The sequence below is a fragment of the Macrobrachium nipponense genome, chromosome 26 (genome assembly GCF_015104395.2).
Source record: "Macrobrachium nipponense isolate FS-2020 chromosome 26, ASM1510439v2, whole genome shotgun sequence".
NCBI classification, from domain to species: Eukaryota; Metazoa; Arthropoda; class Malacostraca; order Decapoda; family Palaemonidae; genus Macrobrachium; species Macrobrachium nipponense.
In genome coordinates, this window is record NC_087215.1 from 50,772,299 (window position 1) to 51,060,656 (window position 288,358).

At 41.5% G+C, this 288,358-nt stretch overlaps 2 protein-coding genes across 4 annotated transcripts; both read left to right on the forward strand.

Annotated features, from left to right (window-relative positions):
* The first annotated feature begins 61,610 nt into the window (after window positions 1-61,610).
* On the forward strand, window positions 61,611-235,598 carry LOC135200273 (BTB/POZ domain-containing protein KCTD5-like). 3 transcript variants are annotated; one of them, XM_064228762.1, is made up of 5 exons: window positions 61,611-61,842; window positions 113,568-113,676; window positions 133,016-133,203; window positions 161,705-161,855; window positions 233,920-235,598. In XM_064228762.1, exons 1-5 carry the CDS (start codon window positions 61,648-61,650, stop codon window positions 233,943-233,945), a joined length of 669 nt encoding a protein of 222 aa, XP_064084832.1. In that variant the 5' UTR covers window positions 61,611-61,647; the 3' UTR covers window positions 233,946-235,598. The 3 variants fall into 3 exon arrangements, with proteins under 3 accessions (XP_064084832.1, XP_064084831.1, XP_064084830.1); XM_064228761.1 differs by lacking the exon at window positions 233,920-235,598 and adding an exon at window positions 228,704-233,911; XM_064228760.1 differs by lacking the exon at window positions 233,920-235,598 and adding an exon at window positions 196,513-196,586.
* Window positions 235,599-244,836: 9,238 nt separating this feature from the next.
* Window positions 244,837-263,846, forward strand: LOC135200275 (uncharacterized). The gene is made up of 8 exons (XM_064228763.1): window positions 244,837-244,956; window positions 245,720-245,834; window positions 246,485-246,602; window positions 248,925-249,068; window positions 261,792-261,992; window positions 262,236-262,397; window positions 262,876-263,047; window positions 263,354-263,846. Exons 1-8 carry the CDS (start codon window positions 244,848-244,850, stop codon window positions 263,587-263,589), a joined length of 1,257 nt encoding a protein of 418 aa, XP_064084833.1. The 5' UTR covers window positions 244,837-244,847; the 3' UTR covers window positions 263,590-263,846.
* The last annotated feature ends 24,512 nt before the right edge of the window (window positions 263,847-288,358 follow it).

Below are 288,358 nucleotides of genomic sequence, written 5' to 3' on the forward strand. Positions count from 1 at the left end.
AAAGAAAGAACTCTATCTGGATACTCTAGAAAAACAATGAAAAGTGAATATTCATGTCTTAAAATGTTTTGTTCAGAACAAGGATGGCCAATCTGTGGCGCACTGAACCTCAGAGATAATAAGCAAAACCACGCATGCTTATGCAAAGAATAATAATAAACAAATAAATATTAAATAAAAAGATGAAATTGTAATTATTATAAGCGAATAAAAATAACAGCATCGATTTGTCTTTTATTTAACAATAATCTGTATTTGTCTAAAAAAAATTGCATTGGTGGCCCAGGTATTAGTGCCCGCCTAAACGGAAGGTGCGTTTCAAGGAAATGGAACGGAGAAGAATGTCAGGAACACCTGAATATCCTGGAAAGAAAACATTATGGCCGACACTCTAAGCAGGCTGGACAAGCTAGTGGGAACAGAATGGTCCTTAGAACAATCAGTAGCGAACAGACTGTTCAAGATGTGGGTGGGCCCCACACTAGATGTATTTGCAACGTCAAAGAATCGCAAGCTACCCATGTACTGCTTTCCAATCCCAGACCAAAAAGCCATAATGCAAGACGCATTACAGTATCAGTGGTTGGGGCAACTTGGATGTGTAGCTGAGTGTTCCCTCCATTCAGCCAGATTCGAAGAGTAATAAGATTAGATTAGATTATAAAATTTTTGGCACATAGCCAAGCGCCGGAGCCGAGGGGCCATTCAGCGCATATATATCTTTAAGAATAAAAGTCACTGTCGTACAAACAAACACACACAACCGATTAACATACAAATCATTCATTCATAAAAACCAAACAAGAAATCTAAAACAATTAAGAGAAAATTAAAATTCATAAAAAAGACCAATATTTTTTAAAAATGTCATAATTTGCTCTGCCTGAGCACCTTCACCTAAAATATCGCCAAGAGACTTATTTGCCAGCAAACAAGCTCTACGTTTGTTTTCAAAATGAGGGCACTCCACCAAAATATGCACCACAGTCAAATCCACATGACAAGTGGAACAGCGAGGAACCTGCCTATCCGCTCCACTCATCATTAGATACCCGTGAGTATATTTAGTGTGGCCAATACGTAATCTAGCTAAAACTATCTCAGACCTTCTATCCATCCGGCTATGAGGCCAAGGATGAACAGAAGGCCTAATCGATTTCAATTTAAGATTATTATCTAAAGTAGACCAGTGGGCCTGCCACTGGTCTCTACAATAAAATCGAATGGTACTTTCAAAATCAGATACAGGGACGCCCATGTTGGAAATGTGCCTAAGCCTAGTTGCAGCCTTAGCAGCAGCGTCGGCTCGCTCATTCTCAACAATTCCAACATGGGACGGAGCCCAACAAAATCCAACAGAAAATCCTCTTCTATTAATTAAAAGATAAAACCAATCTTGTACTTCTTGCACTGAAGGATGGCAAGAGACTAGGCTTTTTAGAGAAGATAAAACACTCAAAGAGTCGGTAAAATGGTAAAAACCTTGTTAGTACAAGAACTATAAAAAATATATTTAAGAGCAGTCAAAACTGCCAGCAGTTCAGCTGTAAAAACAGAAGAATTAGAAGGAAGTTTCTTTTTAATGATATTACCACTAGTCACTACAGAGCAACCAACACCATCAGAACCCTTCGAGCCATCAGTATATATATGATGAGAATCACCATGTTCGGAAGCATGGTCCAAGAAACTTGCCCTCAACTGTTCACCAGAACTGTTGCTCCTGCTGTCCCTAATTGGGCAGATTTCTAGGCATGGTTCTATTCCAAAGAGGAAACTTTGAAGGCGAAATTTCAGCTACTGCAGGGGGAAGTAATCCCACCTCCCTGGCAGAGCTTGCTAGTCGGCCCTCAAGCGGCTTTGGCAGTCTCGGTCTATTTGGGGCTCTGTCAGTTGGTTCTCTAACGTACTTATAGTTAGAGTTTAGCTTTGACGTAAGTATTCTTGATATGACTCTCAAGCCTAATTCCTCCATACGGATAAATAGTTGGGGAAAACCGGACTCAAACATATAGGCTTTCTACTGGTGTAAGTTCTATAGGCTCCCGTACAAATACGTATAGCCATATCTATAAGACAACATTCTAATTTTCTGCAGGTGTTGTTCTTGCACGCACAACCATAAACTTGGCAACCATAATCAATTTTGCTTAAGCATAACACCTGGTACATCCTCAAAAGGGTAATTCGATCTGCCCCCCAGTTAAAATTAGATACAACTTTAAGAATATTAAGTCGAAGCTTCACGTTACATACAACTTCATTAACATGTTGAGTAAAAGTTAATTTTTATCAAATGTAACACTAGATACTTAATGCTATCTTCATAAGGTAAAATCGAATCGTTTAAAAACAACGTAGGGATCTCTTCCACTCTTCTTAATCGACAAAATCGTATAGCTTTGTTTCTGGTGAAAATTTGAACCCTTTAGCACTGGCCCATGATGTTGAAGCATTAATAGCAGTCTGGATCATTTGACAAGCTTCAACAGCTGTGGACTTACTACAGATTATTGCATAATCATCAGCAAAGGCCAGACCATGCACCCCGACAGGAACTTGTTCTAGTAGACCATTGACAGCTACATTAAAGAGTGTTGGACTAAGAACGCTTCCCTGAGGTAACCCTTCTTCCTGAGGGTAAGCAGAAGAAATGTAAGAGCCCACTCTTACTTTCAGGTAACGTTCTGACAAAAAAATCTTCAGACAATAGAATAAATTACCCACAACACCCCACTCTACAAGTTGCAAAAGGATACCCCCTCGCCAGGTAGTGTCGTAGGCTTTTTCTAGGTCAAAGAACACTGCAACAGTCTGGTTTTGCACAGCAAAAGCATTCTGTATCTCCCGAGTAAGGAACATCAAAGGGTCAGAAGTACTTCTATTTTTCCTAAACCCAAACTGCCGATTAGATAAAAGATTCTTTGAATCAAAATACCACACAAGTCGAGCATTCACCATCCTCTCATAAATCTTGCTAACACAACTGGTTAGAGCAATTGGCCTATAGTTCTTAGGAAGGAAGGAATCTTTAAAAGGTTTTAAAACAGGTACAATAATCGATATCTTCTAAGACTCTGGTGAAGTTCCTGAAAGCCAAAAACTGTTTAAAATGTCTAAAAGAAATTGTTTTGTACTTCTAGGCAAATTAAAAATCATTGAGTACAGTATATCATCTTCCCCAGGAGATGTTGGGGAAGATAACGAGGATTGCAATGAATCTAACACTTCTTTCATGGTGAAAGGGAGATTATACGACTCTGAATTTAAACTAACAGCAGGAACAACCGTGGTACCATCCCTAATATTCCTGAATGCAGGAGAGTAATGTAGGGCACTAGATATATTGGAGAAATGCCTACCAAAGGTTTCTGCAACTTCTCCAGAATCAGATATGAGGAAGCCATCAATTTTCAATATAGGCAAGGGAGGTGGAGAAAATTTCCCTTGCAGCTTTCGGATTCTGTTCCAGACAAACGACGTAGGGGAATCATATTTTAATTCACTTATATATCTGATAAACGATTCCCTCTTTGCCTGCTTAAATGTTTTCTTTTGCTTAGCAAGAGCTCTTTTATAGATAATTTGATTTACCAAGCAAGGATATCTACGATATCTCTTGTAGCAAGTTCTTGTTATCTTTCGGCTCAAGGCGCATGCATCACACCACCAAGGTACTAGAGGACGACGAGGCTTACCAGAGGTTCGAGGAATAGACAGCATGGCACCGCACAGCAATATACTGATTAAATACTCATAAGCGGATGTTGGGCTCTGAAAATCTTTTATATCTTGATCAAATTCAGTAGATTTTTTGAATAATCCCCAGTCAGCCTCCCCTACCTTCCATTTTGGTAAACATGGAGATGGAATATTTTTCATAAACTTTAAGTGAATGGGCCAATGATCACTGCCATGATCATTCTGGTCTTACTACCCACTGGTAATCTAACCTCAAGGACGAAGAGCAGATAGTGAGGTCAATGGCTGAGTCAGTATTATGAAAAACATCATGTCTTGTAGGGGAAACCATCATTCATCAAAGTGATGTCATTTAAGTCAAGCAGCTGTTCTATTATTAAACCCCACCGGTCGCAGTTTGGCTCACCCCAGAGGGTGTGCTTGGCATTAAAATCCCCCATCAAAAATGAAGGGTTTAGGAAGCTGGTCTATCAATGTCTGAAGATCATTTAATTCTAGCTGACGAGGATTACCCTGCGCATCCTGTAATCTACTTTCTAATGATGGATCTAGGTATAAAGAACAAATAGTGATCCATTTATAATTGAAAAATTTTGAACTGCGACAAGCCTGCAACACAGTGTTCAATTGAACAACCCTATGATTAACAGACTTGCGGACTATGATGCCTGTGCCTCCCTGAGCACGTACACCTATCAGGGGTGGAGACCTATGGAATGAATAATTAAAACCCAAGTTGGGAGTGTGCTCTCCCAACTTTGTCTCCTGAAGACACATTGCAGATAGATCATGATCCCTAAACAGAACCCGAACTTGCTCTCTATTTGGTATAAAGCCACGGATGTTCCACTGCATGAGAGCCATTATTTAGAGGAAGGCATCTTAAAATTCCCTACTAATTTAGGAATCTGTGTCCTGGTGAGAGAGATCTTTTCAGTTTTACCAGTACTATTTGACCTAGATCTAGGTGTTACAGATCTTTTAGAAGATGGGCTTTCACTTGCCCTTTCAGTTTTACTTTTGTTTTTTCTATGATTGCTGAGTGACCGTGAATGAGGCGAAGAGGGAGAAAGGGCCCTCTTCTGACGAATAAAGAGGGCCTCTATCTCCTCACCGTCATCTCCACGGTGCACTGTAATGTCAAGATCAGGTGAGGGCTCAATGTCAGGCAATGTCCCTGACAGAGAGAAGTCATCAACATATTGAGACCTGGCTTGAACCCTTGAACCAACAGGGTCCCCTGGCTTGACCAGAGTCTCTGCGACATGGGAAACTCCAACAGGGGGGGCATGAGAAGCCCCACCAGGGGGGGCTCGGGAGGCCCCACCAGGGGGGGCTCGGGAGGCCCCACCAGGGGGGGCACGGGAGGCCCCACCAGGGGGGGCACGGGAGGCCCCACCAGGGGGGGCACGGAGATGGCCCCACCAGGGTGGGGGCACGGGGCCCGGGGGGGACCCCACAGGGGGGGGCACGGGGGGTACCCCACTAGATGTGGAAAGCCCCACCAGCGTGGCACCGGGGAGCCCCACCAGAAGGGGCACCAGAAGAAGCAGTATTCAATTGTTGTGCCTTCAAGGCATCCGAATAGGTTTTCCTGCCCAACAGCTTCTTGGCCTGTCCCACACTAATGTGTTCGTCGAGAGATTTTAGTAATGCATCTTGTTCTTTCTTGAATGCACTACATTTCTTATCACGGGCTCGATGTTCACCCTTACAGTTTACGCAAACTACTGGTCCAGAACATTCCTCGTGCTCAGGTTGGCCACACGATTCACAGAGTTTATTTCTGGTGCAAACGTTAGAGGAGTGTCCAAAACCAAAACATTTAAAGCACTGGAGCACTCTCGGTCTATAAGGACGAACTTTCATGATTTCACTATCAAGAATAATTTCAGATGGCAGAGAAGAACTTTTAAATGTTAAAATAAGCATCGATGAGCGGGGCACTTTAAAAACCTTCCAAACCACATCCGGACACATTTCCAAAATTTCCTCCTCATCCATTTCATGTAGATCTTCATTAAATATAACACCCTTCGCATAACTAAAATTATAGTGAGGTTTTACCTCTTTTATCATACCCTCAGGATCAGGCTTCAAATTCAGGAGCATTATCGATTGAATATCTGTCTTCACATGAACTAAGAAACTATTACGCCCAAAGCGAGTTAATTCAGGACTCCCAACATTGCCGATCTTCTGGCTTACCAACCTCTTCACTTTGAAGAGGTTGCCTCTCTCACCATGTGTTGTGATAATTAACCACTTAGCTGGGTCTGGTGATCTGGAGGTTTTACTTATTTTACTATTATCTTTAATTTCACTTGGTGGTCTATAAATCTCAAGATACCTAGGGACCTCTTTTGCCTCTGCGAGTCCAACACTCAATGAATCTGATCTGAACTCTCTGTACGCTCTGTGAGCTTCAGATTCGTATTGAAAAAATACCCAAAATTCAAAAAACCCATAATTTTTGCCAAGTCTATTCCTTACTTCTTTTACTTTACCAAATTTACAAAATTCATTAAATACAGTTTCATAATTCCAGTCTAAAGGGACTGGTTTCACATATAAAATGTTTGTAACAAGGAGGTCCTTTGAAAAAGGCTCCAAAGTCACAATGGAGGAATTAACAGAATTTTCCCTGTCCTCATCCTTGCCTAAGTCGTCAACAGAAGGTTTTAATGTCTCCATAAGACGTAGAATTGACGATTCGTCCAGGTAGCCCCCCACCCACCATGGAGCCACATTTAGAGGACAGTGTTACCCCCATACAGGGCTGCCCTAGGGGTACCACCCAGATATACACCCCACCCTCAGTGCTTAAGGCGTCATGATGTCCGTCGAGATCAGACCCAGCACTAAGAGCAGGGTTTGACATCTAAACTTTCCCCTCGCTCGACCACGTTAGGTACTCGAGTTCTACGGGTGAGGTGGCATGCCAACCATCCTCACCCTCCACCAAATCCAATGAGAAAGTCCAAATCATGTCCAAAACCAATCCAAGTCATCAACATAAAATCCATGCCTTATAGAGGGAGGAAGCAGAAGGATGAAAAGTTTTAGTAAAAGGAAAAGGGCTGACTTATTTAGTTGGATCAACAGCTGGGCACCAAGGCCCAGCAAGAAAGTAGTTCCCACCAGGCATCAGGGCCCAGCTGCTGAACCCTAAGCCCCCCATCCTCGGCAAGGCTTCAGCATCTGGGGGGTCGAAGAGTAATAAACAGGTGCTTCAGCTCCCACGGTCTATAGAAGAGGAGCTTATGCACAATTGAATAAAGGGAAGGAGGTACCACTTGGAATACATTGCTATTATGGTCCACTATAACGTACTACCAGGTGTTTTGGCTGAAAATGTGGCAGAGGCCCTGTAACTCCTCATCAATCCAAATCTGGCCGCTACTGTGTAGATGCTCTTAGATTTTCATCTGTAGCTCGTTTAAGAGTTAACAATTGAAAAAATTTCATCAACAATGATTTGTTCAGTATGAAAAACGAAAAAAAAAGTATAGAAGTTTTATTTTTATTAAATCCTACAGTTTGCGAGCTATAACCAATTTTTGTCAATTTTCCACCGTAAAAATTAATCAATAATGATTTGTTCAATATAAAAAAACCATACAAAAATATATGGCAGCTTTATATTTAAAAATCCTACAGTTTGCGAGCTATAACCAATTTTTCAAAATTTTCCACTGTATATATTCAACTGTTCATTCCATTTCCACTAGTAACTGACATCAGTTATCATATGAAAAATGTGATTGACAACTCATTTGTTCACCATATAATGAAGAACATAGCACACCTGGAGCTATTTTTGTATAATTATCTCCTGCAGTGTTGCCAGATAGGGCTACAATCAGCGGATAAGGCAACACTAGTCTCCTGTCATTCATATATAACTACTTACAGTGTCCCCAAAAATATAAGTTATTTATGAGTTTCATGCTTTTGTTTTTCCCGGTTTTATAACTAGTTCTAACTGTGATGTTTTTCATAACATGTTGTGAAACAAAACCATGAGGAAGCAGAGCAAACAGACAAATGCAGGGCAGAAATCACATAATAACAAAATACTTCAGTGCTTAGTAAGGAAAGGATTTCTTGGACAGTTTAAATGAACATCTAAGAACTATTCCATATCATTGTATGAAAAAAAATTTCAATTTGTTCTCTATTTGGAAAAATGTTATTTGCCGTTGTAAAGACCTTCTTTGCCCATTAATCACGATTATATAGCTCATCTAGCTAAGCAGCAATAACCACATGTATATATTTGTATGTAGAATTTCTTAGTCTTTTCGCCGATATATAATTGAGGCTAGCACTGCGAGAAAAACGCGTTCAAAGTTTTCAAAATTGGTAATGCCATAGCTAGTTTATTATTTGTTTCTCCGGAAAAATTCTTATATCAAAATTTTCCAAATTTCCTGTACTTTAACGCTAGACTAGTAAAAAAATTAGACTTCAGAACTTATGCTACTAGAAGCTATTAAGTAGTAGTAACTGAATTTGTTAAGGCATTTTTTGGCATTTGAAACACTTTAAACACGTTTCTTCACCGCTCAAACAGTCAACAAGTTAATTTCCAATTGTAAATTTGTTACTTAGTCATAGTGCATTGCTTTCAGTAGACCAGATACGATTTTCAGACTTTTCATTTGCTACTAGAAGTGTCTAAGAGGTACCTACAAGTAGCAAGCTTATTAAAAAGAAAAACACGAAAACTGTGTGAAAAACAGACGTAAATAAGAGCGAAGGAGAGTTCTGTTTACAAAGCGACGATCCGCTCAGCTGCGGCGGGGTAGCTCGCACACCATTGGCTGACGCATGACACGTGACTTTAGTGGTAAAAGTAAGTTTTCGCTCGCCAGGAGAATTCCTAAAAGCGAGAACTTACATTCGTATAAAAAAAAATTACTTATGTATAGAGGCCATATGATTGACTTTACAGTGCTCGAACTTAGATTCGCCCCATTCCCACAAATAGTTTAGGTGGCGAATGAGCGTTTGGGACCAAAAAACGCATTTTGACCAGGTGTGGCAAATGCAAGTTGTCACAGTGCTAGCCTCAATTCATCAATGTATGCCCATTGTGTCTTTCCCTATTGTTATTTGATTAACTGCCAAGAAATACACATTCTCCTCTGTCCATGTGTGGGTAGCGAGAGACGGGTCAGGCAACCCGTTTCCTCTGCACACTGATACGTATGCCTCGTTCCCACGTAATAAATCAGTTATATTATGCTGGGGTCACACATTCACGTATCACGACGGTGTATGCCCACGTATGTGGATCGTGGGCATCCTCACGGTGAAATGACCTTGAACAGCTGGTAAACAGGACACAGGCTGACGGACGTAAAACCAACACCGTAAATTGCGTCGCAAATGTAACGTTCTATGTACATCAACTTCACGTCGGTACCACGCCCACCGTTGTGGGGCCGTAGGGTACAAAAGGGCCGGCCTGTAAACAGAGCAGACTGTAAAGTGTTGAACATGTATGAGAGTGTAAAAACATTGCACTTCTGAAAATCAAGGTTGTTAATTCACTTTGATAGAATTCTGCATGTACTGTATATTTTCAACAACAAAAATTAAGTCAGACATTATAATATGCATACCATTGGTAGTCCCAACATCTTGGGCTTCTTCTGACGGATGATGTGGGGCTTGAAGAAGTGGAATATGTTCAATATCCACTTCTCCGGTCCGTCAGTCGTCTGCTAGCCCCTTGGCCACTCTTCTCGGCGGTGAGGCGTCCGAAGCGGCTCCTAGGGACGTGAACCACGTCCGGAGCTCGTTGCCAGTCATTGGTGGCCTAAGTGACTTGCCCTTGTCATCAAAGGCCTTCCACACTTTGGCTTTGTCCTTGTAGGCAGCCATCCCCTTGTTGTATATGAATTGGGCCTTGCACTCGAGCCACTCACCTACCAGCCTCTCATTTTCGTTCGACAGGATGACACAGAGGTTCTTCTTATGCCTCAGTGGCACATCGTCTTCGACGTCTTGGCTGTCCTCCGTCTCGATCAAGGGAACATTCTGTCTGTCGTCAATGGGGTCGCTTCATGTCGATGTCATCACTTTGTATCTCATCCAACTCCAACTCCTGCAGGTGGAAGATGACATTTCCCTCATTCTGAGTGTCTTCAGAAGTGGCTGTAGGAGTCTTCTCCGGGTCGAAAGTAGGTCCTGCAAAAGATGTGACGTTGATGGTCCCTTCCTTGGTCGTTTTGTGAGGTTCAGCATCTTGAAGGGTGTTGTGGAGTGTACTTGGAGGAGACTGCTGGTCTTGGAGACGGAAGCAACAGTTGACCTAAAGGCGCCGACCTGAACTTTTATACCACGCTACAGCATTGCCACGTTGTACAGGGTTGTAAATGTGTAAATCGGTTTCCCCGAAGGCCACACCCCAATTAGGAACCCCACGTGCTTCGCGGCGGGAAGAAAACAGCGGCGGCAAACAATGCTGGTGACCCCAGCACCTACCCCGCTGCAGTCACCATGGGTCCCACGTGCAATGCCTGGAGTTACGTCAGGTGACATTTGGTGTGATTTTGAATATTTCAAAACTGGAGTCGGCTACGGAGCTCCAGTGGGTGGAGCTTAGCACCCGGACGACCCGTCACTGCACGTCCACAATTTTACATATGTTTTACGGAACATTTACGGTTTACTGACGTAATCTGTTGCCGACTACCAATTTCCACTCATACGTGGGTGTGTGTGCATTGACAGGTGAATGTGTGACCTTAGCATTAGTACTCAGTTCTGTCTCTTTCCAACCTCACAACTAGTGACCTGAGGAATGACGGTAAACAGCAGTTTTGGCTTCGCCATTAACAGACTCACTACGGCTACGCTTACCTTCAGAAGCCTTTAACGGAACCATACTACGACAAAGTCCAGGCTTCTGAAAGCTCCTTCCTCAGAAAAACATCCCCGCCACTAACGGACTAATCACAGCGTACCTCCTCAGGTGCATTCTGGTATGTTCGAACAGTTTGGCCCAGCCATTTAGGATTCACGTCGACTGTATTCATAAAATTAGTAACGGAACCACATGCAGTATGGTTTTGACTTCTGACGAACCCCAAACACCATTAACAGACTAAATACGGCGCTTAATCCGTGTGAAAGTCGAAATATCAGACACTGAAGTAAGAAAGTCGATCCGAGGATGCATAGACCCTCTGCATCCCCCTCTCGCCTTCAAAAACCACAATTACTCAGGTGATAAAACTGCCGCCATCCACGTGGCAAAATACCGTATCATGGTTCCTGCAGGCCGACATGCACTTTCGTGTAGTCAGAGTCATGGACGAAGAAACCAAAGCAGACATCACCATAACAACGCTACTGGAGGAGGTTTTTAACAAAATCACCCCTTGGCTAAATGCACGGACGGAAAAAATCAAATACGAAGACCTCTGCATGAAGCTCATTGAGATATACTCCATGCCTGTCCCAGAGAGAGCCTAACGTGCCCTGTACCTGATGAACCAGCCTCTGGGGGATGCATCGCCCAAGGGCATCTGGGACGAACTACGAGGTCTCCTGATGCTGCCAGTCTTCAATGAAGACGGGAGAAGAAGGGAGATCAGCCTATTGCTAGAAATATTCCAGTGGCACCTTCCACAGGAGGTGAGGGCGTAAATTATGGAGACCGACACGCTTCCAATGGACAAATTGGTAAGCATCATACATATACCCCACGAGGCCACCAAGGCCTCCAAATACACTGCAGCACCTGCAGCCTGACACGATATGCGTATATATATGTATATATATATGTGTATGTGTGTGTGTATGCATATGGATATATATATATATATATATATATATATATATATATATATATATATATATATATTGTTACGTATGGGCCCGGCCTTGACAGAGGCTCCGATAAGTAAACAGAAATAGTTGAGGGAAAATAAAGGAAATTTACTTGAACTTACCGTAAAAGGATTTATAGTGATAATTTACTCTAGAGAAAAGGTCGCCAGAAACTCAGCTAAGTACTTTACAGCTATTTATTTAGAAGAGGCTGCTTAACAGCCAAGGTTAAGTAAATGCTATTGGTACCCACGTGGACTTATAATATCTCTCACAAATGGATAATAGCTGGCTCAAAATGGAATTCGTAAAAGCTGGTTTCATAATCTTGCGGGAATGCAACACTTGCGGGCAGACAGACTTGTCACGTGACTCAGGGAATCTGGAAAAGGATCCCAGATTAGACAAGATAAAAGAAAAAAGGATTTCTTGTCTGATTTCGATTATTCAGTTCTCTAACACTGGGGAAAAGGAACTCTAATGTTTCACTGAGGTATGCGCTGAAGACTTCATTGGTCTGGGACGATCACACAAGGGAAACCTGCGGCCATGAGGCAGTGAGAGGAAACAAAGGGATGAGTTCTTTTTGGTTTAGAAATTGAATTGGGAAAATGGGGAGTAATTAGGCACTAGGATGTAAGGGACTGGCAATATGCTGTTTCACAAGACGTACCTGGATGCCATGTTCAGTGGATCTTTGTAGAAATGAGGCCTGGCTTTGTCTCAGGTCTGGGTCTCTTGGCGCGCCACTAACGCCATGGATAGGCCTAAATGGGAGGCGGGTGGTCGGACATCCGTCCGAGGTCACGAACTGTAGCTGTCTGAGGAAAATCACAGATGTCTTGCCTGGGTGTTGGGGGTCAGCTTAACCCCCCATGAGCAGGGCAAATCCTGGAAACAGAACATACAGCCAGCAGAGGGTTCACAGGAAAAAGAGCTTAAGATATAGGCCTAAGAAGTACCAGTCTGCCTACATCCTTCCCTTTGAGATACGTCCCTAAAGCTGACAAAAGACTATATTCTCCCTTCTCGCAGGAAATTCCCTATCCCTGGCTGGTGTGGTTTGGTTTCCCGCCTAAAATCAGCTGATAATTAGAGGACTATGGCTGCCGTTTTACAAAGCAAAATAATGAATTAATTACTGGGTAGACGAGGAGTTCAATAAACGTAGAAATATATATATATATATATATATATATATATATCTATATATATATATATATGTTATATATATATGTATAACTATATATATACATATATATAACATATAATATATATATATATATATATTTATATATATATATATATGTATATATATATATATATATATATATATATATATGTGTGTGTGTGTGTGTGTGTGTGTGTGTGTGTGTGAAGAGGTAAAGGCATGTCATGTCTTTCACAAGTGTCAAGTTTATTATGCCAAAGTTTCATATCAAGTGATGCATCATCAAGGCTGGAAAATTACAAACTATGAATACTAATTTTATCACTTATGCGCATAAAAAATATACAAGATATTTTGACACTTAGAAATACAAAAATTAAAACAAGAACTTGAAAGGGACGCCTACCAAAGAAAGCTAATAATGACTAAAAAGACAGTGAGAAAATAAACATACGAAAGAAAGACACCTAAAGGGAACGTGGACAGTAAACAAACAGGCAATTATTCCATGAACAGTTGTGTGGACGATGACTGAGTGTTTAGTGTTGATACAAAAGTTTTTATATAAAGCGACTCCAACTCCATCAACTCATGCAGATATTATACTCTTAAAATCATTTATGTCTAAGATGGTACCACAAATCTGAGGATGATTCCGAACATTGGATAATTCGGGATTGGAAAATCTGCACCCCGTTCTGAAGCCGACACCTTGATGGAAGCAGAAACGGACCTTGAGAAGCCTCCTCGTACACCAACGTAGGTTCCCAGACTACATCTGGGACACGTTGGATGTCAAAGAAGGGCTCAGTCTGTCCTTCACTCTGAGAAGAGAACGTATATGTAGAGGATTTCGTGGGATCATCTTCAGATTAACAGCTGGGAATTCATGATGAATTAAATTCATGCATTTCTTTTTAAAACTTTTATCGTGAAGGAAAGGGAACTTAGCATAAATACATAATTTTGGAGCAGTATATATATATGTATATATATATATATATATATATATATATATATATATATATATATATATATATAGATTAAATATATATATATATATATATATATATACTATATATATATTATATATATGGGAATATGTTTCATGTTTGGGGTTAGGAGCTTATTGAAGACTCTATGGAAATAGTGGGATGGAAAACAATTGTTGCGGAAAAATTTAGCCAAAAACTCTACTTCTTTTATGAAAAGCTGACCAGGTGGAAGTCAAAGAATACCCCCCAGTGGAGAAGGGTAGAGAGAGAATTCAACTTAAAATTGAAACTGCATGAGCTATAATAATTATTGCCCAACCCTGTAAAAGTATTTTAAATATGAATGCTGGTTTGAAACCCATTATCTTCCCTAGTGATACGTAAATCGAGAAATGATAAAAAGTTGCGAGTTTCTTTCTCTACTGTAAACTTAATATTAGGATGTTGAGCATTAATAAAATTCTAAAAGGAATCGGCATTAAAATCGCGTTTAAACAAGGCAAAGGTGTCGTCCACATATCTCTTATAAAATAAAGTGTGGAAACTAAGGGGTCAATTGTCAAATATTGTCTCCTCCAGGGAGCCAGGGAATTCATGAAATTATTGTCGAAGGTAGGTCCAAAGGGCTTCCCATTGCCATCCCCTCCACCTGCCTGATACAAGAATCATTAAAAATAAAGACCATGTCCTGCACGGCCAATTCTAAAAGTTGCTTGAATAAGGATGTATTAAAACCGTTAAAAAGGGAATCGGAACAGGGAAAAAGTTTGGTTAATATGATCTCGTTCGTCTCCTCAACAGGAGCATTAGTAAACAGGGACTCATCGTCGAAACTGACCATAAAAAGGTCAGAGTCCTTCTGAAGAATATCCTGCTTAAATAGTAGCAAGTTTATAATTGGGCGTGTTTAACGAAGAAAGTATAAGTCTGAGGGGGACTCCCTTCTAATGAATCTTTGGAAGGCCATACATGATCCCGTATGTTGAGCCTGTGAACAAGAAGGTTTTAGAAGGTGTTTTCATCTGTGATGTTGTCACGTTTGATTACTCTGGGGGACATATTGATTCTGTCTTCTATTTTGGTAACGTTTTGTAAATTGGGCATTCCCAGTTTCTGGAATTTTGATGAGTTATTTAGAACCGAGTGCATTTTATGAATATAGTCCTGCTTATCTAAAACTTCAGTTCCCTTACCTTTGTCAGGCTGCACAATAATCATATTTTGGTCTTTGGCCAATCTGTACAAAATATGTAAATCCTCCCTTCTGAATTTTTCCAAATAACAAAATGATTCTGAGATACCAACATAGTCCAGGTTACCGTCAAAAACACCAGAGCTTATTCCATATCCCAAAGCCACTGTCGTAGCACTATTCACCAGTTTGTCCGATAAGTTAACCATGAAGTCTACGTTGCCATGTTTAGTCCAGTCGCTTTCAGAAATAAGGTTCTTCAGCTTGAATTGAAGCTTCCTTTCAAGATGGTTGCAACACTTTCCTAATTTCAGACTGTTCCTTTGGAGTGGAAGAATCGGATGCTGAATTGCTACGGAAACAAAAGCCAACAGCAACCCCTCCATATTTTATGAGCAAATTTTCAAAAGACGTCATGTGAGACAGACACAGTACATTCTCCCTTAAAGTCTGAGACAGAACTGAAATCGTGAGACACCACCAGATTCTTGATTTTAACCAGTGTAAAAGTTGCCATTAGTGAATTTATGGGCTATAGAAGTATTGGCACCTCTTTCCTGCCTGATTCTTTCTAAATCGATGGCATTAATATTGCCTCTCTACAGGATCAAACCTTCCACCACTCCAAAACCTGTTATTACTACTGAGACGCTATCCGTTGAGATTTTTGCTACAATTACATTGCCCAGCATTTTTGTCATGTATATTAAACCCCTTCTTACTCCCAATTCCTATTGGGGCTGAACTTAGCGATAACGGGCATCATCTCAGCAACCCCAAAGTCTATGGATTAGACACTAATATTTGTTGCTTTCGGTTATTTTTACATGTCACCCTTTCCCACCCCCACCCCCATTTGTACCAGTGATGTCTTACCCGCTCAACAGTATTCTTTTCCAGAGGTTAAGCCATATGTACACCGAAATGAGGTATGATAATGTACTGGCCACGTGCGTGCCCAGACAGTGATCCAACAAACAAGACACGCTTTCTCATCCATGAGTTACCCGGCGAGAAGGACACGTGGTCGAAGAAAGAAAACTTCTCCCAGATGTCTTTTATACATATTTCTCTGTAACCATTATTGACACATTCCATTGATGATCACCAATGTATACATTGTTAAGCAAGCTCTCTGATCTTGTACTTGTAATCTTCAACTGATTCTTCGCTATCAAATTGTATCCACGTCTATGTTTGCAGACAAACACAGACACCGGGACTTAATTCCTGTTTCGATTTGTGTGAAGAGATTTGTAACTACATTGTGGCTTACAGCAGCCAATAACCTCTGTGAATATTCTGTACAAAAATCAGTTCCGTCATCAAGCACTCCGCTACGCACTCAGTTTTTTTAGTTACCAAGTCTATGGGAAGGACCAGCCCCGTTTCAGGGAAGCCCTCCCCACCCACACCCCCTCCGGTCCCTTTAGTGCTAGTGAAGTCTTACCTCCTCCACAGTGCTCTTTTCTACGTAGTGAAAGTCATTATGTATACCAAGTTTGGCTGAAATGGCTTAATGTTTTTCAGAGTTATGCTGGAACATACACAAATGCGCACATTTACGTCCATTTTTATATGTAGATTAATTATATATATATATATATATATATATGATATATATATATATATATATATATATATATATATATATATATATTAATCTGTGCGTTCTTCCTACCATACTTTAAAGAACTGAAAGTGGTTACAAGTTTTCGTGGCGCATTGGAACTAAAGATGAAAAATATTGGTCCATTTGAAACAAAAGATTGGCCACCTCTGGTTTAGAATATTCTTAATAGGGCAATATGTTCAGTAGTTTTGTTCCATGCAACTATTCAGTCGGAAATGTCCTTTTTATCTTATGAGATACTTAAGTCTTCATACATTATGCTCTGTCTTTGGATGCACACAGCCTATTAAGATTACCATAAGACCGATGGAGGTAGGAAACTTATTGCAAAAAAGTTTAAAATTATAAGTAAAAAATGCATTGAAGGTATATTCGTAAATCATTTTCGACAGACTGGGCATCCGTACGGTATAAAACCGTTCCATAAGAAAAGTGTACCAACAGAACGGTAAAGCAAACCATCGGTTGCCAAGTGTAACCAGATTACCTTAGAAAGAAAACAACAAGAAGCAAGACCTGCCGTTTGTTTACGATGCGTGCCATTATAATTAGTCGAATCTTAAACTCGAAACTTCCGGGGGATGGGGGGGAGTGCCGTCAATGTAGTACCTCACGCAGTAAACTGTAGACATTACTTAGGGTTCCTTGTAGCGCCCTTCGGCCCTTAACTGTATCCACTTTCATTCCTTTCACCGTACCTCCGTTCATATTCTCTGTCTTCCATCTTATTTTCCACCCTCACATAACAATTGTTTTTTAGTGCAGCTGCGGTGCTTCCCTCCTGTTACATCATTGAAACTTTTAGCTCCCAAATTTCCTTTCAGATCTGAATGACCTTACGTATTGGCCATGTTTTTCTTCTGTAAGTAGTATGCTCACCAGTTTAGTCTTCCGCTGCTGCTGACTGCTGGGTGTGCGAAACCCGTGAATCCCTTATGCAACAGCAACACAGACAATTGCACTGGAATTACAGGGGGATCCTGGCAGTTCCAAGAAAAGCGCGGCGAGATTTACACTCCCCTGGAGCCAGACCCTACGCCACGCCGTACACCCGCTAAGCTGGCGAGATTTCGTTTCTGAATGCGTGGAGGGATGGCCAAATTATTTGGGAAGGGTAAAAAAAAAATTGTCTTGCATAAGTCGGGTAAAGGCCCCCAACTATACTCAGCATTTGCGTGCAGGGTGTTTCGGTATTTGGAAGACTGCGATAATACCTAACATTTTGAATCTGTAGGGTTGAATTCATGTAGTCACCTTGTAATCATGTCAGGGTTTATGTAAGTGAGCAGGTGGTTTACGAGAGAGAGATAGATAGAGAGAGAGAGAGAGAGAGAGAGAGAGAGAGCGTTTATTTATTTACTTATTGATTTTTTTTTTCAGTAGTCTTTGTAGCGTCATGATAACTTCATGTATACATCTAGAATTTATCGAAAGTCATACATTCTCGGGGAGGGGACCATTCAGCACCAAGACATTTCAGCGCCATACCAGGCTAAAAAAAAAATTACTTTAAAAAGTAGTGAAACAAATGTAAAAGTTTTGGCAATAATCACGCTTAAAAATAATTTTCAAGGGGAAAGTATGGTATTAAAACAATAAGAAAGATGAAATAAGCTTGTCTATTCTTTGAATAAAAATAATTTACATAAAAAAATTACACACACTGATTCTAAGAGAATACATTTAACTCTGTCAAATCTTCAATAAAACAGTTAGAAATCGTCTAAAATACAAATTCAGAAAAACTTCGTTTAATATACTGTGCGCAATACCTTGCAAATATTCCCCTTCTTTTCAGCAGCCATAACTGCGTTCCTTTTGTGACGAATAGCTTTACGCATTCCCTGCTTATTTGGTAGCTGGACACTGCAGCTCGAAACAGATTTTCCAGTGATTTGTTCATAATAGTACATGCTGCCTCATGCGTATTCTGAGCTCGCTGACGAGCATATGTTTTTGCTTTTTCCACTTCTACTGTAACTGCAGATGGAGGATGAATATGCTCATTAATTTCCTTGAGGACTGCTTCTTGTATGAATTCTTGCTCGACACCTATATCGTCTTCATGGCAACGCCAAGATAAGATTCGACACCTGCTTGTGTCTTACTAACTTTATCGAATCTAGATATATATATATATATATATATATATATATATATATATATATATATTATATATATGATATATATATATATATATATACTATAATATATATAACATATATATATATATATATATATATATATGTATATATATATATATATATATATATATATATATATATATATATATATATATATCTATATATATATATATATATATATATATATATATCCTTCATGACTGAATTTCGCTCGTCCTCTCTGGCTTTATATTGTTTGGCTTATGGCTAACAAAATACTAAAAAATACTAAAAGGATTATGATTTTTGCAAGACATCTGGAAATAAAACTCTAATAAAAACTAAACTAACAGTAGGAACGATAACAACGAAACAATTGTAAAAGCTTGTTTACGCAATAATTACTCTCAATGATTTTTCAAGAAGAAAATATGGTAATACTCCAACAATTTCTAAACAGACATAAGAGCGATGAACAAGGATAAAAGCTGGTTTATGCAATAATAAGATATATGGATGATTTTTCAAAGAAGCTTTATTTTTCTTCCGACGCTGAAATGGCGGTGCTGTATTTGGGGCGCTGAAATGTTCTGGCGCTAAAACAGCAGCGTTTGCGGAATTGGCGGCGCTGAATAGTACTGTGCCATACATTCTCTGCTGCCCCATTACTGGACAACCACCAAAAGTAAGTCTCTCTCTCGCTCTCTCTCTCTCTCTCTCTCTCTCTCTCTCTCTCTCTCTAACAGTGTTATCGGTGTTGATGCTCACAGTCTGAAATGAGTTTAATACAATTTCAAATGCAGTCAGTATACCTATGCTTCAATTGTAGACTGTTTTATGCTTATCCGTATTTCCGTTGGTTCACTTTTTTATATAATTGTTGTCATTTTTTATTCTCCCCTCTCTTTTCCTCTAGTTATGTAACATAGGATTCTATTTTGTGGAAGCGAACATTCCATAATTACTTACAAATATGATAATAATAATAATAATAATAATAATAATAATAATAATAATAATAATAATAATAATAATAATAATAATTATCCTATAGCAACCAATTCGTGTTTCCTACATCACGCATTAACTTCAGATTTCAACGAAATTCAACGTTCTATATACTCTCACAGTTCCATAAACATTTTGAAGATGACGAGAGAGAGAGAGAGAGAGAGAGAATGTTAACAAAAGCGGGTAGGCGGGTAATAAATAATATTTTGTGTCTGACATCACTGACGTTATATAAACATTATGCTTCATAAAAGTAAAATACAGTCCCCCGAAATGGCCTAAAATATAAGTACATTCCATGAATTTATTCTTAATTCATAAATACAATTGGAACTATGCTGGTCTCCTTAACACCATTATATTTCATACATCATCATCATGCTGTGTACAGATACATGATTTTATTTATGCCTCTTTAATTGGCGTATATCATCGGAGTTGCATAACTTTTAGACCAAGTAGTACTCATGCAGCAACGCCAACAGTCGATAACTCTACGGTGACGCATCACCACTTACCAATGTATCTATCACTTCGTTATTGCTTATGAGTATATATATATATATATATATATATATATATATATATATATATATATATATATATATATACATAAATATACACACACATATATATACATATATATATATATATATATATATATATATATATATATATATATATATATATATATAATCGAAGTCTGAGAAGGAAAGGCATATCGAAATCAGAAGGCTGTATTATGATTGCTGACTTTTCTGGACTACGAGTCCCATTTTCACAGCTAAAACGACAAACAAATTTACAAACATTGAAATGATTCAGACAAAAGAACAAAAATTAAACATTATAATTGTCCTAAAATTATTAAAACTGATCAATAAGATTGAAAATCAGAGTAGAAGGCACCTACATTTAAAGAAGGAAGACAATCAAGACAGGTGTAGAGGCGTGGCAGAGGACTGGAAGTTTAACTTCGGAACAATCTGTTCACAAAATAATAAATCCAGAACCGTTAGAAGTTGGTCATTCGAGGCTCTACCCAAAATATCAAAATCATCAAATTTTATTCTGTTTACATTTAAGAACATGGTCACGTATGTTAGAGAAATCAGGGTTCGATAGTTTAACCCCTGTTCTGTAGCTATAATACCGCGGTGAGAATCTATTCTCACATTCAGCAACCTTCGTGTGCAACCGACATAATGTTCCCAGGTCACATCTGGGCAAGTGAATTTGTATATTACATCGGAGGTTATTAGTGGGCTTAGCTTTTCTTTGTACTTGAATAGAAAGCCGATCGTTAAAGGGTTTCTTAGCATAAGTGATGATTTTATATAATTCTTCATAAAAGGACTTTTTATGTTAGTGGAAGACTGGCAAAAAGGGCAGTTTTAGAACAGTAGATAGCTACAGGGAATTAGGGCTGAAAACTGTTTTAAAATTTGTTAACGTTCCTAAAACACAGTTTGGATAGGAAGCAGTTGTCAACGAAATACTTTTGAAGATATATTATTTCCTTATGGAAAGAGATCGAGGTGGAAGTCAAAGTAAAAGCTCCATGTAATAGTAAAAATTTAACTTAAAATTAAAAAAGCAATGGCTGTAAAAGTTAGATCCCAGACCCGTAAATGTGTTTTTTTCTAAAAGTCGTGGTAATAAAACGATCATGTTTCCTAAAAACTAAAACATCTAAAAAGGATAGCGTATTATTATAATCTTATTCAGTATTGAACTTTACATTTTGATGTATACCCTTAACATATTCTAAAAAGCTATCTGCATGGTCCCTGCTTCTGAAAAGCAAAAAGGTATCAGCAACCTAACCTTCAATGAAACAGAAGGTAGTAAGCCAGCGGACAGTTATTTAGATGTGCTCACCAAGGATTACACGAAGATGTAAGGGTGGGAGCGAGTGGAGATCCCATTACCATACCATCAATTTGTTTATAAGACTTGCCATTACAAACAAAAGCAGTGTCCGGCACTGCCAGTTGTAACAACTTTTGATAATTCGATTTGTTGAAATTGTTAAAAACGGTGTCATGGGTGATCAGAATCATCTCAGATAACCTGAATGGTCTCTTCCAAAGGTACATTAGTGAACAATGATTCTACATCCAAGCTAACCATAAACAGATCGGAAGCCTGATATGAAACTGCTTCTTTAAAGCTGGTGGACTTACTTAGGCTATTGGTAGAGGAGCAAGAACTAATACCTAAAACTTAGCCAATTTGTAATTTGGTGTAGCCAATTTGTAATTGTGTGTGTCATACATTGTCAAAATAGGTCTCATAAAAGTACACCCTCTTTATGCATCTTTAAATATTTTTTTTTATTAAGCAATAATGAGCATCAGTCTCTATACCGCAAAGGTCCTCTTACCTTATTTAATACGGGCTTCCTAAAATAGTTCAAGGAGGTATACTTATTAGGCTGTTTTGATAACGTATGATAAATAAGTCCACCAGCTTTAAAGGAGCAGTTTTATATCAAGATTCCGATCTGTTTGTTAACTTTTATGGCAATTGATTTTTTTTTATTTTCGTTTGTTGTCTGAGTCATTTTAATGTTTGTAATTTTGTTTGTCTTTTTAGCCTTGAAAATGGGACTTGAAGCCCAGAAACGTCGGCAGTCATAATAAAACCATAGGCTGTTGACATACCTGGCCTTCTCCTACTTGAAGAAGTTTTTAGCAAATACCGGCTTTCAGTATAATATATACGTATATATATAATATATATGTATATATATATACATATATATATATATATATATATATATATATGTATATATATATGTATATATAAGTATATTTATTTAGCTATATTTATATATTATGAATAGGCAGTTTTCTTCTCATTCCGTACTTTAACGTTCTGAGTATATCTTAATTTTATTGTAATTTCTAATTTTATTTTAATTGTGAATTTCAATTGCAGACTGATGATGTGTTGGTGACAACATGAAACGTTTCTTAATAAACACATGTACATGACTGTCGTATGATTGGACACCTCTTCCTTTATATATATATATATATATATATATTATATATATATATATATATATATATATATATATATATATTATATATATATATAATCTTAAAGGCACCAACAACAGTCTATAATATTAAATAATTGGGTTGATAAACTTAGCTCTTGCTGGTTAGACACAGATGCAAAATGCTGGATTCCTCGAAGATGATGAAATGAAAAAACAAACAGGACAGCTTACCAGTGCACAATTGGAGTCAATAACGAGCTTCGAAGATCACGAGTTTCATATATGTAGTGTGCATGCATCTTGTTTACCAATCGGTGGGTGTGTATGTGCGTTCGTAATGAACAGAAAATGACATATAGTCAAGTGGCAAACGTTGTAAAAGAGGACTGGAAGATGTGCTGGAAGAGGTGTTGCAGGTCTGTCGGACAAGGTAACGAGAAACTTTGAAAAGTTAACATTTGAAGTAACAATTACTTGAGTCTAGAGAAAGGGAAGTGAGGTTGCGACACACATTCTTTATTGACGAACTTTAATTTTTTATGGTGTCATAATTATGGTCTCTTTATTTCAGATGGATTCGAAGTCACCTATGGGTTTTTCTCTGATTGATTTTGACTATTAATAAACTATGAATGTTTGGACACTAAGGGGAAAAGAGGGTACTTACTTAAATATGATTTTGAGAGGAATATGATAGTTTAACATTTCTTTTTGAGTCAGGTTTAATTAATTTTATTCCATTTTCATGTTAGCTAATTTTGGGAAATAAAAAGTATATTTTTGTAACCACGAGAGTTTATATTAGCATAGTTTGAAACCAATTTTCAGCCAACTCCAGAGATGTCTATGTTACCAGTTAGATGCTTTGTTTTCATTTGTTTAAAAGAGTGTCATTTGACCTCGTTAGAGACTTTTCCCTGTTGTTAGAGAAGTTGGTAGCAGCTGGTAAAATGTACATTAAAGCCTATAGGTAACATCTCCGAAGAGACTAGATTTAGATAGGTTAGACATATTTTGGGGGAGAGTGGTTATAATCATGTATTGGGCAACTGACTCTATTGCTGACTTAAGGGGAATTTTATGCTGTGTAGCTACCGCGGGCAGTCATCTTGTTGCTGCTTAGTGTAAAGACGTGTTCCTGTGTTTCTGGGGGGGGGGGGGGGTGGGAAAGTGAATTTATATCATAAAGGGAATTAATTACATGTGGTTGCAAGTGTAGCTGGGTTACCGACCTCCGACCTATGAAGACGTGAGTGTATAAGTTAATTTTTTTCCTATTTTTTTCTTTTTTTTTATTGGTAGTAATTTGCTCAAAGCAATAGCAGATTTTCACACCCCATAATCAAAGAAAGAAATTAAGTCATTCCTAGGGATGGCAGGATTTTTTTGTAGGTTTGTGAAAGGGTTTTCTAACATAGCAGCTCCTCTAACAGATGTATTGTGGGAAGACATTCTATTTCATTGGGGAAAACCACAAGAAGAGAGCTTTCAAAAACTTAAGGACGTGTTAATGAATCTCCCAGTTCTGAAATTTCCAGATTTCTGCAAACCATTCACATTAGTGACTGATGCCAGTCAGGAGGGTATAGGTGTTTGCCTTATGCAAAAATTTGATGGGAGGTTTAATCCCATAGCATTTGATAGCAGGAAAATTAGGACAAAGGGCAGCAATGAAAGATTAATGGCTACCGTAGATAAAGAAGCCTTACAGACCACAAGTCATTATTAGATCTTTTTAACAAACCCGATTTGTCACCCAAAAGAGCTCGATGGTTCTTAACTAACAGGGACTTCAGTGCAAAGCTCAAATATATAGAAGGCAAATTAAATGTAGTCGCAGATGCCATCAGTAGAAATTTTTATGATACGGAAGGATCTCAAGTTATGCTAGTTACTAGTGATTCTATACAATGGGATATGAGTCTCATAGGGCAAAGGCAGGATGAAGATGAAATTTTAGCAGACGCAAAAGCGTTTCTTAGAGGGGAATCAGTTAGGAAAGGTTATAAGTTACCTTTTTCAGTTTTAGAACTAGAAGGTAATCTGTTGGCCAGGAAAATTGAATATGTATTAAGGACTAGTGAAAGTAAAGGAGACACGACACAGATCGTAATTCCAAAAGTCCTAATTCCAGTGGTTTTGCATGTAGTACATTGCAGGTTCAGTAGTCCACACTTGGGGATAGAAAAAATGTATAATGAGGTGCATGCTAAATATGTTTGGAAAGATGTGGAAAATTTTGTGAAAAACTGTACTGTATGCAATGCTTGTAAACCCGCAAGGATAACTTCCTGCAAATTAGGGTCATATCTGATACCAAGTAGACCTTTTTAGAAAATACATATGGATATCCTAGGAAATGTTTGTGAATCTAGATATGCAAATGAGTACCTGTTGGTAATAATAGATGAACTAACGATGATAGTAGAAATTTTTCCACTTAAACATAAAACAGCTGAAGAAGTAGCTATAGCATTTTTCATTTGTGGATATGGCTCACCCGAGGTTTTATTGACCGACAATGGCAGAGAATTCGTAAACAAAACTTTAGAATGTTTGGCAGTAGTCATGGGGATACAGAAAGTAACAATTATTCCATACAGACCTTAAGCTAATGGGTTATGTGAACGAGCAAACAGGAAAGTGCTCGAAGCTCTCAGGAAGACTGTAGGAGGAAATGATAAAAACTGGGGCAGATATATAGATGGTTGTTAGACATAACATCAACACTATGGTTAGTGATTCCATTAAAATGTCTCCATTTGAAGCATTGTTTGCTTGCCAAGCACGAGGCACATTTGATCTGTTAACTATACCTCATCATGGAGAAGATACAATCGAAGCATTAATTTTCACAGCAAAGGAGACATGCTTGTCTCAGCCGTAATCTCGAGGCTACGACCCGAGAAATGGTGGAAAGAAGTAACAAGAAATCATTCGATGTTAAAATTGCTGTTGGAGACAATGTATTTTTAAAAATCAATGTGAGAAATGAACTAAATTATAAATTGGGTCCGAAATTTGAGGGTCCTTTTAGAGTTACTGAGGAATAAAGAGGAAACAGATTTTTAGTCTTAGGTGAAAAGACAGGTCGGTCGAAATTAACTCACATATCTAAACTGAAAAGGGTTGGTAGTAGTAACTAATAATAACATCGCGCAGTTGCATTTTTTTCAGATTTTGCAAATTGATGACGAAATGTGATTAATCAGTTTAATGTAACGTTTTTTTTCCTTCATCCTTCCACTATTTTTCTTATTATGCGCAAACTGCGGCGATTTGGAATTATTTCATGATGAAAAACGGGCTGAAAAATATGGGAAATTACTGTTAAGTTGAGGAATTTTATAAGAAGTCCTTGGTGGTGATTCCTGATGGTATTGGTTTATTGGAGCTGAGTTTTTGTGGCTATTTTGGTGGTGAATTTTTTTTTTTTTTTTTTTTTTTGTGGCTGATTTTTGGTGGTGATCTGTGGTTTTATGAGCCAAAGAGGTGGTGATTGTGGTTCTTTTTGGTGTTATGGCTCTTGGGGGGGATGGCACTAGTGCATTGTGGTTTTATGGGGCACTATAAAGGTGTTGTATTTTATGAGGTTATATTCACCAGTGGTTATATTTGGCGGTGTATAATTGTTGAATTGTGGTTCTCTGTGGTTTATATCCCGACTAGATGATTATTGGGGTTTTGTATACATGTAGCAGTATCATGAATGACTTACTTTGAGGTACATTGGTGGTCAAATGGCTTATGATTTAGCCTGAGGGGGATATTTTATAATTTTTAATTCACGTTTTAGAGGACAATTTTTGGGTTCCCTTGAGGTGACAACGAGGATGTCCTGAGGATAATTTTTGAGGAATGTGGTTCTATAGTATCAGTAAAGATTTATTGAGGATTCCCATCACTGATTTAATAAATGATTTTTTGGGACCATTTGAAGGAATGATGATTTCTGAACTTACGAGCCTGACTAGACAAGTCCATAGTGCGATTTGAGCACATGTTGTATACACAGGTGGCTTAATGCTGACAATGCTGTGATGAGACCGATTGTTGATATTTTATTTTAGAGTTGATTACTCATTCCATAGGGAGACTTTAAAAGGATCAATTCGGGTCGATACTGATATGTTGCGGCAGGAATTTGCGTGACGATACATACTACGTTTTATATGGAAAAGCACTGAATTAAATTTTTTTCTTCCCCTTATACATTTTGTAATGGGAAAAGTTTGACTGTTATTATTATTTTTTTTTCTACAAGGGAAACTTGTAATCGGGGTTAAGCATTTATTTATGGTAGCTTTACATAGGATTTCTATTATAAAAAGGCGGTAGAATTTATCTTGGGATACGTAAGATAGAAGGGATATTCAACATTATGTTTGATGGAGGTTAGCTGTATAAACATTACAGGGGCTTTGCTGTATAGACATTATGGGGTTTTTTGATAGAATATTTGTCAGATACGGGATTAATTATGAGGGTTCAGTAGACAAAGATCATATTTTATTTATTGAGGAATTTTAGTCCTTAATAACTGACTATGAGATTGGGTATATTAGTTTATGTCAGATTCGTGTGTTATAGCAAGACTTTATTTGTTCTAAGATCATGTAGACTTTTCAAAAAGTCAGTTAGAACCTATTAATGACGAAACACGGACACACGATGACTTTAGAGAATTCCCAACTTCACACGAGGGTGACAACGAAAAGAACTTAGGATCTACAACGCCAGAGGTTGGATCTTCACTCGGGCGACGATGTTACGGGTCGCCTTTGCATGGACGAGATGTCGTCAATGGATCATCTCGGGATACATTCTGGGACAAATCAGGAGTCTACAATCTTCTACGAGGCGGGTACAAGACGCACTTGCATGGAAGTCACGGGATGCTTCAAGTTGGCAATGAGGTGGCGGTTACGATTCCTTCATCGGAAGACGTCGAATCTACAGTTCGGCAACAAGGGAGTTACGATGCACCTACAGGGGTCGCAGGCGATTAATATTGGCGCATGCAGAGTCGTTTCGAGATGGTTCACGTGCTCAGCTGGGACCTACGATTATTTGACAAAGGTGTTCGTGAAACACTTACATGGGACCACGAGGCGGTTAAAGTTCCGCCTACACAGGAGACGGTTATTGTTCCACCGGTAGAGGATAACGATGGGGATGAATTCTTCTTCGACGAACGCTGCACAGTTCCAGTGATTGCAGTTATATTAGCTATAATGATAGTCGAAATATGTGTTATAGGAGCTATCTTGCAAATATTATGAACTAGTATAAACCAGTAGCCAATGTAGTGTGTGACAGGGGTGCACAAAAGACATGGGTTTGTGAGCCATCTTAAAGGCACCAACAACAGTCTATAATATTAAATAATCTGGTTGATAACCTTAGCTCTTGCTGGTTAGAGGCAGATGCAAAACACTGGATTCCTCGAAGATGATGAAATGAAAAAACAAACAGGACAGCATACCGGCGCACAATTGGGGTCAATGACGCTCTTCGAAGATCACGAGTTTCATATATGTAGTGTGCATGCCTCTTGTGTGCCAATCGGTGAATGTGTGTGTTCGTAATGAACAGAAAATGACATTTAATCTGGACAATAAGTGCTAAGGGGGGACTCACTGATTTTGGTTGATAGTGTGTGGAACATGCCACAGAAGAGGTGCTGGAAGAAGTGTTGCAGGTCCATTGGACCAGGTAACGAGAAACTTTGAAAAGTTAACATTTGAATTGACAATTACTTGAGTCTAGAGAAAGGGAAGTGAGGTACGACACACATTCTTTATTGACGAACTTTAATTTTTTATGGTGTCTTAATTATGGTCTCTATTTCAGATGGATTCGGGTGCTTTAATGGAAATTTACTCTAAAGACGTAAGGTCGTCCTTGTGTTCGGCTGAAGCTTTTACTTCAAAGTTCTGCATATCAATCTGCATTTGGCAGATTGCAGCGTGATTCCTCATATTTGAGAACTCGTTCCTGGACAATCCGCATCCCGTTCACTAACTAATGCCACTAACTCCCTGGTGGCCACAGACACTGGCTTTCAGTAGCCGTCTCGTAGTACATCCAACGTAGGTTCCCAGCTCACACTAGGGACAAGTATATATATATATAAATGATGTTAGATGTTAGAGATGAACACAGCCTATCCTCAGATCTGAAAAAAGACCGTAGCGTTAGAGGGCTTTTCGGAATAAGTATATCTACGAAAGGAAATTCTTGGCCAATGATCTTTATAACTTTTGTTTGCGTAAATTATCATTGAAAAGGAAGCGAAATTTAGTGTACATTTCTAGTTTGGGATCATTATAAATGATATGTGGCTCATTGAAATTCATATCCAACAACTTTCTCAAAATTCTGTAGAAACATTTTAAAGGAAAACAATTATTTCTAAAAAAAAGAACCTATTAAGAACTCAATTTCGCTGTGGAAGGCTTGCCAAGACGAAGTCAGAGTAAGGGCCTTGTGGAGGAGTGTAGAAATAGCATTTAACCTAAAATTCAAATGACATGTGCTGTAAAAATTAGTACCCAACCCAGTAAATGTGCTCTTTCGAAATACGTAGGTCCATGAAAGGGTGGGTTTGCATATTTCCTTCTCCATAGTAAACATAATATTGGAGTGCGGGTCATTAATATGATCTAAAAACAGCTGAGACTGAAATTCAGGTTTAATAAGAACAAATGTATCATCTAAATAACGTCGATAAAATAGGGGGTTGAAGGTGGAGGGACAGGAATCTAAAAATGACTCCTCCAGGGAGTTCATAAAGATGTTAGCGAACGTGCTGCCAAGTGGACTACCCATCGCCATCCCTTCCACTTGCTTGAAGGAAATACCATCTAAAACAAATACCGTGTCCCGCACGGCCAAGTCAAGAAGCTGTTTAAAATGAGATTTATTAGAATTATGAAACATAGAGTCTTCGTTAAGAAATAACTTGCTTAAAATCATATTAATGGTTTCCTCAACAGGGACATGAGTAAACAATGACTCGACATCATAGCTAACCATATAACTGTCCGAGACCTGTTTCATTAAGGATGTCATTCTTAAAATCCAGGCAGTTCCTAAGAGTGTAGGCAATGTTGGTTAAAGGCTCGGGGAGGGGTACTAGATACTTGGCCATCTTATAAGTACGGGTATATATTGATGAAAGAATCGGTCGTAAGGGGATATTGTCTATGTATTTTGGGAAGGCCATACATAATTCCAAATGAGACTGTAGAGAAAAGACTCCTGCTGTCAGCTCGTAGTCATGAGTCCTCTTGACTCTCCGTAAACTATTTATTTGCATTTTTCTTCATTTCGTTGTGTTCAACACAGATTATTGACCAATGTGTACGTATATGCGTGTGTTCTCTTGAGTATGAGGGTGGGTGAGAGAAGTTTATGGGTGTGTACTACGTGTCTTTAGGCATAGAGACTGGGCGGAATGGTTTGCATGCTGCAGTAGATTAGAAAAAAATTTTCCGGTATTCATTTTGATGAGTCATTAATAAAGTATAGCAGTAGCTTTTTCCAGACCTTTATGTGACGTTTCACGTGATATACGTTTCTTTCGATTATAATCTTTTATACATTACGAAAATAAAATAAAATTGATTCCCTTTAGCCGGCAATGAATTAAGATAATTCGATGGAAAAAATACATTGAAAAAAAATTGTTAGGAGTGTGCATCTCGCCACTAGATGGCACTTTCATTTTCGTCAAGCAATAGGAATCGGATGAGATGTTGCTTATCTTGTCCATAAAAACTTCCTTGTCATAAAAATCGTAATTTTCATCAGGGCAGTCGATGTCTGAAGAACGAATGTCAAGGTATTCCAATATTTCAGATGATGTGCGCAAAAAACTTTTTGGACAAAGACAGCTTAGAAAAGGCTGATTTTATATATACATATATATATATATATATATGTTATATATATATATATATATATTATATATCTACATATTATATAAGATATTATATCTATCTATAATATATCTATTAATATATACGGACTATTAGTATATATATATTAGATACGAAAATAATATATCTAATAATATTGATAAGCTATAGAATCTATAGTATATGATATCTATGTAATGTAATATCTATAATATCCATCTTACTTCTAATATTTATATTATATATATATATATATAATATAATAAAATAATCTATAGGAAATCTATATATTAATTTATAATAATATTATTGTCTATATTAGATTATTAGATATATATCTATATCTATATGTAGATATCTATATATCTATCTATATATATATATATATATATATATATATATATATATATATATATATATATATCTATATGATATAGATAGTATCTATATATTATTTATATATATATATATATATATATATAGATTATATATAGATATATATCTATCTATATAGTATATATATAATATATCTATATATATATATATATATATATATATATATATATATAGATATAGATATATATATCTATATATATATATATATATATATATATAGCTATATATCTATATTTATATATCTATATATATATATATATATAGATATATATCTATATGATATATATATCTATATATATAGATATATATCGCAGGTCAGTGAATACACATATAAAAATCTCCAGGGGATGTCCATGATACAACGATTAAAACATCAATTTATTCTAAGAAACGTTTCGCACATGAAATTCTCTGTACATCATCAGTCTGTGAAAGATAAAGACACATTTATAAATAACAAACAATAAAAGTGTAAACAGGAATTCACATATATTAAAAATAGTCTTAAAATTACATAAAAGAACAAGTAAAAATGAAAAAACAGGTTAAAAAGAGACTGCTTAAACACCAACCGTTCATTGTGAGGAGAGAAGATGGAATGAACTACGACAAGTTAAAAGTAACGACTTCAACTATGCCAGGTACAGAGTTTGCTGAGGACGTGTTACTGTTAAGAGAGGGAACAAGCCTCTTGATATATAAAAGACTCAAGGGTGGTTAAATGGTCAGGATGTTTGACATGGTCTATTATGGAAAACTGTTCTTTTTGTATTTCAATTTTGCAATTAAAAGCATGATTTCTGATGTTGGAAAATTCAGGTTGCTTTATTCTCTGACCAGTGCGAAAGCTGAAGCCCAAGTGAGAGCAATATCTGACCCTTAACAGCCTTCGAGTTGATCCGACTAAGAGCCCGGACATCCAGGGCATGTAAATTTATATATAACGTTGGATCGCATAAAAGGCTGAAGGCGATCTTTATAGTTAAAAAAGGAACCAATTGTGCAGGTATTGCTGGATATGAGGTTTGACTTTAAGGCATGGTATCTCATGTTCAATGATTCGTTTCAGGCTGGATGTAAATTTCAAGTCAGATATATAGGGGATTGTGACATAAAATAGTCTTTTAGGGACATTAAAATTAGGTATTGGTGGCTGCAAAAATTTTGTAAGTATTTTGTTGATGGTTTTTTTGAACAATGTCGAGTGGAAAAGAATTAGATTTGAAGAAACCTAGCAAAAAGTCATTTCCACGTGGAATAGATGCCAAGACGAAGAGTATTTCAGTGCTCTATTAACCAAAGTGTGAATAGTATTAATTTTAAAAGATTGTTGACACGAACTATAATAATTGTTAGTCAGTCCAGTAAAAGTACGTTTTTCTATGACCGACGTGGAGAACTCAGAGTTAGTTCTGGTAATTTTCAAATCTAAAAAAGGTAAACAATCATCGTTCTCTACTTCCATTGTAAAATTGATATTAGGATGAAAGTTGTTAATGTACTCTAAAAAATAAGAACATTGCCATGGGTGTTGAAACAAAGCAAAGGTATCATCCACATATCTGCGGTATAAAGAGGGCTTAAAGTTAAAATCACATCGGTTTAAAAACTCAGACTCCAAATGAGACATAAAAAAACTCGCAAAAATGGGCCTAAAGGGAAGGGGGGAACCCATTGCAACTCCATCGACCTGCGAGTAGAGTCCGATGATTAAATACAAACATCGAATCTTGCACTGCAAGATCGAGTAATTGTTTAAAAATAGCCCGATTAAAACCATGGAAATTTGTATCATCATTAATAAATATTTTGTTAAGTATAATATTTGATGGTTTCATTAAGAGGTACGTTGGTAAATAGAGACTCAACGTCAAAACTAACCATATAGTAATCTCCATCTGTCTGGTAATCAGTTGTTGAAAGTCATATCCATTTTTCAAAGAGTATTCATTATTACTATATTCAGATAAAAGTCCAGCTAAAAATTTTGAGATAGAGAAAGAGGGATTGTTATAAGCAGCCATAATTGGTCTTAAAGGAAGATCAGGTTTATGTATTTTTGGTTGCCCATAAAGAACACTAAAAGATGAACCAGTGACAAACAGTTGTTGATAAGTTGTTTCATTTATGATGTTATCATTTTTAATTTTCCTTAGAAAGTCTGTTCAATTCTTGTTCTTCTCGCTTATAATATATCAAGAAAGGAAGGTTCGCCATGGACCTCAAACTTCGAACTGTCAGACAAGATGGTTTCCATTTTTTGTACATAATCGTTCTTGTTTAGAATGACCACTCCCTTACCCTTGTCTGGTTTACATATGATTATGTCCTCTCGTTTCTTCAAATTCAATAGTACTCTCAAATCAGCAGGTCTAAAAAAAGGTGTCCAACTGGGTTTTAGATGAACATATGTTTTATGGACCAAATTAGAAATTTTTTGTTGGAGGTTAGCTATGTTTTGATTACATTCTAGTTTAGTTAACCTTTGAAACATAATTTCAAAAGGTAAAAAGAACCTGGCATAGTTGGGTCTAAAGGATGGAAGGCAAAAGTCCAAACCAAACGAAAGTAAAAATTCCTCTCTTTTAGATAAAACATAGTCAGAGAAGTTAAAAATACATTTTTTGTTAGACTGGAAGTCAGGAATAACGACACCGAGATTCAAAAGCTTTCTTGGTGTCTCGTAAAAACATCAGAGATATAGTTGTTGATAAAATTACAAAACATTCTTTGGTACAGTAAGCGATCTAACATGGATAAATCATTGTACAATAAATTCTTCAATTGTTGAGTAGTTGCAGTTAATTGTTCAATCGTGCGAAGTTTACAATCAATTTCATTCTTGAGTAAAGTCTTGAGTGCATCTTTGTAGAACTGGGTGTTGTACAGGGTGGATTTGTACAATCTAAAGCGGATGAACTTCCGCTTTAGATTGTACAAATCCACCCTGTACAACACCCAGTTCTACAAAGATGCACTCAAGACTTTACTCAAGAATGAAATTGATTGTAAACTTCGCACGATTGAACAATTAACTGCAACTACTCAACAATTGAAGAATTTATTGTACAATGATTTATCCATGTTAGATCGCTTACTGTACCAAAGAATGTTTTGTAATTTTATCAACAACTATATCTCTGATGTTTTTACGAGACACCAAAGAAAGCTTTTGAATCTCGGTGTCGTTATTCCTGACTTCCAGTCTAACAAAAAATGTATTTTTTAACTTCTCTGACTATGTTTTATCTAAAAGAGAGGAATTTTTACTTTCGTTTGGTTTGGACTTTTGCCTTCCATCCTTTAGACCCAACTATGCCAGGTTCTTTTTACCTTTTGAAATTATGTTTCAAAGGTTAACTAAACTAGAATGTAATCAAAACATAGCTAACCTCCAACAAAAAATTTCTAATTTGGTCCATAAAACATATGTTCATCTAAAACCCAGTTGGACACCTTTTTTTTAGACCTGCTGATTTGAGAGTACTATTGAATTTGAAGAAACGAGAGGACATAATCATATGTAAACCAGACAAGGGTAAGGGAGTGGTCATTCTAAACAAGAACGATTATGTACAAAAAATGGAAACCATCTTGTCTGACAGTTCGAAGTTTGAGGTCCATGGCGAACCTTCCTTTCTTGATATATATAAGCGAGAAGACAAGATTAACAGATTTCTAAGGAAAATTAAAAATGATAACATCATAAATGAACAACTTATCAACAACTGTTTGTCACTGGTTCATCTTTTAGTGTTCTTTATGGGCAACCAAAAATACATAAACCTGATCTTCCTTTAAGACCAATTATGGCTGCTTATAACAATCCCTCTTTCTCTATCTCAAAATTTTTAACTGGACTTTTATCTGAATATAGTAATAATGAATACTCTTTGAAAAATGGATATGACTTTCAACAACTGATTACCAGACAAGATGGAGATTACTATATGGTTAGTTTTGACGTTGAGTCTCTATTTACCAACGTACCTCTTAATGAAACCATCAATATTATACTTAACAAATATTTATTAATGATGATACAAATTTCCATGGTTTTAATCGGGCTATTTTTAAACAATTACTCGATCTTGCAGTGCAAGATTCGATGTTTGTATTTAATCAGCGACTCTACTCGCAGGTCGATGGAGTTGCAATGGGTTCCCCTTTAGGGCCCATTTTGCGAATTTTTTTATGTCTCATTTGGAGTCTGAGTTTTTAAACCGATGTGATTTTAACTTTAAGCCCTCTTTATACCGCAGATATGTGGATGATACCTTTGCTTTGTTTCAACACCCATGGCAATGTTCTTCTTTTTTAGAGTACATTAACAACTTTCATCCTAATATCAATTTTACAATGGAAGTAGAGAACGATGATTGTTTACCTTTTTTAGATTTGAAAATTGCCAGAACTAACTCTGAGTTCTCCACGTCGGTCTATAGAAAACGTACTTTTACTGGACTGACTAACAATTATTATAGTTCGTGTCAACAATCTTTTAAAATTAATACTATTCACACTTTGGTTAATAGAGCACTGAAATACTCTTCGTCTTGGCATCTATTCCACGTGGAAATGACTTTTTTGCTAGGTTTCTTCAAATCTAATTCTTTTCCACTCGACATTGTTCAAAAAACCATCAACAAAATACTTACAAAATTTTTGCAGCCACCAATACCTAATTTTAATGTCCCTAAAAGACTATTTTATGTCACAATCCCCTATATATCTGACTTGAAATTTACATCCAGCCTGAAACGAATCATTGAACATGAGATACCATGCCTTAAAGTCAAACTCATATCCAGCAATACCTGCACAATTGGTTCCTTTTTTAACTATAAAGATCGCCTTCAGCCTTTTATGCGATCCAACGTTATATATAAATTTACATGCCCTGGATGTCCGGGCTCTTACGTCGGATCAACTCGAAGGCTGTTAAGGGTCAGATATTGCTCTCACTTGGGCTTCAGCTTTCGCACTGGTCAGAGAATAAAGCAACCTGAATTTTCCAACATCAGAAATCATGCTTTTAATTGCAAAATTGAATACAAAAAGAACAGTTTTCCATAATAGACCATGTCAAACATCCTGACCATTTAACCACCCTTGAGTCTTTATATATCAAGAGGCTTGTTCCCTCTCTTAACAGTAACACGTCCTCAGCAACTCTGTACCTGGCATAGTTGAAGTCGTTACTTTTAACTTGTCGTAGTTCATTCCATCTTCTCTCCTCACAATGAACGGTTGGTGTTTAAGCAGTCTCTTTTTAACCTGTTTTTTCATTTTTACATTGTTCTTTTATGTAATTTTAAGACAATTTTTAATATATGTGAATTCCTGTTTACACTTTTATTGTTTGTTATTTATAAATGTGTCTTTATCTTTCACAGACTGATGATGCACAGAGAATTTCATGTGCGAAACGTTTCTTAGAATAAATTGATGTTTTAATCGTTGTATCATGGACATCCCCTGGAGATTTTAGATATATCTATATATATATATATATATATATATATATATATAGATATATATCTATATATATACGTAGATATATATCTATATATATATATATATATATATATATATATCTATATATATGTATGTATATATAAAATCAGCCTTTTCTAAGGTGTCTTTGTCCAAAATGTTTTTGCTCACATCATCTGAAATATTGGAATACCTTGACATTCGTTCTTCAGACATCGACTGCCCTGATGTAATTTGTAAATATAATATGACTGTACACACCTTATCAATGAAACATATTCTGCTACACATGACAGGTTCCAATTGTTCATATAAATATTAGTCATTAGGTGGACCCTTCAAAACTACCGATAAACACAGAAGTAAGTATTAGAGAAAGCAGAGCACTATTGTTGACGTCTTTTTGACCAATGTAACCTTACTCATTTTCCCATAAACTTGACTCGTTTATACAGTGCACACAATTTTGCCCTACATGATGCATACGCACTCACATACATGCACAGCAAACATTATATATATATATATATATATATATATATATATATATATATATATATATATATGCGTGTGTATGTGTGCATGCACAAACTCCACAGTTGTACATTGATCTATATCTCTCTCTGTCTCCCTTATTTACTATCAAGAAAGTTGGTCTGTGGAGTATGCAGGATGGGTATATGGATTAACACACTGGTTGTAAATATATCTGGACCATTATAGTCCCCTGTGCGATAATGTTGTCATATCATTAGGATTGTTTCGAATTTATATTTTATGATTCTCTCGGTAATTTAGTATTTTTCTGCATTTTTTTTAATAGTGTTACTATATTAAAAGAGCCTTTCATGAAGGATTTATTTCTGTAAAATTAGAAATTATTCATTGGTAATTTACTAACTGACATCACACTGAATTACGGAGAGATGTTCTAGATTTCTCACGTGTTTGAACGCAGCTACCTTACCGTATTAAGAATGACTTCTTTTTTTAGAAATAAAGACTACAGTGAAAATTTTGTTCCTCAGAGTCAGAAAGATTATCGATCGGATCTGAGGGAAGAGCACCAATTACTTCTTAATGAACTTGAGGGAGTAGGGCGACTTGGTGACAGTTGCAAAACACGAGTGGAAATGAAGTCAGTTACAGAGGAAGCGAGAGGCGACTTTCACCTGGAGAAACTCGCGGGCGAAATGAGGCGGTCTCGCCAGAAACAAGAAGAGTTTTTGGCGTAGTTTTGAATATCATTTTCAGGGGTACATTATGGATAGATTGGAGAGAGAAATTTTTTTTTTTTAAGTTATAAACGTCAAGTAGAGAAAACAGTCTATAGATTGGATACATTTTGGGGACACTGCTGAGTTATTACAAAGATAAGCACGGTTTTGGGGCGGGCTTCTGTGAGAATCCCTCGATACCTAGTATAAGAGAGACAGATGGCTTCTCCCAGAAGCCCCAAGATCGGAAAGGGTTAAACTTTAAAAAAAGGTCCTTAGTAATAGATTCTAGGATGGCAAAGGCACCAGCCATCCGATAAGATACTGCTACTAGAGATATTAGGATCCCCTTTATGGCTGGCCAGTACTACAGTCTGTTGTTGGGTTCCTCTCTGGTCACGGACCTTTTCTGTGCTTACACCAGCTCAGAACTTATTCAGTTATATTTTTTACTGTTGACACACGCTTGACAACACTGAAAAACGTACACTTCTTACCCTTTTTTATCTGTCCTCTCTTGTTGTTTAGAAGAAACTAGCCTTATAGGCATCTCTCCTAGGAGGAGGCCATTCTGAAATAAGCCACTGAAGGTCAGTCTTGGACGGTGCCACAGCCTTCGTATCAGAATCTTCCACTGTCTTAGAGTGGAGTTCCCGTGCTTGGAGTTACACTTGGGTACATTTTTTTCTGTTCCCTCTTTCTCTTGTTTTTCAAACAGTGTACACGGGAGACTTAGTAGAAGCATCGAGGATGTCTGGCTGTTTAACATGAGATTGCTTACCTTTATTTTCTTTTTCTCTATCTGTAACCATGAATTCATTTTCAGATTCATACTACTATCCTTCCTTCAGTGTCTGACAAATCCTTGCTGGGAGGAAGACTGGATGGAAGTCAAATAAGTAAGTCGGTATTTACTAGCTATAGGAACCCAGATTTGGATAGGTAGATTTCAGTTACCCAAGTTTTTCTAAGGTTTTGAGAAGCTGCTCTTTAAGCATCTTTGTAGGTTTATCGTAGATAATAACCTGCTACCAGCATGACAGTTTGAGTTTCCTAATAGCCTTGGTACTTGTGATGCACTCTTGTCAGTATCTAAAGTCTTGCAGAGTGCTCTTGATGAGGGTGCATAGGCACACATGGTCAGTCTAGAATTTAGTGTAACTTATGACTATGAGAATCATGAAGCTCTTATATACAAGATAGATTATTGGGAATTGGTGGATCTTTTATTAACATTTTAAATGAATTTTCAATACTGCCTATGTCGATGGCCTGTATAGTAGCTTTAGTAATGTCATTTCAGGTGTCCTTCAAGGTCGTGTTCTTGGACCGTAGCTGTTTACTATCTATAATAGTGACATGAGGCAACGTCTGGAGAACAAACTGATATGTCGATGATGCTTCTCTTGTAGCTGTTGTTCCTTGTGTGTCTTGGGTATGTGGTTGCAGCATCCTTGAATAGAAATATGGTCCGTATTCATGAGTGCAGTAGGTTTAGGGCATGTAGCTTAACTTTTCTAAATCTCAAAATATGATAGACAAGCCAGAGCACTTTTGCCTTTGCATCCTGATTTACGTTTAAATGGTACAGGGTACAGTTTCAAAGGTCAGAGAACATCTTAATTAAAAACCTAGTTGTAAATTTTGATATTTCTTCCTCTGTTCCACAAAAAGTTGATATCTTGAGGAAGTGTTTCAGAATGTTTCGGGATGAAACCACTATATCTAAGTGTTTTGTATTCTTCTTTGTTTGGTGTCCTGTTCTCCATTGTGGTCATCTGGTGCTGCCCTTGATCGAAAACTCTTGGATATAGTTATGTCATCAGTCAAGTTTATTTTACCAACTCTTAATGTTGATTTGTGGCATTAACGTAAAATTAGTTCGTTATGTCTTTTACATAAATTGAACTATGACAAACATCCTCTACGGTCCGCTTTACCTGACGCAGCTATGTTTGCTAGCGATACTATATGTACAGGCAGACTGTTGCATCAGGTTTAAAAATACTCATTTTGCTAAGAGTTTTATCTTGGCTAGAGCTGAAATGTGAAACAATTTACATAGTGCAGTTGTGGAATCCTCTGATCTCCAATTCTGCTCTCTGCTGGCATCTCCCGAATTTCATGTGTATCGGTTTAATTTTCTATGCCTTCATTAATTTATCACCTTCTCCTATAACCTTCTCTCTAAAATGGATGATTTCTCTTTAGAACCCTCTTGGTTTATAGTCTGTTCCCTTTTCCATAAGAGTTTTCAGCCGAAGGTTTAGAGAAAACAAGCAAGAGGAAACTTGTATATGTCTGCTTTTGTCTTATTATCCGCTTTAATTCTTTATTTGGATATATCTCAATAATTTAAGTACAGTATGCACTATCAGGAAAGCATAGATGTTTAGGAATGTTTTGTTGTCCGTAAAAGGAATTCTATTTGACCAAAGACTCCTTTCTTGTGTTCTCAAGCCCTATATCTGCTAAACTTAATGGTGTTCACAGACCTCCTGTGAGGCGTTTTCTTGACATTTAATGGGCTGTAACTGGCTGCGAAGAAAGCGTGCGCTGTGCTGATGGATGACCGCATATAAAAATGAAATCATACATACATAATATATCAATCTATATTAGATTTTCTCTCTTTATTCATACAGCATTTTCTTTTGGTCAGTAGTGTGTACGGATGAGTCAGCAGGGAAGTGGCTGTAGTATGCTAACTTCACAGAAATAATGAAAGTCACTTTTAGAGTTGTGGTAATCGAGAGATAACGGTTAACAATCTCCCTGTGATGGTCCCATTGTTCAGACTCCTCTCAGGGTTCGATAGATTTTTGCTGGTAATACGAATTTGAATTTGAAGTGGGCCTATTGGCCCAAATGCTGAGCCTTTAGCTGCCTATTGCTTGGTTCGCCCAGGTCCTGGCATGGACAGAGGGCCCCTAAGGGACCCCATTCACGTTCAGACCTGGTCTTAAGACTTGTAGAAAAGTGAGCGGAGCGTTGGTAGTTCAAGAGCTAAGGTCCTTTGAACTAACCGAGAATGGTTGTTTCTAAGGTGAAAAAAAAAAGTGTGCTGACCTGAATCCAAAAATGGGCGTCTTACAAGTCCCCGATGGGACATATGCCTGTAAGACATCATTTACCATCATGACGGCCGTGACTCGACCAAATATGACAATTTAAGGCGGAACTGTCATTGATTAATGATACCTATCCTATTCTGTCATTATAGTAACAACATTTTGTAACATTTAAATGAATTACTAATGTTTTAAAAAACATTTTTTTTTATGTTTCGATTCATGATCAAATGGGCTCAGTGCAAAAACGATTGTGTGCATCATAATATTGTTTATAAATATCCAATATTACAGTTTTTAATCTTTTTTCTTGTTCATTTCAGAGTGATATTATGATGAATGCATGGTGGCAAAGACTCCCAATGAAGCAATCCCAGGATCTTCCAAGCCCGTGGAACTCATTTGCATACTTCATATTACATCCGACACAAAAGAATTTGATGAAAACAAATGGAAGACTGCGAAAAGAGCGTCAAATGTGAGGAAAGATGCTTCTGTCTGCTAAACTTTGCAATCACTAAATCATAGTGAGGAATAAGGCTACCACAGGCAATGTTACAAGAGATTCACTGCAATATGTAAGGCCCTGAGTTCAAAGTATGCAACATTCTTTGTAGGTTTTCAGGTATTGCTCCATTGCTTTTCAGAAAGCTTTGAAAATGCAACACCTGGAAAGCTGTAGCTAGCAGTAGGTGTAGTTGTTTGCAGCGGTTGAAGTGTTTTCTGGCAATAAATCCTCTTAGGCGATCCAAGTGCCAAGACCTCTGTGTCCACAAGAATATGGGGACCTCCAGATTCCTCCATGAAATGTCTTAAGTGAAGCAAAATAAGCAATGATGTCAAAAACACCAAAGCATATGAACAGATCACCAGACTTTGGAGATTCTTGGTCCTGTATCTGCATAGCTGGTTTTGCAATTGTTTATCATCTGTGATGCGTGAATTCCAACCGGACCACACTGGTGTATCGTCAAATAGTTCCATGACATTGCCCATGCTATATCTCTTCTTTTTATCTGAATCAGGTGACTGGGTTTATTAACTCCTTTAACTGAATAGTTAAATATTGAGATACAAGGTTTCTTTGTGGGATATGGAATAGGATGAACAATGTCAGAGTCAAACTTTCTTTTTCGCTTAAATTTTTTTGGTGGCATGTCTGCTTGTGTTGTATCTTTACCTGATGGACTGGTGGTTGAAAAGTCTTTTTATAGAACATTTTGGTAGCAAATGCCAATGGTATCATGTAAAGTCCCTTTCCCCGATAGGGTTTCAGGGTTTTCATCATAATTGTCTCATGCTGTACCTCTGGACAAACCAGGCTCTTGAACTATTCCATCTGGAGCTACACTTTACTGTATAGCTAATACAGTGACCAAAATGGTTGAGTATGTCAAAGACCTTCCTGCTTCCAGTCAAGCTCTTTATACCAAGCCCCAAGGATGTGTGCTTTGCTAGTTTTACCCTTCCACGAGTTGTTGCAAATACTGAATAGTCAGCAGATGACTGGACATAACGTTCAACACGTGGACTCATTACAGAAGGGCGGCTGCCAGTGTAGAGTACCTTGGAAGAATAGAAGCTCTTCAGGAGCATCTGCCTCACCAGCACATAAGGTAGCAAGAGTGATGTCCCGAGGCAAGGATCTTGTGTTTTCCTGTAGCTGCAGAATGACAGGGCGAAGTTGTAAGGCAGCATCAACAATAGTAGCATTGGTAGAATAAAGCGCCAAAAAGGCTTCCTTGATTGCATTATGCATCTCAATATAATTAGCACAGACCACAGGGCCTTTGTTTGACAAACGATATGTCCTTAATCAGTCACTGAACTGAGTCAATATCTTCTCACATAATTTTTTTATGTGTATGAAGAATCGTATTCACCAAGGCCCATCAATATCCAGAGGTAACGGGACTTCAGAGAGTTCAGTAATTCAGCACAACCTTTTTGGATAAAAATGTAGACGTGTTCAGACACTCTTTTGAAAGCTATCTCATGGAGATCACGAATATTCACTGTCCTTGTGCGTCTTTTCTTGTCTTTCTGCTTCATTCAAGTAGTCTTTTCGACAGCTATGATGATCTTTAACTTCCTTCACTATAAAATCTGCATAACCTATTTTCAATAACTAGACTTTATCCTTGAGCACAGTTACAACATATTTATTTTTCTCATGAGCATCAGACGTTTCAAAGTTCCCTAAACCTTTATGTTTCCTTGACGTTTTTTCCGAGACCGATTGCAGAATATACACACAGGTTGGAGAACTCCGGTGTTGGATGTAGTTGGAGATATTGCATGTGTTTTCGATCGCAGGAAAGACTGCTGATTATCATCTGTCCTCTCTTCATATGTTTATTTTTCAGGAAGGATCTTGGGTACTGCAGTGAGTCTCTTGTACCATTGCCTGTGGTAGCCATATTCCTCACTATGATTTAGAGATTGCAAAGTATCGCAGACAGAAGCATCTTTAGAGGACTTATACTATTCTTTCCTCACATTTGACGCTCTTTTCGCAGTCTTCCATTTATTTTCATCAAATTCCTTAACATCACTATCTTTGGTGTCGGATGTAATATGAAGTATGCAAATGCGTTCCACGGGCTTGGAAGATCCTGGGATTGCTTCATTGGGAGTCTCTGCCACCATGCATTCATCATAATATCACTCTGAAATGAAAAATAAAAAATATTAAAAACTGTAATATTGGATATTTATAAACAATATTATGATGCACACAATCGTTTTTGCACTGAGCCCATTTGATCATGAATTGAAAAAAAAAAAAAAACAATATATGTTTTTAAAACATTAGTAATTCATTTAAATGTTACAAAATGTTGTTTAATGACAGAATAGGAAAGGTATCATTAATCAATGACATTACCGCCTTAATTAAGTTGACACATTGGGTCGAAACTCAGTCACGGCCGTCATGATGGTAAATGGTGTCCTACAGGCATATGTCCCATCAGGGACTTGTAAGACGCCCATTTTTGGATTCAGCACACTTTTTTTTATCTTAAGGCCTGTCCATACGAGTGGGCCTGATCGGCGTGCTCCTGGGTTGACGGGCAAATTCTGGCGGGCTTACCCAAGAATAAAGTATTGTGTAGCATGAAAAAGAAGAAAAAGAAGAAAATATGGTGCAAAGAATGCCTCAATAAAAGAAATGTATATGGTTAATGTACGTCTGCCAGGGTTGAAGCTCAAGCCATTGGGCACCACCATGGTGATTTTGCTACAAGACCCATCGGGCAATTTGACGGTTTGCCCGGCAAGTGTGCCCGTTAGAGGACAGGGCTTTAGAAACAACCACTCTCGCTTTTGGCCATTCTCGATTAGTTCAAAGGACCTTAGCTCTTGTACTATGGTCGTCGGTACGTGAATGTGGTTGTTTTTAGTCTGTACAGACTGTCGCACAGATATATCGTAGCGACTTGTTTAAAATGAGGTATAAATAGCCTATACATTGTGAGACAGGGTTGTTTTATGGTTAAAATACACATCCGTGCGTGAATGAATGGAGTTTACTTCGACGCAGACCTGCATTTATCATTTTAGTAATATTTAGTGTCGTTTGCGACACGTGACTTCAAAAAATTCTTCATCTCTGGGCGAAGTATGAGTTGATAAGTCGTTTTGGACTGACTGGATTGCTTTATATAAATCACATACTTATGGAATATGAAATTCAAATTTTATTTAGACAGAAACTGGGAAAATATAGCTTAAGTAATTTTAATAAACAAGCTAAAGTTTAGTAACCAGATGGTACACGGGACACTGCCACCAAGAAAATAAACATTAGAAGTGCTTTCTGGGATATTATTCCGAATCCAGGTAAAAATGCCGCAAAAAAAATGTCACAGGAAAAAGGTCACATTTATCTTTCATAGTGAACTCCAAGGGTAAATTTTAACTCGGTTTGTATCCATGTTTCCACTTTTGCAAAGGCGTGTTTAGTACAAGCCCGTTTGGGATGGCCGTAAAAACATAAACAAAAAGTATTGTGAATTTTTTCATGTGACCTTATTACCGGTCACCATAAATTAATACGACTTCTTCCTTTTGACTTTTTTTTCAGCCAAAATTGTAACTTTTTTTGCGACATTTTTTCCTGTGACTTTATTAACGATCACCAATATTCTCAAACCTCTAAGAGAGATCGCCACACTGAACTTTAGGTCCTCATAAGAACTCTCCGCCGCTAAATACTGTAGTGTGACGGTCAGTCCATTGGTAGTACATATAGATTGCCTCGTATAAATGTCTGATTTCTTGATATAAGGTATTATTAATGCCAGCAGTTGCCAAAATTTATCCTCGTCCAACCTCAAATAATTGTACCAATCACTTGGATGACATTTGAGTTCATTTATGATGGATGCATGAGAAAACTTTTCTTTTAAGCAACCGGTCTTTTGCCATAGCTTCCAGTTCGCTGATGGAGAGTAGATTGGTCATCACTCTGCCACGTCCAAGAAGCAAATGAGCAATTTACGCAGACCGGGTCGTAACGTCAAATGCCGTATCATTTCTTTCGACGCTCCTCCCCTTTCGACACGTCTGGGGTTAAGTCTGAGTGTGAAGGGGGTCCCTAAGAGTGACGGTCATATGCAAATGTGTTCATTCTTTAGGACATTGCCTGTACCTTGTTTCTGCCAATCATTATCAGTCTTTGACCCTTTTAACATTTTCATGTGGCAATTTAGCATATTTGTCTAGAACACAGCATTGTTTACATATACGTACTTGACTTGTCATGATGGTATCATCTATTCCCAGATGTATTGCGATTGACATTTTTATACCAAACGGCGCTCACACACAAATTTGTTGTTTATATATAATTAAGAAATACGTTTGGATTGAATTACCATTAAAATGACATACTATCTTTCAGTCTTTTAGTTTACTTAATCATTTACGACATCCACTTTGATAATACCCTTGGAGAGGGCTGTGGTAGTCAGAATTGCGTAAATGAGTCTGTGCAGTGGCGGACTGGGTCTAAAAATTGTGGTTGCCAGGTGGCAAAAGAGGACCCACTCGAACCCTCAGCCACAATACTATGATAGAATTTACATTGCAAATGCATAAAATATTTGAAAATGCATAAGTGGAAACAGAAACACAAAGGAGTAAAGTAATACCAAAATATAGATATTTAATTGCTTAGTTGAATTTCTAATCAGTTTCATGACATATGGAGTAGTGTTATTCTGAAATGTTTGCTAACTGAAAATGTAATCCAATAAACCTGTAAAGAAAATTAAATATCTTCAATGAAATATTAAGAAGCTACATATAGCCTGAATTCTATATAAGTCTTCTACTAACAAAGAAGTTTTCTTACAAATGATTTAAGCATATATATATAGCATTCATCATGAATCATATGTCAGATTTCATCAACTCCCCCTATTTAGTCTAGCCCTTGTAAGGGCTAGATTTACATGGTTACGATTACTTACTATCATAATTTTTCACGGGACCTTTGTGAAAAGCACAAATAAAAGTGTACTTTCAATACAGAAGTATATCATACACATAACAATTTATTTAGAGTTTTGAAATGATATTTGGATATATTTAAGCATACTTAAAGCACTGCACAAGTTGCTTATAGACAGCTAAAAACTGCAACAATCTAATTATATGCAGCTCGCTATATTAGAAGCAATTGCTCAAGTTCACTGGAGGATTGAGCGTATCTGTCAATAATTACTTTAATGTTCAGTTCATCTATCATTTCCTTTTCAATGGATAGTAACATGTAAGATTCCAAGTTTTCCTCTGCCATCTAATTTCTTAACCTTATCTTTATAATCAGAGTTGAAACTGGCATATGGCACTGTAGTTGGGTAACAGATAGTGTGCAAATCGTTTTATATAGTTCATAAAGGTTGGTTATCTTTTATTTGGTCATGAAGTCTTCTGGAAGCTAGAATTTTCAGTATACAAGATGGTCAAGTAGTGCATATTTTACAATTGGTGCAACTGCTGCCCACATTTTCTCCAACAGTAAATAATAATTTTAAAACATCAAAGTTTGAAGCAAAGAAAAACTTTTCCATTCACTCGATCTTTGATGATGTGTGTGAACAACTTGATCATTCCTCTCAATGCTTCATCCAGTGGCGGATTCAATGGGGGCCCCATGGTCACGTGCCCCCCCCCCCCCCACCCCCACCCCCCACCCCCCACGCCGTTATGAATAATAGAGAATTGTTTTCTTTCAAAAATTCGTTATTAGTAGCAAACATTTAGTCAATGATTATTCAACAACACAGCAACATCTACTACTACTGTGTGTACATATATGTGCGTGAGCATACATATGTAAATATTGATATATATATATATAGACCGTACAACTTTTCTATCTATCTATCTATCTATCTATCTATCTATATATATATATATATATATATATATATATATATCTATATATATATATATATATATATATATATATATATATATATATATATATATATATATATATATATATACGTATATATATATATATATATATATATATATATCTATATATATATATATATATATATATATATATATATATATATATATGTATATATATATATATATTATATATATATATATATATATACACGTTATATATATATATATATATATATATATATATATATATATATATATATATATATAATCCTAATTTGCCCCCCATGAAAGATTTCTAGATCCGCCAGTAGCTTCATCTTCAAGACCTTTCTCACCAATTGTTTTAAACTTTATAGAGTCCAGGCAAGATAAATCTTCATATATAATCTTACATTTAGAAAGGAATTTGTTCAGTAATGAAATTTTTCATGGTCTTATGTGTAAGCCCCACTTGCCCTGGCCAGTCCGCCCCTGAGTCTGTGGAGACTTAGTTTGCAAAAATGTGTTAGAAATTACTGGGAAACAGAAATTCCCATCCCAAGAGAGTTAACAGACAAAGGCGCGACAGATAAAAGCTTAAATTAAGCTCATGAGAAGGATTGTTATGCTTAATAGTGTAATGACTGTTAGCTGCCTGAAAGAATTACATACGCTAACTGATTTCATGTTGAACTATGATAGCGTTAATGAAAAAGTTAAATTTGAATAAAGAATGAAATACAAATCAAAGTGTAAACAAACAGCAAAGTAAAATTACACACACACACACTCACACACACACACACACACACACACACACACATATATATATATATATATATATATATATATATATATATATATATATATATGTGTGTGTGTGTGTGTGTGTGTGTGTGTGTGTGTGTAATACTGCTGTGTACACTTTGCTGTTTGTTTCACTTTGATTTGCATTTCATTCTTTATTCAAATTTAACTTTTTCATTAATGTAAAATTACACACACACACACACACACACACACACACACACACACACACACACACACATCTATATATATATATATATATATATATATATATATATATATATATATATATAGTGTGTGTGTGTGTGTGTGTGTGTGTATTTGTGTGTAATTTTACTTTGCTGTTTGTTTACACTTTGATTTGCATTTCATTCTTTATTCAAATTTAACTTTTTCATTAATGCTATCATAGTTCAACATGAAATCAGTTAGCGTATGTAATCTTTCAGGCAGCTAACAGGTCATACACTATTAAGCATAACAATCCTTCTCATGAGCTTAATTTAAGCTTTTATCTGTCGCACCTTTGTCTGTTAACTCTCTTGGGATGGGAATTTCTGTTTCCCAGTAATTTCTATCACATTTATGCAAACTAAATCTGTAATCCTTACTTCTAACCCCATGCTAGATTGTCCGATATAAAAGGAGGGACAGTTCATACATGGAATTTTATATATGTTGTTGCTTTCCCTGGGGCCATTTTTTATTAGCACTCCTTTTAGTATGTTATTATAGAAAAAACGGGGTTGACCTTAAAAGATACTAACAATGATTTTATGATTTCAAAACCCTTAAAATAAGACAAATAAGGGCAGATTTATGTCATCCTTCACATATATTAGATATTTGCTATAATAAAGCCTACAAAAAGTTTTTATAGCATAGGTAACACGGAAAAAGAAACTTCTAAGTATTTCTCAGCTTGCCTTATTTTAATGGTTTTGAAACCATAAAATCATTGTTAAAATCTTTTAAGGTCAACCTCGTTTTTTCCTATAATAAAACACTAAAAGGAAGGCTAATAAAAAATGGCCCCAGGGAAAGCAACAACATAATATATAAAATTCCATGTATTGACTGCCCCTTCTTTTATATCGGACAATCTAGCAAGGGATTAGAAGTAAAAATTAAACAGCATAGATATTCTATCAAAACTGGGCAAACACTGTACGATACGTCTGTAATGCACTGCAGAGCATTAACCCACAATGCGTGCTCTCTGGTCTCGTACAATAAATCCTGTCACTAAGAAGTCATCACATTGCAAACCCAACATTAAGCACTGAGTTTTCGAACCAAGTCATGCCCCTGATACGTCGACCAGCCCAGGCCACACCGAGGCATGCCTCTCCTGTAATGCCAAGGGCCTTCTCACAGGCCTTGATGCAGGCACAGACGTTAATTACAGACCAGCAACGCCTCATCCGTTCCCTTCAGGAGGCTCTTCCCAGTACTGGATCATGTGCCGGCAAAGTCCCTGTCTCTGCTGCCCCTGAGAAATGTAATGTTATGATGTCCTCAGCAGAGTTCAGGTCCTGGAGACGTTCGATGACATGTTGGATCCACCTCAGCAAGTTCCCGCTGCAGGATGTTGTCCTGCATATTAGACTCAACTGTGTGTCGGCACTGCAACATGCACTGGACACTCGGTACTCTAATGCCAAATGAAACGCCCTTACTCCAGATGTGGCTCTGGATGCCATCGGGAACATTGTGTTAAGGTCATCGAATCAGGCAGTGCAATGGTCCGAATTTTTTGCCCTCGCACAAGGGCGTGAAGAGTCTGTTAGTAATTATTTCTCAAGGTGTGCTCAAAAGGCCACCGACTGTGATTTTCAGTGTCCAAAATGCAGGGAGTGCTTGGCTGAATATATGCTGTTACGGAAAATAATGGTAGGTCTCAGTGGCCCTGTGTTAAAAAGGCATGTATTTCAGGCATATGATATATACATTTAAAAGTGTAGATGCCCTTCAGGCTTTGTGTTGTACTTTTGAAGCTGCACGCCAAGACGTTGAAAGCGTCCTGTGTCTTGCTATCGGTGCAAGGGAGTCGGCCGGCACCTCGAGTGATGACGTCATTGGCACCGATGACGTAGAGCCAGACGTCGCGGTGTTGTGAGGTAACTCATGTGCAAAGCATTGCGGGAATTGCAGGGGATATCATTCGCCTGGTCGAGCATCGTACCCAGCAAAAGGTATGACATGCCACGGGTGCCAAAAGGTAGGGCACTTCCAGAAATGCTGCAGAAGTACAAAGAAAGCGCCGCTCTCCTCGAGTTTGGTGATTGCCGCAGACACACACCTCTCCCCCCACCCCACAATCAAGGCTTGTGTTTCCCATGGGAGCAGAAGGTCGGTGTCCACACTCACCATAGCAGACACAGGAGCACAGATCTGCATTGCCGGACCCACGATTCTTTCAAGCCTGCACATAAAACCCCTGGAGTTGCAACCTCGAACGGGTCTGAGGGATGTTGCTAATTTCCGAGTGAGATGACTCGGATCAACGGCAAGTACCATTGAAATAGGTGGGCGACGTACGAAGCAGGAGGTTTACTTCGTGCCAACAGCCAAGAACGTCTATTTATCGCTGAATGCTTGTAAGGAGCTGGAATAGTACCCCCTGGTTTCCATCACCCTTCCCCTCTCATTGCATCAGCTGACGTTAGTAGAGAGGCAGTCTCGCAGCCTAACTCCCCTCTGACAACAAAGCCAGCCACCTTACCTATCCCACCTGTGGAAGAGAACATACCTAGACTGGAGGAATGGTTATTACTTCACTTCTCATCCATGACCTTCAACACAACCAGGGAACCTCTACCTGTGATGACGGGCAAGCAGCCCCACATACACTTATTGCCCGATGTCGTGCCTTATGCCTGTCACACGCCAGCAGCAATCCCTAAGCATTGGGAAGAGAAGGTCAAGGCCCAGCTTGACGAAGACGTTCGGAAGGGCATGATAGAACCAGTCCCGGCAGGGGATGCAACAGAGTGGTGTGCAAGGATGGTCGTGGTAGCCAAGAAAACAGGCCAACCTTGCCGCACAGTAGACTTCCAGTGCCTCAATGCCCACTGTCTCCGTGAGACTCACCATACACCAGCACCCTTCAACATGATTTCGAGCATCCCCATTCACATGTACAAGACTACAGCGGATGCCCATTGGGGTTTCCACCAAGTGGAACTGGACGAGGATAGCCGCCCACTCACAACCTTCATCACCCCATGGGGGAGGTTTCATTATCATAGGACGCCCATGGGGCACTGTTCGGCTTCCGACACCTACATGAAAAGATTCAACGACGCCCTGCAAGACATCACCAGAAAGCATAAATGCATCGATGACACTTTGCTATACGATCACAGCATCAAAAAGGCGTTTTGGCATGTATATGAATTCCTGTCAACGTGTGCCTCTGCAGGTATTACACTCAAGCCCAAGAAGTTCAAATTCTGCAAGAGAGAGGTTACCTTCGTCGGGTACCACTTGGGATGGGAGTCATAAAAGCCTGCAGACGAATGACTAGATGCCATTCATAACTTCCACATGCCAGAGAAGCCCTCCGTCACTGATATTAGGTCATTGTTCAGATTCATGAATCAGTTAGCCCCCTTCCTTGCAACAGTGCCCATCATGGAGCATTTTAGGAACCTCCTCAGAAAACCCGCGAGGAAAAACGTCTACTGGGATAGCCAGCTACGTAGCAAACTCTAGCAGGCACGGGAGGTCATCTGTCAATTAGCCAAGGACGGCTTGGCATACTACGACAAGACACGCCCTACGATAATCATGACAGATTGGAGCAAGGAAGGCATTGGTTTCGTCATCCTCCAGCAGTATTGCACTTGTCAGTCAGCTGACAGCCCTTTTTGTTGCAAGGGCAGCTGGCGTCTTCCCCTATGTGGCAGTCAACACCTCACCCCCTCTGGTGCAGGGTATGCCCCCATAAAAAGAGAAGTCCTTCCATCACCTGTTGCTTGCGGAAGGCCAGGTTGTTCCTACTTGGGTGCCCAAATCTCACCATCATCACGGACCACCATCCACTTCTCAAGCTGCTTGGTGATAGGGTTCTTAAGGACGTCATCAAACCAAGATTGTTCAACCTGAAGGAGAAGACACTTCAGTTCAAGTTTCATATCAAATACCTGCCCGGAAAAAGGGACACTGCCGCGGATTTTCTCTCAAGGTACCTACCATGCGAGCACCCTACGAAGCTTCTGACGTGGATTTGGAGGAAAACATTCAAGTGGCAGTTGCATGTGCAACCGTTGCCGCCTTGGAACCAGACATCATCGTGTTGGATGAAGACTGTGTCAAGAGTGCTGCATCTAACAACCCAGTGTATCAGCTCTTGCTTGCTAGGGTCGCAGCAGGCGATTGGCCCCAACAGAAGTCACAAGAAATCTCCTGCCTTCATCCCTTCTTCAGCATTTGGGATAGGTTAGCCATCAACCAGGATCTGATGACATACTAGGTGGACCAAGGATGCATACATCTGGTTATCCCCAAAGATTTACGCCATCAGGTAGCCGATAACCTACACACAGGACACCAAGGCCTCGACTCTATGCTTAGGAGGGCCAGGCAGTCAGTCTACTGGCTGGGAATAGAAAGAGACCTTCAGCATCACCATGCCCAATGCACCTCATGTGGTGAACACGCCCCTTCACTGCTCCCGAAGGAATTATGCACACGCTGCCAGCAGAATACCCCTTCCATCAAGTCGTCGCAGGTATGTTCCAAATCGAAGGCAATGTATAAATGGTATATGCAGACAGACTAACCGGTTGGTTAGAAGTAGCTCACTTCCCCTGTGGTACCACGTCCAACAAAATAAGCAATCACCTTCGATCCTATTTTTCACGTTGGGGAGCCCCAGAACAAATATAGACTGACGGAGGTACGAACTTGGCCAGCGAGGAGATGGTTGCCTTCTTCAGGAGATGGGGAGTCAAGGTCCGCCTGATGTCAGCACAGTATCCCCAGTCCAACGGTAGGGCAGAAGCAGCTGTCAAATTGGCAAAGGGGCTACTCCGAGAAAACACAACAAAAGATGGAGCCCTTGAGTCAAACAAGATGGCCCTGACGATACTCCAGTATCCCAACATGCCTCTGAGGGAAATCAACAAGTCGCCATCTGTTTGCAACGGGTCGCCAGCTGCGTGATGGGGTACCGATGGCTAGAAGACACCTGTTAGTAGAGAGATATTGAAGATGGACGATATGTCAAAGGGAACTACAAATGGCAAAATCACAGGAGGCTATGTGCACCCTTGACACCACCAGGAGACTTCTGCCCAAGCTTAGGTAAAGAGATACAGGTCTTCTAATGACGATAGCTAACTCTGTTCTGCCTGTTCTACATCTCTGTTACAAGTTATGAAGGAAGCAGATAGTAGCTCGAACATATGAACATACTATCAGATGACATAGTTACATACGAACACACAATCAAAATGAGACACGCTAGAGATCACGTAGGCCGCTTGAGCTATAGGTCACGGAGTTTGTCTCAAGCAGGAAGCTTGGACTAAAGTTTATAAACAATTGAATGACTACAGGTGACGGCATGTTATCTTAGCCTACATACTTATTGTATACGTCATCTTTAGCGTCTCTAGTCTGATCACATTCCTGCAAGCAATCTGGTTGACCTCTTTAGTTTTAGTCTTTTATATATATGGACTAACATTCCATATTTTTATTATGTAAACACTTACAAATACAGTTGATAATAAGAAAAAAATGGATATGGGATCTCCCTTTTGTTTGTTCTTTAATAGATATCGTCTCGAGGGTGGAGACGGGAATTAATAAAATATATTCTTTTCTTTGCTACCAACGCAAATCACTTGAACCTAGCTTTGCTCAGAAGACCCAAGATAACCTCTCTGAAGCTGGTATCACACTAGTCATTTCTTGCTCGTGGTTTTGGCCAGCATCCAGCCGATGCTCGCGAGCAAAAGTGTTGTATCGTCACACTAGGAACTCGTGGTTTCGAGGAGCCGTAGGAAAAAGTAAACAAAACTGATCAGCTGATATCATCATGGCGCCCAGAAATTGTTGGACTGTTGCAAGATGCGCTGCAGTGGTTTATTTCTCGGAAACTTACGTGAATGCAAGAGTAACAAAAAACGTTTGTGGGTTCAAGAGTGGCTCAGGAGAGTACGTCCTATCAGCAGCAGCCATCTTGTTTGTTTACACTATGCTGTGGCTCGCGGCTCGTGCTGGCTGCTTCCCGTCCTGCTGGGAAGCTAGAATCTCGAGCTAAAAGCTCCCGGTTTTTCATTCTCGGCAGCAACGGCTCGCTGCTCGAGAAAAAAATGCCTAGTGTGAGGCCAGCTTAACGCTATAAAATACACTGCCTTTTTTCCCACCCCCGTTCTTTTTCCACGCTCTCGTGAACTTAAAACCCCTCTGTCCGCGAACTTAAAACCCCGGAGAATTTAGCCACACGCGGCCTGTCTAAACAAACGGTACGGGAGAATGAATCACAGATGTGTTCAATGCCGGGCTGGATTTTAACATATGCCTTTGTTCAATGCAAAAGTATTTGCCCTTATTTAATTACTTTCTGCACAGAGAATAACGAAAAGAAAATGTTTACCATTAATTTTGCTTATGCTAATGTTAAGAATGTTTTACGCTAACACTTTGTTTTTTCTTTTCTGACTTATTAACTCATCTTATCCTATGTTAATGGATGGAGCGGGATCGTGGATAGGTTTCGGGCCACGTGGCCGGAGGATTTAAAGATCCTATCCCGTTTAGACATGCGAGGTTCGCCAGCGAGAGAGAAAATGAAATAACACACGAAAATACCTTTACAACGCGGGACTCACGATTAACTAGCAATTCACGATATTTTAGTTTTGAAACTTACACTCTAACCTCTGTTCTTCATGCAATGGCACATAACATTAAAATTTCTCTCTCGATCTGGGGTTTATCAGCCTACACGTGGTCTCTTTTCTATCGCTATAAAGGCAGTCAGATTTTATATATCCCTAACTAGAATAACTACTTCTACACACATTAGAAAATAAAATAAAATTTACCTTATTCCTGTTGTGGAGAATTTGGAAACCTTGCTTTAGCTTGCTCATAAAAATATTAAGGAATTCAGGTTCGTTTCTTTCGTGATTTTTGCTTAACAATCTATACAACGAAATACTGGTTTAGGTTTGCCATTATTCAAAATTCCACCTCGTCTCCTCCCAGAAAATACAGTTACATTGAAAATTTAGGCCTTGACTAGAGGACAGGGGGTTTGAACAAGAAAAAAAAAAGGGTGAAAAATAAACTTCCCAGGCATAAGGCCAGGGTTACTGAAGAGGGAGGAATTTACATAAAAGCTGGACTCTAGTTTTAAAAGCACTGTATTTACATAAATTTACAGAGGTCCAGGAAACACAAGGGTAGGGGAACTTCTCTCAGTCCACCCGGACATGTGGGGGGAGCGGCCCAGTCACGTGTTTAGGAAAATTGCGCAACGAAGCAAAATTGCAAGCTTGAAGGACTTCCAAGTTCTACCACAGCCAGGCACAGCATTTGTCTGCAAGTAGAGGGGCATAGGCATGAGGCAGGGCACACATGGGGCGAACTTTACTCACTGTTTCTCTCAATCAAAAGGCCACTCAGGGGGAAATGAAATGAATGGGAAATTTACACAGCAGAAACTATTTCAGGGCTTTAATTCACTAGGGGAATGTAACTGGTATCACAGGGGAGTAATTACAGAATTGAGCCCAGATGGCGAAGGGGAATGAAACACTGCACAAGTTGCCTTGGAAAATGAAATGAAATACAGACAAAGATAAAACAATCCCTGGGTGAAATGGAATTTCCCTTACAGTACCTTTTGTGATGGAGCTGGTTGTCTCCTTCTCTAAGTTGTGCCACTATGGACCGTTAAAAGTATACTTGGGCTTCCCAAAGCATGGGAAACTCAGGCCCAGGATGGGGGGGGGGGGGGTCTGGGGGGGGGGGGGGGGGGGGGGGCAGCGGCATCTGGCAAGGGGCCAGTGGTCTGACCTAGCCAAGGTCCCGTCATCGTCTGAGACCTCTCTCCTGGATTCTAGGCCTTTTCAAGCTTTCTCCTGGATAGCTCCTCCCAATATGCCTGCAGGGGATATTCCAACAACCAATGGGAGGAGAGGATAGCTTTTCAGAAGAAAAAGGAGAATGGATTCCTCCAAAGTCGAAGGGGCAACTCGTATAGATACATTAAACTTGGGTTAAAGATTATTTCTTTCCTTGGTTCTAGCTAAAATCTTGAACAATATATATATATATATATTATATTATATATATATATATATATATATATATATATATATATATATATATATATATATATATATATATATATATGCAATAAGTCACCAAACAGCACGTGACAAATATGTACGTAAATAGCCACATGAAAGGTGAAGAATCGAAGACCAGGTACCAAGCGCTTTCGTGTATTGCGTACACTTCGTTTCGGGGTACAAAGTAAAATAAATAAATAGAAACATAAACAAGAAACTTTCACAGAACAAAGATCAAAGCCATTAACAAGCAAATTATCATTACAAATTGTCACTACCAAACAAGTAAGAATACTTTAAAAGTGCTTAAGAACTGAAACTGCAGTTAGTATAACAGGCTGTTGCTAAAAGGTGACATTGTATTTCCCTACAATTTTATAAACAAGGTAACTATCTAATTTAAAAAGACCTGAACTCAGATTCATTAGTTGATCGTTAAAATGTTTAATAAATGCAGATTCAATTATGTTTCTTTTTACAATATGGTTACAAAATATTACTTCAGATGCATTTTTCCAGTCTATACTATGGTTAAAATCATTCATGTGTACAATAAAGCACTCGTCGATTGACCTGTTCTAACTGCGTAACGGTGTTGTTTTAGACGGTAATGCTAGTTCTTTACCAGTTTTTGAACCAAGGTAGTTGTAATTACAGCCAGCACAAGGAATCGTGTAAATGCAGCCACTAGTTTGTTTTGGGGAATTACGCACAATGATATTTTGAAGTGTTCCTGAATTTTTATATACCACATTTATCTTGAAAGTTTTCAGTAATTTCTGAATAAAAGAAAGATTGACATTATATGGCAGTGTTAAGATATTTTCTCTCACAAAAGGCTCCCTATTGTTAATGGAATAAAAAATACTTCTAGCTTTCTGCAAAGATTTGTCAATTAAAAACTTTTGGTTCATCGAAGGGATAGAAGCTTTGTGTTTGATGTTTACAGGAAACCTACCAATGTCTGTTCATATATCCACTATTATTCAGACCACCCTGTTAATGTAAAACTATCAGTTTTTTGTAGCATGTTTTAAGGGCACTAAGGATATGCAGTCCGGAATTCCTAGACTCCGAGAATTGTAAAATTTATGACGTAGGAAATAGGTTTAAAATACCCCAAAGTTTTTTAATTATGACAAATTTTCTTTGCAAGAAACGCTAGAAGTAGTTTTTTATTCCATTAACAATTGGGAGCCTTTTGTGAGAGAAAATATCTTAGCACTGCCATATAATGTCAATCTTTCTTTTATTCAGAAATTACTGAAAACTTTCAAGATAAATGTGGTATATAAAAATTCAGGAACACTTCAAAATATCATTGTGCGTAATTCCCCAAAACAAACTAGTGGCTGCATTTACACGATTCCTTGTGCTGGCTGTAATTACAACTACCTTGGTCAAACTGGTAAAGAACTAGATTACCGTCTAAAACAACACCGTTACGCAGTTAGAACAGGTCAACCACCTTGACGAGGTGCTTTTATTTTAGTACACATGAATGATTTTAACCATAGTATAGACTGGGCAAAAATGCTCTGAAGTAATATTTTGTAACCATTTTGTAAAAAGAAACATAATTGAATCTGCATTTATTAAACATTTTAACGATCAACTAATGAATCTGAGTTCAGGTCTTTTTAAATTAGATAGTTACCTTGTTTATAAAATTGTAGGGAAATACAATGTCACCTTTTAGCAACAGCCTGTTATGCTAACTGCAGTTTCAGTTCTTACTTGTTTGGTAGTGACAATTTGTAATGATAATTTGCTTGTTAATGGCTTTGATCTTTGTTCTGTGAAAGTTTCTTGTTTATGTTTCTATTTATTTATTTTACTTTGTACCCCGAAGAAGTGTACGCAATACACGAAAGCGCTTGGTACCTGGTCTTTGATTCTTCACCTTTCATGTGGCTATTTACGTACGTATATATATATATATATATATATATATATATATACATATATCTAATATAAATATACATATAAATATAAATATAAATATAAATATATATATATATATATATATATATATATATATATATATATATATATAAACGCTTTCGTCTTTACTCAGACATCGTCAAGGAGTTAATGAAGTACAATTGGAGATAAAGGTCTCAGGTACAAAACAAGATCAAGAATACCAGATGGTTTATTGTCAAAGGGTAAAAATTAATTAAAAGAGATAATCCAGCATTATCGGATATCACACGATCACAAACCTAACCGAAACTACAAAGTATCTTTACAGTCCAAAACATGTCAAAACTGAATATATTAATTTTGTTGCTTATATTTATCTACAAATTTTTTCATAATGAAAGCATCAAGTTTAAATAAACCAAAACTTAAATTTAGAACATTTCTATTATTTGACTTGATGAAACAAGATTCAGTGATATTCCTTTTAACTGTGTCATTACATGGGATTAAGGCTCTTGCTTGACTCCAGTTAATAGGATGGTCTAAATCTCTCATATGTGCGAATAATGCATTCGATATTTGCCCAGTTCTCACAGAATATTGATGTTGCTTGAGACGTTGTTAAAGAGATTTACCGGTCTGTCCGTTATAGACTTTATCACACTTTTTGCAAGGAATTTCATATATGCAGCCTGGAAGATCTTTAGGAGAATTTTTTATGATTAAACTCTTGACATTAATATTACTGAAAATAACATTTATGTTAAAAAGCTTTAAAATTCTAGGAATATCTAAAACCTTTCATCATAGAGTAATTTTAGAATGTTATGCTTACTAAATTCAAGTTTGTCATTAGTTGAATAAAATGTTTTTCTAGCTCTTTTCCATGCCACATCTATAAAAGTCCTTGGGTATCTAAGTTTCAATGCAATATCATAAATAGTTTTAATTTCAGCGTCAATAAACTGCGGGCTACAGACACATAAAGCCCTTAAGTACATCCCAGAAAAAACAGAGAATTTAACATTTTGATGGTGATTGGAGTAGTAATGAACAAAAGAGGCAATGTTAGTTGATTTTCGAAAGACTGAAAAGGTGAAATTTCTATCATTTCTATGGACAGTTACATCAAGAAAGTTCAAATTACAATTTCTTTCTTCCTCTACAGTAAATTTTATAGAAGGAACTAAATTATTGAGATTATTAAGGAATTCCTGGAGATTTTCGTTAACTGGTCAAATACAGAAGATATCATCCACATATCTAAACCAAATAACTTTTTGGGGCAAAATTCTTGGTAAGAGTTTTGTCTCAGAAAATTCCATGTAAATATTGCTAAGGACAGGAGATAAGGGATTACCCATAGCCTTGCCAAACTTTTGTACAAAAAATTCACCATTAAAACAAAATTTACTATCTTTGATACATAACCTTATGAGACTAATGAGGTTTGCTACACTTAAGGGAATGTCATGACGTTCTAATTCCTCCTCCAAATATTCAAGTAAGTCATCTACAGGCACTTTTGTAAATAAAGAGACAACATCAAAACTAACCATATTAAAATCAAAATTAAAATCAATTTGTTTATAAAATCAACATTGTTTTTAACATTCGTGTTAGAAATGTTTCCTACCAAAGGAGTAAGAATTTTTACAAGCCATTTAGGTAAATTATACGTAACAGCCCACTGAACTAATGATTGGTCTGATGGGGTTATTGATTTTATGTGTCTTGACTAAACCATACATATAAGGTAGGGAGGCGCATTTCGGTGTAAACTGTTTAATTAAATGGTCAAAGCCCTTCAAAATGGATTTAATTTGTTTATTAAAATGGGAGTTCACTGTCTGTGTAGGGTCAGACCTCAGTTTCGTATAAGTATCAGTATCATTTAGCAATGTCATTATTTTACTTATATAGTCACTTTTATTCATTATTACCACTGCATTAGTTTTATCTGCTTTTGTCACTTTCACTGTTTCATCTTCTCTAATTTTCTTAAAAGCCTCGAGAAATCTCACGGGTACATTAGGGGGAGAAGGTTTTCTCATAGCCCCATACACAATACCTTTACAAATATTGATATCATCAAGGCATAGGTTTTGATTAAATTTTTCTAAATAACAAAAGGATTTTGAGATGTCGACACAGTCCAGGTTACCATTAAATACACCAAAGCTTAACCCATTGACTTGAAGCTTCCTTTCAAGACGGTTGCAGCACTTTCTTAATTTTCCGTAGCAATAATCCAGCATCCGATTCTTCCAATCGACAGGAACCGTCTGATTAAAGCCATACCGTCTGCTTCTAAGTGTACGAAACGCATCATCTACTTCCACTTTTGTGATGTCGATGTGTTTCTGAATTGTACTTCATTTACTCCTTGACGATGTCTGAGTAAAGACGAAAGCGCTGAGGATTTCCTGTGGTATTCGCTTATCTATGAAGCACGTGCATCTACAGTGATTTTTTAAGCATATATATATATAGATATATATATATTATAATTATATAATAGATATATAATATATATATTATATATATATATATATCTATATATATATATATATACTATATATATATATATATATATATATATATATATATATATATATATATATATTTATATATATATATATATATATATATATATATAAATATATATCTATATATTATATATATATATATATATATATATATATATATATATATATATATATATAGATATTAGTAGTTTAAGTCTACATTCATATGTAGCCATGAGAGTTAGTTTTTAACTTTATTTCACTTGAGGGAAATCTTTCTAATAATACTCAAAAGCATCTTCAGTGACTGTCCAGTCTGTATGAATTTCTTTTAATTCCTTTTGGCAAATTTTCTACATAATTTTTGTCGTACAGAGAACCCTTGTAATTTTAGCTTCGTTTTGTGTGAATGCATGCTTATTTTTTCTTATAGAGAGAGAGAGAGAGAGAGAGAGAGAGAGAGAGAGAGAGAGAGAGAGAGAGAGAGAGAGAGAGAGAGAGAGAGAGAATTATTGGGCTAGATTCTAGTCAGGACTTTCAAAGCGTAAAGTGTCTTCTAATATGGCGTCCACTTATGTACTGGAGTTTTTGAAGTGTCACATCTCACTTATTTTCTACTATCAATGGTTAACCCTCGATTGTTGCTCTGCAAAAGGGAGCTTTCATCTCCTACTGCTGTTTACTTAGAATTAGAATTCGATGTAGGTCATTAGTAACAAATGGGATTTTAGAATTATTCATGATTATTATTATAGTAATTTTTACAGAAATAAATGTATCAGAAAGTACTTTTCGCCATTGTTGTGATTCGAAACTTGGAATGTTGTTCAACAAATGGCTCCCTCGTAGGTCCTTAAATGTTGTTTACAGTAGGCCAACATGGCGGCGTCACCTCCCAGATTAGATGATGTTAACCCTAATAGTCGACTTTGTGGATCCACCCGGCCGAGAGAATGGATTAAATTGAACGTTGGGGGGACGCATTTCCTAACTACGAGAACTACATTATGTAGGGATCCAAATTCCTTTCTCTGTCGGCTGGTGCAGGAGGATCCTGAACTCCACACAGACAAGGTTAGTCTACTAGGACTACCTTATTTTTGAAGATAGTTTTTTTGTTTAGGCTTCGAACGCGTTATGGTTGCTCCGTGATGTCACTTATGTAGAAGTTGTGGTAAATTATTAGATTTCAGTGGCAAGTAGTTTTCTAATCAACGCAAAGGTAGCTAGGTAGTAGGTAGTAGTATCCCATAGGTTAGGCAATGCTTAGACAGATAGGATAAAGCACCGCATGGCCTGCAGCAGGCCATGTACGATCAATGCATGCCACCCTCCGAAAAAGTACATTAGGGGGAAACACCAGCGACTACCAACCCTTATCACGGTGGACAGGTCTTATTCACTTGATATTTAAATGGTGAAACAAGAATACAATTAGGGTAAAAAACCGCATGGTACAGGGGTGGACCATGTACAATCAATGTGTACAACCCCAAGAAAAGTACATTATAACGCGTCCTGACACCGGAGTAGAGGTCTTTAGCTCCGTTTCTCACCAACAACAAGTCGCGTCTGATGCCCATCTCCGATGTCAGGACGCGTTATAATGTACTTTTTTGGGGGTTGTACACATTGATCGTACATGGTCCACCCCTGTACCATGCTGTTTTTTACCCTACAACTCCAAGCATACCATTCAAAAGATTGAAGTTTCGTCAACATAATGTGATATAGGGTAGAACATCACGGCAGGCCAACCCTCATCACGGTGGACGGGTCTTATTCACTCGATATTTAATTGGTGAAACAAGAATACAATTGCAACTCTAAGCATACCATTTAAAAGACTGAAGTTTCGTCAACATAATGTGATATATGAAAGCCCCATACGAACTAAAATAAGCATGTGAGCTCTTCGTAAAATATGTTTTCAAGGCAGTTTTGAAATCCAATATGGCGGCTACGTTTTGCATGGACGGTTCTCATCAGTAACGGCCACCCATCTTTCCCCAGCCTTTCCCAGCACTATTTGAACAATGTTAGCGTATATATGTAAACGTTTATTGATCTTACTCAAGATTGCAGTTGTAATCAGCACAATAAAACAACATTTTGTTGCCTATACTATTAGTGAAAGTATGAAACTTGTTATTCCCGGGGTTATGGTTTGAACTGAATTCATTCTTACCTTGTAATCGGCGGTTTTTATCCTTACTGCCATCACAACTGAAACTCCACAGTGCTTATTTGATTGTTATTATACACATTTTGGTCTCAGTTCACTCCACATTGCACTTTAAACCCGTTGCTGTTCCTGGTTTCTAAGCGCGCGCGCCATAACACAATTTCGAACAGCAGACGACGACAGACGACGAAAACTGCAAAGTTTTTATTCCCTAAACTGTTTACTTTACTCGTATTTAGTTTAAATTTACTTTGTTATTTAAAATTTTTATTTAATTCATGTATATTAATCCTTTTTTTTTTTTTTGTGCAACCAAATTACCCCCCGAAAAATTACAGATATTTCTAAAGTAGATAAAATCAAATGTTTCTAACATTTTCGTACATCAGGCTGCCGAAAACCATAGAGGAACGAATACGGAAAAGTGCATAGAGGAACGACTACTTTTTTTTTTTTTTTTGCTTTTTTGTTTTTGCTAGCACTTTTCATTGATTTCAGTCTTTATTAGTATTTTGAATTTCTTAATAATCGTATGCCAGAAATAAATGTAACCTTTAATGTTTGCATGCTTTAATGTTTGCATGCTAAGAATGGCAAAATCATCGTTGCACATTAGTGGAGGCTTCACACATACGCCGTTCCATTATATAAACTGTTTCCATGAATTCTAGTTTCATAGTAATGCAATAATGATAAAATTGCTTTAATATTTATGTATATATACTTCCAATACATAGCCTAATTTCACCAAATTCAACGTTTTGTGTGTAGTCTTATACCCAGTTTGGAGGGTCAACACATACCGAAATGGTGGCAACAGAGAGAGAGAGAGAGAGAGAGAGAGAAAGGAAGGCGGAGGAACGAAGAAGAAAAGGGATGGCGGTGGAGGGGGGGGGGGTGGGGAGAGGGTAGGTGGAGCTTTATACGCGTGTTCATATCCATTTCATTTCTGCATAATGGAGTTTTTGTCTCTTGGTACAAGGACAATTGTCGTTATTCTTTACGATTAGTGATTCACGATACCCTTATAAATTACGGCACTGGGTGTAATGCACTATAGCAAAATCTCGTTCTGTTACGAGTGTTCGTTGTCAGAAATAGGTATTGCCCAAAAACGTGCTTGTGCTTTGCACTGTCTCTGAAACCCATAGTAGGTATGCTTGCTTAGTTGTCAATCAAGTTTTTATAACCAAGTATTTTTTACAGCTAGCTATTGAATAAATTTGTATTTTCTCAGTCAAAACATATGCCCCTCAATGCTAACTTTCCTCTTTTAACGACTTTCTGGTTATTGCAAATTCGGCCCCATAATTTCTTATGGTGCGAAAACAGACAGAGGCCCATGGACCGAAAACGATTGCGTCACACTACGGCGATAATCCAGCAGTAAAACATCTTCATATATCCAAAAAGTAAATAATAAAGATATATATGCGCTTTACGATTATAACAATTACATGTATAGCTGATAACAATCTGCATGAATAACTGGTAAACTGTTCTGCTAATGACAGTTGAGTATAGCAAATTATTTACAATGATACGAAAGTCAAGATGTCGTGACGTCATAATACAGAACTTAAAAGAACGTTCTAATTCAGAAAATAATTACTTAAATTTGAGTCAGAGTCTAGTTACTTTTTCAATAACGAATATTTTCAAATTAATCATCATAAATATGTAAAATATTTGATGTTTTTACTATTATTTAAAAATTAGCTAAGAGCATGCTTCTTCGTCATCTTCTACCAAAACAGCTGTTTACTCTCCTGGCTTTTTTGTTGGTGAGAAAAATCGTGTTTTCGATGTTGTGATAAAAGTGCTCCAGCGTCTGTGGGTACAAGTGGGTGTGTGCGGATTTATATAGGAAATGGAAAGTTTGTTGACACAAAAGCGACTCCAGTAAACAACATCGAGATGGCATCAATCTTCGAAACATTTTTAGTTGTAAGTAAAAATTTCTAAAGCGTTTTGGTGAGATTTCCACTGCCGTGGGCGCCATTTTCAGTACCCTCTGTTTAAATCTTAAAATTTGGCCTTAATTTCTAACTTTGGAGAAAAAATACTTACTTCGGAAAGGAGAAGTAGAGGTCTTTGAGCTCCGTTTCTCACCAACAACAAGTCGCGATGATGCCCTCATCTGGGTGTCAGGACGCGTTATAATGTACTTTTTCGGAGGGTGGCAAGCGTTGAATGTAGGTGGCCTGGTTGGCCTGCCGTGGTGATCTACCCTATGAAAGCCCCATACGAACCAAAATAAGCATGTGATGCTCTTCGTAAAATAAGTGTTTTCAAGGCAGTTTTGAAATCCAATATGGCTGGCGGGCCTACCGTGTGGATGTACAGGTTCTGATCAGTGACGACCACCATCTTTCCCAGCCTTCCCAGCACTCAGTTTTGAACAATGTTAGCGTATATATGTAACGTTTGTTTATGTATCTTTACTCAAGATTACAGTTGTAATCAGCACAATAAAACAACATTTTGTTGCCTATATTACTGAAAGTATGAAACTTTTTATTCCTGGGCTCATGGTTTGAACTGAATTCATTTTTACCTTGTAATCGGTGGTTTTTATCCTTACTGCCATCACAACTGAAACTCCACAGTGCTTATTTGATTGTTATTATACACATTTTGGTCTCAATTCACTCCACATTGCACTTTAAACAAGTTGCTGTTCCTGGTTCCTAAGCGCGCGCGTCACAAACACAGTTACGAACAGCAGATGATGAAACTGCAAAGTTTTATTCCCTAAATTATTTACTTTACTCGTTATTTAGTTCAACTTTACTTTGTTATTTAAAAATTTTAATTTAATTCATGTATATTATCCCTTTTTTGCAACCAAATTACCCTGAAAAATTACAGATATTTCTAAAGTAGATACAATCCAATGTTTCTAACGTTTTCATACATCTGGCTGCCGAAAACCAGAGGAACGACTACGGATAAGTGGATTATATATATATTTTTGTTGGGGGGCTTTTTTGTTTTTGCTAGCACTTTTCATTGATTTAAGTCTATATTAGTATTTTGAATTTCTTTAATAACTATATGCCAGAAATAAATGTAACCTTTAATGTTTGCATGCTAAGAATGGCAAAATCATCGTTGCCACATTAGTGGAGGCTTCACACATACGCCGATTCATTATTATAAACTGTTTCCATGAATTCTAGTTGTCATAGTAATCCAATAATGAAAAAATTGCTTTAATATTTATGTATATACACTTCCAATACATAGCCTAATTTCACCAATTTCCACGTTTTGTGTAAGTCTTAAACCCAGTTTGGAGGGTGAACATATACCGAATGGCAACAGAGAGAGAGAGAGAGAGAGAGAGAGAGAGAGAGAGAGAGAGAGAGAGAGAAGAGAGAGAGAGAGAGGCGAAGGAAGGAAGAGAGAGAGAGAGAGAGAGAGAGAGAGAGAGAGAGAGGCGAAGGAAGGAAGAAGAAAGGGGTGGCAGTGGAGGGGGGGGAGAGGGTAAGTGGAGCTTTTTACGCGTGTTCGTATCCATTTCTGCATAAGGAGTTTTTGTCTCTTGATACAAGGACAAGTGTCGTTATTCTTTACAATTCGTTGTGATACGAGTGTTCGTTACAGGAATAGGTATTGCTCAAAAGCGTGCTTGCACTGTCGCTGAAACCCATAGTAGGTATGTTGCGTAGTTGTCAATCAAGTTTTTTGTAATCAAGTATTTTTTACAAGCTAGCTATTGAATAAATTTGTATTTTTCTCAATCAAAACATGCCCCCCAATGCTAACTTTCCTCTTTTAACGACTTTCTGGTCATTGCAAATTCGGCCCCATAATTTCTTATGTGCGAAAACAGAGTCCCAGGGACCGAAAACGATTGCGTCACACTACGGCGATAATCCGGCAGTAAAACATCTTCATATGTCCAAAAAGTAAATAATAAAGATATATATGCGCATTACGATTATAACAATTACATGAATAGCTGATAATCTGCATGATTAACTGGTAAACTGTTCTGCAAGAAAGTTGAGTAAAGCAATTATTTACAATAGGTACGTAAGCCAAGATGTCGTGACGTCCTAATACAGGACTTAAACGAACGTTTTAATTCCCAAAAATAATTACTTAAATTTAAGTCAGAATCGAGTTACTTTTTCAATAACGAATATTTTCAAATTAATCATCATAAATATATAAAATATTTATGTTTTACTATTTATTTAAAAAATTATCCAAGTGCACGCTTCGTCGTCGTCTTCTACCAAAACAGTTGTTTACTAACAAACGTTGTGGTAAGTTTCCGTGTTCCGATTGTTGTGATGAAAGTGCCCCAGCGTCTGTGGGTACAAGTGGTGGGCGGATTTATCACAGGAAATGGGAAGTTTATTGACACAAGCGACTCCGTAAACATCGAGATGGCGTCAATCTTCTAAATATTTCAAGTTGTAAGTAAAAGTGTTGAAAGTGTTTTGGTGAGATTTGGACTGCCGTGTACACCCTTTTCACTACCTTCTGTTTAAATCTTAAAATTTGGCCTTAATTTCTAACTTTGGAGAAAATACTTACTTCAAAAGGAGAGTAGAGGTCTTTAGCTCCGTTTCTCACCAACAACAAGTCGCGACTGATGCCCATCTCCGGTGTCAGGACGCGTTATAATGTACTTTTTTTGGGGTGGTACACATTGATCGTACATGGTCCACCCTTGTACCATGCGGTGTTTTGCCCTATAACGCTTCCTGACACCGGAGATGGGCATCAGTTGCGACTTGTTGTTGGTGAGGAACGGAGCTAAAGACCTCTAGTCTCCTTTCGAAGTAAGTATTTTCTCCAAAGTTAGAAGTTAAGACCAAATTTTAAGTTGTTCCGATACGTAATACAAACCATCGGTCCTTTAACAATAGGAAGTAGCTAGCGGCAGCTGGAACGGTCGTAAGCTTCGAACAAGGGGAGAACGGTAGTTAACTGCTTGTCGATCGCGCGCGCCGCGCGACTGGGAGGTAAACAACCACTTTTGCTTTCGGCCGTGTGTGGGAAGGACGTGTTCGCCATCGCTCTGCCCGCTTGTCGTTTGCTTCAATTCTTGAGTATTTGGTTTCTATTTCTGTGTATCAGGAGTGATAGTAAGTACTTTTTTCTCTATTTCAATTGATTACAATGAGTGAATCAGAGGAAATTGAAATTTCACCGCGCCCTCCAGTCGCCCGTAGAGTGTGTCCCGGGCTGGAGGGACGTAAATGTGGGGGGTTCAGGTCCTTTGTGGAGGTGGACCCCCACGAGGTTTGTACTCGTTGTCGAGGGCGAGAGTGCTCTCGTAACGAGCCATGTATGGTTTGTATGAATTGGTCCGAGGCGCAGTGGGTGCTGTACGAGGGCAGGAAGAGACTTAGGCCGGCCAAGAAGTCATCGGAAAGTCCAGTGACTCCTTTGTGACGGACACTTCGTCCTCTTTCCTGCCTCCCGGCCAGCCCCCACGGTTTGCGCCTTCCCCTGCGGGGGGGTAGCGGAGTCCTTTTGTTTCCTCTCTCGATCCGTCGATGTGTGGAGGAGGGCGCCCGCTACCCGGACGTACAGTTGTATTCGGGGGGGGGTCTTCTGTCCGCTGGGGGGGGTGGGGGGGGAATTTCGCCCCCCAGGCGCGGGGAAGCCCCTCCTATTAACCCGACTCTTGCTTCCGCAGGTGTGCCAGCAGCGAAGGACGACTTGGGACAGGTGTGGGAGTCGCTGGGACTGCAGGGAGTGCCCAGCATCCAGGGGTTGATACAGCGGTTGGCGGGGTCGGCCGTGGTCACTCATGGTGCGGTGACCACCACGACGACCACATTAACTACCCCTTGCGTATGAGATGCCACCACATCTTGTATATACGCCTCACATAATGTCGGTGACACCACGGTGGCAGTACAAAAGCCAATTGCCGCCGTTCCAAAGAGGACGATGCCACCACCACCTGGATTTTTTCCTTTGTCCGACCCCGGACTTCCGCTGCCCCAAGAGTACCCCCCTGGACCTTGCCGCCAGTGCCACGGATGTCGGTGACTGTCGACAGGACGCCTGGCTCTCCCTTAGTACCTGCCGTGCCTGCCGTACCTGTGGCCGCTCCAGCGACTCTTTCCATTTCAGGTACACATTCAATTTCAGATGTTCCTGCTGTTCCTGCTGTTCCCGGACCTGTTCCTGCCGTTCCCGCTGCTGGTGTTGCTGTAACAGTCTCAGGTCCTTCCGGACAGGTGCAGTCGGGCCCTGTTGCTTCGGCAACTGCCCCGGCTCCCTCCTGGATGGAAGACCTGACGTCTGTCCTGCGGAGCCTGGCGAAGAAGAAGAGGAAGAGGAAGAAGGTGTCGTCATCGTCTTCATCGTCTTCTTCGTCGTCTGCTGCCTCTCCTTCCCCTTCGACTTCTAAGGCCAAACAGCCGAAGAAGAAGAAGGTTGCCTCCTCCCCCCCTAAGAAGACTCCTTCGGGATCTTCTAAGGGCCCGGCTCGCTCAGGCGAGCTGGGGAGCTCTTCTGCTGGTCCTCCTGTTCCTTCGGGTGCGGGGCCCGTCGCTTCTTCTGCAAAGAAGAAGTCGACGGGGACCAGAGGTGCATCAGCTTCGGCTGGTGCGTCCTCACCTGGTACTAGTGGTTCTGCCGCTAAGCCAGGTTCCGTCTCGGCTGCTGCTCGTTCGCGAGAAGCACCGAGTGGACGCTCTTCTAAAGAGGACCGTCCAGCCAAAGTTTCGACGACCGAGCTCGCTCGCCGTCAAAGACAGCGGCACGGAGCAGAAGACTGGCGAGAGTCGTGCACACCGACTCTCGCCAGGCCACTGGACGCTCTCAGCAGCGACCAGCCGGCTGCTCGGGCTGACGTGACGGTCACTGACCGGCCACGGGTTGACGGCGAGGAAGGAGTCCCCACGGCCGACGGTACCAGCCACGGCTAGTACCAGCGGTTTGAGCTTTGCGCCGAGGAGGACGCTGGCCGGTCTCGACGCGAAAGGGAGCCTAGCAGGTCACCCCCCCGTTCGCCGCTCCCGATGGGACCAGGGCGGAGACGGTGACCAGCGGCAGCTCGCCTGACGCTAGAGGAGCGGTCTCGACGTTCTCAGCCGAGCCAATCGCCCCAGGCGAGCGGCGACGCTAGGCCTGCTGCTAGACCGTCACCGCGGGGTTTGGGTTTGACGATCGGCAGCAGCCCTCTACGCACGCTGGTTCCTGCCAGCCGAGCGCGGGGGGAGCGTCAGGTCTGGCCTCTCCTGTACCTTCAAACCTCCTCGGGCTATACGGGAGGAGCGAACGGTACCAGGAGCGATCACGAGAGGTGCGCCGCTCGTGACCCAGCTATGACGCCGTACGCTCAGGCACGGTCTTAGGGACCGACCCAGGACGTACGCGCAAGTAGTTTGGAGGCGACCGTCAGGGTCTGTCGCTGTTCCTCCTTCTGAAGGAGGAGTATCGGGGAGGGTATATCTTCTTGTTGGAGGGAATGGACGGTCCTACCTCCACAGGACGCTGTGACGCCCGAGATACAGAGGACTTCGCGGAAGTCATTAACGCTGATGCGTCTGCATAATGGCCTCGCGGAAGGATCGCCGCTACCACCATCAGAGCCCACGTCCCGGCTCGAGTCATTTTGGGGGTGGGGTCCCAAGAGGGAGCCCAAAAAAGAATGATGATGGGGTTGCCACGATCATAGCCTTGCGGACTCAGTCCTGGATCAGGTGGATAATCTCGTCTCAGGACGGGAGGACTCGCTAAAATCCGGACGGTCCTCTAAGAACTGCTTGCCTCCTCCTCTACAGCGGCAGAGGCGTTTCTACGTGCCATCAGAAGACCCGATACTGCCGAAACAGGTTAACCCGGAGTTAGCGAGGCTGACTCCAGGTGTGTCCCTGCAGCAGCTCCTGTCGGAAGAACCTATGGTTTCTCGCAGCAGGAGGCACTTGCCCTGGAATCTACCGCTATGGCAGCATTCCAGGCAGTTTCCTGGTTGGATTTGTGGTCCCTCACAATATCCAAGGTGGCGGCCGGCTCCGGGGGGGAGTTCTGCTCTCGAAGACGACGCTTCCTTCAGGAGACTGTGCAAGTCTGGAGGAAGGAGCAATCTCTTACCTCGCCCATCAGACTGCTAACCTGTGGCCAACTTGGTTCTTCGGCGTAGGGACGCAGTCCTTACCCGAGTGACCAAGGGGGCTGGGCGTGAGGCGGCACTCGGGCTAAGAAAATGGACCTCTTAGGAGTTCCCAGCTCTCCTTTCCTGGAGAGATGGTGGACGAGCTGCGGTGGAACGGCGGCGCACTGGACGAGAATGACCGCTTAGTCCACCAGGCAGTCTCGAAGGTTTCTGGGCAACCTCGAGTAACTGCGGCCAAAACCAAAGAGCTTGGCTAGCGCTTCCACGGCGGCGAAGACGGTTGCACAAGTCCAAACCCCGTGTGAAGACTCCAGTTGTTTCGACTTCTGCGAGAGGAGGCCGCAATCAGCCCTCCTCCCAACCCTCCTTTCCCCGAGGAGGTGCTGGAAAGAAGTCGAAACGAGGAGGGAAACGCTAGGGACGGCGTTCCCCTCACCTGCTGCCGGAAGTGGGGGGGGTGCCTGGCGAGCCATTGGGCGACTTGGCAGCGCTACGGCGCCGCCGAACTGGATAGTAGACGTCCTTCGGGAGGGATATCTACTACCCTTCGAGTCTCGGCCCCCCTCATCTCCAAACCGGTCCATCTACAGACCTATGTCGGGGATCAGCAAAGGACAACGCTCTTCGACAGGAGATCAAGACCATGCTGGCGAAACGAGCTGTAGAAATCGTGGAGGACCAGTCACCAGGCTTTTACAGCCGCCTCTTCCTAGTGGAGAAGGCATCGGGGGGCTGGCGCCCGGTGATAGACCTCTCTCCCCTGAACCGCTTCGTTCGCACGACGCGGTTCACGATGGAGTCGGCACGCTCAGTGCTCGACTCGATCAGGGGGAACGATTTCATGCTTTCGGTGGACCTGAAGGACGCGTATTTTTTCAAATACCCATCCATCAGTCCTCCAGAAAGTAACCTCCGCTTCATCTTCGACCGGACGGTGTACCAATTCAGGGCACTTTTTTGTTCGGTCTCTCAACCGCCCACAGGTGTTCACCGCGAGTGTTCACTCTGGTGTCGGCTTGGGCCCATTCGAACGGGATACGTCTTCTGAGGTATCTCGACGATTGGCTGGTCCTGGCGAGCTCCCGCTCGCAGTTGCTACAGGACAGAGATCGACTCCTCAAGTTTTGTCGCGATCTGGGGATCGTGATAAACTAACGAGAAGTCCGATCTCGAACCCAAGCAGAAGATGAAGTACCTGGTATGCTGATAGATACGGTAGCAGGGCAAGTCTTTCCCGCAGACTTGCGTATCAGCAAATTCAGGGAGGCAGCCGGCCGGTTCCTTGTCGCGGCAGAACAGGCAGCACAGCAATGGCAAGTCGTGATCGGCCATCTGTCGTCACTCGGGAAGAGTTAGCCCTCACGGGCGGGTCTTCACCTGCGGTCTCTCCAGTGGAGGCTAAGGGAGATTTTGGTCTCAGGCCAAGGATCCTCCTTACTTTCCCGTGGCTATCACGGACAAGGTGAGGCAGGACCTAGCCTGGTGGCTCGACGACAAGAACCTCTTAAGAGGAGTGCCCATACGCTTTCTCCCCCCCCCGGAGATGCTTCTGTTCTCAGACGCATCGACCGCGGGATGGATGGGGCGCACACCTGGAGGAGTTGCTGACTGCAGGTGTGTGGGACCATCACGAGAAGCACCTTCACATCAATGTCCTGGAAACTCAAGGCGGACGTTCAACGCTCTCCCAGTTTCCGGGAACCGCTTGGTGGGACACTCAGTGGTGTTGATGTGCGACAACACCACAGTAGTGGCATTATGTCAACAAGCAGGGGGGGCTAGTGTCTCTTCCGCTCCATCAGTTGACGGTGCAGGTGCACGAGTGGGCCACGGCTCACTCGATAGAGCTGTCAAGCACGCTACATTCCAGGCAAGAGGAATGTTTTGAGTAGCAGACAAGCTCAGCCGTCGGGATCAGGTGATAGGGACCGAATGGTCTCTACACCAAGATGTGGCGGAAAGGCTCTTCAACCTGTGGGGGCGACCGGATCGTCTAGACCTGTTCGCCACCCGGCACAACAGGAAGATACAGGTGTTCTCTCGGCCGTGCCGGACCCATGGGCAGCTGCAGAGGACTTCTCTCCACCCCGTGGGACAACCTCTTCGCTTACGCCTTTCCTCCCTTCTGTCTGATTCGGAAAGTGATCAGTCGAGCGCTGGTCACTTCCCAATCTCAGAATGATTCCTGGTGGCTTCCCAAACGCCGCAAGCCGTTTGGTATCCGGACCTTGCTGGCTCTTCTTGCAGACGCACCGAGAGAGCTACCAACTGGCACAACCTTCTAGCCCAGCCACACGTAGAAACGGTACCACCGCGCAGTCCAGTCCCTTCAACTTCAACGGCTGGCTGTTATCCACCATCTCTTGCGAACGAGAGGCTTTCCTCGTAGCGCAGCAACAGAGATGGCTGGACACGTCAGACAGTCCTCTGCAGCTGTATACCAGGGGAAGGTGGGCCGTCTTCTGTGGTTGGTGTCGTAGACAGGGTTTTGTCTCCTCTCAGAGCCACTCTTCAGCAGGTAGCGGATTTCCTCATCGTGTTTCTTCGCCGAGAGAAGCTCCTCTCAGTACCCACAGTCAAGGGATATAGAGCCGCTCTGGCTCTCGTCTAAAACTGAGGGGACTGGACATCACGAATTCGTTCGAGATATCCTTGCTAATGAGGAGCTTCGAAAGGTCTTGCCCACCCACGGGAAACTCAGGCCCCCTCCCTGCGTGGGACGTGACCTCTCGTCCTTAGGAGTCTGACTCGAACAACCGTTCGAGCCACTCCGAGAGTCGTCAGACAGGGATCTGACCCTCAAGACCCTCTTCTTGCTGGCCCTGGCATCGGCGAAGAGAGTAGGGGAACTACATGGCCTTTCTTATGATGTGAAACATACCAGAGGCGGGGACTGGGGATCTGTGACGCTCGATTTCGTCCCGAACTTCGTAGCTAAGACTCAGAATCCGTCGATCCCTGACGACAGGTTCGAGTCTTTCATCGATCCCTCCCACCCTGCTGGACTTTACAGATAACGATGCGGATGAGATGCTGCTTTGTCCTGTGAGGGGCGCTACGGCGCTATCTGAAGAGAACTCGACATCTCAGGCCTGAGTGTCGACGCCTCTTCGTTAGCACTGGGGTGGCCACCAAGAAAGAAGTCTCCAAAAGAACACGCTTTCTTTTCTGGCTACGTGAGGTGATCAGGAGAGCGTACGAGCTGAATGGTAGCGACGACATCCGTACGCTCCGACCGAGAGCCCACGAAGTCAGAGGTATCGGACCTCCTTAGCGTTCCGTAAGAACTTCTCCGTGGCGCAGGTCCTGAAGGCGGGTGTCTGGGCCAACCAGACCACCTTCACGTCCTTCTACCTTCGGGATATTGCCCACAAGTCCTTGGATACTTTTTCCTTGGGACCTGTGGTGGCTGCTCAACACGTTGTGTAAGCTTACCCAGCACCCGAGCAGGCAGAACAGCATCGATTCCTGGTATGACTGGGAGAATGAATGAGTGAATGAGAGAGTGACTGGCTTCTCTTCACCATCTTTTTCTATCCTCTACCTGTGGGCAGAGTGGGATACGGTCGTTACCTTGCTGGAAAGGAGTCCGATGCAGGTAAGCTATTCAACAGAGCTCCATCCTATCTCTTTAATATTAGAATAGGAGTAAATATCCACCACTTCTCCAACAAGGGGGAGAAGTGGATGCCAACATGAGACAAACCCATTACTTTACATTTGCTCATGTAAAAGAAAAGTTCTTACAATGCTGGTACGAAGAGATACGCTTGCCTCTCTCTTAGTACTCGGCCCAGAGGTCTGACCATTGATCCTGCGGTGCACACCCCGATCAATCGGACAGAGGCTTGATCCCTCCCTCGCTCTTACGACCAGGGAGGTCATTCCAGGGTATGGACGAACACCAGTCTGTTCATCAAAAGACTCAGATTCCACCCACCAAGAAGTGAGTCTTCCTATTGTTAAAGGACCGATGGTTTGTATTACGTATCGGAACAAATGACAATTTGTCGAAAATTGCATTTTTCCTAACTATACAAACCTGAGGTCCTTTAACATAAAGTCCCTCCTCATGCCACCCCTCACTCTGCGTATTTTGCATGGGCCAAAAGCAAAAGTGATTTGTTTACCTCCCAGTCGCGCGGCGCGCGACGATCGGACAAGCAGTTAACTACCGTTCTCCCCTTGTTCGAAGCTTACGACCGTTCCAGCTGCCGCTAGCTACTTCCTATTGTTAAAGGACCTCAGGTTTGTATAGTTAGGAAAAATGCAATTTTCGACAAATTGTCATATTTAAATAGAGGGTAGTGAAAAGGGTGGCTACGGCAGTGGAAATCTCACCAAAACACTTTTGAAATTTTTACTTACGCTTCAATATTTTAGAAGATTGACGCCATCTTGATGTTTACGGAGTCGCTTGTGTCAACAAACTACCTATTTCCTGTGATAAATCCGCACACCACTTGTACCCACAGACGCTGTGGCACTTTTACCACAACAATCGGAACACGGTCCCTTACCAGGACGTTTTTATGTAAACAACTGTTTCATACAATCAACTTACCTGTCAGATATATACATAGCTAAGACTCCGTCGTCCCCGACAGAAATTCAAATTTCGCGCCACTCGCTACAGGTAGGTCAGGTGATCTACCGGCCTGCCCTGGGCGGCAGGACTAGGAACCATTCCCGTTTTCTACTCATATATTTTCTGTCGCCGGTGGTATCAACATTGTTGCTGCCACCTCCTGACTGGAATTTGCTTTTCTAGACAATTGATCATCTTTTTGTGGACTTTTGGTGACGTACCTGGATCGTTGTTTTGGCATTCGCTACTGTGGACTGGATTTGGACTTGCTTTTGATTTTTCTTCAAGAATGTCTGATTCAAGTGGTTGTGTGAGAGTGTGTGTGAATGTAGGCTGCAAGGTGAGGATACCGAAGGCTTCGGTTGATCCTCACACTGTATGTCGCAAATGTAGAGGTTTTGATTCTTCTATTTCTAACACCTGTCATGAGTGTGAGAGGTTGAATGTTGAGGAATGGAAGACTCTAACTTCTTACTTGAAGAAGTTAGAAAGGGATAGAGTCAGAAGGGCGGCATCTAAGAGTGCGGGTAGTAGTACAAGGAGGCCTATTGAGCCTTTTTAATGATTCTAACTCTTCCCTTAACTATGCATTTGATTCTAATTCTGTATCAAGGGCCCTCACTGGCTTTACATTCAGATTCGGCCTCGGAAATTGCTGAACTGAAAGCTACTCTTCACAGGATGAAATCCAAATGGCTGCCATGAAGGTAAGGATTGTGAAAGTGACTATTATAGTGAAGTGAGTGTCCCCAGTGTTGTGGAGGGGTCGTCTGACCGTCTGCGCGACGCTCCCAGGCCTCGACCTCTTCCAAGCTCCCAAGCCCAGAGGAGAAAGCAAAGTCGAAAGCCGTACGGAGGTTGTGGAGAATTCCCCCCGGTCAGGCGTCCCTTCAGCAGCTCTGTAAATAGACATACTGCTCCCGGACCGCTATAGGAAAAGCGTCCTCAGAGAGTGCTTCTCTTCGTCCGCTTCTCCCTCTCCTAAACGAGGGTGGAAGGATTCGGACCTGTCCAGGCCCCTGAAAAGGCACTGGAAAGATCCTGTGTTGGATTCTAGCCCCGAACGCTTTTCGGAAGAAGCGCCTCCTTCGATCAAGAAGGCTAAGAGGGTTTTGACGTCCCATGGTTTGGACAAAACTCCTTCGAGGTCTCCCTCTCCCGTTCAAGAATACGCCGGAGAAGCTCCAAGAGGATCATTTTGGCTGTGCAGAGCAGTTATCCGCCTTGGTAGGAGTCCTTTCGAAGGATCCCCCTCGTAAGAAAGACGTGAGGCTTCCTGTCAAGAAGTCTCGTCTTCCTTCTCCCGCCAGGAGTGAGGCTCCTGTGGGACGTGAGGCGTTTGAGATCTATTCTGATAGAGACTCTTTGGACGATTTTGAATCGCCAGACAAGCGCGAGGCGCCAGACAAGCGCGAGGCGCCAGTCAAGCGCGAGTTTTCCTCCAGACGAGAAGCGTCTTACAGGATTAAAGCGCCAGACAAGCGAGAAACGCTTTACAGGCGCGAGGATATATCCAGACGTGATACGTCTGCCAGACCAGCAGCGTCAGCCGAGCGCGAGGAAGCAGCCAGGCGCGAGGATTCAGCCAGGCGCGAGGCGCCAGACAAGCATCATCCATACAAGGATATGGCACCAGAAAGGCGCGAGGCGCCAGCCAGGCGCGAGGCGTCAGTCAGGCGCGAGAGTTTAGAGAGGCGCGAGGCATCAGTCAGGCGCGAGGCGCCAGCCAAGCGCGAGGAGTCAGCCAGGCGAGAGGCGCCAGGCAGGCGCGAGGCGCCAGCCAGGCGCGAGGGGCCAGCCAAGCGCGAGGAGCCAGCCAAGCAGAGGAGCACTATACATACTCTTAGCCCCTCTCCTATTAGGAGTTTGTCTCCCGTAGAGAGAGTTATTGGGCAGGAAGACCCAGAACGGGAAGTGACTTATCCTTCTGATCCGATATTGGAAGAGGACTCAGAAGACGAGACTCACGGCAGAGAAGGGCTGTCTAACTACAAAGTTTTGACAGCTCTCCTCCTACAGGAATACGGAGATGCATTGATCCCTGCCGCTCCTCCTTCGCCTCGTTCACTTTTTTCATGCTCTAAGACACCGAAGTCGTCGGCTTTCTTGAAGATGAGGCCGACGATTTCTATGAAGAGAGCTCTTCAGTCGCTGGATAGCTGGATGCTAACCAAGAAGGAGCTAGTCAGGACGGTGTTTTGCATGCCTCCCGCTAGACTTACGGGCAAGAGAGGTATTTGGTACCAGACGGGGAGAATATGGGACTCACTCTCCCAGCTTCGCTGAAGCTGACTTTCCATCTGGTAGATGCATCCAGGAGACATAGCCTTCATACTGCGAAGATAACTTGGGGTTTTTCTGAGTTGGATCATCTCCTCAAGGGACTTTTTCACATTTTAGAAGTCTTCAACTTCCTAGATTGGTCCCTTGGGGTGATGTCCAAGAAGGCTCATGCCTCGGAAGGACTCGATCCGGACGTACTCCTTGCAATTTTGTCCTGTATTGACAAGGCGTACAGGATGGCTCAGGGGAAGTTTCTTCCTTATTTTGGAGCAGGTCTCTGAAGAAGAGATCTGTTTTTAGCGCTTTCTTGACAAAAGCGGTATCCCATTCGCAAAGGGCAGCCTTGTTATTCGCGTCCCAGGTCTGACTTTCTGTTCCCTTCGCAGTTGGTGAGGGACATTTCCCGTTCTCTGACGGAGAAAGCAACACAGGATCTTCTCCTGCAATCGTCCAGGAAGAAGAGACCAGTGATGGTGGGAGACAAGAAAGGTGTGTCTACGCCTGTTCGGCCCTTTCGAGGAGGCCCTCGCTAGAGTTACCGCTAAAAGAAAGCGACTGAGAAGAGAGGTAGAGCCTCTTTCCGTCCCTTTAAAAGGGAAAGTGAAGTGGCTGCGCTCCTCCAAACACCGTAGGTGCCAGGCTCCGGGGATTTGCGGAAGCCTGGACTCTCATAGATACAGACGCTTGGTCTATGTCTGTTCTACAGAAGGGATACCTCATTCCTTTCCTGGACAATCCTCCCCTGACGTCAAACTCCGCGGGAATTGTCCGCCAATTACAAGGACCCTGTGTTGAAAGATACTCTTCAACAAATGGTGGATCAGATGTGGGACAAGAGAGCTATAGAGCTAGTGCTGGATCAAAGCTCCCCAGGGTTTTACAATCGTCTTTTCTGGTTGCGAAAGCCTCGGGGGTCTGGAGACCAGTTCTGGATGTCAGCGCTCTGAACAAGTTTGTTCAGAAACAGAAGTTCTCCATGGAGGACCTCTGCATCAGTCCTTGCGGCTCTTCGCCAATGGGGATTGGATGGTGTCTCTGGATCTCCAGGATGCCTATTTTCACGTCCCGATCCATCCTTCGTCGAAGAAGTACCTCCGTTTCATGACGGGGGGAAGGATCTTCCAATTCAGAGCCTTGTGTTTCGGCCTGTCTACGGCGCCTCAGGTTTTTCACGAGCCTTATGAAAAATGTGGCGAGATGGCTTCACCTGAAAGGAATCAGCATATCTCTGTACCTAGACGACTGGCTCATCAGAGCAAAGTCAGAGAAACAACAGTGTTTGGCGGACCTGACTGTGGACACTCAAACCTGGATAAAGACCTTCGGAATTATTACCTCGTGAACCTCGAGAAGTCCCAACTGATCCCCAGCCAGAACTTGGTCTATCTGGGGATTCGGATGGATTCTCGGTTTTCGAGTATTTCTTCTCAGAGAGACTAACGAGAGGTTTAGAGAAAGTCTCTCTCTTCCTAAGGAAGGAACGTACTTCGGCGAGGGAATGGTTGAGCCTATTAGGGACTCTTTCCTCGCTCGAACAGTTCTTTCCTCTAGGAAGACTTCATCTCCGTCCGCTTCAGTTCTTCCTCAGAAGATCGTGGAACTGAAGACAGGGCTTCTCTCGGACAGTTTTTTCCCATTCCAGTTCTGATGACGCCATTTATAATGGTGGTTACTCCACTGAAGGAAAACAATGTACTTCCCTAGAAACGCAGAACCCAAACCTTGTATTGTTTTCCGACGCGTCGGAAAAAGGTTGGGGAGCAACCTTGGGAAAGAGAGAGGTGTCAGGCACTTGGAATGCTCTTCAAGTGTCCTGGCACATCTAACGCAAGAGCTGTTTGCCGTACACCTAACCCTAAAGAGCTTCGAACCTTTAGTGAGGGACAAGATAGTCCAAGTGAATGCGGACAATACAACCGCCCTTGCATACATTCGAAAGCAAGGAGGTACTCACTCGTATGCCCTTTACGAGCTCGCAAGAGACCTGCTGTTGTGGACATCTCAAAGGAACATCGCTCTTTTGACGAGGTTTGTTCAAGGAGTAAGGAACGTGAGAGCAGACAGGCTGAGCAGGAGGAACCAGGTCCTTCATACCGAATGGACCCTCCACTCAGAAGTTTGCCAGAATCTCTGGTCTCTTTGGGGGACTCCTCATGTCGACCTCTTTGCCACGTTCCTCTCAAAAAGACTGGAAGTCTTTTGTTCAGTGGTAGAAGACCCCACCCCGAGCTCTAACAGTAGACGCCTTCCTGCTAAATTGGTCTCATGTAGACGTTTACGCATTTCCCCCATTCAAGATTCTGGGGCAAGTGCTCAGGAAGTTTGTGACTTCAAAGGGGACAAAAATGACCCTGATAGCCCCCTTTTGGCCAGCTCAAGAGTGGTTCCCAGAGGTGCTGGAGTGGATGGTAGACTTCCCCAGATCCCTTCCACAAAGGAAGGATCTTCTCAGACAACCACACTTCGAGAGGTTTCATCAAAACCTCCCCGCTCTCGCTCTGACTGCCTTTCGACTATCGAAAGACTTGTCAGAGCGAGAGGCTTTTCTAGCAAAGCAGCAAGCTCGATCGCTAGAGCCCGGCGAGAAGGAAACTTACCACTATCCGTGTTTACCAATCGAAGTGGGGAAAAAAGTTTTTTAGAAGGTGGTGTAAGTCGAAGAAGTTGTCCTCCTCCAGTACCTCTGTATCAGAAATCGCTGATTTTCTGTTATTTTTGAGAGAAGAATCGCGTCTCTCCGTAGCCACGATAAAGGGCTATAGGAGTATGCTTTCGGCCGTCTTTAGGAATAGAGGCCTAGATTTGGGAAACGATAAAGATCTACATGATCTGATTAGATCTTTTGAGACCAAGAAGTCTAAGATTACTTCTCCCCCTAACTGGAATCTAGACGTGGTTCTTAAGTTCTTGTCCTCAGAGCGAGATTGAACCCCTGCATTTGGCCTCGTTTCGTGACATAACGAGAAAATGTTTATTTCTTTTGTCACTGGCGACGGCGAAAAGAGTTAGTGAGCTGCACGCCCTTAGTGATAAAGTGGGTTTCAATCTAGATTCAGCCATCTGTTCCTTCAAAGAATTATTCTTGGCGAAGAATGAAAATCCTTCGAATACCCATGGGACGAGAAGAAACAATTCTCGAATTAAAAGGTAAAGGATTATCGGGTTCTCGTCGGCAGGGAACCGGAGAGGTCTCTTTGCCCAGTAAGGGCTTTAAAGTTTACATACAGAAAAAGAAACAGTTGGGAGGTTCTAGACAAGGTCTTTGGTGCTCGGTGAAGGATCCATCAAGACCTATGTCTAAGAATGTTTTAGCCTTTTTTCTCAGGAACGTCATTACGGACGCTCATAAGGCTTGCACGGATGATTCTTTCAAACTCCTGAGAGTAAGAGCTCATGAAGTGAGAGCAGTGGCTACGTCTCTCTCTTTTCAGAGAAATAATGTCACTTAAGAATATCTTGGAAGCGACATATTGGAGATGTAATTCTGTGTTTGCTTCTCACTATTTGAAGGACGTTCGTGTGACCTATGAAAAATTTTTTCTTTAGGTCCTTTCGTGTCTGCGGGCACAATCCTGGGTACAGGAGCTAACACCAATCCTTAATTACTACATAAGTCTAATAGATATGTTCTAGACTTTCTGCTGAACAAGTGCAGATGCCGCACAGGCGGCCAGTCACTTTCGTTCAGTAAGGAACTCTTGTGATATCTTTTATTAGATGAGTATCATAATTTTTTTTTGAAAGATTATTGTGTGCGTGTGCAATTTGGTTTGAGTTATGGTTGTTGCGAAGAGTTTGGGGATAACTCGGAGCAATTTTTAATACTAACATGGTGGTTAGGATCAGGTGGTCGGGATTTGGTTTGTGTGTCCCCTCCTTAATAAGGTGTGTTGTCATATAAGTGGATCAGCACCCATTGACAAAGTCCTTTCAGGCTCTGCCGAGTAAGTGGATAAGACCCCTTCGGCAGACCCACAAGAATTCTTGGCCATAGATCACATATCTCGCTAAAGTTTCTTGAGGTGATGCAGACTACGGGGCAAACACCCACGAAGTCTACCACCTATCAGGTAGGAACCAAGGTTTTTTGTTTATACCTACAACATATGTTGTTTACCTGTCTATTCCAGAAGTAGCTGTCTCTTACCCTCCACCGAAGGGTGCCAATCAGCTATGTATATATCTGACAGGTAAGTTGATTGTATGAAAATGATATTGTTATAATACAATAAAGTTTCATACATACTTACCTGGCAGATATATACGATTAGGGCCCCCCCAGCCTCCCCGCAGGAGACAGGGAGAAAAGAAAATATATGAGTAGAAAACAGGAATGGTTCCTAGTCCTGCCGCCCAGGGCAGGCCGGTAGATCACCTGACCTACCTGTAGCGAGTGGCGCGAAATTTGAATTTCTGTCGGGGACGACGGAGTCTTAGCTATGTATATATCTGCCAGGTAAGTATGTATGAAACTTTATTGTATTATAACAATATCATTTTTGGTAGAAGACGACGACGAAGCGTGCACTAGATAATTTTTTAAATAAATAGTAAAACATCAATATTTTACATATTTATGATGATTAATTTGAAAATATTCGTTATTGAAAAAGTAAATTCTGACTGAAATTTAGGTAATTATTTTACGGAATTAGAACGTTCTTTTAAGTCCTGTATTATGACGTCACGACACCTTGACTTTCGTACCTATTGTAAATAATTGCTATACTCAACTTTCTTGCAGAACAGTTTACCAGTTATTCATGCAGATTATCAGCTATGCATGTAATTGTTATAATCGTAATGGGCATATATATCTTTATTATTTACTTTTTGGATATATGAAGATGTTTTGCCGGATTACCGCAGTAGTGTGACGCAATCACTTTCGGTCCCTGGGCCTCTGTCTGTTTTCGCACCATAAGAAATTAATGGGGCTGAATTTGCAGTGACCAGAAAGTCGTTAAAAGAGGAAAGTTGGCATTGAGGGTCATATGTTTTGATTGAGAAAAATATAAATTTATTCAATAGCTAGCTTGTAAAAAATACTTGATTACAAAAAACTTGATCGACAACTAAGCAGCATACCTACTATGGGTTTCAGAGACAGTGCAACCACGTTCTTTGGCAATATTTCTGTAACGAACACTCGTATCAGAACGAGATTTTGCTATAGTGCATTACACCCAGTGCCGTAATTTATAAGGGTATCGTGAATCACTAATCGTAAAGAATAACGACACTTGTCCTTGTACCAAGAGACAAAAAACTCCATTATCCAGAAATGGATACGAACACAGCAGTAAAAAGCTCCATCTACCCTTTCCCCCCACCTCCACTGCCACCCCTGTCCTACTTCCTTCCTTCACCTTCCCTTTTCTCTCTCTCTGTTGCCAATTGGTATGTGTTGACCCTCCAAACTGGGTATAAGACTTACACAAAACGGGGAAATTGGTGAAATTAGGCTATGTATTGGAAGTATATATACATAAATATTAAAGCAATTTTATCATTATTGGATTACTATGACAACTAGAATTCATGGAAACAGTTTATGATAATGCATCAGCGTATGTGTGAAGCTCCATTAATTTGGCAATGATGATTTTGCCATTCTTAGCATGCAAACATTAAAGGTTACATTTATTTATGGCATACAGTTATTAAAAAAAAAAAATTACTAATATAGACTTAAATCAATGAAAAGTGCTAGCAAAAAAAAAAATATAATCCACTAATCGTCGTCTGCTCCACGATGGTTTTCGGCAGCCAGATGTACGACAAGGTTCGAAACATTGGATTGTATCTACTTTAGAAATATCTGTAATTTTTCGGGGTAATTTGGTTGCAAAAAAGGATAACAGACATGAATTAAATAAACATTTTGAAGTAACAAAGTAAAGTTAAACTAAGTAATGAGTAAAGTAAACAATTACAGTGGACCCCCCGTAATCGCGTTCTCCAGATTCGTGGACTCACACATTCGCGGATTTCTCTCAGGAACGTTTCCCTGCATTATTCGCGGAAAATTCACGCATTCGCAGTATTTTTCTATGGTAAATATCCACAAATTCCTGGTTTTTTTGATGAATCTCATCATAAAATGCACTTTTTGTGATAAAACTATTAAAAAAAACCATGTATGAAAATTTTTAGTGGGTTTTTCTTGAGTTTTAACTAACAAAATAGGCGGGTTCTAACTATTCACGGGGGGGTCTGGTACGCATCCCCCGCGAATACGGGGGGACCACTGTAAGGGAATAAAGCATTGCACCTCATAAACAGTGTCGTCGTCTGCTGCTCGTAACTGTGTTTGTGGAGTGAGCGCTTAGGAACCAGGAACAGCAACGTGGTTCAAGTGCAATTTGGAGTGGATTAAGACCAATGATGTGTATAATTATAATCAAATAAGCACTGTGGAATTTCAGTTTTGATGGCAGTAAAGATAAAACCACCAATTACAAGGTAAAAATGAATTTTGTACATGAACTTTCCTGTCAGATATATACTTAGCTATACGTCTCTGACGTCACGACAGAATTCAAAACTCGCGGCACACGCGACAGGTAGGTCAGGTGATCTACCTTACCCGCCGCTGGGTGGCGGCTGTAAGAACCAATCTCCCTTTCCAATCAGAATTTTTCTGTCGCCGGTGACGACTACACCTGTGGTTGTTACCTCCTGACAGCTTTATTCATTTCTCGTTGCCGTGGATTTATTTGGACTGACTTTCGGTGAAGTACCTGATCTTGTTGGCTTGGCATACGCATTTGTGGATTGTTTTTGGATATTGATTTGGATTTTTCTCTGATTTCGAGATGTCTGAGTTAGAGGTTAAGAAATCTTCTATGTTTAGGGTGTGCTCTATGGATGAATGCAAGGTGAGACTACCGAAAGCTACGGTAGATCCTCACACAGTTTGCTTTAAATGTAGAGGGAAAGAATGTTCTTTTGTTAACCCGTGTAATGAGTGTGAGAAGTTGGATGAGGGTGAATGGAAGGCTCTTTCTTCCTACTTGAGGAAGTTAGAGAAAGACAGGGTGAGAAAGGCTTCATCTAGGAGTTCTAGTAAGTCTCGTATTAGCGAGGTAGAAGAAAATCCTGTTGTAGCATTAGAACCTTCTCCAGTTTCAGCTCCTGCGCCCTGCATCGAACCTAAGGATACGACTACGGAAGTGGCAACCATGAGAGCCACGATCCTTAGCATGGAAAAGAAGATTCGTTCGTTGCAAGGTAAGAGTAGTGAAGGTGATTTGTGCAGTGACCCCAGTGCAGTGGAGGGTGCGTCTGATCGGCTCCTTAATGCTTCCAGGCCTAGACCTCTTCCAGACTCCCAGTCCCAGTGAAGGAGGAAAGTCAACAGCCGCAGGAAGGTTAGGGAGAACTCCCACCGATCAGGCGTCCCCTCGGTAGATCCTGATGCTCGTACCCAGGCTGCCCTTGTTCGCGCGAAGAAGGAGGTATTGCGCCAATGCTTCTCTTCTTCTTCCTCACCTTCGCCTAGAAGAGGATGGAGCGCCTCGGATTCTTCGCGACCGCTGAAGAGAGCCTGGAAGGCGCCTGGCTCCTTTCCTTCCAGCCCGGAAGTTTTTCCAGAAGAGCCGGAAGTAGAGATCAAGAAACCCAGGAGGGAGCAGGAGTTCTCGGCTCATAGTAGGCTTCGAGCCTCTTCTCCGGTGGAGGATTTTGCAAGATCTCCAGCTCGAATTCTTGCTGGACTGCAAGCGCAGATTTCGGCTCTGGCGGGCTCCTTGGCAGGAGGAACGCGTCGGAAAGACGTCTCTCTCCCTGTCAAGAAGTCTAGGATTCCTTCGCCTGTGTTACCGTCTCAGTCAGAGTCGGTTCTCTCTCCTTTATCAGCGGATGGAAGGAGGCGCTCTTCCCTCGGCAGGCGTGTCGTCTTCCAGGCGTCAATCGCCCAAGAAGCTTTCTCCTGGTGACTACATCTCTCCAGTAGGAAGGGATCTAGCGCCTAGTAGGCGTTTGTCTAAAGACAGGCGTACAGCCTCGTCTTCTCGCGCATTTCCGAAGATCCTTCATTCTCCGGATAAGAGAGCCTACTCTTTGATGGATTCGTCAAGAGACAGGATCTCGCCTTTTGTTAGGCGCCTTGAGCCTAGTAGGCGCTACTCCCCAAGTCGACGCTCTCCCGCTCCCAAGCGTGGTGCGGAGGATAGGCGCTTTTCTCCTGATAGGCGCGGCTCTCCTTTTAGCCGCTCGGTTCAGGACAGGCGTGTAGAGCCTGAAAGATATGTCTCTTCTGGGAGACTACCTTTTGAAGAGACACACAGGTCGGGAGCGAAGTTTGTGGAGCATGGTAGACGCCGGTCTCCTAGTAGGCGACCTTCTCCAGGGCTTCGCTCTCCTGTACGTAGGCTCCAAGAGCCTAGTAGGCGTTCGCCTTATGGTAGGCGCAGCTCGCCTGGCAGCTGCTCTCCTTTGAACAGGCGCATGGATCCTGAGAAGCGCCTTGAGCATAGTAGGCTCTCCTCTCCTAGCAGGCGCTCCCCTTTGGAAGCCCGGAATTCTAGGAGTAGGATTAAGGAGCAAAGAGCACGCACTCATCAGAGTAGGAAGGACTCATTCGAGAGGAGCTCTCCAGAAACTTTGGCTTCCCCTGATAGGCGCCAGTCGGCTACTAGACACTCTCTGGACAGGCGCATTTCTTTAGAGAAGGCTAACTGCCCTCGTAAAGAAGCGGAGGGTTCTTCAGTGGATGAAGTTGAACCTTCAGAAGAGGATTTGGTGAAGGACTCGTCAGTTTCGTCCTATAAGATCCTTACAGATCTCCTTCTTCAAGAGTTTGGAGACTCCCTTACTCCCGTCGCTCCTCCGTCTCCTCTCTCTTTATTCTCGACTTCGAAGAAGACGAAAGTTTCCTCTTGTGTGAGGATGAAGCCAACCATCTCAATGAAGAAGGCTTTGAGAGGTTTTGGTGATTGGTTGCTTTCTAAGGAAGAGAAAGGGAAGACTGTGTTTTCTTTCCCTCCTTCCAAGCTTACGGGCAGACTTGGATTTTGGTACGAGTCTGGAGAACCCCTAGGTCTGGGTCTTCCTTCATCGGCGGATGCGGACTTCTCTTCTCTGGTAGATGCAGCACGACGCTCGGCTCTTTTGTCTGCTAAGACTACCTGGGCTATGACGAGCTTGACCACCTGCTGAAGGGAATGTTTAGAGTCTTGGAAGTCTTCAACTTCCTTGACTGGTCTTTGGGGGTCTTGGCTAAGAAGACTCAGAACCCGGATGCTATTTCGCCAGAAGATCTCAACAGTGTTCTAACGTGCATTGACAAAGCAGTTAGAGATGGATCGAGCGAAGTAGCCTCCCTGTTTGGAGCAGGGATCCTTAAGAAGAGATCAGTCTTCTGCTCTTTTCTGACTAAGTCTGTTTCGCATGCCCAAAGAGCCTCTCTCCTGTATTCGCAGCTCTCGCCTCTGCTGTTTCCGAAGAAGATAATCCAGGACATCTCAGGATCTATCTCTGCGAAGGCGACTCAGGACATGCTCGCGCAGTCGGCACGGAAGCCTAGGACCTCCTTCCAGACGAAGACGAAGAAGGAGACTCCAGCTAGACAGGAGCCCTTCTCGGGGGGGCCCCCCTTCTAGGCCGCCATCTACCTCGAGAGGTAATAGACCTTTTACAAGAGAGGTAGATCCTTCTCACGCTCTGTCAGAGCTAAGAAGTAGGGAAGTAGTCCTCCAAACACCAGTAGGTGCCAGACTTCTAAGATTCTCGGAAGCCTGGGCAAAGAGAGGAGCGGACAACTGGTCCCTCTCGATTATAAGGAAAGGATATCTGATTCCTTTTACGGAAAGACCACCGTTGACAACGACTCCGAGGGAGTTGGTGGCCAGGTACAGGGATCCCATCATGAGCCTTGCTTTAACACAAGCAGTGGAACAAATGTTCGAGAAAGAGGCTATAGAGCAAGTGAGCGACCCTTGCTCAGCGGGCTTTTTACACCGCCTTTTTCTAGTTCCAAAAGCCTCAGGAGGATGGAGACCGACCGGTTCTGGATGTAAGCGCCCTGAATTTCTTTGTAGAAAAGAGGAAGTTCGCCATGGAGCGACATCCTCAGTGTTGGCGGCCCTTCGGCCAGGGGACTGGATGGTGTCCCTAGATCTTCAGGACGCTTACTTCCATGTGCCTATCCATCCTTCTTCAAGGAAATACCTCAGGTTCATGATGGGAGGAAGGATATTCCAGTTCAGGGCTTTGTGCTTCGGCCTTTCAACAGCCCCTCAGGTCTTTACAGGCCTAATGAAAAATGTAGCAAGATGGCTACATTTGGAGGGAGTCAGAGTGTCCCTTTACTTGGACGACTGGCTGATCAGAGCCAAGTCGCAGAAAAGATGTTTGGAGGACCTACAAAAGACCCTTTTCATGGCAAGTTCTCTGGGACTTTTGGTGAACTTTCAAAAGTCTCAGTTGATCCCCAGTCAAGATCGTATCTATCTGGGGATTCGGATGGCTTCTCTGGATTTTCGGGCTTTTCCCTCTCCAGAACGGATAGCCCGAGGGTCAGAGAAAGTCAAAGCCTTCCTAGAGAAAGAAGTATGCACAGCGAGGGAGTGGATGAGTTTGTTGGGGACACTCCTCGTTGGAGCAATTCCTTTCTCTAGGAAGGTTGCACCTCAGACCTCTCCAGTTCTTTCTACATCGAAACTGGAGGTGTCGTTCGCAAAACCTAGAGTTCTCCTTCGAGATCTCAAGGGAAATCAAGAAGGACCTCTCTTGGTGGGCCAACCCTCTCAGGTTTGCAGAAGGGATGTCCCTTCACATTCCGAACCCCAACCAAGTGTTGTATTCCGACGCCTCGGAAACAGGTTGGGGAGCGACGCTCGGCTCAAGAGAAGTGTCAGGCACCTGGAACAAGGAACAGGTGACCTGGCACATCAACAAGAAGGAGCTGATGGCAGTTTGGCTAGCTTTGAAAGCTTTCGAGCCCCACGTCCTAGCTTCAACAGTACAGATCAACTCGGACAACACCACGGCCCTGGCTTACATCAGGAAGCAGGGGGGGACTCACTCTTTCTCCCTGTACGAGACAGCAAAAGAACTTCTGCTTTGGGCAGAGCAAAGGAAGATTTGTCTCCTTACCAGGTTCGTACAGGGAGAAAAGAACGTCAGAGCAGACCTCCTAAGCAGGAAAGATCAAGTCCTGCCTGCAGAGTGGACTCTTCACGAAGATGTGTGCCAGGACCTGTGGAAGCTTTGGGGCAAGCCTCATATAGACCTCTTCGCCACAGCCAAGAATGCGAGGATAGCCAACTATTGCTCTCCGATATCGGACCCGAGGGCAGTGTCGATAGACGCGTTCTACTAGATTGGAAGGGTCTAGACATGTATGCTTTTCCTCCATTCAAGATACTGGGAGAGACTCTAAAGAAATTTGCAGAATCGGAGGCAGCAAGGATGACGCTGGTAGCCCCGTTCTGGCCCGCACAAGTATGGTTCACAGAGGTACTGGAATGGTTAGTAGATCTTCCGAGAACATTACCACAGAGGATCGATCTGCTCAGACAACCCCACTTCGAGAGGTATCACAAAAACCTCCCCGCTCTAGATCTGACTGGCTTCAGACTGTCAAAAGTTTGGTCAGAACGAGAGGCTTTTCTGCAAGAGTTGCAACGGCTATCGCAGCAGCAAGAAGGCCTTCTACCCTTAGAGTCTACCAATCGAAGTGGGACGTCTTTCGGCGATGGTGTAGGAACCATCACTTTTCCTCTTCCAGTACCTCTGTGACCCAAATAGCAGACTTCTTACTTTTCCTTAGGGAAGAAAGTGGATTGGCGGTATCAACCATTAAAGGCTATCGTAGCATGCTATCTGCAGTGTTTAGGCACAGAAACCTAAACATTTCAGAAGATAAGGACCTTCATGATCTATTAAGATCGTTTGAAACATCCAAGAAGGTTTCTCCAGGGGTTCCGAGTTGGAATCTGGATGTAGTGCTACGTTACCTGAGGTCCAATAAGTTCGAAACCGCCTCAGTCTGCATCGTTTAGAGACCTCACGAAGAAGACAATTTTTCTCATGGCATTGGCTTCCGCAAAGAGGGTTAGTGAACTCCATGCACTAGAAGGAAATGTGGGATTCAGAGGAGATGCAGCTATCTGTTCGTTCCTTCCTTCGTTCTTAGCCAAGAACGAGAACCCTCAAATCCTTGGCCTAGGAGCTTTGAAGTACAAGGATTGTCTGCATTAGTAGGCGAGGAAGCAGAGAGGTCGCTTTGCCCAGTAAGAAGTTTGAAATTCTATCTACAGAGAAAGAAAAAACTTAAGGGCAATGATGTCAAACCTTTGGTGCTCTGTAAGAGATCCAAGGAGGACTCTTTCGAAGAATGCGCTTTCTTTCTTTATCAGAAGCCTGGTGAAAGAAGCGCATGCGATATGTGATGAAAGTCAATTCAAAGTCCTTAAGGTCAAAGCTCATGAGGTAAGAGCTATTGCCACGTCATTGACTTTTAACAAAAACATATCCCTGAGTAATATGAAGGCAACATTCTGGCGTTGCAACTCAGTCTTTGCAAACCACTATCTGAGAGACGTCAAAGTTACGTATGAAAAGTGCTTCGGGTTAGGCCCGTACGTATCGGCGGATTCGGTGCTGGGGCAGGGAGCTGAGACATATCCTTAGTAGTATATATTTTTTCCCCTTGTTAGGTTGTAAGTTTTTGGTTGTTTGAAAGAACATGCGGGTAGGCATGTTTTTCATTTCGTAGTCTAACAATGATTAGATTGGTTAGGTGATCGGTTTATGTTTGAGCTCCTTGCAATGATAGTGGTTAGGTTCTGTCATATAAGTGGGCGAATCCCCGTTGACAGATCCTGCTCGGATTCTATCAAGTAAGCGGATAACCAAATCCCTTTGATAGACCCCAAAGAGTCTGTCAGCTGTAGGTCACGCCCTCGCTGAAGCTCTTAAGGCAACGCAGACTCATAGACAGTAACTACGAAGTCTTCTGCCTAAACAGGTAAGAACCAAGGTTGTATTTACATCCTACAACTAGTGTTGTTTTCCCCTTTTTTCCATATTTATATTGCTGTCTCTTTCCCTCCACCAAGGGTGTCAATCAGCTAAGTATATATCTGACAGGAAAGTTCATGTACAAAAATGTTATTGTTAGTATACAATAAGGTTTTGTACATACTTACCTGGCAGATATATACGATTGATGGCCCTCCCAGCCTCCCCTCAGGAGACCGGTGGAAGGAAAAATTCTGGTTGGAAAGGGAGATTGGTTCTTACAGCCGCCACCCAGCGGCGGGTAAGGTAGATCACCTGACCTACCTGTCGCGTGTGCCGCGAGTTTTGAATTCTGTCGTGACGTCAGAGACGTATAGCTAAGTATATATCTGCCAGGTAAGTATGTACAAAACCTTATTGTATACTAACAATAACATTTCAGTTCAAACCATGACCCCGAGAATAACAAGTTTCATACTTTCACTAATATAAGCAACAAAATGTTGTTTTATTGTGCTGATTACAGCTGCAATCTTGAGTAAGATCAATAAATGTCACACATATATGCAAACATTGTTCAAATGAGTGCTGGGAAAGATGGTGGATTGTCCGTGATTAGACTGGCCAGCCTGACGATAGCCGACATATTGGATTTCAAAACTGCCTTGAAAACATATTTTACGAAGAGCTCACATGCTTATTTTAGTTTTGTATAGGCCTTTCATTTATCACATTATGTTGACGAAATTTCAATCTTTTGAATGGTATGCTTAAAGTTGTAATTGTATTCTTTTTTCACCAATAAAATATCGAGCGAATAAGACCCGGCCAGCGGGATGACGATGGATCATCTGTGATTGTTTACTCTACCTGACCAATGAGACGTGGGATGAAACCCAAACTAGGTAACTAACCTTGACTCCAAACCAGGTAACTAACCTTGGCATTTATCATGGTATGTGTGACCAAAGTCGGGCGAAGTTCAGCTAGGCTAGGGGGAAACACCGCCTTGGATCCACCGTCATCTGGTGAATCAGCCTTAGGTAGCTCCAAGCCCTTATACCTCAGCAAACTAGACTGTGGCAGTTGACGTTTTCTTATAGAATTTTACTTTTTGAACAAGAATTTAAAGTAGTAATATTTTTTCGGCCGGCTGTAATTATGGTAAACAACCGCGGATGATCCATCGTCATCGCATGGCCAAGCCTTATTCACTTGATATTTAATTGGTGAAACAAGAATACAATTACAACTTTAAGCATACCATTCAAAAGATTGAAGTTTGGTTAACATAATGTGATATATGAAAGCCCCATAAGAACCAAAATAAGCATGTGAGCTCTTCGTAAAATATGTTTGTTCCGGTACGATATACAAACCTTTCAGTCATTTTACAATAGGAAGGTAACTAGCAGCAGCTGGACGGTCGTAAGCTTCCAACAAGGGAGTTCGGTAGTTAACTGCTTGTCCGACAGTGCGCGTGCCGCGTGACTGGGAGGTGAAGAACCACTTTTGCTTTCGGCCGTGAGTGTGGAGGACGTGTTCGTCATCGCTCTCTGCCCGCTTCATCGTTGTATGCTTTGCTTTTGTTGTGAATTTTTCAACTTGGTTTGTCAGTGTTTGAAAGTGAATTGTAAGTACGTACTATCTTTTTCATCTTTTATTACATTGATTTTATGGATCATCGGACATGGAGCTATCCCCGCACCCACCCCCATCAACCGTAGATGTACCCGGGGGTGGAGGGCCGCAAGTGTGGGGTCTTCCGCTCTTTCCGAAGATTGATCCTCATTTGCGCTCGGTGCCAAGGGCGGGAATGCTCTTGGCCCGAGCCTTATACTTTTTGGGGGAAAGTGTGAAAGTGAAAATCGTAAGTGCAGTGTTCTTTTTCATTTTCATTTATTTTCATGCCCTTTGCGCTCGGTGCCGAGGGCGCGAATGCTCTCGGACCGAGCCTTGTATTTTTTGTGTGAAAGTGAAAGTGAAATTGTAAGTGCAGTATTCTTTTTCATTTTCATTTTTTGTTACCATTATGGATCAAGGTTTCCACTCATTCCCTGGAATTGATCCTCATGCCCTTTGCGCTATGTGCCGAGGGCGCAAATGCTCTCAGGCCGAGCCGTGTAACATTGTTCTAATTGGTCGGAGGTGCAGTGGGTGTTGTACGGGGGCAGGAAGAAACGAAGGCCTGCCAAGGAGTTGTCGGAAAGCTCTCCCGCGACTCCCTTGGTAACCGATACTTCGTCTTCTTTCCTGCCCCCCCGCTCAGCTCCCACGTATGGCACCTTCTTCTTCGCGGGGGGGGGAGGGGAAGGTTTCGAGGTCCTTCTTCTTCGCCCAATTCGTCGAGCGTAGAGGAGGGCGCTCGTTACCTGACGTGCATTGTATTTGGGGTCTTCCGTTCGCTCAGGGTGGGGCTCCCCCCGCACGAGGGGCGACCCCCCTTAACTTCCGACTATTGCTTCCTCAGGGCTCCTGCTGGGGGGGACGACCTTGGCCAGGTGTGGATGTCGCTGGGACTTCAGGGCATGCCGAGCGTCCAGGGGCTGCTCCAGCATCTGGCGGGAGCTGTGCCGGTCACCCATGGAGCGGTGACCACCACTACCACCACGATCTCGCTGGCTGCTGCCCCGTCTCCTGGAGTACCTGCCCTGTCTGCCGTACCTGCCGCTGCTGCTGTTCCCGCACCTGCCGACGTTGTTCCAGCCCGCGGTGTTGCTGCCCCAGACGCTGGTCCTTCCAGACAGGTGCAGCCGGGCCCTGTTGCTTCGGCAACAGCAGCCCCGGCTCCATCTTGGATGGAGGACTTGACGTCTGTCCTGAGGGAGCTGACGAAGAAGAATAGGAAGGTGTTGTCGTCGTCTTCGTCGTCGCCTGCTGCCGCCTCTTCCCCTTCGACTCCCAAGGCTTCCAAGCTGAGGAAGAAGAAGGCTGCCTCCTCCCATCCTAAGAAGGCTCCTTCGGGAACTTCTCAGGGCCCGTCCCACTTCGGTGGGACAGGAGGTCCTTCCGCTGGTCCTCCTGCTCCTTCGGGAGTAGGGCCCGTCTCTCCTTCTGCAAGGAAGAAGAAGACGGGGACCAGAGGGGTACCGGCTAACACCGGTACTTCCTCGCCTGGTGCTAGAGGCTCTGCCACTACACCAGGTTCCGGCTCGGCCTCTCGCCGCGAGAGGTACCGAGTGTGGGGTCACCCACGGGTGGCCGTGCAGCCAAGACACAGACACCAGAGCTCACTCGGCGCCAGGATCAAGGCACTGAGCAGAAGGCTGGCGAGAGCCGCTCAGGTGACTCTCGCTAGACCAGCGATCGCTCTCGTAGCGACCAGCTGGTTACCAGGGTTGCCGTGACGGTCCTAGACCGACCACGGGCGGAGGCTGGTAGGAGGTCCCCTCGATCGCAGGAACCAGCCGCTGGTTCCAGCGGTTCGACGCGCCGTGAGAATGGGCACCAGTCCCATCGTGACAGTGGTCTCTGCAGGTCCCCTGACCGCCGTTCCCACCGGGACCGGACGGATAGGGGGACCAGCAGCAGCTCCCCTAACGCATGGGACCGGGGCCACTGTTCTCGGTCCAGCCGCTCGCCCCAGGGGAGTGGCACGACCAGGCCTGCAGCTCGATCGTCACCATTGGCTATCGCCTGCACCCCCCCAAGCACACCGGTTCTGCCGGCGAGCGAGGGGGGAGTACAGGTCTTCCTCTCCTGTTCCTCCAACTTCCTCGGGTTACACTGGGAAGGGAGATAACAAGGAGTGATCGTGAGGGGCGCGCCCCCCACGATCCCGCCACAACGCCCTCCGTGCCAGGCACGGTCCTCGGATCGACCAGGTCGTATGCGCAAGTGGCGGGAGGAGACCGGGAGGGGTCTGCCGCTGTTCCTCCCTCTGAAGGAATCGCTCTTGCTGGAGGGCTTGATGGTCCTACTCCTCAAGATGCGGGCATTCCTGAGATCCAGAGGAATTTTGCTGAAGTCATTGTGTTGATTCGTCAGCAGAATGACCTCGGGGAATGATCGCCAGCCGCTGGTCCACACCAGCAACTCGACATAAGACCAACGCTCCGTTCCTTGGTCCAGCTTTTCTCCAAGAAGCCGCTGGTCCAGACCTGCAGCTCGATCACCTGCAGTCCTCCCAGTCTACTAGCATGCTAGAAGGAAGGGTAGGAGCATCAGTTCTCCCTCACCTGTCCCTTCAACCTCCTTAGGCTACACCGGGAGGAACGAGGCAAGCAGAAGTGACCGTGAGGGTGGGGGGGCCTGGCAAGGATGAATGACGCTTCCCAGACTCTTGGAGGGACCATCACCGCTGTTCACGTGACAGTCCGTCTGGACCACACATTCAAGAGAACAGGGCGCGCTCCCCCTTCGGTCCTCTTGAGAGGTTTCGGCCTCGACGAGGACTGGGACGCGTCGGAGGACGGTATCGGCTCTCTCCTGTCAGGTGCTCGATCAGCTCCACCCAGACGACGTTCATGGTGGCGGCAGACCCTTAACCTACAGTACGAGTTCGTAACCCTCCTCAGGAAAACGTTTTCTCCTGACGATATGTTTTCCCAGACTCTGAGAGGCCATCGCCGCAAGGTGATGGCTGCTCGTACTCGCTTCTCCAACTGCTAGTTCCACTGGGAAGGCGAGCGAGTATCCACTTCCTCCCCCATTCCCTCTCTCCTTATGGCTACGAGGGAAAGGGGAGGGATCCTGCAGAGAGTTCTCTGTAGGATTCCACGTTGGGGACTGCGTTCCTGGAGGGGACCCTCGGGTCTTACCGGACATAAGTCCCCGTCGTTGAGGAAGGATCCTGCCCCATCCTTGATTTCTACAGGAATCGGGAGGACCACCAACCGATGATAGTCTGACGAATTCGGTGGGGGATTCGCCGAGTGCTTAGAATTCTGCGGAATTTCTAGCTTTCTCAGAGTGTTCGGGTTTTTTACGATCTGCAGACACTTGGGCGAAACCACGGTCCAGAGTGGGCTAGACGAGAATCCCCGATAATTGTTACTACGATAATCGGGAATCTCGCCGAATGCTCAAATTGCTGGAATTTCTAGCGTTTGGAAGAAGCACGGCTGCTGAAGGAAGAATATCTGACAGTAGGCGACCAACCCTGGGATAGAGAAGAACAGACGGGAACATCCAGTTTGGCTTGAAATATCGTCTTCAGTATTCTGTTCACCATTGAAGCTTTCCTTCGGGGAAGACTTCTCCTTCACTCTCTTGTTTAGAGAATGAAGGGTGTCGGCTTCCAATCCTTATTCTCATTCCTCGAATGGAAAAGAATTTAGGATGGAGGTCTTTGTACAGGAACCTACAAATATACTACGTATATTACCCTCGCGACATGATTCTGTTAATCAGTTGAATTGTCCGGGGTGTAGGCACATACCGTAGTTAACTTTACGGATTGTGACCGAGACGAATAGTATCTTAATTGAACTGCAACTCGGGACTGCCTACAACCCCCCTGGAGTTACCAGTTTCGATTTTGAGATACTTATGGTATTGTTACGACAACACCACCTCAGCTTTTGTATTTACCGAAATCCGTTTCGTTTAAATACAACTGCTCGAGCGTATTTTTTTACGCTCGATGGTTCTAGCCGAACCCATTCCTTCTTGGAATGGATTACCTGGCAACTCAGGATGACAAGTGAGCGAGAGCTAACTGTGTATTGGACTGCCGACGCAGCCCAGTACCAGCTGGCTCTCCGAGATGCACGGTCGGTTTATGTCTCTCTCCCCTACAATGATTGACTACCGAACTGTATCTCTGCCCGACAATCACAGACTTAGGTCTCTGATTGACGGGGATTCTCGCATACATGAATGACCATCTCTACTGCATCGCCTTGGAGCATTGTGAGAATTTTCAAATAGAGATATCTCTTGGACTCTTTCATCTTTCTGTTTACCGCACGGTAACAGAAGTCTAGCCTAGGCTCCCGCTGCATCGCACCCCTGCGATAATGCAGAATGATTTCTTCAGACATCTGAGTTTGTCGTCTAAAAATATCTCATATTCGTACGTTTGCAATTGTTCATTGTTCACCCCGAATTACAGATGTATAACAGAAGACATCGCCTGCTCCCCACCCTGCCAGCTCTACTTCCAAGTATTGTCCTCCCTGGATAACCTGAAGAAGAAGATGATCAGCCCATGAGAAGCAGTTCTTCAGGCAGTACTTCCCTGTGTTTTCATTACTGAAAAGCGCCCCGCTTTTATTGCAACTACGACTCCTCACTGAACAGCAATGAAATAGCGGTTTAGCGTTTTCAGTCCTTTGTAAGCACAGGTTCAGAATCTTGAGAATTCTTCTCCCGATTCGGCTGTGAAGACGTAAGTGGCATTCACCTTCCACCTTCGTCTTCAACGGCACATAGTGTTGTTTCTCCTTAGCTGAGATTCAACTACTATGAGAATTGTCTTGCCATCAGGGACCTCGGTCTCTAGAAGGCAATTGACTTTCGCCTGTTGGGCACATGCCTTAAGAGAATCATCACCTCGCCGTCCGGCATCGGTGGCAAACAAATTGACGAGTATGGTCTCTCGGCATAACCCTTTAAAGGCGAAGGTCACATGACTTGTTCGGACGCTTGGACAACTTGCCTCACACTACCGAACACAGTCAGTCGGCAGCTGTCAGAGCGCCCAAGTCAGTTACGAGCTACGCTGTGGACTTAGTTCGGTAGTTCCAGATCAATTGTTACTTCGTCCTACTAGCTTGTCCCAGTACCCGTACCATCGACACCCACCATGGGGTGTTTGTGTACTATCCACTACGAAGAATGGAGAGACTTTGCCGCAGGGGGATACGAGACCGCCAGAGACTTCGCTGGAATGGGATATGAGAATGCGAGACACTTCGCTGCAGAAGGATAGACCAGTATGGGTACTGGACATCACTGAAGAGGGAACTGCTTGGCTTTTCCTGCGAAGTCAAGCATCCAGGGGATGGGGATCTGTGACGCTTGTTTTTCATACCGAACTTCGTAGCAAAGACTCAGAATCCTTCGGTCCCTGCCGATCGGTTCGAGTTCTTCACAATCCCCTCCCTAATGGACTTCGCCGCCTTCGATGCGAAGGAGATGCTGCTTTGTCCTGTGAGGGCGCAACAGCACTATCTGAAGAAACTTGACACCTCAGGTCTGAGTGTTGACACATCTTAGTTAGCACTGGGATGACCAAGAGGAAGTTACAGGAACACTCTTCTTGCTGGCTGCGTGAGGTGATCAGGAGGGCGTACGAAGCTGATGGTAGCGACGACATCCGCACCCTTCGTCCGAGAGCCCACGAAGTCAGAGATATTGGTCCTTCCTTCGCGTTCCGCAAGAACTTCTCCGTGGCGCAGGTACTGAAGGCAGGAGTCTGGCCCAACCAGACCACCTTCACCTCCTTCTACCTTCGGGATATGTATTACCCACAGGTCCTTGGATACTTTTTCCTTGGGACCCGTGGTGGCTGCTCAACACGTGTAGCTAACCCAGCCCCTAGCAGGCAGAACAGCATCGATTCCTGGCTTTTTTCTCCCCTTTACCTGTGGGCAGAGGGATACGGTCGTCACCCTGCTGGAAGGATGAGATGCAGGTAAGCTATTCGACCGAGCCCCATCCTATCCCTTTCATTAGGGATAGGAGTGAATATCCACCACTTTCCTCAACAAGGGGGGGAAGTGGAAGCCAACAAGAGACAAACCCATAACTTTATGTTGCCTCTTGCAACAGGAACAAGTTCTTGCTTGCTAGTTTTAAGAGATACGCTTGCCTCTCTCTTATTACTTGGGTCCAGAGGTCTGACCATTGATCCTGTGGTACATACCCTGATCAATTGGGCAGAGGCTAGGATACCTCCCTCGCTCTTACGACCAGGGAGGCAATCCAAGGTTGGGCGAACACCAGTCTGTTCTCAAAAGACTCAGATTCCTCCCACCAAGAAGTGAGTCTTCCTATTGTAAAAGGACCGAAAGGTTTGTATCCCGTGTCAGAACTAATCACAATTTGTCCAAAATTGGATTTTTCCTAACTATACAAACCTGAGGTCCTTTTACACATAGTCCCACCTCATGCCACCCCTCACTCTGCTTTTTTTGCTTGGGCCTAAAGCAAAAGTGATTCTTCGCCACCCAGTCGCGCGGCGCACTGTTGGACAAGCAGTTAACTACCGAACTCCCTTGTTCGAAAGCTTACGACCATCCAGCTGCTGCTAGTTACCTTCCTATTGTAAAAGGACCTCAGGTTTGTATAGTTAGGAAAAATGCAATTTTGGACAAATTGTCATAATTTAAAGAAACACCAGAAACAAATGTCTGGACGGTTTTGTTGGGCGACAAGGGTCCAGTAACTCTCAAGCTTGTCCTAGTGCCAGTAAAAAATGAAGTGGGGAAGTAACCTCAGATAGTGCCACTAAAAAATGAAGAGAAGTAACCCCAGATAGGTCCTTGATACCTCAAGTCCTTTTGGAGGGAGATTCCCCTTCCAAACAAAACCTTTCCTCCCTCTCCCCTCCTCTCTGTCTTCCATACACTAACAGGTGTTTTCCATAATGGTGAGAGTGATGTTAAATGTTCATTTATTCATTTCATCAGTATTTACATTTATTTCTCAGTGCATTCTTTATGTAAAAGTGTGTTTATTCCCTATAAAAGTTATTTTTTAATATTTTTGGGTGTCTGGAATGCATTAATTGTAATTACATTATTCCTTATGGGAATTATTGTTTCGGTTTTCGTACGTTTCCGGTTTTGTGGGAGGTTTAGAACAGATTATGTACGAAAACCGAGCTTCCACTGTATCTACTTCGCTGTATCCAATAATACTGTATATAGTCTAATGTTACTATTGTATTATAAAATACAAACAAACTGATCATGTTTTGGTTTGGAAAAATCTGCTGAGTGCGTAGCTAAGATTATTTTGCAGTATTTAACTCAATTCAGGAAGATTTTCATGCTTCTGTTTAGCATAATTTAATCTATAGAAACTATTCATAAGTGACAATTTTTTTTTTTTTTTATATGAAGTGTTTTTAATTTGAAATATTTGAAATACAGGCAGTCCCTGGGTTAGGATGGGAGTTCCGTTCTTGAGACAGTGTTGTAAGCCGAAAATCGTCGTAAGCCGGAACATCATAGAAAATCCTAAGAAAACCTTACTTTTAATGTTTTGGGTGCATTAAAAACTATGTAAACTGCATTCTTATTGCATTTTTCATCCCAAAAACCTTCAAATATTGATTATTTTGCATTTTTGGTGTCATATTTCTTCTGCTAGATCAGTGTTGTAGGTGCCGTTACCCTAGAACATGCGTCGTAACCCTGGAAATAATTTCTGATGTATATAATTGAAAAGCGCCTCAACCTCGGAACGTTGTAAGCTGAACCCGTCGTAACCTGGGGACTGCCTATATAAATTAAATACATCTTGTGAACTAGATTTAGTGTTTTCTTTTGTTAATAGATGCACTGTGGTCTGGTTATCAATGACTAGGCCTAAGCACCAAGAGACTACTATCATGAAATACAAACATAATGAAGTTGCATCTTTTCCTTGGCTATTTTAAAGTTATGCTTTACTTCACTGTATCCAACAATATTGTATGTAGTCTCATATTACTGTAGTGTTATAAAATACAAATAAAGCAATCAGTGTTTTGGTTTGGAAAAATCCACTGAGAGTGGAGGTGAGATGATTTCGCCATATTCAACTGAATACAGAGCGATTTTCTTGCTTCTATTTAGTATAAATTAATCTCTAGAAACTATCTGTATGGGAAAAGGTTATTTTTCGTTATATGAAGTAATTTTAAGTTGAAATATGACTTGAATACATCTTGTTGCAAACTAGTGCTAGATTAAGTGATGTTTTTCATTAATAGATGGTATTGGGAGCATGTTTTTTGTGTAAAAAATTAACAGCTTCCATTTGCTATTTTCATCCTATTTCATTATAATAGATATATGTATTTATCTTTTATCAGCGTGAAAAGAACAGTAAAATGTGTTTTCATGCATTCAACTTCCCTGTCAGATATATACTTAGCTATAGACTCCGTTGTCCCCGATAGAAATTCAAATTTCGCGGCACACGCTACAGGTAGGTAGGTCAGGTGATCTACCGCCCCGCCGCTGGGTGGTAGGAATAGGAACCATACCTTCTAGAACCAGATTTTCTCTATCGGTTGGAATGTAAACATACGTTTACGGTTCCTCCTGATTTGATTTTCGTGTTTCATCGCCATCGATCTTCTGGGCTGTCTTTTGCAGGGAAGTACTGGGTCTTTGGTTCGGCATACGCTTTTATTAACTTTTTAATGAATTTCGCTTCGAAATTTCGAAGAAAATACTAAGTGAAACTACCGAAATTATCGGTAAACACTCACATAGTTTGCAAGAAAGGGAATTATTAATATTTATTCATTATTACATGTAATAAAGGTTACAACTTTATTGAGGAAATATTAAACTCTAATTTCCTACTTTAGGAAGTCAGAAAAGCATAAAACTAAATACGCTTACTTTATAAGCTTTAATAGCGTTTGTGCTAACGAGCAGTTAGAGTATTAGCAGTACTAGTAGCTGTTGCATCCTCATCACCTTCTTACTCCACAGAAACTACAAATTTATATATGCAAATTTGAAGATAATGGATGTAGCTCAAAAGCGAGCTCTTAAAAGGTAAGAAGTGAATATAGTGTTCCATTGAAGTGGAGGGTGCGTCTGATCGGCTCTGTCTCGCTCCCAGGTCTAGACCTCTTCCAAACTCACAAGCCCAGAGGAGAAGGAATGTCGAAAGCTGCACAGAGGTTTCAGAGAATCCCCACCGATCAGGCGTCCCCTCGGGAGACTCTGTAGAACGTCCCAGACTGCCAAGTTCGCCATTGGAAAGGCGTCCTAAAATAGTGGAGGGTGCGTTCCGATCGGCTCTGTCTCGCTCTCAGGCCTAGACCTCTTCCAAGCTCACAAGCCCAGAGGAGAAGGAATGTCGAAAGCCGTAAGGAGGTTTCAGAGAATCCCCACCGGTCGGGCGTCCATTCGGCAGGATCTGTAGTAGCGTCCCAGACTGCCAAGGATAGCCGTTGGAAAGGCATCAAACAGTGTTTTTTCGTCATCCGAGTCTTCATCGAAAGGAAAATAGGGTGGAGTTCTCACAAGCTGTCGAGACCTTCTAAAAGATCGTGGAAATCGCCAGCTTGGGATTCTATCCCGGAAAGTTTTCCGGAAGGCTATCCACCTGAGAAGAAGAATGACATTTATTCGTTAAATCCTCCTTCCCCTAGATCGGATACGGAGAAAGAAGATGACTCTACGAAGATCCTAGGAGAAAGGCAACAGTAGATATCTTCGTTAATAGAAGTTTTGAAGAAGGATCCTCCCAGGAGAAAGGATCTCTTCCTTCCCGTTAAGAAATCCCGTCCGATAGGAGTCTTTGACAGCTTGGACGAGGCGGCCAGGCGCAAATCGCCAACAAGGCGAGAGGATTCTAAAGAGGCGCCTGAAGCGGCTGAAATGAGGCACAAAGCGCCGGAAGCGCCTGAAACGAGACGCAAAGAGCCTGAGGCGCCTGAAACGAGGCGCAAAGCTCCTGAAGCGCCTGAAATGAGGCGCAAAGCGCCTGAACTTAGGCGCTGCTAAAAGCTCTTCACCTTACGAAAGCAGGCGCTTTCCTCCGGTTGCTCATTCTTCTCCCAACTTGATGGACAGGAAATGGAAGATAGATCGGAATTGGAAGCCAATAAGGGGGCAGGTCTCTCAGTTTATAAGACCTTAGCGACCTTTTTTATTGGAAAAAATTAGTTCATTACTAATAAGACGATATTAAAATCGTCCCCCTTCTAAAATAATGCAACCAACCATTTACAGAAAGAGTGGCAATCGTTTGCAAATTGAACAAGATTCGTACGAGCTCTCATTCATTGATTAGAGGCTCTTCCAGATAATAGAGGCGTAGAATACAGCCTTATATCCAAGAGAATAAAAATTTGAGGGATTCTCTTCGATCCTAGAGTTTTCATTGCGATCTCTTTCGACTAATACTAATTCGTGTTTATTGACGAAAAGAACGAAGAGGGCAAGATTTCCATTCTCTATCTCAATCGGAGAGGAAAGAATGTAGTAGCAAGACTTGCTGTATACGACTACTGAATGACAAGTCATATACGCATACCATAGTTGCCTTTGTGGTTCGCTACAGAATTATCTATATCCTTACAGGATTTTCCTGGTAAGGACTTCGCTTAAAAGGTTTGTTACGACAATACCTACTCAGCTTCGGTATTTAACAAAGGTTGTTTGGCTTAAATTTGCATTATTAATAGCTTCCTTAGGCTCGAGAATAATTTTATTATATTCCTTCATTAAATGAAGTAACTGGCAACTCATGATGAATGCAGCCAGGCAGCGAGCGAGACGGCCGGGCTGTCATTCTAAGGCCAATACAGTACCATCCAGTTCTCGGTCATGAGCATTCGGTTACATCTCTCTCTCCAACATGATCGAATGGTTAACCGTATATTCCCCCTACAATCATGGACTTAGTCTCGAATGGAGGGGATAGTTAAGCTAACATAAATAAAATATTGTCTGCCTTTTGCTAATAAGCTTTCAATAAGAAAGATATTATAACCTTTCAATGCTGTTTACCGTAGGTAACATTATTAAAGGATTCTAACGCAGCAGAACATTATATTATATAATGCTCTCATGCTTACGAAAGCATGGCTTATTAGAATACATGCTTAGTGAGAAGATGGATGTAGTAGAGAATTCACTTTAAGACTACGGTATGGTCAAGTCTTTCGAGAAACGCACACAACCTTTTTAGAATCGGATATTGCTCAAGAGAAGATGGATGAGTGGGATGGGAAACATTCTCTTTGTGGCAGAAATGGTTTCCCTGAATGGACTATACTACGTATATAAGAGTTTTTTCCTACTAAGAACGAAATTAACATGTGAAAGGATGTCGGGTACAATAAAGGCACAGATGTTCTGGCACATAACATAAAGAGAATTAGAAGAAAGCGCCAGCCTGGCGCAAAGCGCAAAAGCGCCAACCTGGCGCAATGCGCCAAAAAGCGCCAGCCTGGCGCAATGAGCCAAGAGCACCATCCAAGATATTTTCTCGTTTTAGCGAGTTATTAACCTAAGAGTCCAGTAGCCTCTTAGACAGCACGCTCGGTAACGGCAAGATTCGTTCCTGATTTCGTTACCCATTTAATCACTTAGGCCAATTCCACGACTCTCTCATATCGCAAAGCGCATCGAGAATCTCTTTTTTCGCTCCTGTTCGCGTTAACAAAGAGAACCTATTTGGAAAACAGACAGGAAATTTAACGATCCTTAAGAGGTTCGATGCAAGATTTTGCATATCCGTGAGAACCTTCTCGATCGACGATAATAACTGTTAAAGTATGTCTTAACATTTATTGCAAAGAGTTGTGAGAACCTGCGAAAAGTCTTTTTCATAGATCTCTTAGCAAGGTAGAAGACGAACAGTCTTCCTGTAGACTGCTTCCTTTTCCTCGAACCAAGAGAGGTAGCAATATATGCCATCTTTATTTTATAGAAAGGGGAATAAACTTTAGTCTTTTTTCCCCTAAATATATAAATTCTTTACAGAATTTAAGATAAAGGGCGTCAAAGAAAGAGAGGATAATACTTTATGCCTCATTTTGGCCTTAGAGAAGTTGGATTCACAGAGGTCACGTTCTTCTCACAGCATGTTTTGGAAGTCTTTTCCAAGACAGTCTGAATATTCTATCAGCATCTATTATAAATGGACCTTAACAACCTCTCCACTCTGAGTCTGTCTGCATGCAGACTGACCAGAAGTGGACATGAATGAGAGGATTTTTCAAGGTAAATGGCAATAGTCATGGACAAGATATAGAATTGCTGCAGATCGTGCTAGAGGGAATGAGGAAACTGTCCTCTTCCGATACCTCTGTGAAGGGAATGAGGAAACTGTCCTCTTCCGATACCTCTGTGAACCACATAGCGGTTTTTTCTTCCCTTTCAGAGGGAAGAATCCCCTTTGTATATATCTGCTATCAAAGAACGCAGTAAAAGGCTATACTCTGTCTCTATAAAGGGATTGGAGATAGCAGAGGATTAAGATATTCGGGATCTTATACGATACCTCAATATGACAAGAGTAGGATATCATGTACTTCTAATGGGATCTTTTTTGTGGCCACAGATTCTATGTTCCGACAAGATGGAACTGCTCCTCATCAAACTTCTTTGAGAAATTTTTATGAGGGAATTCTTTGTTTCTCTTGGTCCTAAACGATCAAGAAGGCAAGTGAATTATTTGAGCATTGGAATCTCGCATCAGATTCTATGGAGATTAGGCAATGGGTTCTTGCCAGCATAGTATGTCTGGCAAAAGAACTAAAACCCCCTATTCCTGATTCAATGTTTTCAGATAGAGGTTTCGTTGTCCAGGCAGGTTACTTACGTTTTCATCTACAGTAGAAGGGTTCAAATGTTTGCCTACAGAGTCTTTGGAATGCGATGACGGCTCGAAATGCTTCCCAGAAGGTGTTCAGAGGGATACAATAAAGAGCTAGAAATCAGGAGTACTCCCAATTTCAGCTCGGAGTCTCCTTCGACTTCCAGGCTTCTTCCCTTCCTTCGGGCAAGGATAGGGAAGATTCTGCAACGAGACACCCCTTCAACATGTAAGAAGAGATCTCGTGAGCACGGAAGTATTCAAGAAGGACCCTCCTCGGAGGAAGACTCTTATCTCTCGTACGGTTAGATATCCTATCGTCTACTGGATGTAGCTGATTACAATCACCTCCCCTTGCCGGAGAGGCCAAAGCTCAAAGTGGAAGAACTTCTTCCACTCTTCTCCAGTCTCCTGATAAACTATTGTGGATGTTCAGGACTTTTGGACAATGTAGCGCCAACCAGGTGCCATATGCCAAAACAGGCGTAAAAAACGCCAGAGGCAGACAGTTTCAAGAAACACTGTCATTGTCTGATGAAGAGAAAGAGGGGGCCTCCAACCTAGCGCAGATGCGCTAGAGGCGAACAAATCGGACAGATAAGAGTGTCCGATGTGGGCATCACCAGACATCCTCGAGACTCTACCAAGCTTGAAGCTCCAGCAAGTGGAGAGGAGTCAGCCAGGTGCCAGGCGCCAAATAGTGCCAGTCTGGAACCAGGCGCGAAGCTATTTCCAGGCGCGAGGCGCCAGCCATGAGTCAGGCGAAAAGCGCCTTCCAGGAGTTAGGCGCCAACCAAGTGTCAGGCAGGCGCCAGCCAGACACGAGGCGCCACCCAGGCGCAAGCCAGGCTCTAGGTTTCATCCAGAAAAGATCCATTTCAAAGGAAGCCCTGGTCTTCTTTGAAATAAGTGTGATCGCTAAAGCACTTCATGAATAACTTGATGATTCCTTCAAACAGCTGAGAATTAAAAGCGCTTGAAGTGCGAGCTTTTATGAATTCTTGTTCGTTACATAACAATATGTCGTGAAGGACATATTAGCTGTAACTTACGGGAGATGCAACTCTGTGTTGACTTCCCTTTGCATGAAGGAGGTCAAGTTGACCTACGAGAGATCCTTCTCTCTTGGTTTTACGTGTCTACGGATACGTTGCTGGGATAGGGAGCCGACACTGATCCTTAACTAAGTGAGTTAATTTTTATGTAAACATAGTGTTTTTTTCTTTGGTTTGTTTGAAAGGAGTTTGGGGATAGCTCTTTTCAAACTAAGCACAAACCCTCGTGTTAGGATCAGGTGATCGGGATCGGTGTTGTGCTCCTTATTATGCCCCTAGGCATAGATGTATTGTCATGTAAGTGGATAAGACCCCATTGACAAATGACCATTAGATTCTGTCGAGTAAGTGGATAAGACCCCATTGACAGATCTACAAGAACTCTTAGCCATAGGTCACATCCTCGCTGAGGCTCTTGAGACGAAGCAGACTACTAGCAATAGCTAGGAAGTCGAGCCTTCGTCTAAACACATAGGAACCAAGGTTTTATTTATTTATTACCTACAACGTATATTGTTTACCTGTCTAATCAGTAATTAGCTGTCTCTTACCCTCCGCCAAAGGTGCCAATCAGCTAAGTATATATCTGACAGGGAAGTTGAATGTATGACAATGATATTGTTATTGTACAATAAAGTTTCATACATACTTACCTGGCAGATATATACGATTGAATGGCCCACCCAGCCTCCCCTCAGGAGACAGGTGGAAGAGAAAATCTGGTTCTAGAAGGTATGGTTCCTATTCCTGCCACCAGCGGCGGGGCGGTAGATCACCTGACCTACCTACCTGTAGCGTGTGCCGCGAAATTCGAATTTCTATCGGGGACGACGGAGTCTATAGCTAAGTATATATCTGCCAGGTAAGTGTGTATGAAACCTTATTGTACAATAACAATATCATTTTTTCATGGTCAGTATTATTGATTAAAGTACTTATTGCAATACACCCCCTGAACACCTGAACTAGCCCTGGTCACTTACCAGCCCGAACCATCATTTATTAAAAATTTACCAAATCTTTGGTTAAAATAAACGATCAGTGTTGCCAATCTCCTGGCAAACACCCTCGTTACCTAGTTACCAGCCCACCGCTAGTAGCCCTGCCTCACGGGCCGGTCACACCTGCCCTCTCACGTCAATCACTTATCGTTCGCGGTGGAGTACAGATGTATCCACAGCGAACTCCTTTTTGGTCTTGCCCGGCCTTCATTTGCACCTTTGATTTGATTGAATTTGGTGACGAATTACGCATCCCTTTGGATTACGGTTGGATTGCTCTTAATACCTTGTCATTAGACATTGATTCTGCAAAGGAAGAAACAACACAGGCTACGACAACGACTACTGCATCCTCGGCCACGACATCACAGAAAACGACGAGCGGGAGTTCAACAACGTATCGTCTTTGCCAACAATGCAAGAAAAGGATGAGTACCCTATGACACGATAGTCATTCCTTATGCGTAAATTGTAGGCCTGTTCAATATAATGTAAAGACCAGATGTTTGGAATGTCAGGAGTGGTCTTTGGACCAGATGTTAGGGTATCTCAAACATAGGAAAGGTCTCGTATTAAGAAGTAACTGTAGGCAGGAAGAGACTAACGTAGATCAAGATAAAGACTTAGAGACAGTGCTCTTTAAGAGACTTGAGAGTACGCTGACATCGAGTATGACATCTGTTACCGATTTTATGTCAAGATTATGTGGAGGATAGATCAAGAGCAATCAGGGATACTGAAATTACTAATCGTTCTGTTCCAGCTCCCCTGCCTGTTCCAGAATCAGCCCTAACCGGTGCTGGGGGTTATGGGGATCCGCAAGCCCACGGGCAGGATCCGCCGTCCCCCCTGGCGCGGAGCAGGCAGTGTTGGCAGCAGATTCCCCTTCCCTCGATGACATCTCTGTTACCGATTTTAGGTCAAGATTATGTGAGGATAGATCGAGCAATAGGGATACTGAAATTACTAATCGTTCTTTTCCAGCTCCCCTGCCTGTTCCAGAATCAGCCCTAACCGGTGCTGGGGGTTATGGGGATCCGCAAGCCCACGGGCAGGATCCGCCGTCCCCCCCTGGCGCGGAGCAGGCAGTGTTGGCAGCAGATTCCCCTTCCCTCGATGTGTAAGTTCTCAGGATGATAAAACTTAGGTCAGATATAGACGAGTAGGGATAATAGGCTACATAGTGTTTAGTTTAGGAAGAGAAGTGCAGGCTTCTTCGGGTCGGTTTTCTATTAAAAGTAGTAGTTTTTAGAGGCACAGTGTCCTTAGAGCATCTTTAGGCTTTTTCCTGCTTCGAGTTCCTTGCATCAGAAGCTTTTAGGCCAGGGTTGGTCTTTCAGATATGCTCCTTCGTCTTTAAGGTTACTTTCCTCTACGTATACGATACGATAATTGTTAATATCAACTAATTCTCCGTTCAATGCATATTGACTTACGATATTCAGTATGAAGAGAAATCGAATAAAATTAACTACGGTTAGCCTAGTGTTCACGATGATATATCGTATGCATATTCAGTAGCCTAGCCTAACCTAAAGTATTCGCTGTACAACATATCGGTAGTTATTTTTATTTTGGCTAACGCTGTAGGCTTAAGGCAATCTTGACTTCGGATAATTCAATACAGGTGTAATTGAAAACGAACGAGAATCGATCTGAGGATAATTAATATGAATGTAATCGAACAGAATGAAGATCGGATTCTGTCCGACTAAAGCATTATAATTGTATTATGTGTATCATCATATTGGCGTAGTATAAAACACTAAACTCGGCAGTCATTCACGCTGGAATCAGCGGATGACGAATACGGGTTTGCGTCGCCGTATCCATCTCATTCTCTCCTGATTGACTAAAATAACTAACGTAACAACACTCTCACTTATGCCAAGTTTGTACAAACGTCTTAAAGGAGACGTGTCTTCAACTATGTTAACATTTAATATAGTCAATGAGGTATCTATCTTGGGGCATATAAACAGATGTCAGATATAAGGAATTTGTATGCATGACGTCTTCATACGTTTAACAAACTATTGCCGTCAGTATTTACATTGAGCTGATGTCAATTACAGTTACAAATTATTACCAGTCGTATTATCAAATTACAATGACAACTGAAATTTAATATTAGGCCTAATAAAGTTAATTTAATTACCTTTAAATATTATTTTATTACTTTTCAATTAAATTATAATTACACTAGCTTGTCGTCAAACAGCACTATTGTAAGGAGGTGTGGTTTAGACAGACAAGGATGCCGGCTAGTCTATTTTTTTTTTTTCTCCTTGGCTTCAGATTCAACCATATCACTTGGTCTCGGCTAATGTTTTTGTCCTTAGTTAGCATATTATTGAATATCTGGATACTTAACTTATGTAACGAAGTCATACTGTTCGTCTTACGATGTAATTTAAGACCAAAATTTGACTGATACGTCTCATCGGAAGCTAGTTTTTCCCTCGGGTTAGATGGCGTTAAATTTAGGATTCCGTTCGTTTTTCACTCGTTTTCATAGGTATTACGAACCTTACACTTTATATACGTTATTAATCCTTTGTCTGTGTGAAAACAACAGTAATGAGCTCTTTCATGCTATTAGTTTCTTTTACCACGCTGCGTTGGAATTCATACATAAGCTCGGACTTCTGTCCAGGTTGCTGATGAACGTAATTTTGCCTTATTAGCTTCAGCTGCATTTATAACATGAATACAGTAATTACCGTCCCACGCGGATGAATACAATAACGGATGTTGCTATCGGATTCGATTACTGTCACACGCTGATCAATACAATAAAGTGATGTTGTTATAGGAGTCGATCGCATTAGCAACAAGTTCTCGTTCGGTTGTTCATAGCTGTACGGAGTTATACGAGTATTATCGTTAAGATAATACCCTTTTAACTTGCTGCAATTTGCGGAGGTGGAGATATTAGACGATCGTAATTTCTCTCTCTCTCTCTCCTGATTTTATCTCTCTCTCTCTCTTTTCCCTGATATCTCTTCTTTTATCCTAGACTATTGTCTCTTCTTCTCTCTCTCTCGATTTTATATTCTATCTTATCCGAGCCGATTGGTTTCTCTCTCTCTCTCTCTCTCTATCCTCTCTCTCTCTCTCTCTCACTTTTCTGATTTCATATCTCTCCATATTCTCTCATCCTATTTTCCACGCTCTCCTAACACTGGACTCATTGTGCAACAGAGGTTTTTCTTCCTTTCACACCTTTTCAAACTTTCTCAATTTCCCTTCAGCGCTGACTGACCTCATAGGTCCCAATACTCGGCCTTTGGCCTAAATTCTATTTTTAAACCCAACAATCTTGCTGTCTGAGTTAGTATTAGAGTAGGGAGCGAATATTCGGAATATGTATAAGGTATTCATGATATGATATATCACAAGAGGATTTTAAGTATTAGGAAAGATAGGAAAGAACATGTCTGGGTCTATCTGAGAGTATTCTTCCAAGTGCCAACCAGGCAGAGTACAGACAGGCAGGTACAACACTACAAGAGAGGACATCACTACGATCGACGACACCGTTGTCTCCTCCGTACATGAGAGGCCTAAGGCCACATATGAGGTCTCAGTTCCCTCCATACATGAGGAGGCTGGAGCCCACATGGGAGGTCTTCAGATTCCCTCCATACATGAAGGCCGAGAGCCACATGGGAGGTCTTCAGATTCCCTCCATACATGAGAGCCGAGGAGCAATGGAGTCTTCAGATTCTCCTACATGATAGGCCAGAGCCACATGGGAGGTCTTCAGTTTTTCCTCTACTCAGGTGAGGCACATAGCCAGCTGAGAGGAAACAGGTTTGTATCCCTTCCGCACTCAATGAGTTTTGACCTTAGGGTAGAGGTGCAGGGAGTTTTTCCCTCCACATATGGCAGGCCTAGAAGGCCACACATGGGAGATTAGCTTGGACGAGTGACAAATGAACTTGAGACTGACTCGCGTACTCAATTATATTGACTGACAACTAGTACAGTGGAGGGCCGGGCAGATTTGATTCCCCACCTCCAAATTAATGTTGTTAATCGGGCTAGTTCAGGTGTTCAGGGGGTGTATTGCAATATGAAGTTTTTATTGTAAAACTAATATTGTAATACCTACCTGAACACCTGAACTAGCCCTGGTCACTTACCAGCCCGAACCATCATTTATTAAAAATTTACCAAATCTTTGGTTAAAATAAACGATCAGTGTTGCCAATCTCCTGGCAAACACCCTCGTTACCTAGTTACCAGCCCACCGCTAGTAGCCCTGCCTCACGGGCCGGTCACACCTGCCCTCTCACGTCAATCATAACTCAATAACTCTGTATGAGAGGGGAGGAGGGTGGGAATCATTCAGGTGTTCAGGTAGGTATTACAATATTAGTTTTACAATAAAAACTTCATTTTTCTCCACTATTATTTGTGGTCGTGTTTCATCCATGTTGCTGATGGACGATAATTAATAGTCATTAGCAGTGTGAAATGTTTTCTTAGGTTCAGCTACAACTGCAGCTTCAATTTAGCAGTACTATATTTCCTAGCCAATATTTTCTCCATAGCAAATAAAGGTACAGTGGAACCTCAGTTTCCATGATTCGTACATACTAATCTGTTCCAGAACCTCCCACGAAATCCAAAGTGCATGAAAACTGAAACAATAATTCCCATAAGGAAGAATGTAAATACAATTAATGCGTTCCAGTTCCCCCAAAATATTAAAAAAAAAATAAGATGTATAGGGATTAAACACAGTTTTACCTGGTCTGCTGGTATGGTGGTTTGTGTTGTGGCATGCTGCTCAGATGTTGCGAGTTTGCGCGTCTCCCAGGGTGATGGAAAATCACTTGCTCTGCATTATGTCGAGTTACTGCTGTAGTATGGGGTCTGCAGTGGAAGGTTGAAACCAACTTTCTTTGGAAGCTTGAATTTCAAGTCAATGGGCCCTGTGTACTTGAACCGTGTGAATATGTTTCATCTTCTAAAATATGATAGTGTAATAGCTGGCACCGAGTTGAGTTGCTTATGATGAACATTGTACGTTCTCTCAATTAGAAACAAGATCAAAATCATCATATTCATTATATTCAGTTGCAGGAAAGTTACATTAGTCTTGGAAAACATTTTGTTATAGGACTAGCATGTATTTATTAAAAAATAAACCTAAATCATAACTGTTCAATTTTTCTTGCTACTGATTTCTGAAGGTTCACAAACGTGTGGCTGTCACTCACATTCACTTCACCTTTATTTTTTGGCTAGTTTGCTAAACTATCCAAGTAGGCTAGCCTGTTCAGTAACCAGATGGCATTGTAGTTACTGGGACTGTCTTAGTATTCAACGTATTCAGTTGCAAGGAAGTTACATTAGTCTTGAAAAACATGTTATAGGATAGCATATATTTATTAAGAGATAAACCTAAATGATAACAGTTCAGTTATTTTTGCTACTGATTTCTGAAGGTTCACAAACTTGTGGCGGTCACTCACACATTCACTTCACTTTTATTTTTTGCCTAGTTTACTAAACTAACCAATTAGGCTAGCTTGCTCAGTGACCAGGCATTGTAGTTATTAGGATAGTCTTAGTTATTGTATACTTGGTTGCTAGTCAAATAAGTTACTACCCTGAGCTAGTTGTATTTTAGCCATTGGTAATGGTTTGGAAATCAGTTCACTGATTTGCTGAACTTATTAGTACTTGTGATTTGTCAGATGTTGCAATATAATGTAAAGCCAAATCTTAGTCTAAATTTTCTGTTCAAAAGGTTGTGTCTTTTTAGATAACTTTGGCAGCCTAACACTAATGTTGCAGTTATTTCTGTTACCACAGTTCTTGTGTAGAGTTGCACAAGTTTAGAATCAACAGAGTTCAATCACCTTGTAAGACTTCTGGTGATTCGTGACTTCAGAGACTTTCTAATGATCCCTCATCTGCAACAAATAAAGCTTTGGCAGGCACACTATAAATTACAGAGGATTTATTACTAGTATGAGAAATGTGTATCCTTGATTGCCACCTCAGGATCTAGAAAATTAGTCTTCATATCTAATTTTAGATTCCATATGTTGTGTTGAGGGTTTTATGTGGCTAGCAACAGCATGTTTGTTATTATTTCTAGTGAGCCAAGACCTGTTATAGCAAAATTTTGTTGATCTTGAAAATAATAGTAATCTTTTTTCAGGATGAAACTGGTGCCTACCTGATTGACAGAGATCCAACGTACTTTAGTCCTGTCTTAAATTATCTACGCCATGGAAAGTTAGTGATAAATAAGGACCTAGCAGAAGAAGGTGAGAGTTTGCATTCTTTGAGAAGTGATGCTTGAAGGCAACTTAACTTGGTATAGATATGTTTTCATACAAAAACGTGACACATTATTATTGCCTGCAGGTGTGCCAGTGTCTTTCCAGCACTCACATCAGAGTTCAGTTTGGTTGGCTGCACATTTTCTGATCCCAGGTCTGTCCATCTAATAATGGTCTTTATTTTGAATGAAACTTACCTACTGTTTAAGTTAGCTTATATCTCTTGCCAGTAGGCAAGTCAGCATTCAAACAAGAGATCGAATGGCTGCCCGGATGACTTTCTAGTAGTGCACCTGTTCTCCACAAGGTATGTTTTGAATGTTTTTTCTCGTGTCAGAATTCTTCTAGCTGCCATTGTGTATAGGTGCATGTTGGTATTTCATGGCTGTTTGTTGCTATCATGGCACTGTACATTTATTTTTCCAAGGAGGCCTTCCAGTGGAATCAAGATTTAAGAATGTCAGGTTCTGTAGGAATGATTGTGTTAGCAGGATGTTGATTTTTTTAGGAGATACACACTGTTTGTATCAGCTGAAGCGGTATAAGTGTGATTTTAAGAGTAGATGTGAGGAAGTAGGGATGTTCAAAGGACTTTCTGCTTAAGTTTGTTAGTATTGGAAGAGATTGGAAGCAGAAAGATGCAAAAGTAACCATATGTATGTAGTTAGTTCAGGTCACCAGCCTGTCATTTCTCCCCATTTCTCCAGGTTCCTTTGTATGTAATTATTCATACTCAGTGTAGACTTTTCGTCTGCTAATGCTTTAGTTAGTATTGAGATTTTGTTTTTCAACTTTTCACTCTCCTATTGGTTCAGGAAAAGCTTATTTTGGTCAGTACAAGGTTTGTTGGAATTGGTCAGGGAACTGTGGGAAATTATTACTCGATATGCACAGGTTGAGTTTAATCGGCCTGTTCCTCCCTCTCTGAACAGTAAAACCTTGAACACCCTTAGTTTAGGGAGACTTGACGTGACCTATTTTCAGATCACCTTGGGATACAATTACCTACCCAAGGGCATACATACCTAATTAGGTACCGGCCTTAACTAATTCAAAGGGGGGAAAAAGGGGGTCTCAGAGTCAGTCGCTTTGTAAAATTTAAGCAATTTAATACAAACAAGTAAAGAACTTTTAATGCTAATGAACTTAAAACAAATAGAGACAAAGTAAGGAAAAACAAACACTCACATTCAGCTAACTAGCAAATCAAAAATTATGATAAACCATAATTGAATAAGAATTACACAAACTACAGTTATGGTAACATTAACAAACAATAACAAACTAGCACAAATGAAGAGTTAACACAAAACTAAACTGAAGGTTACAAAGTTTTTCTGTTAGGTTCCATTGGTTGTTGAAGTACGCTTAAGAATAAACGCCATGAACTGGACCCAAAGGAACGAGGATACTCTCCCTTTCACAGCTGGAGCTCTTGAACGTCTCACATCTTCCTGTCAAAAAAGCATAGAGTTGAGTACGGTAGGCGCATGCGTAACCATTCCACCGACAGAAGGGATAATTGCTAGTTTTAAATACATTAGTTACTAAGAGAGTATCAAAGTAATCGCATTTCCTTTAGAAAGGAAAAATGAAAACTGCCATTCTTGAATGTACAAAATACTTAAAACAAATTTTGACAACAATCTGAAAACCTTCAGATATTTTGGCATATGTTAATGCTCCAACCCCATAAATTTTTTTGAACCCCAACAACAGTGGTTCAGAAAAATGGAGAGAATATAAATTTCTCGACATTCTTCCTCAACAAAAATAATCAACCAATACTGTATAGTAAATCACCCACAAAAGAAATATGTACCTGAAACAAATGTGTTACAAAGATCATGTTCATTGTAAATCCTCACCAATCAGCTCCCTTCACTTGGCTCATAGGACGACATTGAGGTAGGGACTCCGGTGGTGGAGGTACTACAGGATGTGGTACAGGGAGCAAACTTGCATTTTCATTACTAAACTGAGGAGTATCTTCTGACATATCAACCTTAAGGGGTACCACTTTATTCAGACTCTTATGGTATAATTTGTACAACACCATTTGTACCAGGTATGAGCTTTTGTATTCGACTTAATGGCCACCATTTACATGAAGATGTTCCCAAATAAACAAGGACAATATCACCCGCTCTAAAAGGGCGATCACAATGGTTAACCTGCTATAGTGTCTTTCCCTTTAAGCTGTCAGGTGATCACTATTCCACAACTTCTCAAACTTACACAGTATGCTAGACAGCCTAGCATACTGATTCCTTAGATCCAAGTTTTATGTATGCAACTTACCAAGTAGTTACATAGCTATACGTAGTTTCTAAAACCATCGGCAGCTAGAATTTTTGAAATTTGTGGAACGCTAGTTTGTTTTGGTCAGGTGATACCCCTGCCCACTATCTGGGGAGTGAGGAACCAACACCGTCCGAAAATCAGTTGTTTCTGCCGGCTGGTACTGTCAACACAGTTTCAGTAGTAGCGGAATTTTTGGAATTCTTTGCCGTTGCTCATTGTTGGAGTTATTTGGTGAAGTACTCTGAATATTGGAAGTTTTGTTTTTGCTGATAGCTATTTAGGAATTGAAATAGTTTTAAATACTTTTGCACTGAAATTCACTTGTTTTGAATTGGTCTACATAATGTCAGACACTAGTTCATCTGGGATTAGGTATTGTAGTAAAGGCTGCAATACTAGGATCGCTAAAGCAGGTAATGATCCACATTTAATTTGCACAGGTTGCAGGGGACAGACTTGTACACCAGATCAAACTTGTGGGGAATGTATTAATTGGGATCAAAGAACATGGAAGATCTTGACTAGTTACACGAACAAGTTAGAGAGAGATAAAAAGAGAAAAGCGGCTTCTAGAGCCAAAGCCAAAAGCTTAATTAGTCAGGAATTGTCTTATGATAATTTGTCTCTTTCTGAACCTTCCCTCCACCTGTCATTCCCAGTCCTAATCTTGGCTCTCTCCCACCCGTACCCGATGCTGTGGCCAATTTAGAGGCAAGAGTCGATCAGAAATTTTCGATCATGCTCCAAGCAATGGAGAAATTAGGAGCGTCCGTGAAAACCCTAATGGACAAGGTAAGTGGTGAAGTGAGTGCAAGTGTAAGTCTGGTGGAGGAGGTGACTGTTTGGCCCACTGATTCTCCTAGGCAAAGGTCCCTGTCAAACTCCCCAGAACCTGGGAGGAGGCATACTGGTAGCCCAAGGGAGGTTAGTGGGGTCTGCCCACGAGCAGTCGCCCCCTCAGGCGATTCTGTTGACAAATCCCAGATCGCAACAGAGTGCCATTGGAAAGGCGTCTCTAAAGGAGTACCGCTGTCGTCTAGTGCTTCCATCTCCGGGGAGTCCTCTCTCAGATGCCAGTGGCAATTCCATGACAAGTCCTGTCCATTGAAAAGGAGGGCTTGTAAGTTGTCTCTCTCTCAAGTCCCCTGTTAAAAGGCTAGCCCTTTACGGAAGGAACAGCCTTCGTGTAGTTTTTGGGACTCTCCAGAGAGATTCTCTCAGGATACGGCAGGAGAAGGACGTCGTAGTGAGAGGATCACATCCTCTAAGTCGAAGTCGTTGTCGAGAAAGTCTTCCTCTAGCAGACGTTCAGAAGTGAAGAGTACGGGGAAGAGTAGACTTCTGGAGATGTCTTCAGCACCGGTGCGCACCTGTAATACTGAAGGACAGGTAAGACTGCCATCAGTCCCTCCTGTAATTCCCGAGACTCCTGGGAGACATCTTCAGCGTTCGGAGCATAAAAACCCGCTTGCCAGAGCAGCCTTTGGCACCCGGATCTTCCGCGGCGACGCTAGAACAACGTTTGGCTCCCGAGCGTCCATTGGCGCCCAGGAATACAATTGCAACCAAGCATCCGCTAGTGCCCGAGTGTCTGCTAGCACCCGAACGCCCACTAGTGCCCGAGCATCCACAGGTATATATGCAACCAAGTGCATAGAGGGACCAGTCTGAAGCGCTCGGACAGTGTATGTCATCAATTTCAGCTTCGGGCCTACCGACAGGACTTCAGGTGATGGCTGCCCCCGATCATTCTCTGTCAGCCATCCAGAATAAGTTAGACAGCATTTTGGGCTTTATTCAATCTGTAGGGCCCCCTATCCAACCTGTAGAGACCTTATCACCTATTTCTTCAGCCGAAGAAGAAGAGAAAGGAGAAGAGGAGGATAAAGAGTCTTCTCTCACTGCCTACAAAGCCTTGCTTTTTTACTTTGTAGACAATTTTTCAGATTCATTCTCGCCAGTAACCCCCCTGTCTCCAGTGTCTTCTTACATGAGGGACAACCAGGAAGACTCCAGGAAATTACCGAAACTAGTACTGTCCTTTTCGGCTCAAAAAGCATTAAAGGAAATTAACCTTTGGCTTGAGGATAAGAGGGTTCAAGGCAAGGTCAACTTCTGCTTCCCTCCTTCTCGTCTTTCAACTAGGAGACACTTGTGTTACGAAACCGGAGAAGCTCTCTCTTTGGGTGTGTCTTCCTCTGCCCAGGGAGACTTCTCCGTGCTTATTGACTCGGTGAGAAGATTGGCTTTCAACTCGGCCAAGGTAATGTTTACGGCGTCAGAATTAGACCACCTCATTAAGAATATCTTTAAGGTATTCAAACTTTTTAGTTTCCTGGACTGGACAGTAGGAGCCTTGGGACGTAAACAGAAGAGCTATTCAATGTTGAGTGAGGAAGCTTTTACAGACATTTCGGGAGTGATCTCCTATTTAGATAAGGGTATGAGAGACGGTTCCGTGGAACTAGCCTCCCTCTTCATTTTAGGTATCCTAAAGAAGAGAGAACTATGGTGTTCTTTTACATCCAAGGGAGTATCTCGTACCCAAAAGTCTGCCTTGTTGTATTCGCCCTTGGATAAGGAACACGTTTCCAGAAGAGACAGTAGTGCTAGTTGCCTCCGAATTGCAGAAGAAAGCAACACAGGATCTTCTCTCGCAATCCACTAAACGGACTAGAGAAAATATCCCTAGTGTACGCCCCTCGCCAGCCCTTTCGGGGCAGGGGGTTCGGTAGATATTTCCCAAGATCAAGGGGCAGAACACGGGTCACCCTTAAATCTATTAAAAAATCCTCAACCAATCCCTCGACCAAGAAGTAGTGTATCAGTCCTTCGTGCGCCAGTAGGAGCGAGGCTCCATCAGTTTTGGGAAGAATGGGAAGCAAGAGGGACGGAACCTTGGATCGTAAAGGTTTTAAGAGAAGGATACGATATTCCGTTCAAGAGAAAGCCACCGTTATCATGCTCTCCGATAGCTTTGACAGCTTACTCAGAAAATTCAAAGAAGTTCATCGCTCTTTCAGAAGAGGTTTCGTCTCTTGCAAAAGAAAGCAATAGAGTTAGTTGAGGAGCCACTAACACCAGGGTTTTACAGTCATCTGTTCGTTGTCCCCAAGTCATCGGGGGGATGGAGACCCGTATTGGACGTAAGCACTCTGAACTTTTATGTGCAAAAGACAAAGTTCAAGATGGAGACGAATCAGTCTGTCCTTTCATCAATCCGTCAAGGGGATTGGATGATCTCCATCAATATGGAGGATATATATTTGCACATCCCATTACACCAATAATCAAAGGGGTTTCTGCGTTTTGTCTTCAGGGACAAAACATACCAGTTCAGAGCGCTGTGTTTCGGGCTTTCAACCACACCACAAGTGTTCACCTGAGTGCTAGAGATATCCCTTTACTTGGACGATTGGCTTCTCCGGTCATAAACAAAGTATAGGTGCACGGAGGACCCTCAGAAAACACTGACTTTAGCTCAGGATCTAGGACTGTTAATAAACAGGCGAAAGTCACAGTTACTCCCCAGTTAGGAATTAGTCTATTTGGGGATAAGGATCAACTCAGTGAGTTTTCAGGCTTTTCCATCCCCACAAAGAATCGAGTCGTGCCTACAGAAGGTAGAAAAATTTTTAGTTCTCCAGGAATGCTCTGCAAAGGAATGGATAAGTCTTTTGGGCACTCTATCCTCAATAGAACAGTTTGTGACACTAGGGAGACTGCATATGAGGAACCTACAGTTCTTCCTCAGAGCGAATTGGAACAGAAAGAAGTTTCCGAACTCTTTTGTGTTCCCTATCACACAGGAAATAAAGGAGGACCTGCAATGGTGGAAGTTAAGAGAAAGACTTAAGGAAGGGAGATCCCTCCTCCCGCAGAGCCCCAACCTAGTGTTCTTTTCAGATGCATCAGATCAAGGTTGGGGAGCGATTCTGGGGGAAAAATAAGTATGTATCAGGCGTTTGGAATGCAGAACAAAAACAGTGGCATATAAATCAGAAGGAACTGACCGCCATCCACTGGGGATTGCTGAAGTTTGCGGACGAAGTTCGCAACAAAGTAGTGGCGATACACTCGGACAGCACGATAGCGCTCTCCTACATAAAGAAACAAGGAGGGACACACTCGTTTTCTCTTTGCGAGACAGCAAGGAGCCTGCTGGTATGGGCGAATTGGAATCAAACCACATTAATTCTGAGGTTCGTTCAGGGGAAACTCAAATGTTCTTGTGGACGAACTGAGCCGCAGGAGGCAAGTACTTCACACGGAATGGATGATGAACCCAGTGGTATGCCTCGAATTGTGGAAACTCTGGGGGAAACCTATGATAGATCTGTTTGCCACAGCAAGAAACCATCATCTCCCCCTTTACTGTTCACCAGCCCCAGACCCGAAAGCATGGTCGACAGATGTGATACTTTTGGACTGGTCGAACAAAGACTTGTACGCTTTTCCTCCATTCAAGATGGTGAGAGAAGTCATCAACAAATTTGGAACGCATCACAACGTTTCGATGACTCTCATTGCTCCATTCTGGCCAGCGCAGGAATGGTTTCCAGATCTTTTAGATCTTCTTGTGGATTAGCTAAGGTTACTTACTCAGAGAACAGATCTACTCAGACAACCCCACTTCAGGAGGTTCCATCAAGGACTATCCACTCTGTCTCTAACCGCTTACAGACTGTCCGACAACTCTTACGAGCGAAGGGGTTTTCAAGACAAGCGGCGAGAGCTATTGCGCAGTGCAGAAGGGAATCTTCAAGTAAAGTCTATCAGTCAAAGTGGGCTGTGTTTAGAGCCTGGTGTTAAGAGCATAATGTTTCGTCTTCTAAAACAACTATAACAGAAATAGCAGATTTTCTTTTATATTTGAGAACAGATAGAAATCTGTCTACTGCGACCATCAAAGGCTATAAGGCGATGTTGGGATCTGTTTTCAAGCACTGAGGATTGGAAGTGTCGTCGAATAGAGATCTTGCAGATCTCATTAAGTACTTCGATATAGAAAAACCCAAAGGTTCGAAGATATTATCTTGGAACCTAGATAGTATAGTACTTAAGTGGTTGTCGGTAACTCCGTGTGAGCCGTTGCAAAGAGCATCGTTGAGAGATTTGACGAGAAAGACCTTATTCCTAGTAGCCCTGTGTACAGCTAAAAGAGTGAGTGAAATAAATGCCATGGACAAGAGAATAGGCCTATCGTTCGCGAGTGGTACCGGGTGTGCGGTCGCCCGCAGGTGACCGTGCAGCTAAGGCTCAGGCTTCCGAGTTCGTTCAGCGCCAGGACCGAGGCACGGAGCGGAAGACTGGTGAGAGTCGCTCAGGTGACTCCCGCCAGACCAGTGATCGCTCTCGTAACGATCCGCTCGTACCCAGGGTTGACGCGACGGTACCAGACCGGCCGCAGGCTGAGGCAAGGAAGAGGTCCCCTAGGTCGCCGGAACCGGCTTCAGCTGGTTCCAGTGGCACGACGCGCCATGAAGACAGGCCCCGCTCCCACCGCAACAGCAGACTTTGCCGGTCCCCTGACCGCCGCTCCCACCGGGACCGGGCGGGTAGGGGGACCAGCAGCAGCTCCTCTTACACTCGGGACCGGAGCCGCTGTTCTCGGTCCAGCCGCTCTCCCCCAGAGAGCCGCGCAACCAGGCCTGCAGCTCGATCGCCACCGCGGGTTGGCGATTGCCTGCAGCCCCTCAAGCACACCGGTTCTGCCAGTGGGCGAGGGGGAAGCGTCAGGTCTTCCTCTCCGATCCCTTCAACTTCCTTGGGTTACACCGGGAAGAGTGAGGCAAACTGGAGTGATCGTGGGAAGCGCGCTCCTCACGGTCCCACCACGACGCCCTATGAGCTTGGCACGGTCTTAGGACCGACCAGATCGCATGTGCAAGTGGCCGGAGGAGACCGGGAGGGGTCTGTTACGGTTCCTCCTTCTGAAGGAAGAGGGTCTCGGGAGGCACTCTTGCTGGAGGGACTGGACAGTCCGACTCCACAGGACGCAGTCACTCCCGAGATCCAGAGGTCGCTTTTGGAGGTTATTGCGCTGATTTGTCAGCACAACGACCTCGGGGAATGATCGCCGCTCCCACCTTCTGAGCCTACGTCCAGGCTCGAGTCGTTCTGGGGTCCTAAGAAGGAACCCAGGACGACAGTGGGTCTGCCGCAATCTGCTCTGGCTGACTCGGTGCTGGGCCAGGTGGACGCTCTCGTCTCCGGACAGGAGGGTTCACTACGGTCTGGCAGGTCTTCCAGGCTACTTCCCCCTCTTCTACTGCAACAGAGAAGATTCTACGTGCCATTGGAGGACCCTATGCCGCCCAAACAGGTTAACCCAGAGCTAGCTAGACTAACTCCGGGGGTGTCTCTGCAGCAGCTCCTGTCGGAGAACCTATGGTTCTCGCAGCAAGAGGCACTCGCCTTGGAATCGACTGCCATGGCGACATTCCAAGCAGTCTCCTGGCTAGACCTGTGGTCCCTCACAGTGTCTAAGGTCGTGGCCACCTCGGGAAACATCACTCCTGAAGGTGACCTGGCTTTGGGAGACTGTGCCAGTCTGGAGGTAGAGCCATCTCCTGCCTAGCCCACCAGACAGCAAACCTGTGGGCCATCCTGGTTCTTCGGCTTAGGGACGCATTCCTCACCCGAGTGACCAGGGCGGCTGGGCGTGAGGCGGCTCTGGGTCTTCGCAACGGACCGGTGCGGAGTTCCTCCTCTCTCTTCTCAGGAGAGATGGTGGACGCTGCGGTGGAACAACGGCGCTCTGATGACAGTGACCGTTTAGTCCACCAGGCAGTCTCGAAGGCGTCTGGGCAGCCTCGAGTTACTGCGGCCAAGCCCAAGAGTTTGGTTAGCGCTTCCTCTGCGGCCAAGATGATCGCCTCGTCGAAGCCCAGAGGAAAGACTCTGCCTTCAACTTCTTCAAGGAGCGACCGTCACCAGCCCTCCTCCCTGCCATCCTTCCCTTGGGACAACCTCTTCGTCTACGCCTTTCCCCCGTTCTGTCTGATTCGCAAGGTGATCAGCAGAGCGCTGGTCACCCCGAATCTCTGGGTGATCCTGGTTGCTCCCAAATGGCCAAATGGCCTCAGGCCATTTGGTATCCGGACCTGCTGGCTCTGCTTGCAGAAGCACCGAGAGAGATTCCCCCTTGGCACAACCTTCTTTGCCAGCCACACGTGGAATGGTACCACCAGTCAGTCCAGTCCCTTCGTCTTCATGGCTGGCTGTTATCCACCATCTCTGGCGAGTGAGAGGCTTTTCTCGCCAAGCAGCAACAGAGATGGCTGGGTACATCAGACAGTCCTCTGCAGCTGTGTACCAGGGAGAATGGGTCGTCTTCTGTGGTTGGTGTCGTAGACGAGGTCTATCTCCTCTCAGAGCCACTCTTCAGCAGGTAGCGGATTTCCTTGTTTTTCTTCGCCGAGAGAAGCTCCTCTCTGTCCCCACAGTCAAAGGATACAGAGCTGCCTTGGCCCTAGTCCTGTAACTAAGGGGAGTGGATACAGTGGTACCTCGAGATACGAAATTAATCCGTTCCGAGGCGGCTTTCGTATCATGAGTTTTTCGCATCTTGAACCGCATTTTACATGTAAAATGCCTAATCCATTCCAAGCCCTACAAAAATACCCCAGTAAATTATATTTCCAGGCCTACAACACATGTTCTAGGGTTACGACGCTGATCCGATGGAAGAAATATGACTCCAAAAAGGCAAAATACTGTACATGCTTGAGTAATATTCCGTTGCATGTAATGTTCAACCCCATTTTTACTGCATATATTAGGACTTTAGCATATGTCCCTTAGCAATAAGCCTAGCCTATGTTAGCGGTTGCTACTGTAGCCTGTCTATGATTCTGACATCTAAACCTAAGAAGCTAAAGGCTTAGAATATGCCAATAAAATGTATAAATAATCAGTATGTACTCATTTCAAATAATTATTAATTAATCATTAACTATAATACACAAACAAACAAACAAAAAAACCTTCCAATTGTTTGTTTACATTCAGCTCTTACAAGTACCAAACGATTGCCAAGCAATCACTTTTCCTAGGACACAGTAAGCCATAAATTTTCATTAGTATCTCTCTTCAACTAATGAAACTACCAAACAGTATAATAACCTTTCATTTCTATTCTTTATTCTATCTTACCTAACCTAATGGAGATACAGAGTTACTGACAGCTATAATGAAACATATACGTAACGTAATATTAAAACAGAAGAAGAATTCTAGAAAATACGTATTTGTCAGCTTCGATGATAGCAGTCTGATTTATTTTATGTTTTATGATATCTAATTCACAATTTTTTTTTATTAACCTTTAAACGCCGAGTGGACGTATTTTACATCGACATTTTTTGTCTCTTGGGTGCCGACTGGACGTATTTTACGTCGACATACAAAAGTTTTTTTTAAAAATTTGCGGAAAAATACTTATAGGCCTACCAGCCGACAACTCTTGAATCACGCGCCTTGGGGGATGCTGGGAGTTCACGGATCAAGGTGTTGTTTTGTTTACAATCGTTACGCAGGCGCGCAAGTGCGAGTTTCTTTCTTGCCGCACTAAAAAGTATCAGCGACACATCTCGGAAATTATTTCGTCACTTTGACATATTTTTTGTACCATTTTAAATTAGCCATTACATGGAGTATTATATATGAAAATGTGCGCATTTTTATGTACAATACAACAAAAAAAATACTCATGATTGTAGCATTTATCAGTTTTGAGATATTTTCATATAAATAACGATAAGTGCCAAAATTTCAACCTTCGGTCAACTTTGACTCTACTGAAATGGCAAAAAATGCAATTGTAAGCTAAAACTCTCATATTTTAGTAATATTCAGTCATTTACCTTCATTTTGCAACAAATTGGAAGTCTCTAGCACAATATTTCGATTTATGGTGAATTTATGAAAAAACTTTTTCCTTACGTCCGTGCGGTAACTTCCGAAAAAAATCATACGTGCGATTGTCGTAATGTTTGCACCATTTTAAAATTAGCCGTTACATAAAGTTTTATATATGGAAATGTGCACAATTTCATGCACAATACAACTAAAAACAACCCATGATTGTAGCTTTTATCAGTTTTGAAATATTTTCATATAAAAAATGAGAAGTGACAAATTTTCAACCTTTGGTCAACTTTGACTCTACCGAAATAGTCGAAAAACACAATTGTAAGCTAAAACTTTTATATTGTAGTAATATTCAATCATTTACCTTCATTTTGCAACAAATTGGAAGTCTCTAGCACAATATTTCGATTTATGGTGAATTTATGAAAAATATAACATTTTCCTTACGTCCGCGAGGTAACTCTTCCGAAAAAATCATACGTGCGATTGTGGTAATGTTTGCACCATTTTAAATTAGCCGTTACATAAAGTTTTATATATGAAAATATTCGCAATTTCATGTAGAATACAATGAAAAATAATTAAAGGTTGTAGCTTTTCTCATTTTTGAAATATTTGCATATAAATCACGATAAATAGGAAAAAAACCACGTTCGGTCAACTTTGACTCTACCGAAATGGTTGAAAAACGCAATTGTAAGCTAAAACTCTTATAGTCTAGTAATATTCAGTCATTTATCTTCATCTTGAAACAAATTTGAAGTCTCTAGCACAATATTAAGGTTTATGGTGAATTTAAAAAAAAAAAAAACTTTCTTTCCTTCCCTCCGGGCGCGGATTCTCCGCTGCAAATCTCCGAAATGCGTACGTCGCCTTCTCGAAATTTTTGCTCCATTTCATATTAGGCATTTCATAGAGTTTTATATATGAAAATGTGCGCAATTTTATGTAGAATAAAACGAAAAATATTTGAAGGTTGTAGCTTTTCTAATTTCTAAAATAATTGCATATATAAAAAAATTCTACATTCGGTCAACTTTAACTCGTCAGATATGGTCCAAAACTGCAATTGTAAGCTAATACTCTTACAGTATAGTAATATTCAATCATTTGTCTTCATTTTAAAACAAATTGGAAGTCTCTAGGACAATATTTAGATTTATGGAGAATTTTTGAAAAAAATATTTGTTTACATCCACGCGTTACGAATTCATGCATCATTTTGTGATAATATTTTCTCTGTGTAGCTTTTATCGTTTTACAATGTGTTTGGACCAAAATGATCACAATTTAGTGTACATTACAACGAAAAAAAAATTAAATCGTTACCTTTAACCGTTTTGCGCATAACAAGATTTGAATGCAATTATATATAAAATTTTGTTTTCGCGCTATCATATATCACATTATTTATATATGATAATGATAATTTTTTTCATTTCTTATGGTTGCATACTAAACTTCAGGCGATGACAAAAAAAGGAGCCAAAAATGAACTCTTAATCTTGAAAACTAAGCGCGCTGTGATTTTTTGAAAAAAATATTTTTTCTGCTTCCACGCTCACTCCGAGACCCCTCCGGCACACGGAAGACTATTTTTAATATATCCCTTCGGCGTTTAAGGGTTAAATGTATTGCATGTACTCATTTCAAATAATTATTAAGTAACCATTAACTATCATAAAAAAAACAAAAAAAACAAACTTCCTAACTTTTGTTTACATCCAGCACTTTCCTAGTATACAGTAAGCCATAAATTTTCATTATCTCTCTTCAACTACTGAAACTACTAAACAGTATAATAACCATTCATTTCTATTCTTTATTCTATCTTTACCTAATGTTTTTTTTATTAAATGTATTGCATGAATAAGTTTTTCAATTTACAGCATCCTTTTACCAATAGAATACATAAAGCACCAGGGGTAGATGCTAACCAATAGGAGAGCAGGATCTTATGGGGTGACTAGCATTAGGAACCAATGGGAGAGCGGGAGGATGGTGGCGAGTTTACTCAGTTGGCGGGGCGCTAGTTTTAAAATTGTTCTCGGTGGTCCGGGCGAATCTTGGGACTTTACAGCAACAACCTTTCGTAACTTGAGCAATTTTCGTATGTAGAGCCGTAAAATTTTTCGTATTTGCTTTCGTATCTCGAGTTTTTTGTAAGTTGAGCCTTTTGTATGTCGAGGTTCCACTGTATCTTGAACTCGTTCGAGATTTCCCTTCCAATGAGGAGCTCCGAGAGGTCTTGCCCACCCAGGGAACTCAGGCCCCCGGGGTGGGATGTGACTCTCGTCCTTAGGAGTCTGACTCGAAGTCCCTTTGAGCCACTCCGAGAGTCGTCAGACATGGATCTGACCCTCAAGACCCTCTTCTTGCTGGCCCTGGCATCGGCGAAGAGAGTAGGGGAACTTCATGGTCTTTCCTTCGACGTCAAGCATTCCAAGGGATGGGGATCTGTGACGCTCTATTTCGTCCCGAACTTCGTAGCGAAGAATCAGAATCCTTCGGTCCCTGACAACCGGTTCGAGTCATTCACAATCTAAGCGTCAGCAGCAAGAAGCGTGCGGACAAGCGTGACGCTCGCAAAGCACACAAACATGACGTACACGCGCGTCACGCTCCCGAGCATGACGCCAGTGCGTGTGCGAGAAATGAACGTGACGCTGACGCTCGTAAGCGTGACGTTCCAGTTGACGATAGTTCTAAGAAACGCATAGGTACCAGCAACACCCCTGCTATTGCGATTACTACATCATCCGACACGGAGCAAGACAAGGATAAACCATCGGAAATGTTAGAAGTAGTTTCTGAGGAGGAGACGAAAGAACAAGCTCCCCCTTCAGACTATAAGAACCTTATGCTTCTTTTTCAAGAGGTTTTCAAAACAGACTTTAAGCCCGCAGCCCCTCATTCTCCCCTGTCCCAGTTCCTTTGTGGGAGGACTCAGAAGAAGTCTTCTTTTACGAAGATGGTCCTTTCCATTTCCGCCAAGAAAGCTCTCGCGAAGATGGACGAGTGGATGAAGGATAAAAAGGAGCGAGGTAAAACTGCATTCAGTTTTCCCCCTGCAAGATTAGCGTCGAAATCTAGTGTTTGGTATGAGACTGGAGAAGTCCTGGGCCTGGGAGTACCTGCCTCCTCTCAGGCAGATTTCTCCAGTATCGTCGACCATTTGCTGAAGGGCGTGTTCAGGGTTTTTGAGGTCCTGAACTTTCTTGACTGGTCTTTGATTGAACCCACCCCCACCCCCTACAGCTTGGTATCAATCTCTCTCAGGAATTTAGAATTCCGGTTCAAGATCTCGAACGAGATAAAGAAGGATCTCCTCTGGTTGGCAGACCCTCTTCGCTTCGCGGAAGGTATTTCCCTACACATGCCGAACCCCAACCTAGTGTTATTTTCAGACGCGTCGGACACGGGTTGGGGAGCGACGCTAGGTTCAAGACAAGTGTCAGGCACCTGGGAGGGGAAACAGGTGTCCTGGCACATCAACAAAAAGGAGTTGATGGCAGTTTGGTTAGCCCTAAAAGCTTTCGAGCCCCTCGTCCAGAAGGCAGCGGTTCAGATCAACTCGGACAACACCACAGCCCTGGCTTACATCAGGAAGCAGGGGGGGGGACTCACTCCTTCTCCCTGTACGAAACAGCAAGAATGCTTCTTCTGTGGTCGGAGGAAAGGAGGATAAGACTCCTCACCAGATTCGTACAGGGAGAAAGAAATGTCAGAGCCGACCTTCTGAGCAGGAAAAACCAGGTCCTTCCCTCAGAGTGGACTCTTCACTCGGACGTGTGCCAGGAGCTGTGGAGGACGTGGGACAGACCTCATTTGGATCTATTCGCGACCTTCAAGAACGCGAGGATAGACCTTTACTGCTCCCCGATCTCAGACCCGAGAGCAGTAGCGATAGATGCGTTTCTGCTGGACTGGAAGAACCTAGATCTTTATGCATTCCCTCCTTTCAAGATTCTGGGAGAGACGCTAAGGAAATTTCCAGTATCGGAGGGAGCAAGAATGACCTTGATAGCTCCGTTCTGGCCCGCCCAAGACTGGTTCACAGAGGTACTGGAATGGTTAGTAGACATTCCAAGATCCCTGCCACTAAGGATCGATTTGCTCAAACAGCCCCACTTCGACAGGTATCACAAGAACCTCCCCGCTCTCAGTCTGACTGGATTCAGACTATCAAGAGTCTGGTCAGAGCGAAGGGTTTTTTGGCAAAGACTGCAAGGGCTATTGCCAATGCACGAAGACCTTCCACCATCAGGGTCTACCAGTCGAAGTGGGATGTTTTTCGACTTTGGTGCAGGAATCAGAAGCTTTCCTCCTCCAGTACCTCTGTGACCCAAATAGCAGACTTCCTCCTTTTCCTGAGGGAAAGATATGGTCTGGCAGTCTCAACCAATAAAGGGTTACAGGAACATGCTATCTTCAGTGTTCAGGCACAGGGGATTGAACGTCTCGGAAGATGAAGATCTCCATGACTTGATAAGATCTTTCATGACTACTAAGAAAGTCTCTATTTTGACTCCAAGCTGGAACCTCGATGTGGTCTTGCTTTTCCTGAGGTCCTCGAGATTCAAACCACCTCAATCAGCCTCATTTAGAGACCTGACGATGAAGACATTGTTTCTCATGGCGTTGGCTTCAGCTAAGAGAGTTAGTGAGTTGCAAGCCTTAGAAGGAAGTGTAGGATTCAAGAGAGACTCCGTGATTTGTTCCTTTCTTCCTTCGTTCTTAGCCAAGAACGAAAATCCCTCCTCGCCTTGGCCCAGGAGTTTTGAGATAAAAGGCTTATCCTCTCTGGTCGGAGTAGAAGCAGAAAGGACTCTTTGCCCTATAAGAAGCCTTAAGTTTTATCTCCAGAGAAAGAAAAAACTTAAAGGCAACATGGACAACCTCTGGTGTTCTGTAAGAGATCCCAGTAGGCCTTTGTCAAAAAATGCTCTGGCATTCTTTATTAGGAACCTAATAAAGGAAGCTCACGCGGCATGCAACCAAGACCATTATAAACTTCTGAAAGTTAAGGCACATGAAGTGAGGGCCATCGCCACGTCGTTGGCTTTCAAGAAGAATATGTCGCTACAGAATCTCATGAAAGCGACTTTTTGGAGGTGCGACTCGGTCTTCGCCAACCACTACCTGAGAGACGTGACAATTACGTATGAGAAGTGCTTTGGGTTAGGCCCATACGTATCGGCGGATTCAGTGCTGGGGCAGGGAGCTGAAGCATATCCTTTTTAAATTTTTTCCCATTTGGTAATTGTCTTGTGTTTTTATGGTTGTATGAAAGAGGATGCAGGTAGGCATCTCTTTCAGTCGTATTACTAACAATTAGTATTTTGGTTAGGTGATCTGAGTTGTGCTTGAGCTCCTTGCATTGGTAGTGGACAGGTTCTGTCATTTAAGTGGGCGGATCCCCTTTGACAAGATCCTAACTGGATTCTACCAAGTAAGCGGAGACAGTTCCCATTGGTAGACCCAAAGAGTTTTTCAGCTGTAGGTCACACCCTAGCTGTAACTCTTCAGGCAACGCAGACTAATAGACAGTAACTATGAAGTCTTCTGCCTAAAACAGGTAAGAACCAAGGTTTTTATATCCTATAACATGTGTTGTTTCCCCTTTCTTTGTACTTGAGTGTCTCTTTCCCTCCACCAAGGGTGTCAATCAGCTAAGTATATATCTGACAGGAAAGTTCATGTACAAAAATGATATTGTTAGTATTCAATAACAGGTGGAAGAGAAAATCTGACAAGAAAGTGGGATTGGTTCTTACACCCGCCACCCAGCGGCGGGTAAGGTAGATCACCTGACCTACCTGTCGCGTGTGCCGCGAGTTTTGAATTCTGTCGTGACGTCAGAGACGTAAGCTAAGTATATACTATCTGCCAGGTAAGTATGTACAAAACTTTATTGTATACTAACAATATCATATTTAGAGTTATATTTCTTCCATCAGATCGACGTCGTGCCATAACCCTGGAACATGCGTCATAGACCTGGAAATAATTTCTGATGAATAAAATTGAAAAGTGTCGTAACCTTGAAACATTGTAAGTCGAACCCGTCGTAAGGGGGGACTGCCTGTAAACTTACTTAGATAGGTTGAGCCCGGAAGAGGCACAGTTATCCTTTTCTTTTATGATTTGTTAAACCTAAACTGTCTTTGTCAAAGGTTAACACTGGAATAGGTAAAGTTAACCTTTTAATTTTTAGTTTTAGAAAACCTGGATTGTCATTGTCAAAGATTAAGCCTGGAAAAGGCAAAGTTAACCTTTTGTTTTGAGGTTTTGGAAACCTAGAATATCTGTCAAAGAACACAAGGTTCTCTGTGACATATTTGATTAGGCTAGTGCATGAGAACTAGCTCCTCATCTTATACCTTTATTGAAGGCAAACATTTATAATGTGAGAGGTGTTGCACTTCGTTTAGTTTTATGACAATATGTTGCTTGAGGATGTGACACAGTAGAAGTGAAATTTTGTTTTTTCCACTCACTTAGTACGCTACTAAGAGTGGATAAAGTCTTGTCCTGAACCAAAAAAAAAGTGATTTTTAAGATTTTATTTGAAATTATGGGTGTTAATATTTTGGGGAGCACGAAGGTACAGTCCGGTTCCGAATTATGCGTGTTCGAATTGTGCGATTCCCCTTTTTTGCAGTCGCTAGTTCTCAAAAATAGATTTTCTATATCTGCAAAGCCGTTCAAAGTCTGCAAGTCATGTGCTGTAAAACATATAAAATCTATTGTCTTTTCAAGTATTTTAGGATGGGGGGAGGGTTCACTGATATCTGAGAGAAGGGGTAGGGGGAATGCTTGGAGGAAAAAAGCTATTATTCCTCTAAGGAGGAATGCAAGAGAAAAATTTCCTGCTCAGCCATTAGCTGAGAAGGTAGGCTCTGCCTCACGCATTTATGACGTCAGGCACTCGTAAGCAAGTTTGTTAGGCCTAACGGGAGTGAAGACACTCATGATCCGCTAGTCCCCAAAACCTCAAATGGTTTACAAAGCCTTCCTTCAGCAGAAGAACTCTTCACAGAGGAGGAGGTAGAAGAGTTTGAAGGTGTTTTGGCAGAGGATAGGTAGAGGAAATTCCATCCAAAAGGTTTTTTAAAGGAAATGACTGTATCGAACAGTACACTTGCACCTAATGGTGCCATTGTTTACATATGGGAGTTTTCACCATCCTGTGTGTATTTTTAAACTTTTTCAAAATATTAAAACCTTTTTAATGTTTTATTTATCCATGAGAACAATTTCATATTAGAAAAAATTACAGTGTAGTACATAGAAAGTATTGAAAATGGGTAGTATAAAAAATTTTGACTGGGTAAGTTGCCGTTTGCCTTGGCCCTAATGGAATTTTCCCATAAGATATGTGTTTCGAAATCTGCAAATTTCCAATTGTGCTAGGCCGTGGATCGACCAAATTCTCACATAATTGGGGACCCAATTGTACATATATATTGTATAGGAGCTTACTTGTACATCATAAAGGTATTTATTTTTAGTGACTGTCATTTTATAGGTTTTTTTGGACCAGGCACAGGGGTTCCCTCATTCCACTTCTCTTTCATTCTGACTGAATTGAAGTGGTGTTCTCCAGAAGGCTGCATTTGTATGAGAGAGCCTTGCTACTTGAATGGACAATTTCTGATGGCAGTAAGATCCAGAAAGGATTATTTTAGGTAATATTGTTTTGGGTTTCATGGAAGAAACTTTTAGCACAATTGCCTGAGCAGATTTTGTCTAGCTACATTTCCCACCATCCTCTTCTCAATGTGGGAGTCAGCTATCTTTGACAGTACGTAGATAAGTTATTTTTTGGATACTTACCTACTGTTAAAGTAGACCCTACCTAGCCTTCCCACAGCTTGGTGGGTTGTCAAAGAGTATTCTAACAAGGGCTAAAACATTGAAACACCTGGTGGAGGACAGGTGTACTAGGCACTCGTCATCTGGGCAGCCATTCAATCTTTTGTTAGAATGCTAGCTCGCCTATCAGCATGGAGACATAAGCTATCTTTAACAGTAGGTAAGTATCCATATAAATTTTACTTGAAAATTTTTATTTCAGTAACATATTGCAATAAAATAACCTTGAACCTTGAAATAATGAAAGATGTTACTCCATAATTTTCAGGTGTATTAGAAGAAGCAGAGTTTTATAATATCACCGAATTGATAAAGCTCTGTAAAGAGCGCATCAGCCAGCGGGATAATAGACCACCCAAGTCTGGGAAGAAACACATGTACAGAGTTCTACAGTGCCATGAAAATGAGCTTACCCAGCTTGTCTCAACAATGTCAGATGGATGGAAATTTGAGCAGGTAGGACATGGAAGAATTGGGTATTTTCAAGGAAGTGTAAGTTGTAGTTTTTTAACGCTCCTACAGTTATCAATAATACAGTGCTAACAAATAGTTGTATGCAAGCAATTACTGTCCATTGCAACTGAAACGTATATTTCCAGTTATAAACTGAGTAATTAGCATTTGTGAAATGGTGCTTTCCCTCTTTCCAGAATTCTCTATTGTAGAGTACATATTTTATTCTACATATATACAGTATTTGTGTTGATATCGTACCAGCTGTGTGAAAGATAGATAAATTAGCTCTGTGATCTGGTTTTGTATGAAATCAGACCTCATACAAGACAAAAATTTAATAATTCACTTCTTTTTTTATCTCTTATTGCGGATGAGATTTGTATAATCAAAAAAGGAAGCTATGAATATTTTCAAGTATCATAATTGTCTATGTAAGGTGTGGATTTTCTAAGCAGTGCAAATATCTGTTATGTTTATATTTTAGAGAAAACAGTGGCTCAGTGAGGTAATTGAACATAAGATGAGAAATAGAATATAATGGAACAATTAAAGATGCAAACCAGCTATTGAAGACAAATTTGGAGAACAGCATTCAAAACTTGACAAAATCAAAGAATAAAATGATTTCCTCTGGATAGACAGGTTTCCAAAAATCGTCAGGGTTAAATTTTATCCCTCATAATTTGCAACTTTAGTTCATACACAGACACAAGCCTTCATTATTTACAAAGGATTTAGCTTGTGAAAGTGAGCTTGAACAGCCACATAAACTTTACTGACAAGGTAGTTAACTATTTACAGGTAGGGGAAAGCCCCACCCTCCTGTTGGTTTGCTTTACTTCCGGCTGCTGTAGTAGACTCTGCCCAACTTTACTGTCTTCTTTACTAATAAATTGTTTTGAGTATTACCTTACTTTTTCTTGCTTCTTGTCTGATTTTTTTTGGTAATTTAGGATGAGTCAAACCCACAGTCATCTCAGCTTTCCACCTCCCTTTAAAGGTGGACCCACATTCACCTATGTACGTACATTGTGCAGGAAGTGCATGTGTACTGATAGTCCATGTTCAGAGTGCCATGTCTGGCCATTGGAAAAGTGGATGAAGTTCACTAGGATGAGAAAGAGAGGAGGGGTTGTCTTCAGATCTTTTCTTCCTCCCATGAAACTTTCTCCCACTGTTACTACTCATAAGGGAGTGGTTTTACCCTCTCATGACTCCCACTGAATGTTTGTGATGATTGTTCTTCTTTATACTAGCCTAAAGATAATAAATTATACATTTATAAATTCTTTATAAATTATTCTTACAATAGTCTCATACAACTTATGAACAATGCACAGAAAAGCCAGATTTCTCTCCTGTGTAAAGCTTATGTTACAAAATTACCAAAACTGTCTAGCTTTATAATAAACACTGCATTTCCAATCAAACACTAAAATGTTGCAATATTCAATGTCCATCAAACAATCACTGGAGTTTGCTGCACTCCATAGGGAACTTGTGTCCATTACCAGTAAAGTTTGACTCTCATCATTGTTCATGTGTTTACTAATACGCTTACTTTTACTCACTTCAAGCCTCTCCACTACATGCTCTTGCAAGTCATTTACAAGCACTGTCTGTAATAATGAATTTTAATTGAATACTTTTCAAATGCTAAACTACACAGTAAATTGCATCAACAGTCAAAAATGTTGCACTACAGTCCATAATTATCGTCCAACAGTCTTGTGGTTCGTCAGGCACGGGCTTTATCTGAGGTGTAATCATGTGCTTGAGCATTAACAACTTTCTACCAATCTCTACTGGATACTTATTGTTCTTGTTCGCTATGTAAAGCAGTGGTTCTCAAACTTTTTTCTGTCATTTCCCCCTGCACCCAGTTCAACCATCCAGATTTCCCCCTTCATGTGAATGAGGAAAAGAGTAATTAAAACACACTGTGACTATTTACTAATTTATTTTTCAAATGTATAAATATACTGATAAACATATAGTTAAATAGTAAAGTGGATAGAGAAGGGTTAGTAACAACTAACCGCAGAGCCATTTAGAGCGGCTAGTAATAAATAAAAGGATTTTTGTTTGCTCTTCTACTTTAGAATTAAATTAGTGAGGAGGGTGATTTTTATAGTTAGTAGGTAGTATAATTATTTCTCCCCTGGTAGCTTCAAATTTCCCCTCAGGGGGAAATTTTCCCCCCAGGTTGGGAACCACTGGATTCTTCTAAATTAACATTCAAGACATTCAAGCCAAGCATGTATAGTTGGGTTGGTCCCTCTCACCACATCAGACCTGCAATAAGAAGGAACCCCATTAGTTTCAATTGTAGTCCCCATAGGGGGTTAGTGCCATCAGTGCACCTTACGCTGTGCAATGCAGGCATTAAGGTTCTTTTCAGGTCCCTTCAGACCCTAGCTTTAACCCCTTCCATTCCTTTACTGTACCTCAATTTATATTCTCTTTCTTCGATCTTTCTTTCCACCCTGCTCTAACAATTGTTCCATAGTGAAATTGCGATGTTTTCTTCCTGTTGCACCTTTAAAACCTCTCTACTCTCAATTTCCCTTTCAGCACAGAATGACCTCATTGGTCCCAGCGCTTGGCCTTGAGCCAAAATTCTGTATTCCAGTGGCATCTGCTTCCCGTTCGGATCAAGGGGAAGCCATGACGTCATCGCCACTTTTGACATAGCTTCCATCGATGCCATCACTTCCAGTCATCTCCACTGCGCTGCCTCGCTCATGTGTGTCGTCATCGTTTGCTGCCGTGACGTCATCTCTGCCATCTGTTGGAGCCTTCTCTTGCTGATCCGTCTGAGGCTTTATGCCAGGTAGTTCTGAAGAGATTGGATTCTGTTTTGGAAGATAAGTTGGCTGCCATGTCGGCTGAGAGGACTGGAAGGAAGCTTGTTGCATAGCCCCCGCCTCCTGCAAAGAGACTGCGTAAGGAGCCAGTTCTGTCTTCCTCTCCTTCTCCCCCATCTCCACCGCGTCAGTGTATCAAGTGTTGGAAGGATAAGGACTTTGCCCTTTCTTTGCCTGCGAGTGAGTGTTAGTGTATCTTCCCATGTGCGATCTGCAGTAGCTGCTTTGTCCTCTGCATCGCCGTAAGGATCTCAAGGCGCCTGTCAAGAGGTTGAAGGTATTGAGCACAGAGTTGGTGCAGCAGGAGTGTTTGCCTGCCCCTCTCCCTGGTACTTCCAGGAGTTCGACCGAGGGATTCTTATTCGTTCTCGAGTGTTCGGGATTCCTCTCCAGCTCACGTTTGTACGTCTGCCACACCTATGCCCGTTCGTGGCCATGTTAAAGAGTCATCTGTTGGGAGAGTGCATAGTGAAGTTCCTGGTGTTGTGGTTGGTTCGTCGTCGGAGTTGGCGGTTGGATCCAGCCCAGACAGTTTAGGTGGATTCAACAATTTGGAGAGTAGGACTCCGGCTCAGTTTATCGGGGCACGTCCAATCAGTCTTGCATAAGGTTAACGCCTCTGTTTCAGATCGGGACAGTGCACTTTGCTGTAGGGGCTCTGCCAAGCTGCTACCCCTACCTCTTACCAGGCATAGGAAGTACACTTTGCTACGAACTCTGCCTTTTTGATGTCGCGTTATCTTAACCCAGACATCATTCATCTGAAGCCGGGATTGACTTTGGAGCAGGTGAGGTCGGTGGGTCCATCGCGGTGTCCACAAGATGCCTCAGCCTTGGAATGTACGGCAGCCTCCATGTTGCAGACGGTTTCTTGGCTGGACTTCTGGTCTATGGTCATTGCCAAGATAGTTCTGATAGGTCCCCAGAAGGGTTGGTGAGTGCATCCTCTCTTGCCAATCTTGCCAGTTTGTTGCACTCCGGAGGCAAAGGGTTTTCGTATATGGCTTGCCTCAGTGTTAATTTATGGGCTAACCTTCTAATTAGAAGAGATGCGGCTTTATCCAACATGGAAAGATCTGTTGATCCTGAGCCCTTGCTGGCGTCGAGGGATGGGGATCTGTTGGAGTCTCAATTTTTGTTCCCTCGGACCGAGCTGGAGGATGCAATAGACTGGTGCCAGGCTCCGCCGCCTCCTCCTGCCCAGCAGCAGTCATGAAGGTTATCGCCTGGTAGGCTGTCGAGGAGTTCGGTTTCGGCAGGGCCTCCCCGTTCATCCTAGCCTAGGTCAGAGAACCAATGTCCTTTTCGCTCCCGTTCCTTTAAACCGAGAAGGGGCCCCAGTGTCAGAGGTTGTCAACGGGTTAGGCGCCTCTCCCTCTCTTGTGCCACAGGTGGGGAGGTGCCTGGAGGGCCATTGGGCCAAGTGGCAGAGTTATGGGGCGGAGAAGTGAGTGGTAGATGTCCTTCGGGTGGGGTACCTACTGCCATTTGACTTCTCTCCTCCCCTCTCGGACAAGCCGCAGCTCAGGAGGGCGTATCCTCCAGATTCTATGAAGTTCTTGGCTCTTTGGGAGGAGGTGCAGAAGATGCTGGACAAGGATGTGATAGAGGAAATGGTGCATCCGTCTCCAGGGTTTTACAGTCACATCTTCTTGGTGCCCAAGGAGGTTAGCGGCCTGTGATTGACTTATCCACCTTGAATCACTTCATCAGGAAGACTTGGTTCAAGATGGAGACCCCACGTTCAATATTGGCAGCTGTGAGGAAAGGAGACTTCATGCTGTTAATAGACTTGAAGGACACATACTTCCAGATCCCTATGCATTCTCTCAGGGACAAGGTCTTCGAGTTCAAAGTCCCGTGCTTCGAGCTGACCACAGCCCCTCAAGTGTTCACAGGGGTCTTCTCTCTCGTATCAAGTTGGACCCATGCTCAGGGGATCCGTTTGCTGAGGTACCTCGACAATTGGTTGGTCTTGGCAGTTTCCAGGGGAAAGCTGCTGCAGGACAAAGATCATCTGTTTCAGTTTTGTCTGGAACTGGGCATCATGGTCAACCACGAAAAGACAGCCTTGTACCCAGTCAAAGGATTCTCTACCTGGGCATGGTCATCGATACGACGGTTGCAAGACTTTTCCCGTCGGATCAGAGGTTGGAGAAGTTGCGAGTGGTGGCACGCGACTTCACCTCGGAACCACATCATTCTTCTCATCAGTGGCAAGTTCTTCTGGGAGTTTTGTCTTCTCTGGAGAAGCTGGACCCTCATCCCTTCTTTGGTGGATGAACGACCTAAATCTTTTGAAAGGTGTCCCTCTGTGTTCTCTCCCACCTTACTTCCTTCTGTTTTCAGATGCCTCCCTCGCAGGTTGGGGGCCTCATTTAGGTGGCCTCATTGCCTCAGGCGTTTGGAGTTTGGAGGACAAACAGCAGCAAATCAATGTCTTGGAGTTGAAGGCAGCCTTCCTGGGTCTGAAGGGGTTTCGGGAGAAAGTAGAGGGTCATTCTGTTGTTCTCATGTCGGTCAACACCATGGGGGTCGCCTATGTGAACAATCAGGGAGGCCTGGTTTCACATCAACTTCACGCCTTGACTGTAGAGGTTCACCAGTGGGCGGTCAGCAATTCGGTAGAGCTCTCAGTCAGATATATCCCAGGCAAACTGAATGCAGTCGCAGACTAACAGTCGTTGGGATCAGTTCCCAGGCACAGAGTGGTCCCTTCATCAAGTAGTAGCAGACAAGCTCTTCCAGGTTTGGGAGAGACCCATGCTGGACCTTTTTGTGACTCAGTTCAAAAGGAAACTGGAGATATTCTGTTCAGTGGTTCCAGATCCTTTAGCGTTAGCAGAGGACACGTTCCAATATCCCTGGGACAACCTGGAGGTGTATGCCTTTCCTCCGTTTTGTTTGATCCGTCAAGTTCTGAACAGGCTGATGAGTTCACAGAGTCTCAGGATGACTTTGGTAGCCCCTCTATGGCCTCAGGCGGAATGGTTTTCAGAGCTGCTGTCGTTGTCAGAGGTTCCAAGGGAAATTCCCCCTTGGTGGCATCTCCTGTGTCAGCCGCATGGAGAAAGGTTCCACCAGTCAGTAGAATCCTTTTCCCTTCATGGTTGGAGGCTATCAAGTATTTCCTCCGAGCAAGAGGCTTTTCTCAGAGAACAGCAGGGCATATGTCCAGCAGTCTCAGAAGGTCGACCTCTGCGGTTTATCAAGGCAAATGGGTGATCTACTGTGATTGGTGTCGTAAACGGGGTTTTTCTCCACTCGCAACCTCTATTCAGCGAATAACAGACTTTTTAACCTTCCTCAGAGATGAGAAACGTATGTCTGTTTCTGCCATTAGAGGCTACAGGGCGACCCTGAGTTTACTGCCTGTGATGTTTGCCGTAGGCCCGCCCCCCCAGGATGCCTTATAAATACGACTGACGAAGTAGGAGGGAGCAGAGATCATCAGTATAATAGCCACAGATCAGATAATCAGTGAGAGATCAGCAGCAGAGATCATCATCAGAGAGAGTCACAGATCTGATCAGTGAGCGATCAGCAGCAGAGATCATCAGAGAGAGATAAGAGAAGAAGGAACCAACGAAGGATCAGAGAGGAAAAGTCACTCGAGAGTTGGTTGAATTCTGGTCAAGTCGTCGTCAGGAGTGGACGACCGAGTTATTTCGACGTAGAGCAAGACTTCAAAGAGGAAACATTTTACAAGAGGTTTTGAGGAGTTCCTGCCCTTCAAGTGTCAAGAATAGACATTGTTTTCTGCAATACGGTGTCAAGAAGACGTCTGAAGTATAGTTCTCCTTTTGTGAAACCATCGCTTCAAGTCACAAAACTGGCCACCAAGTATTTGAATTACCTCACTTCTTCCCCAGTTCACGCATTGTAAGATTTTGCCTTTTTATGTAAATAGGAGATACCATTCTGCATTTGTCTTTGTTAGTAAGCTGTAAGTTGTTCAGTCGTGCCCGAATAATAAAATTTTAATTTATATCATTGAATCACGTTTTTACAACGAATTATATTTACAATTGTTGCATAAATTAATTTAAAAAAACAAAACTCGCGTATACATTCGATTTTGCAACACTGCAATTCATTTGTTTTTCCATGGGATAGAAATACAAAATATAACTGTGCAACTCTGTTGATTTTTTGCTTTGTTACACAAGCAAAAAATTGAGGTACGACAGTACGAGCTCGAGATGCCGCTGCTATGTAAATTGCATTGTGACAAAAATTAAGATAAGCACAGAAGAAAAAGTAAATATGCATCTTTTCCATAAATATTTTAAAAAGTTCTACATTACTTCACTGTATCCAATAATATTGTATATTTTCTCATGTTATTGTATTATAAAATAACTACGGTAGATCCCCCACCAATGGCTCGACACCTTCATGTGGTGGTGGGGCTTGTAAGGTGTGAGGAAGAGGTGGACAATGGTAGCCAGGCAGTTTTCTACTCTGCCAGGTGCAACCATGCTACTAAGGCCATTTCTTAGCACCCAGACTAAGTTCGATCCTCTTTTGAACCTTCTATTTTTTTCAGTCTCACTTCTTCCCCTGTCAGGATGAACCAAAAGTTGATGACCTTAGAATGTTAATAGATGATGGCTGTGACAACTCTTGTGATGTGATGGAGGGTGATGATGAGCGGCATTCCTCCTCACCCATAAAATTTGGGTACCTGACGTGATCGAGCGAGGGGAAAGTCTTATGCCAAACTTGGTCCCCAGCACTGGGTCGGATCTCAACAGACTGATGACGCCTTAATTGCTGGGGATCAGGTGTATAACCAGGAAGTAACCTCTAGGGGTGGCCTCTTAATGTGGCATTCCACACCCCTCCCTTGTTGGGCTGCCCCAGTGCTTGGTGTTACACCTAAACTTTATAAAACCAACCAACCAACCATGGTGGGTGGAGGACTACATGGCTGAAAACAGCACTTTGTGTATATCTATTCATTATTAGGCCCTAATGTTGAGGACCCCAGCGTGGAATTAGACTTGGCTATTGGATTCACTCAAGACAATAAGCATACCATAACAGCGATGGCACCATATGAGCCATTAATAAGAAAAGAAAAGTGTACAAACCCGACCCAACATTAATTCATTTTGACCATATTTTTGGGACAGATAATTGGTCCAGATTTCTTGTTCACAAAACAGAGAGGAAAATTTCCTCTTATGTTTTAGAGAACAAATTATTAAGCTTACACAGAGACACAGAATTTTGGCTTGAACATCACATGGAGGATAAGACATTCAGAGAACAGGAACTCAAGCAAATTGAGAAGTTTGTTTACTTGGGAAGTGTAGTAACAGCAGACGGGAGGCAAATTGAAGATATACAAAGAAGAAAACTAGGAGCAGCAAGAGCTTTTGAGGTTCTGAGAAAAAATGTTTGGTCAAGGCATGAAATCAGTTTGAAAACTAAAATGAGAATATTCAATGCAGTAGTACTACCAGTCCTGATGTATGGCTCATCCACCTGGGCACTGACCAGAACAGAGGAGAAAAGGTTGGATGCTTTTGAGATGAAGCTGCAGAGAAGGATACTTGGCATTAAATGGGATGATTATGTTAGAAATGAAGACATCAGGGTGAGATTGAGGCAAAGGCCAGTCAGTACCAGGTTGAAGAGGGGAAGGCTGAAATGGTTTGGACATGTTGAGAGGATGGATGGGAATAGAGACCCCAGGAGAACACTGAGAGCAGTACAAATAGGAAGAAGACTGCTGGGCAGACCAAGAACCAAGTGGATAGACATAATTGTCAGGGATCTTGAGGATGAAATCCAAAACTTAGAGGAAGCAAGGGAAATGGCTCGGGATAGAGACAGATGGAGAGGAACTGTATCAGCCTTATACCACTGGCCAGTGGCGGGAAGATAAAATATAAAAAGAAAAAATACACCCAACTAGAGAAAATGAGTTTCAGAGTACTGAAATTTAATGAGTGGCTGATTGAAGCCACAACAAAAGCCCAGTCAGAAACATTTCATAACATAAATTAAATTCAAGGGATAAATGTAAGTGAAAAGCCATGACATGCTTAACTATATCCAGGGTACAGTTGTACTACCCCAAATTGAAAATGAGGAATTACCAGAAAAGAATATTATATTAGAATCACTAAAATTGATATGATAATATTCATGACCTGGAGTTATATCAAATTCCAAGCAAAAAAAAACCAAGAAGGTGCCATCAAAATAGCAAGAATCAAATTTAGAAGCCAAAATTTACGAACAAAGATTAAAATACTTGGTTAAAATAAAGAAGTACGCCCTCACATACCAAAACCACTGCAATTAAAATTTTTTTTTAATTTGGTCACACATTCAAGAATGCCAAAATAAAGAAAATGTGCAGTGTGGTTCAGAACAGAACAGAACAGAGTGGAATTGCCTAAATATTAATTGTGCTAATTGTGGACTTGCTTATGCAATGTTAAAAGAATTCCCATTCAATATGTACAATACAGAATTAAAACTACTGATGAGTAGAACTGGAATGGCAGCAATAGAGGCTAAGCTTGAGTTAAAAGTAAGAGGGATACTTCACCCAAGCAGAAATCCATCATATAAACATATGTTACAAAATAAGGTTCCCCAAATATCGGATGCTTGTTTAGAAAAACCAAATCTAATACCTGAAATTACAATAAAAAACAAATATGCTGCTCTATCATATTTAGATGAACATGATGCCAATACTTCATGTATAGACAGCACCTTGCAATGCAGACATTGCTGATGATTCCATACCAGATCAGAGAGTAGGTGGAAAAAGGCGAAACCCTGAAAATGGGACCCCTCCGAAATAAAAAAAACTTGACACCAAAGATGACTCCCATCCTCTAAAAAGGAATACTATACAGTGGACCCCCCGTATTCGCGTTCTCCAGATTCGCGGACTCACACATTCGCGGATTTCTCTTGGGAGCGTTTCCCTGCATTATTCGCAGAAAATTCACGCATTCGCGGTATTTTTCTATGATAAATATCCACAAATTCCTGGTTTTTTTGATGAATTTCATCATAAAATGCACTTTTTGTGATAAAACTATTAAAAAAACCATGTAGGAAAATTTTTAGTGGGTTTTACTTGAGTTGTAACTAACAAAATAGGCTGTTTTCAGCATTTTTATAGGGGTTCCAAACATTCGCGGATTCTAACTATTCACGGGGGGGTCTGGTACGCATCCCCCGCGAATACGGGGGGACCACTGTAGATAGTATTGATGTAGAACTGAAACATTAACCACCCCACAAACAAACGAGTTCTTAGAAAATAATAACATGGTTCATATAACTCCATCACCCATAATAGGACAAAGAGGAAAATCCTTAACTCATCCTCAACCCTGACCAACTAACAATTTTTGTACATGAACTTTCCTGCCAGATATATACTTAGCTTACGTCTCTGACGTCACGACAGAATTCAAAACTCGCGGCAAATGCGACAGGTAGGTCAGGTGATCTACCCCACCCGCCGCTGGGTGGCAGGTGTATGAACCAATCCCCCTTTCCAGTCATAATTTTTCTGTCGCCGGTGTCGACTACATCTGTTGTCGATACCTCTCGATTTTGAATTATTACTCGTTTTCGCCCTGGATTGTTTCAACGGACTTTTGGTGAAGTACCTGCTCCTTGGCTTGGCATTTGCGATTTGTGGACCGGTTTTGGATTATTCTTTTGATTATTCTTGGAATTTCATTATGTCTGATTTGGAAATTAAGAAATCAACTATGTTCAGAGTTTGTTCTGTTACCGATTGTAAGGTGAGGCTACCGAAAGCTGCGGTAGACCCTCACACAGTATGCATGAGGTGTAGGGGGAATGACTGCTCATTTATTAACCCTTGTAATGAATGTGGTAATTTGAATGAAGAAGAATGGAAGGCGCTTTCTTCTTATGTAAGAAAGCTTGAGAAGGACAAGGTTAGGAAAGCTTCATCTAGGAGTTCTAGTAGGTCTCGCGCTAGCGAGTTTGAAGTTGATAACCCTGTTGTAGACGTAGCGCCTTTACCAGTTTCAGCCCCTGCTTCCTGCACCGAACCCGAAGATGCGCCTTCGGAGGTGGACACTATGAGAGCCACTATTCGCAGCATGGAGCTGAAAATTAAAGTGCTAGAAGGTAAGTGTTCTCTTTCCCTCCTTCTAAGCTTACTGGGAAACTAGGATTCTGGTATGAATCGGGAGAACCCTTGGGCCTCGTTCTTCCATCCTCGGCAGACTCGGACTTCTCTTCACTGGTGGATTCCTCTCGACGCTCTGCCCTCATGTCTGCTAAGACGACATGGGGGATGAATGAGCTTGACCACCTGTTGAAGGGAATGTTCCGAGTCCTGGAGGTGTTTAACTTCCTAGACTGGTCTTTGGGCGTTTTGGCCAAGAAGACGCAGACCCCGGATTCCATTTCTCCTGAGGATCTTATCAGTGTTCTCACGTGTATGGACAAGGCAGTGAGGGATGGATCGAGTGAAATAGCTTCACTTTTCGGAGCGGGAGTGATCAAGAAGAGATCTGTGTACTGTTCGTTCCTGACGAAATCAGTATCGCATGCTCAGAGAGCCTCTCTCCTGTATTCTCAGCTCTCTCCAACTCTTCCCTAAGAAGATCGTTCAGGATGTTTCTTGTGCCCTTTCAGCTAAGGCTACACAGGACATGCTAGCCCAGTCTACCAGGAAGCCTCACTCTTCTTTCCAAGCTAAAACCAAGAGAGAGACTCCAGTTAGGCAGGAGCCCTTTCGAGGAGTCCCTCCTGCCAGAGCTTCTTCCTCTAGAGGATCTAGACCCACTAAACGAGGGAAGACCTTCTCTAGATCCATCAGAGGGAAGAAGTAGGATTCAAGTCCTCCAGACATCAGTGGGTGCCAGACTTCTGAAGTTTGCCGACGTCTGGGCCCAGAAAGGGGCGGACAACTGGTCACTCTCGATTGTCCGCAAAGGCTACCTCATTCCCTTCTTATCAAGACCTCCGTTGACGACGACTCCGAGGGAGTTGGTAGCCAAGTACAAGGACCCCATCATGAATCAAGCCCTCTCTCTAGCAGTAGATCTTATGCTGGAGAAGGAGGCGATAGAACTAGTGAAAGATCCTCATTCTGCGGGTTTTTACAACAGACTGTTCCTAGTTCCCAAGAGCTCAGGAGGATGGAGACCGGTTCTGGATGTAAGCGCCCTGAATGTCTTCGTAGAAAAAAGGAAGTTCGCCATGGAGACAACTTCTTCAGTGTTGGCGGCTCTTCGTCCAGGGGACTGGATGGTGTCCCTAGATCTTCAGGACGCTTACTTCCATGTGCCTATCCATCCTTCTTCACGGAAGTTTCTAAGATTCATGATGGGAGGGAAGATCTTCCAATTCAGGGCCTTGTGCTTCGGCCTTTCGACAGCCCCTCAAGTTTTCACGGGTTTAATGAAGAATGTAGCGCAGTGGCTACATTTGGAGGGAGTGAGGCTGTCTCTCTATCTAGACGATTGGCTGATCAGAGCAAGCTCACAAGAAAGATGTCTGGAGGACCTACAAAAGACACTGACTTTAGCAAGTTCGTTGGGGCTTCTGGTGAACTTCCAGAAGTCACAATTAATCCCCAGTCAAGAGCTGATATATCTGGGGATTCGGATGGTTTCTCCGGATTTTCGGGCATATCCGTCACCAGCAGATGGATTGCTCGTTGCCAAGAGAAACTAACGACCTTCCTAGAGAAAGATGCATGCACAGCGAGGGAGTGGATGAGTCAGTTGGGGACACTTTCCTCGCTGGAGCAATTCGTTTCTCTAGGAAGGTTGCATCTCAGACCTCTCCAATTCTTCCTTTACCGGAACTGGAGGTGTCTCTCTCTAGACCTGGAATTCTCCTTCAGGATATCAAAAGGAATCAAGAAGGACCTTCTGTGGTGGACAGATCCTCTCCGATTTGCAGGTCTGTCTCTGTACATGCCAAACCCGAACCAAGTATTGTTTTCCGACGCGTCGGAGACGGGTTGGGGTGCGACCCTAGGGTCAAGAGAAGTGTCAGGCACCTGGGAGGGGGAACAGGTGTCCTGGCACATCAACAACAAAGAGTTGATGGCAGTGTGGTGGCGTTAAAAGCCTTCGAGCCCCACGTCCGAAATGCTATAGTTCAGGGCAACTCGGACAACACCACAGCCTTGGCTTACATAAGAAAGCAGGGGGGGGACACACTCTTTCTCCCTGTACGAAACAGCGAAGGACTTGCTGTTGTGGTCTCAGGCAAGGAAGATCGTTCTCCTCACCAGGTTCGTACAGGGAGAAAGGAATGTCAGAGCCGATCTCCTGAGCAGGAGGAATCAAGTGCTCCCCTCGGAGTGGACTCTGCACTCAGAAGTTTGCCAGGACCTGTGGAGGTTATGGGGCAGACCTCATATCGACCTTTTTGCGACAGCAAAGAACAAGAGAATAGACCTCTACTGCTCCCCGATCTTCGGACCCAGGAGCAGTGTCAGTCGATGCTTTCCTCCTAGACTGGCGAGGTCTGGACGTCTATGCTTTTCCTCCATTCAAGATTCTGAGTCAAACACTCAGAAAGTTTGCGGCCTCGGAAGCGACAAGGATGACGCTGGTAGCTCCATTCTGGCCGGCCCAAGATTGGTTCACAGAGGTACTGGAATGGCTAGTGGACTTTCCAAGAGCTCTTCCACAAAGAGTAGATCTGCTCAGACAACCCCACTTCGACAGGTATCACAGAAACCTCCCCGCTCTCAATCTGACTGGCTTTCGACTGTCAAAAGTCTTGTCAGAGCGAAGGGGTTTTCAGCTAAGGCAGCGAAGGTGCAGAAACCAGAAGCTTTCCTCTTCCAGTACCTCTGTGACCCAAATCGCAGATTTCCTGGTTTTTCTCAGGGAAAAATGTGGTCTTGCAGTTTCGACCATCAAAGGATATCGGAGCATGTTAGCAGCTGTGTTTAGGCACAGGAATTTAGATATCTCCAACAACAAAGATCTACATGATCTGCTAAGATCTTTTGAAACTTGCAAGAAACCCTCGTCTCAAATTCCGAGCTGGAACCTGGACGTGGTTCTTCGTTTCCTGAGGTCCTCGAAGTTCGAACCTCCCCAGTCATCTTCTTTCAAGGATCTTACGAAGAAGGCTCTGTTTCTTTTGGCTTTAGCATCTGCCAAAAGAGTTAGTGAGCTTCATGCTCTAGAAGGAAGGGTAGGTTTCAAAGGAGATTCCGTGATTTGTTCCTTCCTTCCTTCTTTCTAGCTAAGAACGAGAACCCCTCAAATCCTTGGCCAAGGAGTTTTGAGGTTCCAGGCTTAGCTCCCCTGGTAGGGGAAGAGCCAGAAAGAACTCTTTGCCCTGTGAGGACTTTAAGATACTACCTCCAGCGGAAGAAGTCTCTTAAGGGCATTAAGGACAGACTTTGGTGCTCTGTTAAGGATCCCAGTAGACCATTGTCTAAAAATGCTTTGTCCTTCTTTATTAGAAGCCTCGTGAAGGAAGCACATTTGGCTTGCGGTGAGGATCACTTCAAGCTTTTGAAAGTCAAGGCTCACGAGGTAAGAGCCATTGCGACGTCCTTGGCTTTCAACAAGAATATGTCACTCCAGAATCTGATGAAAGCAACATTCTGGAGATGCAATTCAGTATTCACGAACCACTACCTTAGAGACGTCAAGATTACTTACGAGAAGTGCTTCGCGTTAGGCCCGTATGTATCGGCGGATTCGGTGCTGGGGCAGGGAGCTGAAGCATATCCTTTGTAAATTTTTTCCCCTATTGTTTGTGTTGTGTTTTTATGGTTGTTTGAAAGAGGATGCGGGTAGGCATCTCTTTCTATTCGTATTGCTAACATTTAGAATGGTTAGGTGATCTGTTTGTGCTAGAGCTCCCTGCATTGGTAGTGGTCAGGCTCTGTCATTTAAGAGGGCGAATCCCCATTGACATGATCCGACTTGGATTCTACTGAGTAAGTGGATATCAAATCCCTTCGGTAGACCCAAAGAGTCTTTTCAGCTGTAGGTCACGCCCTCGCTGTAGCTCTTCAGGCTTTGCAGACTAATAGACAGTAACTATGAAGTCTTCAGCCTTATCAGGTAAGAACCAAGGTTTGTTAGTATCCTACAACAGATGTTGTTTCCCCTTTTTCCTTGTTACCTCTGTCTTTTTCCCTCCACCAAGGGTGTCAATCAGCTAAGTATATATCTGGCAGGAAAGTTCATGTACAAAAATGATATTGTTATTTTACAATAAAGTTTTGTACATACTTACCTGGCAGATATATACGATTGATGGCCCTCCCAGCCTCCCCTCAGGAGACAGGTGGAAGAAAAATTATGACTGGAAAGGGGGATTGGTTCATACACCTGCCACCCAGCGGCGGGTGGGGTAGATCACCTGACCTACCTGTCGCATTTGCCGCGAGTTTTGAATTCTGTCATGACGTCAGAGATGTAAGCTAAGTATATATCTTCCAGGTAAGTATGTACAAAACTTTATTGTAAAATAACAATATCATATTCATCAACAAGCTGCCTCTGTCGAAATAGACTCCTCTCCCAGTCTCGGTAAAACAAACAAGACACACACAATCACTCAAACTATAAATACCTTATCCACTCATGATAAATTATGTGGATGTAATGACTGTTTCATTGCTCAGTTGAATATGATGAAACTTCCTTTTACCCGAAGCCTCACTAATATGATTAATAATTTTATCAAATTCAAAAAAAAAAAAAAAAAATAAAATAAAATAACCAACAGGAAAATCTAGAAAAATGCTCTGAAGATTACATGTGTGTAGACCATCTAATTAAAACTCGCTCATCGAGTGCTAGATGCATAAAACACTTATTGGGAAAAATAAAACAAAAACAAAAGTCTCAAGGAGCAACTACCAAGAGACTTAACAGAAAGTCGAATATTAAGAAACCTGCAGCTTTACACGAGTATCAACCACAAAAGTAAGTAAAAGTAATGTTCTGCTTGACAGAGGCCTTCCTCCACAATAACATTCAACTCTTATATTATTCAATGGAACGTAAATGGTTTATAAACACAATTACAAATAGGAGAAATTCAGAGATTGTTAAAACAATATGAACCAAATACGCTTGCAACATACAAATGAAAATGTCTCGAGAATAGGAAATTATAAATTTAGTTCTTGATATGAATACATTAGGACCAGCAATTTACATCAATAACCGAATTACTTCCAAAAATATATTGACTATTACTTATGAAAATATATTAGCCAATACTTCTGAATTTTAACTATCTGGAATTAAACTTCATATTAACAACTCTACTTTTAATATGTAAAATATTTGCAACCAACTTCATGTAATTAAGGTTAAAAAAAATCTACCTCAAGTATTACCTAATATAGGTGATGATTTTTTAATGGTTGGAGATTTTAATGCCCACAGCCCATTATGGGATTCCTTTTGTAATGAAACAGATTCACATGGTAACAAAATTAAACATATGATTGATAATCATAATCTTTGCATTTTAAATGATAAAGATATTAGCAGTTACTTTTCAAAATCCCATTGAAGTTTTTCATCCATAGACTAAGTATTTGCTCATCTAACAGTTGACAAATTTACTTGGAATGTTTTAGATGATCCATATACCAGTGATCATTTTCCAATTTTAATATCCTGCTTGGGACATACCCCAACACTAGCTATCTCACGATATAATGTAGATAAGGCAGACTGGGACCAGTATAAAATTAAAACCAACGAGATCGCTCCATTTACACCAGTACAAGGTCATGATGAGATTGTAGACTTCTTCACAAACTTTGTAACTACAGCTGCTGACGAATCTATTCCCAGGTCAACTACTACTCCTAAGAAACATTCAGTACCCTGGTGGTCTGACACACTATCCCACCTGATACAAGAAAAACATATCATAGGTAGAAGATTTGAAACCCTGCATAATAGATTTAATGCGTTAAGTGAAAGACCTTTAAATTTTGAGAACACTGCCGAAAAACTTGTAGAAATCAGTCTACTAAAACCTCCTTACAATCGGATCTCAGCAAGATTTAGAAGGGAAGCCATGAGAGGAAAAATAATGTCATGGAACAAGTATGTATCTAGCATATCTAATACAGTCTCAATAAGTAAAGTCTGGGAAAAATTTTGGAAAATAACTGGATCTCATATTACTCAGAGATATGTACTATTACATAATAGCCAACCAGTACATGATAGTATACCGCAATTTTGAATTTTTAGGGCGTAACATCGAAGCAATAAGTAGTATAATCAGTCATGGGCCACTTTGATGACTCAGAATGACTTTTTTAGACAAACTCGACAGTTTTGTCTTTCTACATTTTTCTAATTCACAAGATGTTCAATGAACAGTGTTCACCACGAATTAAAAATAAATGATGCAAGACTTTGCCTGTTACCCAACCTGCCAACTCTGCTTCCTAGGCAATGAGAGGGGTTCCTCCCTGAACCAACCTTCAGCACCAGTGACACGAGCGGTTTTGCAGGCAGTACAATCCCCATGTCTTTACGGTTGAAGGAATATCCAGCTTTCCTTGCAAGCATAGGCTATCTTCCCAAGGAGTAACGGAAATAGCTGGATACAGTGGTCCCCCCATATTTGCAGGGATGCGTACCAGACTCCCCCGTGAATAGTTAGAACCCGCAAATATTTGGCTCCCCTATAAAAATGCTGAAAACAGCCTATTTTGTTAGTTAAAACTCAAGAAAAACCCACTAAAAATATTTAAACTTGGTTTTTTAATAGTTGTATCACAAAACGTGCATTTTACGATAAAATTGATAAAAAAAACCAGGAATTTGTGGATATTTCTCATAGAAAAATACCGCGAAAATGCTAATTTTCCGCGAATAATGCGGGGAAACGTTTCCAAGAGAAATCTGCGAATGTGAGAGTCTTCGAATCCGGAGAACGCGAATACCGGGGGCCCACTGTAACTTTAAGTCTTCTGTAGAACTCCGTGAATTGTAGCCACTTTTGTAGTTTGGTGTTGATGGGACTTTTTCTCTGGTTAGAATCACAAGAGTTACTTCTCTCTTGATTCAGTTGTGAAAGACGTAGGCCCATATTCACCCTAGTCATTCACATAAGTAGTATTGTTTCTTTTCAGTCAAGAATCAACTACTGATGAGAAACTTCTTTCTGTCTTGCCATCACAAGGGCCTCATCAGGTCTCTAGATGCACTTTACTCTCTCTAGGGCACATACACCCTTGCAAGATTCATCAGATAGAGTTATGTTTTTAAAAATTGCATCTCTTCTCTCGGTGGCGTTAGCGAAGAGGATAGAAGATTTGCATGGATTTTCTTCAGTATCACCTTTCAAAAGGTGGGTATCAGTGTCTCAATTCTGTCTTTGATGTCATAATGAACTCTGAATAATTTGGCATCTGTTGACAGGTTTGAGTCCTTCATGATCCTTGTGTCTTGGACTTGGTAATTGATGATCCAGATCAATCATTACTTTGTCCTGTTGCTGTACCTTCGGAAGACTCGAGGATGTCAGCAACCTTTCTCCAGTACTGACTCGCCAAGGGAGAAGGGCCTAAGGACACGTCTTTCTCCTAGTTTTGCAAGAGCGAGATGAGGCTCTCTGCAGCTGGCATTGACATCACCTTTATGCTCTTTGAGAGTGCATGGTACCAGTGGCTTACAGCACTCCTTTCCTCACATTCCAAAGAGTAGGTCAGACTGGAAGATAGATGTGGTCTCATCAAGACCACATTTATGTCTTCTTTTGGATCTTTGCCCACAAGTCCTTGGAAACTTTTTTTTCCTTGGACCTGTGGTGGATGCTCAACAAGTTGTGTATTCTTACCTGGCTCCTTAAGAGGACAAGTTGCATCTCTCCTAAGGTGTGCAGTTCTAGAGGTGAGAAGGATTCGAGAGTGAGTGGCCTATCCTCCTCCCACATCCTCGGTGTGTTCTACTTCACTTCCTTCGAGTTGGGAATAGGACTTGAACCTATACTTGCTGGACTGGCGTCTGGTGCAGAAGCGTACACTTTCAGCCTCCTTTCTGTTTTTCTTATTAGAATCATAGAAGCGACCTTTCTTATTAGAATCATAGAAGGGATCCAACTCCATCCTCTAGTAAGGGGAGGAAGGAGACTGGCAATAAGGTAAACCCTTTTCAGATCCTTGCCTTAATGCTTTCAATTCTTAATATACTTCCCAGCCTTTTTTTTATGAGTTACAATTCCTCACTTACTAGAAAAGGTCCCGATGTCTGACTTGACCTCCTTTTCAGATCCTTGCCTTAATGCTTTCAATTCTTAATATACTTCCCAGCCTTTTTTTATGAGTTACAATTCCTCACTTACTAGAAAAGGTCCCGATGTCTGACTTGATCTTGCAGTTCTTATATTCCTATCAATTTGTCAGAGGCAGGGCACTCCTCACTTGTTTGACCAGGAGGATTACCCCAGTTGTGCAGAACTCCAGTCAGTTCAAGAGACTCACTCGGATTCCTCCCTCCAATCAGTGAGTCTTCCTAATGTAAAGGACACCAAGGGATTGTATATTGTGTAGGAATAAATCAAAATTTTTTAAAGTAAATTGTATGTTTCCCAACTATACAAACCTAAGGTCCTTTACATATTAGGCCCACCTTATGCCACCCCTCAATCTGAAACCGGGGCTGGAAGGCAAAGTGGAATGTTTACATCCGGGCAGACGGGTTTCCCTGCATACCTGACAGCAGAAACTGCCTAACCACCTTGTTCAAGAGTTTTAATGGCCATGTTACAGCTTCGCCGTAAGCAATTCTTAATGAGAAGGACCTCAGGTTTGTATAGTTATAAAAAATACAGTTTACTTTTAAGCATTGTGATTTTTGGTAACTGCTGTGTGTAATCAAATGTCTACTTTCCTTGACAAAAAGGCATGGGACTGGGGTGAACATTTATCCAGTCCGTTTTTTCCTGAGTTCATTATATTCTATCACTGTGTTAAGTACTATTCTGGCCAAGGCCAACTTTAAGAGGATTCTTTGAGATTGGTTGATCTGTCTTATGGAGCCCTTGGAGGACCATAAAAGTATAACTCCTTTGAGGACTCACAGCAGCTACCAAACTCTGAAAAAACAGGTTTTCTGGGCTCAGTTTGTGTCGCTGCGCGAAATAATCCTTTAGTTCATTATTTCTTAGGTAAATGATATAACAAATACCAGAGAATAAACAAAATAAAGAAGAGGTCAGTATAACTGACTCGCTCACCCAAATAAAAGAAGGGCGTCGGTATGAACACTAGGGCAAGTGAGACCACTACCACGAACTTCTTGTCATTTAGAAATTTCCCACAACAAAATCCCTCAAGGAGAGAGCCGACCCACAGAACGGGGCAGCAACTACTACTACTGCAACCCACGCCAAGGTGACTGCCGCGCCTCTGGTGGCCATCCTTTCAGTTAGCAGGCCAAGAGACACACGCGTTTCTTTTGCTCTTGTTTTTTGTGCTTTGTTTGCGTATTTTTTCGCCACCATGGAACGTTCGGCTATTGCAGCGGCTAAGTTAAGTATTCCGAAAGGTTCCTATTTAGTTCGTTCCTTCCTCGAGCCTGTATTTGCCGTTTTTTAGGTATAAATACAGGTTCCCTGTCGGAAGCATGGCGGCATTGTTCTGCCTCATGTCGGGTTGGTTCTCGGTCTCCCATACCTGGAACTTTTCCCTTATTTTTATCGTGCGTCTCTAGCCCTTTTTATCATGATATTGTTAGGGGATTTAGCCTGCCTTGGTTTTAGGTCATGCATGCATGTCTCTCTACCTTATGTAGGCATTCACTTTTTCCTGATCCAGACCCTAGCCATCGCTCTTCGTATCGGCCCAGGCTAGCTTTGAGTGGTAGACTTTCTTTCGGGTTAGTCGTACACTCCTGGATTTTTTCTCTTACTATATTTTATTTTCCCCTACTTTTGTTTTATTTATTGTGTTTTGATTAGCCTAGGGCGTCTGGTCCGTTCGCTTAGCCTAGGTATCAGTGGTTCCATGGTCCTCTTCAGTTTTGTTGCATCCTTATTGTCAGTTTTGTTGCATCACGTTTGTTGCATCTTTCTGATCAGTTTGGTTGCATTAGCCTAGGCTACCGATTTGGTTGATTGTGTTGTGTTATCGTACCTTGGTCACCCTGTGATCGCGGTACAGCCAGACGCCCGTCCCATTCGCCTTTCCCTCCCCCCGCTCTCCCCATAGAGTAGGGGGGAGGGAGGTTTGTCCTTGCTCGCTCCATCTGGGCCTGACTCCCTCTCTCCCTACGCGGAGGGAGTAGGGGAGTCTGGACAGACACTTGGCTGGGAGTGACCTTGTCTCCCTGATTCGGCGGTGCTTCGCTGTGACGGAGTCGGGGGGTTGGCCTCCCCCCGCCTTTGTTGCTCCGGCACTCCGCTGTATGCTCGGGTACTGTTTTCGCCCCTCCTCGCCTCCTTCCCCGTGGTGACGGATCTCTGTTCTCTTTCCTGGAGCCCCATCGATTACGGGGGAGGGAGGTACGGTAGCCCCGCCTACCGGCGGAGTGTATGCGTTCCAGTTGGTCACTTTTGCTTTTCACCGTACCGTCTCTCCAGCGTAGCCGGCGGAGTCGGACAGCGCCGCGATTCGGAGTCGTTCTCCGGATTTTATGTTAGTGTTTTATGCTTAAATTAATTATAAGTTATTTATAAGTTATCTTAAGCTGGGTCCCTCCCCTGCCTTACTGTTTTCTTTCTCCGGCATACACTGGAGTCCTCATTTATGCCTATTAAGGCGGTAGGGGAGGGGTTATGCCCAAAAATTTATCATTCTCCGGCATGCAACGGAGTACTAGAGTAGCCCTGTGAGTGTTATATCAATACTCATGTATCCTTCCACTTACAGACTACCAACTGTGAGCACCCGGGGTGCAACGCTGTACTCCAGGACCCCTGCGGGCATGAGGTCTGCAGGTCTCATGCTCCGTGTACGACTCCTCACGGGAATTTGCAGGTCTGGTTCCATGAAACGTGTACGATCTGCTATGATCTTGTGAGTCAGTTTTTGGACGGGGTAAGTATTTCCATCAGTATATACATACGATATAAATTCTGAATTATGTCTTAAGCTTAAGTTCTGAAATATATTTTAAGCTTAAGTTCCCCATAATATTGTGAAATATATGCTGGTACTGTCTAGTCTTGAGCCTATTTTATTATAAGGTTGAACCTCAACTTTAGTCTAAAATCTAACAGACACCCTCTCTTCCAGGCTGCCGCGGTTAGAGAGACCGCCCTTGCAACCTTGAGGGCTTGGGTCGGCGGCTTCGGCAAGAACGCCGCCAAGGGACAGCCCTACATCCTGGAGAAGAGGATGGCTGTCCTGCTGTTCCCCGGCGGCAAGTCGACGGTGTATGTCGACCCGGCGGAGGCAGCCCAGACGATGACGGCGATCCAGCGGCAGGTCGCCGCGTGTATGAAGGAACCAGGCCAGGATATCTCGGCGGAGGTCGCCACTTTAGATTTAAATGTAGAACCGATGGTAGGTGTAGACGATCTGTTGGTCGAGGTAGGTACGTTGGACGCTCAAGGGCTTCCCTTGGGCGCCACTGGATCTTCTTCCCCTGCTGCTTCTCCTGCTTCCTTCCAGGGGTTTACGGGAGCTGAGCTCTCGTGTACTACGCCCAGCGCTTCTGTGGTCCCTAAAGTGAAGGGTCACAGGGCGCAGAAAACCCTGACAAAGACGTCGTCGTCTAAAAAGACTTCTTCGGCGTCGTCATCTCGTAAGTCTTCAGCTTCTAATCCCGGAGCAGAGAAGGGTAAGTCATCTGCTTCAGGCTCTAGAGTCTCGAAGAGCAAGTCCTCCAAGGAGAGACCCCGTACTCCGGCGGAGTCAGTGGTCTCTCCTTCCCCTTCGGTACCTCTAGCGAGTTACCCATCCACGTCAACTTCTGCTCCTAGCTTCGATCCCAACGCTTTCTCCGTCGGGATGATGCAGCAGATGGAAGACTTGGTAGGATCTCTGAGGACAAGTATGGAGCAGATGTTCTCACAACTGTCGGACAGGATTGCCACTCAAGAAAATCTAATGTCTGGCTTCAATCAGGCCCCTCAAGATGCCTCCCCGGCACCTGGCGTAGGCCTGCTTCAGCTCCCTCCTCATGATTCTCTCCCTCCATTCTCAATGAACAACCCCTGGAGAGTGGCTTCCTACGCCCCTTTCCAGGACGGGTTCATTTCCATCCCGGAGTGTGGTACTCGAAGGATTGAAGACTTTGAGTTTTACCCAGAGAATCTTCAGCCTCCGTTCATTGGCTACGCCAGGCTGACAGAGGCCGCTATGAACAGGGAGGATAAGGTTCCTAGAGAGACAGTGCTGTACTCCAGGGACCAGGCTCAGAGAGAGTGGCTCCGGTGTCTGGACGAGATGGACTGCTCCAACACCAGAATCCAGGCATTTAAGAGTCCTTTCACCATCTTTACGATGGAGGAAGAGACTCCTCTTCCTTTCCTAACTAAGATCGCCAGCGTTACCATCCCGGCTGGCTTAAAGGGAGAGCCCTTGCCACAGTTGAGGGAAGCAGACCCCACATCACCTTTGCTCCCTTCGCTTGGGGATTTGTGGGAAGACCTGCCGAATACTTTTTCGGTAGGCAAGCTGAAGCCGGACTGTGTGATGGACCAGTTCGGCGAGAAGCTTCCAAGACTTCCCGATAGCCTCATTCAAGCCGAGTTTGAGGCTAAAACTAGACTGGCCAGGTCTATCAACACCATGGCAATGACTGAGGTAGCGGCCATATCTTACGCTTCGGAGCCGCTTTTCAAATTGTTGACCAAATCACAGACTTGTACGGTCCAATCGGACTTGTACGAGTTTGTGGTTGCGAGGGTCAACTGTCGTAAGCATGTCCTCCAGGAAGCAACTATTCGGCATGAGCCGAATAAGTTGCTTTCCTCCAACATCTGGGGGGGCGAACCTCTTCCCTGAAGCGATGGTTAGAGAGGTTCAAAGCGAGGCGACGAGGCTCAACCAGAGCCTCAAAGACCGTTGGGGCCTCTCCGCTAAGAGACGTCAAGACCCTTCGTCTACAGGCAAGAAACTGAAAAAGACCAAACGGTTTCAGCCTTACCAGAAGAAGCCTCAGCACTTCAGTCAGGCTGTGTCTGCGGTGCCGGTCGTTCAGCCAGGGCAGCCTTCTACGTCGAAGGCCCAGGCTCAACCAATCTATCTGATTTCCCCTCAAGCTCAGCCTTCCACGTCCTATGCTGTCTCCCCGGCCTTTAACCAGGTGTTCGAGGGCCAAGCCTTCCAACACTTTGACCGGTTCGCCAGGGGAGGTAGAGCTAGAGGATCCTTTCGTCAGAGAGGATCAGGAAGGTCGCTTAACAGGGGAAAGCACTTCCGTGGAGGCCGCGGAGGTCACTCGACTCAGCAGCAGTGAGATCTCCAAGGTAGGAGGGAGACTGTTTCTCATCCGGCATCGGTGGGGATTCAGCAAATGGGCACAAAGTATTGTGTCGAAAGGCCTGGGTTGGAGTTGGATCGGAGGCCCCCCTCCACCCAGACCGTTCCTTCAACTTCCATCGAAGGAATTGACGGAGTATGCAGAGGAGCTCCTTCAGAAAGGAGCAATAGCGAGAGTCAGGCGATTAAAGTTTCAAGGTCGCTTATTCAGCGTGCCAAAGAAAGGCTCATTAAAAAGAAGGGTAATCTTAGACTTGTCCCAGTTAAACTTGGCCATTCGCTGCAACAAGTTCAAAATGCTGACTATCTCGCAGGTGCGGACCTTACTTCCCCGTGGGGCCGTCACCACCTCTATCGATCTTACAGACGCATACTATCATATCCCTATTGCAAGACACTTTCGCCCTTACCTGGGCTTCAAGCTGGGAGACCAGGCATTCTCCTTCAAGGTAGTTCCCTTCGGTCTGAATGTAGCACCCAGGGTATTCACGAAGTTGGCGGAAGTAGTTGTTCAACAACTAAGGTCTCAAGGGATAATGGTAGTAGCGTACCTCGACGACTGGTTGATTTGGGCACCAACAGTCGAGGAATGCCGCAAAGCCACAAAGAAAGTCATTCAGTTCCTGGAATATCTGGGGTTCCAGATAAACAGGACAAAGTCAAGACTCACTCCGGAGTCCCGCTTTCAATGGCTGGGCATTCAATGAAATCTATCTTCTCACACTCTGTCGATTCCACTAGCCAAGAGAAAGGAAATAGCGAAGTTAGTGAAGCAATTTCTAAGGTACAAATATGCTTCAAGGAGAAACCAGGAAAGAATCCTAGGTTCCCTTCAGTTTGCCTCAGTGACAAACATCTTGATGAAAGCCAAACTGAAAGACTTAACCAGGATCTGGCACTCACGAGCAAATGTCAGATCCAGGGACAAGTTGTCAGCAATACCACGGATTCTCCGGAATCGTCTGCGTCCTTGGACAAAGTTGAAGAACCTGTCCATGTCAGTGCCTCTTCAATTCCCTCCTCCGGGAATCACTATCCACACAGACGCTTCATTAAGCGGCTGGGGAGGATATTCTCAGTTCAAGAAAGTTCAAGGAACGTGGTCACCCCAATTCCGCCAGCTTCACATAAATGTATTGGAAGCAATGGCAGTGTTCCTGACTCTGAAGAGGCTACTTCCACCAAAAAACTCTCATGTAAAGTTAGTTCTGGACAGTGCAGTGGTAGTTCACTGCATTGCATAAACAGGGGAGGCTCCAAGTAAAGACACCTGAATCATGTCATGGTAGCCATCTTTTCCCTGGCAGACAAGTTCGGTTGGCACCTCTCCTCCACCCATCTGGCCGGAGTGAGAAATGCCATAGCAGATGCTCTATCCCGTTCAGTTCCACTGGAGTCGGAATGGTCACTGGACAACAGTTCGTTCCAATGGATACTCTGGAGGGTACCAGGCCTGCAAGTAGATCTGTTTGCATCTCAAGCGAACCACAAACTTCCTTGTTATGTGGCTCCCAACTTGGACCCTCTGGCCTATGCCACAGACGCTCTATCCATAGACTGGAACAACTGGGAAAAGATTTATGTCTTTCCTCCGGTGAATCTTCTCCTGAAAGTTCTGAACAAACTCAGGACTTTCAAGGGTCAGATAGCTGTAGTAGCTCCGGACTGGCCGAAGAGCAACTGGTACCCCCTGCTGCTGGAATTGGGTCTTCGTCCCCTTCGGATTCCCAATCCCAGACTCTCCCAGTCGGTACAAATGAAGACTGTGTTCGCTTCCTCAGGAATTCTCAAAGCCCTAACTTTATGGACTTCATGAAATTTGCGGCCAAGAGGGATGCAAATGTAGATCCACAAAATATCCTCTTCCTAGAATCAGATAAAAGGGATTCAACTTTGAGGCAGTATGACACTGCAGTTAAAAAGTTGGCATCTTTCCTGAGAGAATCGGACATTAAAATCATGACAATCAACTCAGCCATATCCTTTTTCAGGTCCTTATTTGAAAAAGGGTTCGCAGCTAGCACTATTACGACAAACAAGTCAGCCTTGAAGAAGATCTTTCAGTTGGGTTTTGATATAGACTTAACAGAGTCTTACTTTTCGTCTATTCCCAAGGCTTGTGCTAGACTTAGACCTTCCGTAAGGCCTACTTCAGTGTCATGGTTTCTAAATGATGTTCTAAAACTGGCTTCAGATACAGATAATACGACATGTTCATTCATAATGCTCTTAAGAAAAACATTATTTTTATTAAGCTTGGCTTCAGGAGCTAGAATTTCAGAACTGTCGGCGCTATCCAGAGATTCGGGTCATGTAGAATTTCTCCCTTCAGGAGAAGTTCTGCTTTCTCCGGATCGCAGCTTTTTAGCAAAAAATGAGGATCCTTTGTTGAGGTGAGAACCATGGAAAGTCATTCCCCTTCCCCAAGACCTTTCTCTTTGTCCAGTGATGACCTTACGAGCCTTTCTGTTTAGGACATCCTCCTCCTCTTCGGGTCCCCTCTTTAGGAGAGAAAAAGGTGGTACCTTATCAATTAAAGGTATTAGGCAACAGATCCTATACTTTATTAAACAAGCTAACCCTGAATCTTTCCCTAAGGCACACGATGTCAGGGCAGTGGCCACCTCAATCAATTATTTTCAACATATGAACTTTGATGATTTGAAAAAATATACTGGATGGAAATCGCCGACAGTATTTTAACGTCACTACTTGAAGTCTTTGGAATCTCTAAAATTTTCAGCAGTTGCAGCAGGTAACATAGTTTCTCCTGACTCTGCCTAGTAGTACAATTGAAGATCCAGATCTCCTTTCTACCTACCTCACCCAACAGTTTGTCTAACCTACCATATTACTCTACACTTGGTCTTGTCTTAGCTGCTCTCATGATTGTCTAGTGGGTGTCCCTTATTTTTATGCTAGGGTCACCCACAATTGGTTGTATATATTAGCATTAAGAGTGTGGTCCCCTTATTTTTATGCTAGGGTTCCACACTCCCATTATCAATGGTTTATTGTCTTTTGGATTTGTATCTATAAAACTTATTGAGTGTGTTATTTATGTTAAGATTTTCCACACACATGTTAATTTTCATATTCATACCTGTAACTTATGTAAATACTTTGTAAATATTTATAGTTGTAAGTTACATTTAGTTATTATTCTTTACTCAGAATTGTCTGAAGATTTTGTATGAATATTTCAATTTTGTTACAATTATAGTATTTAGTTAATTTTTTAGTTTTATTGAGACCCTCTTTTATTTTCAATCTTGTGCTAATTTTCTTGTATTATTTCGTGCAGCGACACGAACTGAGCCCAGAAAAAGGATTTTGATGTAGGAAAAATCTATTTCTGGGCGATTGGTTCGTGTTGCCCAGCGAAATCCCACCTCTTCCCAACCCTTCGCCCAAGATTGATTGCTAACTTCAGGATGGCCACCAGAGGCGCGGCAGTCACCTTGGCGTGGGTTGCAGTAGTAGTAGTTGCTGCCCCGTTCTGTGGGTCGGCTCTCTCCTTGAGGGATTTTGTTGTGGAAAATTTCTAAATGACAAGAAGTTCGTGGTAGTGGTCTCACTCGCCTTAGTGTTCATACCGACGCCCTTCTTTTATTTGGGTGAGCGAGTCAGTTATACTGACCTCTTCTTTATTTTGTTTATTCTCTGGTATTTGTTAGATCATTTACCTAAGAAATAATGAACTAAAGGATTATTTCGCTGGGCGACACGAACCAATCGCCCAGAAATAGATTTTTCCTACGTCAAAATCCTTTTTTTAACAACTGTACAGTACATAGAGTACTGTCCTTACACCATCATGAGAGTTGTAAAGCATTAGTCAAAACTAAATGAAGTATGCCTGTTCCTGTGAGTGGGTCATTTCTCTCTTAAAACCCTTCATCATTCTAATGGAAAAGTTCACTATTCATAAATACATTGATTCAAGGGATTTAAGATATTTTTTTCTAGAACAAGGCTTTTGTTGAATCGATGCTCTAGTTTGAAAGGTTACTTTACGAGCTGGATAGCAATCCCTGGTGGGATAAAAATGAAATGAATTTTCTAATTTATAAATGTTAATACAAAGTTTGATTTCTTGTATTTAATAATTTAATAATATTAGCACAGTTTGTCGGCTGTTTAGCTGGTCATGTAGCCATAAGTAATGTGAAATATTTAAACTGTTTTTAAAAATACTTTTCTCCCACTGCAGTTGATCAACATAGGATCTCAGTATAGTTATGGAAGTGATGACCACACAGAGTTTTTGTGCGTGGTATCTCGAGAATACTCATCATCTCCCAGCAACCACCAATGTGCCACTGACCGAGCTGACCACCTTGATCTTCATAACTCCAAGGATTGTAGGAAATTACAGTTTATGTATAACATGTCAGGTTCTCCGTAGTGCATCTTCTCACAAGCTCTTCTGTGTTCCTGCTCTCTCTCTCTCTGTTGCTGGGATATTTTGCTGCCTTGACTGGGGGATTAGCTTGCAGGCACTATAGTATTTTTGAATGGTGGGAGAGTGTTATAGGGTAAATATAATGATTATTGCGGTGGGTAGCTACATTCCCTTCTAGCAGCACAAGAGGTAAAGATGTTAGTTTTGTCAAGTTACCTGCAATGTTAAAAGATTTCTCTTGTTATTAATTGCTGTAATGGATGTAATCATTACTGCTATTTTTACAGAATGACAGTGAATTGATAATTACAGCTGCCTTTTTGGTATTGTTGATGTATTATATAAATTTTATATCTAAACTGTGCTTTTGTAGTTTGAGTGATATCTCATGTATTTAGCTCTGAATGAAGTTGATGTTGATATTAAGAGGAGAATCACATTTGCATACTATACTTTGTATATAGAGCTAGTGATGTAAAGTTTGTATTATACTTTGTGGCTGTAAATTTGGGCTTGTATCTTATTCTTAACATTATCATCTTTTGAGCTGTACAGAACATACAAAGATAAGTTAATCCATTATTGTTACCTCTATAACACCTTTGACCCACTTGCCATGTTGCCTGACAGGTTCTTGCTCTTTCAGAATTAAACGCACAAAGCGCCACTTGTGGCTTACTGCGTGCCTTTTTGCCAGTCGTGGTGATTAATGTTTGCAAAGATCATTGTGTATGCATTTGTTGCCGTGACAACACAGTAAGCTTCCAAACACAAGTGACAGTAGTTTTGATACTTTAGCTTGCATTATGCCTGTTATACAAGTGATTGTGAGGTATAAGGTTGGAGTCATTTTTTGCCTCCGTATTTCCAACTTGAAGAGTATGTGGAAGTAAGTACTGTTATGTACATACCATCTCTAGTACTTACTAACAATTAGTATTTTTTTATAGTATTTAACTGTAACTATTTCATAGGATCCCCTTTTGAGTCTTATAATGAGTGAAAGACTAGACATTTGATGTCAACACCTTAAAAGCCTATTGTTGATTCAGGAAAACTACAGTAGTAACCATAAAGCCAACATGACATGATGTGTTTGTGTAAGTAAATTGATCTTTCATAGTGAGTGTGCCCTTGTATGTGTGTGTGTGTGTGTGTGTGTGTGTGTGCATGTTTGTTATAACAGTAAATTGTTAAAAAAAATTATGAACAGTTCACACGAGGTTTCTCTTGAGCACATGTAGGAAATTTTGGGAGTTTGTTAGGTAAAAATTTTAGGACTGTTTTGGGAAGGTTTCCATGTGAAGAGTACATTGTGATCATTTTGATAAGAGTACAGAGCAACACACTACACTAGACTGCCTTCTCAATGTTGCCTTTTAAAACAATTTTTTTTATAGTGTATGTTGTTTGCTGGAAGATGTGAAGGCTTTTGAATCCAGGCTATTTGGAAACCCTTCCATACTGGAAGCTTTGTGAGTTAGATAGCCATATTTTGTACACTTCACTTAACTCTTTGTCTTTCAAATGTTTCTATGCATGTTGTGGAACATCATTTTATATTTATAACACCTTTCTTTACTGAGTATGGTTGCTATAAATGTGATGACGCTTTTTAGACATTGTAATTGATAACAGTATTACTCGGTGAACTTGATTCCAGGAGCGAAGATTGTTGAGCAAGGTCAATATGCACAGATGAATGTTTAATTAGACTTGGTTATAGTTGATTTTAAAAGTTTCTATGATGATGCATGCTACTGATGAATCTAGTCTTTCCTTTATAATATTCAACTTGTATATCTTAAGGAAGTGTACTGATCTTAGCACTCATTTTCCTATGAGAATTGTAAAGTAAGAGAAGAATGTTCATGAAATTCATCTGGTCAGGAGAATTTAAGATTATCAGTATAACACACAGCCTTGTAATTGGGTAAAATATTTGGCATTGTTTTTATGATTTAAATTACAAGGTACCTGATAACCTTTGTCTCGAATATTGGTTGTTTGCCACATTGTTCCTTATATTACTTTAGTAATTTAATATTAGAAGAATTAAACATTTGAAGGGTTTATGGGAGAATTCAATGCTTTAGTCTTGGTGGCTAGTGTGTGTTTAACAATTTGTTGCCACTCATTTAAAAGTTTTGTATAGGGTTTTTGCCTTTTTTTCATTTTTTCCATGACACTTTTGTATAGCAGACATGCCACAATTAAGAAAGTCAGTTTTAAGTAGTTTATATCTAGTCGGAAAGTTCTTGGGTAGTATTGGCAAACCTTTTAAGAGATGTAGCTGTCATAAATCCATTGTTGATAGGGATTTAAGAAGCAGTACTTATCATCACATATATGCAGTACTTATCACATAGATTTTTTATACTACCTATATAATATCCAGTCAGTTGCAGCTGTTTCTTTTGTGTGTTCAGAGCTTCAAAGAAAGTAAACATGGGAGCAAATCAGCATTAGTAATCCAGATAAGTGAGAATGAATGAAAATCTTTGGTGCTTTCAAACTTTAGTTGCCAGAAAGTTACAGACACAGTCAACTCTTTGAGATTTTGGGTGTATCCAAATCTAGAATGGTAAAACACAAAGTTCTGGCTTGCTGCTTATGAGCTTAGAGATATATTTCCTTTAATGCTTGCTGTAAATTTCTTTTTCATAAAAGAATGCTAATTTTGGTCTAATTCTGACGCCAAAAATCTTACTTTAGTGTCTTTAAAAGTGAAAAAGAAGAAAATTATATAGCACAGTAGTCAGAATTGTGTTTTGAAGTTCGACAGAAAGAGAAATTCTGTATTTTTCATAAATAACAAAAAATAAGATATTTTTGCACCATGAAAAATATGATAAATTTCCTTTCTAATAATATACGTATGTATATTACTGCTAAACGTGTGTGCTGTCATATATGAAAATGGAAGGACATAGAGAAGAATATGCAAAATTGTCTCTTTTTGTTTTCAGCTGGTTTAATGGTATTTCTCTCTGGACAGCCCTCACATTTGAGGGAGACTGTTTAGTTAAACAATCTCCAATACACCAGACATCTTCCAGTGTTACCTGACATCAAAGTATAATATACTACAATAATATATTTATATACATTTTTTTAAGGGATAACATATGCATGACTCATTTGATGTTAGCACAGTCTCAAATGGTTAGATGTCTCCTTTCATTAAATATTTTGTAGGAATTCTGGTTAACATACTGTGATCATATGATTGCACAGAATTCAAGGATCAAGACAGTATTAGCAGGTAATCGAGGTTAGACAGATACCACCAAAACATAATATGTGATACAGGAATCAAAGTGCCTCTTTACAATAGTCATCTGAGAATTGCTATATCAACAAGTAATCACAGTACTGTTATTTTGTTGCACATTGCAAAAGCAATATAACAGCTAAAGCACAGATTTTCCTTTTTAGTCAGTGTAGGTGCTTCTGTCTTACATTTAAGGAATGAATATCTTGTTATATTCTTCCGTTTCAAGACAATTTTTGAGTGTGTATCATGTGGAATAGCAGAGTCTTAAACATTTGGTATTGTGATCATGAGTAAGGGCAAGAAAAGCATTGCTATATTTCTCAGTATTACATGTAATCCAATGTCTTATTTTGGAAAGGCCCTGAATGAAGAAATGGTGTTGCTTACTTGACAGATGTAAGAGGTTGTAAAAAGTAACCAGGTAACCAAGTAATCATAATTTCTGGCCAGCAATAATGTTTGTTCAAGTTTAATCATAACTTGAAACTTGATGTTTTGTGATTGCTTGTTAGTCTTGATATTTGGAAGGAAGGATAAAGGGCAGCTATTTTGTTTTCATATCTTACCAAACCCAGATACCATTGCAAGTATCTTCTCTGATTATGAACTTTTGAATTAAACATCAGGAGTTACAAGCACAATAGTCAAATGGGAAATTTCATTGCTTGATTTTTGATAAATGTGGCGAATTTATATTGTCCCCTTAAGAACGTTTATCTTTTGCATTTCATGAGGTACTTGCCCCCCAGTTACAGCCCATAGAGTGTCAGGTGTGTTAAAGACAATAGTGGCTGCACACTGTAAGTAGTGATTTAGAGTATTGACGATAGTGCGAAACCTCGTCAATTTAACAATGATTATCGTTTGAAAAACTATTTTGATACAAGAGATGAAAATAAAGTTACTAGAGTTGTGTACACACTGAATATGAACTGCTTTTTCATGACTTCCGTAACTGTGTGCTTTAATTTGTCTCCTTATTTCATAACCTGTAAAACCAATTGGGTCTGTAGCTTGTAATAACAGAACATGATTAGTATTAATTTCATATAAATTGTTATAAATTCTGTTTAGGTGGGACACTTGTATTAAAGCTTATTGTATGTACCTTATGGATATGTGCATCTTTGCATGCTAAGTGTAAGTTTAGCTGTGTATTTTTGTGATTTAAACGGTATTATGTGATTTTGATACACTTTATTTACTAGTATATAGTGTCAGTTACATAATGAAGGTTCACGAGTAAAATCCTTCTAAAGTGCCAAGTCAAACTATATTAGAAAAGCAATACATGTTCATTTAAGAGATACTCTAAAGGTTAAGTGATTTTGTATTACATGTCTTAAGCCATTGTATACACTTTCAGGATTGAAGGCCAACCAAGTGGTAACTATTGTAATTAAATACGTGTATTTATAATATTTAGAAATCCTTTTTCTCCTTGAGTCAGTTGATCGTTGATTTGTTTAAGGCACTTGTTGTGGCATAGAGCTAAGTTTGGAAGTAATTACCTTTAATTTTGTAACCTATCCTTGGTTATTAAATCACAGTATACGGTAGTGACTGCACAATTGAAATTCTCAAACTGGATCTCAGTCTGTGGTAGGTTAGAATTTTGTTACTATAGAATATAAGGTAACTACTTTTTCCTGGAACATTATATAGAGCTCTCTCTCTCTCTCTCTCTCTCTCTCTCTCTCTCTCTCTCTCTCTCTCTCTCTCTCTCTCTCTCTCTCTCTCTCTCCTTGGATGGACTAACAAGTCTGAGACATCCTAATCCTTGTAACTCTCTCTCTCTCTCTCTCTCTCTCTCTCTCTCTCTCTCTCTCTCTCTCTCTCTCTCTCTCTCTCTTTCTCTCTCTCAGTTGGTCACAAGACAAGACTAGTTATTGCCCTTTGGTTGTCATAGACTAAGTTACTGTATGCTGCTAAGTTGGTGACAAAACAAGATGTAATTGCAGATCACAGTGCAGTGTGTGTTGTTGTGCAGAGGGACTTTTAACAGTCTTTAAAGTGTAACAGTTAATAGCTCTAGGGTTCCCAGTTATTCATTCTTCATTGAGATGAAGTTCATCACCATAACACCGACAAGTGTCACTGTCCTTGTGTGTATGGAAGTCTGTGTAGGTGTCAGATGTCTGTTCTGTTGGGTCTCTCAGTGAATTCATTCTAAACTGGTTGTGTAAGTGTTCAAAGTATCTGTTGAGGAATTCATTCTCAAATAGTTTTAATACATTCATGTAACCACCTGCTGTTCTGTGGTTAAGTACATGAGTCTGTATAGTTGTCAGAGCATGTTTCAGAATAGTACAATGAGTGTGCAAGTAACTCATAGAGTTAATGAAGCAGTAGTGAGTGTGATCTTAAATCCTGACCCACCAACTGTGTCCTTACCCTCTTTCTTGAAACACATGCTAATTAATACTTCAAGTAATATTCATTCACTTGAAGTGATTCTTATACATAAAAAGTAGTAAATGATTTTTCTTATATGAATTTCTTTTATTTTGCCTGTATGGTATTTCATTAATTTGGTGGAGAGAACAATAATAAGTTTTAAGATTTCAAAGGGACCAGGGTAATTTTGTAGGAATTTGTTGATGAACCCAAAAATTGTTTGATATTTGTAGTATTCCATTTTTGGAGCATACAGTCTCTACACAGCTGTATTTTATGTGTATTCTACTACCCAGTGAGATACATCAGCAGCCAAAAATAGAATCATCAGCCGACAAAGAAGTTGTGGCTTTTTCTTGAGTGTATTCCCCACAATAGAGATAATTCACTGCTTCACAAATTTTTTTTTTCTTTTTGCTCTGAGGTGAGGATGTGAATAGGTGTTTTTACTAATTTTGATGTGGTGAATTCAAATTTCTGTAAAGTTTTGCTCTATTGCCTCTGGTTTTTTCTGCTTTCACAAATCCCCTTTCAATTATACTGCTCTGAGGCAAAGATGTGAATAGGTGTGTTTTTTTACTAATTTAGATGTACTGAATTTAAATTTCTGAACAGCTTTGCTCTATCACCTCTAATTTTTTTGCTATCATATATATCGTTTTCCTACACAATATACAAACCCTTGGTCCTTTACATGAAGAATTACTTTCAGCATAGCTGGGATTATGGCTGTTAAATTCTTTAACAAGGTGGTTAGGCAGTAACTACTGTGTGGCAGGTGGGTAGGCCCGCCTGCCTGGATGTAAACACAACACTTTTTCTTTCGGCCGTCTTCCGATGAAGACATGTTTTTGTGAGCTCTTGCTGACTGGCCGTTGATCATTATGCCACTGGAATCTTTCATTGTTCATATGCAAACAAATCTTTGGTCTTAACAATAGGATAATTTCTAGCGTCATTTTTTTATTTTTTGAATAAATATTTATACAGTGTTTGATATTAATAATTGATTGAATTTAATCATTAATATGCTAACCCACTTTTTGTGATATCTTTGATAGCCACCTTTCTACTTTGTGTTAAGGGTCGGCGGCAAAGGTATGCAAACATCTTTATTAGTACATATTTTTGCCCTTTAACGTGAGGAACAGACATGTATTCATCCGAAATTTATGCTTACACTTTGGGAATTACTGAGGGTAACTTCAGAGGTTTGTCCTTTGTTTTTTCTGGTAATTCCTTTTCTCCTTCATCCTTTCACTAGCTATCGGACAAAGGTTGAAGAGGGAGTGTGTGGTGTTGGTGTTTGGGGATCTCTCATTTCGGAGGGCGATGCCCTTTGATGCGAGAGGAGTATCCTTATTACTTTAAATCCTATTTTCTTTATTTTAGTGCGACATTTGCTTATTGAATGCCCAAATTGGACCCAACAAAGATTAATTTATCTACGGAATTCAAAAATGAAAAATATTCTTGCTGAAAGCAAAGATTTTTTAATTAACATCATAAATTTATTAAATAAAATTGGTTTCCTTAATGAAATCTGATTTTTTTCTCAGGATTAATCCCTGCGAACCAGCCCGAGAAGAGTTTATTTAAAACTCAGAGGTCTGGAAAAACTAACCCCTATTGATAATAATAATACAGACTAACAGTGGTGATTCTGAATACAGCAGTATATAGTTGGATAGCTCTTTGTGTATCCTAACCTTGGAATTGTACCTGTGACTCGTAGCATGTTGTGATATTGGTCCTCGAGTGTGTTTACTGATCCCCTGCTGGAAATCATATTCATTTACCACTGCTATCTTAGAGTTACGTCACTGGACAAAGCCTTCGCCGCTGCCCTGTGATTATTAACTATTTCTGATGGTAAATATACCTCATCCTGTAGAAGTCTTGCAGAATTTTGAGAAACTGAAGAGGAAGAGAGTCAAGTGTCGTCATCCTCCTCTTCAGGATCATCATATTTTCATCAGTCTCCACCCCTTCAACTCCTAAGGCTTCCTGCCATAGAAGGAGAAGGTGGTCCCCCCCCCCCCCCCCCCCCCCAAGAAGTCTTGTCACGGGACTTCTAAGGGTCTGTCTGCCTCCTCAAACTGAGGAGGCGGTTGGGTCTTCCGCTGGCTCTCCAGTTTCTTCGGGAACGGAAACCTTCACGCTGTCCCCAGGGCCTAGCGTGTCGGGAGCCATAGAAGCGCAAACTTTGGTTCGCACTTCTGCTGCTAGTCCTAGAGGTTCTGCCCCTTAGATTAGTTCCGTGTCAGGCACTTGTTCGCGAGTCCCCTGGTGCACGTAAATCTTCGGATTCGCATGCATCCAGAGTTGGTGACGCTGGGTCCGCTCGCTGTCATGACTCGGGCATGGGGTGGAAGAAAGGAGCGAGTCGCTCAGGTGACTCGCACCTTGCCGGTGATTGCTCGGTTCCCAGGGTTGATGTGATGGTCCCGCAGGACAGTCCACGCAGAGACCAGTGGAGGCTCCCCATCCGGTTCTCATGAGAACTTGGACGAGTGGGAGGATGGTATCGGCTCTCTCTACTCCCGTGCACACTTGGCCACACCCAGACGATGGTCACGTTCGCGCGACTGACCGGTCTTGGTGGCGGCAGATGTTTCGTCTGCCATACAAGAGTTTCGTAACCCTCCTCGGGAAAGCGTTTTCTCCAGACGATAACACTTTACTAGACTCTTGGAGCAGCCATCACCGTGGTTGACATATCAGTCCTGCCGGACCGTGCACGCAGAGACTGGTGTGGTCTCCCCCATTCTGTCCTCTTGAGAGGTTTCGGCCTCGACGAGGACTGGGACACGTCGGAGGATGGTACTGGCTCTCTCCTGTCAGGTGCACGCTCGGCTCCACCCAGACGACGGTCACGTTCGCATGACTCACCGGTCTCGGTGGTGGCAGATGTTTCCCCTGCTGTACGAGAGTTTTGTAACCCTCCTCGGGAAAGCGTTTTCTCCAGACGGTAATGCTTTCATAGACTCGCAGAGCGGCCATCACCGCAGGTTGATGGCTGCCTGTGACTCGCTTCTCCTGCTAGTTCTGCTAGCAAGGCGAGCGAGAGCGTTCAGTCTTCCTCCCCCATTCCCTCTACTTCCTATGGCTACGCCAGGAGTGAGGTGAATAGGAGGGATCCTGCAGAGTGCTGTCCGTAGGATTCAGCGTCGGGGGACTACGATCCTGGAGGGACCTTCGGCTCCTACCGGATGTACGTCCACTCGTTGAGGAGGGATCTTATATGCATGTTCCTCCTCGATTTGTACGGGAGTTGAGGAGGGGCCTATCCGATGATCGTCTGACGAAATTCGGGGGTTTCGCCGAGCGCTTAAAATTCTTTGGAATTTCTAGCACTCTCCAAGTGTTTTGGTCTTCTACGATCTGCAAACACTTAAGTGAGACAAGAATTCCTGATAATTGTTACTACAATAAGCAGGAATCTCGCCGAATGCTCGAATTCCTTGGAATTTCTAGCGTTCTCAGTGTTATGGTTTTTCTGTAATTTCCGAACACACTGTCGAGGCAGACATTCCCGGTAATTGTTATTATGAAAGTCGGGAGTCTAAGCCATTAAATTCCTTGGAATTTCTAGTGTTCGCAGGGTGATTTGGTTTTCTAAGATTTCCAAACAATTGGACAATGCGTATTCCCGATGATTATTGGCTGTGGAATTGCTGCTGCTCTGTCAGGTCCTTCTTCCCAGGTCGCGCTGGGCCTGCTGTTTCAGCAGCCGCCACAGCCCTGTCCTGGATTGGAGACCTTTCTGCCGTCTTGAGGAAGTTGCAGAAGAGGAAGGTGTCGTCGTCGTCTTCTTCTTCTTCGTCTTTGTTCATTGTCGTCTTTTGCCACCTCCTCCACTTCTCCTTCCAAGGCTCCCCAGCTGAGGAAGAAGAAGGTGGTCTCAACCTCCTCCCCCCCCCCCCCCCACCCCCCTCCCACAAAGAAGCCTCTCACAGAGACTTCTTAGGGTCTGTCTCATCGTCCCAGTGAGATAAGTGGGCCTTCCGCTGGTTCCTCCGTTCCTTCGGAAATGGGTACTGTCTCTCCTTCCTCAGGGAAGAGAAAGGCAGGGACTTAGAGGTACCAGTTACTGCTGGTACCTCTGGAGCGGGAAATGTCTTGGGTGCCCGCCAGCGAGCGTCTCCGAGTGTATGGTCACCTGCTGGTGACCGTGCAGCCAGAATCCAGGCCACTGAGCATACTCACTGCCAGGACTCTGGCATGGGGCAGAAGGATGGTAAGAGTTGCCCAAGTGACTCTTGCCTGACTGGTGATCGTTCTCATAACGATCGTCTGGTACCCAGGGATGATGTGACAGTCCCATTGGACCGTTCACGAGGCAAGACTTGGAGGAGGTCCCCTGGGTCCCCGGGAACAGCTTTGGCTGCTTCTGGGACCATGACGCGTCGCGAGGATGGTGCTCGGTCTCACCGCGTTGGTGGATGCTACCCATCACCCGGGCAGCTGGTAGTGGCTCCCACCGACGCGAGAGATTGACGCTACCGTCCTCGGACCAGTGCTTATCCACAGGGAGACTGCTAGTCTAGACCTGCAGACCGGTCATCACCGCAGGTTGGTGATCGCCTGCAGCCCTCTCCGTCCACCGTTAGACAGAGCGGGAGTGTCGGATCTGCCTCACCTGTCCCTTCAACCTCCTCGGGATATACCGGGAGGAGCAAGACGACTAGAGGGTATCATGAGGAGTGCACTTCTCTCGGTCCAGCCACAAGAGCCTGTGTGCCCGGTTCAGTCTTAGGACCGGACAGGTCGTACGCTCAAGTGGTTAGAGGAGATCATGGGGGGGGCTGGCAAGGTTCTTCATGCCTGAAGGAAGTGTGTCTCAGGAGGGGCTCGGCCTGGATGTACCTGACGGTCCATCGCCTCAAGACGCAGTCACCCCTGAGACAGAGAAAAGCGGACAAGAACAGTCAGTCGGAATTCGAACCCGAGTGACTGGTTTTGGTTCAATTCTAAGATCTTACTGAACATACGTCAATCCATTCAGGATGGATAGAACTGAGGGTTTTGAATGCCTCTCCAGTGCTACTGTTTTGGGAACATCCAGTTCGGCTTGAACTAGTCCTCTTTGGTATCCTGTTATCACCGTAAAAGTCTCCCTTTGGGGAAACTTCACCTTCGCTCTCTTCATTACAGAATGAAGATCTGCTTCCAGTCCTTATTCTTGTTCCTTGAATGAAGAATTAGACTGGAATGCGATGTACAGGAACCTACAAATATACTACATACATTTCTCTCGCGACATGCTTCTGTTATCAGTTGCATTGTCCGAGTAGTAGGCACATACCTGTAAGTTAACTCTTCTGGTATGTGACCAAGATAAATAGTATCTTCTCTCAATTGACCTGGAACTCAGGATGACCTTTCATGCCTCCCAAGAGTTACTGGTTTTGATTTTGAGATAACTAGTGGTATTGTTTACCAACACCACCACAGCATTTGCATTATCACCGAATAGGAGGGTTTTCTTCCCTCCCATTTCGGTTAAAATGCAGATGCTCGAGTGTATTTTTTTGCGCTCGATGGTTCTAGCTGAACACATTTCTTCATGGAATGGAATACCAGGCAACTCAGGATGACAAGTTAAGTGAGCGGTATATGGCGCTGCCTCAGTCAGTACTGCTTGCTCTCCAAGATATTTCGGTTTGGTATTGTTTCTCCTTTGTCGAGGATGGACTACCAATTTGAATCTCTGCCTGGCAATCACAGACTTAGGTCTCTGATTGGCTGGAATTCTCGCATACGTGTAAGCCCATCTCTCCTGCACCGCATTTTGCCGGTGAGAGAATGTTCTGACAGAGATATATTTCACTAGATTCGTTATAATCTTTCTGTTTACCCCAGGTATAACAGAAGTCTGTAGCTTAGTCTTCCACAGATATCATTCTGCAATGACGCAGAATGATATTTTTCAGACAATTTGAGTTTGTCTTCTAATATACATTTCCTAATTTGTAAGGTGTTCAGTTATTCTGTGTTCACCCCGAATTATAAACGAATAATGGAAGGCTTCGTCTGTTCCCCGCCCTACTAGCTCTACTTCCAAAGTAAATAGAAACATCCTCCCTGGTCCAACCCCCGAGAAGTGGTTCTTCAGGCAGTACAATCCCTGTATTTTTCATTACGGAAAGACGCTCCACTTTCATTGTAAACTGACTTTCTCGCCGAACAGCAATGAAATACTGGATTAGCTTTTTCAGTCCTGTAAAACAACAGGGATTAAAGCCGTCTTCACTGGTTAGTGTCATCAACGGGACTTTTTCTGTGATCAGAATCTTGAGAGTTTACTTCTCTCGAGTCAACTGTGAAGACGTAGGTCCGCATTCACCTTACCTTACCTTACAGACCTTACATCTTGTTCGGGTTGCCCCAGGTCCCTCAGTGTGAGGCACCTCTAATGTCTACCAGAGAGTTGCTAGTACATCTTCCGGTATATTTTGCATCTTCCAATCTTGGATGGTCTGGGATGCAGTTTAGATATTTGTCGAGCTTATTCTTAAACACATCTACGCTCACTCCTGATATATTCCTCAGATGAGCTGGCAACGCATTGAATAGACGCTGCATTATCGATGCTGGTGCGTAGTGGATTAATGTCCTGTGTGCTTTCCTTATTTTTCCTGGTATAGTTTTGGGCACTATTAATCTACCTCTGCTTGCTCTTTCTGATATTTTTAGTTCCATGATATTTTCTGCTATTCCTTCTATCTGTTTCCATGCCTGAATTATCATGTAGCGTTCTCTTCTCCTTTCTAGACTATATAATTTTAAGAATTGTAGTCTTTCCCAGTAGTCTAGGTCCTTAACTTCTTCTATTCTAGCTGTAAAGGACCTTTGTACACTCTCTATTTGTGCAATATCCTTTTGATAGTGTGGGTACCATATCATATTGCAATATTCAAGTGGACTACGAACATATGTTTTATAAAGCATAATCATGTGTTCAGCTTTTCTTGTTTTGAAGTGCCGTAACAACATTCCCATTTTTGCTTTACATTTTGCCAACAGAGTTGCTATTTGATCATTGCATAACATGTTCCTATTCATCATCACACCAAGGTCTTTAACTGCTTCCTTATTTGTGATGGTCTCATTATTAGGTCCCTTATATGCATATAGCTTTCTTTCTCTGTCTCCATAATTTATTGATTCAAATTTATCAGAGTTAAATACCATCCTATTTACCTCTGCCCAATCATATACTTTGTTAAGGTCTCTTTGTAGAGCGTTCCTATCTTCATCACAAGTAATTTCTCTACTTATTCTTGTGTCATCTGCGAAACTACTCACTACCGAATCCTTAACATTATTGTCTATGTCTTCAATCATAATAACAAACAGTATTGCAGCTAACACCGTACCTTGCGGCACACCGGATATTACCTTGGCTTCATCCGATTTCTCGTCGTTTGCAATAACTATCTGTTTTCTGTTGTGTAAAAATTCTTTTAACCATCTTCCTACTTTATCCACGATATTGTGTTTTCTAATTTTCTTCGCCAATATATTATGGTCTACTTTATCAAAAGCTTTTGCAAAGTCTAAATAAACCACATCTGTTTCATTTCCGCTTTTCATATTTTTTGAATATGTTTTCACGGTGGACTAACAGTTGGGTTTGTGTACTTTTTCCGGGTACGAAACCATGTTGTCCTTTATTAAACAAATTATTTTTTATTAAATGTTTCATAATATTTTTCTTCATTACCCTTTCATACACTTTCATAATATGTGATGTTAGACTCACAGGCCTATAATTACTTGCCTCTAGTCTTGATCCACTTTTGAAAGTAGGGGTAATATATGCTAATTTGTGCTCATCATATATCTTGCCTGTATCTACACTTTGTCTTAATAATATTGCAAGTGGCTTTGCGATAGAATGAACTACTTTCTTTAACAAAATAGCAGGAATTCCATCAGGCCCTGCAGCAGCTCCATTTTTAATTTCATTAATAGCCTGCACAATATCAGCTTCATTAATATCTATGTCAGCTAAATATTCACTATTTCATCCCTTACTTCTATATCATTATCTTCATTATCTATTCTAGGGGTGAATTCTCTCTTGTATCGTTCTGCCAGTATGTTGCAAATTTCCTTTTTTTCATTCGTTAATCTCCCTTCAATTCTCAGAGGGCCTATTTCTATTCTTCTTTTATTCATCTTCTTCGCATATGAGTATAATAGTTTGGGGTTTTGCTTGATATTTAATAGGGTTTTTTCTTCCAAGTCCCGTTTTTCATTTTCTTTTGATTGTATAATCTTTTGTTCTGCATTTTCTATCTTACTTTTTAGTTCTATAACTTTCCATGCATTTTTTTCTTTTGCAAGACCTTTTTTCCACTTTCTGATTTTCTGGAACAAGATCCTTCTGTCTCTTGGTATGCATGAATGATGTTTACTTTTCTTCTTCGGTATATATTTTTCCACTATTATCTCCAATATTTTATATAATATCTCCGTATTTACCCTTATGTCATCACTTACGAAAATGTTATCCCAATCTTTGTTTAATTCTTCATTAATTTCTGACCATTTTATATTTTTACTGTAGAAGTTGTATTTTCCATATCCTTCCCACTTTTTCATTTCTTGCTTATCTCTATTTTCACTTGCTTTGGAATGAACTGTTAATTCTATGACATTATGGTCTGAAATACTCGCATTATAAACTATTATTTCTTTAACATAATCATCTCGTTCACAAATACTAGGTCTAAAGTATTTTCCTTTCTTGTTGGCAGGTGATTTATTTGTTGAATGTTGTATTCTAGTAGCATATCTAATAGCTTTTCAAATTGCCTCTTATCTTCTGCACTACTATTACTCTCTTTTTTATATGTATAAGTACAACCACAATCTCCTATTCGTTCTTTCCATTCTACGAAAGGAAAGTTGAAGTCACCAGATAGGAGAATAGTCCAGTCCTTGTGATTTCTACATATATCATCCAATTTTCAATTATTAAGTCAAACTCTTTAGTATTAGGAGGTCTATATATTACTATGTTCATCAATTTTTCAGATTCAAATTCTACCGCTATTAGTTCACATTCTGAGTTACTATATTTCTCATATATTTTTCCTTGTTTTTTGTCTTTCCCATATATTGCGGTTCCCCCTTGATTCCTATTTTTTCTATCTGATCTATAAGTTTGGAACCCTTTTATTTGATCATCATTCCCAGTCTCTTGGGAATACCAGGTTTCACTTATATTCATTATATCTATTTTCTTTTCATTTTGGGTTAGTTCTTCTAAGTACTCTATTTTTCTTTTTGAGTTACTCTTAACTAAACCCTGCGCATTCATCACTATGATGGTTTGCGTGTTTTCTCCTTCATTTAATACTGATAGTAATAAGGATTTTCCCATGTCTCTTTCCTGTTCTGGTATGTTGTTCTTTTTTTCATTTCCAGAAATTCTGACATTAAAAAATCCAACTTTTCCATAATATTTGATCTTCCTTCATCATAATTATTAATTTTGTGTCTGAATCTGCAATTTTCTCCGTTTCTGCAATATCCTCTTGCATAATAAATACAGTTATTATCTCTTGAGTAGAATTTCGGAGCTGATGCTTTGAAATTTTTTGCTGACACCTCTGCATATCTCATTGGTGGTTTGCTTTTCTCTTTTACCTGATATTCTTGATTTCTCTCTTTATTTGTTTCTTTCTTATTTTGGATTTTATTACTTGGTTGGTTATTTATTTGATTATGATTCATGGCTACAGGGTGCATATATTTGCATTTTTTGTCGAACTTACATCCTTTTCCTTCTTTTAGGTTTTTACATATTTTTGGATGCAGATCTCTGCAATCATCCCCATATCCATCTAAGTATGCACATTTACCATATATTTCATAGTTTTGACATATTTCTAGTTTTGACATATCTTAGGATGTTTGTAGTAACATCTTTCTCCAAATCTGCAATTCCCTCTTTTCAAAAGGTTGCAGATTTTGTCTTTCTTGTCTATTTTTTCCTCTTTCCCGTCATTGTATAGATCTGGGTAGAGCCTCTTCGGGATTTGCTTTTCTGTTGTCATATCGTAATTTATTTCTTCGTAGGTATGCTGCTTTATTGCCTCATATGTAGTATCAATGAGTATCTCTGCATCCATACTTTTATCTTGTTCTTTGTTTTCCTTATTTTTTTCTGTCATTTCATTTTTGTTTACTTTTCTTCCGTTTTCCTCTTCTTCTTTTTCTTCTTCTTTTTCTTTTTTTTCTTCTTCTTCATCCTCAACTATTTGTACATTCAATCTTGATTTAATAACATTGTCTATCCATGATAGACATGTTGAACAAAAAATTCTTGTATCTTTTCTCAAATCTTGTATTACCTCAGCACACTGTGGATGGGTCGGAATGTTGCATGCAGCACATTTTCTGATTAGGTTTTGTGGATTGACTATGCTATACCAAACCTTACACAGTTTGCATGCTTTTGGCATTCTTTTTCCTAATGCATCAATTAGTATATTCACAAGATTCACCTTATTCATTTTCTTTGTCGGAATATGTTGGTTTATGTATATTTTCTTTATGAGTCTCTTGACCACTTGGATTTTATTTGGAACTTCTTCAATTATTTTCAAGATGTTTTCATTAGATTTGTTCCAGTTTGAAGGATTATATCCTTCTAATATATCTATGAATGCTTTTGTATCTTTTTGGTTAGGACTGTTGCTGATTTCATAGATGAGAAATGCCAGTTCCCTTCCTGCTACCTCATCGTATTGCGAATCTGCTAAACACGCCAAATTACGCCACCTTTTCCCGCAGTTGGAACTTACTGCCATCTTGTTCTGATTTATAGTATTACACTTGATAAACTAACTTAGAAGACGCTTTATCCTACTATTTTCACACTAATCTTATCACCGATAGTTCACGAACACTTCTAGATATTTCTCAAATTCTAGTCGTATGTTAAACTTGTGATATCTGTTGATTATTGTGACTTCACGCGGGTACGTCTCACCAAGCAAGATGGCTACTACGTCATTCACTAGTAATATAGTATTGTTTCTCCTTAGTTGAGATCCAACTACTGATGAGAAACTTGTCTTGGCATCACAGGGACCTCGGTCTTTAGAAGGCAATTGACTATCGTCTGATGTTCACATACCTTGAGAGAAACATCTTATTATCTTTCAACATCAGCGGCGAACATGAGAGATGATTTGCAAGGTTGTTCTCAGCATAAACCTTCAAATGGCAGGTGTCATGTTGTAACTACGTCTCAGATGCGTGGCAGCGCAGCGCAGTCAGTCGACATCTGTTGGCGAGTCCGAGTCTGTCATGAGCTACGCTGTGGACTTTGTATTGGTTGATCCAGATCAGTCATTACTTTGTCCTATTGGCGTGTTGCTGTACCCATAAAGGATCGACACCCATCATTGAGTGTCGGTGTCTTGATCCGCTACGGACTGCCATCGCAGAAGTGTCCGATGACACGTCTTTCTCCGAGTCTTATGAGACCGTGATAGACTTCTCTGCAGTGAATGGGTACATTTCATCACTCCAAAGAATATGTCAGACAGGAAGATAGAGAGGTCTCATTGCGACCATATTTATATTTTTCTTCCTTCAGGTCTGCCCACAGGTCCTTAGAACCTCGTTTCCTTGGAGCAGTGGTGGATGCTTGTAGGTCGTTTGCTTACCCGGCTCCTTCAAGAGGACAAGTTGCATCTCGCCTATGGTGTGTCTAGAGGTAAGAAGGATGTGAGAGTGACTAGCCTCTCCACCTTCCCCACCTCGTCCTTATACTCCTCTTCCTTCTACTCCTCTTCCTTCGGGTTGAGGATAGGACTCGAACTTACACTGGCTGGTCAGGCAATTGATACAGTAAGCTTACACATAGAGCTTCCTTTCTATTTTTCTTGTCAGAATCATAGAAACAATCGTGCTCCTTCCTCTAGCAAGGGAAGGAAAGAGACTAGCAGTAATGCAAACACTTCGCAGAACTTTGCATTAATGCCTCCGACTCTAAATATTCGTCCCAGCCCACTTTCAGATGAGTTACGATTCCTCACTCATTTCGAAAAGGCCCATTAGTCTGACTCTTGATCATGCAGCTCCTATAGTACTCCGATCAAGTTGTCAGAGGCAGGGACTCCTCCTCGCTCTTACGACCATGAGGAATAGCCCAGGTGTGCAGAACTCCAGTCAGTTCTAGAGGCTCACTCATATTCCTCCCACCAATCAGTGAGTCTTCCTCATGTAAAGGACCGAGGGTTTGTATATTGTGTAGGAACAAATCACAACTTTTGAAAGTAAATTGTACTTTTCCTAACTATACAAACCTGAGGTCCTTTACATATATGCCCACCTCATGCCACCCTTCAATCTGAACCTTGGCCGAAAGGCAAATTGGAGTGTTTACATCCGGACAGGTGGGCCTACTTACCTGCCCCACGGTAGTTACTGCCTAACCACCTTGTTAAAGAATTTAACGGCCGTAATTCCAGCTACGCTGAAAGTAATTCCTCATGTAAAGGACCTCAGCTTGTATAGTTAGGAAAAATACTACCACATATAAATTCATCTTGTTACAAAGGCATATTACAGAAAAAAAACAGCATAGATACAGAACAATGATGGAACTAAATTTATTTGGATAATACAATACACACAGTAGACAGTTAGAAGGGAGTTTTTTTTGGATGATCTTGTGTACTTTGCCTCCAGGTTGTCACACAGGAGCATCCAGCAGAAGTCCTCCATCACGCTGGGTTTCCACTTGCCTTGGTGGTAGTTCTCCATCTCCATCTTAGTAATATCTTGGTGGAACCTTTCTCCATGCTCATCACTCACTGCCCCGAGGTTTGGAGGGAAGACTGTAACAACTTCTCTATACACTGGGTAATCTGGTACCCATGTATTACCAAGGAAGCCATTGCAGACTGACTGAATGCTTCCCATGCTCTCAGTTCCTTTAAGGTAAGAAGCTCCTGAAAGTCCATATCCTTCAGCACCTCTCGGATCTGAAGTCTGACAAATATGCCTTCCTTGAGCTTAGCAGAACTGAGAGCTGGGAACAGGGTGCACAATTGTTGGAAGGCAGCGCCATTTTTATCTATGGCCTTCACAACACTTCATTAAACCAAGCTTGCTATAAAGAGGAGGAAGAAGCACCTTGTTCATGCCCACCAGAGGATTTTCTTTGACACTTGTGTTCACTAGGCATGAAAGTGCTCCTAGACCCCGAGTCCTTCTACTTGTAGTGAGTGCTTGGATACAACCTGACACTCATATACAGGTAGTCCCCGGATTACGACGGGGGTTCCGTTCTTGAGATGTGTCATAAGCTGAAAATTGTTGTAAGCTGTAAAATCATCAAAAATCCTAAGAAAACCTTACTTTTAATGCTTGGGTGTACTAAAAACTACGTAAACTGCATTTTTATTGCATTTTTCCATAAAAAAACCTTCAAATATTGATTATTTTGCATTTTTGGAGTCACATTTTTGGAGTCACGTCGGCATCACAAGCGCCGTAACCCGAGAACATGCTTTGTAAACCTGGAAATAATTTCTGATGAATATAATTGAAAAGCGTCGTAACCTCGGGACGTTGTAAGCCGAACCTGTTATAAGCTGGACCTACAGGCAGCCCTCGGGTAACAGTGGGGGTTCCGTTCCTAGCCAGTGCTGCTAACTGAAAATCGCCGTTAACCAAAAATAGCAATAACAGCTTAATGGCGCCGCTAACTGAATATTGGAGCCATTAACCAGAGATCGGTGCTGCTGTTAACTGGATTTAACTGGATATCGGCACTGCTAACCAGAAACCGGCACAGAAAATCTAATTAACAGCGTCGCTAGACAAGCGCCGTAAAACGGGATAGCCGTTAACTGATGCCACTGTTAACCGAGGGCTGCCTGTATATGGTTATGTGAATTGTCACAAAATAATAAGATAAACATGTATCCAACATATAAAACAGTTGTGTAACATGAATGTCTAGCAGCACTAACCATCCGCTCTCACCACCAGTAGGCTACTGGTTTACCCAGCCTCATTGCATGTCAGGGTTGCAAATGTTGCCAAATGCTTTCAGTAAAAATAGGGTATGTCAATTTTCTAAAAAGACCACAATTCCTGAAAAAAAAAAAGATGTCCTATATAGGACACATCTGGTAGCCATGAATGCATGTACACATTTATGTACATGTATATATGTATATCTCAAAAACAAGAGGTGATGAGTGAAAACTGATTTTGAATCTGAAATCAGCACCCCAAAATTAGGCTATAACTATTTTTATGCTTGCCTCAATTTCTCTGTAAACCAGTGTTTCAGAAGGAGATTAATTCTGCCTTTGCTACTGACGATGTGGTGGTATGGGAGTTGGCTCATTATTTAGGAATCCTTTCTATTTAACATAACTGTTTTATCTTCTGAATAAAATTTGACAATCAGGGCATGGAGCAGTGTGTAGAAATTGTTCAGTGGGCTATACGTATGTTTAATATGATGATAAACATGGTCATGTCATCTAAGTTGTTATATGACCTGCCTCACCTCTGATTAAGATGTGTTTTTACTTTCCCTTCCTTGTACTAAATTCTACAATATTTGATTTCTCTTTCCTTTCTCCTCTTCGTATTCACTTTAAACATTGTGTTAGGCTTGCACTTTTCACAGAGCACTTATCAGACATGTCATACTCACATGACAGCTACCTTAATGCTGGTGAGAAGCTCCAAAAAGTTGCGCCCTCTGAGGGAACTCGGGCCCCTGAGTGAGACATGACTCTCATTCTTCAAAGCCTGACTCATGCACCTTATGAGCCCTTACGAGAGTCGTCAGACAGGGATCTGACCCTCAAGACTGTCTTTTAGTTTGCCCTGGCATCAGCACAGAGAGTAGGTGAACTCCATGGTCTTTCGTGTGATGTAAAATACTCAAGGGGATGGGGATCTGTTTTGCTCAAATTTGTCCTGGAATTCATATGGAAGACTTGGAATCCATCGGTCAGGGAAGAAAGAGGTGTCCAAGAACAGTCTCCTTTTAGCTTCGTGTGGCTTTCAAACAGGCATACTCACTACTGAAGAGGATTAAAGTATGCTCTAGCATAGAGCTCACAAAGTTAGGGGTATTGGTCTCGTACTCCTTTTCCTTGGGTCCTGTGGTGGCTGTTCAACAAGTTGTGTAGCTCTTCCTGTTCTCTAGTGTGGGTAGCATATTGTTTAAGATGTACAGTTGCAAAAGCAAGTGAGTGTGATTAACCTTCCTCCTTTCCCTTTTCTTACACCATTTCTCTACTGGCGGGCAGAGAATGGCCTGACAAACTGCCATGTGCAGGACGGACATAGATGTAGGCGAGTGAGCATTCTTTCCATTTTTCTATTTACTATAGTACAACAGAATCAAGTCCTACCCTCTCTTTAGCGGGGGGGAGGGGGAATGGCAATAAAAGAAACCTGTTGGCTATATTAGCTTTATTGTCTCCAACATAAGATTCCTTTAAGCCTATTTTGAAGTAATGTTGCTTCTCAAACCCATAACTTTGAAAAGCCCAGAAATCTGAGAGTTGAACACACTTTTTCTTCCTCTGATCAGAGGCATGGGCTTTCCTTTGCTCAGCATTGCATGATCAGGAGGAAGTTCCAGGTGAGGAGAACCACCTGTCAGTCCAGAAGCTTACTTAGATCCTTCCAACAATCAGTAGGTCTTCCTCATGTAAAGATAAACAGTTTGTATTTGTATAGGAACAAATGACAAATTTTTAATTGATTTATATCTTTTCTAACATACAAACCTGAGGTCTTTACATATAATGCCCATCTTAAGCCACCCCTCATTCTGACACTTTGGCCATTAGGCAAGTGTAGGCATTGTTCAATAGCAGGAGGCGGTAGGGTCTCCCTCGCCCCTCCTACCAGTTAGTTAACTACCAAATAACCTTGTTGTTTTATTAACTTGGTCCAGCTCACGCTGAAAGTAATTCCTCATGTAAAGACCTCAGGTTTGTATATTAGGAAAAAAGGAAATTAATTGAAATTTGTCATGTTTAAGCAATTCAGTCATTCCCTTATAAATTGTGACTCCAGGCCATAATGAAAGACAGGTTTGTTGTGAGATGTGTCTATGCTAGACCTTTCTCAAGTTGCTTCAACAGGAAGCTGGAAGTTTACTTTCAGTGGTCCTGGATCCTCTTGCTCTGGCAGAGGATGACTTCCAACACCCTCGGGACAAGTTCTGAACAGAGTAAGTTCTCAAAATCTCAGGATGACTTTGGTGGCTCCTCTGTGGCCTCAAGCAGAGTGGTTCCCGGACCTTCTGTCTCTTCTGTCAGAGGTTCCAAGAGAGATTCCTCTGTGGCGGCAACTTCTTCACCAGCCTCATGTCAAAAGGTTTCACCAGTCAGTAGAATCCCTGTCTCTTCACGGCTGGAGACTGTCAAGTATCTCCAAGCGAGAGGTTTTTCTCAAGGGGCATTGGGACGTATGTCTAGTTACCTCAGGAAGTCCTCAGCAGTTTACCAAGGGAAATAGGCATTCTACTGAGATTGGTGTGGCCAACAGGGTTTCTCTCCACTCAAGCTTTTCTTCAGCGGATAGCAGATTTTTTTCATTTCAGAGATGAGAAAGGTCTTTCAGTTTCTGCTGTCAGGGGCTACAGAGCAGCCCTAGGGTAAGTGTTACATCTGAAAGGGGTGGACATCTCTTCATCCTGGGAGATCTCCCTGTTGTTCAGGAGTTTTAAACAGACCTGTTCTCCAAGGGAACTCAGGCCTCCCGCATGGGATGTTTCCCTTGTCCTAAGAAGTCTCACTCGAGCTCCATTTGAGCCCATGCGTCAATCATCAGACAGAGATCTGATGTTAAAGACAGTTTTCCTGTTGGCCTTGGCTTCCTTGAAAAGAGTTAGGGAGTTTCATGGCCTGAGTTATGATGTAAAGCACACTAGAGGTTGGGGGTCTGTGGCTTTCAAGTTTGTCCCAGAATTCTTGGCTAAGACCCAGAATCCCTTGGTGCACAACAACAAATTTGCCTCTTTTTCCATTCCCTCACTGAATGACTTTGTAGACAACGACCCGCAAGAGCTCTTGCTTTGTCCTGTCAGAGCCCTATGATGCTATCTTAAAAGAACTTGTCACCTAAGAACTAGGTGTTATAGACTTTTTGTTAGCACCGGTCGATCCAGAGACGAGGTTTCCAAGAACACTATTTCATTGTGGATATGTGAGGCAATTAGGCAGGCTTACTCCTCTCTTGATGGTTCTGTCACCAAGTCTGTACAGGCTAGAACACATGACGTTGGAGGTACGTATAGGTTCCTCTGGCATTTAAGAAAAACTTTTCTGTTCATAGAATTTTGAAAGCTCGTTCTTGGTTACGTCAATCCATGTTCACTTACTTTTACCCAAAGGATATTGCCTACAGGTCTTTGGACACTTTTTCTTGGGTCCTGTGGTGGCTGCGCAACAAGCTGTGTAATTCACCAAGTGCCCCTCACAGGGAGGTTTGTATCTTACCCAAGATGATTGTGTGGAAGAGAGAATGAGTGAGTTGGCTGGTCTCTTTCTTTCCGGAGAAGGACGCTTTACTTCTATCGCACCCTTGTTCAGCATTTTAACACTTTCTCTGAGAGGGCCAAGAACTAAGGGGAGTTGTAAGCACATGTCTGATTAAGAAGGGTCTGTCCAAGAGAGGGGGAGCGAATCTGAAGGGTAGTAGATATCCCACCCGAAGCACGTCTACTACCCATTTCTCCACTCCATACCATTGCCATTTGGCCCATTGGCCCGACAGGCATCCCCCTACTCATGGCAACAGAGAGGGGGAGGCACCCACTCTATTGATGACCCCCTCTGCTCCTTCGTCTAGAGCCCCTCCCAGGGTTGTAGGGGCAGGATTAAAAGGGACACTGTTGTTGCTTTGACTTGGACTGTGAAGGAGATTGAGAGACCCTCACTGAATCAAAACGCTTAGATGATTTTACCGGCAAAGGTCTTCTTACCTGTCACTGAGGAGGGGGAGGAGGAGTGCATTGTGAAAGAGCCTCTGATTTAGATACTGCCTGATGGAATAGCCTATCTTTAGTATCTGCCAGCCACCGATCAATTGTATCTTCCAACTCAGTCCTAGGGATCCGACAAAGAAGAGTCCACTGACCCCGCCACCTTCGACAGTGCTGTGATTCTCCTGGCCAGGAGCTGATTGGCCCACAAGGTTGCACTAAGGTGGGCCAGGTAAGAAATAGCCTTTGCACCAGACTGCAACAGCCTAGTCAATGAGGAAGAACTGACTACCTCAATCAGTCCTATCTGAAGCAATCTTGGTTATCATAGTACAGTAATACCCCAAACTTACACGATTCGATTGGGGCGAATTCACAATAGTGCGAACATTTGCGAACCCTCCAGAAGCACTGGAAAAGTGTTTATGTTTAATTTATAATGCAAATTTTTAGATTTTAAAGTTTTTTTTTTTTTTTTTTTTTTTGTTTTTTTTTTTTTTTTTTTTATAAAATTTTTATTAAAAATGCTTTTTTACTTTTGTACATGCATAAATATGCAGTTATTGCATATGTGTAATTTTATAGGATGTGATATCAACTCACAAAGTTACTGCACTTTTCAAATATGATATCCCTTCAGAAACTTTAATTTCTTAAGTATGTACTAATATACTACAATTAGTATACATTTTCATGCTTTTAAGTGTAAAATCAGTACGGGGATTTTGTGTATGCTATTTATATTTTTGAAAATAATACAAAGGTAGTAGGTAATTCAGTGTTAGTCACTATATAAGAACTCCATGATCAACTAGTAAAACATCAGAGTTGTCGTTCTGTGAAAATTACTTTCTTAACCTGGGAGAAAAGTGCTGGTAAAATTTGTATGTACTATGTTATGTAATTACAGCACATACAGTTTCAGAAGATGTTATGTAATTACAGCCCATACAGTTAATGTACTTTCGGAAGATGTGATCCCATTCACACTTTTTAAAGATGATACCCCTCCAGAGTTTTATCTACATGACATACTATCTCTCTCTCTCTCTCTCTCTCTCTCTCTCTCTCTCTCTCTCGCTCTCTGTCTCTCTCTCTCTCTCTCTTCTCTCTCTCTCTCTCTTTGGTTTGTAGTTAGCTCTCACACTAGTTCATGATTTTAAATTGATTTAATTTTACCTTCACCTTCTGCAAATAATACTTATCTACAGACATTTCTTTATTTTATTAAATAGTGTGACTTCGTTATGACTAACCTATGAAGTTTACCTAGTGATGCACAGAAAAATTTGACTCTGACAGAAAAAGAAAATGGCATCCCATGAATTAGGGGTAGCGTTAGTATACGTACGAAAGTGGATACCTATGTACGGTACATAGTAGTTACTGTTACTATTTTTATGCTAACCGTTATTCCTTTTTCAAGGGTAATGTGTTAAACTAACTTTTAAATCAAATTACAGTAACTTTAATTTCATTTAAAAGTTAACATAATACTTAGGGAGCATGATTAGGGTCATCTTAAGTGTTCAAACTAGAAGTAAGGATTTATTAGTAATTTCAGAGACCGTGCCAAACTTACGTGAAACTTCCCGTTGCGCGAGGGGGTGTGGAACCTAACCTCGCTTAAGTTCGGGGTATTACTGTATACCACAAGTCCAGCCAAGTCCAGCCAGGAGACAGTCTGGAAGATGGAAGCTGCAGCAGCTTCCATAGCTAAGGCCTCTTGTGACGAAAAGGATCTACTTTCTGACATAACCTGCTCCAGGGTCAGACCAAGCTTAAGACGGATCATGTCCAGATTAAGGTGACGGGACATCAGTTGAACCACGTTAGTGGAGTAGTACTTCCTATGCCGCAGGAGAAGAGGAGGAAGAAACTTGGAGGATCTATTGGACCGCAGAGAGCCATCACAGTCTGAAACCATGGCGTTCACACATTGCAAGATGGACTTGGCGTGACCCAACAAGGGAAGCTCAAAAGACGTCCTAGAATCCTGTTTGGCACCCAGCAAGGCCTCTATAACCATAGGGGTGATAGAAGACTGAGCCTGTGTCTGACACTCAAGATTGTTGAACTCACGAATAAGATCAACAACCTCTGAGAAAGAAGACAAATTCTTGGCTCTCTCCCTCCTCCTGCTCTGGCAAAGGGGACCGACAATGCGAAGAAGAAGGCTTGTCAGTATCCTCATCCTTCGGGGAAGCGTCCCTAAGAAGCCTAGCATCCTGGTCTTCATTGGCTGGATTGTAGGCCCTGAACCCTTTAGATCCTGAAACCGAGGGTCCCAGAACACCACCACACGACGACACTCGAACAAGGTCCCGACTCAAACTGTGTACACGTTCATGTGATAAACCATGTACACGTTCACAGGAAGAATCACGTACGTGGGTGTGCGATGAGTCAAGTACACATCCATGAGTCACCAACCAAGCACTGTCCCGAGAAGAGGAACAACACTGGAGAGAGCTACCTGAAGGAGAAAGACTTGAGGTTATCGTCTCTATCAGGAGAGTGAGAAGCACGTCTGCAGACCAGGGAAGCCTCACTTTCCCACCCGTCAACCGCAGTCTTACCAAGCGAAAAATCTTTGAAAACCACCTTGAGACACCTTCATATCTGCAACCTTCGACCTTTTAATTGGCACCCTATCATCCTCGTGCCGACAAACTGGCAAAGGGTCAAAGGAAGAGGGGATAGCAACTCTGACATCATCAGCACATAAGTGCAAGGACGAGTCATGTCTGCGTACAGAAGACAGAGAAGCACTTTTATCGCTATCAACACTCCCACTGTCACGAACACGTACATGAGAGGGAGAGGCATGGCCGTGAAGGGAGGTCTACGATGCATTACCTGCACATATGGGTAATGCAAGGGAGGGATACGGCCGTGTGGGGCAGACGGCGATGCACTCCTCTCTCTCTCATGATCACAAATGTGCATGGGAGAGACGATTGTGTGGAGCAGACAGCGATGCGCTCCTTTCGCTTGCAGAAGACAAAGCCACAAAGTCCTTAATCCTCCAACGTCTGACACGAGGGTGAGGCGGTGATGGAGAAGAAGCAGGAATGAAACTCCCCCATCTATGAGGTCTCTTACTAGCAGGCGGAGGGAAAGAAACACTCTGCTTACAACTCTTCTTCACAGAGACAGGAGAAAACCTCTCTTGAAAAATAGAATCCAGCCTCTTGAAGACACCTTGAATCAATGCCTCTGATGGCTCAGTGAGAGGTGATGACATCACACTGGGAAGGGATGATGCCGTAATGACAGGAGGATGAGCAGCCACCACATCCGACGTCATAGACTGAGAAGACGCTTGGAGTGGCATCACAACATTCCTAAGGCCGATGGCCTCACTGGTGGAGCGATAAGAGATGACCCAGAGAGTGTCAACATTGACAAAGGCAGCACTCGCGAGCCAACGTAGGGGAGTCCTTGGGGAGGTGGAACTGCTATAGGGGTCTTGTGGGGGGTGGGGATACACGCCTCCAAGAAATGCAACAACATGTCATCCAAGGAGGGTGAATTCTGTAGACCAAGCGACGCCCAAACAGCCGCCATCTTGGTTGACTCAGAATCTAAAACTAAAGAATTAGATGGCATTGCCTCCTCTCTCTGGAAGAGTATTGGAACCCGAGGGAGAGGGGGCTACTTTACACAACATTATCCTGAGGGACTCCTGATACTTCCAACGACAAATCGATGGAAGAAAAGGAATGCAACAGGGGTACAAACAAATTTGCAACAGGAAGAGTGCTCGTGGAAGATGGAGAAGCCAAATTGTCCAGTGCTTTTAATGACCTTGGGTGAGAAATTACTTTGTTACCAACGGTACGGTACAAGAGAAGATCAGCACCAGCACAAACCTCTTGATATCATGCAATATTAGATGAGAAATGTAGAAGTGAATGATAATTCTGTTTTAGGCAGATCAGCCACCCAGAAAATAGCAAGTAATACCTCTACTTCCAGGAATTGTCTTATTAGCTACGTTATTATTTTTTGCTAGGTGATAAGTTTTTCAATAATTCTCTCTAAATGGATTGTATATGTATTGTAAAATACAGTTCAGTTTAGGCTGGGAACTAGTATGTGAAATTGTTACCTGTAAGATATCTTGAAAATATTCAAGTGCAAACTATAATAGGGACAACAGGTTTTAATCTAAAAGTGCAAAATAACAGCTGTTGTAACACACTGTCTTTTGCAGATGATACAACAGGAAGGAAAATAGAGAGAATTGAAAGGTACCAGTTAACAGTACAGTTTAGTATACAGAAGGAAATGAGAACTAAGCAGAATTTATTCCAAAAGAATAATACTCTGTCCTAGTTCCAGCATTATTGCTGACCTTAGAAAACAACAAGCTATAAAGATTTAAGGTTTAGTGCAGCAGTGTAAAGGAAACTAGTACCAAAGACTAGTACAGTATAAGGCAAATTGAAATAAAGATTTATCAGAGGAAGCACTAAAGGCCACTTAGAAGTGACAGTGAGAATTGTAATATACATATTCAATTATCATGTTAAAATATGGAATTTGGTAATGAGGGTTTAAAAAGAAATGAAAAAAAAATTAAAGACTGTCTTGAAAATTTCAAGAGAAAAATATTTTATACAACTGCCCTACTATAATTGTATAATTCTAAAGTAAAAGAAATTGAGAAAATTAATTGCCTGATACCAAAGTCTGAAGGACACAATCAAATTTTTTGAGGGTATGAAAATGTAGAATTTCTTCTGTAAACTTTAAGAAAAATTGCTTTGGTTTACAGCTGGTTTGCTTCCATGTATGCAATATATGTATAAGAGGACAATGATTTTGTGGATTCCTTATAACTGCAGATACCTGGACTCAAGTTTTATTTATATTTTATAATGTGTACCATGGATGCATACCTTGGATACAGTACTTTTTGAGCTTCCACCTTAGTACTTCAGTTTCCTATTATGGTACAACTTACAGTGAACACCCCTGTACTCGTAGACTCCGGATTCGTGGATTTCTCTCTGTAACATATACCACCATTATTTGCCTATTCACGGTATTTTTATTGGAGGAAATCCACAAATTCCTGGGTTTTATTTATCACTTTCATCAGAAAATGCTCTTTTTGTGATAAAACAAAAAAACCAGCTATAAAAATTTTTTTGTGAATTTTTCTTGAGTTTTAACTAACAAAATAGGCAGTTTTAAACACTTTTATAGGTGTTTCAACAATTTGCAGAATTTAGCTATTCGTGGAGGAGTCTGGTACCCATCCCCCGCAAATACTGGGGAACATTGTATTCAGTGAAGGAAAGACAAACATTAAATGAGTTTGTATTTACAAAGTATTGTGTTGTGTCAAGAATTCTTGATTCCATAAATGTAAGATAGTGCATAACATGTATTGGATACATGTCAAGACAAAGTTTCAGAATACAGTATGTACTTATAAAGCACAGGGGTTCCCACCACAGAATGTGGTTACAGAGTAGAGTGTTTTCTTATTAGCCTTTTCACAGAAATATTATTGTTTGTCAAATTCAAGGAAATGCAATACTCTAGTAGCTAGCATGATTTTGCAAGCATCAGTATTGTTAGTTGATGAATCCATCCATTGCAAAGTTTTCATCTATATGTATTTGTCGATGAAATTGCTGCTATAACTTTGATAACTAGATTTATTAAACTGAATTTAAATCATAAGTTCAAGACTGGTTGCATACCATACCTGTCTTGAAGTTTAAGAATTTGTCTAATGTAAAAGATTAGTAAATTTTTTGTGAGAAATTGCTAAAAATAAATGTGAATTATGAGTGCTGTTATTTTAGAATCTGTCATAAAAATTCTAGTACAGTACATATAATGCATTGGCATTCAGTAGCAAATGCATTCTCGTTATATTGTGAATCGAGGCTTTACAGTGCCATGAATATTTTTTCAAGTGAATTCTTTAGAGCTTCATGAAAGAAAAAGTTTTATTAGCAATACTGGAGCACTTACTGTGCTGGCAAAGCTTAAAGTTACCAAATTAATGGCCATCATTGTTTTTATCACTTACTATATTTTATTTACATTCATAGTGCTTCTGTTTATAAGCCTGTGAATCATGAAAAAATTTATATTTGTACCTTGGATGTTTCAAAACTGGAGGTACATTTTACTTTTCCTATTTAGTATTTTGAATCTGACCTTTTTATATCCTGGAATGAATGTTGGAGTGGAAAAATTACCCACACTGGAATTTGATAAGACTTAGGTATAATTTAGAAGCGTGAAGACCTTATTGATCATCGATTCACTAACAATAACTTTTAGGTGATCTTTTACTGTACTGCAAAATTTAACAGTATTGAGTGTGCAGTATTTATTTGAAACACCTTGCCCATTATTGCATAATTTTTCAAGATGATCATTATGTTTAACTGCTAATTCGACCAACTTTTGTAAATACCTTATTATCCAAACGTCTATGGAAAGAAACCTGAATGCTTTGGGTGGACTTACAAAAGATTTTGTACAGTGTATGAAAATGCCACAGAATATGAAAGTTCTAAATAACTTTGCTATATCTGTACAGTTTATGAAAAATTAAAATATTTACCCTTCAGCAGAATCCTTGCTTACATAAAGTCCATAACTTACAAGCAAGCTTAAGTTCATTTCATGCCTATAGTAACCAGATTTACAAATTTTACATTTTGCCCAGTCTCAGACTACTGTTATTTTACAACAATGGTGCATCTAACATTTTATTTTGAATAATTCATTTTTGAATAATTCATGGAAAATTGTATTAGGTATGCAAACTTTGGGGTAATTGATACAAGAGTAGGTTTAGTTAAATTTAGGTGATGGATAATTAAGATTTATTGTCAACACTACATCTGTAAATAATGATAATGTAATATTGACTATTTCCTGTATGTACCTGTTGCTAGAAGGCATTTTGACCATTTCTAGATCTTGACTTGCCAACAAGGGAGATTGAAACATAGGTGAATTTCATGTAACTACTGAACACTTTTTATAGCCCCCCTTAATTTACAGGTCACATTATGTGAAGTAATAGCACTCACTAGCTTTCTTTCCCCTAAATGATTCCCATGGAGGGAGCGCCATTAGTGCATCTCATGCGGTGCACTGTAGGCATTAGTTTAATGTTCTTCGCTGTACCCCTTTTGCCCCTAGCTGCAATCCCTTTCATTCCTGTCACTAGTACCTTCGCTCATTTTCTCTTTCTTTCATTTTACTTTCCACCCTCTCCTAACAGTTGTTTCATAGTGCATATGCAAGGTTTTCTTCCAGTTACACCTTTTAAACCTTTTTACTCTTCCCCTTTCAGTGCTGAAATGACCTCATAAATCCAAGCACTTGGCCTTTGACTGAATTTTATATTGCATTCCATTAGTACATTCCTATTAATCATGAAATTAATAGTTAAACTCATTACATAACTTCAAGCACCTGTACATAAGGAAAGCATGTTTATATATTGTTTATAGAGTACTACTAGGGTTCATAAGCATATATACCCCAAGTCTTCATTATGACAATATGGTTCTAAATGGGAGTGAGGGTTGAGTTTCCATTACCATTTGATGGTGGCGCACAAATGATTGTAATTTCAAATGTAGTTCAGTTAATCTGTGCCTTATTCATCAAGTTGTCCAGTGTTGCAGTTGATTTGTGGTTATACCAAGCATTAATTTCTCAAAAACATACAAATTCAATAAAACATTCATTATACAAATTATAACTTTGTTTGTATTGTCATGGTATACTTTAGATTTTTGTATTTAGCCACTAGAAGACTGAAGCTGTGACTGGTTAGTTTTTTGTATTTAGCCACTAAAAGACTGAAGCTGTGACTGTGAATGTATGTTCTTTCAGGTGTGAAGTCTTTCATATACAGAACAAACCTTTGGTCTTAACATAAGGGAAAAATTCTTTAGCACCTGCTGGAGTACAGTTAAAGTAAAAAAAAAAGAAACTTAAAAGGAATTGATGGCATTGGGAGTAGCCAAGATGGCAGTAAGGAGAAGGGGTATCTGATCTGCCTTAACCCATCTCTGGTCCATTGCTTCAGTTTTTCTTGACTGCTTTCTAATCAGGTAGTGCTGCTGCACTCTCTGCCCAGAAGCCAGTTGTTCACTTCCTTCCTGCTTTATATCATAGGATACTGGTTTTTTCTTTCTTTTGTTGTGTGATCTTTGTGATTTTGTGTATATTGTGCATTTCTCTTTTGAATATGCAAATCCACAACTCATCTACGCCTTCCAAACCTCAGAGAAAATGCAATGGCGTTGATGGCAACCCATGCTCCAGTTTTCTGCCTTTCTTTGTTAAAGACCCCCATTCTACTTGTAGCAAGTGCAGATCTAAAGTATGTAACATTAAGTAACCTATGTCCAGAGTGTGTTGGTTGGTCTCCTGAGCAATGGAAGAATTTTGATAAGAGGAGGAGATATAGAAGGAAGTCGACTCTGCCATCTCAGGAAAGCTTCATTTCCTCGGTGGCAGCTTCCACCTCTATTCCTGCTCGTTCTGGCTGTTGTCTACCAAAATCTTCTCTTGTTACTTCTAATTCTCATGAAGATTTTAGTCCCTCGCATTCTTCTGTTGCTTTGGCTTTAGAAGATTCATTGGGGGTTCAGGAGACCTTGTAATTGACGTGGCTGCCCATGATCTCTTGGGGCGGGAGTTTTCCCCCATGAAGGAGAAGACTACTCTCCCTTGTACAGTTTTTTCAGGTGCAAATGTGCAGATGACAAAGTGTTGGGACTTTAGGCCTACCAGGGGTACCAACCCCCTCTGGCCTATTGTCTCGCTGTTTGTCCTCCTGAATTCCAGTTTTGTTGGCCATGATAGTTTCCAATTCCTTTGTCATCCCTGCGACGTCATCTTATTATGCCTTCCCCTTGTCAGCTGCCAGTGCGTCTTCTTAGCTGTCAATGATTCTCACCTCTCCCTACTCATACTGTCACGTGTTGCTGCCACCTACTTCCACGTGTGTATGTATACCTTCCAACTTTCTCATCCAGATAATTTTTTATAAAGTTGAAGGTTTTTTTTTTTTTTTTGTCGAAGAAGTTCAATCATTGAGGGATCAAAGAATCCAAGAAGAGACGTAGTAGACCACCACCTTCGTCATCGTCTACATCATCGTCATCCTATTCATCTTTCATCTTCTGCTTCATCAATCCCTGTCAGACATTGGAGGAGGAGAGACTTCATGAGTCCTCCTCGGAGTCTCATTGTTCTTCTCCTATACAGTCGACTCCTGGGTCTCATTGGGGACATGTACCACAATCCCTCGCAAATAGGTAAAATCTGCAAATATTGACATCCCTTTAAAATCATTTATAACTGCCTATTTTGATAGTTCAAACACCAAAAACCCCCTCTTAAAAATGCTAATTCCAGAGTAATTTAATAGTTTTATCACAAAAAATGCATTTAGTCACAAAAATATGAAAACATACAGTAAATAGTAAATATTTCTCTATGATAAATTCTCTGTATACGCAAATTTTCCATGAATAATGTGGATATACGTTCCACAGAAATTAATGCGAATAGGTGAATCCATGGATCCAAAACCACAAATAGATGGGAGTCCACTGAAGCTGCCTAACGTGTTTGTGCTAATGCTCAAGTTACCTCCATCAAAGCACATTACCGATGTTCTATGACCAGTTAATGACTCCTGTGTTGTGGTGATTTTAGAGATTCATCCTCTGGAACCCTCAAGCTTATAGATTACAGTCCTACACAGGAGGTAACTGTTGTTTCTACTCCTCATCCTGTCCCAGGTGCAATTGTTCCTCAGGTCCGTAGGCAGGATGACAAGGCCCCCATCAAGTAGTCGAAAGCGCAGGATCCCACTCTCCAGAGGGCTCCTTTATCTGTTCCTTGATCTTCATCTTCACATCAGCTTCCCATTCATGTTCCCCTGGAGGAGACAGTGTTTAGCATTCTCACTTACACGGATTTGAGCATGATTCGCTCTCCTGTTCACACGGCCATGACACACGATCTCTCTGTTCACGACGACAGATTCTTTTGTTATCCCTTCACTTGAAGATTTTGTTGATCATGACCCTGAAAAATTACTTTTATGTCCCATCAGGGCACTGCATAGGTATCTAAAAGGGACGCAACATCTCAGACCGGGTTGTCAAAGACTTTTTATTGGTACAGACTGGAACAAGAAGAAGTGTTCAAGAATACTATTACTTTTTGGCTACGGGAAGTAATTATGCAAGCCTTGGAATCCAGATGCCAATTCAGTACAAGCAAGAGCACATGATGCCAGGGGTCTAGGTCCTTCCACTGCTTTCAAAAAGAACCTGTTGGTTCAAAGGATCTTAAAGGCTGGTACATGGCCACACCAAACCACATTCACATTCGTCTATCTGCAGTCCTTGGACTCTCTCTCTCTCTCTCTCTCTCTCTCTCTCTCTCTCTCTCTCTCTCTCTCTCTCTCTCTCTCTCTCTCTCTTGTCCAGTGGTGGCTGCTCAACAAATTGTGTAGCTCATCCAGTGTCCGTAGAGGGACAATTTGTATCTTGCCCAAGATGTTGGTTTGAAAGTGAGAGTGAATGGGATAACTGATCTTCCTTTCTCTTTCTTTTTTCTCCTCTACTGGCAGGCAGTGGAGAGAAATATCCATCATGCGCTGGAACTGGTCAGATACATGTGAGCGAGCCCCTTTCCATAAGTTCGAATTGATTGTTCATACACAATAGTACAAACTATTATGGAAGCAATTTCTTCCTCCCTCTTACAAGGGGAGGGAGGAAATGACAACAAACAAGGTTGGTGGCTAATGTGGTTTTGGCATCTCCGATAGTAATCTTTACTTTCCTACAAGACACAATGTAGCAGCAGTTCATTGTCTCTTAACCCCAATGTCTAACTGACAAGTAACCTTTTACTTTACAGTTCAGAGGCATATGACTCCTTCCTATGTCCTACTTTGGCCAGAAAGTGAGCCCAAGTGAAATGAACCTCCAGTTGCTCCGAGGCTTTCTCTATCCTCCCCCCAAGAGTGAGTCTCCCTTATGTTTCAACTAAAAGTTTGTTCTGTATATAACAAATGGCAAATTTTAAATAAATTTCTATTTTTCATAACTAACAATCCGGCAGTTTTAACATATATTGCCCACCTCAAGCCACCCCTCATATTTTACCTGGGTTAAAGGTAATTGATGAGATGGACCCGAGATGGGTTAAGGCAGGTCGGCTTATCGCTATCTTGGTTACATCTGATGCTGCCAATTCCTTGTAACTTATTTCTTTTAACCGGACTCTAGGAGGCCCTTAGAAAATTTTCACCTTATGTTAAAACTGCAGGTTTGTTAGTTATGAAAAATACAAATTGATTTTAAATTTGTCAATGTATATGTGAAAATACCCGTAGTGTGATGATTCTGTCTCAGCCTTGACGCTGTGTGTGTAAGGAATAATGGATGATCACTTTAATCATAGAAAAACTATAATGAAACATAACCTTCAGTTTTATAAAATGGTTTTAATTTAAGGTTGGATATGCCCTTGTGATATACAGTAGATTTGTCATTGTAACCTCATTACTTATTGTTTCCATATTTGTGATCTTCAATTGTTTCTAGATACTGTAATCTATTATCTAAGACATGATCTTTTATAGCACATTCATCCAATGTCCGAACCGTCAGTGACCAATCAGTTACTTGTCTCCCAATAGGGATTTATTGCATGTGAGGTGCACTGTAAGCATCCCTTCAGCACCTAGCTGCAACCCCCTTCATTCCTTTTACTCTACCCCTATTAATATTTTCTTTCTTCTATCTTACTTCCTACCCTCTCCTAATGATTGTTTTGTAGTGCAAATATGAGGTTTTCTTCCTGTTACTCTTTAAAACCTTTCTACTCTCAATTTCTTCTTCAACACTGAATGACCTCATAGGTCCCATTCCTTGGCCTATGGTCTATATTTTATATTCCATTCCATTCTGGTCACTTGCCTCTCTTTTAGTTGGTATGTAGTAAATTCCCAGACTGATTTCCCTCACCGCAGGATTGCCAGTAATTATCATAATTTCCCAGTTTTTAGAATAGCTCATTCCTGTTTCATTCTTTTCAGCCATCTTATTTCTTTTCAATAAGAAGTTTGAGTCTTGCAATCTGGTAGGTAGATTGCTAGCCCCTTGTCTTATGAATCTCCAGCCTTGTAGCAAGCAGCTGTTAATGAGAAGTTATAGCACTAATTTTTCTGAGAATAAGCTTCTCTGTATCTGCTAGCAATAATTCCTGCCTTTTTGTTGAGGTTTCTTTGTACAGTAGACATTTATTGTTTTGTCACTGCTGATCGCCGTTGTCTGCTAGATACAAAAATTTCAGTGTCTGAGGATATTTGAATACCACAAATGTGGACATATACAAGTATGTAAGGAGTTTAAAAAATATGTAGTTTGTCAAGAAAATGTATTGTTTCAGTAACAATGCTTAATGTAAATAGCTGTTTATGTGTTCATCTTTTTATTAGTTTTTTAATTTTTATTTATTCTCTAGGATATACAGTATACTGAAATTTAGTTTTCAACCAGTTCTTTAAGAGTTTCATGTGAACTCTGTTATTGGGTTATTTACTTATGTCCAAAACAGAGATTTGTTCTATAGTATGTAGTTAAATTTTATACCCTTCTGTTTTACATTAGATTAATTATTCACCCTTGTGTATGAGAAATGTTAAATCATCAGTGCTTATTTAGCTCCTGCTGCAGTGTTTCACTACGTGTTAGCTGCTAGCAAAGAAACAGGCTTTCAGTTTTTATGCCCTTAGCTTGTGCTTTGAATGTGTTTCTGGTAAGTACAGCCTACTATTGATTGTTAATATTTATGTTTTCAATCATGATTGAATTTAATTGTAGTGTGTGTTTTAAATTATTATTAGAATCATCAGTTTCAACAAACTGTCATAGTGGTCATACTGCTGTATGTATTCATAGTCATTTTGTTTTAATTATTTTATATTTTTTGGTGGTTGTGTCTGTTGCATCTAAAATGCAACAAGTTTTTGCAGTTTTCTAGTTCTTTGAAGAGGTTGGGTATCTATGGCCTACAAGAAGAAAAAGATTTGATGGGAAGGGATTTAAAAAGATTCTGAAGAATCCTGAAAGGAAGGTCAAGTGCTGAATGTTTTTTTTTTATGTGCAAACTTCAATAATCAGCCGAGCATTATGAGCAACAGATTTTGTGGTCCAGTATTGCAGCTTAATTTTATGTTTTTGCAATAATTTTCTTTACTACCAGTGAAACTTCATGAAATTTTAGTGAAAAAGACAACAGCCAACATTCATCCATCTCTTCCCTAAGAACTCCCAGTATCCTCAGATAATGTTTAACTTTTAATTGTTCATACGCGAACAAACCTTCGGTCTTAACAATAGGATAATTTCTAGCGCCTAACTGGATCCGGTCAAATCGCAGATGAAAGCAAGGAATCTCGTGAGATTTGGTAACGCGTGCATATATCGGGTGAAGGGTGGTCAAGGACCAAGCATCTACGCCACCCCGTCAGTCTTTTCTTAACCACCTAGGCGAGAGTTATGGTTGACCAGTTCATTGCCCATTTTGATTGTATTTAGTGTGTGTGTGTGCTGTTATTATGGCTTCTTCTGCTCCTTCCCGGCCTCGTCAACGTGTTTTCCGTGTTCTTGTTTTTTGGCTTCGGCTGCGACCGACCCCCCACATCACTTATAGTAGGTGTCGCTCTAATGTTTGTACAATAACAAATCCTTGCACAGAATGACGTGCATGGCCTAAAGAGCAGTGGAAGTCGTTTTATAGCAAGAGGGAGCATCGTAGGGTTTCTACGGCGGCGCTTTGGAAGACGCTCAGACTATGGGGTTCTCCATCCTTGGAGGGTTTGCTGGCGCACTTCATGGATGCTCGCTAACCCCCTCCTCATGCTGTCCAGGCCATCCCTCCTCCTCTTGGCCTCGTCTTTGTGGGTAGCCAAGGTCAGCCATTTTGTATTGCGCCCCCAGTGACAGTTGCCACTTCTTCGAGTCAGAGGGAAGCCGTGGAATCAGCTCCGCTAGTGACATCACGGGCTCAGTCATTTTGTATCCCTCCGCCAGTGGCATCCGCTTCCCGTTTGGATCAAAGGGAAGCTGTGATCTCATCACCACTTTTGACGTCACTTCCATGGATGACATGACTCCCAGTAGTCTCCACTGCGCTGCCTCGCTCATCTGTGTTGTCTTCGTTTGCTGCCATGACATCATCTCTGCCATCCAGTTTGCTGCATCTCCCTTCCATGTCATTGGAGCCCTCTCTTACTGATCCATCTGAGGTTTTATGCCAGGCAGTTCTTAAGAGATTGGACTCTGTTTTGGAAGATAGGTTGGCTGCTATGTCAGCTGGGAGGACTGGAAGGAAACGTGTTGCATCGTCCCTGCCTCCTGTGAAGAGAATGCGTAAGGAGCCAGTGCTGTCTTCCTCTCCTTCTCCCAGAAAAAAATAAGGAAAACAAAGAACAAGATAAAAGTATGGATGCAGAGATACTCATTGATACTACATATGAGGCAATAAAGCAGCATACCTACGAAGAAATAAATTACGATATGACAACAGAAAAGCAAATCCCGAAGAGGCTCTACCCAGATCTATACAATGACGGGAAAGAGGAAAAAATAGACAAGAAAGACAAAATCTGCAACCTTTTGAAAAGAGGGAATTGCAGATTTGGAGAAAGATGTTACTACAAACATCCTAAGATATGTCAAAACTATGAAATATATGGTAAATGTGCATACTTAGATGGATATGGGGATGATTGCAGAGATCTGCATCCAAAAATATGTAAAAACCTAAAAGAAGGAAAAGGATGTAAGTTCGACAAAAAATGCAAATATATGCACCCTGTAGCCATGAATCATAATCAAATAAATAACCAACCAAGTAATAAAATCCAAAATAAGAAAGAAACAAATAAAGAGAGAAATCAAGAATATCAGGTAAAAGAGAAAAGCAAACCACCAATGAGATATGCAGAGGTGTCAGCAAAAAATTTCAAAGCATCAGCTCCGAAATTCTACTCAAGAGATAATAACTGTATTTATTATGCAAGAGGGTATTGCAGAAACGGAGAAAATTGCAGATTCAGACACAAAATTAATAATTATGATGAAGGAAGATCAAATATTATGGAAAAGTTGGATTTTTTAATGTCAGAATTTCTGGAAATGAAAAAAGAACAACATACCGGAACAGGACAGAGACATGGGAAAATCCTTATTACTATCAGTCTTAAATGAGGAGAAAACACGCAAACCATCATAGTGATGAATGCGCAGGGTTTAGTTACGAGTAACTCAAAAAGAAAAATAGAGTACTTAGAAGAACTAACCCAAAATGAAATATATGGGAAAGACAAAAAACAAGGAAAAATATATGAGAAATATAGTAACTCAGAATGTGAACTAATAGCGGTAGAATTTGAATCTGAAAAATTGATGAACATAGTAATATATAGACCTCCTAATACTAAAGAGTTTGACTTAATAATTGAAAAATTGGATGATATATGTAGAAATCACAACAAGGACTGGACTATTCTCCTATCTGGTGACTTCAACTTTCCTTTCGTAGAAGGAAAGAACGAACAATAGGAGATTGTGGTTGTACTTATACATATAAAAAAGAGAGTAATAGTAGTGCAGAAGATAAGAGGCAATTTGAAAAGCTATTAGATATGCTACTAGAATACAACATTCAACAAATAAATCACCTGCCAACAAGAAAGGAAAATACTTTAGACCTAGTATTTGTGAACGAGATGAATTATGTTAAAGAAATAATAGTTTATAATGCGAGTATTTCAGACCATAATGTCATAGAATTAACAGTTCATTCCAAAGCAAGTGAAAATAGAGATAAGCAAGAAATGAAAAAGTGGGAAGGATATGGAAAATACAACTTCTACAGTAAAAAATATAAAAATGGTCAGAAATTAATGAAGAATTAAACAAAGATGGATACATTTTCGTAAGTGATGACATAATTTTGAATGACATAAGGGTAAATACGGAGATATTATATAAAATATTGGAGATAATAGTGGAAAAATATATACCGAAGAAGAAAAGTAAACATCATTCATGCATACCAAGAGACAGAAGGATCTTGTTCCAGAAAATCAGAAAGTGGAAAAAAGGTCTTGCAAAAGAAAAAAATGCATGGAAAGTTATAGAACTAAAAAGTAAGATAGAAAATGCAGAACAAAAGATTATACAATCAAAAGAAAATGAAAAACGGGACTTGGAAGAAAAAACCCTATTAAATATCAAGCAAAACCCCAAACTATTATACTCATATGCGAAGAAGATGAATAAAAGAAGAATAGAAATAGGCCCTCTGAGAATTGAAGGGAGATTAACGAATGAAAAAAGGAAATTTGCAACATACTGGCAGAACGATATAAGAGAGAATTCACCCCTAGAATAGATAATGAAGATAATGATATAGAAGTAAGGGATGAAAATAGTGAATATTTAGCTGACATAGATATTAATGAAGCTGATATTGTGCAGGCTATTAATGAAATTAAAAATGGAGCTGCTGCAGGGCCTGATGGAATTCCTGCTATTTTGTTAAAGAAAGTAGTTCATTCTATCGCAAAGCCACTTGCAATATTATTAAGACAAAGTGTAGATACAGGCAAGATATATGATGAGCACAAATTAGCATATATTACCCCTACTTTCAAAAGTGGATCAAGACTAGAGGCAAGTAATTATAGGCCTGTGAGTCTAACATCACATATTATGAAAGTGTATGAAAGGGTAATGAAGAAAAATATTATGAAACATTTAATAAAAAATAATTTGTTTAATAAAGGACAACATGGTTTCGTACCCGGAAAAGTACACAAACCCAACTGTTAGTCCACCGTGAAAACATATTCAAAAATATGAAAAGCGGAAATGAAACAGATGTGGTTTATTTAGACTTTGCAAAAGCTTTTGATAAAGTAGACCATAATATATTAGCGAAGAAAATTAGAAAACACAATATCGTGGATAAAGTAGGAAGATGGTTAAAAGAATTTTTACACAACAGAAAACAGATAGTTATTGCAAACGACGAGAAATCGGATGAAGCCAAGGTAATATCCGGTGTGCCGCAAGGTACGGTGTTAGCTGCAATACTGTTTGTTATTATGATTGAAGACATAGACAATAATGTTAAGGATTCGGTAGTGAGTAGTTTCGCAGATGACACAAGAATAAGTAGAGAAATTACTTGTGATGAAGATAGGAACGCTCTACAAAGAGACCTTAACAAAGTATATGATTGGGCAGAGGTAAATAGGATGGTATTTAACTCTGATAAATTTGAATCAATAAATTATGGAGACAGAGAAAGAAAGCTATATGCATATAAGGGACCTAATAATGAGACCATCACAAATAAGGAAGCAGTTAAAGACCTTGGTGTGATGATGAATAGGAACATGTTATGCAATGATCAAATAGCAACTCTGTTGGCAAAATGTAAAGCAAAAATGGGAATGTTGTTACGGCACTTCAAAACAAGAAAAGCTGAACACATGATTATGCTTTATAAAACATATGTTCGTAGTCCACTTGAATATTGCAATATGATATGGTACCCACACTATCAAAAGGATATTGCACAAATAGAGAGTGTACAAAGGTCCTTTACAGCTAGAATAGAAGAAGTTAAGGACCTAGACTACTGGGAAAGACTACAATTCTTAAAATTATATAGTCTAGAAAGGAGAAGAGAACGCTACATGATAATTCAGGCATGGAAACAGATAGAAGGAATAGCAGAAAATATCATGGAACTAAAAATATCAGAAAGAGCAAGCAGAGGTAGATTAATAGTGCCCAAAACTATACCAGGAAAAATAAGGAAAGCACACAGGACATTAATCCACTACGCACCAGCATCGATAATGCAGCGTCTATTCAATGCGTTGCCAGCTCATCTGAGGAATATATCAGGAGTGAGCGTAGATGTGTTTAAGAATAAGCTCGACAAATATCTAAACTGCATCCCAGACCATCCAAGATTGGAAGATGCAAAATATACCGGAAGATGTACTAGCAACTCTCTGGTAGACATTAGAGGTGCCTCACACTGAGGGACCTGGGGCAACCCGAACAAGATGTAAGGTAAGGTAAGGTAAGGTAAGGTCCCCCATCTCTGCCCCACTGGCATATCAAGTGTTGGAACGTTAAGGACTTTGCCCTTTCTTCGCCTATGAGTGAGGAGCAACATGCCCGTGTTCCTGAGAGTGTTGGTGTTTCGGAGAGTGTTAGTGTATCTTCCCATGTGTGATCTGCAGTGGCTGCTTCGTCCTCTGCATTGAGTCGCAAGCATGTTGCAACCTCCCCTGTTCTTGCACACATTGCAGGCACTCCCACTTCACCTTCTCCAGGGCCTACTCGTCACCGTAAGGATTTCAAGGCACCTGTCAAGATGTCGAAGGTTGTGAGCGCGGAGTTGGTGCAGCAGGAGTGTTTGCCTGCCCCTCTCCCTGGTGCTTCCAGGAGTTTGACTCTGAGAGATTCTCTTTCAATCTCGAGTGTTCAGGATTCCTCTCCAATTCACGTTCATACATCTGCCACGCCTGTGCCCATTTGCGGCCATGTTAAAGGGTCATTTGTTGGGATGTTCATGGTGTTGTAATTGGTTCATCGTGGGAGTTGGCGCTTGGATCCAGCCCAGATAGGTTAGTTGGTGTTTTGGGCTGTTTGGCTGCTGGTTCTTCCTTTAATTTAAATGAGAAAAGTGCTTTAGATGAGCCTGCATACTCTTCTCGTCATCAGTCACCGTTGCCGGAGCAGGAGGAGGGAGAAACGCAAGTTTTTGTCATCCTTTTCAGAAGTTGACAATCTCATTCGTGGATTCAACAATTTGGAGTGTAGGACTCAGGCTCGGTCGTCTTACACTCTTTCCTGCTTGGAAGCCTTGCTGGGAGCTACGCAGGATCCCAATTCATTGTTTCAACTTCCCTTGTCGGGTCACGTCCTGTTGGTCTTTCATAAGGTTAAGTGTATAATTATTGTTTGAAACAGTTAATTACTGTTTAGGTTTAATTGGACAGTTTATGTATAAAGGTATTTCTGTTGTTGTGGGTTATTAAGGAAGAGGTGTAAATGACCGTTTATGACTAGTTGAGTTTGTATATTACTTGTTGTTGATTGTCAATGATTATTTAAGATGTTCTCTTGGAGAGTGAGGAGTATGTGTGGTTAGTTGAAGTCAAGCCCTGTAGGACATTATTACCTCTCCACCAAAGGATCGTTGTGTGTCTGTATCCATTATACATATATCATTTTTTAAGTAAAGAAGAAAAAACCAAGTCTGTGTTTCTTTACTGCCACAAGCTATCTAGGCAGTATGGAGAGTAACTTCGACTTGAAACTGATCCCTGAGTATGATGGCAGAAACGCACAATCTGTTATGGAGTGGCTAGAGAAGTTGGAGCTGGTTTGCAAGCTTCGGAAAGTTGATGATGTGGCCAGTGTGATTCCTCTGCGGCTTACAGGTGGTGCCTTTGCAGTGTACTTACAGTTACCCACAGCAGATAGGAAGAAGGTTGACAAGGTGAAAGAAGCATTGTTGGCTGCGTTTGCTGTTGATCCCTATGTAGCCTATGAACAGTTTGTCAGTAGGAAGTTGCACAGTGGAGAGGCACCGGATGTCTACTTAGCTGAGCTACGTCGACTCGGATCCCTGTTTGGAGGAATTTCTGAAAAAGCTCTTGCATGTGCTTTTGTATCTGGACTTCCAGAGAGAGTTCGTCAGCTGTTGAGAGCCGGGTCTCGCATGGAGGCCCTCGATCTGGAACAGATTTTGGCTCGGCACGGGCGGTTCTGAAAGATGACCTTCCTTCTGTTTCAGTGGAAACATGTTTTGGCGCCGCAGGAAGCTTGGGTTCTGTGCCAGTAGAAACAACAGTTCAGAAATGTCATGTATGCCTTGGACCAAATCACTTCGCCAGGGACTGTCTTGCTCGCAACCGAGTAAATGGTCGATTTCGGAGAAGGGTAAAGTGCTATGGGTGTGGTGGAATGGGGCACATTGCGTCAGCTTGTCCGGGAAACGAGCAAGGAGAGGAGGCATCAGCGCCAGCCTCCTCTCCCCAAACCCACTGAGTAAGGTGCTGCCAAGTACTGTTTTGAGTGTAGAGGGTCTTCAGTGTTGTGTGTTAGTAGACACTGGGTGTTCTCAAAGCATCGCTCATGTCTCATGCTGTAAGGCATGGAACAAGTGCGCAGTTAGCATGATAACTGTGAGTGGGCAAGAATGGGTGTGTGAAGGAATGGGCGTCGTGCACTTGCAGCTCAGTAATGGAGCTACTGCCAGCATTTCTGTATGCGTAACTACTCTAATGCCCCTCGGTTTTAAATTTCTTCTCGGCATGGATGGTGTGAGGGCTCTAGGAGGAGTCACTGTCGATACCCAGGGTGGTGTACGTTTTGGAATGGAAGACACTCTTTTTTCTGCAGCTGCTGATGTGAAGGTGGGGGTGGATGAGCGTGATTTTAGTGCAATTTATGATCCTGTGATTAAATGTTGGACAGCTACATGGAAATGGTCTGAGGGCAAGGAGCCTGGCGTCCTGGAGAATGGAGTAAAGGCATATTCTGTACCACAGGAGGCAAAGGACCTGTATGAATCAGAGCTACAAAGATGGGTGAATGATGGCTGGCTGCTTCCTTATGATGAGAATAAATATGGACCAGCTAAGGGGCTTATTCCCCTCATGGCTGTTGTACAGCAAAATAAAAAGAAGGTGCGGCCTGTACTGGACTTCAGAGAACTGAATACGTACATTGATGCATTTACAGCAGACTCGGATGTGTGCTCAGACAAAATACGTGAGTGGCGCAGGCAAGGAGTGAATGTATCTGTAGTAGACTTGGCTAAAGCTTACCTGCAAATAAAAATCCATGAGTCTCTGTGGCCATACCAGACTGTATATTTCAAAGGCCAGAGGTATTGCCTGACTCGATTGGGGTTTGGCTTGAATATTGCTCCGATGGTAATGAAATCTGTTTTAAACTGTGTTCTCCTTCAGGACCCAATTGTAAGAAAAGGAACATCAGCTTATATTGATGACATCTTTGTAAATGAAGATATTGTTAAGGCCAGCCGTGTAGAGGAGCATCTTAGAAATTTTGGGCTAGTAAGTAAGCCTCACCAAAGACTTGCTGAAGGGGCTCGAGCATTGGGCCTGAGAGTTTGGGGGGAGCAGGGGAGTCTTTTTTGGAAAAGGGACAATGACCTGGGCGATGCACCAAGACAATTGACTCGGCGAGCAGTGTTCTCATACTGTGGTAGACTGTTAGGCCATTACCCTGTTTGTGGATGGCTGCGAGTGGCGGTAGCATTCATCAAGAGAAGAGTCAATAAAGTCACTGAAGGATGGGACGACGTCAATAATGATGATTACATCAAGATGTGTTTGCAGGAACTTCTGGAGAAGGTTAAGAAGGATGACCCTGTGAGAGGACAGTGGAATGTCACCGGTGACAAATTCAAGATCTGGGTGGATGCTAGTTCTCTTGCACTTGGTGTTGCAGTGGAAGTAAATGGTTCCATTGTGGAAGATGCCAGCTGGCTGCGGAAAGACGACTCTTGCCACATCAATATGGCTGAGCTAGATGCAGTCATTAAAGGATTGAATCTTGCACTGGCTTGGAAGATACAAAAGGTGGAATTAATGACTGACTCATCTATTGTGCATAGATGGATTTCAGATGGACTTTTAGAAAAAAGCAGATTGAAGACTAAGGCCGCAAGTGAAATGCTCATCAGAAGAAGACTAGGAATAATCTTGTCACTGATAGAAGAGTGTGACCTCCAGCTGTCTATTACACTTGTGTCTTCTGCCAATAATAAAGCTGACAGTTTGACACGTGTACCTCAGCGCTGGCTGAGGGACCTTGGTTCATGTCACCAAGATGCAAAACTTGTGTGTGCTTCTGTTGTCCCTGCCATTAGTGATGGAATTAAGGAGATCCATCATGCTGCTGGTCACCCGGGTGTGAGAAGAACTCTCTATTTTGTGAAGAAAGTCCATCCAGGAGTTACCAGGCGGCAAGTACAGGCTGTTGTCAAATGCTGTGAGGCATGCCAGTCAATAGACCCGGCCCCAGTGAAGTGGCAGAAGGGTAGTCTGGAAGTGGATAGAGTGTGGCAGAGAGTTGGCATGGATATTACTCACTATGATGGACGGCCGTATCTTACTCTCTGTTTCAGAGCGGGACGGTTCGCTTCACTCTAGGGGCTCTGCCTAGCTACTACCCCCTCTGCCTTTTTGATGTTGTGTCATCTTAACCCAGAAGTCATTCGTCTAAAGCCGGAATTGACTTTTGAACAGGTGAGGTCGGTGGCTCCGTCCTTGTCTCCACAGGATGGACTTCTGGTCTATGGTCATTGCCAAGATAGCTTCTGACAGGACCCCATAAGGGTTGGTGAGTGCGTCCTCTCTTGCCAGTTTGTTGCAGTCCGGAGGCAAGGCATTTTCGTATATGGCTCACCTCGTTTTAATTTATGGGCTAACCTTCTCTTGATTAGAAGAGACGCAGCTTTATTCAAGATGGAAAGATCAGTTGACCCTGAGTCCTTGCTGGCATTGAGGAATGGGGATCTGTTGGAGTCTCAATTTTCGTTCTCTCGGACCAAGCTGGAAGGTGCAATAGACCGGCACCGGGCTGACACCAAGGACAGGTTAGTGTACTAGGCTGTGTCTAAGTTGGAGTCTCGTCCTCGGAAACATTCGGCTTCTCCTCCTCCCCCTGCCCAGCAGCAGTCAAGAAGATCGTCGCCTGGTAGGCCGTCAAGGAGTTCGGTTTCAGCAGGTCCTCCCCATTCGTCTCAGCCTAGGTCAGAGGACCAAGGTCCCTTTCGTTCCTGTTCCTTTAAGCCGATAAGGGGCCTGAAGGGCTGAGGTAAAGGGGGCTGTCAGTAGGTTAGGCGCCCTCTCCCTCTCCTGTGCCAAGGGGGGGGTGTTGGTTGCCTGGCAGGCCATTGGTCCAAGTGGCAGAGTTATGGGGCAGAGAAGTGGGTGGTAGATGTCCTTCGGGTGGGGTACCTACTGCCATTCGACTTCTCTCCTTCTCTGTCGGACAAGCCACAGCTCAGGAGGGCGTATCCTCCAGATTCTCTGAAGTTCTTGGCTCTTCGGGAGGTTGCAGTGGTGCATCCGTCTCCGGGGTTTTACAGTCACATCTTGGTGCCCAAGGTGTCGGGAGGTTGGAGACCTGTGATCAACTTATCTACCTTGAATCACTTCATCAGGAAGATACGGTTCAAGATGGCGACCCAGCGTTCAGTGTTGGCAGCTGTGAGGGAAGGTGACTTCATACTGTCGATAGACTTAAGGGACGCATACTTCCAGATCCGTATTCATCCAACATCCAGGAAGTTCCTTCGCTTCTCTCTCAGGGACAAGATCTTTGAGTTCAAAGTCCTGTGCTTCGGGCTAACAACAGCCCCTTAAGTGTTCACAAGGGTCTTCTCTCTCGTATCAAGTTGGGCCCATGCTCAGGGGATCCGTTTGCTGAGGTAAGGTACCTCGATGATTGGTTGGTCTTGGCAGTTTCCAGGGAAAAGCTGCTGCAGGACAGAAATCATCTGCTTCGGTTCTGTCTGGAACTGTGCATCGTGGTCAACCACGAAAAGTCAAACCTCATACCCAGTCAAAGGATGTGAAGCACACCAGGGGTTGGGGGTCGGTGTCCTTCGAATTTGTCTCGGAATTCGTGGCCAAGACCCAAAATCCTTCTGTGCACGATGATAGGTTCACTTTATTTTCCATTCCATCTCTGAATGACTTTGTGGGTGGTGATGCTCAAGAGCTTTTGTTGTGTCCTGTCCGGGCCCTGCATTGCTATCTTAAAGGGACACGGCACCTTAGGCCAGGCTGCTGCAGACTTTTTGCTAGTACAAAGAAAGAAGTGTCAGAGAATACTATCTCTTTTTGGATACAGGAAGCCATCAGACAGGCATAGTTGACTCTTGATGATTCTGCCACCACATCTGTGCAGGCTAGAGCGCATGACGTTAGGGGTATTGGTCCCTCTGGCTTTCAAAAACAACTTGGCTGTACATAGAGTGCCGAGTGCTTGTACTTGGTTACGCCAGTCCACGCTCACCTCTTTCTATCTTAAGGATGTTGCCTACAGGTCTATGGACACGTTTTCCCTGAGTCCTGTGGTGGCTGCCCAACAGGTTATGTAACTCATAGTTGCCCTTAAAAGGGCACTTTTGTATTTTACCTAAGATGATTCTGTGGATGAGAGAATGAGTGAGTTGGCTGGTCTCTTTCTTTCTCTTGTACCTTTCCTGCTTCCTTCAGGCAGTTTATGGAATAGACACATCATTTGCTGGACTGGTCTGATACAGGTGAGTAAGGTAGTCATACTGATAGTGTGGTCACTTAATATACAAATATCAAACCCTCTATTCGGTAGCATATGCTCCACTCCTTGACAAGGAGGAGTTGGGAGTGGTAACAAACCTTGGTGTGTTGGTTTGCTATTGGACAGTCAAAGTTTCTCTTTGGTTCCCTATACAATGATTCTCCCATATATCATTGTACGTCACTCAGTGTCTGAGTGGTTAGATATCAATTTATCTAGCTTCTCACAGGCTTCAGTCCCTCTCCGGAAGTTATTTCTTCTGGAGCTGGACCGGTGGGTAGGGCCCCAGCCAGTTTAGGATGTCTTGTACCTCTCTCCAAGTATGAGTCTATCCTATTGTTAAGGCTGAAGGTTTGTTCGCATATGAACAAATGACAAAATTTCTAAGACTTTGTATTTTTCATAGCTACAAACCTGAGGTCTTAACATTATACTGCCCACCTCTAGCCGCCCCTCTGTCTGCTAAGACATCCTGAGTTGGGAAAGACTGAAGTGGTGGCGTAGATGCGTGGTCCTTGACCACTCTTCACCCAATATAAGCACGCGTTGCCAGATCTCACAAGATTCCTTGCTTTCATCTGAGATTTAACCGGATCCTTCTAGGCCCTAGAAATGATCCTATTGTTAAGACCTCAGGTTTGTAGCTATGAAAAATACAAATTGTCTTAGAAAATGTCATATTGATGATAATAACAGATAAAATTATTGTACTAACTCCACCACTCTAGTCCTGGAATAACTATGATAGACAGTATAGAAAGGAAAGTGTAACTAATGATTTTTAATTTCATCGAATAAAGTGTCCAATCATCATATGTACCTAGATATGACAGTAACGTCGTAAAGAGGTCAACTCGTATAAAGGATGTCCAGAATACACCAATTTATTGTCGAGATTTGATCCATTTTTTATATTGTGTGGATGGAAAAGTGCCTATTACAGTAGGTCAGGTGGTGACCTGGAACAGGTGATACAGGTGATGTCAGTAACACACAAGCACATGATAGTGAGGGTGATTGTACCAACCTAACTGGCAGAACCTAGGCAGAGAACGTGGAGTGTACTAACGCGGGATGTACAATGTGCCAAAGTTTAAAATGAGTAATTTACAAGGAATGAACTTTTGGCAAGTAAGAAGGGGACGAGGTAGATTAGAAGCCAATTAATTTTTTGACTAATTGACAAAACCAAAAGATAGTGAGTGATGAGGGCATGCTACCATGTTGAATGAATGAATGATTGGAAGTTTTCTGGCATCCTGACATCGAAGGTCATTGACGCCAATGCTACCATGTTGAAGATGCAAGACAAGTTGTACTTGTCATCAACAGAATCCAAAAACATTTATGTAGCATCAAACATTACTCCAAAATGAGTTTAATGTGTTGGACATCCAGACATCGTGATGTATAATAACCTTTTGTAGTATTAAAGATAGCAGAAGTGACGGATTGATATTGAAGGAATTTTTTTATGGTCTGTTGAAGCGGAGAAAGGACATTTAAGGAAGATTTACATCTCTAAGGACAGTAAACTTTGTAGTTTTTTGGGGCTGCAAGTAGTGGTATCATTGATGGTTGTCAAACAAATTTATTCGGATATGTTTGAGGATAGATTATTGGATTCAATCACTGTAGCAATTACCAAAAGGCTAAGCACAGTCATCCCTAACTGGACTTAATGGCTGTCTTACCCAACCAATGATTGGCTTTCAAGCCTAAATTTTATAATCCAATCTAATCCTATTCACTGATCTTTAAAAATAAGTGTTTACATTTGTCTCTTGATTAGAAAAGGTATGAGTTTGTAGTTCATAGGCTGATGAAGTAGGCAAGGATTAATACAAATAATTGCTGGATGTACAAATTAATTTCTCCAGGAGGTTATAAGTGAGACAGAGGCAGTGTTCACATTTCCTATGTAAAACTAGTTTCAAATTAAAAGTATCCCATCAGTAAAATACTATAATACTGTACTGCTACAAGTATTTCACTTCACTGCCAAGCATTCATCTGCAAAAATAGTTGTATAGACCATCACAGACTTTCTTGGATAGTCATTATTGGTAACAGTTTTGGCAAAATAGTAATTTTGCTGACCTTCAAAATTTGCAATCATTCATAAGTCTAAGACTTGTAAATAATTGTTGTTTACTGTTATGGTCCAACATACAGTGGTACCTCGGTTTTTTAACATTATCCATTCTGGAACGTCCCACAAAAACCGAAACGTACGAAAACCAAAGCAACAATTCCCATAAAGAATAATATAAATAGTATTAATGCGTTCCAGATACCCCAAAATATTAGCAAAAATCATATTCTACAAGCAATAAACAGAGGTTTATATCAAGAAAACAATGAGAGGTTAGTGGTTTGGCGGAATCACAAGCTCAAAAACATGCTGCAGAATCGCCCCCCCCCCCCCCCTCCACATATACCTAATCAGTCCAGCTGCCAAAATCCACCCTCAATCACACTTTCTTCTTTACACAACAAATACAGCAGGACAATTGACCTACACCTATACAAAACAAAACACATGTACCTACCAACACTATACAAAAACAAATAAAAAAACAAAACACGTACTTACCAATCAATCCAGTTACTCCGGGCTATTCTGTGCTGTCCGCTGGTCGAGGTCACAGAGATATAAACAACACCACCAACAACAACAGCAACCAAGAACCACAACACCACACAACAACACCCAAGAACTACAACCCAACAACAACCAAGGACAACAATAACACAACAAACACCAAAGAACACAACCACAACTCAACAACAACACAACAACAACCAAGGAACACAACCACAAAACAACACAGCAAACAACCAAGAAACACAACCACAACCTAACAACCAAAAACTCAACAACACAACAAAAGACCACTGCACAAACAACACAAAAAATCACAACAGCACAGGCACAACAACTCTAAACAAACAACATCAACGTAACAACTATTATAACAAATCAATAACACAAAACTCAACTAACTCCCAATGCCTTCAAAGAACTCTACCGACACTACTGAACATCACATTCACCAGTTCTGACTAAAGACTGACTCAAAAACACCAAAAACACAGAACTCTCATCTCTACCAGCAGACAACCCAGCCAGAACTCACTAACAGCCAATACAGTCGTTAACTATCCATACAGCAATTGCACACACTCTCTCTCTCTCTCTCTCTCACAGACGTTGTCAAATGGAACTCCGTAACTCCTCCATATTTCCTCCCCTGTTACATTTGACAACGTCTCCTTTCACTCACAACACCCACACTAAATAGCCTTCCGCAACACCCACGGATGCTCAGATGCAGGTCCCCTGGATCTCGTTTGAGGGCCCTCATACACACACTGTTACACCGTCATCAACTTCTCCCAGATCACTTCCAGTCAGACTACCATTACTATCTCCCTCACTACCATCCCCCCAAATCCCATTCACTATCTCATCTACCCCTTCTAACTGTTGTCCGAACATCTCTCGTAACTCTGCCACCAAATCACTTACCTCATTTACACTCCTGCCAAACTCCCGAAGAGACTCATTCATACTGCCAACTACATCCTTACCACCTGATTCCCTTCCCGATGAAACTTCACTAAACCCTGACAATTCAAACCCACACACACTATATGTATCATTCCTCCCCTCAAAGTCATCTGTATTACACTGTGTAGCCTTATCCACCATTTTTACCCTAACACTAACCCCTCTGTCATGTAGCTCACGTTTCTCCCTTCCATTCCCTTTCCTTACCTTCTTCCGCTTTCTTCCATACTCAACCAACACTAACTGCCGATCTTCCAAACCCATTTGCTCACTGATGCTCAGCTCACATTTATTCACTCTCAACCACTCACTCATCGCATTCTCCCGAACATACTTTCGCATACTAGAGGACCCACCCAACTGAATCCCCTTACCACCTAGTTTCCCGAATTCCCAAACTGACTCGTCCTCTTTTGCCTACACACACTCGCCACGTGACCTTCCATTCCACATTCAACACATTTTGCACGCTGTTCTTTACACATCCTAGCATAATGCCCGTTCTTCCCGCAGTTGCCGCAAACTATATTCATATGGGTACCCCGACATCCACTAGCTATGTGCCCTGCCTGTCCACACCTATAACATTTAATATCCCTATCTTTCTTGCACTTGCTCACTAAATGCCCCGTTTGCCCACACCCGAAGCACGCTCCTAACGCCCACCGACATTCATTCTTCCTGTGTCCAGGCTTACCACATCTATAACACTGCTGCTGCTCTCGCTCACAACTAACTGACCTTACTCTTCCGACACTCGCACTCCTATCTCTTTTTGGGCTAACTACACTCACGTTACTTGCCCTAACGCTCCTACCTACCACTCGCTCTGCCATTCGCCTCGGCCCTTCCAAAACTGCCTCCCTATAGCTTTTAAACTCCGGTACAACCTCAGCTACTTAAGTCCTAACACTAACGCTTCTACTCTCTTTCATACACCTATCAACTCGTAATCCTCTACTATTTCTAAAATGTCATTCCATGTTAACCTTTCATTCGTCCATCGCATTTTCTCCTTACGTTTCAGATTTACAAACTCATATACACTCTCTGGTACAGTCGCCAACAACTTTCGCACTAACTCCTTACACTCGTTTATCCCTTTGTCCCCAAACTTTTTCCTGGCTAATGTTTCTAACCTACAGACATACATCGACAACGACTTGCCAACATTCATTCTTGCCTCTTCAAAATCTTGCTTTCTCCTATATCTAACACTACTCTTTATCCTCCTTGCCTGTTCTACAATCCTAGCTTTTACACTCTCATACGGCACATTCCCTACACTCATAATTACCCTATACATATTCAACAAAAATCCCGTCAAAAAGCTACCTAACTCTCTTGCCCAGACTCTCTTGTTATCCCCATACTTTGCCTCACAATACCTCTCATATTCCTTAAAAAAGTCCCCTATGTCCCTACTACCATATTCCTCGTATTGTGCACATCGGGGTACCTCTCTCATATACACAGCCTTTTGTACTTCCCGCTCGCTCTCACTCTCACTTTCGCTACTTCCATTCTGACCCCTCTTTCCCTCTTCCGAATACAGCGAATCCACTTCCATACTCACGTCCATACCCCTAACTACGCTCTTCTTACCCTTCTTCTTTCTACTTACCTGTTTCCACTCACCGCTATCCAAATCACCCTCAGCCCTTTCCCCAATGTATTCTGTCCTAATCTCATCTTGTCCATCACCCTTTTTAACCTTCTTTCCCTTAGTCTTCTTTTCCTCAGCCACTTTCTTATTCTCGTCTTCAGGTTTATCCTTACCCTGTGTCTTCCCCTTCTTTCCCTTACCTATCACAACCGAATCACCTTCTTCACTCGTACACTCATCCACTCGCTCTTTCGCTTCCTTTACCACTCCTGGCCCGTCACAAGACCCAGTAGGCCTACCTCCTACAGCTCCCTCTCCCACGAATCCGTTCATCATTTCCTGCATCATCTCTTGCACTGCATTCATCATTACCCCGAATTTTTCGTCCATTTTCTCAACCACTCTCTCTTCCGCTCCTTTCACCTCTTCTTTCATTTCCACTTTCGCACTCCTTAGCATTCCTCTCATTTCCTCTAACTCGCTCTTCAGCTCCTCACACTCTACCCTCAACCTCTCATTCTCCACTTCCAACCTTCCCTTAGCTTCCCTCGCCAACCGTAACTCCTCCTTCAGCCTCTCTATCTCCTTCAACCCTTCCATCCTCACTTATCCACCAATCACACAACTCACTACCCAATTGCCCTGCAGCTGCCGCACCAACAGTCCCTGTTCAGGCGCCAAAAAATATATGTGGCGGAATCATAAGCTCAAAAACAAGCTGCAAATTCCCCCCCCTCCCCCCCCACCCCTCCCCCCCCCACATATACCTAATCAGTCCAGCTGCCAAAATCCACCCTCAATCACACTTTCTTCTTTACACAACAAATACAGCAGGACAATTGACCTACACCTATACAAAAAACACATGTACCTACCAACACTATACAAAAACAAATGAAAAAACAAAACACGTACTTACCAATCAATCCAGTTACTCCGGGCTATTCTGTGCTGTCCGCTGGTCGAGGTCACAGAGATATAAACAACAACACCAACAACAACAGCAACCAAGAACCACAACCCAACCACAACAACAACTACAACCAACAACAAGAACAAAAACAAAACAAACAAAAGACCCAACCACAACTCAAACAACAACACAACAAACAACCAAGGAACACAACCACAAAACAACACAGCAAACAACCAAGAAACACAACCACAACCTATCTGACTAAAGACTGACTCAAAAACACCAAAAACACAGAACTCTCATCTCTACCAGCAGACAACCTAGCCAGAACTCACTAACAGCCAATACAGTCGTTAACTATCCATACAGCAATTACACACACACACACACTCACACTCTCTCTCTCTCTCTCTCTCTCTCTCTCTCTCTTCCCTCATCTCTCTCTCTCATCTCTCGTCTCTCTCTCTCTCTCTCTCTCTCTCAAGACGTTGTCAAATGGAACTCCGTAACTCCTCCATAGTGGTGCCTCGAGATACGAAATTAATCTGTTCTCAGGCGGCCTTCGTATCACGAGCTTTTCGTATCTTGGACCGCATTTTACATGTAAAATGGCTAATCCGTTCCAAGCCATCCAAAAACACCCCAGTAAATTTCATAATAAAGCTAAATTGACCTATAAACAATGAAATACTACAACAATTTGGACCATTCAATACCTAACTTAATACGTACTGCTAATATGTACTACATAGTACCTGTAAATAAAGTGTATTAGTGTACGTGGTATACAAGAAATACTGTACTAAAATGTGGAAGCTTACCTTTCAAGTGAGGCTATCTCTGAAAGTGGCGACAGAGGAGGACAAACGGCAGATACGTACGTACACTTAACTTTACGAAACATAAAAAATGTAAGGAAAACATAAACTAAACTTTACGAAACACATCAACAAAACTGTAACACTTAACTTTACAAAAAACTTTAAATTAAAATTGTATATTTTTTTTATTTTTAAATTTTTTTTTTTTTTTTTTTTTTTTTTTTTTTTTACAAAATTTCAACTTCACCACTTTCAACTTTCTGTTTTTTCGTAGTATCACTTGGTTCTTCCTTTTTGCTTACTACTCCTACTAAAGGCCTCTTTAAAAAATAACTATCCAAGGAAGATTGCTTCTGCCTTCTTTTGACAATGTTCCTGAAATGACTCGGGCAAACGTTATTGAACTGTGCAAGCATACAACCTGTGTAAGCCTTTTCGGGAGGTCTCTTTTCTACGAATGATTGCACCTTATGAAAAGCAGCTAGAGCATCCTTAATTTCTGCTGTTGTCATAGAGTCGTCGTCCTCCTCCTTGCCGCTGCTAGAGAACTCCTCTTGAACGACGTTATGTTGCATGGCCTCCAACTCCTTCAGGTCATCCGTCGTAAGCTCCTCTTGGTGCTCCTTGAGAAGGTCATTGATGTCGTCCTCGTCGACGACCAGCCCCATGGACTTGCCAAGTGCAACGATCTTGTCAAGATCTGATTGTGAAAGTTTCAGGATCGTCAACTGTTCCTGAATCTGCAGCACCAGCTTCGCCCACGTCGAATCCCTCAAAGTCTTGGGCGGATACGGCATCAGGCCAGTGTTTCCTCCACTAGGAATTCAAGGTTCGCCTCGAAACCTCCTGCCAAGCTTGGTCGACGAGTCAGATGCATGTGACAACATCGAAATGCTCCTTCCAAAATTCACGCAAGGTGAGGTTTGTGATATCGGTGATGTGGAAACATCTCTTGAAAAGATGTTTCGTATACAGCTTCTTAAAGTTCGATATCACTTGCTGGTCCATGGGCTAGAGGAGAGGGGTGGTGTTAGGCGGAAGATAAAGAACCTTGATGAAGGAATACTCTGCTAGGATATTTTCCTCAAGGCCAGGAGGGTGAGCAGAGGCGTTGTCCAACACCAGCAGACATTTCAGAGGGAGGCGCTTCTCTTCCAAGAATTTCTTCACTGTTGGGCCGAAACACAGATTTACCCACTCGGTGAACAAAAGCCTCATTACCCAGGCTTTCGCATTAGCCCTCCACATCACTGGAAACTTCTCCTTAAGCACTTTGTGGGCCTTGAAGGCTCGAGGAGTCTCCGAATGATAGTCAAGTAGGGGCTTCACCTTGCAATCCCCACTGGCGTTGGAACAAAGTGCGAGCGTAAGCCTGTCTTTCATAGGCTTATGTGCAGGTAGCTTTTGCTCTCCTGCGTGATGTATGTCTGACGAGGCATTTTTTTCCAAAAAAGGCCAGTCTCATCACAGTTGAATACTTGCTGAGAACTGTAGCCTTCGTTGAGAGTCATCTCGTCGAACGTCTTAATAAAGGCTTCGGCCGCTTTCGTGTCCGAGTTGGCCGCCTCCCCATGCCGCACTACTGAATGGATACCAGTCCGTTTACGGAATTTCTCGAACCACCCATGCGGAGCCTTAAACTCTGGGGTTGGCGATGATGTCCCTTTTCCTGTGTTGTCTTCGGCCTGGGCAATCAAATTGCCGAAAATAGCGCTGGCCTTGTGGTAGATTGCCGCCTCCGTTATCGTATCGTCAGTGATTTCTTTGTCTTTTATCCAGACAAGAAGAAGCCTTTCCATTTCATCGTGCACGTGGGTCCTCTTGCTGGACAAAATAGTGATGCCCTTGGAAGGTGTAGCTGCTTTGATGACATCCTTCTGCTTAAGGATGGTGCCTATCATCGACGGATTTCGGCCATATTCCTTAGCGATCACACTCAATCGCATACCAGCTTCATATTTTTTTAATGATCTCCATCTTCGTTTCCAAAGAGAGCATCCTCTTCTTTCCGAGAATTTCAACTTTCCTGGGACCCATGACTATGTATATACTGTACGTAATTAAGTTATGTAGTACGTATATGTATGTAGTAAAGTTTTCACACAACACGATAAAGTATACTACAACGAAATCACTAACGAATTTACGTTAATAAACGAAATCGTGCGTACGATACCGATAATGCCATGAAGTGACCGAAGAAGCACACCACTTCATAGATGCATCATGGGAGGGATGCTGACCTATAGGAGAGAAGGATCTCATGGCAGTGACTAGCATCAGGAACCAAGGGGAGAGTGGGAGGATGGTGGCGAGCCTACTCAGTTGGCGGCGTGCGAGTTTTAAAATTGTTATCGGTGGTCCGGGCGAATCTTGGACTTTACAGCAACAACCTTTTGTATCTTGAACAATTTTTGTATGTAGAGCCGCAAAAATTTTCATATTTACTTTCGTATCTAGAGTTTTTTGTAAATTGAGCCTTTCGTTTCTCGAGGTACCACTGTACTTCCCCACTTTGCTCTTTACTGGCACTAGACCAGCTTTAGAGTCACTGCACCTCTGTCAAATAACAAAACTGTCCAGAGACATTTGTTTCTGACTCTCTTCAGTATCTGCCTAAAATGATACAAAGTGTTGTCATTAAACATGTTAAAAGACACGGATTGCAACGTCTTTGTATTAATGCATTCCAGACACCCCAAAATATTAGCAAAAAACACATTTTACAAGGAATAAACAGAGTTTTATATACAGAAAACAATGAGAAATATAAAAATAAATGAGTAATGAAATGATACTGAACAGTTAACATCACTCTTACCTTTATGGAAGACTTGTTAGCATATGGAAGATGGAGAGGAGGGGAGAGGGAGGAGCAGAGGTTACTGTTTGGAAGGGGAATCCCCTACAGAAGAACTTCAGGTGTCATGAACCTTTCTGGGGTTACTTCTCAACGTTTTTTAGTGGCACTGTCTGAGGTTACTTCTCCACTTTGCTTTTTACTGGCACTAGGACCAGCTTGAGAGTCACTGGACCTCTGTCTAAAAACAAAACTATCCAGAGACATTTGTTTCTGATGTCTCTTTAGTATCTACCTAAAATGATACAAAGTGTTGTCATTAACCATGTTAAGAGACACGGATTGCAACGTCTTTGTTAGGATGGTTTCAACAAAATTTTTTAGATCACTCCACTTGGAAAACATTTCTTCAATCACTGAAGATTCTCATCTGCCTTAGGTCTTCCCTGTGGGCATCCACAAGCTCTTCCACGTCTTTGCCACTCGCATCCAAGCCCAAGGACTTCCCCAGAGACACTATAGACTCCAAAACAGGCGTAGGGTCGTCGGGGTCAGCCTCAAACCCCCGAAATCTTCTCGAGGTAACACTGACCACAAATTCCTCCATGCAGACTTCCTTATCTATAAGGCTTATTCAGTTGAAGATAATGAAGTGATCCTTCCAGAACTCTCTTATGGGCCCCATACACTGAACGATTGTATGAACAATTGTCGATATCAACAACCACACACATTATTCAGACAGTATGAACAATCTCCGCACTGATTTCAGTCTAGGCAAAGATTTTGTCTTAGGAAGACATGGCATCATCTCTAGAAGAGACATGCGCAATAGCATTACATCGGCAGACAAACACATACATCGAATGACTCGTGTATGACAGACATAAGTTGTAAGCCAGCAACCTGGTCGTGACAGATTCCCGCTGAGATCGTTCAGACCATGAAACTCCGCCCACTTTTGCATTCAGACAAGCCCATACACAATGTTTTTGTGAATGATACAGACAGTCGCTCAGACAATCATTCATACAATCATTCAGTGTATGGGGCCCTTTATGGTCAATTCAGTGTCTGAGGTCACTTCAAAGTTGAAGTTCGAAATGATTTGCAGGTCCATGGGCTGAATGAGAGGAGGGGTATTAGGGGGCAAGAACTTAACAGTGATGAATTTAAATTCATCCAACAAATGGTCTTCCAAGCCAGGAGGATGCACAGGAGCATTATCCATTACCAGGATGGCACTTGAGGGGCAATTGATTTTCGTAGAGATATTTTTTCACACTTGGGCCAAACACTTTATTGACCCACTGAACAAAAATTTGCCTCGTGACCCATGCTTTCTTATTGGACTTTCACATCATTTCCACTGGCGTTCCCACAGTGCAAGAGTCTCAGTCTATCCTTCATAGGCTTGTGCCTTGGCAATGAACTTTCCTCCTGCATGATGTATGTCCATTTTGGCATTTTCTTCCAGAACAGGCCTGTCTGATCACAACTAAAGACCTGTTGAGGGAGGAATCCTTCAGCCTTAAGATATTCCTTGAATTCCTGAACGAATTCTTCAGCAGCACGTTTGTCGGAACTTGCAGCCTCCCCATGCCATATGACGCTATGGATGCCTGTACATTTTCTGATTTTTTGAACCAGCCTCTACTGGCCTTGAGATCACTAAGAGCAGCACTTGTTGTTGGCATTTTCTTGCTTAGATCAGCATGCAACATCCCAGCTTTCTCACAAATGATTGCTTAAGACACACTATCCTCCACTAACTGTTTTTCATTAATCCACACCAACAACAGCTTCTTTACATCTTCCACTAGTTGTGATCTCCGTTTCGATAATGAAATGACCCTTTTGCAACATCAGCTGCCTTGATTTCATGTTTCTTTGCTTGGACACAGCTGATCGTCGACACCGACATACTTTGCTACAAGTTCTTTCTTAAATTCTAACGTGTTCCTGGCCTTTTTTTACCAAAGGGGTGGTACTTGCAACTTTCTTTGGCCCCATGATGGCTACTTTGCAATGAGTTTTTACACCAAAATAAGCACAAAATAGAACAAACACATGCGGTGATGCGGACTACGAGCATGGAGATGATTGTTAGACAAGAAGCAAAGCCAGAATGGGTCACAAGAGAAAACGGGAGGCTTTGTTTGGACGCTCGATTCAGGGCCCGGTCACACGCTGGGCCCCGAATGGAACGTTACTCAGTGTACGAAAACTAACCAAGACGAAATTTTGGAGAAAAAAAGTCTATGAAAACTGAAACGTACAAAAAGAGAGGCACAAGATAACTGGGGTTTGACTGTATTTGATATATGTAATTTATACATATACTGTAGTACGCATTGCGCTATAATTCAAAGATAGTTTTAAAGAGAGTTTTAAATAGTGAAATTTTTATCAAAACTTTCAATAACGCTGCTTAAACCTATAATAATGCTGTTTGAAGCGCTTGCTCATTCCTTATCTTGGATGTGACAGATAAGCAGATGCATAATTAGGAGTCAGCATTTGAGGCAAAAAAGGCTGTAAGGTGCTCTTTATACTTTATTCGTGATGGTAGAATAAAAAAAAAAAATACTAACACTTATTAAAGTGCAATAAAGTAAAAGAATAATTTTTAAGATACCAGGATTTTCTTACAATTAATCATATCTACAAAAATAAGATCATGGGAGCCAAACGGAAGGAAATGCGACAAGAAATAAAAGAATATTTATATACCATTCTTTTTTTGTAGTGTGAGGACTGAGTAAGACAAGGAGAGCGAGCGAACTAATTTTATTCGGTATCGCAGAGGAGCACCATTTTGGAGGGGCCGATGGGGATGTCCTCCCAACGAAGGGCAGTGATGGCGGTCTTGTAGGCTGGTACTTTGGGGCTGGAGGCTTGTTTGGACGCTAGGTCTTTGTAGTCGACGCCAAGGTGAAGGTAGTTGATCTCGACCCTCGAGAGGGCGTCAGCTACAGGATTTCTTCCGTCGGGGACGTACTTGATGGAGAACCCGAACTCAGAGACGGCCACGAGATGACATTGCTGCCTTGCAGACCAGGCGTCGCCCGCCTTGACAAAGTCGTGGACCAGTGGCTGGTGGTCCGTCCTTATGGTGAAGGGGACGCCCTCTAGCGGATATTTGAAGTGGTGGACGGCCTGGTAGATGGCAAGGAGCTCGCAGTTGAATGTGCTGTAGCCAGTCTTGGCAGGTTTGAGCTTCTTGCTGAAGAAGGTTAGCGGTGTGGGGACTCCGTTGTTGCTGGCATCGGTGGTGAGCGTCAGGGGCGCATCGGGGTCCTGGTGAGCCAGGGTGGTGGCCCTGCTGAGGCAAGACTTGGTTCGGGTGAAGGTGAGCTGCTGGTCTTCTCCCCATGTCAGCTTCTTAGGTTTGCCCTTCAGGACCTTAGTCAAAGGGCACTTGGTGCAGGCGATGTCCAGGATGAACCTTCGGTAATAATTCTCCATCCCGATGAATTCTTGGAGGGCCTTGACGGTCGTCGGTGTCGGGAACTTCTCTACTGTGGCCACCTTTGATGCCATGGGACGAACTCCTGCTGCTGTAATTTCGTGCCCAAGGAAATCCACCTTCTTGGCACTGAAGGTGCATTTGTCAAAATGGATGACAAGTCCGCTCCCCTGTAGGCGCTTGAGGATGGCCCGGATGTAGTTCCGGTGCTCCTCCAGCGATTTGGAAAAGATAAGAATATCGTCCACGTAGCAGACGCAGAAGGGTAAGTCACCGAGGATGCTGTCCATGAGGCATTGAAAGGTGGCCCCAGCATTCTGCAAGCCGAAGGTGGAGAAGGTGAACACAAAGGATCCGAAGGGCATGATGATCGCCGTCTTTGGAATGTCATCGGGATGGATGGGGACTTGAAAATACGACTTTAATAAGTTGATCTTGGAGAAGACCTTGGCACCGTGGAGGGGCCTGGTTAGGTCCTGCATATTTGGCAGGGGGTAGCTGTCAGGTGTGGTGACGAGGTCCAGGCGCCGGTAGTCACCGCAGGGCTTCCACGTACTGTCTGCCTTCTTCAGCATGTGGAGGGGGGATGCCCACAGACTTGCTGCCTTTTTACAGACCCCCATCTTCTCCATTTCTTTGAATGCGGTCTTGGCTTCCTGGAGGAGTTTCTGCGGGAGGCGGCGGAACTTGGCGTGTGTCAGGGGGGCCTTGGTCTCAATATGGTGGAAGACACCATGCTTGGGCGCATCCCAAGCCACCTGGCGAAGCTCAGGGTTGAAGTCGTCCGGAAACTCCTGGAGAAGGGAGGCGTATCTGTGGTGGGGAAGGATGGAACAGATGGTGGGCGCCCTTGTTCCTCTGGCGAGTGGGTAGGAGAGGCAGGTCTCGGTATCAAGAAGGCACTGGTGGGCCATGTCCACCAAGAAGCCGTGGTGGGCAAGGAAATCCGCCCCCAGGAGAGGGGTCCGTACGTCAGTGAGGACACAGGGCCAGGTGTAGGTCCGGCCCAGGGACACGATAGTCTGGGCCCGGGTGCCGTAGGTGCAGATGGGTGTCCCGTTTGCAGCTACGAGGGCGGTTGGGTAATTGGGGGCATGGCTGCAATCCTCTGCAGATGAAGGGAACACTGGCTGCATGGCACCAGTGTCAACCAGCATCCTGAGGCCGGAGATGCTGTCCTGGATGTAGAAGCCCCTGGTTGGTACTTCGTTACTGCCACTGCCGTGGGGGCTTGTTTTGGGCACTGCCTCCGTCGTTTTTTGAAGGGCGGAAGGAACAAGGGCACTCGCACTTCCATGCTTTGCTGCCGAACTGGCGGTGGAAGCGGCACCACCCGACGTCTGGGAGGGGCTTCGGAGATCGCTGGTATGCTGCACCAACCGTGTCCTCCTGCTGTAGGCTGTAGGCTGTTGGCTGATGGAGGAGAGGAGAGTATTGCAGCTTGGGTGGTGGTAAACAGAGGGACAGCCCACTGCACCAGACTTTCCATCTCCATGGTCTTGGCATTAAGGATCTGGCTTCAGACTTCAGGTGCGAGCTGGCGAAGGATGCTCACCTCCTGCCTTCTTCCTTGGTGGTCCACCTCTGGCAGGAGGACCAGGTCCTGGAGCTTCTGCCAGGCCAGTCTGAGATCCGAGGTGGTCATAGGGTTAACCATGAGTTCGAAAATTAGGGTGGCTCGCTGGGGAACTGGGAGGGAGAAGACCTGGGTGAGCTCCCTCTTCAGGTCTTTGTAGGGCAGCTCCCCGCGCTGGTTGCGCTTCCATGGGGCGAGGGGTTTGAAGGCATCCGCAGCAAGGGTCCCGGCGATGAGGTCCGCCTTGGTGCTGTCCCAGGTGATACCGTGGATCCAGAACTGTATTTCTGCCTGTTGCAGCCATGTTGCGACGTCCTCACTGCAGAAGGGCAGGAGCTTGATATGGTGGGGCTCTGACGATGCGGTCATCCAGGGTGCAGGAAAGGGCATCGAGGAGGACTCGAGAGTGAAGAAGGATAGTCTCACAGATCACGGGGTCGAGGTGGAAACATAGGAGTCGAGTGAATGCGCTGAACTCTCCATTGTACTGTCAGTCTCACGCTTAGGAGTACCAGAAAACCTAGACTAGGCATCGTATGGGTCCGTTAAAGGTTCTCTGGAGGTGAGGGGCGGTAATTAGTCCCTTAATGGCAAAGCCAAAACTGCTTGGGTCATCTACTCCTGGCTCACCAATTGTGAGGACTGATTAAGATGAGGAGAGGGATCGAACTAATTTTATTCGGCAAATGAGGCTGTACATAAGGCGGCGTGTGGACGGAAGTGTAGTGTCCGTCAAGCACGCACGAACAAACAAAAAGGGACAGGGCACCTGCTGTGAATGTGTTTCTTCACAGACGAAAATACATGAATAATTTTACATAAAGGGAACGGATTCCCGACATATATACATCAAAAGAAAGGGCATAAAATGCTTTATAGTTTAGTTCCTGGAAGAAAAGAGAGAACATATGGATATACAGATATTTACAATGGAAGGGTGAACATTCGCCCGAATGTCGTCCTTACAATAGCATTTCCTTCCATGTTTGATGCCAACACTTTTATTTTTGTAGACATGATGAATTGTAAGGAAATCCTGGTGTGTTGATTTTTTTTTTTTTACATTTTAGTGCATTTAATGTTTAAAAATGTTTTTATTTATGATTTTTGGTTTTGGCAGAAATTATAACCAATTTATGATTGTAGCTAAAAAAAATTGAACGTGATAGCCTGTCGACTTAAAGGTTTGAAAAAATCTGTAGTTATAAACTTATTCAGCAAAGTCATAGAATGTATGAAAAACCCGAAGATTTTTACAATCCTGAGGTACTAAGAGCGGTCACTAGAGGTCACTGCTGACCTACTGATCATGTGAACATTGTCACATGGATTGAGTAACAATGCAAAATTTCAAGTCCATTGGATGAAGGGAGCAGGTCGAAAATTGAGTTACAACTTTTTCCCCAAACAGACACATAGAAAGAGACAGACTCAGAAGTCAAATGAAACAAAATCAAGTAGTCAGTGCCAGTTTTGCCACTTGTTCTGACTGTAATTATTACGGTAGTTTTCAAGGTATCTAGGTGTGCTATTTGTTTACTTGGCGAATATACACTTCCATAAATGCTCTCCTTAACTTTATATTCACCTGCTATCTTTCAGTAAGAATGTAAGATATGGCAGTAATATGTTGTTATTAAATTGGAAGCAGTTGGTTCTAGAGAGTTAACATTAATGTGATTTTTCAAAATCAAAATTTATTTTATGTCACAAACCCAGCCATTCAGTCTCTGGAAAGAAATGATAGTAAACAGACTGGTGCATACAGTTAGTCCTGCACATAGACACTTCAGATCCCTGGGCGGCCAGCACTTTCTCATTGTCTGACAAATATCTGTAAAAAAGTAGGAACTTATATTTTGAGCATTTTAAAATTTTTTATAATAAATATATTGATAAAAGCCTGAATTACACCATAGGTGGGAAAAACTCCCAGATCAATCGATGAATGAGAACCAGGAATGGCATATAAAGCTCCTAGAATTCAGTGAGCAAGAGATCCAGTGCCACTAAAACGTAACAAGGGAGTTGCATTTGTGTCACAGAAACCCCAATAGATAAGAAAGATTCAAATATTGTAACTACAGTATATACACTACATTTTTATGTCCATCTTTCACTCCCTCTCCATCATGGGAAAAAGGGGGACTAGAAGATTCTTACACTGCCAAAGCGTGCTTCTTTTTAAAAAGATGCCTTAGTGAGTGTAAAGGGTGAGGACTGGGATCATAACTGGATTGAGAACCTCAATCACAGCAGGGTCAACCTGTCCCTCTACTAACATACAAATTGTACCACCATCAGTGTGTCAAATTTCTCAGATAACTTGCAAAATTATTTTGACACCTTCATACACCAAGGGCAAATTAATATAAAGTTAAGGAATGGAGCAGAAAGCTTTGATGTTGATGACTAGAACTGCTTCTCCATCTGAGATTTAACTGTATACCCTTGAAATAGCTTCCTAAACTAGTGTGTTTAGTTACTTGGTTACCAACACGTTTCATCGAGATAAAAAGGCTAGATGTTTCTTACCTTGAGTCTTAGGTCATATTAAGTTGGTTTTAATGGGAACATAGGCTCTGACAGCACAGCCTTCTTAGCAAAAAACTGCTTCTTGGCACAAGTCTGCTGCCTAGTTAGGGCTGTGTCTGCTACCGTGGCCATGACTATTTACAGCTACTGTGCTCCTAGTACTTGCTAGCGAGATTCTAATTTCTCCTTGCTATGTGGAAGAGTCCGTAATTTCCCATTGCTCCTTCAAGATAGCCAAGAAGGACCCTTAGCATATTTCCAGATGATGTTCTCAAGCAAATGCTGGAGATGTTCTTAAAGAAGAGAACATAAAACTGTATAAAACTGAATCCCTTATTCCTCCTATATTTGTCTACATTTGGAAAGGGGAAGAATGCCGCTGGGTTTGCTTTGATGGGAGGCAGGTTGCACAGCTGACAGATCATCTAAAGAAATCATCTCTTTAATCACCAAAGCAAAAATCTCGATGGCTGAAGAAACCTTTACCGCCGAGTTGTTAGGGGCCTTTGTATGTGCCCACTAGAAAGATACTTCTGGTGATACCAGTAACACAATCCTGATCCTAGTACCTGTTGCATAGGTCATGGACTAAGGGTGTCTCACTAAATGATATGAAAATGATGATGAAAATTAGTGAATTAAGTTAATCATCTGCAAGAAACATCATGATACAAAAAGTAACTACCTAACACCTGGACCTCTAGTGATCCGGAGGGCGCATGCCTGCCCCTACCAGTATACTGTTTTTTCTTTTAACATGGATTGAGTAACTGGGTAAATTCATAGACCACAAATTTTGGATGTTATCAGTAATAGGTTTGTTGCAAAACAAATGAAATATATTTTCAGCATACACTTGATTAACAATAGTGTAGAAATGTAATTAACACATAACTTTGAGGCATTGGTATTTCAGATACGGACTTTTAATTTAACTTACATATTTCATTTGTAGTTGTAGGTACTTCTGGAATTGCAAGATAATGTATCATATACTTTTTCAATGGAGAAGGGTTACAGTACTATATTAGAGTTGAGAATATTCAATCAGCAGCCCCGTTAAATTATTTTTTGCATTACAAATATCAAGAGTTCATATTATGCATACATATTGGTACTTAGGAATTTTGGAAACTAAATTACTTTAGATCATATTTGATTTTTGTATGAACTTGAATTGTTTAGTTAAATTGTACTTTTTCCAATTCACCAGCCAAGTATGCGTTGCTGTTAGGTATGTTCTAGTTTATTTCAACATGTCTGAAAAAATAACTACCCCGAGTGTACTTAACAAAAGTAACCCTTTCTTTGGTTTAATTTCTTCAGTTCATAGATGCCCACTGTCTTCAGAAACGTGGAATGATTTCTTCTTTTCCTTTTCAGCATTGCCTATTCTAGATGGAGAAGAAGAATATCAGAGGAATTAAGGAATTGGTGATCAAAATGAGGCCTGAAGCTATCAAGCTAAAAACTGAATCTCTTTAGATCAAGTGTTCGTTGGTTTTTCAACTTTGTTTTGTAGTCTCATGGATAATATTGTTTACTGGTATAAAATCTGTGCCAAAGACTAGATATGGACAAATTTATTTTAAAGAGACTGTTTAATAACATACATTATTTTAGAGAGATTGTTCAGTAACATTCTTTACTTTAAGGAGACTGTTCAATAACATTCTTGAAAAGACCAAAGATATAGCTTAAAAATATTAGCCCCCTCATAGTTCTGCTTTAGGGAGGGCATATGAACGCTGCTATATCTTGCTTCTTCAGTATCGTCTAGTCTGAAAGGACACTCTTGAACAAACTGGAATAGCAGTTGTATAACAATTTCCAATAAAAGTTTTGGTGTTGTGTAGTATAGCATGATAGCTTGAAGGGGTGTTAAGAAAACTTTGCAATATCACAATACGTATTGGTAATAAAAATCTTAAAGCTTTGTTGTGTCACAACTCCATCATTCATAAATCTGCTCACAATCCTTCAAATTTCCTTAGACTCAACAGTGGAAGAATGGCAGTCTCTTAGCCCATATGCCACTCAGCTCTTGAGGTACCCATAAATCACTTTCCTTGTTTTTCGTGAGTTTGCTAGACAATACTTTCTCTTGTCCAGAATTCCCCAGCTTACTTCCTCACTGCTGAATCATCATTTCCCAGATGTTTCCATTACAACTCACTATTTTCTGACTAATTAGTGTTTTTTATGCTTCAGTTTGTTTCCATTCAACTAGTAACAAAGGTATTATTTCTACATCATAGAAGGCACTTTTCAGTAGCTATTTCTAGGTGGATGGATTCACTATGTGACTTACCGTAGATGTTGCATAATTACTCATTTATCCTGAAAATTATGTTTGTTCCAACACCGTATACTTACCTCGAACTACTTTAGTAGGAGAACCTGGGATATCATCCTGGTACCAACCAGAAAAATCCGGTTATCCCTCCCTTACCAAACCATGCCATGGCGGAAGGATACATGCCCTGGGGGTCAACAGACACGCGACCTGACTCAGGGGGTCGCCAGAGCTTTCCTGGTCGCTGACCCATTAACACGTTTCAGCTCATCTCCTGCGGTATCAACCTGATCTTAAACTTTTCCCTTTCTTTTTGTGTGTTAGTCTCTCCCTCTCTTGTGTGTCTGTTAACTTCACTTGATGGAGTCCAAGCCCCCTCAACATCGGTTACCAGGTCCTTCACAGATGAAGTTTGGTGGGGCGTTTCTGTCCACATTAGCGGTTGACCCCGACTCTTTGTGTACCAAGTGTCATGGCGGTCCGTGCTTGCAGGATTCCATGTGCGAGGAGTGTATGGATTGGCCTCCTTTGCAGTGGGTTAAGTTGGCTACAAAGAGGAAGAAGACTGAAAAGGGCAAGTCTCCCTTGAAGAAGTTGTGCTCGGCAGAACCTTGTTCTGCCAGACCATCGCTGTCGCCATCTTCTCTCCTGAAGTCTTCCCCCGTTCCCACCCAGGGTGAGGACCTAGGCGAGTCCATTGCAGAGCCCGAGGACCCATTCATGTCTCTGCCTATCCAGGTACAGTTGCCCCGCCATGGAACGAGGATCTATTGAAAGAAGTGTGGGACCGCTTTAAGCTGCAGGGTATGCCGTCGGCCAAGATGCTGTTTGCATGGGCAGCCTGGGGTACTCCGCTTGGTCTTTCTGGTTTGGGCCAACACCCCCCCCCCCCCTCCCGTAGCTCCCACATGCGTGGAAGTAGACCCCGTAGTGGGCCCGAGCTCTGGGTTGGTGGACCCGACCCCTTGGCCTACCTGCTTTATCAGCGTGTTTTCCTCCCCTTCACTGAGGCTCCCGTTTGTGTCCTGGACGTGTATGGTGTCCCCCAGAGGCACCAGGAACTGATGGGTTCCTCAGAATGCCAGACCTGGCCTTGGACTGGTGCCCCTCTCACCCCGTTCAGATTCCCGCTAAAAGAAGAGGACTTTACTTGCTGGGCATGTCCCCGCAGCTCCCGTTAGACTTGGCGGGCCAGCAGTCTGTCCCGCTCCCCAGGGGTGGGGCGCCCCCAACAGTGGTGGCCCCATCCAGGCTAGGCTTCAGGCCCTAGTGGCATCCCCTCGAGCTGGACCCAGCAAGAAGAGGAAGAAGTCAAAGAGGAAGGTTTCTTTCTCAGAAGTGTCTTCGTTGTCGGACTCCTCTTCCTTGGATGAGTCCTCCCGCTGGAGGAGGAGCAGGACGAAGAAGCAGCGCTGTGCTAGGAATAGTGCCTGCTCAGCCTCCTCCTCTTCTCACCATGGCTCCCACTCACCCCGTCGTAGCCGTGACTGGAGGGGTTGGAATAGGAGCGGTAGCCACCGTGACGGGTCACACAGTCACCGGCATCACTGCTCCCTAGCCAGGCAGTCCCCTCGGCGTTCACCCGGGCATGTGGCTCCCATAACAGTCCCACAGGTGAGTCCCATGATGGGCACTCTAACCATGCAGACCCCATTGGAGGGTGACCCTTGGCCCCCCTCCACTCCATGGGGGCGGCCAAGCCATTCACCCTCTCCGTTCAGGATACTGGTCCAGGCCTTTGCCAGTGGGAGTCCCAAGATGGCCTCTCTGGTACGCCCAGCGACCCCGCTCCAGGCAGTGCTCCTGGTTCCACCTGTAGCCACTGGAGTGAGCCAGCCTGCCTCACCGGCATACACCCCTCCTCCTGAGGCGGTGGCCTCTCAGCCTTTGGAGGACGATGAGGACAAAGCCTTCATCCAGGACAGGTTGCAGAGTGCCTTAGAAGGGCAAGGTGTGACCGACAAGGGATCTACATACAGGCGGGTCCTGGCCCTCATCCGGAGGAAGAACCGCCTGGCAGACCCGATTCCTTCCCCCGACACCAAGAGGTCCTCCTTGATGGATTTTCTTTTCTGATGGGGTGCCCGAAAGATGCCAAACTTTCCCTGAACTTCTCTCCAGCTAGGAGCACGGCTCAGGCCCTGGCCAATGTGGATCAAGTTATAGTGGGGCCAATGAACTCTCTGCGGTCCCACGGCTCTCTGAAGCTCCTCTCGGTGGTGAAGGCCAAACAAAGGAGATTCTACACCCCAGAGGGCTCCTCTTCTATCACCAGAGCCGTGGATGGTAATATTACTTTCCTAGCTCTGGGCATTTTGGAGGAGAGATTCCTGTCGGGATTGGTCTCCTTATAGCAGGAGGCCATGGGGATGGAGGCCATGGCTTGGGTGGCCATTCACGCAACTTCCTGGCTCGACCTTTGGGCTGGGGTGGTGGCCAGGTTTGCTATTGACCACAACCTGAAGGGCGAGGCCGAGCTGACCCAATTCAAGGAGCTGGTCCTGTCCAGAGGAAGGCCATTAACTACCTGACCACACAGTCGATCACCCAGTGGGCTAACTGGGTTCTCCACAGGAGGGATGCTGTGCTGACCAGGTTGCCCAGAAGGCTTCCAGACAGGGAAGCTAAGCTCCTGAGGAATGCCCCGATTATGGGGGAATCCCTCTTCCCGCAAGCCCTTGTAGAGGAGACCCTGGAATGTTGGTGCAAGGAAAGTCAAGCCTCCATTGTCTACAGGGCCTCCTCCTTCAGGCACCCTTCCCATTATAGGGCACATGACACTCCCTGCCCTAAGCAGCAACAAAGATACGGGACACAGAGCTCCTCAGCTAATTTAGAACCAGTCTCCAGAGGCTGGGGGGACTAGGGAACGCAGCCCTCCTCCAGGGCCCCCTCGGCCCCTTCTGGCTCCTTCAGATTCAGGCTGTCTTCTTCCCATAGGGGTCGGAACGGCTGTTTCCCTAGGAGGATGGATGGATGGATGGATGTATGAGATTTAGGTCTAAGACCTGGGATTAGGGCTTATGAAGGAGTGGCTACACCTCCGCTGAGGGGTACCAAGCCCCACGAGATCAGGGCATAGCACCTCTTTAGTCTTCTCAAAGAACTTAGCAGTCAACCAGATTTTGAGGGCTGGGGTGTGGAACAGGCGGTCCACATTCACGGCCCACTACTTTCGGGATTGCACCTGCAAGTCACTGGATACCTTCTCGATTGGGCCGATGGTGGCAGCTCAGCAACAGATTTGACCCACCACTGGGCATAGGCTCCAGAAGGGTGTGAGTGGCAGTATGAATGTGTGACCCCATTTTTCCCTCTCTGTTACCCTTGGCCTTGGATGTGCTGCGAGGTACACACTGGACCCATCGAGTTCTTCAGGTAAGCCTAGAGTCTTTCCGAACTTGAGAGGGACCTGGACAAACCCATTGTTTATTTTGCCTAATTATCCAGAATCCCCCTCTCCCACTACCAACTAGTGCCATGGAACATGGAAGAACCAACCCAGCCCCACGCATCTCTAAGCAGGGCTGGGCCGTCAACACTTGCTCCCCATGTCGGGTCTCTGTGGGTCGGGTTCCATAAGCTACCCCCAGCTCCTAAGGGATAAGTCTCCTATTAAAGTAGTTTGAGGTAAGTATACGGCGTCGAAACAAATCACAAATTCTTGGTAATTTGTACTTTTCCTAGCTATACTTACCTCGAACTACTTTAGGTTTCATTCCCTCCCAGCCTTCCCTGGTAACTTATGGCAGATGTTAGGAAAGTAGAAAGCACTAGTGACCCCTGACTCAGGTCGTGTGGCCATTGACCCCCGGGCATGTATCCTTCCACCATGGCATGGCTTGGTAAGGGGGGATAACCAGTACTGGGATGATATCCCAGGTTCTCCTATTAAAGTAGTTTAAAGTATAGCTAAGAAAAGTACAAATTACCAAGAATTTGTGATTTTCCTGCGGTCATTAGCAAGTTTCCAATTATATTTTCAGTATTCCGAAAGTACTTTCTAAGGTACACTACTAATTTTCTCACGCATTTGAGATTTGTTTCTTAATGTTAAATGGTTACTGACTGTAGCTAATTATTATATGTATTATGTATTTTTTTGGTGTTTGTTTTTGAATAATTTTCAACTGATTCAGTGATTTGTATTACCTGTATTCTGTAATTGGGGATATTTTTTTTTTATTTTACTTTACTATGTTGTGTAGTATATTGTTCATGCCAGCAGTCTTTATCTTCTTTGTGATTTTTACCCTTTTAATGCATTGTTTGAGTATCCACCGTTTTTCTCATTTTTCCTCAGTGAATGCAGAAAGGTCTTCCAGGTGAAGCCTATCATGCTTTTCGTGTTTCCTCTTGGTAGGGAGATAGGGAGCTGCAGTAAGCATATCAGTATGTCCACCCAAGCTCAACTGTAAGGCTTACTCTCAGTGATCACCTGTCAGTGGACATGCTTTCCCAAGATGAGAATGCCTTATTTCCAGACTACAAGAGTTTTGGAAAATTACTGATACTTACCTGAAGGTCCTGGTGGTATATTATGTTACGTCGTATGAGATTTCCACTTCTTCTTTATGTTAAACAAAAGATTGGCAAGTCTCTGGACATACTAAGACAATGAATGTAGGCATATATATGCCGATGGGTTTGTATGGAAAACTAGTGTTGCGTTATAAAATTGCATGTTCTATTGCTTGTTTTTTTTTATTAGAACCAAATGTAGATTTAAAGGCAATGTATAGTTCCAAGTTTAAAACATCGTGCTCTTTAGATAGGGAGTTTAATTTTAGTTGCTCCTTTGTTTTCAATAATAATGAACTCAAGATGTAATTTTTATGCTCCTTTAATTTCATTAATAATGAACTCAACATGTAATTTTTGAGTACACTATAATTTTCAGAATCATATAATTTTCACAAAGATTCTGAAGACCAAATCCTTCTGTTTATCAGTTCTTAAGAAACAGAATTTAGCCTTAAATTCAATTCTTAGCAGGATATGCAGTGAAGCGTGCACATACCATTAAATTTCGATGTAAAAGGTCATGATGCTAAAGCTTATTTTGCTCGGTAAATGTATGTCAGAAGTCCTTGAAAAATGACCATTTGTTTTTTTTTTTTTACTTTGATACCTGATAAAAGACATGATTCAAGGTTTTTAAAGTTTAGCCTCTTCTTACAGGACTATTTAGGTTCCGACTATCTTGGAGAGGTCTAAACTATTCTGCAATAATGTAAAATGTTGGCTTATCTGGTCCCTTATCCAAAGTTCCTGCCTGAGAATAATGAATTCTTGACAAATAAGATGCCGTACAGGGTTAATTCTTTCTAAAAATTTATGATAGAAGCCAAAAGGGCAATACCTCAAATAAGATATACTGTACCTATATATTTCCTGAATTTTTCATACAGCTCCTTTTTTATGTGACATCAGAGAAACAGGGATCTAGGAAGCCTTTTTGGCAGTAATTAAAAATGTGCACATCACCGAAAGAGGAATGGTAATAAACGAGTAGCTTAGTGTTTTATTGTAAACTGTCAATCAGACTTCCCCTTAACAGATTAATGATCCCAATCACTGAGCCATGCATCACTAAGGGCAAATTCCTTTCATACACGTCCCTGTTATCTGGCTTTTCAAGAGTTTCTCTATACCTAATGGTAAGTTTCATTCCATCCAACGATTGCCTTCCTTCCTTTATAAGGGCGAAGGGGTGATGGGTGTATAAGACATGCGGATCCTTTGCGTTCTGACTTGGGGCTGTTGTCCTTTGATGTCATATTGTTCTCAATATATTTTTCAATATTAGTCTAAATGCTTTCCTTCATAGCCACCTTGTGTATTATGTTAAGTTTTGGGACTCAGGCCAACTTTAGGATGTAGTAAAGCTTAGATTTTGTATGTGAACGTGATTTTTTATAGTTTTATATAAATCTTACTATTATTTACAGTTTTGGTGTCTTTATGTACAACAATAAAGCAACAAATGCTTACCTGTAGTTTTTCTTTCGCACATCACCCTTACAAGTAAGGGTTAGTTCCTCGATTCAAACCTTAAGGCCACGCTCGGATAGAAAGTCATCATTCTAACACCTGCCTCATTTGATCCCTGAAGCCCATTTTATGGAATTTCTAGCGGACTATAAGCATCCATGCTGAAGCTTTACTGAATCTTGTACATCATCTGTAGTAATCATCAAAATGATACCCGCCATAATCTTACAGTAAGGTGTAGCTAAAATTTTTGTTAAAGATAATGTTTGGAAATGCTATAGCGGCAAAATATAGGAATGGAATATTATATGAAATTTAGACTTGAAGCCAATCACTGGAATCCAAGGGATTATTCAGAGCTATGAATTCTGTTTGAGATGATTACATAGGTATGAAAATGAATTTTTGAACTGAATATAAATAAGATAAAAGAATTATTTAAAACTATGGTAAAAATTGATATTATTAAAAACTGATATTCCCCATAAAAATAACTATGCATTCAGGATATATATATAACCTCTAGTGTAAAAAATGTAAAAAATAAACACGTGTATATACACAACTGGAAAAGTGTAAATACTACACTTAGCAACAACAAGAGGTCAAATATAAATGATAGAAGTTAATGTCTCTAAAACAATGCAACAATGTGATTAACAACTATTAGATACATCAAAACAAAGCAGTTCTGCTACATCCTTGCCCAATAACCCATTACATGTCTTTGCCGTGCTGCAGCATACCTACGGCAATGTAATAAACATGTGTTCCACAGTAAGAGGAGAGTCATAGTATACACAAACTGGTGCAGTTCCCTCATCTAAAAGGATTCTGTGGGTTAATCGAGTATGGCCAATTCTTGACGAAACAATACAATTTCTACCCTACGGTTTTGATGGAATCCAGATGGCCAATGCTCTGAGCTTCCTCTACTTTTCATTGTTGGCAATTTATTTTTTATATACATGAACGAATAGTCCATTTCATACCGGTAGCGGGAATATTGTGGAATAGAATGTCTTCATTAGTAATGACAGAGATCTCTAGCTTCATGATCAGCAAGTTCGTTAGCTACAATGCCTACGTGGGCAGGGACCCAGCATAAATGGACTAATTTGAATTTGGAAGCAAGCCTACAGAACCATTTTGAATGTATTAAATAATAATTGGATGTTAAGGGTTATATTGCTTAATGGACATGAATGTACTATAAGTATCTGAGTATATGGTGAAAGTATAACTCTGCAGAGTAGAAACAATCTCAAGGGATTTGGCTAATGCAGTTCAGCTGCAAAAATAGAGGCATTATTAGATAGTCTGCCAACATATGAGCTATTGCCATGAACAACAGCACAACCAGCATCACTTAATATTTCTAGTACATCAGTGAATACTTTAACAGAACCTGAATGTATTTGATCATGATCAAGAAAACGAGCCTTCACTTCGTTCACATTAACTGATTTTTTAACAGCAGATTTTTGACAGACCGATGGTTCTGGGGTCAACCAAGGAGGCAATTTAAGAGTAATGCACTGGCTTAACTTTTTTTAATAGACTCATTGTCAACTGCAGCATTAATTCTTACGTGAAAAGGCTCGTATTGGTTAAGAATGGATTCTGCAGGGTTTTCAGGGGACCCTCTTAATTTCAACATATACCGTAGTCGCAGTTCCTTTCGACGCAAATCTAGAGGGAGCTCTTCAGTGTCAGTATATAAGCTTTCAACTGGTGATGTCTTAAATGCACCAGAGCATATTCTTACACCAGCATGATGAATAACATTCAACTCCTTAAGTTTGTTTGTACTTGCTGCAGAGCAGATTTGGCAACCATACCTAAGCTTAGATTTACTTAAGTCATATAACCGTAAAAGTGATCTCTCATCAGCAACCCAGTTAAAACCTGAGACTAATTTTAGAACGTTAAGGGATTTCTTTACCTTAATTTTCAAGGAGTCAATATGGCTAGCCCATGTTAGCTTCTCATAAAAAATTATCCCTAAAAACTTCACCTCCTCCTCATGTGATATTAGTGTTTCTTTCAGCTTAATATTTAGGATGGTTTCCTTTCGATTACTTCTTTTAAAACGAACTGACACAGTTTTGGAAGGGGAGAATCGAAAGCCATTGTCATCAGACCAATTTTTGATTGCAAGAAATTACACGCTGCAATACCACCATAACTACTGACGTATAAAGCAAGGTCATCTATAAACAAAGACGCCTTTACTAAAGGCGAGACACATTCAACAATAGATTATAGCCACAGCAAATAAGATGACACTCGATGCACTGCCTTGTGGGACGACTTGTAGGAATCCTTCCTCCAGTTCAAAAGCGTTAGACAAGGTATTAATAACTAACTTTATTATACCTATAACCTAACCTGATGAAATCTAACATATTACCTTGTATTGCCATGTTATGAAGCCGCTTAATGATACCAAAATGCCAAGTAGTGTCACAGGCTTTTTCGAGATCGAAGAAGACTCCAATAGTCTGACTGCGTTTTGAGAAACCTTGCGGAATTTGGGATGATAATTTTACCAAGGTATATAGAATAAGGTATATATTCTATATACCTTGAATTTTACTAGTGCGTCTACAGTGGAACGATTTCTCCTAAAGCCAAATTGGACAGATGATGACAAACAATTTTCCCAAACAATTTGCACACACAACTTGTAAGAGATATTGGCCGACAGCTTGTAGGAAGATGTGGATTTTTCAATGGTTTCTTAATGGGAACAACAACTGCAATCTTCCAAGAAGGGTGAAGAACACCAGTTTCCCATATTTTGTTAAAGATTTTAAGGAGATAAGATTTCGCTGAATCTGGAAGATTTTTAATCTTGCTATAAAGAATGTTATCATTACCGGGGGATGTCGATTCAGATGATAAAGCATCCCTTAATTCACTGAAAGTTAACTTGGCATGATAAGATTCACAATATCCAGTATTTAAATTAAGGGAAATAATAGAATAACTCCTGGAACTCGATATTTCAAAGAAATGTTCACCCAATTTTTCAGCAACTTCATCTGGCTTGGTGACAATGTCTCCATTGATTTTCAGACAAGGTGTTGGTGATGGAACGTATTTGTCACTTATTTTTCTTATCTGTTTCCAGATTAACCTGGTTGAGGTCTCAGAAGTTATGCCATTTACATAAAGAAAAGCTAGGATTCTCTTTTTACTTTTTAAACATACTTTCTCTGTTTTGCCGTAACTCTTGGTAAATAGACTTTGCTGTTGCAGACTGACTTGATTTATAACGCCTGTAACATTTTTTGTTAGTTTTCCTCAAATTACCAGTTTTTGTTCCACCATGGAACAGCGGGTCTGCGTGGTTTCCCTTTGGTCTTAGGTATTGAGTTCTCAACAATATTCAATATTTCAGAGGCAAAGTACTCATAAGCCTTTATATTGGACTCGAAGGACCCAGATTCCTGGGATAGGTTAATACATTCTTGAAATCTGACCCAATCTGCTTCCTTTTCTTTCCATTTATCATGATAATTCGGGAGACATTTCTCACAAACTTCAGATGAATGGGAGTGTGATCACTGTCATGTAGGATGTAGAAATTCATCTGCAGACCAGTTAAAATCCAGATAGAGAGAAGTGCTAATACTTAGGTCTATAGCAGATGAATCATCTGTATAGATATTATGTGTCATAGTACCACCAATAAAAAGTGTAAGATCATTATTATTAACAATGTCATCAACGATCCTAGCCTCTGTATAAAAATATTACCACCCCAGAATGGAGTGTGAGAATTAAAATCACCAAGAAGTAAAAATGGAGGAGGAAGTTGATCAATTAAACATTGAATGTCCCCAAGAGTGAACCTACATCTTGGGGGAAATAAAGAGAGCGAATTGTGATTTCACGGTCAAAAGTAGCCCGGATAGCAATCTCTTGACGCTATGTGTTCAGGAGAACAATAAAATGTTACAATGGTTTAGTAATAATTATTGCAACACCATGTTTATGGTCCTCGTCAGTGTCTATCATGAGTTTGGCATTATGCCATCAAGTCAAAATATATATAGCCACTAATTTCTTGTTCTAAAGATGAGGAAAAGCAATAGCACTGACTTTAAAATATAATACTGTAATGCCATCACTACTTTCCTGTGCACTCAAGCTCTGCTCATAAGAAACACAAGACTGAAAAACAATTGAAACAATTCTCTACCGCACAAGAATAAATAAGCTCAGACAAAGCAGTTGATCAACCAAAAATTAAAATTTTACATGCAAACAATAAAGTAAAAATCAAACAGAAAGGACGAAAAACAGAAGGTGGTAAACATTCCTGCCACACTCCTCTACTACTATACATTTGAAATAAAAATAACTTTGGTACTAAAGATTTGTAACTAAATAAGGAAGAAATTTTCCAAATTTTGCTCTTAAACAAATCTTAGGGGTAATATTTCTCACCTGAAGTGAAGAGCACAGGTTAAACATGCTTCATATAATTTACCAAGGAATGACAAGAGTGCATAACAAATGAAAATAAAGGTAAACGGGTTCTTAAACCACTTCAAATAAATTAGGGCTATAGATCTCATGGTTTAGACCTGGATTGTATACTGTACCCCATAATTTAGTTTCTTGGAGACATACAACCCCTGGATTATACTCATGCAGTAATACTTTTAGAATTTCTGAACGAGTCCTTACTCCCTAACAGTTCCATGGTAAATGTCCAGATTGAATTTTTAGTGCTAGGATCTGCCAAGGGAAATTTTACTGTAACCTGTACTATTTCTTTTTATTTATTTATTTTCCTTTTGGGACTTTATAAGTTTCTTTAGATTTTCTCAAGATATGTGTCTTATGATTAGCTCCATTATGTTTTCTTATTAGGTTTTTGATACGGAGCAGAGTGGAATTCAACTACTATTTTCTTTTTATCCAAGGAACTTGATTCTTTGGTTGTTCCAGGGGCAGAAGCATCCTCGATGTTGGCTTCACTGTTGTTTGTTTCTTTGTTTGTATGGTGTTTTTACATTGCATGGAACCAGTGGTTATTCAGCAACGGGACCAACGGCTTTACGTGACTTCGGAACCACGTCGAGAGTGAACTTCTGTCACCCGAAATACACATCTCTAACCCCTCAGTGGAATGCCCGAGAATAGAACTCGCGGCCACCGAGGTGACAGGCAAAGACCATAACAACCAAGCCACTGAGACGCTTTTACTGTTGTTACATTTTTTTTATGGGGTTTGGAAATCATACTTTGAGCAGGTGGAGGAGAGGATGAAGGAGTTCTTGCTCTCTTTGTACCTCTAGTCTGTTCTTGTTCCATTTCTTCAAGGGTTTCTTGCTGCAGAGAAGGGACAGACACAGGGAAGATATCATCAACTGGAGATGAGTCTATATAAGCAGGCACATCTTCCTTAAAGAGGGGTGCTTCAACCCTAGCAGGCCGGTCACCTAGATCAGATGACTGGGTCTTAGTTTCAGGAGTTCTTGCTTTTACAGCAGGTAAAGGTGCTACATTGACGACTTGAGTTTTTATAGGGGCTAACTACGGAATTCAGAGCCATAGCACAGGTCTTTGTGTGACCAATTAATTTGTTGCGTAACTAATGCTTATATTTACGGCGTTAGCCTTAAATACAGCTGCATCTTCATATTTATATTGGCTGCACTTTTTATTGGATGAGGTATGATCCTGTTCACAATTAATACATTTTGGTTGTTTCGAACAAGGACCATGTTCAGGAGCCGAGCAATTACTACAAATTTTATTGTTTTTGCAGAATCTGGATGGATGACCGGATTGAAAACAGTTGTAGCACTGCAGAGGTTTTGATAAAAATGGTTTAACTTTGACCCCTCATTTCTAAAATTGACATAATTTGGTACATAGAAGTCCTGAAAAGTTATAATGACCATATTTGCCTTTGGAATTTTTGTTACCTTCCATATGAAAGTTGGACTAATTTCTAATATTTGAATTTCCGTCAATTCACAAGGGTCTCTATCAAATACTACTCCTTTTCCATAACTGAAACTCAGTGTCAGCATATATGATTAGATCTTTGATATGGCGTAAATAAGGACACAGCCTATACCAAACCTTGAGGTGTTACCCATATCAATACCCAACCTTCTTTTGGATGTATTTGTTAAATTTGTAATAATTGTAATTTTCTTCCCTAGCAGATACCACCAACCACACTGGAGGTTTGGGAGATCTTTCAAAAGTGGTATTGTCCTCCAAATTTGGCCGAGACACTTTTACCCATTGTGATTTACAAATTTTGATGTTATTAATAGTGCTGCTGGCTTTGAGTGCAGCTTCATGTTTTTCAAAAGTTACCCATGCTTCCGATTTTCCTTCATTTTCATCAAAGTTCATTCTTAACTCTTATCTTACCATAACTAGCAAACGAAAGAGAGAGCGTTTTGTAGTCACATTCCACATTCCAAGGGGATGTGCTTTACATGTAATACTTCCAAATTATCCACTGTGTTCCCACACTGGCGAGTTTTCAATTTGTGACGAATACCCTGAGAGGTGGTACCACCAGTGGCGCATTCCAAATCCATGGTCAAGTTCACGCTAAGATTTATCATTCGTGTCGAGGCCTTGTCATAGATCGTCATCTGTGCCAAATCATCATCAAAGGGCCCAGGGGTACTAGAATGCTTCGAGTTACTAGTGATGAAGGATAGGATAAAAAAAATGAGAAAAATTAAACTTTAAAATATTAAGAAGATACCATTAGCCTTTCATGAAGTTTATTCATCCACCAATGGCATAAGTGGAAACCGACTCTCAAATATCCACGTCCCTACCCTACCCACAGGGGATGGCATAACATGATTACGGTGGCAGATGTGTAAGCCAAACCCGCTCGCTAGGACTGAGAGTATCACAAGATTACAATCATCCCCACCCTAATCACATTATGGGCAAACCGGAAAGAATGCAGAGAGTCCTATCCCCAGAATCAGACACCCTGGAATCCGTAGTCCAGCCCTGAAGAATAGTTCCGCCCTTGAACTATCAGTCTGATATCTCTTAGGTCCGAACATTATCAGGTGGCTGATGATCCTACCACAGTTCCCACTATTTAGCTTCGGATATAAACCCTGTCAGGTCAAAATAATTTTACAGAAAGTGGAAAATTCCACAAAAATTATTCCAAATATATATATATATATATATGTATATATATATATATATATATATATAAATATATATATATATATATATATATAATATTATATATATATATATATATAGATATATATATATATATATATATATATATATATATATATATATATATATGTGTGTGTGTGTGTGTGTGTGTGTATATATGTAATGATGTATGGGACTCTTGGATTTGAACCCGGGAAGAAATTCCGGGGGTTGAAGAGCCCCCTGTACCCCTCACCACGTCAAGGTGGTCCTAATTCGAGGGGACGCGGCAAAATATCTGTTGGTTAATTGTAATGGGGGGCCTAATTCATGAAGCCAATAAAGTGATGTATACAACAGGGAGCAAAGAAAGTATTTGGGAACGAGAGGTTTTTAGACCTTTTATCTCTTTCGTGGGAGATTTACAACTCTGACACGGCCGCCCAAAGCGGCATGAGCCCATCTTGGTTCAAGGTAAACACGATCTGACAAAAGAAATCGGTTATTATTTCGTGTATTTGTTTTCATGAAAGAAATAATATATGCATATGTTGTTCATTATTATTATTATTATTATTATTATTTTATTATTATGATTATTATTCTTATTATTATTATTATTATTATTATTATTATTATTATTATGTATTATTATTATTATTATTATTATATTATTATTATTATTTAACATGTGCAAGCATTTATAAGGAATACTGCTTTGAGGCCAAAAACTTGTGAAAAAGATGAGACACCGAGAAGACAAAAGAAATAAATAACCAGTAAATAAATTCATTTTCAAACCATTTATGCCACAATATGTGTTATATGCTAGCCAGTTACATTTCCATACAGATAAAAGAAAAAATTAGACCCTTCTGATAACAGGGAGCACTTTTGAGCAATTTCTGTGCTCGCAAATTGCCGACAGCTGAAAAATTATAGTTATGGTGTGCCAAAAGACATATTCTTCATGGTAAATTGAGGGGTATTACTGGCGACTTTCAACTTGATAGATTTTCACTGCCCTACAATCTTACTATCTTGGTAACTCTCTGATGGGGATTATGGCAGAACCCATTTATCTACAATGATTCAGCTGCGGCCATTTGCTTGGCTCATTGACTGCCCACCATAATTGCGAATGGTTAGTTTTAGGCAAGTGTAGCTAGTTTGTGAACTTTAAGCCTGGTTAGTTTACTGCAAAGCCAGGCTTATGGATTATGTTCTATTCATATTTGCATCAAAATCGAGTGCAAATCCATAATAGCAGAGAGAAACAACTTTCTCTACGCAATCAATTATCAACAACATTCAAATTAGTTACTGCATCCTTTTTATATTAAGAGCGAAGCACGAAAGAAATGCTAATTTGTCCTTGTAGATACAGAAGTATTCATACGCGTGGAACTGGACAGAGTGATTACAATCTTCCAGTTCGAGAGAGGAAGACAGCTTGAAAAGAAAAGAACAAAATTGACAAGCTGTTGGCCATGAAATAGATTTAATCTGGTGTTCAAATAAAATGCGCTTGTAACAGTAATGAGTTTCGTCTGTAGATCTTACTTTAGTTAATCGTTAAATAAGCTAGATATATCTGGTTGGTAACTTGATTCAATTATAATCTTAATGACAAAATTTAATAAAATGTTAAGCCTCAAGGTTTCACACACTAAATAAGTTAAAGTAATCAACATATTCAAATGAACATGTTAGCATAACTTGGTCAGTGTGCAACTGAATAAGCGGTCTTTAATTAGACCCATTGTGATTTACTAATAAGGTTTGTTGCAAGTTTCAGTAAAGCCTGACATTGTACAAGGTATGGACGCTAATTTACGTTTAATCTTTCTCATCTATAAAGCTCTCGTGACTGATGTGTTTTAACTTTACCTTTAGATGTTATTTATTTTGTGCAAAGAAGAAAAGTCATTGTATAACATTACCCCGTAGTCGGGAAGGAATGGAGGGATTTTACATAATAAAAAATCTGGATTATGTGATGGGAAATGTGTTATCACTTAGACACTGATAAACATATGTATAAAAGTTGGGCTCCCAATGGCCGGCCAGTCTGTCTTGTTTACAAGAACTGGGTTAACGATGGAGGCGAGAATTCTACACATTGTCGTCTTGTTAGGATTTTTCACTGGATCGCATTTCGCAAAAGGTAAGTAAAAACCTAAGCTCATTTTGCAGATAAATTACAGAGTAAAGGTTTCCACGGCATTTCCTTTCTTTTCAACCGCAGAAAGTGCAGCTCAACATATCATTAATGAGTGGAACTTTCAAACGCCATGCTATCTATAGTTAATGAAGTTATTTACGGATGATTCATGCCTTATGCAACGTATTTACAGCATTAGTATTAAGCCTAACTATAGTTAATGGTTCCTATATTATACAACAAAATGACCTTACAGTATTAGGATTAAGCCTGACTGATTCGTTAACAGATAGGTATATGAAATTGTCCGTCATCTGTCTCCTTCCCAGGTGATATCATTTATATAATCTAGCAGAACCAGAACTCTGTTCATTTCATTTGCACCTTACGAAAGTTGAGATAAGTATATAAACGTTGTATAACTACCCCATGTTAATTAGCAAGTTTTTTCTTTTTAAGAATTAACGTAAGAAAAAATTCGATAGACTTCAATTTAATGATGTAACAATATAATATAATAATAGCCATGGATAGATGGAACAGTAAATAAATGAAAGCAATAATAGCTAAAGAATTTGATGGCAGGCCAATAGATGACAGTACCCGCTAAGGAAATTGAAAGTACCTCGGCGATAAGCGGCGAATTTCCATAACAAATAAATCTTACTGGACAAGTGGATCTCTCTCACAGACGATCCTTATTAACGCACAAGTCTCCCTGCCAGGTGATTTGCACGAACAGGTGACTCACAATTCTCATTCACAGGCGAGGATTGCGTTTGGGACAAGGATGTGGACTATCCCGAATTTGCTCCTTTGATCCTTGACTCATCCAACGAGCTGGTCCGGCAGGTGTTGGAGGGAGACAAAAGAATGATCAGGTAAGACGAGGCCCACCAAATGAGCCAAGAGGTGGCCAGTAGGAGGACCTAAGGAAATCACCATGGAGGAAGCAGTGAGTTGAGAAGGAAGGAAATAAAGAAACTTTCTGCAAAAGAATTAGATTCAGGATTTCTGTGACGGGTAAAAGATTGGTGGACAACACTGCAAGGCTTTGAAGTCTGAGTTCTGCTGACTGACGCATGATTCAGTAGTAGATGCTTTCATCAATGACATTTAATCATAATTGAACACTGGGACATTGTAGGCAATTAAGGAAGCCAAATCAGTCTTGATCGGTAGATGGAGTATATTCTGCAAAGACAAGGTAATCAGCTCTAATAACAGTAACTGGATAAGCAAACCCACCGTCCTTTAAGATTTAAAAAAAAAAGAAAAAAAAAAAGTTTCCTCTGAACTAAAATAATTCAAAACTGCTGAAGACAAATATATTTGCTTGTTCTTTATAAAGGCGTGAGCTAACATTTAAGATAAATTCCTACATAAAGATCAAGAAGTAATAAAATTGTAAAGACAGGCTGGTGCGTTAGATTAAAGGGTCTTAATTTCCCATCGTAGGCGTCGATGACCCTTGTTGTTTCACGTCAACGTGTTATAACGAGTCAGTCATTATGAAACATATAATTTTCAGAATTACGTCTGGCAGCGACCTGACATTAGCCTGTCCAGGCACCGTGATATCTGCGCTGGGACTGGAATCTACAGACGCTACTTGCCTGGGGGGAAAGCTACTTAGTATTGAAGGGCAAGTAAGTATACCGGTATGAGCGCTAGCAACGTCATCATAAGTGCGAATGTGTAGTCATCGCATCAGTAAGGTTACCGAAACTCAGATGATCAATGAGAGTTCATTAAGATACGTTTCGTGCCATCCAGACACATCATCAGTCTGTAATATAAAAATAATTCACATTTATAAAATGTAAAATTAAAGTTTACTTGCTAATTTGAGAAGAAATACATAAAAGAACTACAGTTATTCATAATACTTAGTTGTTAAGAACTAAAAAAACTAAAATTATTTACAAGGTGACATTGAAATTGACGAAATTTAAGATTAAACAGGAATATTAACTTTTACAAGGCGAAGGATAAGAAAGGAATGGCTGTAGGACCGTCGTTTTCCCAGACCTCGACTACGCCAAGAAAAGCTGAGTAGAGGATTGACTTGAATTGAGGGAATTGATGATTTGTCTGGATGGCACGAAACGTATCTTTCTAAACTCTCATCGCACTTCTGAGTTTCGGTAATCCCACTGATGACTATATATATATATATATATATATATATATATATTATATATATATATATATATATATATATATATATATATATATAATATATATATATATATATATATATATATATATTAAATATATATATATATTATATATATATATATATATATATATATATATATATATATTGGAAAACAGCAAGGTCCATATAAAACATCAGAAAATCCATTGTTTACTCACAAGAAGAAACGTGCATCAACAGTCTGTAAATACAAAACAAACACATTAAAAATATTATAAAAGGCGATATTAAAAACCGGTGATAGGAGTTCACTCTCGACGTGGTTCGGAGGTCAAGTAAGCCGTTGGTCCCGTTGCTGAATAGCCATTGGTTCCATGCAACGTAAAACCACCATACAAACAAACAAACAATAACATTAAAAACATATAAAATTATTAATTTTATAAAAATCCTAAACGTTAATTTTACTTAAAAAAAAAAAAAAAAAAAAAAAAATGTCTCAAAAATTGTGTATATATTGTAAAGGATAGCCCCAGTGCCTAACAACCTGTTAGAGTAGAGGAGGAGGAACGAAATACCAAGACTATTATACACACACACACACACACACACATATATACACACACTAGATATATTATGTATATATATATGTGTGTGTGAGTGTGTGTGTGTGTATAAATTATATATGTAAAGAGAGTGAGTGACGAGCACCGCACGCTCCCTGCACATACAAACAGATACCTGATTATGCTAATAAGGTCAAGTCCCGTGGGATATTGTCCAGGTGAGCGAAATCAGGTGTTAGAAGTCTCCGAGTGGATGTGGAAAAAATATTCATGATTCAGCTGATAATAAGGAGATTACCTTGCTTATTTTCATCACCGTTTAAGAACTTGTAATTCTTAACCGTACATTTTCCAATTCCAGGATATGTGCATCCATGGTCAAAGATGAGAATATACAAGAGAAGAAAAAATTATTAAGGAGTTTCTAATAATATTTTCAGGGGAAGAAAGGTGAAACTGATAACAGGAATAAACGTCGTGGGTAAGAGAAAGTTCAGTGAGACAGCTGTGTTTAGATGAGAAGAAACTGTTGTGGTCGATAAGCAACACTGCTTGAATCACAAAAAATCCTCTTGGCGGAGATTCTTTTCATGACAAGTTTGTGGTTTTACTGCCCATTAGTATATTGATAAAGTTCACTCTTCTTCCTCTTGTTCTGCCTCTTCTTCCCCATAGGGAGGTAGTGCCGTCAGTGCATCTCACGTGATACACTGTAGGCATTACTTGAGGGCCTTTGCAGCGTCCTTTCGGCTCCAAGCTGCAACCTCTTTCATACCCTTTTACTGTACCTCCGTTCATATTTTATTTCTTCCATCTAACTTTCCATCTTCTCCTAACAATTTATTCACACTGCAACTGCGAGGTTTTCCTCCCTTTACACCTCACAAACCCTCTTACTGTCAATTTTCAATTTCCCTTCCAGCGCCGAATGACCTCATAGGTCTTAGCGTCTGGCCTTTGGTCTTCTTTTTCTTCTTCTTAGCTTTAACCCATTTTTATATGGGGCCACCGTTGTGAATGAGTCGTCTCCATCGATTTCTGTCCTGTGCATCGTTCTCGTTAATGCCTTTCCAAAACATATCTTCCCTTACACAATCACGCCATGTCTTTCTTGGTCTTCCCTTCTTCCTTCTACCCCGCACTTCCATTTCCATCGTATGTCGTCCAACATGATGTTCCTCTCTTCGTAACAGGTTTGGCCTTTGGTCTAAATTCTGTAAACTATTCCTCTTCTTCTTCTTCAGGAGTGGAACATAGTAGAACTAGGCTGCAAGAAAAAGCCCCGCGAGACAATACACAGAAATATGGGAGTCTGCGGTCAGGACGAAACTGGAATTTACGAACTGATCGGCTTCGACATCGCTCACACGGGATATTTCTATGAATCGGTAAGTGTTATGCAATCTTTATTTATTTGTTTATTTATTTTCATTTTTTTATGGAGGTACTCCAGTCACCCATCTTTGGTCCGCCAGGCTGGGTCCGTTTAGTCTGTTGTTTTGAGTTTACAGTTTTCTTGAAAAACCCGGCCGTCAGTAGAGCACCATAGCCGTGTGCAAGGTGTGTCTGTGTGTGCGTGTGCCCGCGTGTTTGTGTGTGTGTGTGTGTGTGTGTGTGCATGTGCTTATATAATCAAGTTTTGTTGGTTTTAACGTGTCTTCCAGTCTTTGACCCTTAGTGTTTGGGACAACTTATTGAATAATAATAATAAAACTAATAATAATAATAATAATATTTATTTCAGCTCAGGACCATATACATGGAATATACAATACACACAATCTAGATAGACACGAGACAAAATTATAATCGGCAATATCCACACAGTTGCTGAAGTAATGGTAAAAATAGTAATGATATTAATGGTAATGACAGCAATAATATTGGGAATAATAGTAAAGATATTGAAAACTGATAACAATTAAAAAACAATTAGGTGGTTACAGAATCCAGGTCCAGAAGAAAAAATACGAAAAGTGAAAAAAAGCAAATCTCAAAATCATAATAATAATAATAATAAAGGGGCAGGCACCATGGCAGAGGAGTTTAGGTCATCAATGGACTGGCTAAGCAACATTGGGGCTGGTCAGTCGTTGGATGGGTGACTGCTCTCCTCAGCGTTGATTCCTTGGGAAAGGATGTTAACCACAATTTCCTCAGTCTACTCAACTCTGAATAAGTACCTACCTCCGATTGGGTAGGATCCAGCTATGGGTTAAATAGCAAACTCAGCAATGATGGAACGAAACGAAAGATTAAACGGCAACGGCATGGATGGAACCTCTGGCAACAGAGGAGCTTCGTCCGGCAGACAGGTATACAGCCCAGTAGAAGGGGAAGACTGTCAGGTACTTGGAGGTCGTTGTCTAGCAACTGACTACCACAACGACAGTAACCACAAAACAGACTGGGGCTGCAAAGGCAAACCAGAAGAAGAAATGGTGAAGAGAAGAAAATAAGGAAATACGGAGATGCTACATCAGAAGCAACCCTACGGAAGGAGGAAACAGAAGAAGATTGGTCAACATCTGGAATGAGAGAAATAATTCCGCTCAAACAGAACAGAGGCTGGCAAACCAAGCAAGGAACATAAAGAAAAAGAACTGGCTATCTACAACTGAAAGAGAGGAACTGGAAAGAGAAATAACACCCAGCAAAGACGACGAACTAGGAGACGATACCACAGAAGACGACAGGAATGATGAGCTACCAAAGAACGGCACACGCGGAAACACCAAAATAGTAACAGAGAGGACGGAATGGCTGGAAATGATCAGACAGAAAGATATAGAAAGAAGAAAGATCCCCTCCATGAAAGCCTAAAACCCAAAAAATTAAGGGAGAAAAGTTAAGTTAATGAAATAATGAGCCCAATACACAATACCAGTATCACAGAAACAAATAGCCTGGCACAGAACTCATGGGGATATCAACACCAACACCACCATCACAACCAACCCAACAGAAACTAGAAGCAAGAAAACAAGAGAGGAAGTGAAGGAGAAATACAAAGTAGAGGCAAAGGGACTAAACAACACAACAGAAGATATAAAACAGAGGCTTAAAGCCGAAGCACATGAGATCCAACTGTACTATATGAACAGGAATAAAGGATACCAACAGAACAAACTTTTCAGAACCAATCAGAAAAGAATATAAGCCAACTAAGAGGGTAAGACAACCACCAGAAAATTACTGAAACTGAACCAAGTAAGAGACTCGGGGAAAACATATGGAGCAATCCGGTATGCAACATGACTCTAGAGTCATGCAACATGACTCTAGAAATTCACGGCAGAAGAAATGGGGAGAATAAAACAAAGATTCACCAAGATCACGACAGACACAATCAGACACCAACTAAAGAAAATGCCAAACTAGAAAGCCACAGGTCCCGATGAAGTCCATGGACACTTGCTCAAAAATTTCAAGCCCCTACCCACGAATAGCAGAACTACTCCAGCAATGTATCACAAACCACCATGCACTCAAATGGATGACCACAGGGAGAACATCCTTAGTACAGAAAGACAAGAACAAGGAAAATATAGGAAAATGTTCCTTGGTCAACACTCAAAAAGGGAAAGTGACAAGGATTGTAGGGATAAAACTACCAGATGGGAATAGCATACACATAGATGAGACAGGATACAAATACCTGGGAATAATAGAAGGAAGGAATATAAATCACCAAGAGATGAAGGACACGATCAGGAAAGAATATATGCAGAGACTTAAGGTGATACTCAAGTCAAAACTCAACACCAGAAATATGATGAAAGCCATAAGCACATGGGCAGTAACAGTAATCACATACAGCGCAGGAGTAGTGGAGTGGACGAAGGCTGAACTCCGTAGCATAGACCAGAAAACTAGGAAACACATGACAATACACAAAGCATTACACCCAAGAGCAAATACGGATAGACTATACAGAACATGAGAGGAAGGAGGGAGAGGACTTCTAAGCATAGAGGACTGCATCAACATCAAGAGCAGAGCACTGGGGCAATACCTGAAAACCAATGAAAACGAGGGGCTCAGGAGTGCATGGGAAGAAGGATTGATAAAAGTAGATGAAGATCCAAAAATATACAGAGACAGGAGAATGAAAAACAGAACAGAAGAATGGCACAACAAACCAATGCGCAGAGAGTACACGAGACAGACTAAAGAACTGGCCAGTGATGAAACATGGCAATGGCTACAGAGCGAAGAACTCATGAAGGAAACAGATGGAATGCTAACAGCGGCACAAGATCAGGCCCTAAGAACTAAATATGTTCAAAGAACGATTAATGGAAATAACATCTCAGCCATATGCAGGAAGTGCAATATGAAAAACGAGACCATAAACCACATTGCACGTGAATGTCTGGCACTTGCACAGAACCAGTACAAAAAGAGGCATGATTCAGTAGCAAAAGCCCTCCACTAGAGCTTGTGCAAGAATTACCAGCTAACTTGTAGTAATAAGTGGTACAAGCACCAACCTCAAGCAGTGATAGAAAAAGATCAGGCTACGATCCTCTGGGACTATGGTATCAGAACAGATAAGGTGATGCATGCAAATAGACCAGACGTGACTTTGATTGTTAAAATCAAGAGCAAAGTACCACTCATTGATGTCACAATACCATGGCACACAAGGGTAGATGAGAAAGCAAGGTAAAGTTTATTAGATGAGAAAGCAGGAGAAAAAATTTATAAGTATCAAGACCTGAAAATAAAAATAAAAAGGATATGGATATGCCAGTGGAAATTGTACCCATAAACATAGGGACACTAGGCACAATCCCAAGATGTCTGAAAAAGGAACCTGGAAAAATTAGATACTGAAGTAGCTCCAGGACTCATGCAGAAGAGTGTGCTCCTGGAAACAGCACACATAGTAAGAAGTGATGGACTCCTAAGGAGGCAGGATACAACCCGGAACCCCACACTATAAAAACCACCCAGTCGAATTGGATGATTGTGATAGAAAAAAAAAATGAAGTTTTCATTATAAAACTAATATTGTAATACTTACCTGAACACCTGAATTAGCCCTGGTCACTGACCAGCCCGAACTATATCCCCACAGAATTACCCATAATTGGGTAATTTTTTAACTGCCAGCGCTACCAACGCTGCAGGTAAACCCCCTTCTACTGAGTTACCTGTACCACCGTTGGCAACGCTGTTGCCAGGACCACTAATCTTTGAAGAGGGGAGGAGGGTGGGAGTCATTCAGGTGTTTAGGTAAGTATTACAATATTAGTTTTATAAGGAAAACTTCATATTGCAATACATCACCTGAACACCTGAATTAGCCCGATTAACAACATTTACAAGGAGGTGGGTTCAATCACAATCAGCCCGACCACTTAAGCAGTCATGCGCAGGTAACTCAGTTTCACCTACGATGCATTGTTACTCACCTGTGTATTCAGATCTTTGGATGAGATTGCCGGCAGAGAGAGTACCTTGTGTCAGTTTCGTCAGTCAGGTCTCGTCTCTGTCTAGATGAGCTCCCATGTGGTATTCATTACCTCGCATGTGTGGAAGGAAAAAGGGGCCCTCCCATGTGGCTGCTAGGCCTCTCATGTATGGAGGAGGAGCTGCCTGAGCAGCTCCTTCGGGCTCTTTGTTGATCACCGCTGATGAAGAAGCACGCCGGGCGTGTCGTCATCATCACCGTCATCGCCGTCATTGCCGTTAATCCATGCTATCTGCCTACCTATTTTCTTTTTTTTTTATTGATGATGTGTACCGTTAATGAAGAAAAACAAATTGGGAAACAAAAAAAAACTTTTGCTAAGCTGCAGACCTCTGTTCACTAATACTCGATGTGTGAACTTATCGAACTACCGCATTAGCGGCTACAAAAGGTTCCAGCGAGTAACCCTCCATCGAAGCGAACTGAATGTGCTTAAGGTAGAAAGACGTGAAGACAGAAGCCGATTTCCAGGTTGCTGCTTCCAAAATCGATGACTGAATAGTTCCTTAGGAAAGCCAAAGAGGTAGCTATTCCTCTAATGGAATGTGCTCTTGGGCGAGAATCGCTGCTGCCGGGATCAGCAGGAACGTTACCTGAAGCCTGAGTAATAACTTCCCGTAGGAAAAAACTGACCGCATTCTTCGAAATGACCTTAGAGGGATTCCTCGGTGACACAAATAACATCCGCGGATGAGGCAAGAGCTTTTCTGTGCATGCCAAATATGTCTTTAGTGCATGGACCAGACAAATGCACACACATCTCTAGTTTGTCGTTTCCAACAAAATCCTCCAGAGAGGAGACTTTAAATGCTTTCGGCAGGGGATTGGTTTCCGATTCCAATTTGGCGACAAATTCCGGTACGTACGAGAGATAGACATCCCTACCTGAAAACGATACTGTCCTATATACTGCTTGTATCTCTCCCATTCTCTTCACTGTAGCAAGTGAAACCAAGAACAAGACTTTCTTGGTCAGTTCCCTCAGGGACAACTCTTCTAAGGACTCGTAACTAGAAGACCTCAGCATATTTAAAACTGCCACTAAATCCCAAGAAGGGCCCTGAAGCGGTATCATTGGCCATTCAATTTTGAACGACCTTAGGAGATTGTGCAATACCCTGCTGTTAGACAACTCCGGGAGATGAAACCAGAACGTACTACTCAGCATAGACCTATATCGCGTTATAGGTATGACAACTTCGTGTGTTTCCTGAGAAACAGGAGGAAATCCGCAATCTTCGCAATGGTAGGATGAGAGATACTATGTCCTTCCTTCCTACACCAGCTCCTGTACATTGCCCACCTAACTTGATAGAATTTTCTAGTAGACTTTCTTAGACATAGGGAAAGCTGGCGAGCCACTTCCTTAGAGCGCTCCGTACTGCGCGCCGCTCACTGGATAGTCTCCACGCAGCTAGGTTGAGCAAGTGCAGGTTCTGATGGTAATAATGAAAATGGGGTTGTCTGAGTAGATCTCTCCTTTTCAGAGGATCAGAGGAGGTTCCACTAACATTTCTAGGAGATCCGGGAACCAAAGTCTCTGGGGCCAAAACTGAGCTATAAGAGTCATTTGAGTCCCCATACTGCTTCTTAGTTTCCCTTATACCTGATGTATTAATCCGAAGGGGGGAAAAGCGTACACCTGTAGGTTGTCGCACGAGTGGAGCATCACGTCTGTCCCGCACGTCATGGGATCTGCTACCGGGGAGTAGGTTGGAAGTCAAAAATTCAGTCTTGTGGCAAAAAGGTCCACTGAAGCTGGACATCTCTTTAGCAAGAGCTGGACTTCCTCTTGTACTAACGTCTACTCACCCCCTAGTACTTCTCTTGACCGACTCAATGCATCCGCCAATACGTTTAGTTTCCCTGCAATGAACTGGGGAAGGAGAGAAACCCTGTGTGATTCGCACCACCGAAGTATCCCCTGTGCGATTATATCTAGCTTTGCTGACCTTGTTCCCCCTTGTTTCCTCAGGTGAGCCAATGCCATCACGTTGTCCAAGAAAAGCGCTGCCACTTTTCCCCCGACCAACTCTGAAAACTGTGTTAGTGCTTTCTCTACTGCTCTCAACTCGCGGTTATTTATCGATTCCTCCCAATCCAGATTCCTCCAAAGGCCCTTGGCCTGAGTTTCCTTTAAGGTTGCGTCCCAACCTTGATCTGAGGTATCTGAATATAGATGAACGTCCGGAATCAGGAGGGCCAGACTTACGCCGGGGGTAAGATGAGATTCTTCTGACCACCACCGAAGATTCTCTAGGCAGGAATCGTCCCAGATTACCACTGTGCTTTCTTCCCGAAAGTCCCAAAGATTCCTGAGACATGCCTGCTGAGAGCGCATCCAGAGACAAAATCCAGGAACAATAAGGGAGAGAGAGGACATCCTCCCCAACAAACTCTCCATTCTCTCACTGGTTGAGCCCTCTGTGACCTGAAGCTTTCTATTTGACTAAGGATAGAAAGCACTCGCTCTTGTGTCAGAAAAGCCCTCAAACGACGAGTTTGAATCGTCATACCTAAATATGACTTTACTTGTGATGGTGAAAGGGAACTCTTCTCTAAGTTGATTCTTATTCCTAACTTTTGACACAGTTGTAACAGAAACTCCCTTGCTCTTAACGCTTCCTCTCTCGATGAAACCAGAATGAGCCAATTGCCGAGATACCTCCTCATTCTGAATCCCCGACGATGAATTATCGCCGATATTGGAGACATTACCATTGTAAACACCCGAGGTTCAGTGGTCAGCCCGAAGCAGATGACTTTGAACTGGAAAGTTCCGGATAGACCTGAGAATCGAAGGAACTTCTGAGATTCCTGATGTACAGGAATCTGGAAACGGGTGTCCTTGAGGTCCACCGCAATCATCCAGTCGTCTCTCCTAACCGACCTCAGCACAGATTGGGGAGTTTCCATGTGGAATTTTGTAGAAACCACCAGTTGATTGAGACCCGACAAGTCTATAATCAGTCTCCATGAACCTCCCGCCTTGGCGGTCACGAAAATCCAGCTGTAAAACCCCGGCGAAGGGGAAGCAGGTTCTATCACTCCCTTCTCTAAAAGTGACCGAACCTCTGCTGCCAAGGCCATACCTCTGATGGGGTGCGGTGAATAACTGGCTAGATGAATAGGAACATCGGATAGGGGAGGTACGGAATGGAAGGGAATCTTGCATCCATTCCACAGGACCTCCACAACCCAACACTCTGTGCCCCACTTCTCCCAGATGTTTGCGAAGTGGTTCAGACATCCTCCTACTGGTGCCGACGAGGGCAACATCTCCTACTTGCGATAACCCCTTGTCGCTGCTGAAGGCTTCAAAGTTACCGTCAGGGAAGCCTTGGCGGAGAAACGCACCTTCTTAGGGGACCTAAGATGGCTCAAGTATAAGTTTCTCCTCTTCTTCCCAATAAAGGTTGTACCGGCCGCTGCGACATTTGTTTGATGAGCCAATCCCACGAACACCGATGTGATCAGATTATCGAAAAGGACCGGATCTGATGGAATGAACCCGTCTCTTTTCAAGAAGCCCATCAAGCCTGACAACATCCACATCGAGTGTGAGAGAGCTTCGGACTGGTTCCAAAATGTGTCCTCCAAAATGGTTGCTTCTCTCAAGGTGATTCCTACCTGTCTAGACGACGAAGGAACTTTCGCCAAAAGAGCCTCCACCGATTCATTCAGGGGAACTCTTATACCCAACGAAGTGTTACCCGCTACTCCATACACTTTCTTCCTGGGTGGAAGTAGAGAAGAATCCTGCCCACCCGAACCCACTATAGAAGTCAACGTCCGCCTCTCTCAAGGACTGCTCCACCCGACCAAACCAAGACAACTTACAGGACGTGCAAGGTATTGAAGGTTTTGTGGAATATAATTCCTTGAACATTGCCTGAATAGGGTGTACTGGATCTTCCACCACTCTCGACTGAGGAAACAAATCGTTAATAAATTGTACCATCCTTTTATATTCACTTTCTCCCACTTGGGGAAAACTCTCTTCCATGATAGGGACTTCTTCTTCCAACGACGCTTCCCTATCTGGATCCTCCGATCGGAGAGGAGCAGGACAAGAGATAGGACAAATTTCCAATTTACCCGACTGCAAAGAGGGGGAACTCAATAAATCCCTATACCTGGAATCCTGACCAATCAATCCATGTAAAATCCCCGCACCAACTGTAGCTGGTTATGCCAGAACCCTCTCTCCTAGGGGAGCCGACGCAGTTCGTGGAGTTGTTGCACTGACAAATACTGGGTGTTCCGAATCGGAAGCAAACCTCCCTGGGGCTGACCCCCCTTGGTGTGAAACATCCGCATGGATCGTCTTATCCTGAAGACCTGATGACAAATTCGATGCATAAAGCGCCGCTGATCTACTCAAACCAGAATGCAAAGGAACTGAGGTTGAAATACCTGCGTTTAACCTCCCCAAATACCCTGAGCCAACACCTGAGAACTCCGAAGCCGCAACACCTGCGACATTACCTAAGTTCCTAACCGCAGGGGAGCCTGCTAACGTGGAAAAACTCGCTCCCGGAATGAGATCACTTGTACCTGAGCGAACCATACCAGTACCTAACACTGGAGTAGCCGCAATGCCAATACCAATCATATCACCCAACGTTCTATTTAGACAGGGAACCGCCACAGCAGTCTTAAGACCAGAAGAATCACCCAATGTAGCGGTTACATAAGAATTAGAAGAGGGAATCCCTGTTCCCATAACCCACACCAAACCAGCACCAATACCATAACCCTTAGAAAAGGAAACCGCCGCACCCTGAGAAAAGTTTGGGAAAGACATCGAAGGAGAAGAGAAAAAGGGAGAGGACATACCTGGTATAATTACCGGAACCCTTACTGAAGAACTCGGGGAGTACGAGGGCCCCGCCCAGCAAGCTTGCAATGACAGCTGTGCTAAAGGAGCAGGATACGCCCACCGGATCTGAAATGCCTAACTATCCATTTGCCAGACCCTCCACTTCTGAACGAGGGACCTCAGAACGGGACCCCTTCGGGAACGAACCACCCGGGGGAAGCTGTCGACAGGTTGTAGACGAAGCTAAGGCATGCCCCAAAAGAGAGGAGTGAGGAGGAACTTGAGAGGTAGAGCTTGTAGATAAGGAGTGGAGAGAAACATTAGGAATAGAAGGAAAAACAGATGTAAAAGGAGATGGAGAAGAAGAAGAAGACGAAGAAGAAGAAGCCATTCTTTTAAGTGAAAGAAGGTATATAGATTCCCTTCCCCCCTGATAATCCTGCAACATATCACCCGAAAACTCGGGGAAATTCTTACTGACATGATCCCGAATGTCCGAAAAGCCTAAATGAAAGCACTGTCTAACCAAAAGTCTGTAATTCTGAGACAAACCTAGAATATTAGCATTATACTCTGCCAAGTTAAATGTTATTTCATCAAATTGGCTACCACCAGCCCCTGAATCTGTAAAAGAACCCGCTGGGAAGGAAACTTTAGAAGAAGAAGGGATGGCCTCAAAAATTTCAACAGGTCTCACTTCCGATACTGACTTAATAGACGACTTAATATCCTTGTCCTTCGGAAAACACGAGGACGGAAACAGAACTTCCGTTGGATCCAATGCCGATCCTGTAAAGATAGCCGAATCTGAACCCGAAAGGCACTGCTCTAGCAGCTTCTAATCCTTAACCTCTACACTAGGATCCAACAGTCTTAGTCTCACCTATTGCTAATTCACACTTTTTACTTACGCTTTTAGGGAAAAGGGGGAATTCTGCTGCTGACACTGCCTGCTCCGCACCAGGGGGACGGCGGATCCTACTCTTTGGGCTTGCGGTTCCCCATAACCCCCGGCACCTGATAGGGCTGGTTCTGGAACAGGCAGGGTAGCTGAAAAAGAGCGGTTAGAGTCCACACTCCTATTATTATCCCTATCCTGATTCAATTTTGTCAACAATTCAATAAAAAGACTAGTCTTACTTGATGACAACTTATCCTCTAATTTCTTGAATAATACAGCTTCTAAACTCTCTTCTTCCACTTTCTTGGGTTCTGTCACCCTACGCTTATTCTTCGATGCTAGAGTTTTCCTATGTTTTAAATAGTTCTCCATCTGGTCCAATGACCAGTCCCTACACTCCTGACATCTCTGTTTAACCCCACACTGTACCTCCCTACAACTAATGCAACGTGAATGTCTGTCATGTTTCAGGGTACTCATCCGCTTCTTGCAGGCAATACAAGACCGATGAGCTGCCCCATCACCTGCAAGGTTGTTCTGGAGTCGTAGCAGATGAGGATGGCTTCGAAGGTGCAGCCGGGGAAGTTTCTTTCTGAGGTGTGTCCATGATAGAAAAGTCCAATCAACGTTTTAGTCAAATCCAAAATCCAGAGGAGGTCCAGACTAAAGACCAAAATCTTCGCTTGAGCTAGGAAACGTCCTAACGCTCGAGCGAACAAAAAGCAATTGAAGGGAGAGCGCTCTGCCGGCTGGTCCTGGCAACAGCGTTGCCAACGGTGGTACAGTTAACTCAGTAGAAGGGGGTTCACCTGCAGCGTTGGTAGCGCTGGCAGTTAAAAATTACCCAATTACAGGTAATTCTGGGGGGATATAGTTCGGGCTGGTCAGTGACCAGGGCTAATTCAGGTGTTCAGATGATGTATAGTAATAGTAATAATAATGATGATAATAATAACAGTAACAGATTCTGCAGATGACACTTCAATAACTGCAAAAATAGAGAATAGATATACACAGCAACTCAGGCCACCTATGTGAAGGACGATAACACCATTTATGGCACAGTCATCTCATTATCCCATCTTTCCTACAATTTAGATCTTCTTGCCTCACTGCTTAGGATGCATTGGATAAGTGAATTGCTGCAATTTCCCAGTCGAGTGATCAGAGCGGACATTATTCGCCTAACAATGATTTTTAGATTATCCAGGCGGTTTTCTATGAACATCTATGTGGCAGTGTGGTAGTGAGGTGTGTTGGTGAAGCATCTCAGAATGCCAATGTGTACAACGGTGATACATCTCATGGCCTCTCGGGTATAGTTCTGTAGCAGTATGATCAGAAGAGCAGCTGTTTTTGTGTCTCGGAGACAAAAGGTAAACCTTTTTGCAACCATCTTGCCAGTTGCACATAGTTAGCAACGCCTCTGTTATGTGTCTACCATATCTTATAGATTGTCCACTGGATCCTGGTGGTTGTCCGTGATGACTTGACCCAAATACAGAAATTCGTGCATGAATTCCAACCAATGATTTCCGAGGAAAATTTGTGGTTTTGCAATATGCTTAAGTGATCTCAGGAGCAGCAACATGCACTGGGTCTTGGTTTCGTTGTATAGGATATTAAATTCTTCTGCATATCTGCGTCAAGTGTCACTTAGTTGCTAGAGACCTTGCACTGATGGGGAAAACAGAAACCATATTGTCGGCATAACAGAGGTTATTGTAGTTTCGTTATGGAGCATCTGATTGGAGATGAGTTTAGTTTGACTTTCAGGGCATCAGTGTATGTATTAAACAGGTACGGAGAGAGAATGCCCACTTGCTGGAGCCCGTTTAGGGAACCAAAGTTGTACGACAATACGTTACCCCATTTGACATAGAATTGCTGTATGACGAACCAGCAATATAAAATGCCAAATAAATATATAGATGTGCCTCTTTTGTTGAGCCTCAGGAAGAGCTTCAGGTAGTTTACTCTGTCAGATGCTTTTCTCACATCTACAAAACATAAAACAAGAGAGCTGATGATACGTATAGTTCAGCAGTTCTTTCAGAAAGTAGATGCAGGTGTCGGATGAGTGATTTGCTTTAAATCCAAACTGGTTGTCAGTAGTGTGTAGAAAGGGTATCGTGTTAATCATAGGTGTAATTTCTATCATTTGGTAGATTTTCTAATGGAAAATATAACATCTGATTAAAATATACTAGCATTGACGAGACATTGCATAACAGTAAGTTATGTGCTAGATTTTATTCATGTGAATAAAATCTAGCACATAACTTACTGTAACTTGCACTGAAAGCGTAAGCTTCGCCTTATAAAAGTTGTGTCGTGCTTTTTTATGCAAACTTCTAGCACCTTATGTACGTAATTATGATAATGATAGTGCCCTATTAATTTCTTAAATTCTTCACATTTTTTGGATACACTTGTCTCCACAAAGCCTGAAATCCAGAAGCAAGACTATGAAGAAATTCTGATGTCTGTAACAGGATTAGACACCCCCATCTAGAATATCAGAACGAGGCCGCGTTTCTGACCACGGTAACACGACAACATTTTGATGCTATTGATGTGGGTTCGAATCCTCCTGCGGATATAAGAATTTCTTCACAATCTTGCATTTGGATTTCAGGCTTTATGGTGACAGGCACATCCCAAAAGTGCAAAGAATTTGAGAAGTTAAGGGGGCACTGTGGTTACTACAGTGCAGACACACACCCCTATACACACACACATATATATATATATATATATATTAATATATCTATATATATATATTTATCTATATATATATATATTTGATAATATAATATATATGTATATGTACAAGTTCCTGACACCCATGTGTGTGTGTGTGTGTGTAATAAAGGCACGTATTCATCAACAATACTTTGCTCATTCAGGTTAGAATCTGCTTTGAGCCGGTAAGCGAAACGACGCTGTTCACGGAAAACATCATACACGGAGCCAGCGTGTCTGCCAAGGACATCGAGCCAAGCCGCCCATCCTTTAAAACTTCCACTGGATTTTTCACGGTCTCCATGGCAAACGTATATTCTCAAGCAAGTCAGCTTGAACTTATGAAGACTCTTTTGAAAGATGATGTAAGATATATTACCGACCGTTTGTTTTTTGTCGTAACACTATTTAGCACCTACTACATATTCACTGCTACAAGGGAAAATATCTCTATTGACGCAAAGTCAGTCGATTGATTTATTTTTGTCCAACTGAGGTCATTGTCATCTTATATAAACAACAATAACAACACCTAATCATTTTCTCTTGAATATTTTGTAGAGTACTTCCTTAGTAGTAACATAAAATTAGTATCGCTGTTCCTCCAGGCATTAGCAGAGTCCATCATCAACCCTTCTAAGGAGTTTTACTTTGCCAAAGGACACATGTCTCCTGATGCAGACTACGCGACAGAACCTGAGCAAGACGCCACGTACTATTACATCAACGCGTTACCCCAGTGGCAGGCTTTCAATAATGGAAATTGGAAAGTACGTGTAGTGGTCTTTTCTTTGCCGATGCTGATCAAGTTTCTTCTTTTCACTATAGAGTAATAGTTATCTAACGTCCAGTAAACATTTCAAAACAGAAAAAAGAAAGATTTAAAGATTGAAATAATGAAGCGTAACATAATTCTGTGCCCAACATACTTTAAAACGATGAAATCAAAATATCAAATTGACATAGTATGGACACAGTCTTGTAATGGGCAAAATGTGTTACTACTTTCACTTAGATGTAAATCTTATGAGTCTGCTATTTTCAAGACGGCTTTGACTTTTTTTTTTTTGAACATGTCACGACAAGATTAAAGTCATGTGTAGCATTGCCATTACCACAAACAATGGCTAAGAATGTATAAAATTTTTCGTTAACATATTGTACAGGTCACAGATCTTTTCCAACTCGTGAGAAAATATACCAATTCAGGTTAAGTCAGCCCTCTATAAATATTTATTGTCCGTATAGCACCTGGAATACGCTGTCAGAGACCTGGCCGAGATGCATGGCACCGACCTGACCATCTACAGTGGTGGTTGGGGAATTCTCGAGCTCAATGACGTCAATGGGAACCCAGTGGAAATCTACCTGGGCCTTTCCGGAGGCGAGACAGTAGTGCCTGCGCCTGCGCTGACCTGGAAGGGAAGTCGTTCCTATTCCCGTCTCCTTTTTTATATATATATTTTTTATATATGATTATTATTATTATTGTTATTATTATTATATTTTACCCCGTCATGAGAATGAGACGATTCCTGTGCATCGTCTCAACTGTTCGTGAGAGGCAAATTGAATTCAGTTCAGTTTCCTTAGTTCTTTCAAGCTTAAGTTTTCCTTTGCAACAGCGACTGAGAACCCTCGATTAACGCTCTGTCTCTGAGAATAACCCATGAGAGCAACGAAACCGCATTTTGAATTGGATTTTTAATGGCTTTGATATCCACGTAGGTTGTCTACGAGAAGGAAACAAACCGAGCAGCTGCTGTTGTCGGCATAAACAACCCTCACATCACCGAAGCGCCTCCACATCTATGCGAAGACCTGTGTTCCAGCCTCACCTGGCTCGACTTCGATTTCGGTGACCTGGGTCACGGATACACTTACTGTTGTACTGTTGCCGATTTGAGGGCAGCCATCCCTAACGTCCCAGACTTAGGAGATGTAGATCTTCTTGACCAGTAACTGGGATTTAATTTTCACAGAGGGACGGTGTTAATCAGTATTTTGTCAAGAAGAAAACCCGGCAATTGAACCAGAATGTATCCTAATGTAGAATTTTTTTCACAGTTCTCTTAATTCGTTGATAAATTATCTTAATATTCTTGACAATAAATAAAACTTTCAAGCGAAGAGGCAACATATGCTATCACAGAATTGATATTGACTTTCTATATTTCTGTAAACACTGCTCTCTCTTGTGATAAAGATATTTCTCTCAACTCCGTCTTTTCTTTTCTCTCCTCTCGTGTTCGAGATTATATATATATATATATATATATATATATATATATATATATATGTATATATATATATATCCTGTATTTCCACAATGGTCCCCTGTTGAAGTAATTAAGTATATAAGAGATTCTCACGTGAAAATCAGAGGAGGTACCAGGACTGGATGGATGGATTATGAAATTTAGGGACAAGCCCAAGCACTGGGACCTATAATGGTCATTCAGCGCCAGGTACCAGGACTCGACTTTTATTCTAAAGTCATCTTCAGGGTACTGAACCGTTTTTCAAGAAAACAACATACACAAGAAAGGAATATGAGGTCACAGATAACAATAAACCATTCAAGAAGCTACTTAAGTATGTAAATAAACATTGTTCAAAACAAAAACATACTACAAATCACAGTACAAAATTATTTATTTGTAAGATATCTCGCAGCTTGTTTTATTTTTGAATCATTAAAGAATGAATAAATGATTTAGAGGTTATATGCCATCGTGACAACTATGATCATTGAGGCCAAAATCAGTTTTAAATATCAAGGATTAGTATGAAACTAATTGAACTAAATATAATGATTAATATAAAAAAAATTGAAATAAATATCAATGATTAGTATACAACGAATTAAAATAAATACCAATGATTAGTATAAAACAAATGAAGACCAGCTTCAACCACAAATTTAAAAATGCCACTGGCGTCATAAATCACATCTTCTCCAAGGATCTTGGAAAGAATGTAGTACCTGCCATCCCCACCAACAGCCTCGGAGAGGTACCGACGACTAAATTCCCCAAGACTGGGGCATTCAACCAGTAAATGCATAACAGTCTAGGGGACTAAACAGTCCCCAGAAATGGCTGCTATTCTCCAACCATAAGATAGTTTTGAGTCAGTCGAGTATGACCAATTCTTGGTCTACATAAAGCAGTTTCCCATCTCCTGGGCATGTCACCATACTTCCTAGGAGATATCACACTAGTAATCGCTTTCATTTTATTTGTGTTGGCCAGTTCCCATCGTCCTTGCCAGATGTTGAGAATGATAACTCTAATTTGTGGAAAGAAGACTAAATATAAGAGGATATTTCCTTGGAAGTAACTCGGCTGCAGCCTGCTTAGCTAATTCATCTGCCTCTTCATTTCCCGCACACCCACAAGTGCTGGTACCCAACAGAACATAATTTGAAGGAACCTGCTCTCAATAATATGAATCCATTGCAAAACTTTTAAAACTAAAAGGGTTGAAGATTTAAAAGTACTAAGTCCTTGCAGAACACTGAGAATCAGAGAAAATTACAAAATCTCCTTCATCCAAAAGTGCTATTTTCTCTACAGCTACCAGTATACAGAAAATTGAGCCGTGAGAGGAGGAGCACCTTTACAATTAAAATATTTATTAAAAACTCAAACTTAAAGATTTGGAGCCATTAGTAAAGATGGAATTACAGCCACCGTGTTCTACAACATGTTCCATAAAAATAGAGTGGGCTTCAACATCTGATATTCTGTCATATCTTTCTTACAACCAGTAAATATTTACAGAAATCTACCTTTTGTAAATTCCAAGGAGTTATGGGCACCTTAAATGGAAGTACTTTGTCCCTGGGTATATCTGAATTCATTAGAATCTGTTTAACCCTAAACCCTTAAGGTTGAGGAGATTTAGGGCGTTTCATAAATTCATTTCATTACTTACAGCTTTAAAAGTCGAAGAAACTGGGAGTCTTTGCAGCTTATACCAATTTCTAAGCATAAAAGACTGGCTATATAGATCCAATGGTAGCTCTCCAGTATCAACTAAGAGACTCTGAATCTGTGAAGTTTTAAAAGCACCTGTAGCCAGTCTTATACATGCATGGTACGCAGAATCTAAAGCTTTTAGCTGGCTTGGAGTGGCAGGTGAATAACTTTCATAGCCAAAGGAGAGCTTAGAAAAAATCAGTGCTTTATATATCCTCAAAAGAGTGTTTTGATCTGCACCCTAGGATGTATGTGCCAATACTTTCAAGATGTTCATAGTGTTACAACAAGTATTTTTAAGAAGTTTCAAATGGCCGGACCATGTCAATCTTTGATCAAATATTAATCCTAAGAATCGTGTCTCTTGTACACAAGGGATGCGCTGACCTTTGATGTACAAATCAGGATCCGGGTGTATCCCTCTAATTTGTCAGAAATGCATAACAACTGTTTTACTAGTAGAGAACTTGAAGCCATTCCTGTCAGTCCACTCAATAATTTTGTCAATTGCTAGTTGTGACTTCCTTTCAATCATCGTCATTTTTGCTCCAGTCACAGATATAGAAAAGTCATCAACAAAAGATTATGAAAAATGTATGGGGAACAACAAATGAGACAGTATTTATTGCTAGTGCAAACAAAGTTACTCTCAGCACGCTTTCCCAGAAAGTGTATTACCAACCCTAACATAAAAAGAGAAAGAAAAAAAATGCAGAGTCAAAAAAGCCTGAATAAACAAAGGTAAATCCCCTCTCAATCCTGCATTATAAATAGCATTAAGAATACCACATCGCCATGTGGTATCATAAGCCTTTTCTAAATAAAAAAAATACTGATATATGATGCTGCTTTGCTGCAAATACCCCACATATGGATGATTCCAAACGAATTAATACATCATTTGTGGAATGCATCTTCCTGAAACCACATTGGGTGGGTAATAAAATACCTTCCTTTTCAAGGTACCACATTAATCTTGCATTGGCCATCTCCTCCATGATCTTACATAGATAAGAGGTCAATGCAATTGGTCTGTAACTGGCCACTAAAAACTTGTTCTTACCAGGTTTTAAAAATGATAAAATTATAGACAGTTCTTCCAACACTGCTGGATAACTGTTGTCATGCCAAATTCTATTCATAATATTAATAATAAATTTTTTAGTATTAATCGATGTATGTTTTATCATTGTACAAGGGATTTCGTCAAGGCCAGGAGCTGTATCTTTACAAGAAGTCAATGCAGAGTTAAACTCCCGTTCTGTAAATGGTTGGTTATAAGACTCCATTCTACTAGCTGTGAAATCTATCAGCTTTTGTTCTCTGCATCGATATTGATATCCTGGATTGCCTTCAGATTTGCTTGAGATGTTAGCAAGGTGCTCTGCTAATTGACTACTTACTTCCGCCTCATTAGTGATAATTTGTCCATTTACTTTTAATAATGGAGGTGGACTTCGAGTAAATTTTCCTGCAATTTTAATAATCTTTCTCCAAACAAATGAGGGTCGAGTTCTGTCATTAATTGACGACACATATGCAGACCATGACTCTCGTTAGCAGCCTCTATTGCTCGATGGAACTGCGCTCTACATTTATTTTGATAAAACATTAAATTTTCTTCTGTACGGTGTCTGCGGCACCTGACGAGATATTATAGTTAGTATATGTAAAACTTGCAATTCCTCAGACCACCAAGGAATTGGTCCCCCAGCCTTGTGGAAGGTTCAATTCAGCAGGTCAATAGCATCATCCACCATCTGGAATTCCTCAGCATCTCCCTCAGTGCCACTGAGTTCTTTGAATTTTTGCCAATCGGCTTTTCTTAGATCCACCTTGGTGATCTGTATGGAGGAGGATCAAAACCAGTGCCGATGATAACAGGGGCATGGTCACTAGTGTGCCAGTCATCTAGCGTTCTCCAGGTGAAGTCTGTTAGACAATTAGACCAGGCTATATAGATGTCAATACAAGAAAAGTTCCAGTTTGAATATGGAGATGAGTTGGTTCACCTGTGTTCAGTAGTCCTAAATCTTCACTTCCTATAAGTGATGCTATGGTGTTACCTTTGGCTTTCGCTACTACATCACCCCAGAATGGGTGTCTACTGTTAGTGTCTCCGAGTATGAGGAAAGGTTGGGTAATAAGATATTTCATATCTTCCTCATTCAAATGATCATTAGGAAGAATAGAAATGGAACATATTGTATATTTTCTTCTACCAAGATCAACTTGCACTGCAGCTGCTTGTAGAGGAGTTTGTAAATTGACAGTTATTTGAGGAATCTCATGATGAACATATATAAGACTACCACCATGACATCCTATTTGTGGATTAAATGAAGTCCTATAACTAAGATACTATCTGGGACAAGGAGTATTTTGGTTCAGTTTGCTCTTCTGTAGACATAAAACTATTGGAAAAATTTCATCTATCAGTATTTTAAGTTCTTCATATTTTGCTCTTGGACCTTGGCAATTGCACTGAATTATGGATATGAAATCTGAAAATTATTTTCATGAAGACTCTTTATGAAAGGCCTTCCCATTAATACTTATTGATTTATGAGTACCATTAGCTGAGCCACTGTTAGGTAATGATGGTCTGAAGATATTGGGTTTAGTGCTACTACTCTTTCCTTTTTTCAAATTTGTCTTTATTGTTTGAGGATGAATCTCCACCTTAATACTATTATGATTTGAGTTTTCTTGTAATTCAGAAATGGTTACTGTCTCTGAACTCAAAGGATTATGTTATGATTCTAACAATTTACAAACTTGCTTTTGTTACCTTTCAGTAATTTTTGTTTTTTGAGCAGAAGGTTGTTCAAGGGTATTTAGTATCTCATATCTATTTTGAAACGAGACCTCCCTAATAGGGGTAGATGGGGGAAAGAGTGATGGCGCTTTTCTCTTTAGAAAAAAAAGTTAAGAATATCTTAGTTTTACCAGACCACTGAGCTGATTAACAGCTCTCCTAGGGCTGGCCCGAAGGATTAGATATATTTACGTGACTAGGAACCAATTGGTTACCTAGCGACGGGACCTACAGCTTAATGTGGGATCCGAACCACATTGTATCGAGAAATGAATTTCTATCACCAGAAATTAATTCCTCTGGTTCCGCCTTGGCCGAGCCGAGAATCGAACTACGGACCACCGGATTGGTAGCCGAGCGCGAAATGCACTCGGCAAACGTGGAACTCTTCTCTTTAGAAGTCGCATATATTCCGACTCCATTAGGTCAGGCAGGGATTCTGCCTGTGGCAGCTTTTGGGTAGGAGAAGAAAGGGTCTCATCATTAGATAAAGACTCCCTCCTCTCAAGGGCCATCTTATTTTCCTTTGAGGGATGTGCACGTTCCTTCACAGGCCGGACACCTGACCCAGATGGCTGGGCCACTACCACCCAGGTTGAGGCACTTACTACAAAATGAGGTGCTACCACTACACCCCTTGCGTTATTAAGGGGTCTAGGGTTTAAAGCTCTAACATAGCTCTTTCTTTTCCCAATTAGTCTTTTAGTATAACCAGTACTTAAGCGTTCACGGTTTGCTTTATTTATTGCAGATTGTTCGTACTGATATACTTCGAAACTTTTGTCATTGGCTTTAGATCCAACTAACAGCTGCTACATTTTGGTGTAGCATAACACATACCATGCTCAAAAGCAGAGCAATTAATACATGTCTTCTCCTTTTTACATATTCTTGAAGAATGACCGAACTTGAAACAATTAAAACATTGAATCGGTTTTTTGTGGAAGGGTCAAACTCGCACCCTTTCGTTTTCAAAAATCACATGGTCTGGAACATTGAAGTCTTCAAATGTTGAAAAGATTATCATGCCCTGAAGGTGGACTAATGTTCAAAATTTCATTTTCAGGGAATTCGTATAAATATTTATCAAAGATTACTCCCCTGCCATAACTGAAATTCAGAATGGGATTGTTTTTATTTTGCTATATCATTTTCATGAAATTTCATCAACGATAACATTTGGGACAGTTTTCGATTTTGCATGGATGAGAACGGTAGATTTACCATACCCTGATATGTCCCAACTCTTTATACACCTGGCTTCTTCTGAAGGAACTTACTAAATTTATTACAATTACAGTTTTCTTCCCTGGCTGAGGCTACCAACCACATAGGTAGTTTGGGAGTCCTCATAGCAACATTCTTCTGTTGAATCTGAGATGGGTCAGATTCCCAATCAGATGGTATATACACATCCATATTTATTGGAGCATTATCTGTTAGAGCTCCTCTTACTAACGACTTAACCATCTTCACTTCTTTAATATTACAACTGGCTTTTATAGTTTTTCGAATTAACTTGCCTTTGACCAGTGTGTTTGCCTGCTCTCAAATCCTCAATCTAGCCTTTGGAATTTTGCTAATTTTGTACTGTCCGTTAGTATACGCCTCTTTGTTCCTAAAGCAAAATGTATTGTTTTCAAACTAAATTACCTGGGACCACGTGTGGGTGGCTGCTTTTAAATTTTTAATCTAGCCCACAGGCATTATTTCGGTTCTTTAAGTGACCCGAACCTTTTGTTAATCCTCTAATGGCCGTTTATATATGCTTACCTGTACTATGTTTCTCATCGTTCTGATCAATCTTGCCTTTAGTAAAGGGGTCGTTAAGACCGAAAGATCTCGGGCAATTGTCGTTTTCCATTTTCCTCCGTGGCATTACCATTATTTATATGTAACATCAAGTTTTATATATTTCGTGATCAAGTATTCCATATAATATAATATATATATATATATATAATATATATATATATATTAATATACAAAATTCCGAATTACAACTAGGTAAGTACCTTTTCCCATTATTGGAACCGCTGACTAAGAATAAATATACTCAACCAACTTCTAGCAAATTTAAAGATTTAATTTTACCTCGAAACACCAAAAATATCGACCTAATTATCTACTACCAGATATCGGAGACCCGCGCGACCTAATTATGAAAAATAACCCTCTCCACGGTACGAGACCCCCTGAAGCAGACCATGTGGTGTACCCAGTATACATCCCAGTCCGCGTTGCAGTGGCGCCTACGTTGGTATGACTACATGCGCCTGTCGAAGAGACTCTCGTGCCACGCCCAAGAGGGGGCTATCAAAAATCACGCACGCACCAAACATCAAGAGGCCATCTCCCGGGATGTATCATCCAAAACACGAAGATCATCGGGAAGGCCCCTGATGCCCGTCGGTTACGCCTGCTGGAGGCGCTTCTCATCCAGCAGTAAGACCTACACTAAATACAACGCAGAAGATTTCTCCCTCCCTACGAGTAGAGAAGACCTGCCACCAACAATGACACCACCGAGCACGACAACTCCACGGAAGACGACGCCCCCGAACGAGATACTCCGCAGAACCAATCATAATCAAGTTAGCCGTGACGTCCCGCAGCATAGCGAAAACGCCCATCGATGTAACTGCGCCGCTAAGGAGGTCTAGGCGGCTGCAGGACTTACAGTATCGCAACATCAACGCATGGAAAGTGGCTTGAGACCCGGTTCAAGCCACCAATGAAACGAAGACCTACCGCCACCAGCCATAGTAGATCAGCATGGGGCGGACCCCCTGCTGTCAACCTCCAAATATAAACGAAGACGGACACCGCTTCAAGATCAGTCCACCCTCAGCTTCCCAGCCCGAGGATGTCTGGCAGCTCCAGACGAAAGCTCGCTTGCTTCAAGAAAGAGAGAGAGAGAGAGAGAGAGAGAGAGAGAGAGAGAGAGAGAGAGAGAGAGAGAGAGAGGAGAGACATATATATATATATCGTTAATGACTTTGATAAACTATGGTATCATAGTTTATCTGTAAAATTTCAAATATATACACCAATTTTGGCTCTGTATTTGATCATGACCTCCATAGGCGCTCTACTAGCCTGTCTAAGTAGCACGGAAAAAGCCGCTATTCGGAAAATAGAGAAGAATCTCTACAAGTGTAATGCTGCTGAAGTAGCCATTACTTTTAATAAAGTATGCTTGAGAGAGGGTCTGCTTCCTAAGTATTATTATTATTATTATTATTTATTATTATTATTATTATTATTATTATTATTATTCTGTTAAAAAGGATGGCAGAATTAAGCGAGTTGATTTTATATATTAGTTTTTTCTATTTTCCTTACAATTCGCTTCTCAGGCTCAGCGATGTTTCTGAGTAACTGGCCAATATTCATATTGGGAATTTTCAAAAATTGTAAATGCTGAAGGAATCTTTTGTATAGAACAGGATATCAGGTCCAGGTCAAGCAGGGGTCGTCGTCAGTGCCGGTATTATTCCGGAATAATACCGGCACTGACGACGACCCCCTGCTTGACCTGGACCTGATATCCTGTTCTAATAAAAGATTCCTTCAGCATTTACAATTTTTGAAAATTCCCAATATGAATATTGGCCAGTTACTCAGAAACATCGCTGAGTCTGAGAAGCGAATTGTAAGGAAAATAGAAAAAACAATATATAAAATCAACTCGCTTAATTCTGCCATCCTTTTTAACAGTATTTGCCTAAAAGAGGGTCTTCTACAAAATACATATTATTATTATTATTATTATTATTATTATTATTATTATTATTATTATTATTAGTTTTTTTAAATAAACCCTTGCATATTAATGTTAAATCTCATAGTTTTTTTTAATTTATGTAACTTGTGTTTTGACGTAACTTAGTGTGTGTTTTGAATATGGTCTCCTTTTAAATTGACCTATAGATAACTATTGTTTTTAATTTTATAATTTTTAAAAGTTTTAAAAAATTTGTTTATTAACATCCATTGTAGAATTCCTTGAGGATGCAATAATGTATCGCGAAAACGTCAGAATAAATGCCATGATGTCAAAATCCTGTGTGTTCCTGCCTGCCTTCATCTGGTTAGTGTGACTCTGGAATAACATCCGTTTTCTCTCACCTCTCTCTCTCTCTCTCTCTCTTTCTCTCTCTCTCTCTCTCTCTCTCTCTCTCTCTCTCTCTCTCTCTCTCCATTACCTAAGGCAATTAAATCAGACTCGTTAACTACAAAAATACATTTATTTAAGAGCAAAGCATTAGCTAAATAAACTCAGGTTCTTAACAAAATGATTAAATGAAAGATTGAACTCAGATAGCCCAATCCATCTTTCTCCTACAACAACCAACATTATTTTAGTTATAAAATTGGGCATAGTCATAGTACAGTCTAGTACACCACGAAACATTAGTTAAGTTCCCATTTCTAAATAGTCACCATATGAGCTCCCCTTTGTCTCAGAACTGCCTATAAGAAGACAGGAGAATACATCGATAAGCAAAATACAGTCAAACCACACTTTTGGCTAAAGAATAAGTATGCTTACCCATTCAACACAGATTATACACACTTCACTACAAATACTATTGTAGGAGCCATCTTGGGTAACTTAATTTCTCATTATGTATGGAAGAAGCTCGCACGCACGCACGAACTAGCACACATTGTTCATGCCCAAGAAACCGCCTTAATCCCGATTCATAAGGCACCTCTGTATCAAGCGCCCGTGCTTGGAAACAGGACGTGGCACTGATCTGCTTAAACAGCAACTTCAACATCGCACCACCCGAGAAAGAATGCGCCAGCATTTCCAAAGCTTGTCACTTCGGGCCACACTGTTTCCAAGGAGAAGCTAAATTGATGATTTCTACATTCTAAAAATGTCACAGCCCATCACATCCTCTCACTCAGAAAGAAAAGATACAAATCGCATCCACAACGGTGTCTTAAATATATTGTCTTAATTATCCCTTGTTACAGATATATATATATATATATATATATATATATATATATATATATATATATATATATATATATATATATATATATATATATATATATATATATATTATGCCTAGGGTTTTTTGATTAATATATATTGCCAATATGACCTATGGAAAAGTGAAGAAACAGTGCAGAGGCGACGACCCGAGAGTAGCTGACAATGTGTTTCTACGGGTCGCGTGAGATAAAACTGCTTAGTTAGACAAGTCAATGTACGATAGTTTATTAACTCTTCTCGAAGTGCCTTTGTGAAACTGGATGAAGCCAGTAAGTGTGAGGCGCTAATGAACTGTGCGTTCGTATGTGCGTGTGCGCCTCTTCTATTGATAATGTAGGATTCCCAAGTCTATGGGGGATTTTGATAGAGGCGTCTTTGGGAGGAAGGCAGAGCCACGATGGCGGTGCCTAAGTGTTTTTTGGAATAGTGAGTGAGATATTCCGGTTGCATGGGTGAGTTGAATTACTTTAGCCGAAGACTGGCTTGTTATCTATTTGACACTTTTGTGGTAATATCCAATCTTTAATCTCTGATTGTTAAACTTGTGTGTGTACTTACCGGGATGTGTTCTGTGTCTTTGAAACAGACGGTTCTGGCAATGGGGGGGACAGAGTCCCAGATGGATAGAGACGATTGGTGTGACTATAACTCTTCAGACATTCTACTGTTGTTTTTTTTTTAAGTTAGTCTGTAAGACTTGATTAATTATTTATTCATTGTTAATAAATGTTTATTTTATGATGCAACTCTCTCATTTTCATTACCTGTTAGAGTGGAGAGAGGAGTTGCCAAGAGAGAGAGAGAGAGAGAGAGAGAGAGAGAGAGAGAGAGAGAGAGGGAGAGAGAGAGAGGGGCTGTGTGTATTGGTTTGCCTTGACGTTTGAGCTACACGTTTACCAAATGAATAATGGGAAATGTCCCCATTACAGGTTTTGGTGACAGCGGTGGTTTTGGTGGCTAGCTGTTAAAAAGCGGTATAAAAGTTTTTTTTATGCCTGGGAACGCCAATGAAGAGATAGGTGACCAGTTAGAAAATAAAGGGGTTATGGCTTAGCGATAGTTTTCGAACGACAAAGCCTTTGTGAGATTGTGGAAAATTGTTAAATTGTTAGATCTCAGTTGCTAAGTGAAGGGGGCAGAGAAATATCCATCCGTGGGATGTGGGATGAGGAAAGAAATTCTAATAGAGTCATCAAATTTGCCCGTACCGAGATCCTCCAGGGCGTGAGAGTAACTCAGTCTGGTTTGTGAGTGAGTGTTGCCAGGTGCCATCTCGCCGATCGTGTTTGCATTGTGCCGACGAGATTTACATATTCTACGCGAATTCCGAGTTCTTTTTGTTCCCATTATGGAGTGGTGAGTGTTAAAAAAAACTATGGTTTTGAGGGGGAGGGTTTTTTTAAAAATATTTCAGGGTTATGGGATTGGTTCAAGAGGTCCTAAAAAAATTTTTTTTTGTCTTTGCCCATGGTAGCAAAGTGACGTGTTTCCTTTATTGGCGCGTGTTTATAATAGACGTATTCGTTTTTGTTTAAAACACAGAGGGGTGTATAAAGAAGTTTTTTTTTTCATGCATGTGAACTGTGCTTAGATAGCATATCTAGACAGAGCGGCCACACAATTTCACGGGCTCAGCAGATTTCTGCTAACCGCACAGAGAGGCGCGTTGCAAGGGGAGTATGTAGATTAGATTATAAAGTTTTTGGCACATAGCCAAGCGCCGGAGCCGAGGGCCATTCAGCGCATATATATCTTAAGAATAAAAAAATTCGCTATCACACAAAAGAAACTACACACAACCGATCTAACATACAAATCATTCATTCATAAAACCAAACAAGAAAACCTAAAACAATTAAAAGATAATTACAATTCGTAAAAAAGACCAATATTTTTAAAAAATGTCATAATTTGCTCTGCCTGAGCACCTTCACCTAAAATATCGGCAAGTGTCTTATTTGCCAGCAAACAAGCTCTACGTTGGTTTCAAAATGAGGGCACTCCACCAAAATATGCACCACAGTCAAATCCACATGACAGGTGGAACAGCGAGGAAACCTGCCTATCCGCTCCACTCATCATTAGATACCCGTGAGTATATTTAGTGTGGCCAATACGTAATCTAGCTAAAACTATCTCAGACCTTCTATCCATCCGGCTATGAGGCCAAGGATGACAGAAGGCCTAATAGACTTTAATTTAAGATTATTATCTAAAGTAGACAGTGGGCCTGCCACTGGTCTCTACAATAAAAATCGAATGGTATTTTTAAAAATCGGAAACAGGGACGGCCCTGTTGGAAATGTGCCTAAGCCTAGTTGCAGCCTTAGCAGCAGCGTCGGCTCGCTCATTCCCAACAACTTCCAAACTGGGGGACGGAGCCCAACAAAACCTAACAGAAAAACCTCTTCTATTAATTAAAAGATAAAACCAATCTTGTACTTCTTGCACTAAAGGGTTGCAAGAGACTAGGCTTTTAAGAGAAGATAAAACACTTAAAGAGTCGGTAAAAATAGTAAAAACCTTGTTAGTATAAGAAACTATAAAAAAATATATCTTTAGAGCAGTCAAAACTGCCAGCAGTTCAGCTGTAAAAAACAGAGGAATTAGATGGAAGCTTCTTTTAATAATATTATCACTAGTCCACTACAGAGCAACCAACACCATCAGAACCCTTCTCGAACCATCAGTATATATGTTGAGAATCACCATGTTCAAAAGCATGGTTCCAAAAAACTTGCCCTCACTGATCACCAGAGCTGATACTCCTGCTGTCCCTAATTGGGGGGTGGGCAGATTTCTAAGGGTGGCCTATTCCAAGGAGGAAATTTTGAGGGCGAAATTTCAGCTACTGCAGGGGGTAGTAATCCCACCTCCCTGGCAGAGCTTGCTAGTCGAACTTCAAGCGGCTTTGGCAGTCTAGGTCTATTTGGGGCTCTATCAGTTGGTTCTCTAACATACTTATAATTAGGGTTCAGCTTTGATGTAAGTACTCTTGATATGACTCTCAAGCCTTAATTCCTCCCTACAGGTAGATAGTGGGGAAATCCTGACTCAACATATAGGCTTCTACTGGAGAAGTTCTATAGGCTCCCGTACAAATACGTAAAGCCAAATTATGGACAACATCTAATTTCTGCAGTGTTGTCTTGCATGCACAACCATAAATTTGACAACCATAATCAATTTTGCTTAGGCATAAAATCTGGTACATCCTCAAAAAGGGTGATTCGATCTGCCCCCCAATTAAAATTAGAAACAACTTTTAGAATATTAAGACGAAGCTTCACGTTACATACAACTTCATTAACATGTTGAGCAAAAGTTAATTTCTTATCAAATGTAATACCTAGATACTTAATGCTATCTCATAAGGTAAAAATAATCGAATCATTTAAAAACAGCGTAGGGATCTCTTCCACTCTTCTTAATCGGCAAAATCGTATAGCTTTGGTTTTTTCTGGTGAAAATTTGAAACCTTTAGCACTGGCCCATAATGTTGAAGCATTAATAGCAGTCTGGATCTTTTGACAAGCTTCGACAGCTTTAGACTTGCTACAGATTATTGCATATCATCAGCAAAGGCCAGACCATGCACCCGACAGGAACTTGTTCTAGTAGGCCGTTGACAGCTACATTAAAGAGTGTTGGACTAAGGACGCTTCCCTGAGGTAACCCTTCGTTCTTGAGGGTAAGCAGAAGAAATGTAAGAGCCCACTCTTACTTTCAGGTAACGTTTCTGACAAAAAATCTTTCAGACAATAGAACAAATTACCCACAACACCCCACTCTACAAGTTGCAAAGGATACCCCTCGCCAGGTAGTGTCGTAGGCTTTTTCTAATTAAAAAATCAAAAAAACACTGCAACAGTCTGGTTTTGCACAGCAAAAGCATTCTGTATCTCCCGAGTAAGGAAACATCAAAGGGGTCAGAAGTACTTCTATTTTTCCTAAAGCCAAACTGCCGATTAGATAAAAGATTCTTTGAATCCAAAATACCACACAAGTCGAGCATTGACCATCCTCTCATAAATCTTGCTAACACAACTGGTTAGAGCAATTGGCCTATAGTTCTTAGGAAGGAAGGAATCTTTAAAAGGTTTTAAAACAGGTACAATAATCGATATCTTCCAAGACACGGTGAAGTTCCTGAAAGATAAAAACTGTTTAAAATGTCTAAAAGAAATTGTTTTGTACTTCTAGGCAGATTAAAAATACATTGCAGTACAGTATATCATCTTCCCCAGGAGATGTTGGGGAAGATAATGAGATGCTTGATCTAATTCTTTCATGGTGAAAGGAAGATTATATGACTCTGAATTTGAACTAACAGCAGGAACAACCGTGGTACCGTCCCTAATATTCCTGAATGCAGTAGAGTAATGTAGGGCACAGATATATTGGAGAAATGCCTACCAAAGGTTTCTGCAACTTCTCCAGAATCAGATATGAGTAAGCCATCAATTTTCAATATAGGCAAGGGAGGTGGAGAAAATTTCCCTTGCAGCTTTCGGATTCTGTTCCAGACTAATGAACATAGGGGAATCATATCTTAACTCGCTTATATATCTGATAAACGATTCCCTCTTTGCCTGCTTCAATGTTTTCTTTTGCTTAGCAAGAGCTCTTTTATAGATAATTTTATTGACCAAGCAAGGATATCTACGATATCTCTTGTAGGCAAGTTCTTGTTATCTTTCGGCTCAAGGCACATGAATCGCTCCACCAAGGTACTAGAGGACGATGATGGTTTACCAGAAGTTCGAGGAATAGACAGCATGGCACCACACAGCAAATATATTGATTAAATACTCATAAGCAGATGTTGGGCTCTGAAATCAGTTATCTCTTTATCAACTTCAGTAGATTTTTTGAATAATCCCCAGTCAGCCTCCCCTACTTTCCATTTTGGTAAACATGGAGATGGAATATTTTTCAATATACTTTAAGTGAATGGGCCAATGATCACTGCCATGATCATTCTGTCTACTACCCACTGATAATCTAACCTCAAAGACGAAGAAACAGATAGTGAGGTCAATGGCTGAATCAGTATTATGAAAAAACATCATGTCTTGTAGGGGAACCATCATTCATTAAAGTGATGTCATTTAAGTCAAGCAGCTGTTCTATTATTAAACCCCACCGGTCGCAGTTTGGCTCTCCCCAGAGGGTGTGCTTGGCATTAAAATCCCCATCAGAATGAAGGGTTTAGGAAGCTGGTCTATCAGTGTCTGAAGATCGTTTAATTCTAGCTGACGGGGATTACCCTGCGCATCCTGCAATCTACTTTCTAATGATGGATCAAGGTAGAGAGAACAAATTGTGATCCATTTACAATTAAAAATTTGGACTGCACAAGCCTGCAACACAGTGTTCAATTGAACAACCCTGTGATTAACAGATTGCGGACTATGATGCCTGTGCCTCCCTGAGCACGTACACCTATCAGGGGTGGAGACCTGGTGAAAGGAATAATTAAAACCCACATTGGGTGTGTGCTCTCCCAACTTTGTGTCTTGTAGCACAATCGCAGATAAATCATGTTCCCTAAACAGAACCCGAACTTGCTCTCTATTTGGTATAAATCCACGGATGTTCCATTGCATGAGAGCCATTATTTAGAGGAAGGGATCTAAAATTCCCTACTAATTTAGGAATCTGTGTCCTGGTGAGAGAGATCTTATCAGTTTTACCAGTACTATTTGACCTAGATCTAGGTGTTACAGATCTTTTAGAAGATGGGCTTTCACTTGCCCTTTCAGTTTTACTTTTGTTCTTTCTACGATTGCTGAGTGACCGTGAATGAGGCAAGAAGGGAGAAAGAAAAGGGGCCCTCTTCTGACGAATAAGAGGGCCTCTCTCTCCTCACCGTCATCTCCACGGTGCACTGTAATGTCAAGATCAGGTGAGGGGCTCAATGTCAGGCAATGTCCCTGACAGAGAAAAGTCGTCAACAAATTGAGACCTGGCTTGAACCCTTGAAACAACAGGGGTTCCCCTGGCTTGACCAGTGTCTCTACAAACATGAGGAGCCCCGCCAGAGGGGCCATGAGAAGCCCCACTAGGGGGGCCGTGGGGAGCCCCACCAGAGGGGGCGTGGGAAACCCCACCAAGGGGGGCACGGGGAGCCCCAACAGGGGGGGCACGGGGAGCCCCAACAGGGGGGGCACGGGGAGCCCCACCAGAGAGGGCATGGGAAACCCCATTATTAGGGGACCCCGGGGAGCACCACCTGAAGGGGCACCAGAAGTAGCAATATCCGGCTGTTGTGCCTTCAAGGCATCTGAATAAGTTTTTCTTTCCCAACAGCTTCTTGGCCTGTCCCACACTGATGTGTTCAGCGATAGATTTAAGTTAATGCCTCTTGTTCTTTTTTAAATTCACTGCATTTCTTATCTCGGGCTCGATGGTCACCCTTACAGTTCACACAAATTACCGGTTCAGAACATTCCTCATGCTCAGGCTTGCCACACGATTCACAAAGTTTATTTCTGGTGCAAACATTTGAGGAGTGTCAAAGCCAAAACATTTAAAGCACTGGAGCACTCTCGGTCTATAAGGACAAACTTTCATAATTTCATTGTCAAGAACAATTTCAGATGGCAAAAAAAGGACTTACAAATGTTAAAATAACTCATAGGACGAGCGGGGGGCACCTTGAAAACCTTCCAAACACGTCTGGACACATCTCCAAAATTTCCTCTTCGTCCATTTCATGTAAATCTTCATTGAAGATGACACCCTTTGCATAACTAAAATTATAGTGAGGTTTTACCTCTTTTATCAAACCTTCAGGATTAAGTTTTAAATTTAGGAGCATTACTGATTGAACATTGGTCTTGGCATGAACTAAAAAACTATTACGCCCAAAGCGAGTTACTTCTGGGCTCCCAACATTGCCGATCTTCTGGCTTACCAACCTTTTCACCTTGAAGAGGTTGCCTCTCACCATGTGTTGTTAATAATCAACCACTTAGCTGGGGTCTGGTGATCTGGAGGTTTTACTTATTTTACTTGAATCTTTAGTTTCAGTTGGTGGTCTATATATCTCAAGATGCCTAGGGACTCTTCCGCCTCTACAAGTCCAACACTCATAGAGTCTGACCTAAACTCTCTGTAGGCTCTGTGAGCTTCCGATTCGTTGTTGAAAAATATCCAAAATTCAAAACAACCATAATTTTTCCCAAGTCTATTCCGTAATTCTTTTACGTTTCCAAATTTGCAAAATTCATTAAATAAGGTATCATAATTCCAGTCTAAAGGGACTGGTTTTACATACAAAATGTTTGTAACAAGGAGCTCATTTGAAAAAGGCTCCAAAGTCACAATAGAGGAATTACCAAAATTTTCCTTGTCCTTATCCTTGCCCAAGTCGTCAACAGAAGGGTTTTAAGGTGTCTCCATAAGACTACAATTGATGATTCATCCAGGTAGCCCCCCCCCACCACCATGGAGCCACATTTAGAGGACAGTGTTATCCATACAGGGCTGCCCTAGGGGTACCACCAGATATACACCCCACCCTCAGTGCTTAAGGCGTCATGATGTCCGTCGAGATCAGACCCAGCACTAAGAGCAGGGTTTGACATATAAACTTTCCCCTCGCTCGACCACGTTAGGTACTCAAGTTCTACGGTGAGGTGGCATGCCAACCATCCTCACCCTCCACCAAATCCATTGAGAAAGTCCAAATCATGTCCAAAAACCAATCCAAGTCATCAACATAAAATCCGCGCCTTATAGAGGGAGGAAGCAGAAGGATGAAAAGTTTTAGAAAAAGGAAAAGGGCTGACTTATTTAGTTGGATCAACAGCTGGGCACCAAGGCCCAGCAAGAAAGTAGTTCCCACCAGGCATCAGGGCCCAGCTGCTGAACCCTAAGCCCCCATCCCCGGCAAGGCTTCAGCATCTGGGGGGAAGGGGAGTATGTACAACTGGCGTATGCCTCGGGGGAGTGTTCTGTCGCTTGACTGAGGGATGTTTCAATGCTCAACGGGAGGGAGAAACTTTTTTTTTCTCATTGTGGGTGAACTCCCCCTTTCTTTTTTTTACTTTGTCTGGCTGTTGAAGACAAGTCTGGCCTTGACAATGAATACTGAGACATCAGCTGATTGATTAGTTGATGAAGTGAAATGCGTAGAGTCTTTCTTTTAGAAAAGAGATTTTTTTTTTCCCCTGGGACCCTTGAAGAGAAAAGGAAATAAAAAGAGAATTGAAATGCATTGTATGGGTATATGTTTTCCTTGTGCCTTGGAAGACACAAAATGGAGACACAGATTATTATTTTTTTTTTATTGTGTTGGAGGGATTACTTTGAAATGCCGTGAATGTGGCAATGGTGGTATGTCATGGTGGTGAATGCTGGAGAAATGGTGTATCATAAGGTTCAGCATTACTGTTGTATGCTATTTTGAATTTCGCCCTTATTTGAGATCTTTGCAAAAGAATTATTGCTATGGAGGATTATTGTTATTAATAATAATTATTATACTTGAGATGTGTCACGGGAGGGTTGCTTAAGTATAATTATCATTACGGGAGACTTGTTTTACGAGAGATTTGAGATATTTCAAGGGAGATTATTTTATAATTATTACAGATAATTATTCATGGAGAATTATTACAATGAATTAATGGGAGAAGTCTTGTGCTAATTATTTGTTGAGTTTTTGTAACTTTGGAGAATATTTCAGTCATTCATGAGGGATATGTTTTGCTGAATCTTGATTAATCTGACTGAATCTTGGTGAATTGTGTTGAGTCTTGCTGAACTTTTGCTGAATTTTGTGCTGAATTTTGGAGAGTGGATAAGCATTAACATTGGTGATATTTTTTTTATACTGATACCAGTGATTTTGATGATAGCAAATTTTGGTGATTTTGCTGATAGGGATACTTCTGATACTGATTTTTTTATATACTAATACGTGGGTGTTGTAATGCTGTCAAAGGGGGTGAGATCTTTTTTGAGTTTGGGAGGAACTAACAACACATTATTTTAGTTTTTTTTCTTTTTTTTATGAGTTCAGCAGATAATTGCTTGACATCTAGTGAGTTACGGGAGATGGTTAACAATGCCGTAGATTTTTCTTTTCTCCTTTTTTGGAAGTTAGCCATCGCTGACACAAGTTTTTTTTATCATGGGTGAATTTGAATTTGTTTTTCTCTCCAGTTGGTGTGAATATTTTTATTATCTCAGTTCGTGACTTAGAGTCATTATTCGGGAACGTGTTTGTGTTTCAGCTATTTGATGCTATAGAGAAATTTCTGGGATTATTTTTTGCACGTTTTGAATGCATACATAATGGCACTACATTTTTTCTTTGGATATTTGTGTTCCAGAAATTGTGAGTTTTCTTGCACAATACCTTTGTTGTCTGTATTTTTGACAACTTTGTGAGAGAATAGGAAAACTGGCTAAGTTTTCTAGTGCCTATGTCGTAGACATATGAGAAGTCTTGGGCTTAAGATACTGTGAATTTGGAGTAGTGTTATAATAGTTGTGGCACATTAGTGATTTTTTCTAGAATTTTATAGACAGTTTTATTTGCCGAGTTTTTGCCTATTTTTAGCAGTTATGCTAAATGGAGAGAGTTTTATAGTTTTTGATTATAACACTGAGTTATTCTCTGGAGAATTGGAGTTATAATTGGAGATATATATTAGTTTGGAGTTATAAGTTGAGATATAATATATTGGGGATATATTTTTGGCCATTTTTGATATTTGCCAATAGTGGTATGAGCTTTTTTAATGTTTCAATTATTTTGCAGCCATTCTTTGTTGCCAAATGGAAAGAACACATTATTTGGAGATTATGGGGCAATATTTGTGAGTATGGGAGTTAGATGCCTCGAGTGCACATTTTTTGGAGATAGGATTTCATTTTTTTTTATATTCCTTTTTGGAGATATATTATTTGGAGCCTTGTTTTGTTCCACATGGAGTAGTGGGGAAATAGAGGTAAATATTTTGTATTTGCCAAAATAGAGGTGATTATTCTCTATTCCTGGAGTGGTGTTTTTTTTTATTAACATGTGGCTATTGGAGAAATAAGAGAGAAATATATGGGGTTGGTTACTAACCAAATAGAGGAAATATTTTTATAACCGGAGTGGTGTTATTATTAATATGATGTCACATATTTATGGAGTTGGAATTAATCTTGGGCGGGTGACCTTTTTTTTGTGGTTATGGAGTTTGTCTTTTCGAGACAAGAGAAGATTTCTGTGGTTCTTTCTTTTTGGTTTCGTGACTATTTAGAGGCGAGTGGCATTACTGCATTACGAGTCCTATGGAGATGTGTGCATTTTTTGTGTTCACAAGTGTGTTATTTTGGAGGCATATAATTGGGCAATGTCATGGTGAGAGAATAAGTCTTTGAGACAAATGTTTGAACACATTAGTCATATCCTGGAGTTAATTTTGTGAAATGTGTCTGTTAGACCTTTTTCAAGAGAATCATGAGTTTTCCAAACTTGTGTGTCTGACTGGACATTTTTTGTGCTACTGTTTGAACATACGTCCGCAGGCGGATTTTTCTGCTGACAAGCGATGTGATGAGCGTGTGCTGATCCTTTTCCTCTGATGACGATTGATCAGAATTTTAGCAATATCTGGAAATGTTGACAATAGCATTTCACGAAAGCGCATGGGTAAGAGTTTGCTTTCTGGACATGCCAGTCGATAAAGTTGCGATGTCGAGAAATTCCATAACTTTACATGGGACATTTCTTGGGAAAAACATGGGGAGTTATGCATATTATACATATATTATGTATTTTGTGATTGGGGAAAATCTACTTGTGGTTATCTTTATTTTTATTTTTCTTCCTTTTCCTTTGAGAGATGTAATTGGGGGATTGAGCTTAAATGGCATTTCTTTTGGACGGGAGATGTGATTTGTCGGGAGTTGTTACTTACGTAAATGGGAGTTTGACATTAAGTCTCATTGTGATTAATTTTGTGAGCAATAAAGGGGTTTTTGCTGTTAAACATTGGAGAATTTTACTGATTTTGTGGGTTGTTCAGATATCAGAGCTTGAGAGAACATTTTGGGTCTGGGTGTGTTACGTGATTCTTCTTTTTTTCCTTGGGCTCATTACGATTTTTTTTTCTTTTTTTTCTTATGAGAACATTCGAGTTTGAAATGCGAGTACAGAAGTCCGTGGAGTTGCTGTGATTTCTGAGTTGTGTGTGTGCTGATGTGTGAGTTTGGAGAATTGGGTTGGAGAACTTGATGTTTTTTTTTCTTTGAGAGTTGTGATAATGACTTATGATTTAGTAGTCATGTTAAGGGAGTTAATTGGGAGACGTTCAGTTAGTATTTCTGACTTTTTGAGATCATTGTTTGACAGAAGTGGTATGTCTGGGTTAATTTTCTTAGATTGATCAATGACTTGACTGACATACTAACACACCAAAAAGTCATTTCCCAACGCCAGCAAGACGTCCACCAGCCGTGCAGAGAGGTTGCTGCCGTTTTGTCCGTGGTGATTACAAGAGTTTCCACGATGGTGATTATAAGAGTTTCCACGATGGTGATCGCGAGAATTCAACAGTGTGTCTTTTGGGGATCTGCAGAAGTCGTGAGAAGTCTTCTACAATGAGGGAGGCATTCCGTCTTCCTACAGCTTCCTACAGTTACATACTGTCTGTGCAGCTACTTGCAGACAAAGAGGGATATTCAAGAATCCGAAGAGACAAAATTCTAGTGTTATTTGGAGATTAAAGCGTAACAGACTTTATTTTATAATGCCAGAGACGTGCAGTTATTACTTAAATTTTATTTCAAGCCGGCCAATGTGTTTTATATTATATAAGCTATTTTGCTAGGCGGGGGCTAGCATTGAGTGGCCGAGCCATATTACGCCTAGGGTTTTTGATTAATAATATATTGCCAATATGACCTATGGAATGTGAAGAACAGTGCAGAGGCGACGACCCGAGAGTAGCTGACAATGTGTTTCTACGGGTGGCGTGAGATAAAACTGCTTAGTTAGACAAGTCAATGTACGATAGTTTATTAACTCTTCTCGTAGTGCCTTTGTGAAACTGGATGAAGCCAGTAAGTGTGAGGCACTAACGAACTGTGCGTTCGTATGTGCGTGTGCGCCTCTTCTATTGATAATGTAGGATACCAAAGTCTATGGGGAATTTTGATAGAGGCGTCTTTGGGAGGAAGGCAGAGCCACGATGGCGGTGCCTAAGTGTTTTTTGGAATAGTGAGTGAGATATTCCGGTTGCATGGGTGAGTTGAATTACTTTAGCCGAAGACTGGCTTGTTATCTATTTGACACTTTTGTGGTAATATCCAATCTTTAATCTCTGATTGTTAAACTTGTGTGTGTACTTACCGGGATGTGTTCTGTGTCTTTGAAACAGACGGTTCTGGCAATGGTGGGGACAGAGAGTCCTAGATGGATAGAGAAGATTGGTGTGACTATAACTGTTCAGACATTTTACTGTTGGGTTTTTTTTAAGTTACTCTGTAAGACTTGATTAATTATTTATTCATTGTTAATAAATGTTTATTTTATGATGCAACTCTCTCATTTTCATTACCTGTTAGAGTGGAGAGAGGAGTTGCCGAGAGAGAGAGAGAGAGAGAGAGAGAGAGAGAGAGAGAGAGAGAGAGAGAGAGGGGCTGTGTGTATTGGTTTGCCTTGATGTTCGAGCTACACGTTTACCAAATGAATAATGGAAATGTCCCCATTATATATATTATATATATATATATATATATATATATATATATATATTATAATATATATATATATACATTTATATATAGGGTCGTCATTTGGGGGGGCCCAGTAAGGGGTGCTCTCTCCCCCCAAGCTTTCTATGGGGCCTCCGAATCAGCGATAGAAAAAATCTATATCGTTACGAAGTGCCAAGTATCTGGTTACTACGCTTACCATTCATTTATTGTTACCTCACAAAAGCCAGACACCTGAACTCTCATCATAGATATTAAACGACTGTGATCCCTTAACAATTTACCAGTATTGCAGAAAATTAGACTAAGTTCATCAAAACAGGTGTGAGGTAATCTTGTAAGTAATTAAATTAATCAAAGGGCATCACTCCATCAACAATTTTAAAAGTCTATGTATTTCCCTGATTTCAGAAGTCTAAGTACTTCCCTGGTTCTAAGTCACTTCAAGTAAATTGAAGGAAAGCAGATATATTACCACTCTATGTTTCTACCTAACATAATCATAATCACATGCAAATATACTGGTTACGAATGAAATACTTATAAAAACTTTAAATACGAAAATTTATTATGAAACTCAAAATTTATTAGTGAAATTCACAATATCAGGGAAAATTACTGTTACTTGAAAACAAAGTAAAGTTTAATTGATTCTTGAATCAATTAAGTAAAATCAAATCAAAATTAATTTTTCACAAAGAAAATTAAAAAATGCAATGTGTAAAAGTGTAAATCTTTTCACTCAAAACATTGTAACCATCAGTTTTTACCAAACCTTCGTAACCATCTGTTTTTAGTTATTAGTTAACCACTGTTCCTATCCGTTATTAGTTATTAGTTTCTTACCAAACCATCATAACCATTAGATATTAGTTGCAACTAATAAAAATATAACACACTTTACCTTTTTGGTATACCAACTTCTTTCTTTGCTGCAGTCTTGTTTTACACTTTCACAAAAAACAGGCGGCATTACAACAACAATGTTTCTCTAAGAAATATCAAATAGGAAATTCTCAAGTTACGAGTGACCAATTTACGTTACGTTAATATAATCTCACGGATGTCGAGGGAGAGAGAGAGAGAGAGAGAGCGAGAGGGATGTTAACGCCTCGAGAACCTAAAATCTAATCAAATTCTTTTCCCTTGCGAAAGCTGGACTGGGGATCTGGCACAAAACGTTTTTGGCAATAATGCTTCCAGAAGCTTCGAAAACTTCGCAACTTTATATACAAAATGTATAATCTGCACATGGCACTCGGCAAAGACATACACGTATGAGTCCAGTCTGTTAAAAAATAAGACACGTACTCTACTCGATCGACCGAAGCAGAAGCCCTTATCTTACGTGATGACAGATTCTCAAAACACAAATGAAGTCTGGAGCTTGCTTATCAAACATATTGACAGATTAGGAAAGCAAACGGATCTCTGAGTTCCTCTAATCTCACAGTGCTGACATAATAGGGAAACAATCGTAGCTTCAAATGGACAAAGAAAATCTCTCTCTTTTTACATTCTACATATATATATATATTCTTTTACAATATGTTATGCAAAATCTGAACACACATTTAAAACATCCTATCTCTAAGCTATCTAGGAATCTAAAAAAATGTTGCACAACTCTACATAACATTTTATACAGTCACAGAGGAGATATATGCATTTTGAAAGTAGCAATATATAATATACCTCGCCCCAAAAGATTTTTTATCACGGTGTTGAATCCAATGATTCGCAACGAGATAAATAATCAGCAACTACATTGTTTTTGCCACTAATGTGCTGCACTCCTAAGTTATACTGTTGCAGGCACAAAGACCACCTGGTCAGTCTTTGATTATGGTTTTTCATTCTCTGGATAAATGATAGTGGATTGTGATCAGACAACACTAAAATTTCTTCATTCCTAGGTCTATTCACATACACTTCAAATTTATTCAATGCGCTAAAGTTTCCTTCTCAATTGTCGAGTATACTTTCTGATGTTTTTCAGTTTTGTAGACAAGAAGCACACAGGATGGTAGATATTATTTTCATCTTCTTGAAGTAGAACAGCTCCAATGCCACAGTCTGACGCATCAACTTGTATCACAAATTTCTTGTCGAAGTCTGGAGCTTGAAGTACTGGTCTTGAAGTTAAAATGGCATTTACCTTCTCAAAGGATTCTTGACACTCTGGAGTCTAAA

Bases quoted from the DNA above. Each gene is read 5' to 3' on its own strand.
- LOC135200273 (XM_064228760.1), top strand. From the start codon at position 61,648: ATGGCGGCGTCACCTCCCAGATTAGATGATGTTAACCCTAATAGTCGA. The intron at 61,843-113,567 runs GTTAGTCTACTA...ATCTTTTTTCAG, and splicing joins CTGAACTCCACACAGACAAG to GATGAAACTGGTGCCTACCT. The intron at 113,677-133,015 runs GTGAGAGTTTGC...CATAATTTTCAG, and splicing joins TAAGGACCTAGCAGAAGAAG to GTGTATTAGAAGAAGCAGAG.
- LOC135200275 (XM_064228763.1), top strand. From the start codon at position 244,848: ATGGCCGGCCAGTCTGTCTTGTTTACAAGAACTGGGTTAACGATGGAG. The intron at 246,603-248,924 runs GTAAGTATACCG...CTTCTTCTTCAG, and splicing joins TACTTAGTATTGAAGGGCAA to GAGTGGAACATAGTAGAACT. The intron at 262,398-262,875 runs GTACGTGTAGTG...TTGTCCGTATAG, and splicing joins TCAATAATGGAAATTGGAAA to CACCTGGAATACGCTGTCAG.